The 277,661-nt window shown below is 42.7% G+C and overlaps 6 protein-coding genes, 1 long non-coding RNA gene and 1 pseudogene across 15 annotated transcripts; 2 read left to right on the top strand and 6 right to left on the bottom strand.

The window, feature by feature from the left end:
• Window positions 1-19,264: 19,264 nt before the first annotated feature.
• Window positions 19,265-35,246, bottom strand: CLDN11 (claudin 11). Its single transcript, XM_075004227.1, has 4 exons — window positions 35,181-35,246; window positions 34,276-34,522; window positions 31,136-31,300; window positions 19,265-20,753 (listed from the first exon to the last, which is right to left on the bottom strand). The coding sequence occupies exons 2-4, from the start codon at window positions 34,499-34,501 to the stop codon at window positions 20,521-20,523; spliced, it is 624 nt and encodes a 207-aa protein (XP_074860328.1). The 5' UTR covers window positions 34,502-34,522; window positions 35,181-35,246; the 3' UTR covers window positions 19,265-20,520.
• Window positions 35,247-41,305: 6,059 nt separating this feature from the next.
• On the bottom strand, window positions 41,306-76,524 carry SKIL (SKI like proto-oncogene). Of its 5 annotated transcripts, XM_075004244.1 has the most exons (9): window positions 75,575-75,689; window positions 74,407-74,490; window positions 72,174-74,128; window positions 66,159-66,256; window positions 61,360-61,598; window positions 60,900-61,141; window positions 50,975-51,199; window positions 46,558-46,743; window positions 41,306-45,798 (listed from the first exon to the last, which is right to left on the bottom strand). In XM_075004244.1, the coding sequence occupies exons 3-8, from the start codon at window positions 73,278-73,280 to the stop codon at window positions 46,582-46,584; spliced, it is 2,073 nt and encodes a 690-aa protein (XP_074860345.1). In that variant the 5' UTR covers window positions 73,281-74,128; window positions 74,407-74,490; window positions 75,575-75,689; the 3' UTR covers window positions 41,306-45,798; window positions 46,558-46,581. The 5 variants fall into 5 exon arrangements, with proteins under 5 accessions (XP_074860345.1, XP_074860346.1, XP_074860344.1 ...); XM_075004245.1 differs by lacking the exon at window positions 75,575-75,689 and adding an exon at window positions 76,309-76,524 and having other exon boundaries at window positions 41,306-46,743; XM_075004243.1 differs by having other exon boundaries at window positions 41,306-46,743.
• An 11-nt stretch (window positions 76,525-76,535) lies between these two features.
• Window positions 76,536-105,542, top strand: LOC142018435 (uncharacterized). Of its 3 annotated transcripts, none has more exons than XR_012646820.1 (8): window positions 76,536-76,781; window positions 83,466-83,520; window positions 85,432-85,583; window positions 87,598-87,702; window positions 90,554-90,773; window positions 95,223-95,302; window positions 95,622-95,720; window positions 104,610-105,542. It is a non-coding gene; the product is annotated as an uncharacterized LOC142018435 (long non-coding RNA). The 3 variants fall into 3 exon arrangements; XR_012646819.1 differs by having other exon boundaries at window positions 95,223-95,515; XR_012646821.1 differs by lacking the exon at window positions 76,536-76,781 and adding an exon at window positions 77,064-77,853 and having other exon boundaries at window positions 95,223-95,515.
• PRKCI (protein kinase C iota) lies at window positions 92,217-142,307 on the bottom strand. Its single transcript, XM_075004248.1, has 18 exons — window positions 141,930-142,307; window positions 131,614-131,735; window positions 127,860-127,949; window positions 125,224-125,274; window positions 122,015-122,100; window positions 118,939-119,079; window positions 117,493-117,547; window positions 112,482-112,540; window positions 111,492-111,668; window positions 110,301-110,398; window positions 106,992-107,078; window positions 105,587-105,722; window positions 101,087-101,174; window positions 99,924-100,049; window positions 98,539-98,618; window positions 97,353-97,442; window positions 96,865-96,980; window positions 92,217-95,497 (listed from the first exon to the last, which is right to left on the bottom strand). The coding sequence occupies exons 1-18, from the start codon at window positions 142,058-142,060 to the stop codon at window positions 95,410-95,412; spliced, it is 1,821 nt and encodes a 606-aa protein (XP_074860349.1). The 5' UTR covers window positions 142,061-142,307; the 3' UTR covers window positions 92,217-95,409.
• A 3,020-nt stretch (window positions 142,308-145,327) lies between these two features.
• PHC3 (polyhomeotic homolog 3) lies at window positions 145,328-266,199 on the top strand. Of its 3 annotated transcripts, none has more exons than XM_075003622.1 (16): window positions 145,328-145,368; window positions 148,012-148,180; window positions 149,123-149,281; window positions 153,187-153,264; window positions 156,570-156,728; window positions 167,862-167,960; window positions 209,647-209,890; window positions 211,173-212,050; window positions 216,202-216,352; window positions 222,349-222,587; window positions 223,522-223,681; window positions 227,825-227,939; window positions 241,076-241,226; window positions 241,321-241,552; window positions 246,585-246,773; window positions 266,071-266,199. In XM_075003622.1, the coding sequence occupies exons 1-15, from the start codon at window positions 145,328-145,330 to the stop codon at window positions 246,737-246,739; spliced, it is 3,030 nt and encodes a 1,009-aa protein (XP_074859723.1). In that variant the 3' UTR covers window positions 246,740-246,773; window positions 266,071-266,199. The 3 variants fall into 3 exon arrangements, with proteins under 3 accessions (XP_074859723.1, XP_074859724.1, XP_074859725.1); XM_075003623.1 differs by lacking the exon at window positions 266,071-266,199 and adding an exon at window positions 241,726-241,843 and having other exon boundaries at window positions 246,585-246,747; XM_075003624.1 differs by lacking the exon at window positions 145,328-145,368 and adding an exon at window positions 145,537-145,666.
• On the bottom strand, window positions 174,240-176,693 carry LOC142018511 (A-kinase anchor protein 4 pseudogene; annotated as a pseudogene).
• LOC142018495 (A-kinase anchor protein 4-like) lies at window positions 202,083-204,431 on the bottom strand. Its single transcript, XM_075004381.1, has one exon. It carries the CDS (start codon window positions 204,429-204,431, stop codon window positions 202,083-202,085), a length of 2,349 nt encoding a protein of 782 aa, XP_074860482.1.
• GPR160 (G protein-coupled receptor 160) lies at window positions 265,624-273,037 on the bottom strand. Its single transcript, XM_075003625.1, has 2 exons — window positions 272,954-273,037; window positions 265,624-267,055 (listed from the first exon to the last, which is right to left on the bottom strand). Exon 2 carries the CDS (start codon window positions 267,044-267,046, stop codon window positions 266,039-266,041), a length of 1,008 nt encoding a protein of 335 aa, XP_074859726.1. The 5' UTR covers window positions 267,047-267,055; window positions 272,954-273,037; the 3' UTR covers window positions 265,624-266,038.
• Window positions 273,038-277,661: the final 4,624 nt, after the last annotated feature.

The raw sequence follows: 277,661 nt of genomic DNA, 5'->3' as shown, positions 1-277,661 counted from the left end.
GCATTTTCTTAACAAGCATATTTTTTTCCTTGAACTTATAGAAAGAAAACTTTTGCAAACTAGGTGTAAGCACACTGAGGCAGTAAAGCATTTCCCAAGGGAATCTCAGGAGTAGATTAAAGGTGGATCCAGGGATCTTGATCTCATACAGCAACATTTTCATCTTCCTTTTTAGCGCCATGGCACGCACTACACACACCATACCTAGGGCTGGACCTGAACCAAATCCCCTGAATCTGAACACCCACACTTTGGAATTCAAATGCAATCTTCATAGCTTGTCCCAGCCTCTAGGATAGGCCACATCAGAACTTCAGATGCCCACACACCCAAATTTCTCAGATCTAGATCTACGTTTTGTGGTTCGTGTCCAGCCTGAATCATGATAGGGTCATTCCTCAGCGAGACTTAATTCATTCCTCTGTATAATATTCATACATTTCAGACGCCATTTCTTCTGGCCCATAGGTTCCACGGCTTGGACTCCATGTCCATCATTGTGTGTCTTCTACTGAGTCACTGATCCATATTAGTTCCCACTGGGCATGGTCCCGATTGTCATTTTTGATGACGTTTCTATTTATTACTTCATTTCACATTGGTCATTAACTTTAGCTCATAACTGGACAATGCTTGTGGCAACTGTAGATAACAGGGCCACTGGCATTTCATTCCTTGCCGTAAACTACACTTTGTATTAAGGATTCTTACCTCGTATATGTTTTAAGACATTTAACCACTGACTTTTGGGTGCTGCTGTGAAAAACACTGATGTGCAGTTTGCTGCTGTAGTTATTGAAATTCCATAGTAATGCACCTCACTTTGAAACCAAATGGACTAGGGAAAGGGAGATGAGGAATCATGTAACACAAGGCAGGGATTCTTAGGAGATGAGCGTTTACTGATGGTTAATCCGCTGGGTACTAGGAGAGAACTGTCCCAATCCTCCCATTCTCACTTGAGAAAACTCCCAGCAATGTGAATGGGAGTTTTGCTTGAGTGAGGACTGCAGACTCAGACCCAACAAGAGTAACATAGCCTCTTCATGTCTAACTACAAGTTTGCAGGGCCAAAATCACCTGTGGAGGAACTCCTCTGCAGTCAGTAGACTAACACCAGGAATTACTTTTTGGCCCTTGAGTCTTCTCCTTGCAATATATAACAAACATAGGTAACTAAACTCTGGTAAGAATTGTCCCAGTTAAAAAAATTGGACATTTCTGAGTCACTTTCTCCCATCCATGGTTTTATGTATTTAGTAATTGAATTGCAACGTGCTAAATGCACCTCTCAGCACTATTGGGCACATGTCCAGAATATACAGTCAGATTAAACCATAAAGTGATACAGAGTGGAACCTCGCCCTCCCAAACTGGGGCTCACCTCGGGAACAAAGCTGAAGACAGATTTTTCAAAGCTCCTAGGGGATTTAGATGTCTGATTCATAGTGAAATTAATGATGTGTGCCTCAGTCTCTCCGGCAGGTCTGAACCTCTCACACAGGATATATAGCAGGCCTTGCAGCCTGATCTGATCACCTGCCCAGTCAGGGTTTTACTAGACCAGCAGAGTCACATTCTAAGATTGAGGGAGTCCTTTTCCGTGAGCATTTTCCCACCAGCCCCCTGAGTTACAAATATATCAACTGCAACACCTTGGCTGATTTTGTAGCTGCACAGTCTGGATGAAAACCCAAGTCCCATTGAATTCATTAGGAGAAATACCAGTGACTTAGTGGTGCTAGGGTTTCCCCATTTGCCTCTGATGTAGCTCACACCAATATTGCCCAGGACTAATGGCCTCTTCTTAGCACATTTGGATTCTAATAACTTTCAGAGATGGGGGGAAATGATTATTGTCTCTCTCTTCCCTTTAAAAGATGTGTGTTGTGGTTCCCCTTCCACTGTGTATTTATATAAGAATGGCCATAGTGGATGAGACCAGTGGTCCATTAAGCCCAGCGTCCTGTGTTTCGACAGTGGCCAATGCCAATTACTTCAGACGGACTTAAAAGAACAAGTAATGACTAAGTGATCTATCCCGTCATCCACTCCCAGTTTCTGGCAGGCAGACTAGTCACAATCAAAGCATGGGGTTGCATTCAGTGTTCTCTGTAAGATGAGCACTTGGGCAGCCACCCAGCTGGTTAGCAGAGCGCTCACAGCAGGCAGTGTATGTTTCTACTGGTGGTGCACTTCCCTATCTGCTTTGGTGCACATAATAAAATTTATTCTGCCCATGGATGGAAAAAATTAGAGGGAACCCTCGTTGCATCTGTACGGTAAAGTATTGATCAGCAACATGCATCCAGATGATCCATTCTTAGCTCAGTGGCAGATCTGGTTTTAAAGTATTACCATACATTAAAATTATCCAACACTTATAGTTAATTAACACAGATCGTCTCCAAGACATAAGAATAACTACTTTCTTAACTGGTGAAAGCAACAGGGCTAATTTCTGACCCATAAGTTGCATCAGGATAATCCACAAACCTACACTGACCTCATTAGCATTGATCCAGATGTACACTGGTGTAATTGAGAACAGAATCAGGACCACAATTCCCCCAGCACTTTCCTCCTAATGCTTAGCAAAGTCAGACTCCATGGTGCACGTTCAGGTGAACTGTACTCATATGGCATTGCCATTTGAGTAGGAAACCATTCATTCCATGCTAGCGTGACCATAGTGCATGTCCCAAATTTGTATTCAGGGTAAATAACCTGGGGCTTTAGAGATACAGTTAAGTCAGGCAAGTAAGGGCTCAGAACTACAACATACATGTGAACAGCCTTTATATATATATGAACAGTTCCATGGAAGTCAGAGAAACTCCTAGGATGAGTTTAGGAACAGGCTGTCTAGGGCTGCATCTACACTACAGCGATCCTTCAGAAGAAGTTCTTCCAGAAGAGCTCTTCCAAAAAAACTTCTTTCAAAAGATTACATCCACACACAGAAAAAGCAGATCAAAAGATCGATCCACTCTTTTGATAGAGAGCATCCATACAGCCCCCTGTTCTTTCGAAAGAACAGGCTAGGGATTGAAAAATCTGGCACCACGAGGACTGCTCTTTTGAAAGAAGGGCCTACAGAATATCAACACGTTTTGTTTTGTTTTGTTTTGTTTTTAAAAAGGAAGCTTTGGGAAAAAGGGCCTCTCCCAGATGAGGAAGAGCAAGAGGGCCACATTCTTTTGATTTCAGATTGAAAGAGCACAGTGTGTGTGTAGACGCTCCATGGGTTTATCCAAAAAAGGCCAAACTTTTCTGAAAAAATGTTTTGGTGTAGTCGCAGCCTAGAAGAGGTGATTTTAAGCCCAGAAGATATAGTGCACCAGATCATGACTATGTAGAATATGGCCAGAGCACGTACCCAGAGCACCTGTCTTTTACCTTTGAGATGAAAGGTCATCTGGGCACAGACTATCATCTCTGTTATGACTTTCTAACATCAGTACCCGGCTATGGTGACATTTAAAGGAGACATCTTAGAATGCCACTGGCTGTCACATTTAAAAATTTAAGACCCATTGCAAGAAAGTGTGAAGAGGAATAGATCCTTTCTTGCTGGCTGCCCAAGAAATTAAACATTAAAATTCTCCATAAACAATAACACATTTATTTATAGCATTACTCCCAGCCAATGTGCTCAGAGTGCTATACAAACAGCTCCTCTACAGGAATAATAAACTCTGGCATCCTGGAACTCTGCAGAACACCTGCTGGTTTCCACAGGATCAGAGAGCAGAAAGGAGGTTGTGTCCCTTGGTTTACACACAGAAAAAACACTGATGTCAGTAGGAGTAATCTTGGCACAAAGACTTAATGGGAACTGGGAAGCTCTTAAGGGTTTGGTCCATTAGTTATAAGGGACTGAATAAACGGTAGGGAGTAGAGCTGGGTATAATTTTTCAAGCAAATAGTTTATTCATTGAAAAAGGCAGTTTCAGGTCAACCAACTTGATTTACAAACTAGGGGCTGAACTAGGTGAATACCTGAATCCCCAGAAATAGAATGTTAAAGTCAAAACATTTTGAGTCAACAATTTTCAACATGATGTTGGACTCTTCATTTCATTTCAAATATTAGGTAGCTAATTAAAGAACAAAACTGTCCCCAAAATAATTGAAAAAAACCCTGAAAATGAAGTGAGCTAAATTGGCAGTCACCCTATTCTCTTTGTTTGCTTTATAGCATTTGGCCCTGCCCCCTGTCAGACAGTATATTGGGCTGGATGAGCCATTAGTCTGACCCCATTTGACCAATGATGTTTACATTCTAGCCTTCATCTTCCTGAGACCTCACTAAAAATCCTGGGGTAGGTAACAAATGAACATGAATATTGCGGGGTCTCATCCAGGTCCCCCTTCAGCATCTGTCCACAGCTCAGCTGACAAACTGCTGAAGAGAGGAATTGCAGAGTTAGAATGGCAGGACAAGTCCTAGGCCAGGAGTGAGGTACAAAGACAGATCTGTGTGAAGACTTTCCAGCGCTTGCCCGTGCTACATCAGGCTCAGCTTGGTGCTGTATCTGGTACCAGTTCACCTCCACAATTGAAAGTGGTAGCTGTTGTATGCACAGTAAAAAATTTTCATGTAAAAACTCTGATGGATTTTGGACACACGCTCTCAAAATCCATGAGCACCAGGTTTTAATACATCCATTTGTTCACAACACCTTCCTCAACAAAACCCATGGGCCCAACCCTGCAATCCTTACTCACATGAGACGTCCATGGGAGCCAACTTCTGCTTTCAGTTGCACCAGTAAAGATCCAGAATAACTACAGTGATCTCAGAAGAGTTCCGGTCAGATGGGTCATATTCTGGTGTAGCTACAAACAGAGTCTTGCCCTTCAGTGGCAACAGGCCTGCTTATGTGAGTAAGAATTACTCGTGGGACTAAGTTTTAGTTCTAACTGATTTTACAAACTTCATAATTCACACAAAAAAATCTAAAAGAACCTTCTGTTTATGAGACATAGCTAATAAAAGCCAGAATATTAAGGGATTCATTTTTCTGTGTATAATTTCATTTGTTGAATGAAAATCAAAGTGCTCCAATTTTATCCACAGATATGCAGCTTTTAACAGGCATTACAAAGCTGTGTTGGAGAGCTGAAAGCAATGTGACCTCAATTAGACTCAAGCGCCTTTCTATTTAGATTTGGGAGGAAGCGTTGTGAGCTGTGAATCGCCTAGGTTTTTAACCATACTCAAGATTCTGTTTCAGTTACTGTGTGCAACTGTACACACATAAACCTACCATAGTCGATGAGAGAGAGAAATTACTTTTCTTAAATGATCTATAGCTGTATCTTCATCCAGAGTTTCTGATTTGAATACAAGCAAGAGCAAAGCTTACATGATTTGTACATGTCACCAGAGTCCTTTGATAAAATATGCACTGGTTGGGTGTGTTTAAAAAAATGAAGTATCAACACAATCCTATCGTTTCTATAAACTTGATTTTTATTCATCTATTTACCTCATTAACTTGATGTATTTATAGTTGTGTTTAATCTTCCACAAATATTCTCTCCCTGGACAAAAGAAAATCTGAAGACATTTCCAAAGGACCTTCATACAGAGAACCCACCAAGAGTAGCCCTTACTTAGGCAAATGGCCCAGTGGGAGTTTTGCCCTTAATCAGCATCACAGGATCTGAGACAAATATTTTTACACGCAGCTTTTTGCATACCTGCAAGCAAGATGCATGTGCCTGTGACATGAGCACCTTAATCAAGATTTGTATTGGCAGGGGTGGCTGTGGTGGATGGTGGGGTGGGTGGTACATTTTACAGCTGTAGTTTGAGGTGCCTTTGAAAATACAACCACATAAAACTACATCAGGAACCCACTACACACACATTTTACAAGACAGAATCCTGGGCTCCTACCCACTGAGAATCTGTATTTTCACTGTGTGTCCATTTTATCACCTCTGCTACCATCTCTGTGGGTCGAATCCTGAATTACGCTGAGGACTCCTGAAAAAAAATCATGTCTCACTGAAATCTGATGCTTAGATATTGTGAAGATAAATGTGCTTGAAATACCTATGACAGATAGAGGACCCCTAAACAGGTCTAGCCCAGTGTTTTCAGGGAGAAAGAATATGCCTTATTTTCCTGTGCTATAAAATAGCTCCTATGTGAGATACTATTTTAGAATAGTCATTGTAGCCCAGTTCTGAAAGGTACTTAAGCATGTGCCTAGCAATAAACACATGCCAAAGTTCTTTGATGAATCAAGGCCTATATTCCCTTGTAACTTAAATAGCTTGTACCAGTGTATTCACCAGAAACAGCACCTGTTATCACTCAATCACTAATAATACTTGTCTAACTGATACGACCCTGGCCATTAATATCCCTATGCTTCAAGCAAGCATTTCTGTATCCACTCATCCCTTCGGTTTTTTTTAGGCAGATTTGTGGATTTCAGGAAATTCTGAATATTTTATTCACCTTCACCTGTTATGTCATGGGCCATTAGAGGGTATCATCCACTCAACTCTCATGTAGAAAAGAAAAGAAAATTTATGCAGGAGGAAAACTTGAGCTCCAGTGCTAGTTTTGGTGACATTAGGGATAATGAACCAGTTATTTACAGGTATGGAAAGCATAAGACACAGATAAAAGTGGAACGAAAGAACTGGAGGAATATGTTCTATAAGATAAGGCTCTTTCTAAAGATACTGCATGAATTAATATAATTTATAATCCCCTTGATGGCTGCTAGGAGTAGACTAAGAACCAGTTAGCATAGTCCAATGTCAATCTGAATGCAGCCTAGATATTAGCCTGTAGTTTATATTTTTTCCTTATTCAAACACAATTAAAGTTATGGATGACAAGTGTGTAAGCAAGAGTGGAAATGACCAATCTGCACAGAGATGGGCCTGAATCCAAACTATATCCAACTACATGACTTTGAAAGAAGTTCAGTCAGGAGCCAGGTCCATTTGTGTGCTGCAGCTCCTCCACATTTCCCCTGGTATCAGGACCTTGGGCTGTGTGATATTCAGGGAGAAAAACAATTAAGGCCAACCTTTTCTGAAGTCCCCATTAATTCTGGGTGCCTGCCTTGGTGTGGGTGGCCAGTTTGAGGTACTTAAATGTCCTAACTTGCAGGGGTGCTGAACACACTTAACAGGTGAAGTCAATGGGACACGTGGATGTCCGGCACCTCCATAAGTCCACGTTCAGTGTCTCAGACTGTACCCTCAGAAATGGTGGCATCCACACTTGATGGACATTGTCGCAAAACATAAGCCCGATACATATCCTATAATTTCAATTTGCATTAATGGAAATCACAGACTTCGTTCCCTCTGCTGAAGGGGTGACTGCATCCTGATGATCATAAATCCCTCTCTATCAAGAGAGCCAGAATAGTATACTGATGAGGCATAAATATTTCAACTCTTTATGGCCGGCTTCGGATTAGTTCCTCTTCAACTCTTTCGCAGCACTTGGTTACAGCTATTTGATTACAGGACCAGCATTCTAGCATACTCATTGCAGAAAATAAGTGATGTCAGATGTTATAAATTCAGCTTGTAAATTATGTTTCTTTTTTTCATTTTGTTTGGTCTTTATGATGTATATCTTGCTTTTATGCAGATGGTATTTTCTGGTGTAACAATTCTCTGCAGTTCTGATATGAATTGATGTATTTGTTAACAAGTTTGTTATTTTATTTTTTTTGTGGTTACCAAAACCCCATTGGTGCACTGTACAATGGGAACTTGTGGTGTGTCATGAAGAAAGAAAAAATATGCAGATGTTTTATGGAGTGATGTTTATTTTCAAATGAGTGTTGTTGATAATAATTATATATATTGACTTATCAAGATACTAAGAAGAAATCTAAATTTACCAAAATGTGTATATTTTAATAAATGCATAAAGCTTTATTGTGTGCCTTTACATTTGAAAATGAATTTATAAAGGAAGCCAGAGAAAACTGTGTCTTGGTATAAATTTCCATTACAATGAAAAGCTTTTAAATGAAAGACTACACCAAAAAAAAAAGGGGAGCGGGTGGGGAAAAAAATCCCATATAAATTTTGTTAACCTCATCAGTATCTGGAGGTCTGATATTTTTTCAGTGCTAAATTGAAGGTCTATAGAGACAAACCTTGCCTTAAGTGCTCCAAATTTTTCTTTATAGAAGAAACATTTAAATGGGCAGATTTTTTGGTATTTACTTGCTTGTTGTGAAAAATGGTTATTAGTTTACACACTAAAAAGCTAAGCAAATGACAACAGGTTGATTATTAAAGTTTTAAGTATCAAACAGTCAGTGTCATATTCTGCCTCTTAGTCTGGTTCTTTTACCTTCCCCTCCAGCAAACCAAACCAAGTGCTCAAGCTCTGATTCAGACCAGTACTTCAAAAGAGGCCGTTGTGAATCCCATACCTTCCTCTTCAGAGCTGAGTGTGCACAGGATGAGAGAAGGTACACACATGGTCGTGCTGGGGTTCGTGTTTGCAAGAGAAACCCACCACCCTCTGAGGTTTCATTTGCCCTTTGTTCATTCAGTCTATAGCAGTGTTTCTTAAACTACGTTCCGTGGAACACTGGTGTGCTGTGAACAACTCACAGGTGTGCTGCGAGTGGTTGGAAAAATACACTGATGGTCTGTATTTTCTATTATTAAAACCAAATACAATGTTACTACTACATTGTTATGATACCTAATTAAATTACTTCAGTTTGGTTTTGCTGTACATGTTGCTGTTGGGTTGTTTTTTGTTTTATTTTGCTTTTTCTGGCAACAATTTCTTTTGGAGAGCATTTTCACAGGTGTCCCATATAAAAAAATATTATTGTTTGGTGTTCCATGGTCTCAGAAAGTTTAACAAACACTGGGCTATATAGTACCTGCCTCTTTCCATTCTGCCTCCCTTTAAAACAATATGCTAATAGCAGATTTGAAGGGCCAAGTTCAGATAAAAGCCTTGTCAAGGTATTTGGGGCCTGTGCTGTTATATTAATGGTGGGGGGGAGGTCCAAATGGCCGCTGGCTCTCAAGCTTTCCTGTTCTGTAACCCTGCATAACAAAAACTATTTCACCCTCTCCCCTAGTGGTAAGGAAAGGGTGATTGCAATTGCTGAAAATGGCTCATGAGGCCCCCTGTTGATCACAAGCCACAGATTCAGAACTTGTGGCTTAAAAAGGTACCCCTGCAACCGTGGGGACTTGCTCTATTTTTGAATTTTTCTGCCCAGGATCATTCACCAGTTTTCTCCTTTCAAAAATCAAGGCAAAACTCTGACTGTTCCTATAACCAGCCCCTTTTTGTTTGGAAGCAGCTCTAGAGCTGGCTGGAATTAAGTTGAAGAAATCAACAATATCTTACTTCTAGTTAAAAAAAATCATAAAATGTTCCTAAAACATGCAGCTGGTTGTCCAACCTGCCTGAGCTCTGCTGTATATTAATGCATTAACCTGGGCCTTCTGCTGCATTTTCATTTCATTAGTAGCCTACGCTGAGAGTTGGAGAGATTTCCCTCCACTCTTCCTTGCGTCCACTTTCTAGACTGTTACCTGGAAATTAGTTCCTTTTAGTTCATGCTCCCCGACTTGGGTTTGTTATATCTACCATTACCTATGCTGCACCACCAAGTCTGGGAGACATCCCTACTAGCTAATGGTGTGTATCCGGCACAGACTCAGAGAAACCTTGGCTTGGAGTTCTGTGCTCAGCAGAGAGAGGTTCTTAGTGTGTAGGTCATACTGCCCCTCTGACCTCTCAGCTGCATTAATTGTGTGGTTAGGACAGCCTAGGCCAAGTGAATAACATTACTGCCTAGCTCTTACAGACAACATTACACACAATATAAACCAAAGAAATAATTGGAGATACATATCTCCTAGAACTGGAAGGGACCTCAGGAGGTCATCTAGTCCAGTCTCCTGCCCTCTTGGCAGGACCAAGCACCACCCCTAACACCTATCTGCCCCCATCCCTAAATGGCCTCCTCAAGAATTGAACTCACAACCCTGGGTTTAGTAGGCCAATGCTCAAACTATTGAAATATCCCTCCTCCGATATGGAGGGCTTCCTCCACCCAGGAAAGTTATCTTAGACTCTATTTTGAAGAGGAAAGTCAGCAAATCAGGAGTCAAGAACTGAGAATGTTTCTTAAAGGTGATCTTTGGGCCAGCTCAGAGGTACATAGGAGCTAGAAATTCTGCCAGGATAGAGGGGGGCTTCGGACAGAACTAGAATGGCAGGTTCGAAAGCAACATGCTAACAGCCCAGCCAGTGGGTGGTGGAAGCTATTTTCAATTGGAGCACAGGCCCTGAAAGCATGAGGTCCAAGGCATCTGCCTTGCCCTAAGGCTGGGCATAGCTTTGGAAGGGTGGAAAATAGGTATCTAGACTCTTGATCCTTTGTAGTTCCTCCAATAATTTGTCCCTTCCCCTCAGCTAACATTAATATCCCGCCAACAAATTGGCAGGACCCAGGAATTTACAGAGATTCACATTTTGCTCCAACTATGTCTGTTTCTTATCTGTAGAAAACTTAATTGCTGCCAACAGAATTGTCTCTCTGGGGCCTTCAAGGGATTTGATCTTGGATCAAATACCATCCACCTGTAAACCAAGAAAATGCAATGACAGACCTTTGCAATCATTGGACTGTGCCTCTCAAAGAGCTGGAAAGAGGATAATTGGTCTGCTTTTTGTTATTTTCTCTTTCTACTCTGGTGCCTGTTGATTAACTAGCTAGGTATATCTACTCTGAGCCGTCACCACCACCAAAGGAACTGACTCCTACATGTACTGCAAGTTTGAGTTTGATTTAGCCCAGTTCTCAGTATCAAACTCAGATAAAGCAGCAGAGAATTCTCTGGTTCCCAGCCCAAACCTTAGGTAGGCCTTCAACACTCAAAACCTGGCACAGTTCATCTCCAAATTCCTCTCCATTCATTCTAAAACTTGAGGAGAGGTCTCTGTGAAACCCATCTAGGAAGATTTGTGTAGCTGGTGATTATGGCTTGACATTTCTGTTTATCATAAAATACAGAATCAAACCAGGTGGTCTGGGCTTCAAGTAAGAAAATTTTACACAGCCCTACTGAAAATAGCCACACACAAAAATCTGGATCCAGACAGCTCCAAATTCTGCAGGCGAGGGATTCAGAAGCCAAATCCAGAGCTAGGTTTTGCTCCAGCTCTACAATCAGTCACATGGAAAATTCTAGATTTTAAATCCAGATGTCCCAAAACAAACCTAAGCAGCCACCAACCAATAAACATCTTCTCAGTGAAATCATCCCTTTGTCAGCAATAAACTCCAATGGACGTTAAAAGCCTGAGCTGCTCTCTCATTGCAGATGATGAACACAAGAAGGTAAAAAAGAAAGAAAGGTAAGAATCTGAGAGACAAAAGCTGTGAAACTAAATATTGAACCACGTTTATGCACAATGACCAATAACATTCTTGTGCCTTACTGTCTGGGACTATTCTGGAATAGTTGCATTTGAGCTGTGCTGGCAGAGAAGAGAAAAATACAGTTCAAATGGGAGCTTAGTTAATGCTTTGGGAAACAACAGGTCTCGGTTCGTAGCTTGGTCTTGCAACAGCCTCTGCTCTGGGAATTCTCTGGCTATCTGAAGAGGGGCTATTCAGCATAAAGCGGCATGCCCTAATGCACAATCCACAATCACAGACCAGTCTTTACAATGCTGCACATCTGTGTGTTACATATTCTTTCATGGTGTCCTCATATCAAAGACAGTTCTTATTGCTCCTCTTGAGGGTATAAACAACTAACTGTACCCAGCCTGTGATGTAATGAGCACAAGTGTTCTGCCAAAGAACGGGGGACTTACAGTTCACATTGTGTACATTGTATAGAACAATACAACTCAACAAAAAGCAGGGAGAGAAACCACATTGGGATCTGCTTGGCCCCAAAGACAGCTCAGTACCAACACCATTGTGTTGAGTCAGTCCTGGAGAGGAGGCTAAAATAGAGCTCTGGATCTGATCTATGCTACCAGAGCACCGGAAGGAACTCCAGCCCAGACCTGTATGTCATGGCTTTGGCCTTGTGCACCTGCACACCTAGGTGTGGTTCACTCTCCCATGTGGTGGCACCAAGAACACTTACAGACAAAAAGAATGTGGCTCCTTTACAGCCTTAGCTGAGAGCCAGCTGGCTTTCTGCTCAAACTGGAGAGGCTCCTGCACTAAGCTCTAGAGGTCACAGATTCAAGTCCCCTGATGGGTAATTACACTTGCTCTAATTAATATATTAAAAAACATTTGAAATCCGCGCATGCTAGGAGTAGACACCTATTAATGTCACCTCCCATTTTCAATTCCTTCCAGGCTTCCTGCAGGAAAGAGGTAATGGGGGGAAAGAGGGAGAGAACTGAAGAGATCAGTGTTCCAGCTTCATGAGCCATATGCCTCTAAATGTAACCCTCCTACCAGCTGGCACCAGCAGTAGCCAGGATCAGATTCAATATCTAGGGGTTCCTCTCCATCCACCCAACACATAACAAACTGGAGGTCCCCAGCCAGTATCCTGGGAAATTTGTACACCACCCCGGACACTTCTGAGAGTCAGAGCTTCTCTGCCTGCAAACAGAGTGTGAAGGTCAAAAAGAAACATCTAGTAAAAGGGAGGGAAATGACTTAGCATTAATTTGGGAAAACACCACAAACAAGGTTCATAAATATAAGCCATGATTGAAAGTCCCACCCCAAGTAAGGGGGGCAATGTCCTTTTCCTCTCAGATTCTTAAGTCCAACAATCTGAATATCCCTTTCACATGCCCAACCCTTCTCTGCACCCCACTCACAGTTGGTGCCCTTGGTCAGTGAAGACCTGGAGTTCAGAGGTGCATCTGCAGAGTTCACCTCCCAGCTGGTGGGGTGGTGGATGGAGAGGAGGCAGTAAGAGGCATCTCATTCACTCTGCTGGTCACTCACCATCCGCCTGCTCACTGCTGCTGCCCGCTCCTTGCACCACCACCATCACCCTGCTATCTGTCAGTCACCATCCACAGCCATCCACCTCTTGACTTCCCATCAGTCTCAAGTGATTTCAGCTTCCAGTGCTCTCACGTCTGAGCAAGCACGGTAGCAGAAGCACAGCTGCAGCACAGTTAACATAAGACAGAATCTTCTAATGATGCCTGTTTAGCTGTGTTCTTTGAATAATAGCAGGAACAGGGTAAACTAATCCAGGAATGACCCTCCTGACCACAACAGCCTTTTCTCCCCTCTTCCTTGTGCTCAACAAATGTCCTGCTTAGCAAGATTCTTTCTGCTTGCTGTGAGCTCTTCCCTTTAGAACAGATTTAATACCGTCCTGCTTTACTTTATTTCCACAAAGTTAAGAACACTGGTAACCATATTTCAACTGTCCCGGCATTTAATACAAACCTAGCTGGTGTTGGGTCACAAATTAAGTTGATTAGGATAAGCAAAATACCACATCATCTGCTGAATAGTTAATAAATATAAGCAAAGCAGATGCAAACTGTATTTACATAGACACACGCAGGGTCTCTCTCCCCTCCAGTTAGCTCTGAGGGAAGCATTCCTTCAGGTCCTGCTGACACACAGGGACAACCATGAGGGGTGGAATTGGCCAGAGTCCAGCTGGCAGAGCCTGAGCCCTTGGGCATCCAGGGAGACTTGTGGGGGCCTGGCTCCTGCAGCTGGTTGCCAGCCCCCAAGCACTAACTAGCAGGAGGGTGAGTAGAGCAACATGGCCCCAGCTCGCTCTGCTCTCTTGTGCATTGCTCAGGGGAAGGGACAGTCCTGTCCCTGCACTCACCAGTGGGAAGTGGAGTGATGTGGGAAGGGAGTGGGGGAAAGAGGCAGGGAAGAGAAGAGAGGGAAGAGCAAGGGTGGGGAGATGGCAGAACAGGAATTGGGAAAGACAGGGTCTGAGGTAGAAGGAGGCTGTCCCAGATCTTTCCCAGGCTGGGTGGGACAGTCAGTGGATGGTGACCCCTGTATGGCCCCCTCACCAATTGCCCCTGCTTCATAAGTATCTTGGAAGAGGATTAAAGCACAACAAGGTCCAGATCTACAAAAACTTTAATGGCACCTGAACGACCTTTCCTGCAAAGCCTCCCCACTTTTAACCCAGCCTCCTCTGAGCATTCTTCCCCCATGCTGTCATATAATCTCCCCCCTCATGCTTGAGTTTTCAATTAAGACAAGCTCAATCCTGGTGACCCACACCTGTGCAGACAGGTGGCCAAAATTAGCCACTGCCTTCTGCTCTGCTTTCTCTGAGTGCTGGGCCTGGATCCTAAGGACTGTAGTAAGATGGAAGGCTTACACCCATAGAGCACAGCCCTGGTTTGAGGCCTGAGGCCTAGCAGCAATGGACAAAACAAGGCTCAAAGCAAAGCTAAGCTGTGAGCAAGAGGCAGGCCTCTGCTAACAGATGTTGGCACAGACAAGGCTGATCGTACAGGACACTAATTGACAATTGGCCCAGGACAGAACAATAATTGGTATAAGTTGAAATCACAAGGTCTCACCAGCCTATTGAAACAGACCTTGATGCCTGCTCCTCACAGATACAGACCCAGGTTCAGGAAAGGGTCTAAAATGACAGCATGGTGGATAGAGATGATCTAAGCAAACCACAAGGTACAGGGTGCTGGGTGGTATCTAAGTAGTATCAGAAAGTGGTAACCTGATACGTCAGCAGTGAGGTATGCTTTGTTTGTAACTGTATATAATGTGATGTCTTGGGACCATCTTTGTCTGACGTAGGGGGGCAGTGGAATGCCCACTGTGTCATGTGTACAGGGTATCAGTACAGTCCTTGCTCATAGCTTAGCTTTGTGTCATGTTTTGTCCATTGTTGCTCGGCCTCAGGCCTCAAACCAGGCCTGTGCTGTATGGGCTTAGACCTTCCATCTTACTAAAAGGATTGTGCCTTAATTCCTCCACACTCTGTCCCCCAGATCATCTGGTGTTTAGGTATCAAGAGAAGTTTAGTCCCCATTGAATGCTTCTGGCAATAGCTACCTTTTATTTTCATTGCTACATAGACCATGCATGATTTCTTTAGTACTCTTCCCTACTGACAGACAACCTGGGGAACTCTTTGCCAGAGGATGTTGGGAGGGCCAAGACTATAACAGGGATCAAAAAAGAATGAGCTCATTCCATGGAGGATAGGTCCAAAAATGGCAGCTAGCCAGGATTCTGTCCCTAGTCTCTTGTTGGTGGAAGCTGAGAAAGGGTGATAGGGAAGAATCAGTTCATGACCACCAGTTTGGTTCTTTCCCTGTGGGGCATTGGCCATGATTGGAAGACAGGATACTGAGCTAAATGGACCTGTGGGCTGATGCAGTATGTTCATTTGTATGTTCTTATGACAGATGTGTTCCTGAGGTCAGTCAGGAAGAACCATCGGACTTTCCGTCTCCACTGTCAACACTAGTGAATATGTAAATTATTGTAATAATAGTCACTTCTCCAATGCCTCATGCCAGAGTATCATAAACATGAATTAAGCCCCCCTGCAGCTCTATGAGGAAGAATTATAATTCCCATTTCAGAGACAGGGAGGCTGAGGGGCAGAATGGCTAAATGATGTGCCCAAAGCCCCATGCACAGCAAGTGCTTGAACAGGAATTGAAATTCAGGAGTTCCTAGCTCCCAGATATGTACTCAAATTAATCTGCTCCCCTCTGTCTCCCATGTCTTCATAAGCAATCCAAATGCCAGCATAGCCCAGACACTGTGTGTGTCCTTCCTTGTCATTCCACAGTGGTAAATTGCTAGCAGTGTGCATGTCACTCAACCAGTGGTCCCTCCAACTTTTTCCATCCATGTGCAGAATAAATTTTGTTATGTGCACTGAGGTAACAGGAACACATGCTGCCTGCTGTGGGGGCCATGGGCACTCTGTTAATCAGCTGGGCAGCACCCGAATCTCTGTTGGGTGACCACTCAGGTGCTCTTGTTACTGGGATCACTGCAATCAACCTAAGGTGGAATCAGGAATGCATTTTTGTAAAGATAAGTAACATAGCCTGGGATTATCCAAAGAGTATCCAATAATGATTAAAATAGAAATCCGCCCTGTGCTCGAAAAGCAAGGTACTTCCTACTGTTGACATTCCAATCGATGTCTAGTCTTATGCCATTTTTGAAATAAAAGCTTTGGCTGTTATCTTAAAATTATTGGTAAAAACATTACAGGAAATTAGTGCTCAAGAAAATTCTTCTTGTTCTCACCTATTTGCTTGAAATTGTTGGGATTCCTTTTCTCCCAGTAAAATAATTCAGTTTAATTCTCCATGCTCTGTTTAATGTATACCAGTCATAAGAGAGGGGAAAAAATAAAATGTTTGATTTAATTTCACTGAGAATTTCAGAAGGGTATTTCCTTTGTACTGAAGTCTCAAACGTGAAGAAAGGTGTTGCTGCCAATGGGTACATGAATAAAACATGAAGGGCCAACATCCTAAAATCTTCATTCAGTCAAAACTCCTATTGATTTCAATCCTGACTTTTCCTTAACACACTGAAAACTGCAGTATTAATCCTCAGGAAATTTTTAGACACACCAACAGAGGCAATGGAGGGAGAGTCTCCTTTTACTGACACAGGGATGACTGTGAATAACTTTGCTGAAATCAGAGGAGTTATTCTGGGGTGAAAGAAAACAATGCAGAACAAGGCCTTATTTACAGCCCCACTCAAAGTCATTGCTGTCAGTGGGAGCCATTAACTGAAGTTAACTTACGTGGGCTTTGGGATCAGACCCTCAGTCACGAATTAGGGTGTGTCTACACTGCAGAAAAGGCATGTTCTTAATTCTTGTTAGAACAGGAGTGAAGACACAGCAACTTGATTTTTAACTTGGGTTAAAGGTGAGGGTGGAGCTAGGACTGAACTGGAGCTGGTATTCAAATTAAAAGCAAAGTTTTCACTATCAGTTTAACTCAAGGTAGGTAATTTGAGTTGAGAGCACTCTACCATAGGCAGCAAGTTATATGGGCCATGCTCCACCAACATTCAGGAACATAGGCCATACCATCCACAGGACAGGCAGACAGATGGATTGGGGCAACCAAACCAGGCCCCATGCGTCAGGGAGATGTGTTATCCATGGTGGCCTGTGGGGTGAGGAGGTAGCATGGTGCAGGCAGCAGAAAGTGGCCCAGCCATAGCCTGTCCCACTCCTCCCTTGCCTTCAAATCCCTGGCCCCATCCCCATCTGTCCCCAGCCCAGCCCTTCCCCACAACCTCTTCCCTACCTCTTTCAAGCTTCCACCCTCTGCCCCAATTAACGCCAGCAGGATGGGGCAGGTTGTGACCTAGTCACTTGCTGCTGCCAGCAGCAGCCACATTCTAATCCACCTAGGCTGCCCTGGACCCACATCCCATGGATGGGATGGCTCTGCTCGGACCCCTTCTGGGCACCAACAAAAATTATGCAAACCTGTCACCCATGCATACGACTGCATTTGATAATATCAGAGCTATTCCCTTTCCTAGTTCCATGGTTTGGGCTACACAGTTTTTGAATTGATTCAATTACAGGTTGAACCTCTCTAAGCCAGAACACTCTCCTTCGGCAAACTTGGTAATCTGGCACAATTTCAGTTAGCCAGATAACCACTTATCATGGGAGGGACCAAGTTTCCCATGGCCCCAGAAAGTTTGTTTATAGCCACCAGTCTGGACTGCCAGTGTTCTGTACTGGTATTTAGCTGTAATTTACTCCTAAATGCCTTCTAAAAGCCCAGTAAGCAGTGGAAGTACTAGAAATGTGCTACAAAATAGTGACTTCCTGTCATCCAGCGAACACTCTTGCCTGGCACCAGTCAGGTCCTGAGAGCACCGGAAGAGAGACGTTCAGCCTGTATTTCAGGTAAGGATGTGATTTAACAATATAGTTCAATCAGTACAGCCTCCAGCGTGGATGCAATTAGGGCTTACTCCAGCACCATTTAAATCAATGACAGGGACTACATTGACTTGTATAGGTCAGAGTTCATGCCCTTACTCTGTCCAAAATGTGTGTCTTCTGGTACATCTCAAATTATTTCTGTATAGGCACTTTTATAATGGTCTGACTATATCCACACTAGTGATTGTATCGCTGTAACTATACTGATTTTTATGTCTTCCAGATACAGTAAAGAACACTGACAATTATGCTGATTCAGCATATGGAATGTTAATACAAGGAATGAACAGTGTACATAGGCCTGCATAGGAAGTATGGGACTGACTTGTGTTTTGATAATTACAACACAGGATCAGACTGATACTGAGCAGCCCAGACCTACTGCAGAGTAGAATTAGTCTCCCTGAGGCTACGTCTACACATGCACGCTACATCGAAATAGCTTATTGATGTAGCGACATAAGCTATTTCAATGAATAACGTCTACACGTCCTCCAGGGCTGGCAACGTCGACGTTCAACTACGACGTTGGGCAGCACCACATTGAAATAGGCGCTGCGAGGGAACGTCTACACGCCAAAGTAGTACACATCGAAATAAGGGTGCCAGGAACAGCTGCAGACAGGGTCACAGGGCGGACTCAACAGCAAGCTGCTCCCTTAAAGGGCCCCTCCCAGACACAGTTGCACTAAACAACACAAGATCCACAGAGCGGACAACTGGTTGCAGACCCTGTGCATGCAGCATGGATCCCCAGCTGCAGCAGCAGCAGCCAGAAGCCCTGGGCTAAGGTTCTGCTGCACACGGTGACCATAGAGCCCCGCAGGGGCTGGAGAGAGAGCGTCTCTCAACCCCTCAGCTGGTGGCTGCCATGGTGGACCCCGCTATTTCGACGTTGCGGGACGCGGATCGTCTACACGTGCCCTACTTCGACGTTCAACTTCGAAGTAGGGTGCTATTCCCATCCCCTCATGGGGTTAGCGACTTCGACGTCTCGTCGCCTAACCTCAATTTCAACTTCGAAATAGCGCCCAACACATGTAGCCGTGACGGGGGCTATTTCGAAGTTGGCGCTGCTACTTCGAAGTAGTGTGCACGTGTAGACGCGGCCTGAATCACCAAAATCCCTGATGCATCTGATGAAGTGAGTCTGTGCTCACGAAAGCTCATGCTCAAAAGTTTTCTGTTAGTCTATAAGGTGCCACAGGACCCTTCGTTGCTGTTACTAAATCCCTGGGAAACTGAACAAAAACATGAGAGGGGAATAGATATTGACAGACGCAGGAAGGAAGAAAAAAATAGTGTTTGCACACACTGTTGTTTATTATACAGGATTTCATTGAAAGTACAAAGGCATCATCAGTGTTCCTTGGAATTTACTGTTTTGTAACTGGTACATTTATACAGTGTGTTTAAAAAAACCTTTCACTTCAAGGATGCAAGCCAGACCACAAATTCATTGGAATAAAGAAAAGACGGGTTTTTAACAATGTAAAAAAGCATTTTTAGTAACAGGTCTGTACCAAAAAAAAAGAGACAGTGGGGATTAGAGCATCTCATGTCATGTAACGTTATATACAAATGCACCATTTATTTTGTAATTGGAACCTGTGGGTTTCATTTCCTTCATACTGATGAATTCAGAAAAACATTGTTACTGAAATGCTCAGATTCCAGAAGAAGTATTTACAGAGAAAGATAAACACCCTGCCCCAGGCTTACAAAAGAGAAACATTTGTGCACCTGGAATGCACAGTCTCTCCCTGCTCTTTCCACCCTCGCTTTGCCGAAGGAGTGACCTTGAGGTGGGGAGAAGCCTATGGTAACGCATTCAGAGAAGCAATCGAAGTCCCTTTAACAGCGGAAAAGTGTCTCTTTTCTTCAATACTCCCATTATCAGAAGAGCTGGAAAAAAATAACTAACCAACCACCAGCTAAGCTGCTAAGGGCAACTTTATCCAAGGGCATCATGAATACTAGAGCTTAGGGGAGGACAATCGGTGAGAACTAAATGGGAAGGCCCTGGTCTGATTTGCTAGAGCAGGGGTGAGCAAAGTGGGGGGCAGACCCTCTCAGGGGGTTGTGAAATTTCTGAAGGGTGGTGCAGCATGGTCAGCTGCTGGGCATCAGGCTCATCCATCTCCTTAAAAATGCTGACGTGTTCCTGGTTTTGTGTATTCACATTTATATACAAATTCAGAAAGTTTTTACATTCGACAGACCTATTTTTCTTGCATGCACCAAAAAGGGTTTGTGGTGGTCGTGTTTTTTTGTTTTTGTTTTTTTTTTTTATGAACTAGACTGACGTTTCTGTTGGTGTGGATTACTTTAGACAGGTTGGGAAGACCCTGCTAATTGCAGGGGTGGAAAGTGGAGCCCGATGTAAAAAGTTTGCTCACCCCTGTGACAGAGATTTCTTTTCAGGCAAAACTGAGGGTTTAATGCTTTAAAATATCAGGCAGTTGCAACGGTTTTTCTAAATCTTCCACTGTGTAACTTGGCAATGGTGTGTGATGGTACAAGCAAAGCCAAAGCACACAAGTCCACCAGCAAAAGCATGCAATGAGGGTGGCTCCAGGGAGCTTATACATGAGCACTCTTAGCATGGGTAGGAGAGCTGGATCCCGATGAGTAATAAAAACGGTTTTCACCAAAGGACTGAGCGTCACCTGAGCAACAGACGATGATGCAGCCACCAAAGAGGCAAAGGGCAGAGCCAATCCAGCCTGTGTAAAGGGAGTATCCAAAGCTCACAATTGTGGTATCCCGATGAGCACACACAGGGAACCAGATAGTCGCAACGACACCACACAGTGCTGGGGAGACATTAAAAACAATAGTAACTACAGCACATAAATCCAGTCCAGTTGCAGAGGTAGTCATGTGAATTGTGTTAACCCAACGTGAGAGACAGGCTTCTGCAGCCAGCCTGGTCACAAGACAGGCCGAGCAAGTGCAGTTCCCACCAGTCACTAAAAATGTCAAGGTACTTAGCTACTCAAGCACAGACCCTTGATCCTGCATGGTACTGCCTGGGAGACAGCAAGTGCCCTGAGCTCCCACGGATATCAGTGACCTTCCAGGAGGGCACAGAGGATTCTGTTTTCAGTCCATTAAGGACCTGGCAGATCACAATAGATATTATTGCTAGAGATTTTTATCCATTGACACATTTTTGCAGGACACTCATGAGCTCAGGTCACTCATCATTATTTAAAAACCAACATTCAGTGAATGTAAAGATGTGCAACAGATCCAAGAATAAACTACAGGTTGCAGCTCTCAAATCCAGTACTCTCTCATCCAGCAACATTGTGGTCCAAAGCTGGAGCCCCTGCCCAGTGCATGGGAGATGGGTACAGGAGCACCTTTACTGTTGCCACAGCAGCCAGGGAACAGGAGATGGAGCCCTGTGGCAGTCCCGGGGAGCCTGAGCTGGGGCCAGAGTCCTAGGGGAGGGAGGCTGCCTCAGGAGCACAGAGCTGTCTGGGGGCAGAAGCCCTGGACCTCCCTCGTCCAGCAAATTAGTCCCAACAATGCCAGACAAAGGAGGTAACAGATCACAATATCTCACACTTTTCATTTCTTAATGTTTTGTTTTCAAGCCAGATGGAAGAGCAATTTCCTTTTCAGGACATCACACACTCTGCCGATCAGTTAATCTGACTTCTTCTGTCTAGTTTGAGAGTTAACAATGAAACTCAGGTTGTGATCCAGTTGTGGGAAAGGGGGAACAGACATTGCCAATATTTATCAGTGCATATCTAGCCCTTTAAATCCTACCTGTGAACCATAAGGTGCTACCACAGATTGAACCTCTCTAGTCCAGCACTCTCCAGTCCAGCAGAACCCATGGTCCAGCATAATTTTAGTTAGCTGGATGTCCACTCGTCAAGGGTGTGGTGAAGTTTCCTACAGTGCCATGTTTGTTTATAGCCACCAGTTCTGGCTCTCAGTGTTCCGTGCTGTTATTCAGCTCTAATTTACTCCTAAATGTCTTCTAAGAGCCGAGTAAGCAGTGGAAGTGTTGGTAATTTCTACAATGTGGCTAGACAATATGGACCTCACGTGGGAACTGGGGATGCCAGAAAATAATATGTACTGGTTATTAGAACTGGGCCTGGCAGCCAGTCCCGCTCTGCTCTCACTTCCCCCCAGCCAGGCAGCACACAGCTCGTCCCACAGCACTGGGACACTGGCCCCGTGCCCCCTGGCAGCCAGCCCTGGTCAGGACTCCAGCTCCACAGCAGCTGGACCCAGCCAGGTATGATGGTTAACTAAATGTGTCAGTTATCCAAGTGCCAGATAACCTGGCGTTTACTTAACGAGTACTAGTTTGCACTTGTATAACAGATACCAGAGACTTGCAATGTCTGTGTATTAAATGTGTGTAGTTTTGATGTGCGCTGGCACAGCCCAATTTTCCTTGAGAAAAATGCCTTTCCTCCCTCATTGTCTTTCAGTTCCACTGTGAGTTCTCATGAACCTTATCTGCAACATTTTGACTAAGTAATCTGCAAAAGGGCTGGGAAACAGAAGAAGGGAGGATAAAAGCTTGTAGGGGAGATCTGAGCAGGGTAGAAGATAGAAAGTATTAATATCCTCATAGGCATTCAGAGGAGACAAAACAAAAAGTTTGCCATTTGGTGCAATCCAAAGGCAACATACAGAACTTTAGGACTGGAAGGATTAGGTATTTGTCAGTAAATCTCAGTTTCAAAACACCATACATACACAAACTGAGGAAAAGTAAGAAAAAATGCTGCTTGAGAATATATTCAAGTTTGATTTAAGGATATTTACTTTGTGTATTTTGATGTGATGCTGAAAATCCATGTTTTAACAGTTAGAAAGCTTCACTTTTGGAATCTCAATGTCTATTGATATTAAATAATTATAATCTGACCCTGCATTGTCTGAGCCTCCCATAATTTGACACAACTGTAGAAATTTAAAGAGATAAAACTGAAGGAATTGCTTAAAACCCACCATTTTGCAGGTACTCAGAAAATTTTAAGTGAAAAGAATGTTTAAAAATAAATATTGATATATACCCATCAAAATTATTAAAATATTATTATTAAATATTAAATTATGCAAAACCTAGGTATATTTATGGCCCAATAATAAAAGTCACTCCTGGAACAGATTTGAGAGTATTCAGAAATAAGGACAATGTCACAGGAGGCAGAGAAAACCCATCTCTGGTTCAAATATAAAAGTAATATCTACAGGTAGGGAAGTAAAAATGATTTGTCAAATTCTCAGCTCAAATAAATCAACATAGTTTCATTGATTTAGAAGCCAAATTTTCAGCTGGTGCAAATCTGTATAGCTTAACTAACTTCTATTCATATGACAATTATGTGCCTCTTACCCAGAAGAAAACAACCCTAACAAAGCTCTTGCCTTTTATTCTCATTCCTTTACTAAAAGCTGTCCAGGTTAGGCTTGATTCTATTCTTGTTTGTACCTGGAACTATCCCAGAAAGGTCAACAGATTCACCCCAGAGTAAGTGAGCAGAGATTTGGACCCTTTTCTCATTCTCATTATAATGTTTTCCTTGAAAGATCCCACTTGGATAACAGCATATGCAGTTAGGAAGTGCTTCACCAACCTGGCACCATGCAACGTATTTCAACATAAAACTTAATACAGACAAATTAAAAAACAAACTCAGAAAAATCAGAATCAGGAACCAGAAAGAATCAGCTGTAAGGCAGGAAATCCAAAGCAGGAATGGAAATGAGAAAGGTAAGAGGAGAAATGGACAATAATATTCACATTGAAATATAACTTGGGGGAAAGAAAAGCTTCCCGCCCCTCCCAAAAGTGGTCAGAGAAAGGTGAGACAAATTTTAACAGGGAAACAAATTCCATTCACTTGTGCAGGAAGATCTCTAGAATTTAGTGAGGACAGAATCAACAGGGGTCTACAGAAATACTCTAGCAATCTATAGATTTAAATAGAAAATTAGATTCTTTTTCTGGGCTTTTGAACCATCTTGTAGCTTTCAGTCCTTGTTATAGAATCCTGTGTAATTCTCTTGCTTGGCCACAAAAATCTACTGCCAAGTTTTTGCTTGTTTGTTTGTTTTTAAATTAAGTTCTATAGGACTTGTTCATAATGTCACAGGAATGATAGTGGTTTTCCAGGCTACAGTGTCACTGTGATGTCTACAAAGCAGGTGGTGGGTTAACACAGATATTCTCTGCAGGCAATGATGGTAAAAGAATACAGTTTGGCATAATATCATGGTCGCTGAAAGCAGTAAGAAAGCATGTCACTGCATTGAAGCATTCTCACAGCTATATGAGCTCACAAAAACCACCCTCACTAAGGTTCTATCATTGATACTGCAATCACTGAATTCTCTTAATGCACACTGAACGCACTAAGAGACGATTGCATTAGGCACTCGCAGGATTGGGTCCTAACGCTATACTTCCTTATGTCTCATACATCTGAGAAGAATCAATCTGCAAATATTTTATTTCCAGAAGGGGTTAGCTATGCTAGACTCTGTCCCTGTGGCTATCAGAGCAAAACAATAACAAAACTATGGCAGAGTGGCAGATTTCCACTAACCACGTAAAAAGATACCTTGAGGCTGTGTCAAAAATTGAAGTTTTGGGGAGGAGAGGGAGGGCACAGAAGAAAGAAAAAAGGAAAAATGTGTGGCTAAAGCAGAGAACTAATGAGAGATTCTGTCCAGGAAGGTAGAGAACACAATCATAATGGCTGCAGTTATTATTACAGAAAATATTTTTTATGGAATAGAAAGGAACATCTGAAGGATGATAATAAAGCCAATAATAATTTTGAGCTTCCCCAAAGAGAAATACCCAGTGGATTTTAAAGGACATTTTTGGAATAAAAAATTGGAATTTGTCCTGCATGTAAATTAGCTTTATCTGATCCTTACAAGCAAGAAAACCCATGAGTATCTAATGTTTTCAAACATGAATGTATCAACTGAGAATCTGCAAGGCCATCTGATAGCTCATGTAAAAAGCTTCTTTGTTGCCCACAAAGGGTACAATCATCTTTTCTTTTCTGTCGGCATTGGCTAAAAATATATATATATATTTATATCTATAGACTATAAGAGCCTTATCCTTCCAGACCTCTCCCCCGCAACCCAGGACAGAAGAAAACACTTGCTCTGATATGAGAAGAGCAGTCAGGGTCATCAAAACAATAATGTCTCTTGTATATGCGGCTAAACTCTATGCAAACCACCTTATTTTGATGTTGACAATGTTGGGAAATTCTTTGCATCACCAGCCAATTAAAGTTGCTCTATGGGTCAAGTTTCACCTCCCCACATTTAGTTGTCAACAGTTCTAAATGAGCCTGTTGATCCTGATGGGGGATATGCTTGAACTCGCCTGGAGTTTTAGTATTTTACATGGGGAATGTTTCAATTACACACACACACACACACACACACACACACACACAAAGGAAAAATACACGCCACAGTTGTGATATTTCTACAAATCAGTGGGATCTGATTTTACTCTGCAAGTGACAGCAGAAAACTTGCTCTGTATAGCACTGCAAGGAAAAAACAAGAGGTTTTTTGGTTCTTTTTCAGTCAGGATTCAGGGTTTACTAAAAAAGGTTTCCTGAATATAAACTGCCCCTACTTCTCTTCTTCTGATAATACTGCCTAGGATTTTACTAAACCAGTCTGGGCATGGACACACTATACCTTTATACTTGTTCCACTGTGCTACCATAAATTCATATTGCCAGATCCTCCATGCTTAGGCTATGTCTACACAAGCCTGGAAGATGGACCTGCTCAGGGTCGAGCTTCCAGGCTTCAATTTCACAGATCTGGTAGGGACGTTCAAAATCAAACTCTCAGTGGTTGCAGTCAACTCTTGTCTCATGAGGAGTAAGGGAGGTCGATGGGAGCAACTCTCCTGTTGACCTTCTTCAGTAGAGACGGTCAAGTAAGCCAAGCGCCAAGCCTTCTTCAGTAGAGACGGTAAAGTAAGCTATGCAATTGTCATAGCTAGAATTGCATATCTGCAGTTGACTGACTTTGCCTACTGCAAGACATAGCCTAAATCTCACCCATGCCATCAGTATGTCATCTGGCTATGCACTTGAGGGGTTTCAGACCACTGCACTGAAACCCTTAACTTTCTGCATTATAAATTTAATTTAACTGAGTGCTACAGTCACCTAAATAGAGAGCATAAAAGGGTGGCTTGGGAATGGGGTGAGGCTAGAGCAGCGTAAATCTAGTAGTAGTAGTAGTAGGCATCCTTCAGTCTGCATAGACTATGGATCGCGCCCTTTAAAGTTTCAATTGAGGACTTCATTTACAGCATCTATTGTGACTATAAAGACCCACACAAGAGTCTTGATGAATATTGTCAAGAGAGTGAGTCCCTATTACCTGTTTTACTCAAAATGCAGTGGAAAATATCCACAGAAGACAGAAGTAAACACAGTGTATATTAAGACAGTGTTGTACTCAAGGAGGCAAAGTGTCACTACATATGGAAATTTCCTTAAAATGTGCTTCCTAATACCACGTTATACAGAGTGAGTTTCCATGATCCTCATTTCTTCTCTTTCTACCCAAATGGCACCTTCCCAGTTCTTTAGTAAAATTTTTGGGTTTCTTTTTGAATTAAACACTTATTTTATAACAAAATAAAATGACTCTGTGTTCCCAAAAGGAACACAATGTGTAGGTTTCCACTAGTATGTCTAAGTGTAGGTTAGCAAAAATTTGAGATTCAAAAATAAAAGGCAATCTTTCTTTTTTGACTGTGATAATTTCAAGCATTTAAACTGAAAGAAAAGTAGATTTAGATACTGGAAGTACCTGAGTTGATGGGCTAAATCCCTAAGCGCACAATCACTTTTCACAGTGGCCAATATAGTTGTTTTTAATTGCAATATATACATACCCTTAGGCACATAAATGCCCGAGGGAATTCATAGCCCAAAGAGGTTACTATTCTGAAGCCCTACCCATGTGTTTTGAATACCTGTACTACTAACATTGCAAAATTATTTGAATCTACTTATGAGAAATAATTTTATTTTAAATATGACTTTATAACATTCCAAACTATCCATCTAAGAGATGGGGCTATTATGAGAGAACTGGCTGACCTCACATTAACATTTTACAGACTTTCCATTATTCCATGTATAATAAAAGCAGAGTGCTCTTGAATTGTCTTAATTTTCAGTATCAGAATGGTAGGTATTTTGGCTTTTCTAGCATTGTTTATTTCCTACCCTCTTCCCAATCTACACTAGGAAATTGACCTTTTAGCAGCAAGAGGTCCCTGTCCCTCTCAAAAGGAGTATCAACAATTTTACTGATAAGATGTTTTTTGTTCCATCAGCACTAGAAATTGAACTGTTGTCAGCTGGAACCATTTCTGACAGCTGCTAGCAGCAATAGTTCAATTCCCTAATACAGACAGGATTAAAGCAAACAAAAAATATACATCAACATTCAATAGAGAGAGGTGTGCATGGGTATGATTGTTCTTACTGCAGCCTGCTATTTTCTGTGCACATTAAATCAATGGACTATCTGAGCTTGCCATTTTCCTGGCCAGTTTTCAATAGTTATTTTAAACTCCACAATGTGTATCACAATCTGTTTTTTTCTTTTTAACCATTTCAATGCTAAACACATCTTTTTTTTTAAATTAATAGGAATATATACAGAGCTTATAACTCTAATGTCAGAACAAGTTTCAAAAGTGTGTATGTGGTGTTATTCCATCAGTTTGCATGGAGAAAAATCAGTGAGAGATCAGAAGTCTGTCCAATGAGTTTTAACTGTCCCTTTATGTTAACACTTTCTTTGCTCAGTGGGGTTGCTAGCTTTGAAACTTAAAGTATACATACACTGAAACTGGGAGCCTGTCTCGCAGAGATGCTAGTTCCATTCAAGTCAGCACACTTAAAAATGGCAGCATGGCCTCTGCAGCACAGATGACGTAACAGGCTAGTCACCCAACTAGAAAGCCACCCCACTCCTTGGGTCTATGTTCAGGCTGCAGCCTGTTCCAATGCCCATGCTGTAACTGGGCCTGCTGGTGGTAAGGGTAAAGGTGCAGTTGTCTGCAGGCCCAGCATTTCAAAGAGGCCCAGAGCTCCAGCTGCTGCTGACACTGCTGGCGAAGTAGCAGCAGACACAGCTCCAGGCACCTGTGAAATGGCACGGAGAGCTGGGCCGCTGCTCCATGTGCAGCTCCGAGGGAGCAAGGTGGTAGGGGTACTCAAGCCTGAATTAATCTGTTTGGCTACCCTGACTGGAAGCCACACCCCCGCTGCAGTGTAAACATACCCTTATCTACTGTGACAGAATGTGGGACAGCAGTGGGGCTTCTATGGCTACAAGGGTGCTGGAACAATTTTTATAGCAGGGTTGCTGATAGACACTGAACCAAACTGTAAACCCCATGTATAATGGAAACCAGTTCAAGTCATGGGGAGCACCTATGTGTAGCTGTGTTTTGCTTTTCTCTGGACTTAAGGAGTCAATTTGTCCTCTTACTTAAACAGCCTGAATCTCTCTTGTCTAGCACCCTCAGTGCTGAATGAGAGAATTTGCTGGACTACAGGAGGTCATTATGGTCTTGGAGCATTACCAACACTTCCACTGGTTACTGGGCTCTGAGAAGACATTTAGGGGTAAATTAGAGCTAAACAGCACAGAAAACCAAGAGCCAGGACTGGTGGCTGTAAACAAACTTTATGGGACCACAGAAAACTTAGCCACATGCATAGTGAGTAGTTGTCTGACTGACTAAAATTAGGCCAGGCAATGGATGTTGCCAGACCAGAGAGTGCCTGACGAGAGAGATTCCACCTATATTAGTATGAATCAAAGTTATAGCAGCATAAAACCAGTATGGATGAGCAGTGATTTGGGCCCAAGCAGGCAGCTTAGAAAGTACATGGCACAGCACTGTCTGAGTTCACAAGAAGAGATTTCAGTTCTTTGCATCAGAGGCTAACACAACATTATCATTGTCATTTGTTACCGTATCCTGCTCTTTGACTGAAATCCTATCACTCAGCTGCCATAAGTTACTCATCAGAAACAAGCTCCACACGAATAATGAGAAAGTAACTGAAATCTAAAGAGGAAAAGAATTATAAGACAGAAGCTTTTCATTATCTGTAGCTCAAAATGGTTCTGATGTAGTCACAGGATTTCTAGATCCAGCTCTGCTTGTATTCCTATGTTCCAATGAAAGTGACACTAAATTTCTCAATCAAAACTTTCTTTTGGTGAAAAATGCAGATTGGTAACATTGACACATTTCACAAATTTGTGTCAGCTTTTCCATTTGTTTTTGGTCCTCCCCAGAAACAAACCTAAAATCAGTCCTGAAAAAAAACTGGATTTTTTTTTGTTATTTTCAAAATGAAACATTTTGATTTTTCAATTCAAAATGACTTTGTTTTGCAATTTTCCTTTATTTTTTTCAATCTAAGAACAAAAAGTTCAGAATCTAAACAGAACATTTTTTTCTGATGCAGGAACTGGGACACGCAAGCCAGGACTATTTTCTTCCCCCTGCCACTAAGCCAGCAGGACACCCCTCTGCCAAGCTCAAGGGTCTATACATCTGATTTTAAGGAGATCAGTCATGACAATACCCTTTTAAAATCCCGATGCTCTGCACTAGGTGCTGTTAGCACTGGCGTGGAATCATTCTCACTATCTATTACATTATCATCCAGTTAAAGAAGTCTGGAGACTTAGCCCAGTTCCCACTGAACGACACAAAGGCAAACCCCACCATCATACCCTTGCTGGAAATCTCAGGAAACAGCCTAAGGGTCTGAGGACGCATGGAGACTTAGTCTAGTTATGGACGGGATCCCATCAGGTGAGGAATAAGTGGGGCTGCCCCTCTTCAAGGACTTCTTTCTCCAGCGTTCTCTTCAGAAACCATAAGTCACTGTGAGTTTTTAATAGGTGTTTGGATTTTTACTTGCTGGAACTATTTGCAGAATTAACAGCAAATGAAAGGCTAAACTCCTCAGTGAAGAGGACTGTGATTGGAGCTGTTCCACTGTGCTCACTCCACTTTAACACAAAGCCCTGCATGATGTCAGTGCTGGCTACCACGCTGAGAAAGCCAACGACAAGGCAGAGCTTGCACAAAGAGGCCACTCTCCCTTGCCCCTCCTTCTCTGCTGAACAACTGATAAAAACAAGGCACCAGAGCTGGTGTTGAGATGACGAGGCTTCAAGAATACACAGGTGTTACAGTTGGGACAATGAGCTTCACAGTCCGATAGTGGTCAAAACAATCTCCTGCTCAGTTACAGAGAGAGAGGAAAGAAATTGAGAGAGTAACTCAGAGTCCTGGGGAAAAAGGGCAAGACTAATGGAGCACAGAGGGAAGGGTTGCTGAGGGTATGTGGGCACAAGTTCTTGTCCCCAACTTTATACCCTGTTCTGTTATTGCCTTCAAGACTTGTACCTACTATCATCCTGCTTTCCTCACCCTTAATCCTCATCCTATTTTTATGTGATTGCACCTTTGAGGCTTCACAGGCACTAGAGCTAAGACAAGGAGAATTTGTGGGCAAGTCTTTTTCTCAAGGCAACTTTGGGCCAATGGGCAGGAGTGCTCGAACAATTTAATAGTGAGGTGAGTATGGTGAAAACCTTGCATCTGGTGTTTCTTATTACTACTTCAATGCCTCCAGTTCCAACACCTCTGGAACAGGAGTTTAGTTCATATCTCCTTTCTCCCCTCCCTTTTGCTGCAAATATAGTAATGCTTCTGCAAGCTAGACAGACAAATCAATCACCCGTGGGCAGCTCTGCATGTGTGTAGCAATACTGATCACCTTATTATAGATTTGTTCTGGGTGCTTTACTTGGAGCAAGATGCCAAAGGGTATCTTAAGACAATGCACAGTAGGGTTTAAAACCCTGCTCTTCTCCCTACCATTATTCTTTGTTTCTTTTATTTGTTCTCCTCCTCCTCATTATGTGTTTGTTTTCTCCAACAAACTCTATAGTTAGTCTAGTCTGTGGCTAGGCCAAGCCCAGATAGCCATGGATCACATAGTCTATTCTGGTGACTCAATCTGTACAACATGTTATCTTTAAATCAAAAGAGGGCTTTCCATTCAACCAGGAAAGGAGTCACCCAGGCATCAGATGTACACCTTACCCAAGAGGATAAGCAGGATTCCTCCTAGCTGGGAACGTCGGTACTTAGCAGCCCCAGGCTCATGGCCCATCCGAATACAAGGCAGGACAGTCAGCAACAAGAAAACAGCAGGAAGGCCCAGAACTGAGGCAGCAATCATCAGAGCTCGGCATGCCTGGACATAGCCTTTTGACAAAAAAAGTATTGATTAGTAAACAAAACAGAAGGTGACATTCAGCCAAACACTCCTATATAACTCACTATGCACCAAAAAGTCATGGAACTGGGGAGCAGACAAGTGGACAGCAAGAGAAGGACGTGGTGGTGTGTGCAGAGTTAAAGGCAGGGAGGAGGAGGAATTTTCCTAGGTTCCCAATGACTAATGGGGAAATGAAGCTGGTTAAAAGCAGAAATTGAAAATAGATGTTCTCAGACAGTGGTCCATGAATGGTCCACAATGCCCATGCTGGTGGCCTGTAGAATGAGAGCATTTTGAGACCCACCTAGGTAGGTAAGGGGATGTTGAAGAACTGGGGGTTGAGGATGCTGGTCCATAAGAGACCTTTGCCATGCTGGACTAACATAGCCTTAATAGAGCTGACCACTTTCAACGATCAATACCTATCATCAATAATCTACATGGTAGATGTTCAGCCCAGCAGCAATGTTTCAGGTGAGAAAATTCAATACATTGAATTGTCCACTGGTGCAGAGTTATGAAGAAGAAATGAATGTAACCTTCAATTAGAGATATAAAACCACTCCCGGAACAGCTAAGATATGGGACAAAGCCCCATAGATCATGAATGGAGCATAAAGTGAGGAAATGATCAACTTTGTAGCATCAAATCTCTCTCTCATAACCCTATGGTAACGTCTTCTAGAAGATACCTAAGGGCTATGGATTTCCAGCAGTGAGGATGGGCAGTACCCAGCTGACCCATGGTACTGACCCCCCGGCCTCTTGCCATCAAACAATAAAATTTTGATAGCTCCATGCTGTAGTGCACTGTACTATATTCCAGTGCTGTTAAAGCCATGACCCCCAACACTGGAGGCAAATTTCTAGAGGCCTTAACCAGCCAGGCTGGAGTGGAAGTTGTGAGATGGGCACTAATTTTAACAAATAGGAGCTCTACTGAATCCTCAAGGCCAATGTGGACACCACAGGATCCAGAGGTTTAACAGGCTGAATCCCCTGCCATTTCAGCAGGCAGGTAAACCATCTCCTCTACCAAGCTTCCTATCACCTATGCAACAACAGCCCAACACAAGACAGCAGGAGATAAAATAGAGCTCTTTTTGCCTATAAGCATCCTAGTACAAGGTGCTTGTCATTAGTATTTGCCTGTGAAGTACCATATACACCTATTAAAACTAACAGGGTAATTACATAATAATGCTACAATTGGCTTTCATTAAAAGGGTCATCTGTTTTGTTTTGGTTCCACACACACATTCTTAACAGAAGAGGGAGGTTGTAAGGGAAATGCACACATTGACAGCTCATATTTCCATTCTGTCCAACAGAAGGAAATGACAGCACTGCCACAGGAGAAAGTATTCATGAGTTCAGGAGCACTGATGATACCAGACAGTATGCCTGCCAACAGTGCCTTGAATCTAAAGTCACAAAATGAATGACTGTGCATATGAGAAACTTGGGTTCCAGCATTTCCTCTTCTTTGACATGTAGCTTCTTTGTACATTTGAATATTTGCTTGAAAACAATTTCTTTAAAAAGGGCATGGTAAATGAGGCTGAAAGGCCCTGGGTGCATCAATAGAATCCATCCCAGTAACATACAGGCACATTCACTTAAAATCCTTTCAATGCATCAAAAACTTACTGTTTATTTCTAGTGGGGATTTCTGCTACTAGATAAATTAGTCCCACGTATATATGCACTGTGTAGTAAAGTTACTGCAGTATGTATTTTGGATTGTGATTTGTTATTCTTCTTGAAGGGGGGCACTGTTTTCTACTACTAACAGATTTATTTACCTATTAATGAAAGTTTAATTATACAGCTTTTTCATCAAGGTGGAGATTTTCTTACAAGAAGAAAAAATTACTAAAATTAAGGCATAGGAAACTAAACACATTGTTAACTATAGTAGTGGACTTGACAATAAACTCTGTGACAAAAAATTGTGTGCTCTATGACATTCAGTGACTGATTATATCTGAAACAGATCCAGGGTCTTGCCACTTACATTAAAACTATTTTCAGAGCACCTTTTAAAATGTGAACAAATAAGGCAAACAATTAACTGAAAAGTGGCTGGCAAAGCTAAATTGTAAGGAAGAGGTATCTAAGAGTAACTACATGAAATACCACCAAGGACACAGAACAAAAAACTATTTACAGATGCTACGATTGTATGAAGAATCCATATGCCCAGGTCCAGAAGTTTGGTTAGTTAGCACAAAAGGACATATTCAATCTTAGTGACACATCATGTTTAACGTGAACTTTAATGTGAAACTACTTTAACAAATTACACCACTAGCAAATATCAATAGTAATTAAATGCGGCAGATTAAAAGTTCTGTATTGTATTGTCTTAATAGGAGCAGAAAGCATTTGAATATCAAGACTAAGTCTTCTAAATTAAAATAAATCTTTAATAATCTACTATTAAAATTAGTTATACTTATCAATATGTTAATATGGTAGATCCATAATCTCTGAGAGAGGAGTTTATTTAAAGAACAAGTTTATTATCTGAAGTCAAAAACTGACACTCATAGAAATAATCGTGTAATTCAGAACTCTATGTCACATCTTGTTATTGTAATGTATTGTTTGTATGGCAGGAGCCCTCAGAAGACACAGTTAGAAAGAAAGAAATTGTGTATCAAGAATTATAGCAACTAAAAATAAAATGGATCACTAACTGTGAAATAAAATATAATCATGCCTAAGACATTAAAATATTAACCAAAATCAATCTAAAATATTAGCTGTAACTATAGGATAGTATCAAACTAAATATAATACAGATAGAATTCAGAACTGGATTAGTGAGTGAGATCCTGCACTGTTGAAATCAATTGGAGTTTTGGTATGATCTCATGCTGCACAGGACTTGTTGCAAGGGGAGCAGCACTTTTCCCTTCATCTCTGTATCAAAAGAGAAACAGTGAGGAGTCCATACCTGGCAATATGAGAATATCTACTAGTGGCTTGCAGTGATAGAGTCCCGTTGCCATGACACAATCTGCCCACAGCCCTTTGGATCCCAGCTCGTCCATCTTCCTGCAAGTAGTGATGGTGTAGCCACAAGTCACGACCCAGTCATTGGTGGATGTTGCCACGATCACACCAATCCAGCCAACAAAACTAGAGACAAATCCAACTAGGTGCAAGCAGGTGGCAACCATGTCTACAGCCTGTTAAGCTAGCTGAAAGGAAAAGCACAAAAAGTAAAGATGACTGGGCTTTGTTAGCTGAAGCAGCCTTGATTGCTAAAGAAAACAAGTGCTGGGACCTGCCCTAAGCTTGGTGTATGCAGATCCTAAATGGTGGTCTAGTGGTAGAGATCCCTCTGATCAGTTCAGCCTCTGGGAGTGGTTGGAACTACTGCCAGCCCCACTGACAGAGATGGGAGGAGTAACACAGGAAGCCCTATTTCTTCCAGCTAATAAAGAAGGAACTGAAAGACAAACTAGCCAATCACAGGGCAGGAAAAGGGTGAAGAAGAAAAGAGTAGAGAAGAGTAGACTTATTCCACCCCATCACTTTGCTTGGATGTCGTAAATTAGTCAGAGACTTAAATCCATCAGACTATAAGAGTTGAGGGTGACTTTGCCTTTTTATAAATACATTCCCTTTATCTAACTAACCTGAAGTAACAAAAGGAAAGGCCAGAGCTTTAATTTAAAAAAAAAAAAATCAAATCAAATAGTAGGAAAAATGGAAATACAAAAGAAAGCAGGGATTAAGCAACATGGTGGGACTGATTACAGGTCATCATACCAACACGCTCCTGCTGAAATGGGTTTGGGAGGCAAAGAGAGCTGGTAACTAAAGTGATGGAAAAGAACAAATTGATCCGCTTACCAAAAACAGCAGCTGTCTGTAGCAAGCAGCCTAGGGAAGATCAGTCATGTTCCCTTGGGATCTTTTCTGATGCTTTCTCTGCAGATGCAAATAAATAAGTTTCTACATTAAAGCTACTGTGTCCCAGTTCTCACAGTACTTTTTAATTCAGACAAAAAAAGTCTCACTGATCTAGTTTAAAGTATCTTATTATTTCTGCTTTTGAATCATCAGATCCAGAATAACTGATTTTTCACTCAAATTACTTGTGTTTGTATATTTCAAGCTATTTATTCTGTAGAGAAAGGAGAAATATATTGTTATAGACTTCAAAGAAGAAGAAAAATCTGTTTTCCCTCTTAGTCTGAACCAGGGTAGAGAAAAGCAGATCTTCCTAATTTCCTACTTATTTGCATCAAAGAAGAAAGTATTTCCAAAGCCAGCAGATTTGTAGCAACATTGCAAAGAATCTGTCAAAGAGAAGATTTGAGTGTAATTGCAGTGCTTCGAGTCTATACAAATAAAACATGCCAGTGGAGACCACTAGTGGCATTCTTTCACCATTGCACTGTGCCAGGCGAAAATTTAATATGATGTAAGGTTACATCAGATGCTTTCTCCTCTTAATTTGCATTTAGAGCTGTTTGAGGAAAGATCATTGTAAGCTGATGCCTGCCATTAAGTTCCTGATGATAAACTGCAGCCACACGCTGTTCATCACTTTCATTCCAGTGGAGAAATCAGATTCCTCTAAGGAATTCAGATTGTTCAGAGCAGGTCTTCCTTGGCAGAGTTCGCAAAAATGTTTGAAAACTTGTAGGACTTTAAAGACTAACAAAATAATTTATTAGGTGATGAGCTTTCGTGGGACAGACCCACTTCTTCAAACAGAATACAGACTAACACGGCAATCTCTCTGTCACTGTTTGAAAGCTTATGAGAAATCATGCCCTTTTGCTTTAAGAATAAATGAATTAGTCAACTTCTACCAGTAATATCAATGCCAAAATCTTCATTTTTTCCAATGACAGAAATAGGTAGGAACAGAGAGAACACATTAATTTAATAATTTTAGACAAAATTAAAATCAGATATTTTCCCCATCAGATCTAGTTATTTTTCAGCTTTGAGAAATGTTAGACTTCAATTCTTCTTCTAAAAGTTCTTTTAACACTACACCTCAGCTAATAAACTATACAAAAGTATAAGAACTAACAAGAGATTGACTAGTGCAGCTTAGCATATCACCTTACTTTTTATTGCATCCCAGGCTCCTATTGTATATTATTTAGGGCTTACCTTCACTACACAATGGGTCAATTCTGCAATGATGGATCCAATGGCTGCTGATTTATCACATCTTAGATGCAATAAGTCAGTTTCCAAGCACTCTCTCGTCAACTTCAGTACTCCACCAGGATGAGAAGACTAGCTGGAATCAATGGGAGAGCAGCTTCCCTCCACCTGACTTTACCACATGGAAGATGGTATGCCCTATGGGTATGTATGGTATGTGTAGGGTAGATCAACCGGAGGGAGGAGGAGGAGGAGTGTTAATGTAGACAAGACCTCAAATTTAAAGCTCTTAGGGTCAGAGGTTTTGTCTGTAAAACTACTAACACACTGAGGCCATTTCTCCACTAGAGGCATCTGTTGACAGAGAAACCTCGACAGAAGCTCTGTCGACAGATAGCTGTGACACAAAACTTGCTCTGTCAACAGAGAACTGCCAGACTGCACTGCCCTCTGGTGACAAAGTGGAATGGCAGCTCTGCAAACAGGGCTGCCGGGCAACCGAAAGCCAGCTCTGTTAGCAGAAGTGTCTACACTGCACTTCTGTCGACAGAGAAGCGTTATGGGTGGACACTCCCCGAGTTCTGTCAACAGAACTCTCCAGCATAAACACAGCCAGAGTGTACTATATTAACAATACAAAGCAGCAGATATGTAGCACTTTAAAGACTAACAAAGAGATTTATTCAGTGATGAACTTTCGTGGGACAGACCCACTTATCTCATAGAACTGCAAGGAACCTTGGAATGTCATCGAGTCCAGACCCCTAAAAATTTTTTTTTGTTTTGGTCCTCTGTACTTGTATAAGTCAGTCTGTATTGGAAATGAAATTGACCTGAAGAAGTGGGTCTGTCCCATGAAAACTCATTGCTGAATAAATAATTTTGCTGAAGTGCTACATTTCTGCTGCTTTGTTTTGTTGGAGTACAGACTAACACGGCTACCTCTGTTACTACATAAACAATATAAGGTTCAGAGTGAGGGGGGTTTAGTAAGAATATTTATTTTATGTGGTGCTCATATTAACCAATCTATTGCACACAGACTTCTGTCTTGCTTGGTTTGACATGGCTAAATCTGAATTCTTGTTTGCATGCTCTCCAGAATTTGTTGTGGATTTTTTGTTGTAAAAAAATTAAGCATTTGAGAAAAAAGTAGTTACAATGGAGTCAGACCAGAGAGCTCTCACTAAAATAAATCCTTTTGAAGTGGTGGTCTTTTTACTAGCTGGGACCTATGAAATTACAGGAAAATTAGCCTGAAAACTATAGATTAACTTCAATTACAACTCCAAAAATGCCTCAAGTTTCTTTGATCTGTTATGAAAGCAAGTTAACTCTTAAAAAAAAAGTGGAAAGTCAGCTTAGGAAATAAGCACCCCAGAATTGTAGACAATAATAAAAATACAACTTTAAGCCCTGATCTTGCAAAAGCTTCTGTGACAATTCCCATGAATACTCACGGTAACAACTGCATGTTAGAAAGTATTTACAGAATAGACTGCTTCGTTTGCATATAGTCTTCTTATATATTATAGTTTCCTACTGTTGCTAGGGGTCACCTTACTGGTAATGGCTGGCAGCGTGGAAGCTTCAGGGACCAACACCAATTTCTGATTCAATATCTAGGATTTTCTCCAGATTTTTGTATAGGAATTGTCCTAGCAGTGATATCATGCACAGCATAATAGCCTGTAAGGCTGCCATCTTTTAAGGTCCAGCACTCTCAGATATATAGCTCCTTCACTGCTGTTTTTGTTTTCTTAAATATTAGTGTGTTTTCTTCTTTTGATCTGTACTTACAATTACTACTTTAGTTTGCACAATGCTTTTTGTTTCATGCACTATCCATGCTTCACATGATTGAGATTATGGGTGATCTTTTTATGGACCGGAGTAGATCTTGAGGAGAATAAATGCACAGTGGCTTCCCTTGATCATTTTTTCGAACTTTCAGTTTATTTTTAGATTATGGCAGAAGAAAAATCTCAATTCATTTTGTTAGTAGCAAACATTAAATCAGAATAAACATTTGTAAATATATATTATATATAGTACAGATATACTTTAAATTTCCCTAACAAAATTAGCCAAACATTTATTCACATGAAAAGGACTATTTTCCTTATTCAAGGCATAAAAATTATATAACCTCTCATTTTCCTATGAGAATGAAGTTTGTGTTTACATATTCAATGTCCTTCCTGTGAAAATATTAATTTTTGATGGGTACGTTTTAGGTACATCTTATATAGCTGAGGGTCTCAGAATATCAAAATAGGTGCTTGACAAAGGCTGGGAAGGAAAAAAAAGTCACAGGGAGGTGAAGTGACTTGCCCACAGTCACACATACGATCACTGGCAGACCCATGGATAGAATCCAGGTCTGATACTTATTCCAATGTCGTAACATCGTCCTTTATTGGGTGGAGCATGAATCTGCTTTCACAAGAATGTGTTACAAGTCATCTGCAGATTTCTAAAGGACAGACAATCTTTTGACAGGACAATCTTCTGAAGCTATTAATATCCTTTCATTTATTCCCATTGATGGAAAGGCATGATGCAAGACATCAGGAATCCTTCCAAATGACAGAATGATCTCTCATATAAAGAAAGACACGCAAGGGGACAGGGAAACAAGAAAATTCTATGAAATCGTGCAAATCATTCTTTCAAAGCAAGATACATTGGCTATCCAAAAGACCTAGTGGTCCAAGAAATACTGTGTCCATATTCTAACTACTTCCTGCATGGGTGTAGGAAAAACTGCCCTGAACTCCCTCCCCCACCACTCTGCAATGCTCCAGGCCAGCCACAGCATAGTAGTAAGTTGCTATTAGTAATAAAGGTGAGGAAATTCATCTGTTAAAAATGTGTTTGGAATTGGAGACCATCTATAACATCTATGTCAAGATATTATTTTGGCCACTGAAAAATTGTGTGGGTATTTTGATTTTACAACACAAAGCAAGAAGTATGTTCCTATATTTTGGCTGGGGGAAGGACTGGAATGGTGTGAGGGGGCTCTGCAGGGGTCCTGGGCCAGGCCCTGCACTGGATGGGGGAGGGGCTAGGATGGTGTGGAGGGGATTCTGTCAGTGAGCTGGGCCCCACACTGGCTGGGGGAGGAGCTGGCACAGTGTATGTGGGGGTGTCTTTTGGGGGGCTGGGCCCAGCATAGTGTGAGGTTGCAAGGGTGGAACATGGCAGAACCTTTCCTGGACAGACAGAGAGACGCAGCAAAAAATGAGAGATTAATTACTTAGGCAGCAGTAGTGTATGTTTTAGAGCTTCTAGCCTAGTGCCCTGTTATTTAAGAGTGCTCCCTGAATCATCAGTCAGTGTTTGCTCTGACAAGTGATCTCAACTGCAATTAGTTGAACAACTTTATATCAGTTTTGATGGCAGTCTGAATTTTTAAATCACTCAAGCAATTCACTCCTGGCTTGTTTCACCATGTAATGTTCCCAAAACTTCACAATTAAGACTGTTGAGTAATCTGTACGCTTAGAAAAAGCATGCCACAGATACATATGCTGCTCACAAGAGGCAAAAATAAAAAGTTGCTTGTGCCACAAGTTTACACTGTTTGTTGAATTAATCTAATTACGGCTATTTATTGATTTTTTTCTACTTTCATGTCAGAGCTCCTCACAAATATTAATTTTTACCTGTGACATAAGGAAATACTCCTGTTTTACAGACAAAGACTAAGTGACTTGCCCACAACTACACTATATTTTGTGGTAAAAAAGCAGACTCAAGATCGAATGCTGTCTCATAATCACAAAATATTTTTCCTCTTTCATAGGAACAAAATATTACATGGCATAAATATAACAACATTTCCTCGGCATGAGAGCACAATCAGATATTAACTCTCCATAGTTTGTCAACTGAAAAACCACAAATTTTATTTTAAAGAAGAAAAATTCATCTAACTGGAGTCTTTAAACTTCAGTTATGACAGCAGTATATAAAAAGGCCTCACCATGCACACATTCATCTCAACAGAAAGTGTCCTAATTTTAATAGACTGTGAATCAAACCCTAAAAGTTACAATAAGAGTATGTTCAGCTTTTACAGGACAACTGGGTATAGAGGATTTACGTGAACAGGTTGAAGCTTCCTACTGGTACCAGAAAGCTCAAATTGTTGGGGACTGAAAAATAACATTGAGGACACTGATTTATGAATGCATTAGACTATAGTCAGACATGAGCTTTAAATTATGTATGAGTTCAATAGTTAGTACTGATTTCAAAATAATAAGGGTTTACGTTTTTATTTTTAAAGTATTCTGAAAACATAATCCACAATTCCCACATTAACAGTGATACAAATAGTCTTTCATTATAATGGGTCTGCAGCATCAGAAGATTCAAAAATGCCATGTGTCATTTTTTTCCCTTTGTCACGAACATAATTACATATTTTAACATGTATTCACCTTTTGCACTTTCAGGTGGCAAAGAAAGGAGTGGACTTTTCTTTTGAAATACATTTGCTGGTGTTTTCACTTTCCCAGAAGAGCCTATATTGTATTTTATAGAACCTAGCCAGAGGAAAGGCCTGTTTGTCTGACAAAGTGCCAAGCACACAAAGGAGATTTCATTTACATAACTACAAATACCAGTATTTTCAAGTATATAGAATTATGGCTTCATAATTCCAAAATGTAATGGATCGATACTACAAGCAGTCACAGCTATAGAATAGTGGACCTACAAGTTTTAGGAATGCAAATACTGTATGAAATCCTGGTCGCACTATAGTCAACTGGTAGTTTGCTATTCATTCTAATGGAGGGCAAAGATTTCAAACCCTGGCACTCATACCCACTCCCCAACCTAAGTATTTTGTAACTGAAAGGTTAGGTTGTTTTTGAAAGCAAACCCTAAATGTTCCAATGTCTGGTGTAGAACTGTAATACTCAAAGGCCATACATAAATTCACACAGCTTTGTAAATAAATATCAAAACGTTCTGACAATACAGTTATTTATTTGTATTTGAATGCACAATCTATACAGAATATTTACAGGGCATGAAAATGGAAAACAGCACAAAATACAATTGAGGTATAAGCTAAGAGCACAGTATGTCATGTTTCAATAAATATAATTCAAAATTTGTAAACTAAGAGACCAGATAGATGCATCTTGTTTTACTAAAACCATATAAAATATTGGTAATCTCACATGAGGTAGAGGACAGCCTTGCATGTCATGTAATGCAACCACAGCAATGTTAACCATAAAACTGTACATCATTGGCAGAAAATTAAAATTTATTGAATGCACCAATCATTCTCTCTCAGGCTTTTTTACTAATTTCAGAATAGTTACTCTATTTGTTGCCTTGATTAGAGATAGATTCTACAATGTTTTATCAGTTATTCTTTGTAATTGAAAGATTAATTATACTGTTATGTCAGCATCAATAAATATTTCTAACAGTAAGCATGAGAAAATAAAAATACATGTCAATTACAGACCTTATAGACTTGGAAGGCAATACAAAACTGCAACAAAACATCATTAGACAACTGTTTATATTTCCTAGAATTACTTTAAATACAGTACTACTGTGCTTTCCTTGAATTCAAGTGAGGTATGTACATTTGAAGAAAAATATTTTAATACATTTAGCTGATTTTCAAGTGTTTTGCTTTCTTCTTAAAAACCTTTTGATTTGCTGTGCTTGATAAAGAAATCTCAATCCACCAATTTTTCAAGCATTTTCCAAACAAAACAGGAACCCAGCAGAAAACAAATTTTCTATCCTAAATAATATTGGAGACATACCATTAAAATTTACCATGCAGTTGTAAGTTAATAACCTTTACCTTCACAAAAGTAAGATTACTAGACAGAAAACTACTGTCCTGTTGAACTAGAGGAGAAATGTACCCCATCTAAAATATTAGAACCAATATTCCAGTAAGGAAAATGTGACTGCTTCTTATACTACAAATGCAATAAACAAATGTATTATTACTGAACTCTGCAACTTTTTGTACTAAGATATTTTATTTTTGACAGCTTATGTAAAATTTCTTAAACATTGCAAGCACAGAATTACAGGTAGGAGAATTAGAGTATTTTGCTCACTTTACGATATTATCAGAAGTTCTGTCATGTTGATTAATTGCATGGATTAAGTGCAGAGGAAAATATACAAAAGTATTTTACTTTTATACTACAAAAGTACAAACCAACCAATAAGAAGGGAATTTTAGGAAGCTTCATAATTAATCCCACAAAAATGTTTTTAAAATTTCATATCCCATCATTAGTTATTTGAAAAATTATTTTTAAATGTAATTTAATGCTTTTTCCCAGACTAAAACCAAGAATTTATAAAAGTTGTTCATGACTTTCTAAAGGTGGGCCTGATCCTCCCCCAACTTTACCTGCTTCAGTAATTGCATTTTACTTTTATTATACATGAATTTTACACCTAAGTCGTTAATATATTAAATATAAAATAAAATTACTTCAAGAATGTAAAATGTAAAACATAACTACTATATTTAGCCACATAAAGTTAAAGTGTAACTAAAGAATAACAAAAAAATTAAAACAAAGCCTCTTTGAACTAACTTCAAGATTTTGCTAACATCTCTTCATAACATCTCTCAGTTACTGTTTATCTAGTGTTAAATGGTTGCATTTATGAATCTGGGTGATTTTATAGCTTTCAAAACTGCAAGAGATTTACTACTCTTCTAAAGTCATAATATTTTTCTTACAGAGTTGAATGAACCTCATTTATGAAAGTTTTCTTTGAAATTAAAAAGTACATTAGTAAGCTAAGTATTTATGGTGAATACTACTTATTTTCTTCCAGAAGTGCTCTAGATGACTTTCTAGGTGTTCATTAACGCAGCTTTTGAAATTAAGACTAAAATAGTCTTTTTCTAAAAAAGTTATTAGGGGAATTGGGGAAACAAACTTCCAGTCTAAAAAACCAACACCGAAATCACTCAAAACATTCTTCACTATATTAATATATAAAGTGAGCAACAAAAGACTAAGAAACTAAGCTCATATTCAAAGATTAACTTTTGCCAGTGGTCATTCTAAATGGGCATTTCAAGTCTCTATAAATGATGTGAAATAAACAATTCATCAAAACTACTCTAATTCAGTCAAAGAGCTCAACATAAATCTATTTAGTCTAGAACTTACAGTATTTACAATTTACTAAAAAACTATCTTTTAGTGACTATGCACACAAAACCTATGGCACATCTGTATATATTATATTACTTAAAAGTTGTATATAATTAAGACTACACGTGGAAATTATGTTATGTAAGAATCTAGTAAAAGGATTACAGTAATTTAAAACTATTATAAATTTTAGAATTAAATGGTATCTTTACAAAGTTACCTTTTAAAAATTTTTAATTAATTGTAAGTGGATTGTGAGTCAATTATTTTACAATTAAGAGGCCCTGTCTGGAATGGGAATTGTTTTCCTGAAACTTACTACATTTCCACAACTAATGGCAGTAATGGGAATACTAGTACAGATTATTGCCCACTAGCATTTTAACACTGTGTCATATAGACGGCTTTTGAACTGAGTTAGATAGCATGTGATTACAATGCTGGTAGATCAATGGAGCCCTGCCTGCAATAGCACAGAATTTACATTGTTGTTACTACTGTTGAACCATGGGCAACAATAGGACATTTTGCAGAAATCACCTGGCGCAGAGCGTCTAAAAATGAACATTGAATATATTACTATTGCTGCTCCTGTAATTATCCAGTGAGGACTCTATCCATTCATTCAACCACTAATATATGCAATACTGAGGTAAATCAGATTGTTCAAGAACATTCAACAATTCCTCTAGGCCCTATCTACACTGATGATTAAAATATGTGAGTCAACATAGTTTAAAGTCTAAGGTAATCTAAAAAGTAAAGCTAAACAAGGGCATAATGGAATTTTGTCTTTACTGCTTCACTGACATTCAAATCAAACATTTTCAGTCTACCAGCAAATAGTTGTGTCGTTCCCCTCACCCAGTTGTCGTCTGTTACTCCCAGCCTGATATTTAAGAGCCATGCTGTGCTCTTTCAGGCTCCAATAATATATATTTTGTAGTTGGAATATGGTTAACAGTTTTTTAGTATGTAAACTAAAACACAGCTCATTCTGTCATAGCTGTACTGACTCTGTATACTGCAGTAAGACTTTTTTTCCTGTGTCTTTAAAAGAAATGAATATGATTTTGAATAAACAAGCATAGAAGGATCAAACAGGCACTTCTGTCCCCATTCCCCAGCCCCCTTTAAATAGTTTGGCCTGCCAGGTGTAGACAGACATATCCAATCATACCAGAGTGAAAATTTTGTGCTCTGTAATCCAGAATGGCCGGGGACACATTCCAAATTACTTCATTTAACCTACTTTAATCCTCAGTGCAGATAGGACATGAAGAATTTATAAAAATTCTAACAGACTGCCAAACACATTCTTAAATGTATCACTCCAAACCTGAAAAAGCAGTATATGGCATATATGCCAACTTAATACAACTCTGTACAATATTTTCTATTTTATTTAAATAGACTGAAAAAATTAAAATACAAGTTTTTAATTTTAGCTAATTCAGAACAAAAATTGAAGCAGACATTTTTATTCCTGGTTTACCTAAGACTAATTTAACCCTTGAGATAACAAAGACACAAACTCTACAGCAAAACAACTTCAGTTAATAGTGGACTCAGATTATATAACACAGAACATAGAACTACTAAAAGTATTTCTAATCACCAACAGATTAAGTCTGTTAGAGATCCTTCAAACTTTTTGGAAAGAAGTACAGGACTATATTTTTCACCCAATTTTGTAATAAACTATTTAATGTGTCAGGACTCTAATAATAATGCATTTAAAATCTTGACCTTTGTGATCAGGACTTTTCAATATTAATGCCAGGTACAGCAATATAGTGATTCTGTACTTCTATCCATTTTTAAATATTGTGGATTGAACAGGCAGTACTTTCGCAGGTTATGGTAATATTTGCCATGGTATTTGACCATACACAGTATTAAAATGATTTTTAAAATATCATAGCTCAAAATCTGATTAAAAAACCTTTTTGCTAATTACCTAAATGTTAATAAGGCCTATTTCTATATACAAAAAGAAATCTGTAGACTAGAGAGATTTTTGGAAATCAAACTACTACTTATGAGTGATAACTGTTTTCTAGAGCATTTTCAAAATTATGTTAATAACCCAAATGTTCAGTGTTTCCACAGTAAAGCTTCCATTTTTAAAGACTTTCTTCCATAGTTATCTGAAAAGCTTCCCACTGATGGGGAGTGAGAAAGGACGAGAGTAAAGGAAAGGTGATTTTTAAACTTTAAAATACATACGATTCCATTTCTGTTGCTCCTTTTCAAAGAAAAATGCATAATATTATCTTTTGCCAGTGTGCCAACAGAATACTACAACTCAGGTTTTGAATTTCTTTCATTTTGATGATGGACATTTAATAGCAATTATTAAAAATAACACAATTCATTCAGATGAAATTATGGAAAAAAGACACTGTCTAGTAAATTTCTGATGGCCAGTCTCCTTTTATCAGTTTGGTATCATGCAACATTAAGTTACAAATGAAAAGCTACTTATTGTCACTGAAGTCCTTTCTGTATGCTAAATTCTATTTTAGATTTTGAAAAGACCAAAATTAAACAAACCCAACGTTCTCTAGCTAGATGTAAAATTGGTAGCTAAATAAAAATGACCATGGTATATTTTCAATATATAATACTTCTTTCAAAAGGTGCACAGTCTTCAAGACTGCATTAGAAATACATGCAGAAACTGACTGTTCTAAAATAATAGGTTTCATATTGTTAATAGCTGTCTGAAATACAAACAAACAAACAAAAACTCCACCAGTACAAATAAATGCAGATTTTCATTAGTTAAGAAAATCTAAAAAAATTATATCAACATACATATTATCACTATGATTTTCTGTTTGGGAACTAGAAATACTTGGTCTTATCATACAGAAAAACTCTGCAAAGTTCAAATACAAAAAATCCGGTTTGAAGGATACAACTGAGTTCCCCTCTACTAACTTCTATTTTCCTTTTCCATTTTTGGAAGATGTCAAAATCTGAAGTTCCAATTCCTTAATCATCATCTCTAACTTTTCTCTTGCTTCTCGTTCTTGTCTGAGTTCATCTTGAAGCTCTTGTCTATCTGCTTCCGCATGATCCAGTCTCTTTCTCAGTTCCACCAACTGCACAATTAATTATAAAGAAAGCAGAGCAATTTTTCTCACTTTAACCACAATATCTTTTAAAGACCAATTATTCATTTAAGGAGAACCGTGAAATATTTTTATCTGAGACTTAGAATGTTACTGAACAATGTGTCCCAGATCACTGCACACAAACTTTTGAAAAAGATTATTTTTTAAAAAGTTGCCATGTGCTATTACACTATTTAATAGTAACAATGTTGTACCATACATGCATACACCCCTTGGTACAATACAAATAGACCCTTTCATTATGCATATTTATATATGTTTTCATATTTTAGTATCTGAACTGTCACACTACATCTTATCATTAGTACATGTAATCAGATATTAAGCCTCTGCCAGAGACCAGTACCAGATGTTTTTGATATTCCATATTGTGTTCAATTGTTTTTATTCTCTCCTTTTATTTGTCTTGCCTGACAAAACCTTACTTTATTCCCCAGGAATTAATTTTAATGTGCTTTTATAACTAAGGAGGTCACCAGAATATATTATGATATTGTCTGGTATGATTACCTTTACTTCAAGCCAAAGAGAACTGTGCAATCTAAAGAGAAGATTATTTAAATTACCTACATGTATATGTATAAGATGAAACATGATCACACAGACAGCACCAACATTTTGAATAAGACAAAAGCAATGTGCTTAGTTGACAAAGAAAGCCATGCTAAATGGAAAAATAAATGTGAAATACCTAAACCAAGAAATTTATAGTTTCCGTGGATTATGGCCCCCCATAAAACCAAATCATTCTTGCAAATTATTTAGTGTGTATATTATACTCTTAGGATTATACACTATCACATGGAAAACTCGTACTCCCGGGTAACTTGGTTGCTATGAGGATGCACAGGCTTCTCTCATTAACAGCCTGCTCAATCCATTACGTTACTTAATATTGAAGATAAAGTGAACGTGATGGCCAGTTATGCAAACGATACAATAATACCAGGCTGCTCACAGAGTTATGGCAATGCGACTGATGAAGATTTTACTGATCTTATAGACTGAGGTGGTGAGGTGTTAGAGCTGGTTGGAACATTTTGACAAAAACATGACATTTTTGCAATTTTTTTCCAGTTTTCTGACAACTAAGTAATTGTTCACCTTTGAAGGCCTTTTTTCACCCATCTGGTAAGAAAGAGTGTTCTGTGTACAATCAATGACATAAAAGATGATCAAGAAATATTGTTCTGAGAGCCTGATGATGCATGTCAATATTGACTATTTTAGGTAGGGCCCTGCATGAATCACAATTTTAGAGGACATAGAAATTGTAAAAGTTTCCCCAAGTGTGCATATTAGTCCATTTCAAGGATGAGTTTCACAGTTAAATTTAGTCAGTTTCAGAGACAAAATGAATGGATTAGTAAAATTTATTCCACCCTTGAAATTGACTAAATTTAGTTGTAAAACTCATTTAATGCAAGCTCGGGAAATTTAAATTCTTTGCCATACACAGTTGGGAATTCACTTAAAAAAATAAAGGCAGGGTGGGGGGGGGTTTAAACAGAGAGCCCTACTTTGTGGATACTCTAACATGACCTGACACACATTTAGGAGCTTGATTTTCAGAAACTGCTAGACACCCATCATCTGAAAATCAGACCCTTTAAGTTATTGCAAGTTAGGCATCCAAATACTAAAGTATCCAAAATCACCAGTCATTTCTGAAAATTCAGTTCAGTATGTATTAAAGATTTTGGATAAGAAAAGGTATATTTAAGAAAGCAACTCTCCTAATATACAAGACAAAAAAGTATAAAAGAGACAACACCACTTGAATTTCCAAGAAGTACGACTTTTTAATAGACTTTCCAAAGTATGTGTCTTAGGTGGTACCAACTGAGAGGAAGAAAAAAATATGCACAGCTTTGTCCCCATTGGTTTAAGGACCACTAAGGCTACGTCTACATTAGCCCCAAACTTCGAAATGGCCATGCAAATGGCCATTTCGAAGTTTACTAATGAAGTGTATCATATTCAGCGCTTCATTAGCATGAGGGCGGCCGCAGCACTTCGAAATTGATGCGCCTCGCCGCCGCACGGCTCGTCCTGATGGGGCTCCTTTTCGAAAGGACCCCGCCTACTTCTAAGTCCCCTTATTCCCATCTGCTCATAGGAATAAGGGGACTTGGAAGTAGGCGGGGTCCTTTCCAAAAGGAGCCCCCTCGGGACGAGCCGCGTAGCAGTGAGGCGCATCAATTTTGAAGTGCCGCGGCTGCCCGCATTCTAATGAGGCGCTGAATATGTATTTCAGCGCTTCATTAGTAAACTTCAAAATGGTCATTTCCGTGGCCATTTCGAAGTTTGGGGTTAGTGTAGACACGGCCTAAAAGGGCAAAAGTTTCATTATCCATTTCAGCCTGTGGAATGTGCCTAATTCCTATGCAAGAGCTTTACGCCCATATCAGAGCTACAGTTCAGAAGCAAACTATTTTGTTTGGATGACTTCCACAGGTTTCCAAGGTATTTTCCAGATCTTCCGATCAAAATTTTTAAGGCTTGAGAATTAAATTACCTTTATATGCAGTGGGTTTTTAAATTCCCTCTCTCTCTCAGCAGTAGAGGGAACATAGATGAACCATGTAAGACTGCTCTGCGGAATCTATGTAGAACTATAGCACTCACAGCCACAACCAAAACATTCAGAAACAGCTCTTTAATGCAGAGTATATATAAAAATTGTACCAACACATACACCATGTAATTGCACCCTAATTTTGGCCTGATGGTGGCTTTAAGAGCTCATATTTTAAGAACAAAGGAAAATGTATCCACTGTGTCCTAATAAGTCTAAACTGATTTGAGAATATCTGCCTAGTATAAACTGAACTAATTTATCCTTAAGTCTCCTCATTCTTTTTTTAAGAAAGTGGTAGGTACAGCAGATAGGGATGCATTTTTGAAAATAGATATTAAGCCAAATACAGTAAAAGTGAAGAGGAGAAATGAATAAAAAATAAATCTGACATGAAAGCCATCCACTAAAGAGCTGTAAAATAAAGTTTCTGTGTGTTTTGGTTAGAGTTTATACCTTACATTCAACCTCTTTTACGCTAGAGGAAATACCATTAAGTCAGGTCTCAATCTAGATTCTCTCCTCCCCACATCTCCACAACTCTTTTTAGAGAGAAGTGGGGACTGAAGAAGTCTGCTGATTTGTGGGGGGCATGGAGAAGTAGCTCAAGCCACCTTACTCAGAAGGGTACCTTAAGGAGACAATCATGGGATAAGAAACCCAGACTATGGCTTTTCTCTTTAATAGGACTCAGTCAAATGCTTCTATAAAAAGTGGATGTGGCCTCACTGATACTGCAATGCAGTTTCTTAAAACTTTGAGACCATGAAACACCAAACAATCAATAATATTTTTTATGTGCTGCACCTATGAAAATTCTCTTAAGAAAAAATTGTCAGACCAAAACCAAAACAAAAAAAGAACAAAACACCAAACAGCAACATGTATGGCAAAACCATAATGAACTAATTTAAATCAGTTATCATAGCAATGAAGCAGTAACAATGTATCTGATTTTAACAGAAAATATATACTTTGAATTTTTTTTGCAAATGCTTGTGGCACACCTGCAAGTTTTTCATGGAACACTAATGTTCTGTGGAACATAGTTCAAAATATGTTGCTGAAATGAACTCCAACACCAAAGGAAGCTGTCAGTCAAACTCAAGGTGTTGCTTTGAAGAAATATATGTGCTCTTTTTTTCCCTCTACAACTAAAATTAGAATATTTTATGTTGTTTAGTTTACAAGTCCAAAGCTAGATGTATTAAGTTAACCATTTTTTGTTTTAATTGCATTTTTTAAAAGTCATGTTTTTATTAAATTACTGCAAATGGGTAATTTAATACAGGCATCCCCTAGAAGAACTCTATAACCTCTAAGGAGATGTACTGAATGGTAAGGAATTTCTGCATACCACGTCCCTTTCAGTTCTGATCCACAGGCATGGACAGAGGCATCCTATTCCCATGAGTTAAGTTGTCATTAGGTGAACAAGACGGGGACAGGTCAAAGAAAGATGAAAGCTGGCAAGAGTACAGATAAAACACACTTCACAATGAAGTTTAAAACCTGAGCAGCAATAACTTCGTACAGTTATCTTTAGTTGGAAATTTCATAATTAAATAGGTGGTGATGGAAAAAACATGAGACAGATTTCAAACTACATTGTTCTCTCACCTGTGCTGCATACTCAGCTTCTTTGTCCTTTTCTAAACTGGAATCACAGGTACACTTTTGCCTCATCACCTGTTCCAATTTTTTCTCCAAGTCCCTCTGCTCAACATAAAATTCTTCCATTCTTTGAGCATGCTCAGTTTGCAAAGATTCAAGTTCTTTCTGTAAATTCTGCTGCTCCTCAGTTAGTTCCTTCATAACTTTAGAATTACTTAATATTTCCACTTCCTGTCAAGAAGCAATGAGGATTATACAGAGTGATTCTAAAATCACTACAATTAAAATAATGTCTTAATTTAAATAAGTATCTGGAAATACTGAGGAGAAAAGAAAGGTTACTCACCGTAGTAACGGTGGTTCTTCGAGATGTGTCCCCGTGGGTGCTCCACATTAGGTGTCGGGCTCGCCCGGCGCCGCAGATCGGATCTTCCAAGCAGTTTCTGCCGGACCGCGCATGCGCCGGTGCGCGCCGCTCCCCCGCGCGCTCCCGGCCATGTGCGCGATCCGGTCCCCGCCAGTTCCTTGACCAACCGCCTCGGATGCTCCTGCAAAACACTAAACAGAGATCCGGAGCGGGGAGGATGGGCGGGTAGTGGAGCACCCACGGGGACACATCTCGAAGAACCACCGTTACTACGGTGAGTAACCTTTCTTTCTTCTTCGAGTGTCCCCGTGGGTGCTCCACATTAGGTGACTACCCAGCAGTAACCCAAGATAGGAGGTGGGTAATCGGATTATGTGCAGCTTGTCCCCGAGAGGACCGCTGCCAAGAGACGGGTATCCTCTTGGAATACCCTGTGAAGGGCGTAATGTTTGGCGAAGGTGTCACAGGATGACCAGGTCGCCACTCTGCAAATGTCTTTTAGCGCAACGCCCTTGAAAAAAGGCTGTTGATGCTGCCACCGCCCTAGTGGAATGAGCCCTGGGCGTGGCCAGTAAAGGAGTCTTTTTGAGTTTGTAGCACATTTTTATGCAAGATACGATGTGCTTAGAGATTCTCTGCGAAGAGAGACATTCTCCTTTTGATTTGGGAGCGATAGAGACTAGGAGCCTATCCGTTCTCCGGAAGGACTTGGTCCTGTCCATATAGAAAGCTAGCGCCTGCTCACGTCCAGGAGGTGTAGGCGCACCTCTTTGTTAGAGTTATGAGGCTTTGGATAAACAAGGGTAAACAATAGGTTCGTTAGTATGAAACTCAGAAAGAAACTTTAGGAACAAAGGCTGGATGCAGCCGTATGGTTACCGCCTCCTTGGAAAAACAGCGCAGGGCGGCGTTGCCATAACTGCCTCAAGCTCGCTCACCCTGCGAGCCGACGTGATTGCGAGAAGAAAGGTCGTCTTCATCATAAGGAGGCGGAGGGAAACCGTGGCCAAAGGCTCAAACGGTGGTCCCCTTTTCGCATTAAGCACCAGGTCCGAGTTCCACAGAGGTGGAAGCGGTTTCTGAGGGGGGTATAGGCTTACCAGCCCTTTGAAGAACCTGGTAACCATGGGATGGGCGAACACCGTGTGCCCTTCCTCTTCGTGTCTGAACACCAAAATGGCGGCCAGGTGGACCTGAAACGAGGATAGCGAGAGTCCTCCTCTCTTGAGGTCCAGTAAATACTCTAATATCACAGCCATAGGCACCGAAAGGGGGCTAGCTGTTTGGTAGAACACCATGCCGTAAAGCGAGTCCATTTCTGCTTGAAGGTCTTCCTGGTGGAAGTCCTCCTGCTACTTTCTAGGACTTGCTGCACTTCCTCCGTACATGTGCTCTCTAGGGAGCTGAGCCATGGATTAACCACGTTTGTAGTCGCAGGCTTTGGGGGTGCGGATGCACTATGGACCCCTGGGCTTGCGTGAGCAGATCCCGCGCCACCGGAGGGGACATCGGTGGCCGGTCCGACATGCGCAGGAATAGGGGGAACCATTGCTGTCGATCCCACGTTGGGACTATCGGGATCATTCAGGTTCCTTCCCTCCTGGCTTTCTGCAACACTTTGTGGATGAGCACTGTGGGAGGGAAAGCGTAAAGCAGGGGGCCCCTCCATGAGATCGCGAAGGCATCCCTCAGGGACCCCCGTCCCAGTCCTGCCCTGGAGCAGAATCGTGGGCACTTCTCGTTGTGCTGAGTAGCAAACAGGGTCTATCTGGGGAAAAACCCCATGCGTGGAAAAATCGGTTGCAGCAGATCGGGACGGATCTGCCACTCGTGCGTGAGTGCGAAACGCCTGCTCAGCTGGTCTGCCTTCACATTGCGAGCGCCTGGTAAGTACGAGGCTTTCAAGGTTACATTGTTGGCGATGCAGCAGTTCCACAACCGGACTGCTTCTACACATAAGGCACGGGACCGAGCTCCTCCTTGCCGATTTATATAAAACATGGTGGAGGTATCGTCTGTACTGATCCCGACTACCTTGCCTTTCAGTTGGTCTCGAAAGTGTCTGCAGGCGTTGAACACTGCTTTGAGCTCCAGTATATTTGTGTGCAGTGACTGCTCCATAGAGGACCACAGCCCTTGCGTCACCTCTTCGCCCATGTGTGCTCCCCACCCTATGAGGGGGGCATCTGTAGTAAGAAAAACCAATACGTGTGGTTGGTGGAAGGGTACCCTTGTAAGCAGGTTCTCGGGGTTTACCCACCATTGCAGGGATTTGCGCACCTCCGTTGTGGGCGACGCCATCCTGTGAACAGTGTGTGCTGCCGGTTTGTATACACTCGCCAGCCAATGCTGCATGCTGCGCATGTGTAACCTGGCGTTCTGTTCTACGAAACGTTGCTGCTGCCATGTGGCCCAGCGGCTGTAAGCACGTCAGAACCGGCACCATAGGGCTGAAGGTGAAGCCTTGCGCGAGGGAGCCGATGGCCCGAAAGCGAGTCTCTGGTAGATACGCCCTCGCTGTAATAGAATTTATGCGTGCCCCTACGAACTCTATGTCCTGTGCGGGGTCTGTCTTTGATTTTGTCAGATTGATAAGCAGGCCGAGCGAAGAGAACGTGCCTGCTGTGACACATATTATGCGTAGTACCTCCTCCTTTGAGGCCCCTTTGAGTAGGCAGTCATTCAGATACTGGAATATAAATACCCCCTGTCTGTGCAGGTAGGCTGACACCACTGCCAAGGTCTTGGTGAAGACTCTGGGGGCTGAGGAGAGCCCAAACGGTAGGACCTTGTAAGTCAAGGGCTGCGAACCAATCTCCATCGTCTAGTGCCGTAAGGATGGAGGCGTTTGTGATCATCCGAAAACGTTGCTTGCGCAGGTACCGGTGAGGCCTCGAAAATCTAAGATGGACCTCCCCGTGAGGAAGTACCTCGAGTAGAACCCTCTCCCTTGCAGTTGCTCCGGCACTCTTTCCACTGCCCCTACGAGCATGAGATGGTCTACCTCCTGCTTGAGCCTCGCTACATGGGAGGTCTCCTGGAGGTGGGGCCCCGGGTGGAGGTCATGGCGGTGGGAGCAACTGGGAGGGGATGGCGTACCCCGTGGCTATGATCTCCAGCACCCATGTGTCTGTGGTGATCCTTTGCCACTGGTTATAAAATGGTCGGATGATGGCCTTGAGCACTGGTTTTGTGCCCTCTGGAAGCGAGTCCATGAGGGAGGTCAACCTAATGTGGTTGTTGAAATTATGGTTCGCTAGATGCGCTGCGTAATTTGCCATTGGCAACAGTAGCGTGGAGGAGGAGTAGACCTTTCTGCCCAACAGCTCTAGCTTTTTGGCATGTTTGTTTATTCCCCCACGTTGCGACGACTCCACCACCAAAGAATTTGGTTGTGGGTGGCTGAACAGGAACTCCATGCCCTTCGTGGGCACGAAGTATTTATTTATTTATTTATTTTCGCTCTTTTGTGGACAGGCGGAATAGTCGCAGGAGTCTGCCATATCATAGTGGCAGACTCCAAGATTGCGTCATCAGCGGTATTGCTATTTTGGAGGAGGCCGGAGGTCTCAGATTTTTGAGGAGCTTATGGTGTTGCTCTTGCACCTTTGCTGTCTGGAAGCCTTGCGTGAAGGCCACCCTCGTAAAACAGCTCTTGGAACTGTTTGAGATCGTCCGGAGGATGGACGCCCCCCGGGGCCGTAGCCTCATCCGGGGAGGAAAGCGAGGAACCGCTGGGGTACGTCTTTCTGGACCCTTCCGGTTCCTGCTGATGATGGTACACCCTCTCACTAGAGGTGTGCGAGGAAAAATCTCGGGGTTCCATAACCAGTCCCCCCTGAGATGCTTAAGTCTCTGTCCCCGGTCACAATTGCCCTCGGGGGTACGAGATCGTTCGTAGGGATCTTTCCCTAGTAGATTGCCGATGGTGTCTATGCCCTGCGTGGTAGGGGCGACCACGGCAGTATAAGCACTGGTCTTGGGAAGGTGACCTAGACCACTCCCTTGGTGCATACCCTTTGCGTCTGGGGGAGGGAGACCGTCGAGACCCTGGAGAGGTGGTCCCAGCCAGGGTGAGGCTGGTTGCAGAAATGGAGAAGGGGGCTCCGGGTAGGCCAAGGGGGGGGGGGGACCCCTGCCTTCTAGTTGGAGTCTGCAACATAGCGGAGGGCTGTGAGAAAGCAACTACACAGCCCTGTGCGGAGAGGGGCTGCAATGCCTCCTCTTGTGTGCAGTCTTCCCCCTCCCTTGAGGAGGTAACTCCGCCCCTGACATACAGGGGATCCCGGCCCCGTCCGCACCGAGTTCGGCACACTCGAAGTCGGTGCCGCATGTGCGGTGTCCTTCGGTGCCGGCAGGCTGCGTGCCTGCGCGCTCTGCACCGCCGGTTTTCCGGGGGTCGGTGGTACCGGCGCTTGTTTAGCCGCCGCCCTGCCTACGGTGCGGGGCGGCTGGCTGATTATCGAAGGGTGAGCCGCTTGCACGTGGCTCTCCGTGCCGCCGCCGATCAGCTGTTGCTGCGGCTGGGGGCTGCTCGCTCCTCCCGTCCCGCTCGTTGTTGCTGCCAGCAGGGATCGGGCTGGGGGGCATACAGGGCATTCCGGCGTCCACACCAAGCTCGGCACGCTCAAGGGCGGTGCCGCACGTGCGGTGTCCTCCAGTGCCGGCAGGCTACGTGCCTGCGCGCTCTGCACCGCCGGTTCCCCAGGGGTCGGTGCCGCTGCCCGCGGTGCCGCTGGTACCAGCGCTTGTTTAGCCGCCGCCCTGCCTGCGGTGCGGGGCGGCTGGCTGATTATCGGAGGCTGAGCTGCTTCCACGTGGCTCTCCGTGCCGCCGCCGATCAGCTGTTGCTGCGGCTGGGGGCTGCTCGCTCCTCCCGTCCCGCTCGCTGTTGCTGCCGGCAGGGATCGGGCTGGGGAGCATACAGGGGATTCCGGCCCCGTCCGCACCGAGCTCGGCACGCTCGAGGGCGATGCCGCATGTGCGGTGTCCTCCGGTGCCGGCAGGCTGCGTGCCTGCGCGCTCTGCACCGCCGGTTCCCCGGGGGTCGGTGCCGCTGCCTGCGGTGCCGCCGGTACCGGCATTTGCTTAGCCGCCGCCCTGCCTGCGGTGCTGGGCGGCTGGCTGAGTATTGGAGGCTGAGCCGTTTCCACGTGGCTCTCCGTGCCGCCGCCGATCAGCTGTTGCTGCGGCTGGGGGCTGCTTGCTCCTCCCGTCCCGCTCGCTGTTGCTGCCGGCAGGGATCGGGCTGGAGATACTTTCCTCCGTTTCTGCGCTGATGGAGTGAGGGAGGCAGCTTTCCTTTTAAGGGCCCCGGAGGGTCCCTCCTGCTGCGGCCGCTCCGGCGCTTCTGGCTGGAGGGCCTTATCAAGAAGCAGCATTTTTTTTTTTTTTTTTTTTTTTTTCTCTTGTTTTAAAGCCTGAAGAGGACATTGTTGGTGAGTCTTTGAGTTTTTAAGTGGGTACTTAGCACCTTCTTTGTGCCGTTTTCCCCGTCCGATGGCCTGCCTTAGCAGGAGGGCTGATAGCCCTAGCTCCTGGCCTCCGGCGCTTGTTACTGGGACTGGCTGAGCTGTCCCTCTCCTAGCTTGTTCGTTGTTTATTTGTTTTTTTTTTACAAAATAACAACCGGCTAGCTTATAGTAGCCTAAGTGCCTGAAAAAAACTTTAAGAAAAAACAGATAAAGTCGTTGAATACACTACTTGGCCTTAGCCTAGTTGGATTCCGTCTGCAGCCGACGGCGGTTAAGAGGAACTGGTGGGGACCGGATCGCGCACATGGCCAGGAGCGCGCGGGGGAGCGGCGCGCACCGGCGCATGCGCGGTCCGGCAGAAACTGCTTGGAAGATCCGATCTGCGGCGCCGGGCGAGCCCGACACCTAATGTGGAGCACCCACGGGGACACTCGAAGAAGAACAAACAGTGTACACTTTGCTGGTATGTAAGCAGCAGTGTTAAATTCTGTGGTAATTATGCAATATAACAAAGTGGTATTCTCAAACTACCAGAACTTGCAGAAACCAATTTATAGCTCACAAAAGTCTAAACCAATTTACAGATTATATTTGTTCTTTTATATGAAAATTCAGAGATCAAAATTGATTGGCTTTTGGCAGTTTACCAGTCAGTATTTTTTTTCTGGATATTACCATATTTTCCTCTGGAGTCTTAATATTTTTAAATGAAAGCTAAGTCTTTGAACGAGGTGTGATCAAACCACTGATTACAATACACACAGCCCAAAACAACAGCTCTGCGAAGCAAGAGCTGTCTCCTTTTACTTCAGTTGTGTGAATTCTAAAGTTAACATTAAAATAAAAATTAACTTCCTTGTCAAAGGACATATTATACTAAGACAATGAACTAACATAAACGTATGCAAAGCACACAAGAAAAAGAATCACACTATGAAAACATGAAAAATCTGATGTAAATTGCATCTAGCTTTGGAGCCTTAAGTGGGAAGAGTTTAGTTGGTGATTACAGATTACGATAATTATTACATTTAGCTTTTTCTTCCATTTAGTCCCTAGCCCAGGGGTGAGCAAACTTTTTACACTGGGACCCATTTTTCAGCCCTGCAATTAGCATTCCCCCTGTAACCTGTGGGAGGACCACAGGAAGGGATGTCGGGGGGGCACTCAGGAAGCGGGTAGGATGCTTGGGAAGGAGGTGCTGGGAGGCTCCAGGGGATGCCCTGAAGGGGGAGGGGTACTTGGGGGAGAAGGACCCTAGGAGGGTGCCAAGGAGGGATCCTAGGAGGGTACCTTCCAAGCTAGGAACTTGCTGGCTGCCCCCACCACTTGACTCACAGCCTGTGCAACTTTCTGAATGGCCCAGCAGCATGGGGGGAGGGTGGGGCTTTCCGTTGGTGACAGCAGCGGTGGAAGATGTGCAGGAGAAAGCAGAGGGCTGGTGAGGCAGCAGAAGTCGTGGGGGAGGGGGGAGAGAGAGAGCCAGTTCTACTGCACTCTCCCTTAAAATGTCATGCCCCCCACTTTGCACACCTGTCCCAAGATCAGAATTTTTGTGCAAATATCTAGGGAAGAGAGGGTTTTAAGGCTAACTCAGGAAATAGGATGGAAAGAAATCTTCTGTATTTAAATTAATTTTGTGTTGATTTGAGTTTAACAAAAAAGCAGAGCTGAACTGATGATAACGATGGACATAGATTTCACAGGAAAGACCAGTGTTTCTCAGATTCAGGGTCCTGACCCAAAAGGGGCATCACAAGGATTTTTAAGAGAACTGAGGCATAACCACCCTCACTTCTGTGATAACTTCAGAGCTGGATGTCTAGAGAATGACAACTGTTGACCAGGTGCCTACCTCCAAAGAAGGCACCTGCCAACAACATGAAGAAAAATAGCAATACCATACCATGCTGCCCTTACTTCTGCGCTCAGGACTATTGATGGAGGTAGGGAGGACAACTGTCCCGGGGTCTGGTGTTTTAAAGGCACCCAGAGCTGTGCACAGTTCTGATGGGGGATAGCAGCCAGTACCACTGTCTGCGCAGCACCACCGTCTGAGCAGCACAAGGGCTGATTTCCCTAGGCCGGCCCCTTCTGGGGGTGAAGAGCTGGGCCTCCCTTCCACCTTGCCTTGGGCCATGTGGTGGCAGCTGTCAGCCCCACTGTCTGTGCTGCTGCTTCAGGGCCTGGTGGCCAGAGAGTAGCAGGTGCAGAGACTTGAATGCCAGCTCTGCAGGCAGTGGGGGAGAAATAAAGGTGGCAATGTCATACTATGCTATCATTTATTTTGGGTTCCACAGGGGGTCAAATTTTACCCCATATTATTCCATATATATGTTAAGTAAAATCACTGCTGATAAAAGTTTGCAAACAGCACAATGATTAGTGGAGTGGAAATAATAACATCACTAAACAGATCACTCTATCACTTGGCATTCTAGGCACAGAATAGAATAGAACAACTTGAATTTTAATATAGCCTAATATAAGGTCTTATACCCAGAATAGAAGATTTACTAGGGAGAAGTATCCTGGAAAGCAGTAACTTTAAAAAAAAATTCAAGGCTACTTAATCACAGTCTGTAGGTGCCTACAAACAGGGAGAGGACTGCTATTGGTAGCAGGCTCTTGAATCTAGCAAGCAAAGGGCATAACCGAATGTATTTACCTGCTAATTGAGGTACAGAGTTAACACAGTAAAGTTACTGAAACCCTAGTCTTGGAACTTACTCTCTGTAGGAACAAGGATCTGCCCACACATAACAGCTAGCAGAGTCAGCGCTAATATTTATTCATTCAAAGTAAAGAGTACCATAGTGTCAACAGGACCTATAAACCACTGACGGTGCTAAACTTACTACAGGATTTAAGAGGAACCCAAATTGAGCGAAGGTCCTTGTGTACATGTAGATGCAAACTTCAGATATAAACAAACAAAACTATTTCATACTAAACTAAACAAGCACGAATTCATGCCACTGCAGAGAGCATACACAAAGCCTTGGGCTCTATGTAAACCCTTAACCTCTGCAACTGGTTGAATTTCAGACTCATTTACTGTAAAATTATATTTTCACATACATAACGCCAAGAGTAAATTTGGCATACGAATGTAGCGCATGTGCACAAAATTAGGTGAATTCACCTTTAGCAAGAATATTAGGTAACTATTTTTATAATGGTTGATTCTAGTTAACAAGTGAAATACCCTGTGAAGAAAGAAATTTAAGTACGGAGCCTGAACTGTGTTTAAATATTCAAATTTTTCTATTGATCAAATCTTCTTCTCAATCTTTCAACCACAGATAAACCCAAAACATAGTTTTATTCATTAGTGATTCTTCCCTTTTGTTAATTTTACTTAGTAGGTCAAAAGCCTAAAACATGATTTCACAGTATGTGAGAGGTATATTAAATTTTATTCAAAACAGAGTCAATTATTGTTCAAGTAGGCAGCTACTTTCAGCTCATTTCAAATGATTAAATATGGGATAAATTATGTGAACCTCTAGTGAAATAATATTAGAGAAAGGAAGGAAGTTTCTATTCCGGTTATGGTTTAGACTGCAGCAAGATCTTTAACTACTTGGCATCTGACAGGAAAAATGCAAGGTCTGAATACAGTCCATTATTAAGTTATACTTTAAATATTAAGGTCATTTACTGGTTAAGTTTTTAGCCCCCAAAACTACAAATTATACGCCATTTAGGACCTAAGGATAGTTTTGATTAAAAAATGGATTTTGACAAGTACGCTTTAAGAACTCTATTAAGGTATGCAATGTACATTGAAAAATGCCTCAGTACTAAAAATTCATTAGAAAATGAAGCACCTCCCCGTACCCAGTGGTGATCCTGGTAATTCTTTTGTACCAAGATCGAAAACTCAGTAAAATCCACAAAAAATGGTTTTATAGTTTATATGGGAAATATTAACATAAAGTCATTTAGAAAGACAATATAATGAATGTCAGATTCTTAATATGAACTTGCTCCCACACTATTTATAACAATAGTACTGATTCCACAACTAATGAGTTTAAAGGAACAACAATCTTTCTGGTGATAAAAACAAAGGTTGGCACCTTACCATTTGAAGCTGCTGCTTCTTTTGCAAAATACTATTTAATTTTTCTTGCTGTTTAAGATAAGTTCTCATTACTTCCTCCATGATTCTCCCCTTGTCATCCTCACAACTGACGTCCTTGATAGGAGCTGGGGATGCGGTTTGTGCACAACTGCCTATTTCAACCTGGTTAGATTCTGCAGTGGCTTTGGATGTGACATGTTCAGATTTCCCTCTTTTCGTAGAATTAGGGGACACAGGTGGATCTTTAAAAGATAAAAAGGTAGCAAAACACTTGTAGAAATCTGGTGAAATTCCAGATTGGAAAAAATACAAAGCAACCTATAATATATAATACGCATAAGAATGTAGAAAAAGAATATGTGAAAATTACAAAACTGGCATTTGATCATTACCAAAATAACTCTTACTGAGTCTGGAAAATGAAAGAATATAAAAGCAAGTTTCAAATTTGTCTACTCACCCACACTTTTATGCAGCTGTGTGCTAGTTTTTAAGTCAATTTTTTCCTGCTCTTCAAGAGAAAGCTCTGGATAGGAGGCAGCTTTCTTGTGTTTAACATTACTGAGTTGTTTCTGTGACTGTCCGGGTAAAGATTTAATTACTTCTGAAATCTTGATTGCTGTTTTTGTAGCTTCTTTATGTTGCAGTGTAAGGGATACATTTGGAGCAACCACTTTATCACACATATAAAGGTAATAGCTGAAGGAACAGAATAGCAAAATTAACAAGAAAAACTATAATTTAACAAAAATATCAAAGCAGCAGTATGTTACATTAATATGATTTCAAATATTAAACATTTCTTAAGTATAAAATGTTGCAATAATCCTGTATAATACAGTAAACTCTTTTATAACCTACAGCCCCAGGACTGGGAGGTTGCTAGATATTCAAATGTTCTGGATAACACAGAGGCATACCTAGCACTGAGTAACCTAAAGAAAAACAAGATTAGATAATTAAGAAACACACAAGAGTATGCAGAGTACTTTACTGACCAACATCAGTAGTACTATACACTATAAACTTATACTATATTTGCTATATTTCTTTGTATTTACTTTCACTATACTGTACTTATGGAAAACATAACTAAAATTTACTTCTGGTTAAAATGCTATTATTTAAGAGTTCACTGTACAAGGCATACCCATCTACTGAATGGTTATGCAGTGATTATGTAATCTAAAATCTTGAAACCCAAGTCAAGCGGAGGAATCCAATTTTCAACTGAAGGCTTTTACATGATATACAAATTCCTCATCTGGATACAAAGAACAAAATATAAAAATATAATGGCACTTACACTTACTACTTGACCATTTTAATTTATGAAGTATTAATCTGAGGATTCAAATGTTGGATAGGAACAAGTTTCTTCCTTTGAAAATTGTGTTCACAATCTCTAGATTTTTACAAGACAACTCAAAATACTTTCAACTCTTGCATTTACAGCATGACACTGCAATAAGTTTCTAGAAAAGATTATCAAGGTGAAATCACCAGCTGTGCTCTGAGATTAATCATATTCCTTCCTCAGTTAATTGAGTGGGATGTTAAAAGTGTCACTTCCTCTCTGAAAATTATTTTTCAGAGTCAGATTTATGCACATTGCACTACTGGAATCTCCCAAACTTCTTCATTCAGAAGCTAGATTTTGGAGCTGCAGTTGGCTATGACTGCAGGTTCATGGACTGAGGACTGGCCAAATGCTATATTTCTTATTTTTAAATTTGGTTTTTGTGCCTCAGACCAACCAGAGGTCAGTAAATTTGTTTACATTTAGGATTGCTGAACAGATAGGGTTCTAATAATTCTACTCTCCCCCTGGAAATTATGTTCCGACAAGTTTCTAAACAGGAGACAGAAGGAAAGCCACTGGTCTGCACTGATATTATCTGTTAAATATATGAAAATATGAATCTTCACTAAGCACTAATATATCTCCTGCTATGAAACAGAGAGGGCTTGTCTACACTTGCCCCCCAATTTTGAAAAAGGCATATCGTATCAGGGTGATGGGAAATTTCTAAAGAAGTGCTGCAATGAATATGCAGCACTTCATTAGTCTAATTCTCCCTCGCAGCAACTTCGAAGCGTCAAACTTTGAAGCACCAGCATGCATACAGCTGCGGAACCTTCAAAGTACCCACACTACTTCGAAGTGCCTTTACTCACTAATAATTTTGCTCCAAAATACATTTAGTTGCAGCACTGGTGGTAAAAGTACCAATGGATGAGTCTGAACTTGTTGGAAGTAGTCTGTCTCTTACGCTTAAAGGGCTCCCGAAACAAAATTCAAAAATGGTTTTGAATAGTTCTCACTCCATTATTCAGTTAACCATTTATGTTTTTTTCCAGCAAGAATGAAGATCCAATTCCAGATTACCAAAAAAGCTAAGTCTGCATTTGGTGTACCCTTAATTTTGGAGTAAGTCCCACTGAACTCAGACACTTCCTTTTTTTGAGAAAACAAGTATAGAAGGGAGTTTCCTTGGGAAAGCTGAGTTGTGCTGAAATAAAACAGAGGGCTTGTCTACACTTGCCCCCATCTTCGAAGGGAGCATGGTAATCAGTGTGATGGGAGATTACTAATGAAGTGCTGCAGTGAAAATGCAGCACTTCATTAGTCTAATTCTCCTACGGGGCAACTTCAAAGTGGCAAACTTTGAAGTGCCAGCATGTGTATGGCCGTGGGCACTTTGAAGTGCTGGTATGCATGTAGCTGTGGGCACGCTACTTCCAAGGGCCTTTACTCCCTAAAATTTTGGGAAGTAAAGGCACTTTGAAGTTTGACACTTTGAAGTTGCCGTGGGGGAGAATTAACCTAATGAAGTGCTACATATTCGACCCAGCACTTCATTAGCAACCTCCCATCGCCCTGATTACCATGCCCCCTTCAAAGTTGAGGGTAAGTGTAGACCCAGCCAGAATGCTGCTTTGATACTGGAGTTGTGACCATTTGAAAAGAAACAATGCCACACAATATGCTTCTGTTCCCACCCATTTTCCTTACTGTTTCACCTAGTTGCATATTTTAGGGAAAGCATGCAACATAAAAATTCCAAATCCGTCAAGCTCACCCAGAAACAAACGGCGTTTGGTGAGATGATAATGCAAGTTTACACAATAATTAAGCAGTGGTTTTGTATTCTTTTCTTAAATATATAAATGCCTCTCTAGATAAAGGTGAACAGAAGAAACACTGATTTTATTACTAGACCCCAGCAAATCCATGGATATCTGCTTTACATCCTGCATCATTTTTGAAGATCATGATTTGGATGCAGACAAATTTTGTGTCAGTCTATTGTAGAGCTCATAAAAAGCATGTGAGACACTCCTTGGATGATTGTGATTTCAGTGACCAGGATCACCATGATCTGGGACACCAGGTCCCAGAAAGCTTCAAAATTGATGGCTGGTGCTACTCCATCTAGCAACAGGAATGATTCCTTAGGTCAGGGGTGAGCAAAATTTTTACTTCAGGCCCACTTTTTGTCCTTGCAATTATGTCAGGCACCCACAACCTGTGGGACAACCACAGGAATGGATTATGAGTGGGGAGGGTGCCCCAAAAGTGGGGGGGGTTGTTGGAGGAGGACCCCAGGAGGGTATGTGGGAGACTCAAGGGGTACCTTGAAGGAGAGGGGCACTCAAGGGAATGTCTTGAAGTCCACCTTGTAGGCATTGCCCTTGCTGTGCTGTGCCATGTTGATGGGCAGCAGTGGATCCAGGCTGGCGGTGGCCCTGCATTCGCCAGGCAGCAGGCAGCATTCACTCCACACCAGCATGTGTCTCCCAGGTGCCACTGTGACACGGGCTGTGTGGACCAATGCAGCTGCTTTACTGAGCTGGGAACTTGCTGGCTGCCCCTGCTTCCTGGCTCAGGACCCTGCACATTCTGATTAGACCAATGGGTGCTACAGCACTGGGGGTGCCATTCCCATTGGGGTCACCATGCTCCTTTGGCAACAGCAGCATTGGAGGCCATGGGGAGGCAACAAAGGTATGGGGAGACAGTGGAAGCCACAGGAGTTGGGGGCTTAGGTCTAGTTGTTAGCATCTTCTCTGGGTCACAAATGCCCTGTGTGGACTGCGCTAGCAGGTGTAACCTGAACAAAGTGTCTATGGACTTGCGAATCTCTGAGGGGAAGACCAGTGCACAGAGTACCTATCTGAAATGTGGCTGGCTCTCTCACAAGTGGGAAAAGCATAGACTCTGTCCATCCATAATTGGGATAAGGTCATCAAAGGACCAGCAAGGTGTGAACTGCTCAGTCTACCATAAAAAGAGGCAACCACTGCAAAGCACCTCATCTGGTCATAACTGGCAGTGTCCGACAGAAGGGAAGAGCATTGATGTTGGAGTTCTTTTCTTTTGGAAATGTGTGACATGAAAAATTAAAGTTCTTCACCCATTTTTTTTAAGCTCCCAAGAGAGAACCAGTTTGGACACTCCTTAAAATCTGTCTGGCTTCCACAGGGGGTAAGAGGGAACTGAAGAAAGTTCATAGCCACACCATCCTTCATGCTCCTCATTCAAACACAAGGAGGCACAGGGTTCATAAGTGCTCCCCGCAGACACAGCCATTCAAAGGAATCTTATCTCATGATCAGGAGGGACACATGCACCTACAGTGAAATCCACATTGGCACATATACTTTTTCTCACTGCTAAAGGGGAGAAGTGAGTGCCATAGCGAAGAAATCCACTTGATTGGTGAAATGAGGAAACTAAACTAATCAATAGCAGTAGTCTGCATTTTACAAATGTCATTACAATGCTATGGGCTCACCCAGCTTCAGTGCAAAATACAAACTATGGAAAGAGTTGGTCCTGGCTATATGTGAGAGAAAATTATGTTTCAATTATGACATTAATGAGCTGTCTGGCTTTCTGCACACTGAGTTACACAGAGGTTAGAATTTTGCTTCCACCACAAAGCCATTTTTACTCTGAAAGAGACTCAGTATAATTGCACTTTCCAATTCAACAATGGTTAAACACCTCTATTATGCAAAACAAAGTTCCTATTAAGCTATGTATCATTGTTTAATAGCACTAAGCATAACAACATCGCCATCTTACACTAAAAATGTCCAGTAGGCTTAACTTAACCTTGTGCCACACTACAATTTTTCCATCAAATTTCAGTTAACCAGTAAACTTAATTACATTTTAAAAGCTAAAACATTTGAATAATTGAAAAACGATTAGATTAAATATACACATTTCTGGAGAAGACGTTCAGTTACCTGGGATGGACAAATGAATGTGACTCAGTAACAGAGTCTGTTTCCTGCTTTATAACTGGATACCACTGCTGCAATTCTAGACTTTGCTGAGGATCTGCCTGAAGAAAAAAATTAAATCAGTTTGGGGTCCTTTTTACTTATCTTTCAATGTCTAAGAAGTCAGTTGTGCTAAAGAGTTAGTAAAAATGTTATTCAATCATTAATGGTTTTTATACAATAATCCATTTTATATCAAGCTGGGTAGCATGAGGCAAATGGGGAGCAGAGACAGGAGAAAAGAAATATATCAATAATAATGCTAGCTTAAAATTGGCTCGGAGACAACACAAATGGATTATTTTTCAAGTCTCAGTAACTAATAAATCTTATATTGAAATATGGCATGCAAACACAGAATGGGTGTCTACACTGTGAATATATCTGTTAACTATAGAAGTATAACTTCTTGATTAAAAAAGATAGCAGCTGCCTATCTGGTTTGGCAATGCATTGTCTTAACGATATGCAGGTTGCACCTTTGATATCCAGTATTCTCTTATCCTGCAACAACCATGGTCTAGAGAGCTCAGCGGCCCCAGAGCAGCGGCTAGCTGGGAATGGCAGCCCAGCTCCAGGCAGGGAGCCACAGCTGGGGCTGGAGAGTAGCAGTTCAGCAGTCGTAGTGGGACCTGCTGGCAGGGTCAGGGACCAAAAGGGAAGCCACCGCTGCCAGCACTGGGGAGCAATGGCCCTACACCAGCCAGGGAACTGCTGCTAGGGCTGGGGAACTATGGCCCAGCAGCAGCTGGGGAGTGCATCTGGTAAGCTAGGGAGCCCTGACTGGGGAGTGACGCCCCGCTGCAGCAGTCCAGCCCTCCGGCTCAACTGAAGCTGGGCTGAGGGGCCAGTGGCAGCCCACAACAGTGTCCAGGGGCTAGAGCAGCTTGGCTGGCAGCCCAGCTCAGGCCAGCAACAGGGTGCTGGCTGGCCAGAAGTGCAATCAGGCAGTTCAAGCAGCTGACAGCAGGGGACCACCCAAGGTCTGGCAAATTCTCTCTTTCAGGACAGGTCTGGTCCTGAGGGTGCCAGATCGGGAGGGCCAACCAGTATCTTTAAAAATGTACTATATTAGCTATATCTAGAAACCAAGAGGGGAAAAGTAGTAATATAGTCTGCATCGCTGCACCAAGTCTATATACTGAACTGAACAGAACAACTTAAGAATCCATGCAAAGATTTAATTGGCTTTCCAAATTTCTATCAGAAGCATAATATATTTAGAAAATGGTAGTAGAATACAGGATGGTCAATGGCAGCAAGGACTGTGCTGCAATGACGTGTTCATCTCACTTTACACAGTTGTCACATACATTATTACAAAATGAAGTCTACAAACAAAAAAGTAGCAGCAAATTACTCCAATCATACAGAGTATCAGTATCAGAAATCAGTAATCTCAGATTTCTATTTATAGAGGCGCAGATGCAACACAATAATATGACTAAACAGCGTGATCTTGAAATACTGACACACTTTCTATTTCACTAAGGAGTGACATTAAAAGATTTCATTTCACATTTGAAAAGAAACTCATGTTCATTTTGTTTCAAGACTATGTTGCCTACCAAACATTCCTTATCAATTTCTGACAATATTCAATGTTACACTGTGCAAAAAGCAATAATATTACCATAAGAGAGTCACACACACAAGCAACACACATATTAAAGCACGGCAGTGAAATAAATTTGGTGATTCACCTTTCGAAAAATCCTTGCAAACTGGTATGACACACACTTAAGTTTCAACCCCTGAAGAAAAAAACACGCTTGGAGAAAGGGTTGTAACTTGCTGCTTCTCCTTCTCCTGATTTGTTAACTTTCCAGCCATGCTTCAAAGCCTTTTCTTCCCCTCTTTGCTAAGGCCATGGAAGAGGGAATGGGCTGAGACAGGTATATTCAGGGGGTAATAGTTTTGTTCACATTTAAATTGAAATTTTAAAAATAGTAATACCAGCAATCAAACATTCCTAAAACGTACCACTAAAATATCTAGTTATTGAAAAAAACTGAGCTGAACATTCTTTCACAGATATCACTCTTATTAAAAGTAAAGTTTTATGTGGCGCAAACTCTCTTTAAAAAGTGTGCACCCATATCATCTACCAGTATATACAGCTTTAGAGCAGGAACCCTACAAGTTCTCATAACTATGTCCTTAGCTGTTAAGAGAATACCTAAGTAGATAATCATACCTTACATTTTGTCCTATAGACTCAAACTTGAATTCTAACAAACTATGACAAAGAGCATGCTTTGTAGACAATAACCTTCCGATCAGCACCTCCAGTCTGCCAAGTTAAATCTGAGAAACCTAATCTGCATTGCCCCCTACTGATCTCAGAACAGGACACTGTAGACCCCCCAGGAACCAGGTCCCAGAAAGAAATGCTCAAAGCTGGTAAACCTAAAATATGACATTTTACTTATCTGTCTGTCTGTAAAGGCTATATAAAAATGATTTTTTTACATAAAACAAATGTGTCTAGATTATTATCTAACAAACTCAAAACAAATGATGTCATTGCCAAAAACTTGATGAAGTATGCATATAGAATGAAGAAATGTATTTTTTAACTTTTGGTATTATAGTGGAATCTAGGACCTTGGTCAGCGATCTGAAGACCACTGTGATAGGTACTATACAAATAAATTTGATCCTTTTTGTCCCCATAAAACTCACAAGATAAAACATAATATGTTAGTGAAAGACAAGGTGTTATAACTAGCAGAAGCAATAGTGGCTTCAGCTTACAACTTGTTTAGCCATTTTTAGCTGGCACATTAGCAGGGCTAATGAAGCTGATGGGATTTTTTTTTTTTTGGTTTTGTTTAAGTACTATTGCAGAGCTGGGATTCAAGTAGGGATTCAGAAGAAAAGCTGTTGACTCTGCAAATTGTGATTCGGCATTTTTCCCATACTTAATGAGCAGTGTGGAGGCACTAATGGGAAAAGCAAACCATAGGCAGGGTTGGATCCAGGGGCCACTGACCCACAGAAAAATATCAGTCGGGAGCTGCACGGAAGAGAGAAGCAAAAACAAAAAACCAGAAAGAGATAGCAACAAAAAAAAACACAACTAATGTGATTTTGTGGGGTCTCCTTAGGCTGTGGTGTGGGGCCAAAATGAGTGGTTTCGTGCATGGGAGGGGGACACCAGGGATGTGGTGTCTGGGCAGGAAGTAGGGTACAGGAGTGAGTCTGATGTGTGAGATCTGGGCAGGAGGTAGGGTGCAGGAGCGAACTGAAGGTGGAGGTTTGGAAGGGGGTACAGAAGCAGGCTGGAGTGGGGAGGTGGGGTCTAGAATAGGGGGTGGAGCAGCAGAGTGAGTGTGAGGGAGGATGTGGGAGTACACTGAGGGTTGGAATCAGGGCTCTGAAAGAGAGGAAGGATGCAAGAAGAGTTTGGGGAAGTGGTGTCTGGAATGGAAGGGGCAGGAGACAGTGGCATACGTACCTACCTGGAGCAGCTCTGGAGGATGGGGGTGGGTGGGATGCATGTTTGATGCATGTTGCTCCACAAGGCCCTGCGTGCTGCAAGGAAGGCAGCCACTGGCACCATCCCTCAACTCTCCCACTGGCTGCAATTTGGCTGATGGGGGATGATGCCTGCACAAAGCACTTCCCTGTAGCACACTGAAGCGGCAGAGCCTGTGGAGTGGATGGAGCCCCAGCTTGCCTAGATTGAGTCTATGAGGCTTGGCACTCCCCGGCAGTGGTGCAAACTGAATGGCACCCAAGCTATGGGGCCCCCTGCAAGCAACAGGTTCCCCATCCTGGCGATAAGACAATCAAATCAGGGATCATGAACAGGGCAAAGATGAAGGCAACAGCGTAACAAATCTAGTCAAGATGGGGTTAAACTGTCTTTAAATTTAAAATCTTTTATCAGAAGCATATCATAAATGGAGAGATGCAAAGGGAAAAGGGTCAGGTGGTCAGAAGAATGAAGTACTAAAACGATCTTAGCAGTATTCTGCTTGGACTAAAGGGAGACCAAAGTTGGGAGCGAGTGAGAAGTTGACTGCAACACTAAAGTCCAAAGATTAGATTACAGTGATAAGGGCAAAAGTTTAAGAAGCCTGGACAGACAAGGAAGGATGGATCAATTCAGACACTACTTATATATGCGGTCGGGAGACAGGGCTGCACTGACACAAGCTACATGAGAACTTCCTGGAAAGAAAGGAAAACAATGGCTGGAGATGTCAATTTCAGTTTTGCGAATGATGAGTTTAAGGTACATATGAACAGCTATATTGGGTCTGACTAATGGTTCATCTAGCCCAGCAGCCAGTCTCTCACAGTGGTCAGTGACAGATGATGAGCAAGTACACCACTACGGACACTACTATAGACATTGGTGCATGCTTGGTGATAACTGCATCTTTAGAAGGAGACTGTGGTATAGGATTGATAAAATGTTAAAATGACAAGAATCTCTACAGTAAGCCCTTGAGATACACAGGGGTTGTGTTCCTGCAACCCCTCGCATAACTCGAATTTTCGCGGAAGGTGGGGGAGGAAGATGGGAACCAGGCTGCCACCTGGTTACTAGTTCCCCTCCACTTGTGGACCCAGGAAATTGACCAGTCCACCAAAGCTGATCAGTTTCCTGGCTGCTTCTCACTGCCTTCCCCCAGCAGTATGATTGTCAGTCTGCGGGCAGCTAGACAAGCTAAGAGACCCTTCCCCCGCCTTCCCCCACAGGCTAGTGTTAAAGCAAGTTCTGCGCAACTTGAAGCCACGTATGTCAAGGGTTTACTGTACTGGGATGAGTAACAACTGTCACATCACTGTTGTAAAATGGGCAGCCCCTAGATCCCTGCATTGATGGTTTCCCAGGACTTGATTCAAAGGGTTGCCTACCAGCTACCTGTAATGTTCATAGCCAGCTGCTGCTCCCATTGAAATGGATAGCAAAACTGATGGATGGATCGATCAGGCCTGTTGCTTGCAAGTGGACTGGTAAATGCTGAACTGAACAGAAAAACTCCTTAAGAACACAATGTAGCCAAACTGGGAGAAGAAAGCATTCCAAAACCTCAAAGTTTAAACTCACCCAACAAAGAAACTTCTACTTTTGCACAAACATCAATGACACTAACCACCTCAACCAATCTCCTGTCTTCATCACTTGCACACACTTCTCCAAATCTCTTATCCCATTTCTTCAAGCACTAATAATACCTTCATTTGGGTTGTTTAATATTTGGCTAATATTTGTCTTATTATTCAGCTTATGAGCTCTTCATGGCATAAACTAGCATAATTTTTATAAAGCAACGTATAGACTTATAACAATAGTATTTTGTAATCAACATATGCAGTCCCTCAACAGTGTCTCAAAGTGTTCAAATAAAGAACTGCTGAACTGCTTAAATATCTGTTATGGCATATCTCTATTATATATACCCTGTGTAATGAAAAAAATAAAAACAAAAACCCCCCCACACTACCAAACTCATCTATTTTTCAATTGTATTGTATCAATGCACCATTACCTTAATTGAAAAATCATGGCATGCTACCGGGCATTTGACAATTTAACTGGCTGTACACGTGTATGGTTATGAAACTCACTGTAACTGACAATACAGCATTAAAGTGGATAGTCCACTCCTAGGCTGTCTCCTGCTTTGCTTAGCTATGGCAACACACACTACATAGACGACCACACAAAACTGGTAGATCAAATGAGAAGACAGTATTTCCATGATGGTTCTAAAGTTCCTGACTTTCGCCAGTTTAAAGAAAAAGAAACCTAGCTTTTTATTATAAAAAAATTCTAGCAAGTTTTGTACCACCATAAAAACCCCAAGAAAGGAATTTTCAATACTGCTTTGTATTATCTGTGTTGAAGATTTATACTAGACTCGGCTTTTACTTACCACCTACTCATATTGATAAAACATATTTCTAAAACTAAACATTTCATCTTTGAGACACAAGTGCTTCACGAGTAACTGAACTTACTTTAGACTGAGTTCTCTTCTGATTTTTTATGCTAAACTTCTCCTTCATTTCCTCCAAAAGATTTTTCAGTTCTCTCTCCTCCGAACTGCCTAAATATTTTTGGTTAACATGAAGATAACAATGCCATTTGGCTGATTCAAAGCCCCAGTGGCATGTCCTCTTGTCAGGAGATCTATGTGAATGCATCACAAATGTCTGGGGTGAAAACATTCCATAGCACTCCAAACACTGGATACATGGAGCATCTGGCTGAATGTAAAACTGGGGTGCAAACAAACCCTGGCACTTGCCCAAGCACTCGTGCTCTACTTCGAAGGCACTGCCAGTCTCTTTCAGTTGGACCAACGTGTTTTTTGCAGGAAGCAGAGTGCCATTTTGAGGAAAAGTGCGAGGACGTAATAAAGCATTGCATAGTCTTTGAGCATCAGTTAGTGTGATCAACCCACAAGATGGAGCATTAAATGGAAGGATTCCCAAAACCTTTAGGATATGAAGCTGGTCAGAAGTGCATCTTGAGCAATATATATACAGTTCATCACACACTGTATTAATTTGCTGTAGAGAAAAATCTCGGAGCACTGAATTTAACACTTGAGGCAGACAGAGTCTCTTTTCCCCGCCTACTTTAAAACAAGAAATAGATTCTCCTTCCAATATAGTCTGAGTGAGCTCCGTGGAACTGTCTGAAGGAATGAGCAATGGACTAGGAAGTATCTGTGGAGATGGAAGGGGCACGAAGACATTGGGTGACATGCTTTCCTGGGAATAACGAGCTGAAAAAGCTGCTGGTCCACCCAGTGAACTCTGGCTACTTAAATGGAATTGTGCCAACGTGTGTTTCAACCCAGGATTTAAATTCAGAGGCTCAGATACTGTAGTACTGTTTTGTTTTGCATTTTCTCCATCAGGCTCCATGGGTGTTTCTTCATAATCATCTACATTTTCCTGCTTTATTGTTGGCAACTTACTTACTCCAGCTTGTACTTTGCAATTTGCATGTTTTTCGGTCATCGTTTTTTTTACCGGTGGGCTGCCATCTTCTTGAACACCACTCTCTTTTTGGTCAGAACCTGGACCCGCAGGGAAATTTGTTTGTGGACTTTCCATCACTGAACTCCAGAATTTTAAATTAATGAGTTTGAAACATGCATCTTCCTAATTGTGTGTTTGTTTTGTCCTTCTTAGAGACATGCCAACTTCCAAATATTTTATCTCGTGCCAGGTAAATGATATGCCACTTTCTTAAAGTGACAATTTAATCTTCCCTCAACAGTTACAAATGTAATCTGTTCTGCATGTGGCATAAAATTCCAGGGTTAATAAGAATTTTCTTTTAGATTTAAAAATGTTTGTTCAGTTCTTTTATTAAATAGATAACACACTGTACAAAAGAGTATAATTGAATACCCTTACACCACTATTTACAGATCATTCTGATGAATTTATCAGCAGAATATTGGGGTTTTGTCAAAAAAAGTCTGGTTCTGACCAAGGTTTTCTTTTAAAAACATCCTGGCTTTTCATTTCATATATAATTGCATTTAAGTTTTAAAATACAAAAATGATCATTTGTTCTCAGACTGGGCAGCGCTGGTGTTAATGCAAATCTTCCACAAGATAATTTTAGTTGTGTATATGCTTTATGCACTTTCAATTCATAGGACTGAACACAGAGCTTAGTCACTTTATTTATTGTGCAGCCAAGTTCAAATCACACCTCCATTGGTAGAGAAATTTATCATGTTAACTCACTGATAAATCCACAAATTAAAGGCTGATAGAGTGTTGCTGGTAGAAACTAAACATCTTTATAGGATCAGCACCAGTAAAAATTTCCCTAGCATGTGTCAGTTTTCCTACTCCACCTTATTGGCAAAGAAAATAAGATCCAGGCCATCTGCAAGATTCATAGGTTGGACTAATAATACAAATCTCTGGCAATCCTTTTATATAACCTGTAAAAATAGGAAAAAATCAGTAATCATTCACACTTGAAGAGTAAATTGTTTTAGATTAAAAAAAAAACGTCTCTCAACCTTGAAATCAATTCATTATACCCATTTAGGAATATGTTCCCTAAATAACTAATTTCCAGAAAGCTTTAGTTTAAAAATCATAAACCATATTATGGGAGATGCATAAATCTAGCAACAATAAGCAGCAACGTAACTTATTCACAGCACTTCGAACATGTAGCAAAGGGGACACAGAGGGAAATCACCTATTCACTCACCCCATTCAATGCTTTGCGAACCCCAGGGACACAATCCAGGCAAAAAAAGATTATCACACGTCTGTCTTCCATGCCCTACAATCTCTGAAAGTACAAGAAGGGGAAAGGGCACAAAACTAGCCCCTCTTTCCTTGAATATCTATCTGAAACAAAAGTATTTTCCCTTAACCTTTGCCTTCACACTTTTTTACATTCAGTGCCCTCGGAACAAATAAGATTAAACTGAAACAGACTCAACCCTTTTCCCCCACACCAGACGCTATGCAGCACTCCTCACGATCGCTTCCTCTGAGCTAACCTCTGTGTGCTTCCGCAGCTTATACGTGTTATATTCTCGCTGAAACTGCCTCCCTTCCTCTCCCCTGCTTCCCTCTCACACGGTGACCCTTCCTGGAATAACCCCAACACTTACCACCATCCTGTCTCGCTCACACTCCATGCAGACGATCCTCTCCCTCCTCCCCCACCCCCCGCTCATGACTCACCTCAGTCACTCAACCATATCCCACGCTCTGCTGGGACTGGGCTTACCCTCTTTTCCCTCCAGACACCTCAAACAGTGAGGTGATCCCTCAGCCCAACCTACCACCAGCTCTCCAGTGCCGCTGCCAAGTCGCGTGCAGCCCCCTAACTCTCAATGACATCGAGCCGTCACACACAACTGCTCCCCCGACCCACTCTCCCTCCTCTCCCCCACCCCCTGCCAGACACACACAACGCCCCCACCCAACTCTTCGCACCACCCACCCCCGGGCACAACACCCGCGCCTCCCGCCCAGAGATAATTCCCCTCCTTCAGCGATTCTCCACGCTATAACCCCCCTGCCTATGGCCACCGCACCCCCACGCGCACCCCACCACGAAATAACGCCCCAACCCCCACAGACGCTCCCCCAGCTCAGGGACTCCACTCCCTCCCCCACAGACGCCTATAGGCTAACTGCCCATCCCCCACCGCAGGCATAACTAGCTCCTCCCCCACGCAGCCCCTCCCCCAATTTGCCCCCACACTAAAAAGGCTCCATCCCACCCCCCCGACGCTCCTGTCCCCTCACGTTTATACTCCCCCTCCCCCCTCCCAGCCGCGCACGCTCTCCCCACCCTCAGCGGCGCCCCCCTGCCCTCCCCGTCCGCAGCAGGTCCCCTCACCCGCCGCCCGGCTCCTCACCCTGCATGGTGGGGGCTCCGACACCCCAACAGTGGAGCAGTAGCCGCGCACGCACCGCCCACCCGTGACCTCACTGCGGAGACGGCGGCGCGCGGGCACCAACCCGGCGGGCGCGCGCCCCCGCCTCCGGCCCCGCCTACTGTCTGGGGTAGCGCCGCGGCGGCCGCGAGCGGCACCCCTCCCCCGCCCCAGCGAAAGGGGCGTGACGAAGGGAGCGGAGGCCCAGCCTCGTCGCAGCGCGACGCTCTTCCCACGGGGACTGGGCCGCGTCCCCGTCCCCTGGGTGACCTCAGCGCTCCCCAGGGGATCCCCCGCCATTCCAACGGGACGCCAGGCCCTCACAGGGCCACCTTCCCGCCGCCACAGATACCCTCCCCTCCTTCACAGAGGCCCCGCTCCCTACTGCGAGGAGCCGTAGCCGGTCTCGCCCAAGGACTCCTCCGCCCTCAGCGCTGTCACGGAGTGAACCTGCCCCCAGTGGGGCCTTCCGCAAACACCCCTTCGCCCTCCCTCTCAGCGCACCCGGGGACCCCGCCTTGGCTCGCCCTCCCCGCCAGCCCTGCCCTCGCTCAGACACCCCTGCCCCCAGGGAAGCGATCCCCTCGGAGCTAGCTCATGCCTCAACAAGAGCTGCACCCGCACCCCGCAGGGAGAGCCTTTCCCACGGCGTCACTGCCCCCAGCGCGCTGCCTCCCCCCGATCCCCATTCCTACTTAACCAGTGACTCTCCCCACCCTGCGAACTTCCTCCAACCCCTCAGGCAGGCGTGGGGAGCTCCCAGGCGCAGACCGGCTCCGGCTCTAGCTCCAGCTCCCTGGACACTTCAGTCCGGCCCACAGGGGTCACAGGCAGTTCAGCCCCGGGGGGCGGTATTGCCCCCCCCCGCCCCTGCTTTTTTTGCCAGACACTTTTGGCTCTGCGTCCTGCACGTAGGCGAGGAGCTGTGTGCAGGTGAGGCGGCTGGAGAGGGTAGCCACGTGGGGGGCCAGAGAGCAGTGCAGCAAGCACTGCAGCCACTTCTGCGCTCACTGCCAAGGAGCAACGGGGAAAGGCAGGAGCTCTTCTCCGCGTGAGCAGTCGCCACCCAGAGCTGCCCCAAGTGACGGCCAACGGGGGAAAGCAAGCAGCAGCAGGAAGCCTGGCAGTGGCTTCCACAGGATCCAGCTCCAGGTGGATGCTGCCAAGCAGCTCCTCCTCCTCAAATCTGGTAAGGCAGGCTGGGGAGTGGGATGGAAGGGGAGCCTCAGAGTCCCTTCCTAGCATAGGTGGTGGAAAAAGGAGGAGGCCACGAGTGGGCAAGCCCCAGAGCTCCTTCTCTGTGTGAGCACCGAGGAAAGTGCTCCCACAGCTAGGTAAGAACCTAAGCCTCGGTTCTGTCTGAGGCGGCTGCAACAATTTTTTTTTAACTTTTGGGAGTAGAATTTTTAGCACATGATGGCTTTCTTCATTCCAGATGGGTTGATGGTTGTGGTTGATGGCTTGAAAATAAAGATTCCAACCCCTTTCAAATTATAAATGTCATCTTCAAGCAGAAGGAGGAAAATTGATGCTGTGTGTCATTTTTAATGAAAAAATGGACAAGTGACTACTGTTTTGTGGAGGTGAAATTCAAGCCACTTTGCCTGATTTGCAAAGAAAAATTTTCAGACTTGGGGAAAAAAAGTCAAACTTAGGAAGACACTACAATCACAAAGCATATCAAATATGAAGAATGTCATGGACAGCCACATGTGGACAAAATTAAAGAACTTAAAATGAATGTTATTGCAGCAAACACTTCACAAATCCACAAAAGGAGCTTAGATGGTGTAACACAAACAAGTTGTGCTTTGAGTGAACTTACTGTAAAAATACTTTGGCCTCATTCAGGAGAAGAGTTTGTAAAGGAGAACTTTGTTACAGCTTTAGTTTTACTGGGCAGAGACTATTTGAGAGTGTGAGGTTTATCTTGCAGGATGGTATCAGACAGAATTCAGAATATGGTTCAAGATATTGAAATGTCTGTGCAAGATTCTGCAGCTCATTTTGATGAGACAACAGATATAACAAATACAAACAGTGTGGCTGTTTCCTAGGTGGAATCACACCAGATTTGAGGACTTAATTTCTTTAGTAACAGTGCATAACTGTCAGAGGTGAAGACATTTTTGAGACAGTTACACTGATAATGCACAGTCTTCAGATATTTGAAAAACTGAGCAGTCGTACTCCAGGGATGGTTGTATCTCAGAAGGGATTAGTTTCCCTTCTTACAAAAGAAATGGATTATGTTGGTTCAGGTAAGTTGATTGTGTGTCACTGCATTAGTCATCAAGAGACTGTGCATGCACAATGTACAGAAAACCCTCGAAACACGTGGCTTCAAGTTGCACGTAACTTGCTTTAAAGCTGCTGGGAGCTAGGCAGGCTAAGAGCCCCTTCTCTCTGCCTTCCCCCAGTGGCACCACTGTCATGCTGACAGCCACATGGCTGGGGGAATGCAGGGAGAAGTAGCCAGGAATCTGACCAGCTTTGGTGGGCTGTTCAGTTTCCCAGTCCTGCAAATGGCAGGGAACTGGGAACCAAGCTCTCCACTCTGCTTTGTGCAAATGTTTGAGTTACATGTGGGTTGCAGGAACACAACCCCGGTGTAACTCAAGGTTTTACTGTAATGTTGACTACACTATCAAGCATTGACTTAATCAAAAGTAAAGGATTAAACAGCCACCAGTTTAAAGAGCTATTGAAATCCCTTTAGGCAGAGTACAGTAAACCCTCTAAATACACCATTTCGAGTTGTCCTAAACTCGCATTAACACAAGTTAAGTGCAGCTCAAAATCCTGCTCCCCCACACCCGGCTCACCCCGTGTGCCCGGCTCCAGCTCACTACCCCCATGCAGGGCTCCGGTTCAAACCCCAATGGCCCAGCTCACCACTCAAGCAGGGCTCTGACTCATCTCCTGCACACATGGCACTAGCTCAACCCCCTCCCCCACCCTGGTGTACACACACACCCTGCAGCCTTATCCCACCCCAAGCTTAACCTCCCTGCCCCTCTCCCACATCCCCAATCCACCTCCTGGCTTAACCCTCCCCAGCTGCCTCCTGCAACCCAAGGACTTACCTTTCAAAAGGAGCTCCTGTTGCTCCCCAGGCCTCCAATAGGTGCAGAACATGTGTTTCACCTGGGAAGAAAGTCACCCCCCCCCCCAACTTATGCAAAATTCAAGTTATGCAAGGGTGCATGGGAATGTAATACTTGCATATTTCCAGGCACCACTGTATGTTTTAATTTTTTTATTGTGAAATGCAATAACAGCGGAGAAAGCATGCTGATGCTGTTTTATGAACTGAGGAATGACATTAAACTTTTTATGGAAATGAAGGGAAAACCTGTGGCTGAGCTGACTGACCTCAGTTGGCTGTGTGACCTTGCATTCATGGTTGAAATTACTCAACACTTGTCAGAGCTCAGTGTCAAATTGCAAGGGCCTAGCCAGCTTCTTAGTACCCTTTTTTCAAACATCAAAACATTCAAAGTTAAATTAAAGTTGTGCCAAATTAACCCAGAAAGGGGCAACCTGGTGTATTTCCCAACACTTAAGAAACAAAAACTTGCATCAAGAGAAGAATGCGCCAGGATGTGTGCAAATTTACTTCACAAACTGTCCAAACTCAAGACCCGAAATCAAAGGAACTGGAATTAAACACTTTTTTCGGGCCATTCAATGTAAAAGTAATCAATGTACCTGAACATGAACTTACTGAAATACACAGCAATGATGAACTTACAATAACCTGCTTCTTCTGGAATTCTATGGACTATGTAAGTGCTGATCAATTTTTAACATTGAGAAGCTGTGCTGAAAATTGCATCATTTGGCACTAAATACTGTAGTGAGCAGCTCTTTTCCCTTTTGAAGAACTGCCTTCAAGTCAAATTAACAGACATGAATCTGCAAAACCAATTACAAATAGCAACACCTTCAGTTCCACCAGATATACCAAAGCTCAGCAGGGACATGCAAATTTAGTCATCACACTAAAATGCTAAAAAAAAGAAAACCACCCTAAAAGAGTTTTGCATGGGGGGCTGTATTTCTCCGGATGGAGAAGCTCCTCCATTTTTTTCTCACTTGTGTGGTCCCCAACTGATTTTTCTGTAGGTCTGTGACCTCCAACCACCAAAAGGTCCCCCCTCTCCCCTGCTGCCCTAAACAAAGCCCATCTCTTTCCTCACTGCCCATGGCAACAAGCCCAGTGAAACCTTTCCAGGGTTCTCCTCACAGAGTCTTCACAACCACCACAGAGACACGCTTCCTTTCTTCCCCAAGACATCCAGGGCAGTATTTCTTAGTCTTTTTTTTTTTTTTTTTTAATAAAAAGTATCCCTTTAAAAAAAAAAAGTACTTCCAGACTTCTCATGTGTACCCCATAGGGTACACATACCACCAGTTGAGAAACATGGTCCTAAGGTAATGTGAGGTCTTGAAACAAGTGCCATTCAACCTTTCCAGATTACTGTATGCTTTTGTCAGGAGTTAGATTTGTTTTGCATACCACTAAGTTATGCTTCACTTAAAAACTACTAACAAAAGCATGCAAAAGTATCACAGACGACTACTGAAAGCTTGCTGACTTTCTACCATCTTACCAAATAAATTAATTGGAATAGAAATATTGTATTTGCATTTCAGTGTCAGGCATATGAAGGAGTAGAAACAAGTCATTGTCTGAATGAACTTTTAGATTGTACTGTCTTACAAGTGTTTGGTAGCCTGTTGTAAAACTAGGCAAATATCTAGATGAGTTGATCTACCCTGTGGAAGACCTCAGTGTGCCCCCAGTGGTAGATACCCGTGTTTGAGAAACAGGGATCTAGGAGATAAGGTGATAAGTAACAGTACAGATTTTTCAAGGACAAATTGTGCCAAACCAATCTAGTAGCTTTCTTTGACAGAGTAACAAGCCTTATGGCTGGAGAAGCAGTAGATAATGGTATATCTTGACTTTAGTTAGGCTTCTCATATTATCTTGCATGACCTTCTCTTAAACTGGAGAAATACAATGTAGGTGGAGCTACAATAAGTTTGGTGTGTAACTAGTTGTAGAACCATTCCTGAAGAGTAGCTAACAGTGGTTCACAGTCAAGCCAGAAGAACATATTGAATAGGGCACTGCCGTGATTTTTTCTGTGTCTAGTTCTGTTAAATATCTATCAGTGATTTAGATAATGGCATGGAGTATACTTGTAAAGTTGCAGACAGTAACAGATTGGGAGGGGTTGCAAGTACTTTGGAGGATAGGATTAAATTTCAAAACGTCCTGGTGAAATGTTTTAAAATAAATAGGATGAAATTCAATTAGAGCAAATGTGTAGTACTTGACTTAAGAAGGAACAGTTAGTTACATGTCCACAAAACAAAATAATTTCCTAAGCAGGAGTGCTGAAGAAAGGGATCTGCGGTTCATAGTGGAGCGTAAGCTAAATGTAAGTCAACAGTGTAACGCTGTCACAAAAAAAGCAAATGTTCTGGGATGTTTCGATTCAGTGGCATGGGTCCTGTGGCCCTCTGCCAAAGGCCTTAGAGTCCTGCCACACCTCACCGCAGAAAAGAGCAGCAGAGAGGGCCTTCGAGCTGCCTAGAATGGCCAAAGCTATCCCATCCATAGGATGGTTCAGGGCAGCTGCCCAAGGCTTTGGGAGGCAACAGCAGCCACCTCAGCTGTTCTATTGATGGGAGGGGCCTGGAGGATTGCAAGGGCCTGGTGGGCAGCAGCAGGGGGGGGTCACTCCTACCACATACTCACCACAATGGCAGCAGCCAGAGTGACCTGGCAGTCTGCTCCGCTCTGTCATGCCACCCTCACCGATTGGTTGCATGCCACTTCTCTGTGGCAGCAGGAAGCAGAGTGCCCCAGCTCCAAGGCACTCTGCTTCCTGCTGCCATGGGGAAAGCTGAGCACAGTGGGCTATGAGGGAGCGGTGGGATGGAGGGGAGCAGGCTGCTGTGGTTCCCACTGTTGCAGTGAGTGTGTAGGTTGTGGGAGGCAACCCCTGCTGCCCTCTCCCTGTGCCAGGCCTCCCTGGTAATCCCCAGCTCATATTGCCCAGGGCAGAAGGAAGGGGGCAAAGCAGGGACACAGCTTTGGGGAAAGGGTGGGGTGGAGCAGAGGTAGGGCATGGGGGGAACCTGTAGCAAGGGTATTGCCCTGGACCCCATGTCCCCCAGGGATGGCCCTGAGAGCATCTGTTTGGGAAGCAGCCAATCAGGGTTCATCAAGCTAACGTAAGGATAGATGCTGGGCCAGAGCAAGCTGAGTTCTTTGCTGGCAGAGAGCAGATGGTGCTCTGGGCTGGCTGTGGGATTCCACTGGGCCAGAGCCCTGAGGTGAGTGTGAAGATGATGCTGGGACCTTCGGGAAGTTGCTCAGGGAATTATAGCAGCAATGCAGTTATTTAAAGAGATATTACAGACAGCTGCTGTGTCTAGGGTCCCGGGGCTGGGACCTGGAGTAAGGAATAGGCCTGGGTCCCCCACCCCATCTTCCATTAGCTACTGAGGGGGTGGTGGGGAGTAGTAGTCTAGAATGTAGACAGTGAGGCATCCCAGAGTGGCAACTAAATGATAGTGACTCAGCTGAAGGGCTGGGGCAAAAATTTTGCCTCCCGGGGCACCACTCTGTTCCAGAGTGGGGAAACACAGACGTGACTTAGGGCACTAAGAGGCCCATTTTGCGTGTCTTGGCCACCACAGAGCAACAGAGTGGAGACACGCGCACACTCTTCCAAGGGGCACTCAGGAGAGGTGAGTGAACCCTATTATAGGTGTATAGTAATTGTTTTCTGCTCCATGCCAATTAAGGCTCAGCTGGAATATTGTCAGGTTCTGGATATCACATCAGGAAAGAGGTGGATAAATTCGAGAAAATCCAGAGAACCACCAAAGTGATTAAAGGTCTAAAAAACATGACTTATGAGGGAAGATTGAAAAACGTGTCTTTAGTTTGTAGAAGAGGATGTTAGAAGGAAGGAGGAAAATTGTTCTTTTTAGCCTCTAAGGATAGAAAAAGGAACAATGGAGTTAACTTGCAGCAAGGGAGATTTAGGCTGGACACGAGGAAAAACTGTCAGGATGGTTAAGACTTCTAAGAATAGGTTGGACATACCTACGTAATGACTTAAATCCTTGTACTCCAAGTGGAGCATAAGTCATCTACAAGTCTCTACTTCACTCTGTCTCTGAACAAAACTTTTAACTGACCCCAGGAGCATCCCAGCTGTTGTCCTTCAGTCTCAGTAGATCTTCTCCACATTGTCTGAGGACTTCCTCTTTTGTGTTTTACTTGTGGGTTCTGTTTGAGAGTTTGACAGACAATGCTGGATGATGTTTTTCTAAGAGTGTGGCCTAGCCATTCGCACATTTTTCTCTTCATTTGAACATGGTGGTTCTTGTCCTGCTCTGTTCCAAAGCTCCTCATTTGTGACATACCCACATAAGGGATGGTCTAAAGGAATACTTAGTCTTGCCCCTTGAGTGCAGGAGACTGGTCCAGCAGATCTCCCAAAATCCCTTCATGTCGTATCATTCTCACATCTAGCAACCCAAGCCCTCTGTCCTCCCAGAACATGTCCTTCACTGAGAAGCCTACATGCACACTCAGTCCCAAATATATAAACACCACCTTCTTTTCACTGTTGAACCTAAAGCTTTCTGCAGCAAAGAGAAACTTCCCTTTCTTCCATCAGCTTAATAACTTGTCAGCATGCAAGTTTCTGGAGAGATAGATAGAGGCTTTGGTGTCTGGCACATGACAAAGTAGTTGAGTCATTTTCTTCTTACACTGAACAAAGAACTTAATTAGAATAAGGAAAAACAGTAGTATGCCTAACTCTACTTCATTGTACAGCTTCTGCCTATCACAGCTCCCTTTTGAAGATCCAGCTGCGCAAGTACATCTGAAAGTAAGTTACTGACTTTTCCCTCACCTTCCTTCTCTGTGAAATGGGAATATTTATCACATATGTTTAATTATTTAATATTTGCTGTGCCCTGGATAGGTGATCCAGGTAATCAGAATCCACCTAAAACCCTACCAGTTGCTGGAAAACTAGTAGTCCCATTAGCTTATATGCAAACTTGTCTACTTCATGGTTTTTTTAAAACATGAGCAATTGTGCACTGACTACTCCATCAGAAGATCAGACCCATTTCTTCAACAGTAGGATGGAATGGAGAGAATCTGGACATATATTTGTTGGTAGACCATAAAGCAGTAAAATTTGAGGGTGCCTCAAAGAAGTATTTTGCTAACTTACCCAAATTTGTCACACTCTCTCTCTCTCTCTGCCCCTAACATAGTGGGGGATGCAGAGTGAACACAAATTTCTTACAATGTGGGAGAAGAGGGAAAAAATGGCACACAAAAATACTACAGTCCTGTGGGCAGGAAGTTAGTTCAGGAGTCCTCTCCCTCCCCTGTCATGTTGATGGAGTGGGGATGGGAACAGTTTCTGCTAGGGAGTAATATTCAGCTTTCCCATGAATTTCAAGTTTCCCAAGGATGAGAAGAGTTTGAAATATTGCTCAAAGTGAGGGAGCAGGAGCAGGGGAGACAAGGGGCCGGGGGCGGTGGGTGGGAATGCAGGAGAGGACAAGATTGGGGCACTTACTCAGCACAACTCCAGCCAAGAACACATTGCTCTGTACAGCTCTATACTTGTAGGCACCATCCTTTGCCACTCATTGGCTGGGAATTGTGGCCAATCAGAGCAGCAGGGGAAAAGACTGCAAGTGAGCATTAGCTTCTCTTGTGCTGCCATTCCCCCAGCAGTCAGGTGAGAGGGGTAATGGCAGCACACACAGCCCCTACCTCCTGCTTCAAGAAAGGGCCAGCCATACAGGGGGCTTTAGTGTTGATGCCACCCAAACCTGGCTTTCCTCCTGTAGTGCTGAGGGGGAGCCTGGAGCCTCACAGGCTGGATCAAGGCCAGATCCAGCCCATAGGGTAGGTTCTCTATCCCTGACTTACAGACAAAGATAATATATAGAAGAGGACAGAGGCAGCATGAAAAGGAACAGTGAAGTGGACAGGAAAGAAAAAGGGAAGACATTATCCAATACATGTTCACAGCTTCCTGTACTTCCCCACACTTCTGCCACAGAAAAGCTGTCATTGCTTTTGGGTGTAAGAGACCACCCCACACCCACCCCCTCAATCTGGGAATATTGTGTGTGAAAAGGGGAAAATGTATCAAGTGTAAACAGTGCAAGTAGTACAGGCAGGGCCTAGCTGCAAGAACGAAACATCATAAGGAAAGCTGCTTATTGGGAGAAAATGATAGCAAGCAGCAGATAGGAATAAGAAGATTTTGAGTTGGCAGGGTCCTTTCGAAAAGGACCCCCATCTGGACGAGCTGTGTAGGAGTGAAAATCAGCAGTTTCGAAGTGCCGCGGCCAGTAGCATGCTAATGAGGCACTGAATATGCCTTTCAGTGCCTCATTAGTATTCTTCAAAATGGCCCTTAGCATGGCTATTTAGAAGATTTCTCTTAATGTAGACATGGCCATAATATACGTCCCTTATTTTGGAACATTGTGTCCACAAAACATAACGGTGATGCCCGAGCTCTATTCTCTGTTTTATTTCAGCACAACTCAGCTGTCCCAAGGAAACTCCATTCTATACTTGGTTTTCTCAAAAAACAGAAGTGTCTGAGTTCAGGGGGACTTACTCCAAAATTAACTGTACACTAAGTGCAGTCTTAACTTTTTTAGTAATCTAGAATTAGATCTTTATTCTTGCTGGAAAAATGTAAATGATTAACTGAATAATGGAGTGAACTATTCAAAACCATTTTTGAATTTTGTTTCAGGAGTCCATTTAAGTGTAAGAGACAGAGTATCTCCAACAATTTTAGACTCATCTAATGGTACTTTTGTCAGCTGTGCTGCAACTAAATGTATTGCAGAGAACAAATTATTAGGAGGAAAAGATTTCTATCATCCAGTAAAACCACCATAATAGGTAGGTTTGAAGTAAGGATCAGCAAATACCAACAAGATAAAAGAACAAAACAATCTTTTTTTGTTATGTCACTAACTCTCCTTTTTGCCTTGTTCATAGTAAACACTTTCATGGACCTGGTTGAGTCCTCACAACCAGGTAGAGCAGACAGTGGTGGAAGGCTCCTACATACAGTGTATGAGAAGGAAGTTGAACAGAGTGCAGATAATACTGAGAAAATTTTTCAGTTTAAGCCTTGGGTGGACCAATGTACACAATTATCCAGTAATATGTGCTTGTGTGACAACAGAAGATGCAGTTTTATATCTTTCAGAAACAACAGATATGTTGGGAAATGCCCATACAAAACAGAATATGTAAAATAAGTGGCAGAGAAAACAGTAATAACCTGAACAAAAATTCAGCTGTCACTTGTACAGTTTTGTCATAGATAATGCTACAAACTTGAAGGTGAGAAGGTACTTAGAAGAAATGGGAGGAATAATATATGGCTGTAGTGTCCATTTAATAGACCTTTTAGCTGAAGACTTAAGTAATTCTTCTCCAGAAATAAAAGGTTGAAGTAAAAGGTACTTCCATAACAACCATTTTGCTTCACTGAAAAGAGCAGGAGAATCCAAACTTTGATGGAATTCTGTGGTTGAATGTTTTGAACCGTTTATTAAGAATTGGCCTAGTCTCATAAAACTTTGTGAAGAAAACAGAGATTAAATAGATGGAAGTATCTAACATTGGATTAAAGAGGAATGTAGAGGATATTACTGTATGAAGATGCCTATTATCTATAGCCTTAAACTTCAGAGAAATTGCTGATGCTGTCAACATTTGGAAGGCACTTCAAAAGATACTGATGAAAGAAATACCTCACCCAGAAAGTTAAACTGGGGGCAGTAAAGAAGCAAATGGATCAAGCACTAATTCCACCATGGTTTCTTGCAAACATTCTTGATTCTAGATATAGCGGTAAATACCTAACTTGGAATGCTGCTGCTGCCATGTCACGGGCATTTCAAAATCACTCCTCAGTTATGCCAGTCATAAGAAAGTTCAGGGCTGGAACAAAACCGTTTAATCAGTAGGTATTTACTGATGATGTTTTGAACAAAATCAGTCACCTGAGTTGTTGGAAATCATTAGCCAGGCACTTTGGAACAGTTCATTTGCTATGCCAACTTTTCACAGCAGTAGCTTCCTCTGCAGGCACACAGAATATTGTCATCATTTAGCATTATTCACTCAAGGCGTAGTCATCAGCTGAGAGTTGAAAAAACAGGAAAACTCATATTTCTCTATGTCTGTGAATCAAAATAACAGCAGGAGTTGGGGAGATGAGAGCTACTTGTAGAAGTTTTAAGGATACCAGACATTGAGTGTTGTGATGACTAATCTGTTAGAATTAATAGAATTTGAAAGTTAAAGTTTAAGGCCAGCTATGAGCTGGCAACTCAGGAAACTGCTGCAATTGCAAATATGAAACATTTATGTAACAAGATTTATTTTAAGAAAATAAGTGCTACTGTGTTCGTGATTTACGGCTTATTTCTAATGTACTAATGCTGCATCTGCAGCTTAACATAGGTAGAGTAGTATGTCCTGTTTCCTAAAATTAATAAATCAAGAAACAAAGTATATCCTCCTTGATGTTGTAAAACACTTTACTGAGTTATAAATTAATGTTTTGGTGATCGAGTTTGCACCATTGTTTGAGAAATGTGATGCATTATCAATGGGAAACTTGATTTTAATCAAGCTACCCTTCTTTAATTGCAATACGTAAAGGGGATTTTTTTTCTCCATGTATTTTATAATATATAAATATAGCCCAAAAGGGTGTTCATTATCCCACTTTAATTGAAAAATAGATACAGGTCTAACATATCCAACATGTCCTACAAAAGCCCTGAAGAGAGAGTTCTGTTATTTCTGAAATAGCAATAAATGGAGTGCACACACAAGATTTTAGACATTCAATATAAAAGTAAAAGGACACTTTTTTTTTTTTTTTTAAATCCAGCACAGGTCAACTTTAACATTTTTTAATGTAGTCTTGGGTGGGTGATGCCTCTGACCATGCACTAAGAAGGGGAAGAGTGAGACAACTGATCTGCATTTCTAATGTGTAAGTGAAAAGTTAAGTTCCAAATTACTGCCTGCAAAGTGAAGTGTCAACTAATGTTGTACTGAGACTTAAAATAAAAGTATCTTTCAGTTGAGCTGGTTAACACACATGCTAAAACTGTTTGTCAAAGTGCTAAATGTGTAAAAACATTTTGTCTCATTGTTTTCTAAGATACCATTCAAGTTAGATTTGTGAACAAAAGGGAGTTTTCTACAGATAAATTTAACATTTGCTAATGTTTCCTAATGCAGTCTCTGAAACAGCCAAAAAGTAAAATTTAATTGAACACAGAAGCAAAGGATAAATAAGCATTTTCTAGTCTAGCTAATATTTGTTTGCCATGTATTTTATTCTGACAAGCTAAGCTAAAACAGTTACTTTACTAGTATTTCTTAAGATACTTTAGGCCAGAGGTGGGCAAACTTTTTGGGTTGAGGGCCACATTATGGTATGGCAATTGTATGGCAGGCCATGAATGCTCACAAAAGTTGGGGCTGGGTATGGGAGAGGTGATGGCTCTGGCTGGGAATGCAGGCTCTAGGGTTGAGCCAGAGAGGAGGGGTTGGAGTACAGAATGGTGCTCTTAAATGGAGCCAAAGGGTCTAGGGGGTGGAAGAGGGAGGGGTCAAGGCTGGACAGGTGGTTGACACTGTTTGGGGGTATGAGCATGAAGATGAAGGGTTTTGGGTGCAGGAGGATTTGGGCTGTGATTGAAGGGTTTGGCGCGTGGGAGAGGGATCAGGGCTAGGGCAGGTTGGGGTGTGAGGGCGGGGTGGCTCAGGTGTGCAGGCTCCAGGCAATGCGTACCTTAAACAGCTTCTGGAAACAGTGGCACATCCCCTTGCCAGGTCCTACATGTGGCATGGCCAGGCAGCTCTGTGCACTGTCCTGTCCACAGATGTCACTTCAATTGGCCAAAGTTCCCAGCCAACATGAGTTGCAGAGTTGGGCCCAGGACAGCATGTGCAGCCCCTTGGGTGACTGTACACATAGGAACCTGAGTGGGGACTTGCTTCTGCTAGCTACGCTTAGTGAGGAAACACCCCAAACCTACTCCCTGTCCAGAGTGCTAGAGTTGGGCATTAAGGGCCCAAGTAAAAGGTCTGGCAGGCAGGACAAACTGCAGTTTGCCCACTCCTGCCTTAGGCTACATCTGTTAAAAAAAGATGTTACTGCAATATTAATTATAGAATACTCAAATTGGAAGGAACCTCAAAAGGTCAAGTCCAGTCCCCTGAGTTAATGGCAGGATGAAGTACAGGTATCTGACCTGGTCTTAAAAATCTCCCCTGGTGAGGATTCCACAGCCTCCATAGACCATTTATTCTGGGGCTCAGCCACCTGGGCAGTTCAGCAGTTTTTCTATTGTCCAACCGAGACCTTCCTTGTTGCAACATAAGTCTATTGCTTCTTGCATTATTAGAAGTTAAGGAGAAAATGTTTTCTCCTTCCTTGTAACAACCTTTTAGATACTTGAAAGCTGTTATGTCCCCTCTCCCTAAGTTTTCTCTTTTCCAGATTGAAAGAACTGGGTTTGTTTAATCTTTTATCATAGTTAATGTTTCATAAACCTTTAAATACTTCTGCTGCTCTTCTCTGGACCTTTTCCAATTTGTCCATCTCTTTCCTGAAATGTGGCACCTAAAACTGTTTAAAATTCTGCAATTAAGGTCTAATAAGTAAGGAGTAAAGCAGAAGAATTACTTCTCATATTTTGCTTATAGCACTCCTTTTAATACATCTTAGAATGATTTTCGCTTTTTTTGAACAGTGTTACATTGCTGACTCATATTTAGCTTGTGGTCTACTATGACCCAGATCCTGTCCACAGTACTCCTTCCTAGGTAGTCACTTCTCATTTTGTATGTGTAAAACTGATTATTTGTATAAATGTCTATTGTAGTATTTATAGTATTACATCTACAGAACTTGAGTTGTTAACATGCTAGCGCTGGCCTCACTAATGGCCTAATCTTATGGAGTGCTGAAAAGTTGCATCCTCAACTCCCACTAACATCAATAGCATTTAGGGCACTCAAAATGCATGCAGGATCAGATCTTTTGGGGATACCTGTATCAAGTGCTTCCTAAATAACTGCTGTTAGTGTCCCCAAAAAAGATTGTTCTGCTTGTCTGTCTTCCCCTTTTAAACCCAAGGAAGGTGAAATCTTGTCTGGCTTTCTTGGGAGTGGGATCTTGGCTATCTCAAATATGTGCAGGAACATGCCATTTAATTGCAGAATGGTTGGTGAGCCCAGAAAATTTGCATTCATTACTCCCTGTATTTTAATTAGTACTGCTAATATTTGATGTCACAATCCTACCAATCAGCCATAGAAGTATTCAAGGGTAGCCCATATGAATTTTCTTTCTACACTGCAAAAATAAGCAGAAGCCCATTTATCCTTTACAAACCATTTAGATCAATATCCTTATCTGTGGATGGCGACAGCTAATATTTCTGTGTAGAGGAGAGAATATTCTAGGCCAAATATCATACACTAGTCAACTTAGAATTGAAATCGGGAACAGTTGCATGACTTGTTTTCTTTTGAGCATTTCCAATTTGCAGCCTAATATTTTTCCTGAGTCGGCCCTCAGAAGGCAATGTAACAATCTCACACAAATTTAAATATTTGATAAATTACAGTAGCTAGAATGTCACAATGTGCATATAAAAGCATACCAGGAACCTGATAAACTAAAAAAAGAAACTGTTCAAAAAAACTTCAGAAGGAGAAAGTATCTGGTTGTATCAATGTGAATCGTAAGTTATTTTTAGCAAAATGAGTGATGCCTGAGTTTAGACACCTAAGTATATACTTTCACCTGTGTTTCTCCAACTTCATAGCACCACAACTCCCTTCTGGGCAAAAATCACTACACAATATCAGGAAGAAGAGGGAGAGTAAGCGAAGGTTGAGCCCACCTGAGCCCAGCTGTCCTGGATTGAGCGGGGAGGAGGAATCAGGGCCAAAGTTGAAGCCCAAGGGATTTGCCTCAGCCAAGGACCTTTAACCTGAGCATTGCTACCAAGTGCTGAAGACTTCAGGCTTTGGCCCTAGATTCCAGTAAGTAGCAAGTCAGCCCCAGTGAGCCCATTAAAACAGGCCCCAACCCCCAGTTTGAGAAGCCTCATTTTATCTTTATTTCATGATGAGAGACAAGGGCAGGAAAAAACCCTAATAAATATGGAGTTTTCTTTTGATACTTCTATCTATCAGTTCTCAGCACTAGTATGTGTCTTGGCAAAACATAGTTGCAAGAATTTTGCAAGAAAGTCTGTTGCTTTACCTATCCTTTTTGTTGATGTCATTCAATTCAAAATCCCACCTAGAAAGAAATTCAAGAGCAGCATGTCTCAACTTTTTCCATAGTAGGACCTTTGCCAAACCCTTCTTCCATTTAATAATACAGGAACAACCCAGTGATCAAAAGAGCCAGGTCACAAATCACATCCTAGAGAAATCACCCATAAGATCACACAAGGAGGGCAAGTGTCTTTTGAGGCTTTCGTTAGAATTCCAGAGGAATGCTCTAGCATGAATGTTCAGCTTCTAATACTAGAAAGTCACAGGATCTGCAAGCAAGAGTGACATAGACTAAGCCTATGTTTTGGCCTCACTGCTTAGGGAAAGCCAGTCAGACTTATCTTGAGAATGAGATGCTTTCCTTTTTGCTTTTAGGGCACTTAGGGGAGGCAGTTAGATGGTGTAGGAGGTGGCTGCAGCACTCACCTCAGAGGACTTTACTTCTCCCTAAGTCCTTACTGCAGTGTAGCCCACATAAGAATCAGAAAAAAAGATACTTTTCTTTTAGCAGAATGGAAATGGTTTGGTGAGGCCATCGTATGTACCCAAACACACAACCGGGATTAACTGAATATGGTCTGGTAGTCAAACCACAATATCCTTAAATACCTTTTAATATTTTTGTATACAAAATTAATCAATTTTTTGGTTACATTTGCAACATGATCTCCCTATAACAGCTACAAAATTATCCCATTCTCGCTAATATCTACAGTGCTATTTCCAACAATCAAAACTTTATTCCCAATGCTGTCATGCTCTGACTAGCAGTGCTCCTAAGCCATGCTCTTTTCTCTTTGGTACACAATTTTTTTTGTTGGCTCTCTACTTCAGGACTACCCTGTTTGAAGGCCTATAGTTAACTCTGAAATGTAAGTCATGCTGTGGGTCTACTTGCAAGAGTCTGATAAAATTGTATAATAACTGAGAGGAAGCCGTGCAAGTCTATACACTATCAAAACAAAAAGCAGTCAAGTAGCACTTTAAAGACTAGCAAAATAGTTTCTTAGGTGAGCTTTTGTGGGGCAGGCCCACTTTCTGTCCCACGAAAGCTCATCTAATAAACTATTTTGCTAGTCTTTAAAGTGCTACTTGACTGCTTTTTGTTTTGATAAAATTGTATGTACAGCATACAATCCAATTTCATGAAACCATACATCATCCCCTAAGTGTGTTATAAGCCATTAATGCAAGATTCAGAGGCCTAATATAAATGTTTTATTTAAAGACAATGTAAAAAATGTGTGCACAAATACAGGAAATGACTACACAGAATAATGTTCAAAATAGTGTTCTAGGTGAAACGGAAAAACACTAGCTACAGTATTCAACTAGAACAGCACCCAGAATCCAATTTGTATACAAAAAAGAAGTTACTCCACATCAACACATCATGATCCTGATGTAGACAGTTTCTCTCTACAAGATATAACAACTTACTATACTTGACTGTCCATGCCTGATTTCCCTGCAGAATATACTAAGACAGCCTCTACACATTTAACAACTTAAAAATTAACAGTTAACGTCATGGCACTTAGAGTTTAGAAGACAAAGTAAAAAATAGACTTGCAGTGACAATTGTTTAAAATATATATCACTTTTTTGTTAACTAGGTTGATAATAAAACAGAAGGCAGACCTTAAATTTAAGATACATAAATAAAAATGCATATATTCTGTAACATTATCTGTAAAAAATATGTTTTTGCATCAAGCACAAAAACTTCAAAGTGAGAATGCCATTCATCTTTAAGTGTATGATGAAAATCTGGAAATATACTTCCCTATGTAAAACTATTTTGCATTGAATATCCTATGAAGTTAAGCCACTGTAGAGCATCCAGTTCATTCCTCATTGACAGCAGCCTCTGATTAATACCGACAAATTCCCAACTTCTATACAGAACACAATTTTACAAGCTGGTCTGCCAACAAAGCTGAGTAAAGGGTGCAGTTGACCTGGAGCCTAATGTTTCAAAGGGGGCTGGTCCTTTGGCCACCACTGATATTACTTCAGCAGCAGTAGCAACTGCAGCTCCAGGCCCATTTGAAACACTGCAGCAGCACTGCTGCACTACTCCACGTAGCTCTGAGGAGGGAGGAAAGAGCAGCATCACAAAACAGAGCATAGCTAAGGGCAGATTGCCCTAGGCTCCATCCTTCTGCCCCACCCCACCTCTTCAGGAGCACAGAACCAGGCCCCCCTCCCACCCTGCTACAGGGCCTGCAGTGGATGTTGGTTCCACACTTTACAAATCAAAGGATATAAATACTGCAAGATTAACTCACGTAGCAATGAAACCGTAAGAGTTAAATAGATTAAGTCTGAAGAGCAGCTTGTGAATTAAGAGCCCATCTTAACACATTATACATGAGTATTATTTTCAGAGATGGGTGGGAAGGAGGAGGGGAGGACTCAGTACTTCCCAAAAATTGAGGCACATGAAACAACTTGTCAGTATTTCAAATGTAGCCAAATATAAACTAAAATGATATAGGTACTGTATTATGGGCAGGTACCAACTAGTGTCAACCTTTTATTAAAGCTACTAAGAGTACGAAACAGTTTAAGTATAGAAAGTATACCAATGAAGATAATTCACATCATCAAAACTGAAAATATAGTGTCCATACACTACAGCTTTCAGGGAAACAGAAGCAAAGGGGAAGCTGGTTATTTTAACTTTCTAAAGGCTTGTGTACACTGTGCTAGCAACTATAACAATGCAAACTAAGTACTTTTTAGAGCATGCCAGCAGAGAGCACAGGGCGGTTACAATGCAGTTTATTACTGTCACACTCCATAATATGCTTTTCCAGCACAGTGTGGACATACCTTAAGGTATATATAGTGTTTTTAGAATAGTGTTCTATTAAGTCTGCTTCTACTAGTAGTTAATAGCAGAGCTTTATCCTTTTACAGGAAAATTTGTATACATTTGACTGTCTCTAAAATCCCTTGTCCTTAAAAATATTCTAAAACCAAACATATATTTGGCATCTCTTTAGCCTGTATACTCCTCAAAAATTCAAAAAGTAGTTTGAATATTTAGCTATCTACATGGACGTTTATAAGAATCACACTTCCAATCAAGCCACTTCTTGTGTAAATTACTGTAATTTATTCCAATTCTTCTGCCAATTAGTCTGAGTCTAGTGAAGACACCTAAGAGTGGTAGAGCTTATTCATAACTCTCTCTCTCTGTCTCACTCACACTCACCGCCCCCCCCCCAAAAAAAAAAATCTGGAGTCAGTGAAGGCAGACCTTCTAGTTTTCAGATACTGGGTTACAAGGATAAACCCATGCATTCTTTTCTCCACTGTGAAAATGGTATGTTTTTCCAACACCATGGCAATAAGATTCTATAGTTTTACTGTCGTCTTCTCAGCTAGGGTGTAGCCGTAAGATAAAACATTTCAGTTTCCCAAAACAGCTACAGAACTTTAGGACTAAACAACATGAGGTTCTACATTCTTGGTTAGCTGCCCATTTCTGCTAAAAAGAATCTTCTATGAAGATTTTTGTTCCTAAAAAAAAAAGGGGGGGGGGGCAGGGAATGAAACGAGTTCCACTCATTTAAATGACACTTTACATCACTTACAGCTGTTGCTGGAAGGAACAGAGTTGGAAAGGCACTCACTTTTCAGATACCAAAGTGCGTGCGCGGATGTGCACGCTACACCCCAGTCATTACTCAGAAGTAGCTCAGGAGTGGAATCTATTCATTCAATTACATAAAAGCAGTCTTCTTTTGGAAGAGAATCAATGTTCCCTACTCCAAGAAAGTAGCCACTCTCCTTTGTGCTACCCACTTTAAAGAACTGCTGTCCTAGTGTAATTTGGTATATGGGAGCAACACTACATTTTCTACTGTAAACCTGGAATGATCAGTGTACATAACAAAGTTGAGTAAGAGAGGCTTTAGAAGTTACTAGAACTGAAGTCTTGTCAGTGTTCCTGTTAAAATGCAAGTATTAATGGCTTTCAGTGCTGTTTCATTATGTACCCTAATGCAACACATGCTCTTAAAGCAGTAAGAAGATTTTTCTCTAAGCAGACAGATACATTACTTACATACAGCAGTTTAAACAGAAAAATCCACTAGCTTGGAGTTAGGCCACCTAGAGACGAATGGCTGTTTCTATATTAAAAATTAGACTTTGGCAAGATTGCTGGAAGATTAACATTTCATTTTTTTCTTGCAGGTTAACACAAAAAGTTCAAAATGATAGCAAGATGTAAAAAACAAGATTGAAAACTGGTGACTCCATAGCTGGTGGCAAGGGTAAAGTGTTTTTCATTTGATGCAAGTGCAACCAAATAGTAACTTGTTTTGTCCGTGCAGAAAACAAGTGATAGGTGCAATATATGGCACAGCTCAGAACCAAGAGATCAGACACATTCTTCAGCTGACATCAAAAGAGGATTGATGTATTCAAAGCCTTCAAATTCAGACTGGTCAATCTTCTTTACAATATCACTGTTAAAATAAAAACTGGTTAGTTTCTTGAGTTAACACATTTGCTACTTGTAATATTACTAAACTAAGTATAAAAAATGCATAAAAAGGATGAGGAAACTAAAGAGCTGTTCTTAAACTTTAGAACCTGAAAGAGAAGATTCTTCTGCAGTCCTTGGAGGACCAGGAATCAAGAAGTTGTAGGGAAGCAAGCAAGCAAGCAGATAGGTTCATAAGAAAACAGGTAACAAATGTGTTCTGGTCTTCATCCAAGCACCAAAAAGTATGCCAAGTCATTCAAACACCCTGCAGCAAAATCCTAACACTAATGTATTGCCCTGCTAATCTCTAAAAAAAGTTACTTCTGGCTTCATAGCAATTTCTGCCCCCTCCTGCCTTTTATTATGAGGTGATGGTGTTTGAACACTGCATTCATAGGCAGTGTTTCAAATTTGAAGGAAAAAAAGATTGGAGGATGGCTCCACTTATGGGAGCTGCTTGACTTCCCTTGACCTTAGGTCCTCCTGGCACAGTGCTCACTACAGGTCTGTTATGTTAAACCTCTCTAAAATTAAGAAATTCATTGCTATACCTGTCAGGGCTTGTCTACACTTGCCCCCAAAATTTTGAGCAGTAAAGGGACTTCGAAGTAGTGTGAGCACTTTGAAGTGCCTGTGGCAACACACATGCCAACACTTTGAGGTTTGAAAGCTTTGAAATTGCCTTGGGGGAAAATTAGCCTAATGAAGTGCTGCGTATTCACTGCAGCACTTCATTAGTAATCTCCTGTCACCCTCATTAACATGCCCCCTTCAAAGTTGGGGGCAAGTGCAGACCCAGTCTCGGTGCATCTTCACTGAGGTATCTCAAGTGAGAGGGAAGAGTCAGGCAGTCAGTCCAAGACATGCAAGAGGTCCTCAATATTTGAATAAATATCATCATGGAAGATTTATCTGCTGGTCGTGCTTACAAGTTACTCATGCACAATGTTCCAAAATTATTTTATTAATATTATAGAAAGCCCACAAGCTCCTAAAATAAAATGAGTAATCTATTTTAGGCTAAATACTAAAGGAATCTGTTTGAATGTCTCTTTGGATACCCTTAAGACCACCTCCAAAGCAGCACTCATTGACTGTCTCCATAAAGGAACACTTTGAGAACATGTTTTCCACTCCCAAAATTTTTGTAATGATGTCGATGTAAAATTTAGTTCATTTTTGCAAGTCTAGAGAGAACAGACACTGAATGTAAGTTCCCACACCCCAGCAGTAGAGTGCAGTAAAAACCCCCATTGGGTACATCTTCTACGAAGCCAATCAAGTTGGCCTTGCACCTTTATAATATACTTTCACAAAAAAAGGTTTTGTTAAGTTTGAGGTACTTACTCGTCATCTGGAGTGAGCTGTACAGGTTCATTAGTGAACTGAGAATCGAAGTTATCAAGACCGAATTCACCCGATATATTTGGTTTAAATGGAGGAACTACCTGTTTTTGCTCCATCTAGAAAAAAAAATGATATTAAGTATGAGTAACAGCCTACCACAGTCTTCAAGGTGCTACAGGACTGCTTCTTTTTTGTGAAGCTACAGATTAACATGCATACTGGTTTTATCACAGAGGTTATATTAATGTTTAAAAAAAGACTGAACTCTAAAAAGGTAACTTTTAAGTTACATATTTATATAATTTAAAAATACTCCAGCAAATTAAAAAAACTCTTTGCTTATCATGTGTGAAAGGGTTAATGGAAGTTACATAATCTCTTCACGGTATAATTTGAAACAGAGTAATAAATTCTGAAATTATCAAATTTGGCATCCTGTTTAACTTTCAGGGATATGCTGCAGAAATCAATCCAACATATTTACGTACCAGATCCCAATCAACATTGCGGAAGAAGGGATGTCCCTGAATATCTGCAAATCCTGTTTGAGGATGGCAGCCTAAACGTTCCTTTGGGTCCTATGGAAGAACAGAAATGTTTTAAAGTGAAAAATCATTAGGAGAATGTGTGATCTCTAGCGCACAATGATAAAGTTGCTCATTACAGGTTTCATAATACATAGTAATGCAAGGTGTATTTGACTAACGTACTACCCAAACACAACAAGAAGTCCTGTGGCACCTTACAGACGAACAAAGTCTGTTACGTTAGTCTATAAAGGCACTACAGGACTTCTTTGTTTTTGTGGATACAGACTAACACAACTACCCCCGGATACTTGCCCAAACATCATCCATTCCACCTTCAGAAAAAGGAAGAATTGACTAATATATACTGTAGTTCAGTTACAAGCTTCTGTATTTGGTAATCACTACCACACACAAACACACCCCTCTGCGATTTTAGTTAAAATGTGCAAACATCACAATACATTGCACACTTGGGACTCATACAAACCAGGCCTTCACTAAATAACATGGGGGGGGGACAGCATTTAGTTTTAAAATAAAGTTTTAAGTGATCTTTCAGAAATTCCTTTTGAAATATTCTGACATTTCTGTTTCAATGCAGAATTCCCCATACACCAAGTATACCCACTTGCAATCATTTAGAATGATGAGAATTCAGAAACTCAAAGAAATTTCAGAAGTGGTGTTTCAACAATGATGGTAAAACTGTTTCCCTGATGCCTGGTTAACAAGGCCATTCTATGCATCTGTAGGCCTTTTGTTTTGTGGTTTAACCACTGGGTCTGGAGATCAAAGTTTCAGGTTTAAAAGAAAAAATATACATATATATTCAAAAACATTCAATATGATATATATTCAAAATTAATATATATATATATATATATATATATATATATATATATATATATATATATATATATATATATTCAAAAACAAATAATGCTGAATAGATTAAACTTTAATATAAAAATATAAAATCTATTCAGCATTATTTGTTTTTGAATAGCACGTCACAGGTTCAGATCTTGTTTGTGAAGCTTCATCTCAGGGGCAATTTTAATTTCAGTTATACCCTCCTAAGTGTAAGCTGACAATGGGAGTCTTGAAAAACTCAAGTTCAAAAATATATGGTTATAGCTCTTACCTTATTAAGAAAACTTTTTAGAACACTTGCTGCTTTAACAGAAAGGGATCGTGGAATGCGGATTTGTTTTTCCAGAATAACTAGGAGAACAGAAAACTCAAGATCAGATCTTTGCATATGGTTAAAGGTTCTTCTCTTTGTAGAGAAAACAAAAACACTAAATACACCAAATGCCACTTAATATCAACCTTAATATAAAGAACTTGCTGTTACTGCAGCATTTTGCCAGGAACCAATCCCACCTCATTAACTAATGAGAATGGGATCGGCATACTGACAATGGCATGCCATTTACTGAACTTCTGTTGTTTTTGTTGTGGAAAAATGGCCATAAGCAAAGGCAGGTTTGTAGGGCTGCAGCGGAAAAGGAAGCACAGAGAGATACCTTTCTTGGCTGCAACCCAAAAACCTAGCAGCAGCTCACATGGCCTTGTAGTAACACTTCTTTCCTGCCAGTGTCCCAGCACTGCACAAGAGGTAAAGGGCAGAGGTGTCTCCATCCACACCCAAAAGGGCAACCACCTAACAAAGGCAGACCAATGCTGTGGACAGGGAGAGGCAGCTATGGACAGGACAGCAGTGGACATAGCTACTGTGTAGTTCAGTGGCCCTCCAGCACCCCCCGCTGTTGCCCTGACCACAGCCACCCCTCACTGGCGAAAACTATGGCATCTGAGCTGAACCCATCTTCCACATACAAACAGACTTGCAAGGCTGCTGCCAGCAAAGGCACATGCCAGGGTTTCCAGTTGTAGCTCTACAAATCTATCTTCTGCTTACAGTAGATCCTTGCTTTATACAGACTCAACTTACACGTTTTTAAACTAACATGAGGGGAGCATTTGTAGTTCACTGCCTCCTGCACTTGCTAGGATCCAGTCTGTAATTTCGGGGGTTATTTTCATCAACCAGCTTTGCACAGAAGGTCTGCTTGGAAGAAGCCTCTGAAAAGCAGTTGTGAATGGGGAAGGCACCCCGAGGCTGCAGTGCTGGCATGCCACATCTGCTCTCCTTGGTATGAGGCAGGGCACAGGGCGCAGCCCAGCAGGGCTGAGCCTGCTCCCGTCTCTGTCAGGCACTGGAGAGATTGCGGGGACTGCTGCGGAGCAACACCACACTGCTTCAAACTGAGCCTCAACTTCACACAGCACGTATGGTAAAATACTGCAAGCCTAGGGGAGCTTGAAATCAGGCTGTAGTCTGGTTCCCATCTCTCCTGACTTGCATGGAAATTCACGTTATGCAGGGGTTGCAGGAACCTAACCCTGGGGAACTCGAGGATTTACTGTATTGGCAATTGCCAAATGATGGCAACTTTTTCCTCTCAGCCAAAGGATTGCTGATCAGCAGAATCTTTTGAACATTAAAATATCACCAATGCTCACCTTGAAAGAGATAATCTTCTGTGTTCTGATCAGGGTTGTCAGAGCTTCCAACAATATCAAAAGGGGATCTGCCAGCCATCATTTCAAACATAAGTACACCTAATGCCCACCAGTCTACACTGAAGCCTAGGATTTAAAAAAGAAAAGGAAGAAAATACAAGCTATTTTATCAGGGAGGACTTATTAAAATAAGTCTAAAGAACAAAGTATATTTTACAAATGAATAATCAGATAATCTTGATACTCCCAAAGGCATGCAATGGTGAAGTTATGTTCTAAAGATTATTGTACATTTAAGGTAGCGGCATCACTGGCAACAGAAATCTTCTGCTTAATTACTTAAAGGAAAAAAGGCATTTCTAGGGAAGTAGAAGGAATGGAGACTTGAAAGGTTGGTACTGGAACCCTAAAGATTAGGTTCTCAACCTTAAATAACTTTTAAGTAGTCATTTTAGTACTTAAGGGGAAAAAGACACTCAGTCCAAGCTGTGTAACAGTCTTTAGTGAGAAAAAGTGAGCAAGTGATCCAGTTCTAAGCTAACAGATGCTTTACCACAGAGATAGGAGAGGAGGCAAATTTATCTCAGACCCAGGAGAGAAGGAGATTGTTTACTTTAGAAAGGAGATGAACGATGAGACATGAAGAAAATACATAATGAATAGTATACAGTGGTAGATTTGGAGTTCCTCCTCTCTCTCACAACACAACAAAAGAAATTCTATGAAATTCAAGGGTAGCACATTCAAATCAACTCTGTCCCCTCAATCCCAGCACAAAACGCATAACTCAACTATGGAACTCTGTCACAGAATGTTCTTGAGACTAAGAGTTAAGACTGAAAAAGGGACTGACTGGGCATTTACATGGGTAACAATCCAGAGCTATAATACCTAAAGTTAAACTGTGGATGATATTAAAACCTCACACTTTAAGGGTTAGTGAGAATTATAAGGGATTATATGACTAATGGGGGAAATGAACGGTCCCACATATGCCTAATATGAGGTATCCTGCCCCTTTCTGTGAAACAGCTGCTGGCAACAGAATACTGGTCTAGCTGGACCCTGGGTCTGATTAATTATGGTGATTCTTTCTGCCACAAGTCATTTTACAAGGAAGTTAATGGAAATGCATGATGCAGAAGTAAAATAAATCAAATTACCATAATCCTCTCCTCGTAAAATCTCAGGAGCAATATAATTGGGAGTTCCGCAGAAAGTGCTGGTTGTGTCTCCAGGCCTTAAACCTTCCTGAAAAAGGAGAAAAAGAAGGGAAGAGTCTTACACTATGAGCTACAAATTCTTTATACTGCCTATCTGATTATAAAACAACTGTACTTTGTGCTTTTGTAAAGTGATTCATAACAAAATAAGTTACTAGAAGTATATTATCGTGCATGCAGATTATATGCATTTCTTTTCTAAAAATAGGTCTCTATGCTGAATGCACAGTACACTAAGAAAAGCTTTGTCTTCACTCACTGTTTTCTAATAATGGGTCAAAGAATGAAATTATATATTCCCTTTATAATACAAGAGATGTTTAAGCTATAAAAACAATACATTAAATGCATATTCATTAAACAACTAGGTCCACCCTTAATTCCCAATCAGAAATCTGTGGTTGGGGTATAATGGATTGCAGTGCTCTCCCATGACAAGCAAGGCGTAACACAAACCTAAAAAACAAAGCAATTGCAGTGGAAATCTGGCTTTATTTAACATAAAAACAAAACCAACAAATTAGCAAAATCAAAAAACTGAGTCAGACATCATTTTTCCTGTTACTAGTCAGAAAAAAAGTCACAGGTTAAGTCCAAGACAGGCAGAAAATGCTGAAGTAACACTCATGGAAATTTATGAGTTTGGGGTTTTTTCCTAGCGTTTGAAACAGATATCAGATTCCTATCCCAAACCTTTGTCTACAGAAGTGGTTTATCACAATTGGTTGCATCAAAATGCTGGAAAATTGGAGACATTCCTGAACAGACCACCACTGAATTCAGAATTTTGACTGTTCTAAAGTCTTGTGCTGTTTCTCCATCCACCTCAGCATCAGTGTGGGCTTTCAGCACATTTCAATAGGTTTACGTGAAACTAACAGCCTACTGATGGAACAAGTAATTAGCAAAATGCTGATATAAAAGTGGTAACTAACAAGTTAATAGACAGGAAACTCATTTTAGAAAGTGTATACTGTAGTGAGATGCATTACTATGCACACCTTTTTATCTTTGAGAAATAAATACGTTTCCTTTTTTTTTTTTTTTTTTTTAAAATATCCACGTGCAGAGTGAACTTTGTTATGTACACCAATATAGAGATGATGTGTGACACATCACCTCCATATTGGTGCACAAAATTTATTTTGCACATGGACCATCTGTGGTGATGGCAGAGCTGAGGGATTTGGCATTTGAGAAGGGGCTCAGGATTAGAGGTGGGGGGATGATGACTGTGGGGTAGGGCTAGGGATGAAGCAATTATTGTGTAGGATGGGGCTCCAGGCTGGGGCAAAGGGATTTGGAGTGCAGGAGCAGGCTTGGGGCAGGAGGCTGGGTTGAGAGTTAGAGTGCGGGAAGGGGCTCAGAGTAGGGGTATAGGGGCTAGGAGAGAGCTAGTGTGGTAAACCAAGCTCATGTCTGGGCTCTAAGCTGCTCCTGAGACTTCTCCCCGCCACTTCCATAGCAGTGGGAGTTGGTGCCTAGAAGCAGCAGCAGCAAGGGAGGTGGGGATGTGGCAGAGCAATGCCAGGTAAACACCCCATCCTATCCCCCCCACACTCAGACCTGAGAAATTCTTTAATCCAGAATACCCTGTTTCCGAGGGATGTCAGACTGAAGAGCTTCAAGTGTACCTAAAAACCACAAGTAAAACTTTCTGGGACGACGATCCAGTTTAGGGAATGGACCCAGAACTATTGGTGAATGACTAAATTCTAATTGTGAAGCATTTTAATTGACTGAAAAAATTCATATAAGCAGACGCCAGCTTGCTATCCTCAACCTGCCCTAAGAACACCATTTAAATCAGAATATACACACCATTTTGAAAGTTGAATTCCACACTCTGTATTAAGTTGTGATTATATTTTCCTGGCAAGCACCTGCTATACAACTTATTTTCTTTAATGTCTAACAATCAGTTTACAGTTGAGAAGTTCACAACAGCAAGAGAGACAAGGTCATATTTGCATGTTATATCCACAGCCTGAAAGCAAAACAATTCTGTTTTACAAAGGGGAAGGGAGGTGCAGTCATTAAGAAACATGCTGGCACTCCTTATGTGACCTATTTTCTGTGACTATTTTTAGGGTGAGACCTCTCTCCATATTAGTGTCTAGAAGAATTTTTATCCTCATTTTGTAGCACAAGCATTCCCATACATTTACTTTGCCTGCAAAATAGTGCCTTAATTGATCCCCTGGAATTATCTTCATGTCTGGTCTGAGTATTTAACTCCTCTGGAGGATTAGGGGAAAAACTATGCAGGACAGTTCTCTTGTGGTGCAGAAGGAACAACCAGCAGCACAGTGATGACCATTTAGAAAGGGCTTTGCTCATAACCTACCTCTGAAGACTGATATAAAAGGCTGCCACTTCTGTTTTGGCTAGGACACACTGAGGTATGGTAGGAAAGGCCAAGGTCCTTTATAGAACTGGACTAACTTCCCATTCTCAGAAGACCATGGGGTGGACTCATCTCTTGGCTAAGACACCCAGGAAGCTTTTACAGGTTGAACCTCTGTATCAAGCACCTTAGGACCTGACTGGTGCCAAACCAGAGAATTTGCTGAAACACCAGAGGCCAATATAATCTAGCAAGGGGACAGCAACCAAAATAGCAAGAAGAGCCATTTTTCTAATTCAGTAAAAAACTCAGTAATTCAAGAACCACAATGCACGTCAACAGGAGATTGTCAATAAATAACATCAACCCATACTTTTTGTAACTCCTATTTTAAGGACAGTGCACACAATTGGTAATGTGACACGTTTACTGCAGGACATTCACAAAGGCTATGTCTACACTAGCAAGTTCTTTCAAAATATTTTTCAAAAGAAGGGGCTCTTTCAAAGTTTTCAGCAGAGCATCTCCAAAATCATTCTTTCTAAATTAAACTGAAAGAACACAGCACTCCGTTTGAAGGTGCTCTTCCACTCCTGTTTCAGGAAGAGAGCCTTCTTTTGGAAGCTTCTTTAGAAAGAAAATTTGTGTAGACACTCTGCGGGCCCTTTTTTCCCCCCAAAAAAGCAGTCCTCCATGGTGCCTGATTTTTCAATCCCTGCCTCGTTCTTTTGAGAGAGTGGGGGCTGTGCGGATGCTCTCTTTCAAAAGAGCAGATTGCTCTTTTAATCCGCCTTTTTGCGTGTAGACACACACTTTCAAAAGAAGTCCTGTCGGAAGAAATCTTCCAGAAGGACTTCTTTCCAAAGATCGCTGTAGTGTAGATGTAGCCAAACCTTTTACATAGTCTTCACACTTCACATGTGTTTATACCGCTATCTTCCTCACTTTCACTCCTGAACCTTCTCTCTTTCTGGAGGATGGTAGGGGAAGTTATCAAACGTTTTGAAGTCACATACTGTGTGCAATCTAGACATGAGTTCATTTTTGGGCTTTTAGATGTTCACTGTTTATTGAAAATAATCAGAAAGGATTTTTTTCCCTCCTTTTCAATTACAGCTTTGGGAGCCACAAAGAAGTCCTTAAAGAGCTGCATGAGGATCTGGAGCCGCAGGTTGCAAACCCCTGGGTCTAACAGCATTGCCAACACTTCCACTGCTTACTGGGCTCTTTGAAGACACTAGCAAACCTGTTGCAGCTCCACTTGCAAGCAGAAGTTGGGCTGAAAGTCCAAGACAGAAATCTGTGGTAATGCACATCCAAAGTGTATGGCCTGGGCCCTGCGCTGGCCAGGGGAGGTACTGGGGGCTGGCATGGTCTGTCTCTCTCCCCCTCTCAGGGGACTGAACTTGGCACCGGCAGGAGGCTGGGCTAGGCCCTGTGCTGGCTGGAGGAGGGAATATGGTAGACACTTGCCTGGACAGACAGACAGACAAAGCAAAAATAATATATGATTTAAGGGTAAATTAGAGCTAAATAACAGCACAGAACACTCAGAGCCAGAACTGGTGACTGCAACAAAACTTTATGGGATCACAGGAAACTCAGCCACACCCATGATAAGCAGACATCAGGCTAACTAAAGTCATGCCAGACTACAGATGTTGTCAGACCACAGAGTGCCAAATTAGAGAGGTTCAACCTGTGTTCCCATCTGCCTATATACAGAATCCATGTATTAGGATTCATCTCTTTAAAATAAGAGACAGCCATAACTATACGGTTTGAGGTAATACCCTGATGTAATTTTTTTCCATTTTCAGTTTATTATTTTATCTTGCTACATTCTGCTATAAGCTTTAGATCCCAATATACAGTGGGTTGGAAAAACAGAAGGCAAGATGGTTCACATATATGAGTACAGCAGCATTTCTTGTTCTTCCCTCCTTTTAGTTGTAGACAGGAAAACAAAAAGCTTTGTTCTATTTCATATGAGGTATATACAAGTTGGTAACAGTTAATAAACTACTATAAATTACGAGGTGCCCAAGCAGGAAGTTTCACATTTTATCTGTTGGGAAATAATTCTCCCTCACCTTGCACATGCCATAGTCTGTAAGTTTAATGTGCCCTTCAGAATCCAGTAATACATTGTCCAGTTTTAAGTCTCTGTAGATTATCCCTCGTTCATGAAGATAGTTCAATGCCAGACTGATTTCTGCAGAATAAAACCTAGGAGGAAATAATATATTAAACTAGAATTACAACTACACCACAATAAATAGTACAGCAATGAAGTGTCCTTCGTGCAAGTCCACTCTGTAAACCAAGACTCTTTATTCAGTCATAGTTGTTTATAAAGTACAAAAACACACATGTATTACTCTACAGGACAAAAATCAAATTGGATTCTATTTCTTTTTGCATATCAGAATTATGGACTAAATTCAAGCTGCAATAATAAAGTCTGACCTCAGTTACACCTATGACCCCACTGAAGCTTCACAGATATAAATTGAGGCTAAAGGATTTTATTAGTAGTGATGATGCATCAGTAAAAAGAACTCAGCTGAACCCGCCTATCCCAGAAGTAGTCTGCAGAGATAAAAGTCAGGAAGATTTATACACACACATCTGATTGTAAAGAGAACAAAATTTATCTGATATCAATATACGGTCTACAGAGTACATTGTTAAAATGTGCAGGTGTATCTAGTGGGATCTCACTAGGGTTAATTCTAGGTGTGGTACTATTCAATATTTGCAGCAGTGACTAACAGGGTGAGGAGAACATATATAAAATCATTCTGCCAATGACATGAAGTTGGGAGCAACTGCTAGCACTATGGAGGACAGGATGGGAACTCAAAATGACCTTAGCATATCAGATATTTGATTTGAAATCAGTGAGATGAAATTCAACAAAGACAAATACAAAAGTACATCATATAGGAAGGGAAAAAGCAAAATGCACAACGACACAATAGGAAATAACTGGATAGCTGATTGTACACAAAAAGGTTTGGAGACTGAAGGTTCTGAAATCCCCATCTTTGGAGGTTTTCAAGAATAGGTTAGACAAACAGATGTGGTTTCGGTTTACTAGGTCTTGCTTCAGCACAAGGGACTAGCCTTTTTGCCTTTTCATGGTCCCTTTCCAGCACTGTATTTTGCCAATTCTATTCTATGAACAAATTTTAAATTATAGTCATGCTTTAGACTTTAGAGTCATTCTAGTGGAACTAGACCAAGTACTTCTGGTTAATATTATAGATTATACCTTTTTAATTCAGAAAAAAAGTATCTGTACCCTGCAGCACTAAAAATTAACGTTATAGGAACTCAGCGGAAAAAAAACTTTTAAACACAAACATCTCTGTCTCTTAACTCTGTTACCTAAGAGATTCGAGAGTTGGGAGCTGTCAGCATAAACTACACACAGCTGAATCATGTCAAAAATGTAGATTTCATAAGAAAAATGTTCTCTTAAATAAAACCTACCTGGCATGCTCTTCAGGTAGTTTCCTCTGCCGCTGCATATGAAACATTAAATCTCCTCCATTTACGTATTCTATCACAAAAAATAATCTGAAACATACAAAGATATATTATGCAAAAAGTGATCGTCTCAGCTTTGCATTTGATCTTTTTCATCCTCAAGAGTTCTCAGAGCTTTATAACTTCTGGACAGTAGAACTGACAGGGTCTAGCAAGAATTCTTCTATCACACATAATATGGATTATAATGGGTCACTTTCATTCCAACATCTTGGCTGTGTCTACACTAGCCAAAAACTTCGAAATGGCCATGCAAATGGCCATTTCAAAGTTTACTAATGAAGCACTGAAATACATACGCAGCGCCTCATTAGCATGCGGGCGGCCGCAGCACTTCGAAATTGACGTGGCTCGCTGCCGCATGGCTCATCCAGACGGGGCTCCTTTTCAAAAGGACCCCAGCTACTTCGAAGTCCCCTTATTCCCATCTGTTCAATTTCGAAGTGCTGCAGCTACCTGCATGCTAATGAGGCGCTGAATATGTACTTCAGCGCTTCATTAGTAAACTTCAAAATGGCCATTTGCATTGCCATTTCGAAGTTTTTGGCTAGTGTAGATGTAGCCCTTATGCTCATGTCTCCATATTTCAAGGCCTTTCTCAATACCTAATTAATATTCCAATAAAATTTGTCCCAGTGGTTTCCTTTATTGCTAAAGGAAGGTAATTCACCTTCCTATGTTCCCAAACCACCAGGGCTTCTAAGTTTCTTTAACACTGTAAGGGTGTGTCTACACTAAGAACTAACTTCGAAGTCAAGCACTACTTCTAAGTAGCCAGCAGAGAGTCTACACACATTTTCCCTTACTTCTAAGTTAACTTCAGAGTAGGAAGCCCAACTTCAAAGTCCTTACTCCATTTACGGGAATGGAGTAGTGCCCTACTTCAAAGTGTAACTTCAGAGTAGGGTGTGTGTAGATGCTCAGCTTCAAAGTTTCAGAGAGGTAGTCGTGTTAGTTGAGGTTGATGGTGGGGTGATTCTTCACTCTCACAGACCTTGGGAGGCAGGCCCGTTCTTGCCTACAGACAGCCTGCCAACCTTAAACAAATCCTCACCAGGCATGACCGTTCCTGATGTCTGATTTGTGTCCATCTCCCTGGACACTCAGTGGCAGATTTAAGGGTGACAGTTCTGAAAACAAAAAAATTTCAGAAATCAAATGCAGAGAGAAATCTCTGAGCTGCAATTTATTTGCAAATTTGACTCCATTAACCATGGATTAAACAGAGACTGGGAGTGGCTCACAGCTTACAAAAACAGTTTCTCTGCTTTGGGTGTTGATAGCTCCTCATTAGATGCTGACAGTGGCTCACATCCCCCTGTCTGATCTGACTTGTTTTTTCCTCTTTTGATAAGTACTGTTGATACTGGGCCATTTCCACCTTGCTGAATAGACCTTGTCAGCTCTGGCCCTCCCCCTTTACTGGGACCCCACTCTTTAAATACCCCCTGAAACCACGCTCCCTACTCATGCCTCTGATGAAGCAGGTCTTTGCCCACGAAAGCTTATGCTCCAAAATATCTGTTAGTCTATATGGTGCCACAAGACTTTTTGTTGTTAACTTCAAAGTTGCTTATTTCAAAGGTGCACCTGGAAGTAAGCAACTTCAAAGTTATTTTGGTAGTATAGCCACAGCCTAAGTGTTCTATATAATTATTCAGATTCCAAGGCCAGAAGGAACTGCTGTGAGCATTGAGCCTGATCTTCTGTAGAACTTTCCCAAAATAATTCCTTTTGGGCTAAGAATTCTGCCACTGAATAATGAATGCTACGCCTGAATCACCTACCCACCCCCACTATGTAAATGGCTCCCAAATCTACCTCTCTGTACCCAATCCCACCACTTAGTCCAAAAGCGCCTTTCATTGCCTTAGACATTTCAAAGCTTATCTGAAACTTCAAAGCTAAAGTTACATTTCCTCATGATTCCCCATAACTAAACTCAATTCTTCATTTACCCATTGTTGTGTATGTCTTCCCACTCATATCCAGTCTTCCACAAGGTCACACTTATACAAAATAAACAAAATGCAGTTTCCTTACTAAGGCTACGTCTACACGTGAAGCCTACATCGAAATAGCTTATTTTGATGAGTAACGTCTACACGTCCTCCAGGGCTGGCAATGTCGATGTTCAACTTTGACGTTGTGCGGCACCACATCGAAATAGGCGCTGCGAGGGAACGTCTACACGCCAAAGTAGCACACATCGAAATAAGGGTGCCAGGCACAGCTGCAGACAAGGTCACAGGGCGGACTCAACAGCAAGCCACTCCCTTAAAGGGCCCCTCCCAGACACAGTTGCACTAAACAACACAAGATACACAGAGCCGACAACTGGTTGCAGACCCTGTGCCTGCAGCATGGATCCCCAGCTGCCGCAGCAGCAGCCAGAAGCCCTGGGCTAAGGGCTGCTGCACACGGTGACCATAGAGCCCCGCAGGGGCTCGAGAGAGAGCGTCTCTCAACCCCTCAGCTGATGGCCGCCATGGCGGACCCCGCTATTTCGAAGTTGCGGGACGCGCAACGACTACACGGTCCCTACTTCGACGTTGAACGTCGAAGTAGGGCGCTATTCCTATCCCCTCATGGGGTTAGCGACTTCGACGTCTCGCCGCCTAACGTCAAAGTTAACTTCGAAATAGCGCCCGGCGCGTGTAGCCGTGACGGGCGCTATTTCGAAGTTAGTGCCGCTACTTCGAAGTAGCGTGCATGTGTAGACACGGCTTATCGTTGCTGCTTAGGCCATTGACTGTACCTTGGTCATCTTTTTCCTTATTATTTTAACCTTCTCTCTCACTGCCAAGCTATCAAATACCACTACTAACATCTTTCCTGCCACCTCACAACTCCTTTTTGAATTCCTTCATTTATTTCCTATTTAACATCATATTCAAGTGCCTTTCCCTCCCTGAGGCCCTTTATAACCTCAGCCCGTTACATCTAATCCTATTTCTTCATATGCCATTCTCTATGCTCCTACTACTTTTCTCCCATACTGGGCTTTTTCCTCTATAAACCCACATCCTATGCTCAGGACAGGATCTTTCTTTACCAAGCATTCACTCCTTCACACTCCCTTATTCTCAGAATTCTTTTGTTTACATATCACCACAGTTTACAGTGCCACAGATTTTAAATATTATTCTGCATTCAATATTTGGATAGCTCCCTGGAATACTTGCCAATATTAAAAATGTCAGGAATAGTTTCACAAAAAAGACTTCTGTTCTGTTAGCTTCTGACCTTTACCTGCTTTCTGTCTGGAAGCAAGAGTGTAGTCCAACAAGGAAAGGATGATTTGAAGCCTGTTCAAAGACGTGTTTCTCTGTCTGTACCCAGTCAATATCCTATTTATAAAAACATTTCCAAGCTTAGAAAACCAAAATGTTGTTCTTTGCACTTCCTAAGTCAGATACTATTTAAACTATCATTCAGACACAAACATGTGTGTCTTGTATCTAGTTTTAGGGTAAATTGTTAAGATAGACCTGTATCAATTTACTTCCTTTTGCAAATATAGTTCATTATTAAATGGACGATCATCCTCATCTGTAAAATGGAGAAATGGGGGCAAAGAAAGATGAAGTAGATAGGAACAGATCCAAGAGTTCACAGTCTGCAGACCCTCGCTCATATTTCTTTTACAGTGCATCACATGTAACACCTTCAGTTGCAATGGACATTTCTCCATGCCTACTGTCTAGTGCCTTGTTTACACAACCCCCTTTACTATGTAACTAAATGCCTTATGTTAAAGCAGATGCTCAAGCCATAATCAAAGTTTTCACAAAAGCTTATACAAATTGAAAGTTTTGTTTAAGTGTGACTGACACTAGCATTGTGATGTTCCATGTTAATCTCTCAATGACTTTAGAGCATGTAAAAGCCTCATGAAAACTAGCACGTACTGCAAATTCAGCAGAGGGAAATAAAAAAAAATCAGACAGAATTAACTTTTTGTATCTCATAGCCAGCAATAAGGCATTCTGTTAGTAAAAGTCAGACAGGACACCTGCACTGATGTAACTTGATAGGTCCTCCTACTTCAACTTAGTAAGAAATACAGTTGCCTGAGAGCCCAGATTAGTGGATGTCTCCAGAGAGTGTTGGCCCGTGTGCACTAAAGAAAGAAACTTATCAAAATTTACAGAAGGGGGATTATCTGGCACAGAATATGGCTACTCAGATTTTCTGAGGGGATACAAATAAAGCGTATTACAGAAATTAAACTTGAAGATAAAGAAAGGAAGGTAGAGCTACGGTCAGACACCAACTTACCAAGAAAAACTATCAAATTTGAGAGCCTGCTCTATAAGCTCTCAATAGCATAATGCATATGGAGTGAAATTACAGTAAGGATGCAAATTTAGCTCCTATGAGTATTATGGGCAAATTCTTTCTAAAGAAAGAATTTAGTACAGCGATAGAAACATTGCTTACCTCATCATCATTGACGAGCTCTTTTTTCACAACCTTCATTGCATAAATGCGTTCAGTTTTCTTTAATCGAACCAGTAGTACTTTAGCATAGCTACCTCTTCCTATAACTCGGAGTAGATCAAAATCCTGAAGGCCCAGACTGGAGGAAGGTTTGCCACTTTCTCTAATACTCATTGCCTATAAATAAAGATTTTAAAACACATCAGACCAAACTTGTTAATATTATATTGGTAACTGCAGATTTTTTTAGGGTATTATGGGTTCAAATAGCTCATTTACTGTGCTGCAGCAATTACTAATTATTCTCCCATATTTTAAGAACAGCTTTGTACTTGAAAATGCTTACTCACTCATCTCTCAGTTTCATATTAAAGTTTATCCCACATATTAGATTGTGTCTGAACACAAACTGTTTCACAAATGGACTAATTAGAGTTTGTACACAAGTTACATCAGGCTACAGAAGAGTGTTATTTCAAAATAACCCATTCTGGAATAGCTGTTCCAAAATAGCTCATTTCAAAACACAGCTACACACAAGAATGCATTTCAAAATAGCACCCAGCTATTTCAAAATAGCATGTCCGGACACACAGTGCTTATTTCAAAATAGTGCCATTGGGCGCCATTATGGCTTTTTCAGAAATAGCACTACTCCATGTCTTAACAGTGCTTATTTCAAACTAGCTATTTCGAAATAGATGTTATTCTTCCTGCAATGAGGCTTACAAAATTCAAAATACTATGCCTGCTATTTCGAATGTATTTCCAAATAGCATGTGTTGGGTGTAGAGGCTAATAAAGTTATTTCAAAATAGTTCTTGAAATAACTTTGCTATGGGGCCATAGTCTCAGTGACTTATGCGCTAATTACCTACGCGCGAAGTTTCAGTTCAATATCATTTAAAGCTGCTAAGATTTTAAAGAGAGACCCGACATACACTTCAAGACCTTTGAATAGTTAGGTTGCAATGCTCTATAACACATTACCTCTTTTTCTTCACCAACATGGTCCAAGCTCTCGTGACTAGAAGGATTATATGGAATCACTAAAAAAACAAGCAAAAGAAAAATGAAGGCATTCACTATATCAAATGAAGGGTAGACCAATTAAAATAGAGGATTAGAGTGTAGCAGAAAAGTCTTCAGTAAATAGTCTACAAAAAACAATTAATTTAAGAGTAGGTTTATTGCCTAAAAGCTTTGGACACCAGTTCACCCCATGTTAAGACTCATTCATAATACAATACTGCAAGTTCAGATTTTAACATCTAAAATCTGTGAAGTCATCTAGGCTGATCTCATGCAATATCTGCAGACTTAAATAATGGTAAAGACAAGAAACAAGACTGAGTGTCTGATAAATTTTGGTTTTACTGGTAAGAAGTTGACTAGATACAAGTTTGAAAGAAGAGTGGTTTGAGCATTGGCCTGCTAAACCCAGGGTTGAGAGTTCAATCCTTGAGGAGGTCACTGAGGGATTGGGGCAAATAGATGTCATGGATGGTGCTTGGTCCTGCCAAGAGGGCAGGGGACTGAACTAGATGACCTCCTGAGGTCCCTTCCAGGTCTAGGAGATGTGTATCTCCAATTATTTATATTATTATTTCTACTTAGATACCACTCTAAGACTGTGTCTATACTACAAGATAGAAATTGAATTTGATGGAGCCAGCTCGATAATAAAACATCACTGTCTTCTTAGTTAATACTAACAGCTGTATTTATTGAGCCATAATACTGATAACAAAATATCAATATTACGGGATGGGTACAGAGTCAATTTTGAATTTAAAAACTTGAATAAAGGCTCATGTGGAAGCACCATGTCCTTAATTTGAATTTATTAGCCTCCAGAACAGTCTGTCCTGTAGGTATCCCTAAAAGCTACGCAATGACCTTCCATGTATGGCCACTTCCTTGTAAGCTGCTCTCCATCCAGGTGTGCAGGAAGGTCACAGGAAGCCCATGAATTTTTGATTGACTTTGAATTAGAATTTGAATTGGAATTCGGCAGCACCCAGCGCTCTGCAAATATAAAGGGTGCCCATTAAGAAAAAAGGTCTCTGCCCATCGCACCTCACTGCATCAGTAGCAATTGCATCGTTAGCCATCTACTGCAACCATGAGCGCACACGGTAGTGGATCTGTCTAGTACTTCTCAGGGTCACAAGAGAGCCCCAGTGTGGATCCACCAGAAGATTCTGTATCTTCTTGCGATTTAGGGAGACCAATCAGTGGCAAAGAGACTTTGGGTGGCCAAGATAAACACGGCAATCTATGATCAGATGTCACACACGATGACTGCTGAGGTTACTCCCGGACTCAATGCAATGCTGGGTGAAGGTGAAAGAACCCCAGCAGGCCTATCAAAAAGTATGGGAAGCCAACCGGTGGTCAGGGGCAGCTCCACATACATGCCACTATTATGAACAGCTGCACATGTGACCCCACCACAGCACCCGGTCTGAATTATGATAGTTCTGGAGGCCCTGGTGTGGCGTTCGGGGTGAGCCCAGAGGACCTGGGTGCCCCAGAGGAAGAGGGCAACAGAAAAGAGTAAGGGGGCAATGAGCAGGGGACCAAGAAAGTTCTTCTAGACAACCCAGAGCTCTTCACCATAGACCTGGAATTGGTCCTCTCCATGGCAGTCCCCTCACTCCATGGACCAAACCGTTTGGGTGAGTATTCGGCATGCTAGAAGTGGGTGGGGAGGTCCAAATGGGTCAATATGCATCTGAACCTCACTTTTATATGGCCAAAGGCACATTCCACCACCATTCTGCATCTGCCGAGTTTGTGAGTGAAGTTTTTCTTGCTGAGGTCCAGGACTCCTGGGTAGGGCTTCACAAGGCAAGAGAGCAGAGGGTAAGCAGGGTCCCCCAATGTAACAATAGGCATCTCCATGCTGCCCATCACGATTTTCTGATCGGAGAAAAAAGTCCCATCCAGGAGCTTTCTGTACAGTCCAAAATTTCAGAATATGAGTGCATTGTGAACCCTCCCTGACCATCCCAAATTGATGGTGGTGAAACGACCTTTGTGATCTACCAAGCCCTGCAACACCATTGAAAAGTAGCTCTTTCTGTTTCTATACTCAGAGGCCAGGTGGTCCAGGGCCTGATGGGGATGTGCATGCCATCTATTGCCCCACCACAGTTAGGAAATCCCTGGGCAGCAAAGCCATCCACTATGGCCCATGCATCTTCCAGTGTCACAGTCTTCCTGAGAGAAGGGGGATAGATTGCATGGGCCACCTGCGTCACCACAGACTCCACTGTTGATCTGCCCACCCCAAACTGATTTGCCACTGATCGCTAACTGTCAAGTGTTGCAAACTTCCACTGTGTGATTGCCACTTGCTTCTGCATGGTTAAAGCTGGCCTCATTGTGTTGCTGCACTTCAGGGCAGGGCCAGAACATCACAAAGTTCCATAAAAGTGGACTTGAGCATGTCAAAGTTCTGCACCCAATGCTTATCATCCCAGAAGTCCAAAATGATGTGTTCCCACCAGTGTGTGCTGGTCTCACGAGTCCAAAACCACTGCTCCAGTGCATCCAGGGCAGCCAACACCTCCGAGTTCTTGGACCACAGTTGGGAGATTTGCTCTTCCACACCGTTGCTGTCATTGTCATGATCACCACAACACTGAACCATAACTGAGCTTTGTAATTAAAGGCAAAATTGTGTGACAGCCAGTGGGGGTTGTAAGTTGAAAGATTTGGAGATCCATGCTTGCACTGGCATGCTGCAGCAGGAAATGATGCAATCTCCAGTTTGTTTCCACATGGTTACTGGTGCTCTGAATTCTGGGATTCAAACATAAAATGTGCACAACCAACTGGGGTTAAGGCTCTGTGGGATAGGTACCCACAATACAATGTTCACACTGTAAAACCTGCACAGAGCAATGGGGATGCAGAAACTGAAAATGGAAAAAGGTGGGTCAAATTTCAAGAAATTTTGTGGACGCTCAATTCAAATTCATAATATCAAGGTTAAATTATCAAATTTATTAAAAACCAAATTTCTCATAGTGTAGACGCAGCCTAAGTTGATTTCAGCATAAAAGATATCACTCCAATGTTATTAGTTACTTTTATTCTATATTTGTACATACAGGACCACAACCTTCCCACTGTTTTGAAGATACTCTAGGGGAATGTCAGTCTGTAGCTTCACAAACAAGCAACCCTCCAGCACCTAATAAATGTGTTAGTCTACAAGACTACAAGACTTGTGGTCAACTGTTTTGAAGAGAGTTACCTTATTTACAGAGAGGTGCATATCTAAAACATCGGTAAATAGTTGTTCTGAGCACATGCATGTAAATAAAACTGGCTTAAAATAGGTATCTTTCCCTGACCAGAACAGAATAAGTTACGGTCTCCTCATAGCTGTTCAAAATGGGTTCCCCATAAAGTATCAAAACTAATACAAACCATGATACCCTACATAAACATTCCATGAAAACGATACACCTGAGATATAGGGATGTTATTTTTGTGCTCAACCACCACTGCCCCTCCTTTAAACTCTCTGAAACACTCCCATGCTAGCATCAAGTTTCTTGGACACCACAGTCATCATTAACAATGGAACCACAGACACCTTTACACAAGAAACCATCAGATCAGAGATATCTTTGTAGATCGAGTGACCAACACAAACATACCAAGAAATCTCTTATCTACATCCAGGCACTCATATCACAGAATATGTTCTGAGGAGAAAGTCTAGGAAAAAACCCTTTACCAAACAAGGACACCCCACCCATATACCCCAAGGAAACCTACTTCAATTCACAAACTGAAACCCTTCCTGACTTTCCATCCTTACTTATCACCTTTCATCTCACAATGGAGCCCATATGGGGAAATCAAACAGCTACAACCTGTACATGATTTTCAGGATGGAATTCCCATCTTTCTTCAACCCCGTCTTCCAGACTTGAAAAAATGCTCCAACCTCACCAGAAGCAAGTTCCTCCCAATAAACCAGGATACACCAACTCAAACTGCACCAGGCCCTGCTAGAACAAGAGATGCAAAACCCAAAGACATCTCCACTGCTACAATGATCAACAACACCCCAACACACTTTTCAAAATACATGGTTCCAACATATGTCTATCACAACATAGTATACTTCATCCAGTACACCCTATCATCTGTGGGTGAACAATTCACAAATTAAACACTCTGACCTATCAGTGCTCATCAAGAAAGAAAGAAAGCCTGTAAAACACTTTCAAGTCTGAGGGATTTAAAATTCACATCTATGGTAGATGTTACAAAAATCCATGATCTTAATACTGACAGCAGACTTATGATTTATTCCTTTTTGTCCTATAACTACAGGATTGTTAATGAGTCAGCTCATTTCAAATGGTCCCTTAAAATATGTTCTAACTACTTATACTATGTTATCTGTTTAATCTTGTATTGAGCTGTAACCATCTAAGGCAAGGTCTACACGACAGCTCTGTACCAGTATATCATCATCATCCTTGGGGATGTGAAAAAAATCAACACCCCTATGCAACACAGTTATACGACCATACTACCTGTGCAGACAGTGCTATGCTGATGGGAGAGCCTCTCAGGGAGATTAAGTAACTACACTGATGGGAAGTGTCCTCCTGAAGGTATAATACCTTCTTCAATGAAGCACTATAGTGGCAACACAGCTGCACTGGGATAGCTGTGCTGCTGCACATGAAGACAAACCCCCCAAGAACCTCTCCCATACCTGAAGAACTCTGTGTAGCTCAAAAGCTTGTCTCTCAACAAAAGAAGCTGGCCCAGTAAAAGGTATTACCTCACCCGCCTTGTGCCTCTAAAATTCAGGGAACAGCATGGCTACCACACTAAAGTTATTCTGTATGTTCACTTGGCATGCTTTTAATTATTAACAAATAATTAATTCTGAAATACAGAATTTCAGTTTAAACTTCTTGAAATTTCAAAAACTTTATATAAACACATTTATTCATCTTACCTGGTTCTATGTTATCTGGGTGCATTGATGACTGATCCATAGGAATTACAGGCTCCTACAAACATTCACAGTAAAGATTTGTTACTTGCCTATTACAGTTTGCAACAATTGTATGTTTAGGACTGAACATGGAAGAGCACAGGCATTTGTCCCTTGAAGTCTGAAACTCATGCTCCTTGTCAGACAAAGCCACGTTTAATCAAAGGACTCCAGTTCCTATTCCTTTCACTTTTTATACCACTGTGTATGATTTTTTGCTGATTAACATAATTTAAATTTTAGAAGTTAAACTAAACAGTATGCATACTGGTATAATTCAAATAGTTATCACAGATTGATAGATTCCATAGCTAGTCTGATGTATTGTATACACAGGCAACAGAACACCCTCAAAATAATTCCAAGACCTCGTCTTTTAGAAAAATATCCAATCTTGATTTTAAAAATTTTCAGTGTTGAAAAATCTACAGTGAATCTTCATAAGTTGTTTGAATAGTGACTTACCCTCATTAGAAAAAAATTACACCAGAAATGGAAGAAGGTGGTAATTACTTGGGATCTAGCCTACTAATTCTCTAAAGATCTAGATAATTTCATAATTCAAATAGATATTGAAATTGCATGCCACTTCTGTACAGAAAAATATAGCAGTAGGAATGGAAAAAAAACAAAGAAAAGTTCACATGGCCTTACTAGTCATTTGACTAGTTCAGGGATGTCCAAATAACAGCTTATTGGATTCCTAAGATGGCACTGTAGTTGTCTCCTTAATTGCAGGGTGAAGTCAAACTGATCTGCAACATTTTGAGGATGTCTAAGAGGCAATTCTTAGTCATAAGCATCAACTCTGTGGGTGCTCCAGGGCTGAAGCATCCACAGAGAAAAATGAGTGGGCACACACCAGTAGCCAAGCCACCACCACACCTCTCCCCTGCGGGTAGCCCTGCTGACCAATTCTGTCCTCGCCCTCCCAGCACTTCTGGAGCACTGTGAACAGGAAGCTCCAGAAGGGCAGGAGCTTGGGGGAAAGGGGTGGAATGGGAATGGGGAAGTTAGCAATGTGTTCTTAGTTAACACAATGGACTAAATATAGCTGACTCACTGCGTGGCCTTGGCCACACAAACTTCTGTGCCTCAGATTTTCCCATCTGCAAAGTGGAGAGATACCTACTCAATAGCAGTATGTAAGGAATTTTTCAGTCCTGTGGCATTTGGAATATGTAAAGCATTATGCAAGTGGTAAGTAACATTAATGTACAGACACAATCAACAGACAAGGGTGTATGCTTATTTTGCATAAATATGCATATTGGGTGCAGCTATGTGGCTGCTGTCTGATTGTCACAGAGATCCTCAGGATTGCAGAGTTTAGGGACCAACCATAGTTAGCATTACACTATTCTATAAAGTTTTGTTTCAGCATAGTTACTAGACAATTTCACTTACTGTTTGCAGTGTGTGGCGACCACACTCAATGTTGACAAGTTTGTGGCACTTCTTGTGAACCAGGAGCTTACAGTTGATACATTTATATCCCTGACGCCCGAGGCCCCAAATTCGATCAGTGCAGATGGCACAATGAGCTCGCTAAGACAACAAAACCAAAATTCAGATTAAAAATCAACACAATAAAAAACCAGCAGAATTTTTACTGTTTCTATTTCATTAGAACAATAGTCCTCCAGTGAGGTTCCAAGGCCACCAGGTGGTTTGAGCATTGGCCTGCTAAACCCAGGGTTGAGGGTTCAATCTTTGAGGGAGTCACTTAGGGATCTGGGGCAAACAGATTTCGGGGAAAAAAAAAAAAAAAAAAATCTTTCAGTGATGGTGATAGGTCCTACTGAGAGTGCAGAGGACTGGACTTGATGACCTCTCAAGGTCCCTTCCAGTTCTATGAGATATGTAGGGGTATTCTCCATGTATCATTTCAGAGGGTGCACTAAGCACAGTCAGCATTAGATTTGCTGAGGCCCAGGACAGAAAGCTGAAACCCTACTGCATGAGGCTGAAGCTCAAACCTCACCAATGTAGCTTTCTGAGGCGCCCTCTGGGACGGGTCTCCGGGAAATTGCTATGCTTGCTACTCCCTATCACCAGCCCTAGCTTTTGTAGGCAGAAAAGTAATTGCTGTGACAAGTGAACAGGAGAATTTTTAATAGTAGATTGGGTGGGGCTTCAAGAAGAACAGGATTAAGACCCTCTATTGTAGAATAAAACCCTAAATCAGGGCCGCATCAGGTTTGCTACTATACCCTTAAAGAAGTCTCACAGCAAATAGCTTTCAACATACATATTGCAGAAAAGAAAGCAAGTGGCACTCCTGGGGCAGTCCTGCACCACTACACGTGCACTGAATTCATGTCCCCTGAAGATTTTTCTTTTCTCAGCAGAAAATATTTTCTGCTGCAAGGAGTGGTTATGTATTTAGTCCAACCAGGGTTGCTGTGGCACCAGAACAAGGGAAACTGGTTAAGCCATCAGTAGCAGTCAACAACCAATCGGGAGCAGAGGGTGCATTCCTCACCATACTCTGCTTGCAGGGCCAGATGAAAAGATATGGGGGATAGGACAGAGTGGGTCACAAGGGGCTGCTGGGTGGGCACACAGGAAGGACTGGTGTATTGGGGACAGGTAGGGAAGGTACGCAGGAGCACATGGGGACAAGAGTTGATGTGCTTGACTGAATAGGAGATGCTAGAAGTCAGCCAAAGTCTGGATTGGAGGAGGGGGTGTGGGCTCCCCAACTTCCCAACAACCCCTCTAACCTCACCGCCCTAGTCTAGTGAAAACAAGCAAAAGAAAAGTAGGGCAGAGTGACCGACAGAGGGAAGGGGGTAAAGCGAGCAGTGTGTGGGGCCTCCGAAAAGGGAAGCAACAGAATGTTTGGTTTTCCACAAATAGACACAGACAGCCCTATTTACTTGTTTCCTCCATTACCCTTGACTCCCTCAAGCCTTTCCATTGCTTCTGAGGGGTGTGGGAAATACATTTGTGTATCTGAGGAATAATTCAGTTGAACTACAAGTTCTGCATTAATATGTCTAGGAAGGAATCTCTGTCAAAATACATTTCTGGAATTTTTGTTGTTTAAATTTTTAGATATACTTTTTGACAAGTACTTTGAAATAAATTACCAAAATAATTGAAATTGGCATGATTATATTGTGTTCTTTTGACAAACATGGAATTTTAAAATATTGTGCATAGAATTTACATTTTTGGTGGAGTGTTCTCCTACTAGTAAAAAGGGATAAAAGAAATGAGGAACACAAGCTAATAATAAAGCTATTAATATAAGCAACACACTCAGTATACCCAGAGGTGTGTGCTGAAAGGAGGGCCTCAAAGACTGGTCTTTGAGCAATACCCACACTCAGAGAAATAGGAAGAGGTCAATCCATAAAATGGACACTAACAAAGTAATTGGGAGACAAACAGAGCCATAGAAGAGGGTGCCTAGAAGAGCCAATGAAGGACAGCACTTCAAGAAATGGGTAACGTTGACCTTTCTGCATGTTGATTAGGAAGATTAGGATCAGTCAGGGGCCCTGAAATGAGGCTACCTAGAGCTCAGTGAAGACTGTTGCTTCAGTGGAAGAAAGAGCAGAAATCAGATATGGAGAGAAACAAGGAAGGAGTTGGAGAAAAAAATCCATGTGTTTAATAAGAAGATACACAGTTATTCAAATTGTCTTCGGACCTGTATTATACACATATTACTTGTTACATATTGAGATTTCCTTGCACCATGATAAATGTTTTAAACCTGTTCGAAAATAGCACTTAAAAACATAGCTAATTTCTTACAGTTAACGAGGACCAATATGTGCTTGTTACTTTTGACTGCGCCTACTCCAGTATATGGAGGCTGGTTGCAGAACACCTCATTTCTTACTGGCAAACTATAAAGAGAACCGCCTGTAACACAAGTTGCAAACTTGTTTCTTTCTAGAGCTCAAAATGCTGACAATGCCTATTGGTAGCTCAGTACCCAGAGTGCTCTGCCAGCTCTCAGCAATTTAAAATGAAAAACACAGTGTTGGCACTCAGCCACTGCAAACAAATACTAAAGAATATCAATGTTATGTACTGTTGATATAATAAGTTCTTCTGGTATGCTTTGGATTAAAAACAAATTAATGAATTTGGGTTTAATCTACCTATTTAAATGCGTGACATTTAAATTGCCTAAGTGGCAAATTTTACTGAAAGCATGTAGTTATCAAAAACCCAAATGCTAGAGAGAAAGCAAAAAACACTCTACCCCCAAGCTGCTTGTACTAAACACAAATAAGAAATGTTGAAGTCAGAAGTATAAGTTTGCTTTACTTTGGTATACTTTCTGATTACCACAACTTTCATAAAAGGAATCGCCTTATTTGATTTACAGAGGGCAAAGTCCACTTTCTTTAGACTAAATCTACGTTTTAATCTTTTGTAGTTGCAGTATTACTGCCTCCAAAGAGAAGGACAGTGCATCAAGATTTTAATGTTCCATTCAACTACACAAGGAAAGTCTTACCCTGTTAAATCGCTTTGCTTGGAAAGTATGACCATTTGCAAAATAGAGCTTCCGCCACCGCCGGGCACCACGACGATAAATGGATTCTAAGGCAAGTAAAATACAATTATATCCATGTAAGTATGAACATTACACCATACAACATACTCCTGGACACATCATACACTCTAAGGGTATGTCTAAACTACTGGCCAGATGAATAGGCAGCGATCAATTCAGTGGGAGTTAACTGATCATTCTTGCATCAACTCTCATGTACTATCAGCATGAGACACGCAAGGGGAGTTGTCTGGAAAGCATCTCCCACTGGCACACTGCAGTGAAAACACCACAGTAAATAGATCCAAGCATGTGGATGTTAGCTATGTAATTCATGTAACTGAAGTTGCGTAACTTAGACTGATCTTCCATAGTGTAGACCAGCCTTGATTTATAAATAAAGGGCTCAACCCTGTAAGCCTCTACTCCAGCAAAATTTGATGTCAATGGGAACGTCCTGTGATGAACAGGAAACTTCAGTTTAGAACTCTAAAATCTAATCTCTGGGGTGAGTGCTTCCCCCACCCAAGAAGAATTCCAAACACTGATGATTAAAAATAATTGCTATTGCCCAAAAACATTCGACACTGAGCCAAGAGAAGGGTATTATAAATATTTGAATAAAAATGCAACTATTTTATTTCAATTGAAAACAAAGAGGTGCTCCATGATTTACACTTGCTTTGCTGTGCTATAATACCCTGATATTTTGGATTCATAGCTGCCATCACATAACACATTTCATGTTCACTGCACCACACTACCAACTGAGAGTTAAGACTGAACCACACAGAACTGTATCTAAGTTGTTTTTCAGATCCACTTGGGTTGGTAATGCCAGTTTGTAAAAATCTGACTGGTTTCACACTTACCATGCGTATGATCAAGAAAATAAAATAATTTTAAATGTGTTTCAATTCATCAAGGACTCATACCATATTGAAAAATACTTGATAGCTTAAAATAGCTACTTATATATATTATATAAATAAAAGTTAAAGCTGTGGCTTTTCTTAAGGGCTAGCAGTGAACTGAATTAACAATTAATAACAGTTGGATAACACCCTAAAATTTCAAGAGCTGGCATTGAATGGAGTCTAAGAGTTGGATAACTACCGTTTTATCCAGGAAGACAAAAACTTGACACTTCATTACTGCTGAGGATGACTACAAAGATCAAGATATTGAGCCAGCAAACTGGTAACTTTGTCCATACTACCAGGTTTTGGTGACAAAACATTGATGGTGCACACATGGCAGTGTGACTTTTGCTGGAAAAAATGCTCAGTTTCAGCCACAAAAAACTTGCAAACCCTGTGAGACTTTCCCCCCTCCCTTTGTCAACAAAAAGCCAGTGTAAACACTGCTGGTTGTTTTTTGTTTTTTTTGGGCCAGAACTAGCTTCACAATGTCTCATGTCTCCGCTGAGTGTTTTGATCTTTGCTATCTTGCAGACATGCACCTCTCCCTCTTTCAAAGCTCAGGGAAATATCTGACTGCTGAGTGTGCTGCTTGGTTTGTAGAACAAACAGCAAACCATTGGACTGCTCCCATTCTGTTCACTAGGAACATAACAGCAACCAGGCTGTTGCTGCAGGGAGAGGGGGGACAGACTGCTGCACTGCTTTGACATTCCACAGCACAGAGACCTCACTGAGCTACTCATGATGCCACTCCCAGGATCTGAGGAGGTTGTTGGGAGAATTCAGAGGGAATCCCAAGATGCCATCAACTCTCTGCCTTCCCACAACACTACACTGTGGGATACCTACATGCACACATTGCACTGCTCACATTGCCAATTATAGCAACGAAGGGTCCTGTGGCACCTTATGGACTAACAGAAAAGTTTTGAGCATGAGCTTTCGTTAGCACAGACTCACTTCATCTGTGCTCACAAAAGCTCATGCTCAAAACTTTTCTGTTAGTCTATAAGGTGCCACAGGACCCTTCGTTGCTGTTACAGATCCAGACTAACACGGCTACCCCTCCGATAATTGCCAATTATGGTGCTTCCAGTGTGGACATGACTGTTGACAGAAGGACCAAGTTCAAAGATCCTCTGGCAATTTTTGTTTTACTGACTTTTGGGTGTTGATATAAGTTTTGTCAACAAAACTTGGTAGTGTAGGCTAAGCACAAGAGACGCAGACACATAAAAGAAAACTGTCAAGAGGCATGAGCGGTACAAATGAGATAAATGGTTATCCAGGCCTGACCAAAACACAGCAAACTCTGAGTGCAGCAAGACTTAAAATATTAAATCTGCGTGCCTTCCAGCACATAAATTTTAACAATTTCATGATGGAGGAAAACATGCAACTTGCATCAAGTGGGTTTACTTCTACTGTGAAGGTCTGAATCGGTTGTTATGAGATTTGCCAAGTACAGAAGGCTAACTGCAAAATACCACAATCTCCTAGTTTTCTGTAAAGGAACAGGAACATATGTGAAAGTCCCAGTCTCTGTAGACTTATCTTTTGTGGTTTCAGAGAAAAGGTATGTCACATAGCAACATTTCAAGATACCCCATGCTTCCTCGTGAACATGATCAGCCCGATGTAGAGAGACAACATCCAAGGACGAATGGGCAGGTCTGAAACCTTAATTTAAGAGCAGCAGTAGATTGAAATTATTGTTAAAATTGGTTTTGCCCCGATGAGCTTTGATGGACTTTGCAGCTGGTGGTATCTGGGGCTTTCCTTCCCTGAATTATCATTGATTTTATAGCAGTTTTCAATTGGTATAACAAGGCAATCCCAAGTGTCTGTAATTTAAGAGGTAACAGAAGTTCTCCACTACCATTTCATTGAATTGTAAGGCATTTTCAGCACCCTACACAATTTTCAGAGTCCATGGAAAGACAGCAATGGGAGAGGGCCTGAAAGGTGTCTAAAATGCAGTTTGATTTTTGACCATTTCAGATAGGACAGCTAAGACTGGCCAGCAGTGTCAGTTCTGATAGCTATCCACCCTTGTGAAAACCAGACAGCCCGTTGAGAAGAGTAATAACCACACTTCAGTTTCAATTTCTTAGATAAGCTTTGATATCGAACCTATCAAAGAGGAAAAACAAAAAACTAGTATTTTAATAATTCAGCTTGTGTTAAGGGATAACTGTGCAAAAACCATTTAGAGAAAGTATTTCCTTTACAAAAATGTCTACTTACTGTCTTCTCCTGGGCAAGGCATGCCAGGCCTTTCTGGTACACAAGGGAACACTGCAAGGTAAATAATCAAGTTCCAGACTAATCTTTTACTTCAGATATAAAAAAACATTTTCAAGTTATACAACATCAATTGCAAAAAGCACTTGTATCACCTGGGAAGAAAGCAATATCAAGTTAAGGAAAGATCTATGGTGCACAGCCAGCTAAGGTCCTTGAAAATGGTGCTTTTAAACAGGTGCTAGAGAGGTCTTCTGCATTCCCTAGCCAATCTTGTTCTGAAGTATTCCACTGTAGACACATTGCTATGCTTCGTTTGGTGAAGACTTAAGCAATGAATTAAGACTATCTGGACTTCTGTGACCTTTGACAATTAATAACCATTTGGGCTTCATGTACTCATTTAAATAGGAATTACAATACCTCCCTCACAAGGATATGAATTATTAATTTAAGTTTGTTCACCTGACACAATCACTGACATAAAAACTAACTTCAAGTACTCCTCAGAAAAACTGTTACTGTAACACTCTGGCCACGTCTACACGTGCACGCTACTTTGAAGTAGCGGCGCCAACTTCGAAATAGCGCCCGTCACGGCTACATGTGTTGGGCGCTATTTCGAAGTTGAAATCGACGTTAGGCGGCGAGACGTCGAAGTCGCTAACCCCATGAGGGGATGGGAATAGCGCCCTACTTTGAAGTTGAACGTCGAAGTAGGGCACGTGTAGACGATCCGTGTCCCGCAATATCAAAATAGTGGGGTCCGCCATGGCGGCCATCAGCTGAGGGGTTGAGAGATGCGCTCTCTCCAGCCCCTGCGGGGCTCTGTGGTCACCGTGTGCAGCAGCCCTTAGCCTAGGGCTTCTGGCTGCTGCTGCGGCAGCTGGGGATCCATGCTGCATGCACAGGGTCTGCAACCAGTTGTCGCTCTGTGGATCTTGTGTTGTTTAGTGCAAGAGTGTCTGGGAGGGGCCCTTTAAGGGAGCGGCTTGCTGTTGAGTCCGCCCCGTGACCCTGTCTGCAGCTGTTCCTGGCACCCTTATTTCGATGCATGCTACTTTGGTGTGTTGACGTTCCCTTGCAGCGCCTATTTCGATGTGGTGCTGCCCATCGTCGAAGTTGAACAATGACGTTGCCAGCCCTGGAGGACGTGTAGGCGTTATTCATCGAAATAGCTTATTTTGATGTCGCTACATTGAAATAAGCTATTTCGATGTAGCGTGCACATGTAGACATAGCCTCTATGGCACATATTAATATCACTTCTCTGAAGAATTTAAAATTTAACAATAACAATTTGGCATTGTGACTGGAGCTAAATACAATTTGTTTTTTGTGATAATCCAACCCCTTTGGTAAAGTACTGAACATACATTAGGACATTGCATGATATGCATCTCACAGTAAGTCTCCTGTGACTCCAGACAGGCAAGCAGTAGTCATGGTCAGACCCTTCCATTCTTGTGTATTTAATTTAATATAATGAGAAGTATGGATTCCCCAGTTAAGGAAGTGCCACCATACTGCAATGAAACTTTAGGGCAGTTTTTCTACCATGAGGACACTGAATGGCATATGGATTTTGATGTCTGGGTTGGAGAGATGGAGTAAAATACACAGTAGAGAGGAATTCTCAGTATTCAGATATTATAAAACAATTTCCTTTTAAGCTATGCAGCCATATTGCAAAGGTGGGAGAGAGGCACCCCTCCCTCAGCCGCTCAGCCCCACTGGAACAGTCATGACAGTGAAGAGGCACTTCTTCCATGGCCCAGGTCAGCCCAGCGGCAGCCACCAAACCTTTCATCCTCATCGCCACTTCAACCCCACAACCCCAGCTGCTAGTGAGTTTGGAAACACAGGGGACCATTTGTTTCACTGCCACCAACTTCTCCCTATTTCTGTTTATTTCCCTGGCTTATGCAAAAGTTTCTCAATGTTTCTCTGACTCTCCCTTTCCCCAACCCCTCAATGGTAGGTCTATCTCAACAACTGTTTTGCCTTTTTCTTTGCTTCTTTCCTCCCTTCCCACCAAAGCCATGCTTAAATGCCAAATTGGATGCTGCTTGTGGGTCATCCACATGCTGCAGGAGTGGCTGCACAGTGTAAAATTGAGTAGATCAAACCTCTGCTGTACATTCAAGTTCTCAAAGCTCAAGAGAAGACTACTATCACGGTTTTGAAGGAGACGACTGATGAATCTGAAGGAGAACAACTTATTGCTCGAATAATGGAAAATGTAGTACAGTCACCCACCCACACTCAACCCTCTGCCTCAAACCTCCTCCCATACCCTGAAGCCCTCATCCCTTGCCACACCTCATAACCTTCACCCCAAGCTGTAATTCTCATTCCCCAAACCTCTGCCCCAGCCCACACCCTGAACTCCCCATCCCAGAGCCAGCGCCCTTGAGACCTCAACTCTGTCCCAGCCCTGAGCTCTTCTCTCACACTGCAAACTCCTTGGCTATACCGCCACCACACATCACCTTCACATTGGTGCACATAAAATTCATTTTGCACATGGACATAAATCATTAGATGGATCGCTGACAGAGACCATAAAATACCACCACATAAGAGAAAAATATGTACTGGTTCACATGTGTAAGACGACAAACAAAGTTCTCTCCTACCATGAATTAGAAGCTCTGAATCCTTGTTTAGTTCATACAACCGAAAGGCTTCCTCTAACTCCAGCTGAGAAGAAACTGTACATGGGTCTCCTAAAAAAGATTCAATCCATTAGAAGAATACAGCATTGTGAAAGTATCTTCCTAAAACTGACAATTTTATATCACAGTAACACTATGAATATTTAAAGGCCTAATACTACAAAGGAAATCTAGATAGGCTAACTACAGGACTGGGAGCCAGGAGCACTTGGGTTCTGGCAGATTTCTTTTTAGGCTATAAGCAAGTTGCAAGCTCTGTCTCCAATTCCATATTGGAGGTATTTGGATAATCTTAAACTATCTTCCAAGGAGGTTGTGAAGATCAGTAAACACCTGCAAAATGCTCTGAAAATTAGAAAGGTCATGTAAACTTTACATTGCCAATGTGACTAGTAGCTTCAAATGTGTGAGATTGCAATGTCATTGGCAAGTCAGAAACATGAATGTTAACATAACTGTATTGGGACTAAATAGCTACTGTAAGAAAACAGAAAGGGCATAAATCATTCACTTGACCTGACTGTTTTGTGCCTTACACCAACTCTGGAAAATACAGATTTGATATTCTCATTTTAGTTCTCATGATCACGACTTTTAACTAATGCTGATATGGCATTTAGTGTGATTTGCTATTTTCGTTGCTTGTGATTACCTAAAATGTTTTGGCAGCAAGTGTTAAAGCAGACAGCTTAAACTTCTTCTTTCACACAAACTGTGATTTGTCGAGACTAAAATAAGATTAAATGCTCTTTAAAGCCAGAGGTCACTACTCTTCCAGAATCCCACGTGAGAAATTAGTTCACCTCTGTGGGACATGGAACTGCCTGCTCTCTGCATAAATGCACAAGCTCCAGAGGCTTTAAAAACAAAAAAAACACAAACAAAAACAAAAAAAACCTCCTATGTTTATTTTTATTCAATAGTGTTGTAACATCAAATCCCTTTATCTACTGTGAAAGAGGAACAGAGAACTGTGGCACAGTTTTCAAAAATACAAAGCGTATGAGCACATGCTATGAAATACCTCTAAGGAAACATAATGCCTTTAATGCTTCCAATAGTAGAGGTTCCTAGAATGAAGCATTTACCTTCTAATTGGCTTTTTCTAGATATGCCAGGGAAACACTGTGTTGCCCTCCCTGCTGCTTTCACACACGATCTTCCTTTTAAGCCAACAATAAAAAAAATGTTCATTCACAAAATGGCAGTGTGACTTATTGCACCACAACATATATACGTCACCAATCTGCTTGTACATAGCCAAGGCGTAGAGTGAAAGACTAACAGAAATGTAACAGTGAATAGTTATTTCTGAAAAAGTTACGCTACCTCTAACATGACCTATGGATTTCCGCAGTGTGTTCCCAACATGCAGAATCGTAACAGGCTATTCAATTAGGTGCTACTATTTACATGGAGGAAACCTCATAAGAGCACCTGTGAACAAAGCCATAACAGGAAGAAAAAGGAGCAGATGGATTTCACAGGGAACATGCAGCAAGTATCCTTTCAGGAGTAACATCAACATTTGCTGTTTTGTATTCAGTCAAAGAATGATGCAAATAATTAATCGTATAACAGAATGCATTCATAAATCCTATAGAAATATTCATTTCTGAATCCCCCATTTAGCAACTAAGGTATGTCTAACTTCCTGTGTGGAAAAAACAGAAGATACAATGCATCATCCTCTTCCTTTTATAAGGGCTAAAAACATTAGAATTAGTAACAAACAAGGAAAATCCCATAAATACGTGATTCCAGTGAAACTCTTTACTCAACAGGTAGTCTTAAACCATAGTTTCATTACCTACTTTTTAAATGTCTTATTTCCTGTATTATATTCTCAACATGCATGCATAATTTTTATCTAAAGGAATTAAAAGTGAAGGTGTCCGTTTACATACTAATAGAAAAACTGTATTGAGGGTTTTTTAAAGTAGGAATTTTTTGTGTAATATATTAAATTACACAATTCTAGAAAAACTAACATGACTATGCATTTTCTTTGGCAAGCAGAAAAATAATGTATACTGAAGAATTATACTTTGCATATATGGGTGATATTTCCAAAAGCACACAGCATTGGATGAACTTTGCTCCCAGTGAAGTCAGTGGTCAGACCAATTCTGAATGCAGTTGAAAAAAATCCCACTCTATATATATTAGTGTACATAATAAATGCTACACTTATGTTGAAATCTTTTAGTTGCATTATTAATAAGCTCGATTTTTCACCCTTCTCTATCTTAGGTTATAGACTGTTGGCAGAAAATACAGATATTGCCATTCATATTGAGTATCAAAATTTAGTTCCAAGTACATTCCTCATATGCAGAAGTTAAACTTTTCTCTTTGCACATTTGCTAATAAGAAATTATGTTTTTTCAGGCCCTCTTGTCAAAACGGAAACATGATCTATTAAGTTGGTATATACAGATGTGGACATGTGCTTAGAGTATATTTCTTTAAAAAGAAAATAAAATTATATGTAGTCAGTCACTAGTGTCCATCCCCAACACTGAAGTAGCACTCATAATAAACTTTCCACATCAGTACAATAGTAGAAGTACACCACTCAAGTCTGCTCCTCAGAAAGATGTGCTAAACTATTAGAGGTTGAACCTCTCTAATCAGGAATTCTCTAGCCATCTGGCATGATTTTAGTTAACTGCATAACCACTTGTCATGGGTGTGGCCAAGTTTTGCATGGTCCCATAATTTGTTTCCAGCCACCAGTCCCAACTCACAGTGTTCTGTACTGTTATTTAGCTGTAATTTACCTCTAAATATCTTCCAAGAGCCCAATAAACAGTGCAAGTGTTGGTAATACTGCTAGACAACATTGACCTCCCAGGTCTGACAAACTGTCTCATTCAGCATCATTCAGGTCCTGAGGGTGCTGGATTAGAGAGAGGTTCAACCTGTCCTACTGTTCCCATAGGTGACCACACTGTGGGTGCACCAGGGCTGGAGCACCTATGAGAAAAATTATTCAGCACTCATCGGCAGCCACTCTCCATACACTTTCCCCAGTGCCCCCTACCACTGGTGGCTCACTGATGAACTCTTCACTCTCCCTCCCAGTGCCCCCCATCCACAGTGAAGAGCTGATTTCAGTGTTTAGTAGGCTCTGGGAGGGATGGAGAGGAGCAGGGATGGGGTGCAGAAAGAGGTGGCGAGTATGCAGAATGCGGGGGGTGTTGAGCACCCCCTGGCTAAAGGGGAAGTTGGCACCTCTGAACATTCCTTTCTTTTACAACACCATTCTTTTCCCTGAAGAACCAGCTCTGGAGTCAAAGGATGTGATTGACAGCTCATAGAAAAAAATGGGAGGTCTCCTCTTTGAGCTAAAAAGATCTGATAAGATGCATTAAGATATTGTGGATAAGTCCCTTACCGTAGTTCAAGATTAAGCTTGGGAGAAAGGAGATCTGGTGTTCAGGTCTGTTGTAGGTTCTTCAAAATTTGAGCATAGCAGCAACTATGGACTTTAAGGTTACTTATGTTTATTGTTTGGGACTATTTATTTAGTACAGAATCCAGATATGCATTATGATGACTTTTTTAAATAAAATATTTTCCATTAAGAAAATATGCTTACAGAACAGGATAGCTAATTGTCTTAAGAACTCATTTACACCTTCTGAACTTATATAGGTGAAAAAGGATAGAGATATAACTCTCCACAAGATAAAATTACTTGTCACTTTACCTTCTTCATCAATCCATTTCATAGTGAAGAGTTGTTCATTGTCAAAGGAACACATGTCTCGAACCTCATTACACAGTCCTTCAAATGAGATGGAGGGTTCAAAATAGGTTATCATGATGTCCCTGAATGAGAAATAAATGTAACAAAGTTATTCAAATTCAACTTACAATGTTGGGTGCAGAATTACAGATTTGTTCATTTCTTGAAACTAACAAACAAAACTTGACTTTTGTTTCCCAATGCTTGCCCAAAAGCGCCTCCCAAAACAGTTCACCATACTGAAATGCTTCCTTAGTGCTCTTATGTGTTTTAATTCCTGTATACATGTGTAACATATTATAGCACCAGCAAAAGCTAGATGGAGAAGAGGGAAACACTGCAATTTATAGTTAAAGAAAATATTTTTGAGGTTAGTTGAGCAATAATCTAAGAAGCTTGTTTGTTTTATGAATGTCTATTACAGTAAAATAAAAACTATGAATATTTTCTGCAACAAATTTGTGACAGAAGTTATGAAATGGTCATATAGTGCTGCAGAAGTACATGGCAAGTGACAATGGAAGAAACTGTGGTCCTGACTATTTGAGCCAACACTGAGCAGGAGACCAGGAAAGGAAGAATTCACGAAGAAAGTGGATTCTAAGAATCTATCAGATAAGTGAGAAAGCAGCTCAAACTAATGAAATCAGCTTGGGAGATAAAAAGCATAAGCAGTGAAGCAAAGAACAAGAAAACAGATCGGGGGCATTTCAGGTAAAAGGGAAGTGTCAGGAAAAAGGTAAAAAAAGCAACAACAAAAAAAAAAAAAAAACCAACCATGAGCTACTGATGATGAGGAACTGGACAGGAAATGGTGGTACAGTAACAAAGCTCTACCTTCAATCCCAGAGAAGTCAAGCATTGAGATTTTGCACTTACAAGTTTTTCTTCATTATCTCCATACTGTGATGCTGTATGTTAGTGCAGGTGACATTTGAGTGCAGAATTTACCCACATATTCAGTCTATTTGATTTCTGCAAACAGACTTCTTTCAGAACTACAGGAGGGACGATTTTGCTTCACCTGTTTGTACGCAGTACACTAAATCTGTGAAATACGTGCAACTGGAAGCTGTGTAAGTCACTTTAACATGAGTGAAGCACAACTTGAAGGTGCTCTGTGGCCCCTTCCCCCTGCCTTCCCCCAGCAGCACGGCTATCAGGTTGACAGCTGCACCACTAGCAAAAGGCAGAGAAAAGCAGCCAGGAAACTGACCAGCCCTGATGGGCTGGTCAGTTTCCTGGTCCCAAGCAGAGGGGAGCTGGGAAGCAAGCAGCAGCCTAGTTTGTAGCTGCCCTCCACTGGTAGAGCCAAGAAACTGGCCAGCCATGAGCTGGTTCAGTTTCTTGAGTCCTGCAAGCAGGGAGAGGGGAACCAGGCTACCCCCTGGTTCCTGGCTCCTTGCCACTCTGGGAGTTAGGAACCTGACCAGCCCAGGCGGGCTGGTCTGTTTCCCAGCTCTTGCAATAATGCAACCCCCGCATAATTCAAAGGTTTACTGTACAGAATATTTTACATGTTGGTTCACTGTTACTCCTCTTCTTGCACCTGGCATGCTATCAATTTATCTTTCTCTGCCTGACAGTGAATACCGTCTGTGGCTTTGTGACTGAGACTTTGTCCTCAAATATCTTTTTCCTCAGTGGCCTCATTTGTTTTAATTTGCTGTCCTCATAGTGTAAAATCTCAGAATTAGTCCCAGTTTTAACAGTCTTCAAACCATGATCTCTCCACATAGTTCCAAGAAATTGTACTTTTGTGCAGATTGTGCAAGTCAGTTTACTTCCCCCTCCCAACACTGAGTCGTGGGTCTACCACCCCAGTCTAAAAAAAAAAAATACTACTTGGCTGTCTCTCCAGGCTTTCACTCTAAGGCTGTGGCCACACCTGGTCAAACCTTTGAAATGGCCATGCAAATAGCCGAATTGAATATTAATGAGGCACTAAATTGAATATTCAGTTCCTCATTAGCATTTGCACACTTCCAGCCATAGCGCTTCAAAAGCGCCACTTTTGAACATGTGCAGCTCGGCACGGCTACATGGGGGGTCCTTTTCGAAAGGACCCCGCACATTTCAAAATCCCCTTATTCACCTCAGCTGAATAAGGGGATTTCGAAATGTGCAGGGTCCTCTCGAAAAGGACCCCCTGTAGCCAAGCCGCGTGCATTCAAAAGCGGCACTTTCAAAGCGCAGCGACCAGAAGTGTGCAAATGCTAATGAGGCACTGAATATTCAATTCAGTGCCTCATTAGTATTTTTCAATTTGGCCATTTGCATGGCCATTTTGAAGGTTTGGCCAAGTGTGGCCACAGCCTTAGTGTCTACATATGATTTGCAACACAGAAAATGAAGTAACCTACAAACATGTTTTGTTGACCTAACTGAATTCCCAACCACTGATGCCTCAACTATTGCCAGAATCTTGCTACAAAAACTGGAAACAGTGGGACTCAGGGGCTTACTTAACAGAACACTTAGTGCCTCTTGCTTGTGATGGCACTATAGTCATGCTAGGTCAAAAGAGATGAGTGGCTAACTCTGATATGGCTATTTTTTCCAAAGGTAACTGTCTTGCACTGCTCTGCCCACCAACTGGAACTCTGTTCATATTGCCATGCAGCAGATTCATGGAGTCAAGCACTTTAAAATGTTTCTGGACAAACTGTACTATGTAAAAGTGCAAAGGGAGTTCAAGAAAGTGTAGCAACTTTGCATATCAAATCTTGAAAACAGAGCACATTTTGGGAGCTTCATGGGTCGCATCAAGTAGCCACTCTGTGAAAGCAATTTAGAAGAACTACTAAGTCTCTTTCTTTAATTCCAGCAGTCTGCAGAAACTCATGTTCAGAAGACTCTGGAGACACCTTACGTCCACAGTGACTTGTGCTCAACCTGGGAATATTTTCTGACACTCTGCAATAGTTAGTGGACCGTCACCGCTATAGTCCACAGAAATCAACGTTCAAATCACACAAGATAAAATTCTGAGGCAGATTTGTGTTTTTGAGCAGAGTGCAAGCACCAGGGAACTAAAGAAGCTTTTGCAAAAAAGGCTGAAGCAGTGATGATGTTTCAGAGCATCTAATTAATCAGCCAATCTCAATCCTACAGAATTTTGCGGCATAGACTCAAAACGGATGAGCAAATTGCTGGTAATCTCAAATATCATTTGATTCTTGCAGCTAGATGCTTTGGGGAAAAAAAATAACTCTGCCACACATTTATAATACTCCCAAGTCAAACATTCATGTTTTTGAGGAGGTTTAATTACATTATTCAAAGTCACACAATTTAAGCCTCCTTGAATGACTGCTATTTCAGTAATTCTTATTCAGTATTAAAATCAGAATTCTTCAAAGCATGGTTTAAAGTGAGTCTTCCCAGAATGTATGCTTCATGATCTGGAAACCACCCACCCTGGATAGTGAGATTTATTTGCTAACGATGCCTGAAGACCCAAACGTCTTCGTGCCTAGAATGATATTTGCAGAAAAGTAATGTACAGCATGGATAAATATTTATGAAAAGACACAGTAAAAAGTTTACTTGTCTTAATATGTACCTCAACAAAGGAGCATAACTGACTGCTCCAACTGAAGTTTGGTCAAGGCAGCAGAGAGAGACTTATCACTCTATTAACTTCATATTAACTCATGTTATAATCTGCCCAATATTACTAAAATATAGATGAGAGTTCTAAAATGAAGAAACAATAAAACAAATTGTCTGCTGAGTTATGTTTTGGCTCATCAGTTGTATATTAAACGGTTATCTTCCTTTCCTACTTAATGCTTCAATATTGATGTAAACAAGAACAGGTTACCACAAACCACTAAGTTCATGATACAAATATGGACTTTGCTGCTGCTGCTTCTTCTTCTTCTGGTCCCCTATATATTTAATGATAAATCAGTCTTGATATTAGACAATAGTTCTGTTTATTTTACCGTGCATTCACTTAAGACAGCTTCACGATCTACCAGTTTTCCTGGGACTACAGCTTTTCTTTAACAGTATAAATTCTGCAGCTGAGGTGGCCCAGGCATCTTTACCCTCTTATCTAATTGTGCTCTAAGCCCGGACTAAATTAGAGCCTGCATTGTTGAAAGACATAAAAAATAATTGATTTTTATCCACCCTGTCATAGACATATTCCACTTTATTTACTACATGTTGAACCTCTCTAGTCCGACACTCTCGGGACTGACTAGTGCAGAATGAGAAAATTTACCAGACAATGGGAGGCTAATATTATCTAGCAGCATTACCAATACTTCCACTGCTTGCTGGGCTCTTAGAAGACATTTAGGACTAAATTACAGCTAAAGAACAGCACTGAACACTGTGAGCCAGGACTGGTGGCTGGAAACAAACTTTATGCGACAAAGGGAAACTTGGCCACACCCATAAGTGATCCTCTGGCAAACTGAAACCATGCCAGATTACAGATGCTTCCAAATAAGAGTGCTGGACTAGAAGGTTTCAACCTATACTAACCATTCTTATATGGTACTTGCATAGTGACATTCATAAGGAATTCAGCAACAACAAATCAGAAGCGGATATCAAATGGCTGTTTGACAGCTGAAGCAGTATGTACATTATAACCACTTTGTGTTTTGAAGTTTCTTGTGACAGTACTAGCTTCATACTTCAGTACTTCACCTATTTATGATGCTGGTTATCAGTGCTGTACAAGAATAAGACAGTATGATCCCAATACCATAGAAGTAGAGAAAAATCATTAGTGGCATGATTTAGAATAGCTAGGAATAGGCTATTCAGAAGTTCTGCTACTGTATCCAATAATGCATCCTGTAGATCTACCATTATTAAAAGAAAGTCCTGAGGAGGAATCATTAATAGGGCCCCACAAAATTCATGGCTATGAAAATGTTTCACAAACTGTGAAACCTGGTCTTTATGTGCTTTTACTCTATACCAGAGATGCTCAGAATTGTGTGACTCAAGCAGCTCCCACTTGCTGGAGCAGTAGGGCTCAGGTAGGTTCCCTTGTCTGTCGTTGCCCCCAATTGCTCCTGGAAGCAGCCAGCAGCACATGGAGGGAGAAGCAGGTTCCCCTTGCCTGCAGGTACTGCATCCACAACTCTCACTGTCATGACTTCTAGGCAATGGAGCTGCAGGAGCAGTGTCTGCAGGTAGGAACAATATGTGGCTAGAATATCAGAACTTTCCTTGATCACTGGGCAGCTCCAGCCCAGTGGTGGGGAACAGTGCCATGCAGAGTCACCTTCCCTACCCTCCCCTCATCAGCCAAATCAACATAGAGGCTTTATGGGCTGAAGCTCAGTCTCCTGCAAAGAAATATGTGGATTTCTGGAGATTCAGAGATATTTTTGCAGAGTTGCCCTCAGATGTTCAGCTGTCTGCAGTGCTCTTGAAGGAAGCCTCAAAGAGCCACATGTGGCTTGCAAGCCATCGATGAGTATTTCAGGAGGGAGACCGAAGGGTGAGTTGCAAAAGACAAAAAGGTTATTTTAGGGTGTTTCAATATTGGCAACCTTACTTTGTGCTTCCTTCAGAGTTGAGGGGCTGGAGATCAACAGCTGTTGGCCAGGTGCCCCGCTGTGAAGGCAGCACCACAGTAGAATCAGTAAAGATAACAATACCATACCATGTCACCCTCACTTTAGCATGGCGCAGTTAGAGCTGGGTGGCTGCTGACTCAGGACCTAACTGTTGAGGCCGCAGCACAGAAGAAAGATTAGAATACCACACCATGCCATCTTCCCTTCTTTGGTTCTGTTAGAGTTTGGCTTCACTCAGCAGAGCCACCATCAGCTGCCGCACAGAAGAGGAGATGAACCACCGCTCTGCTCTGCAATGATCTGGAGCCCACCACCATGCTCACAAAACCTTTTCTGGAGTCAGAATTCCTACAATTTTTTTTAAATTAAAATAATATTTAATTTAAATCAGCTTTTTTTAAACAAATCATCAATACTAACTTTCTCATTTAAAATATCAGTTACAATTAAATCTCATCACAAAGTTGCTACATCTACAATTAACAATCTCATAAAAATGAATTACTGTTCTAGTCCGAGGTGAGTGAAGTGGGGAGCAGGTCCCCTTAGTGGTGTGAGGAATTTCTTAAGGTGGGGGAGGCGCAGCAAAATTGGCTGCTTGGTCTCAGGCTCATCTATCTCAAAGATATTGAAATATATTACTGTTTTTATGTATGCGCATTCACAGTTATATACCAATTAATAAAGTTTTTACTTTCTACATACTTATTCCCTTACACATTCTGGAAAGAATTTTTTCATATTAACATAAGCAAAATTTCAGTTGTTTTGGATTACATTAGACAGCTTGTGGGGGGCCAGGCTAAATGCAGGGACGAAAACTGAGGCCCAATGTAAAAAGTTTGCTCGCCTCTGTTCCAGTCTGTCCAGCCTAAGGGCCAGCCCTTGTTTGCTGAAAGTCCTGGACTTTCAGTTTCTATTTCTCAGAAGACTAACAAGTGCAAAGACAGAAGAAAGGTGGATAGGATTGTTTTTGTCATGTGCTTACATGGTGTTGGACCGGGGCCAAGCATGGAATAGTCAGTTAAGGTATTGTCTAAACACAGGAGACAATACATAGGAAAGATGGAGGCAGCATAGAAAGGAATAGTGGAGTGGACTGGAAAGAAAAAGGGAAGACGTTATTCAGCATACAGACAGCTTCCTATATTCCCCTGCACTTTTGCCAAGAAAAACTGTCTTGGATTCTGAGTGTAAGAGAGACCCAATCTGGGAATATTTTGAAGAAATTAGTTTCCTGAATTAAAAAAGGCAAATGCGTCAAGTGCAAGCTGTGCAAGATGATGACACAGGGCCGAGCTTTAAGAATGAAACATTGTAAGGAAAACTGCTTATTGGGAGAAAAAGATGTGGATGTGTCTGAAGAACAATGTGGATCAACTTCACAATCTATCATTTTTCAGGACTCTTTCTGCCTTTTAGTACATGTGATTTAACAAGAAAATTCCCAAGTTGTTTGCTATGTTGGACGATGATGGAAAAAATAAACATAATTTAGCTTATCCTTCTAACTAGGTTTAGAATCTTCTACGGTACAGAAAGCTGCACTAAGAGAAATCTAGAGTTTCCAGTAGCCACCAAGTGTCATTTTCTTATCCTATACCATATTGCTTAATACATGCCTCTGTTGGGGAACATCATGGTCACAGACCATAATCAAAACAAAAAGGAGTCAAGTAGCACTTTAAAGACTAGCAAAATAGTTTATTAGGTGAGCTTTCGTGGGACAGACCCACTTCTTCAGACTATAATAATTTTGCCATAGTTTATTCCCTATTTTACTTCAGCATAACTCAGCTTTCCCAAAGGAACACCATCCTATACTTGTTTAAATGAGGCTTACTTCAAAATTAAGTGCACTCTAACCCCAGTCAGCCCTAGCTTTTTTGGTAATTTGGAATCAAACCTGCATCAAAATGTCAGTGGGAGTGGGGAAGATGAGAACTAGTTGTGTAAGTTTCAAAGACACCATACTTTACAGTTCTGAAGACTTGTCTGTTCGAATTAACAAAATTTAAAAACAAAAAAGTATAAGGACAGCTATCAGCCAGCAACTCAAGAGACTGCTGCAATTGCAAACGTTAAACTTCTATCATGAAAATCACAGTACTGGACCTGGAAGGGATCTGAAGAGGTCATGAAGTCCAGTCCCCTGCCATCATGACAGGACCAATCATCATCAGTATCACTCAACCTGTTCTTCCATATCTCCAATGCTAGAGATTCTACAACCACCCTATGGAATTTATTCCAGTACTTAACCACCCTGACAATTAGCAATTTTTTCCTAATGTCCAACCTAAACCCTCTTACTTCAATTTAAGATTTCATTTAATAAAATATAAGTGCTATTGGGCTTGTCTACACTACCACCTTCCCTCGAAGGAAGGATGGTAATTAGGGTGCTGGGAGTTTACTAATGAAGTGCTGCCATGCATAGGCAGCACTTCATTAAGCAAATTCCCCCCCAGGGCAACTTCGAAGTAGCAGCACTCATCTAGCTATGGCTCACCCACTGGTACTTCAAAGTGCTGGGGCAACTTTCAAGTCCCCTTACTCTTCAAAATTCCAAGGAAGAAGGGGACTTCGAAGTAGTGGCAGGTGAGCCGCGACTAGACATGTGCAGGTACTTCAAAAAGTTTAAAACTTCCAAGTTGCCAAGGGGGAGGAATTTGCTTAATGAAGTGCTACCTATGCACAGCAGCACTTCATTAATAAACTCCCAATATCCTAATTACCATCCTTCCTTCGAAGGAAGGTGGTAGTGTAGACAAGTCCATTGTGTTTGTGCATTAGTTCTTGTCATTCCAAACGTATTGCTACTGCATCTGCATCTTAACAGAGCTAATTAGTACACTTGTTTAAATTAATAGAAGTTATCTTAAAAAAATTACACAAAGTATACCCTCTTAGATATTGCAAAGTGCTGTACAGAGCTTTAAATTAACATGTTTTAGTGATCAGATTTGCATCATTATTTAAAGAAATATGTGAAGTATCACTGGGAAACAATTTAAATCAATTATTTTTGGGGATTTAATCATCATTTAAATCAACCCAATGTAACATAGCCATGCAGTTCTATTAGTAATTGTTGTATCTCATGCCACCACCTACCAAGGAATTTATTTTATGCTCTAACTGTAATGACCACTCTGGTGAATAAGATCCGATTTATCTTGAGTTAGCTTTCTTCAGCAGTGACAGTATGCTGCTGCATAGGGGATCAAATATTTGGGTCTTTTAGCCAAAAATATACTGGTTGTGGAGTAAGAGAAAGCAAAATAGGGGATACCATAATGGAAAAAAGAAACCTGTCAGACTATAAGATATAAATTCCAACATGAGTAAGGCATACAAGTCAGAGAACATGTTTATGGCAGGATTAACCAATTCCCTGTGTGAGTCATTTTAGTGCCAGGGTTAGTAACGAGCTAGTGACTGCATTAACAAAACTCAGTTTAAGAGTCAATGAATGAGGCATTCCAAAAAAGAGAGAATGTCATTGTTAGTAATGCCAATTCAAATAATCACACCATTTGGCATAATTCATAGAGGCCTTGATCAAAAGAAGCCCAGAAACAGACTCTGACATATTATAGGTCAGGAATGAAACTGAGTGACAACAGCAAATGCAAAAAATGTTTGTGGTGCGCAGTCCATAAATGGCTTTTGAAACTGTTGTATGAAAAATATAGAACTACAGACACCTTAAAGATACACTACAATTGAATGGAAAGTACTACAGACAATAAAATTGCTGCTATACCTTCCTTCATCCTTCTGCCAAGTCTAACTCTATTGGCAATGAATAGTAGAGAGGGAGCCGTGCTAGTCTATACACTATCAAAACGAAAAGCAGTCAAGTAGCACTTTCAAGACTAGCAAAATAATTTATTACGTGAGCTTTCCTGGGACAGACCCACTTCTTCAGACCATAGCCAGACCAGAACAGACTCAATATTTAAGGCACAGAGAACCAAAAACAGTAAGCAAGGAGGACAAATCAGAAAAAGATAATCAAGGTGAGCAAATCAGAGAGTGGAGGGGTGGGGGGGGGGGAAGGTCAAGAATTAGATTGCTCACCTTGATTATCTTTTTCTGATTTGTCCTCCTTGCTTACTGTTTTTGGTTCTCTGTGCCTTAAATATTGAGTCTGTTCTGGTCTGGCTATGGTCTGAAGAAGTGGGTCTGTCCCACGAAAGCTCACCTAATAAATTATTTTGCTAGTCTTGAAAGTGCTACTTGACTGCTTTTTGTTTTGATAGTGTATAGACCAGCACGGCTCCCTCTTCGTTACTAACCTATATAAAGGTGCCTCCCCACAAAGCCCCACTCCCTTAGACCCCATTTCCCTCCCACAGAAACCCCTTCTTCTGGGTTTCCCCCGCTACTGCAACTCTGGAATCCCATCACGATCACTGCAGCGCCTGCAACTGTTAAAACCCCAGAGTCCCCTCACTCCCAACCCCTTCAGAGACTGCCAGGACCCCTGTTACACTCGCCCCTCCACAGCCCTCTCCCGAGGCCTGGCTTCATTAACTGCTCCTTCGCGGCCGGCAGCCGCCACCCGAGGGCTACTGCCGTCCGCTCCCCGCCTCGCCTTCACTCCAGTACGCTTCCCGGCACCACCTCTTACAATCACCCCCGGCCTCCAACCTCCACTCCCGCACCCGCGCCCACCGAGCCCCTCCGCCCGCACCCCGCCCAGGCCGCCACACTCACCCTTTGTAGTAGGCTTTCACCCGGACCTGGTGGGCGCTATCTCCGCCAAGGACACCACCGGCCAGCATCGGGTGGGACATGGTGGTGGTGGTGCTGCCGCCGCCACCGCTACTATCCCGCTGCGTCGGCATCTCCCCCAGACCCCGGGGCGTCCAGAGGAGCAGCCCGGGAGAAAACGAGCGGCCTCACAACCACCGCACTGGCTCCAGGAAGCTCTTCCGCCCCGCCCCTCCTACAGCCGCCTCAAAGCCAGCCCAGCCCGCGATGGGCCGTACCAAGGCCCCATTCTGACGGGGGTAAGGATGGAGAAACCACTTCTTGGAGCGAAAGGTAGAGAAGCAGGGCGAGGACAAACCAGTTCAGCGAGAAGGGGCAGGGTCAGCCCACGCTCCAGAGCAATGGGGAGGTTGAAAATACTCCTTCCGGTGAGAGCAGGAAGGGACCCCCTCATCCCAGCCATTGCTTCCTTAGTTTCCTCCAGGGCGCACCTGTTGAGGGGACTATTCTCCACTCTTGGGTGAGGGATGGCAGCGGGCAACAAAGCCGACACATCTTAGGCACCAGAGTGATATATCTGAGAACAAACTGTGCACAAAAAGATAGAAACGGACGCTACTTTTTCTCGCATCCTGTACTAAATTGAAGGTGTGCGACAGTAGCGATGCCTCTGTTGTCTGCAGTTGGTACAGTCCACAGGTTTCTGACGGAGAGTAGGCAAAAGTCCTAGGGAATTCTGGGACTTGTAGTCACGATGTTTCTGGGGCGGGGCATATGCTCTTGTTGCTCCCTTGCCATAGCTGAGCATTGGATGGGTGGGTGAAGTGTGTGAAAGGTTTTGCGATTTTAGAGGGAAGAAGGGTGGTGTAGCAGCGTCTCATCCTCTGCAAGAAGTTTCTTAAGGCTGTGCTCTTCACTTGGAGGACTCAAGGATAGGCAGCTTGCTACCAGTGGTAGGATATACCAGAAGAACAACCACGTACTGTACTTCCTGCGTACTCGTGGTGCGTTAAGGAGAGACACTGATGTTGAATGGTTGGCTGCATTTCAGCCCTCCCCAATACCAGTTTTGACTCAGTATCATTACAACCTTGTTGGTCCTAGGATATTACAGAGAGGAGGTGAGCGACCTAACATCTTTTATTGAACCAGCTTCTGTTGGGGAGAGAGACAAGTGCTGTTTAAGTTTGCACATTCAGTCTTTCTTGCCAAGGGAAATTGGCCCAATAAAAGATGTTATCTCACCCATCCCTTATTCCTCTAGGTATTTTATGAAAATTACATTAGGTGCTTTGGCAGCACAAGTAACATCTTGAACAGCACTTTCTGAAACTCACTGCAAAGATCCTTTTTGAACTGGTTGATATGATTAATCGTTGTATGTTAGGACTAATTAACAGTTAGGTTATTAACTAAATAACTAAATTGAATTCAACAAATGATTGAAACCCGCATGTACTACAGTGTTCACTATACCATTTGGGTACAACCAGATGGAGAGGCAGCAATCATTTGCTAGCATGATCTACTCAAGTTTTCAAGAGAGACAAATAATTTGGAGAGGAGTATTCTGCAGTGAAAGCCTGAGTGATCTTGTGTCATTTTTCACCTGTATTCCCTAATATGGGTGTCATTGTAAACCTTTGTTTCTGTAGGCAGCAAAACATATCATCAATAATTCACAAGAAGGAAACAGACCTATGGTAGCTCTTTGTCTGTTTTGAAGAAAGAATTTAAGCATACAGTTAAAGGTTTCAAGATGTTCTTCTTTTCTGACAAATTACAGACCTTGTTTCTACAGCCACTCCTTTTACATAGGTGGAGTAAGTAGGATAATTTAACAGCTTATGACAAATCAGTCAGTGCAAATACTAATCACCTCCAGGAAAAAAAGGGAATCTACACATTCAGATATGGACCTAACCTAATGTTAGAACTTGCATTCAACAAACAAATAAGGCATAGTCCATACTTTAAAATTAGGTCAACATAACGAAATGGGTCAATAGTGTGAAAAATCTGCACTGGAACCAATGTACTTATGCTGACCTAACTGCCAGTGTAGACACAGCTGTGTCTTCTTATGTCGATATATTTACTGTTCACAGAAGTGTTCCAACACCAATGGAAAAAATTCTATTCCCTCAGAAGCTGCAGATAACTGTGGTAATGGCAGCATACCTGCAGCAACATAGCTATGATGGTATAGTCTGTAGGGCTGACATATCCTAAGACTTGAATTTAGTAGAGCTCAAATAACATAGTATAACAATACATGTAATTTAGTGAAGCATGTGCTTCATCTTTTTCTTCAAACTCCTAATACGTTATTTTCTAGTTAATTTTCTATTGTTAGCTTACCATCATATCTTCTAGGGGAATCAAGTGATTGCAGCCAATTAGCTTTGATAAGAAAATAGTTGTTTCTTGGGGAATAATTACAAATCTAGTTGCTAATTACCTGGAAAAAGATTTTTGCCCCTGATTTGCCAGGAATAAAAATTTATCAGCCTGCAACACACCTGTAATGTAAAAATTTTAAAATGATCCATCCCACTGTTATTGTGACACCGAAACACCAACGAACCTCATGACCCATGTTATATGACACACAACAATTTAACAGGAAGCATTATAACTGTAATCAAGTCTATCTACCTGCATGTACTTGCAATCATCAGCTCATTCATTTATAGTAAAAAATGAAGGGTAGATGCTAAAGGTATTTATCTGTGTTTACCGATATCTTGTTAGAAATATAACAATGTAGCCGGATTAGATGCTAATTCTTTTTCATTGTTTAATTGCCTTATGTATCTGACTGAGACCACCAGTATAGGATACCACAGGGAACTAATAATATATATGTTGTCCTCAGTTTAAGTTTGTTAAAATGAAGGGCTAGTTAATTGCTTTATGTGCAAGTGTAACCCACTTCATCGGATCAATCTCATTTCCAATGCAAATAACCTGTACCGTGTGAGCCAAGTACAGGGAAGAGAACAGAACCCAAGTTTTCCTTTCGTGCTACCCTCTCACTCCGACCAGCCCGTTTTCCCGGGCCTGCCCGACATGTTTCCAGCAGCAAGCCCTGCAGGGGGATGAAAGGCTGGAGGGAGTACCACAGCCTTGGGCTACAGCGACTGCTGCGGCGGCGTTTCCTGGTCCCGGGCTGGAGGCGACTTGGGCACGCAGGACTCGATGGAAATGGGAACAGTTCCCTAGCATCGCCCATGACCCAGGGCCGCGGCTATAGCCACCTCTCCCCCACAAAGACCCACGGAGATAGCGGGGCTGGGTGAGCTAGTGGGGACGGCATAGATCACGTGACGATGGGCACGGAGTGCCCACAACACCCCTCTCCCTCGACTCCGACGGCCCAGTGGCGGGGCGCATGCGCAATGTCTCCCCGTGAGGGAGGAGAGAAGATGGCGGAAGCCGAGTGAGTAATTCGTTTTGGGGCGAGTCCGCTCCCGCTGGAGTGGTTGAGGGAGGGGGAAGCGCGCGGGCGGGGCTGGGAACTAGGACCTGATAACGCTGCGACCTTGGGTCAGCCTTATCTAGAGAGCCGTGGCCCTGTCCTGTCGGACAGGGGGCGTCAGGCAAGGCAGCGCTGGGCCAAGGGGTTCCTCGTGGATCTCGGGATCCTGCCTGCCGCGCTGCCCCCGACAGGGGCCCCAGCTTGGCCGTCCTGCCGTGCTGAGGGGATGGTGGCTTGGCCCAGAGGTGGCAGCATCGTGGTGGGAGGCTGTGTAGGGCTGGGATTGTGGGGTGGATGACGGGGCGGCTGCGGTCGAGGTGTTTTAAGGTGGATGGGGGAATGCGCGGTGTGTACTTGTGGCCGCGCTACACACACAAGGGGCTGGGGGTGACTGCTGGGGAGGCTGTACGGTGACCAGATATCCCATTTTTATGGGGATGGACGTGCTTTATATGAGTGCCTCTTTACTCCCAACCCTTTGTGCCCATTTTTCACATTTGTTGTCTGGTCACCTTGGGTAGCTAGGCCTACAGTCATTAGTTTCAGGGCATCTGTTAAGAGTACCTGGTTTGGAAACAACCAACAACAACGATCTTCTTTGCAGAACAGAGATACCACTGAACCTAGCAAAACAGGCTTCACTGAGTCACCTTAACACTGTGGTTCTGGTGATTCCTGGTGCTTGATATTTTGGTGGTTTGGTAATGTTATAGGTTTGCTTAGTTGTTGCCTGAGTTGTTCCAAATTGTAGCATAAGGCTGTGTTTACACTAGAGAGCTTATGGTAGTGGACCAGTGCCACTGTAACATCTCTCCCGTAGCCACTCTACTCCAATGGATCAAGTCAGGCCTACAAAGGCACTTTGGTTTCAGCCTTAAATACGGACAAATAGTTCTCTGTTATAAATTTTTGCCTACCTGCTGAACTGGTTCTGGATTCCAGGATTTTCAGCTCCAAACATGCACATTTCTCAAAAATTATTTGTCTGTGTCATTTGAGCTAATGCAAGATGTTAGCTGGTGCTTAATGAAATATTTATTTTTATGCTGCAACCCATTGATAGAGGTCATACTGTTTTGTTTGTCATACACCCACAAAACATCCAAATGTTCCTTCCATTATTTTTGTACTGTGGTAGCGCTTATGAACCACCTATCAGGTTTCAGGACCCCATATAGTCAATGGCAAAAACATGGGTTCAGGGATGATTTGAGTGAGTTATGTGCCCAATTTGTTCAAGACTGAATCTCAAACTGAACAAGATAAAAATTGTGCATAATTATAGTATATTTTCTTCATATAGTTATTGCATTAGTTTTCAACAGGTTAATGCTAGGGCAAGTTGAGAGAGTAATAAAGCTTGTTTTGAGCAAGTAGGACCACTTAAGGTAAAGGAGTAACTGTTACCTTGCAGAAATAATAGGCTGCTGTCCTTTTGTGGCCTGTCCACTAGAGGTGGAGACATCATGAACATAGCCAGTGTTGTACCTCAAAAATATTAATTAGTTATGAAAATTTAACATCCGGAGTGATTATCTGTATTCATGATAACGTGGTTGAATTACACAAGTAGTAGATCACACGCTTTGCAACAAGTATCATTAGTCCCTTTTTACAGATGAAGATTCTTTTTCTGCTCAAGCGGCAAGAGCCCTATGTTTTTGGAGCAAGAATTCTGAATTACTTTCCTACTGCTATGAGGTTTCCAATAGCCATGGCAAGCAACATAGTGACCAATGTGAAGCAGATATCACGTTTGTTAAAATTTATGTATGATGTTGTAAGAGCATAACAAAACTTTGTAGAGTGCTGAGCAATGCTATTTGCAGTTTACTGCAACTTTCTAAAATATTGCGTTCCGTGGTTTACCACTGTCTCTTAAAAACATAAAGTAAAAGCAGGTTCTCCTCATCTTTCCCCCACCCCAGGTAGTCATCCTGCTTTTTATTGGTGCTATGACTGTACTGAAACAGAAAATGGAGCAAAATGCTAACCTACCAGAAACTCATAGCACATTTACTTAAATTTTAAAGAAGGTTTCTAGGAAGAAAAGTCACCTTATGCACAAGAGAAAGAAGGCTGGCTAGGAAAGCTGAGGCGATCTGCATTAAGTAATTGGAATCTGCTTTTTTAGTTGATAGAAAACGAGAAGACAGAATAGGTAAAAATACTGCTTTCATACAATGCGTCTCTTCTTCATAAGGCAGCAGAGAAATAAAAGCAATTCCCTCCCTTGTGATTTTTTTTTTCCAAGAAACTTTATCTTGGTGCAGATGCGTGATCTGAGTAGCCATGGGCTTTCCCACTGTGCTGCTTTGCAGGATGTTGATATAATGGCCCTTCTGTGTAGCTTGGTGGTATTTAGTTTTGCCTGTAGTTCCTAACATAGTAATTTATTGACACAGTTCTGCTGTTGCCTAAATGTATTTTACTAAATAATTTGACATAGGATACCTTCACAAGTTTAAAACTATGCCTGCTTTTCCAAAATTGATATACATTTTTCTTAGAAATGAACATAAATGGTCCTTAAAAATTTTAGATATCTCTAAATTCAGCAACTTGTGTACTACTGTAAGTTTAACTGCTTGAATTTCCGACCAGAATGAAAGAAAATTGCACTGCTATGGAGAATGAAACAAATGCAACAACATGTTCCTCATGTACAACTAGCACTACCACCATCACCACCTCTTCCTCCTCCTCTTCCTCTTCCCGGACACAACCACCGCACATATCTGTCTACAGTGGCTCTGACAGACATGCTGTACAGGTACTAAGCCCTGATGTAGTGTACAGAGAAATGAGAGGAAAAATCATAAACAATGGTACTATTTAAAAACTCAAACATGGGCAACACTACTGGTTTATAGAAGCAAATTGGGCAGTGCTGCACATTTGTAAGTTGAAAATTTCATTCTTGATTTTCCTACTGGCCCTCACTATGAAGCTTGATCAAGTATTTCCATGAAATAATGATTGTGAGAACTTTCACTGCTAGATACTGCAGACAACTTGAATCTTCCACTGTGGAGACTAGAGTTGTTATCATGATCATAAATAAGGGGTGGAGTGGATGAAATATGTAATTTACCTGGAACCACAGCCATGTCCACGCAGAATCAGCTCAGATCTCCAGGCTTTTACATAGATAATATGTGTTCTTTGTATTTTACCTGGTGTTGCTTCGATCCTTAACTCAGTTAATTTTTGGTTTTCATTTAAATCATTGCTCTGGGGTGGGGATGGGGATGGAGGCATTCAGTAGCTGGCTGCCCCAGGGAGAGAGGACTACCACAGCTTACACTCTCTGCATCAGTTTGGGGCCAGGTGAGAAACATTATCCATGGCTGCTGCAGCATGTGCAGCTGAAAGAAGGATTCATGTCCCCTTGCTGGGGCAGGTCCAGGTTTGTCTGCTCCCTGCACTTCCAAGCTAGAGAGAGAAATGCAGCAAACTGTGCACTTTCCCCAGGCTCCCTGAGAAAGGGGAACAGCCAGCAATGTTCCTGTACAAATGAGGGGACAGTCCTGCATGGAGCATGCCCCTTCCCTCCCTAAAGGGCACCTTGGCGGTCAGAGTCTCCAGGGGGGGCAGTCCTGGATGGGTGGGGAGGCATGGTGTGTCCCCAGCCAACCCTTTTCACCTACCCCTCTAAGAGTAAAATAGTTTAACTTTTTACAGTTGTGATTTGTTATTTAATGGTATATTGCAGGTTATTCAACAGGCTTTGCATCGTCCCCCTAGCTCTGCTGCTCAGTATCTTCAGCAGATGTATGCAGCCCAACAGCAGCATCTAATGCTGCAGACTGCCGCTCTACAACAGCAGCACTTAAGTAGCACCCAATTTCAGAGTCTGGCAGCTGTTCCACAGGTGAGACTTAACCTTGTAGTGATGTTTCACTTAGGGCTCTTGGAGCATTGAACCACTGTGATGCCCCTTTGCCTCAGCAAGAGTGAATTTTGCTGGAGATCAGACTCTGTGTCTGCTCCTTACCAAAGCAACTTGTCTTCTTCACCAGCAAACTCCTCAAGAGTTCGCCAGTTAATTTTGCTTTGCAGGTATCAGTCAGTGAACTCCAGTTCCCAAGTTCCTCTCTGCAGCGTGAGGCCTCTCTGACTGGACACTCTCAGTAATTATTGTGTTTGCCTCCAAAGAGACAATGTACATGTTAATCTGTTAACATAGCATAAGACTTGCATTTATTTCTGTATTAAAACACTGATACAGTTCATTGTAAAACATAGGAAAAGTTTATTAATAAAGAGCTTGTAGCGATACTAAGCAAGAGAAGGAGATGGGTATGGTTGTATACTAAACAAAGCACACTGTCTATTGACTAAATATTAATTTTAGCAAGATGCAACCTTTCCTAAGCAGTTTTCTCTCTTTCATCAGGTTACCAATACCTGCAACCTTTCAGTTTGTGGGATCCAACATTTACAGGTTGAAAGAGTGCTTTACGCTATGTCGCCTAAGCGATGGATAGCAAAAGGGTCTTTATTCTCTCCTTATGTTATCCGAAGCCTATTATCTGCACCCTATGAGCCAGGAAGGCATCCTGGGGTACAGAACCTGTCTTCTGGCAAACTCACAAACTTTCTTCTTCCATTTGTTTAGCTTCCATGTAAACTTACTTCAGTTGTCCTACGCTTGCAGTCAAGAAGGTTAGACAGGCAAATTCACATTCGTTTAGGCTGTCAGCTTACGGTTTGCATCGCCTTCCAAGTGTATCATAAAAGCATATTTCCAGCAGATGCACAGCCCTTTATACATAAACTCTACATATGTCAACACAACGATTTTTGAGACCACTGTCATTGGTTTACATATAGTACTTACATAATACCGTTCAGATACATATTACAGCATACAGCCTGTCTCAGTTTGCGTTGAGGGCTCCCAAGGTCACACATCTAAAACTAATGATCTAGGAAGGGGAAAATGTAAAACATTTTCAAAACTAATAACAGCTTTACTGTGTATGTCTAAATATGTCACAATAATTCATTGTAGTATTTTAACTATTTTATTATTTTAATTGTGTCAGTGTGGACTGTAAATCCACTTGAGTATCTTATTTAGTTTTGTAACAATCTCAGTATGAGTCCCTTTATGTATGTTAAAATACAATGTGCATATAATTAGGTGTTGCAATAAAGGATTTAATGTTAACAGGAAAGATGCAAACCTGTCCAATCCTCAGTCCCCCTTACCGAAATCTGGATGAAGGGAAGGAGCACAACACTACCCAAAATAGATAAAATAAAAATAATTAGTGTTGTATATCTTATTTTGGTACTTAATTTTAGTGAGTCTTGCTGGGGATCTAGGCACATAATAAATTACAACAAACTCTAACTGTAATTCTGAAATTGAAAAGTGAAGTACAAAACAATGTCATGTTCTGTTCCCGTTTGCAAAGGCTTTAGCATTAAGACTTATCCAGTACTCACTGAAATCAGTGCAGAGACTCTCATTGATCTCAGTTATTGAAAGGGAACAGTACAGTGATGAGAGAGGCAATTATTTTACACATGGAGAGGTTCAGACATGAAGAGTAAAGACCTGAAGGCTATACAGCATTAGTCAGATCTAGGTTTAGGGCTCAGGTGTTGCTGGATCACAGGTATGTACCTCCTCCACTGGGTCATTCTGATTGCCTGCTATAATCACAGCATCTGAACCTAAAATTTGGATGACTCAGAAGAAGGTAACTGATGTTGCATCCATGTTCAGTGAATGACCTTGAGTTTAAAACAATTAAATATAATCCACACAGGATGACCTCATAATCCTTAGTCATGAAAGCATATTAAAATTTATGGGGGAAGTCTCATGCAAGTAAACATAACGGTATTGCATTCTTAACTAAAAAGTGAATTATGTTTCCTTGCTATTCATCTGTGTTTTAGGCTGTTAAAGTAAACCTTCGAAATGCACAGTTTGGAGTTTTGCTTAACTTGTATTAACATGAGTTAAGTGCTACTCAAAATCTTGCTCCCCCAGCCCTGCTTCGACACCCCCACCCCAGCCTCATGTGGCTGCAGTTCAACCCTGCTCACCATCCACGAATGGATCTTGCTCAAGCTCCCCTCCTCACACGGCTGTGGCTTAACCCTTCTGCCCTGGTTCCACACCCCTGCGCGTGGCTCTGGCTCACCACCCCTCATGCGTGGCTCTGGCTCAACTTAACCCCTCACTATCCCCCCCAGCTGGGTTCAAACCCTGCTCCAGCTCAACCCCCATGTGGCCCAGTTCATCTCCCAAGCAGGACTCTAGCTCAACTCCTCCCCGGCCCTGGCTTAAACCCCCCTCAGCAGCCCGGCTCATCTCCCAAGCACAGGTCCAGTTCACCACCCCTGTGTGTGGCTCTAGCTCAGCCCCCCAGCCTCAATTCAGTTGCGTCCATGCCCATGCATGCCTCTGGCTTAACTCCACCCCCTAACCCACCCCAGGCTTAGCCATCCCTGCCCCATGCCCCAGCCCCAACCCACCACCTGGCTTAATCCTCCCCAAGTGCCCCCCCCAACTGCGCAACTTACCTGTCAACAGGAGCTCCAGGTGCTCCTAAGCCCCCCCCCCCCCCGCCCCTTATGTGAAATTCTAGTTATGCGAGGGTGTGTGGGAACACAACCATTCGGTAAATTGAGGTACTACTGTATTCCTCTTGCAGGTAACCCTCTCTCTTCTCTCACCCCAAAAGTAAATCAAGATTTATTGTACAAATTAAGTGAGTAGTTGTAAACAAATTCAGAGGTAGCCAACAGTAGAAAGATGAATGAAATTGTTAATCAGTTGTGACAGGAAGACTGTGAAAAAATGGGGAAAACTTTATTTACATGATCTACTACTGAAACAAATTTAATTTTGATTTTTGTCCATTAAATGGGTCTTCGCAGGACTTAGTTTTAATATTCAGAATAGTACGGTAGTTAAAATCTTCCAGAACACAACTGCAGAAATACTTGTGGACTTATAATTTAGAATGAAAAGGCTTATGTTCTCTGCCCCATATTGTGAGAAATTCTGCTCTTAGCATAAAAATTTGGTTCCTGCTTTAACCAGGAATGCAAAGCCTTGTTGGAAATAGACATTTTTCTTTCAAATTTCAAAATATTTTGACTCTTACATTTCAAAACACTATAATATAAAAAGTCAGTTATTTTTGAGTGCTAAACAAAAATGGAAGGTGAAACTTGTTTCAAAGTTTATGCCATTCTATCATTGTATTGCTGTTTCTTTTGAAAAAAATAATTGAAAAATAACCAAACATTTAAATTCTGAAATGTGTCTTTAAAGCATGTGAAATTGTCTTCTGAAGGTATTTGAAATGGATTTTAAATCACAGCGCAAAAATATTTGATAAAGATTTTAGTGAGGACTGATTTTTACACTTTACTAATAGTTGGTTGTCATGTAAATTTCAATGCTGTATGTGGTGGACTAAACACTTGCCTCCATCATTAACGGTTTCTGTTCGTTTGTTTTCCTCTCCTGGTTATAACCTTGGAGGGTTATGAGTGCCTTCATGTAAGTGTGAATTCAAGACTTTGGGCACCATGCAGTCTAGAGGCTGTAGTTTGGAATGCACTGTACTGTAAACATATCCCTCACTCAACTGGTTAAAGTTGTTTTTTTTTTAAACTGATAATTAAGAAGAAGGGTAAAACTAGAGGTGAATGTCTCCTGGTTTAGGTAATAATATCAGTGTTATTTAAACTTTTTTTTAATTTTTGTTTCCATTTATGTATTTAACAAACGTTCTTGCTACTTAGGCAAGCCTGTCTGGTGGGAGGCAGTGTGCATCCCCTACTGGGAGCGTCACTCAGCAATCAAGCATGTCACAGACCTCGGTATGTAATTGAAGTTGTATATCCCACTCTGGTTTCAATGTCTACTATACAACTTTTTGTAAAGAAAAAACATTTTTCATGTTTTAAAATAAATCTGATTAAAATTATTGCAAGATATAGAGAAGCAAGTGCATAATGAGACAGTCATAGTTAGAAGTAAAAGGACCTGTTAGATCATGGAATCCATTCATTAATGTAAGATTCAGTCCTCTAAAAGGACATCATGTCCCTGGTTGACTACCCTCCTTTTCAGAAGGGGCATGTAAATTCAGTCATTCGAAAATGCAAATGAGGCACTGATATGAATATCCAGCACCTAATTTGCATAATGGCAGCCACCCAGCCCATCAAAAGTCCTGAATTCAAAATAAAAATAGACGTGTAGCCAGGCTTCATTCGAAATGCTGCCCCGATTTTGAAAGCACGCTTGGGAAGAAGGGTGCTTTCAATGCTGAGGCACCCTTTCGAAGGAACCCTGGCCACATGGATATTTTTATTTAGAAATCAGCACTTTCAACGGGCCAATCAGCTGCCATTATGCAAATGAGGCACTGAATATTTATATCAGCACCTCATTTGCATTTTCAGATGGCTGCATTTACATATCCCTTCTGAAAGGGCGGGTAGTGTAGCCACAGCCCATGCATTCAACTATGTTGCCAATTAGTCTGGGATTTTCGAAGGAACCAAAGATATATAGTTGTCCAATTCCCCTTTGAAAATCTCAACCTTTATTCTATGAAAATGTTAAGTACAATTTCTAAGAAGCACTCTGTGACATTCGGCTGCAGAATATAGCAATTGGCCAAATTTTTTGAACTTGAATGTCTAAAATTAGTCACCTAAACCTATAAGGTGTTGATAAAATAAAAGCAGCTTGATCTTCAGAACTGCTGAGCAAGCTGGGGTAGTTAGAACCAATGCTCCCTCTAACTTCTTCCATCAATGAGCAGATTGAATTTGGCATGTGCACCACTGTTGAGATAATGGACAGATATTTGCCACCAGTACAAACAAAAAAAGCCCAAAACAGATATTTTTAAAAGTTTATAGATATGAAAGAATATTAAAATGAACCACAATTAACAAGGTGTGCCTGCTTAAGATATTGAATATGAACTCAAATAAAAATAAAATTCACTCTGCCCTTGAAATACATGTATTTTGTCATTCTTTCTAACAACTCAAGCTAGTAAACACACCAAAATGAGGTATACTCAAAATAACTATATTTAAAAAAAGCTCCTATCATGCACAGACTGCTAAATCTTCAGGGAAAGCATCTCTCAAAAAATGAAATATTTGTCAAAACACAACTTTGATATGTACTTTTGCAGTTGACAAAACTATCCATTTTCTATGCATATCATCTACACATGTAGGTCAGCTTCAACATCCTGAGAAAATCTGAGTCAACTAGAAATAGTCGTGCTCTCATCTCAAATATTAATACAAATATTTTCTTATACTGGAAGGGGAGTAAAAGGCGCTACTAGGTTTATACAGTTTCTAAGGGATATCAGCTAAATATGTCACACAGAAACAGTAAAATAAAGCAACACAGAGAGCTAACAAAACTGGAGACAACGGACAGCACTGGATACAAAGGAAAGTAAAACAAGTGGTTGGTTATGTGTATTTTAAATGAGTGTTTGTGACCCACAGACTGTGGAAATCTAGCAGAGCTCTGTAGAAAAGTCATTTTCCCTAGTTTCATTCTGTGTTTCACCAACTTAAAAAATCGGAGTAGGTTCATAAAGTTTTTACACAGCTCTGAAGGATGACGAACACATTAACACGTGGCTTTGGAGTTTGCATCTGTGCTTCAAAGAGCTTGTAATTGAGGTCTTCATCCTACAAAGCTTATTACCAAACATAGTGCTTACTACTTATGAGTCACTGAAGTACTCTGAAGAACCAGAACTACACTAGATAAGAAAGATCTGGCATTAATGATTTTCAATACCTGTCCCCAAACAATTCTAAAACCTAATGGAAATCACTTGTTTGGCATCCAAGTGATTTCCATTAAGCTTAAGAAATTATTTGGGAAGAGGCATCTCCCCTGGACAGCACCACTGCCACCCCTGAGCTGTGACTCAGATATTACAGTTTAAAAACAAGTGTTTTGTCTTTTTAAAAATAAACTACAATTACTAGAGTTATTCTCCAGCTAGAATTTGTCGCTCTCCTCCCAGCCCTGACAATCCAACTGGGGCTAAAAGGGAATCGGACTCCCTTTAGCCTGCTGCACCAGCACAGACGGAGCTCAGACTTTCAGCATCTTCCAGAGCCTACTGACCAACTGAGGCTGCAACAGAGGTGGAGTCTCCTCTGCCTACTTCCTAAGCCCAGCTGGAGGAGCTGGGAACGCAATGTCTCCTAGCCCACAGGCAGCCCAGCTGGGTCTGCAGGGGAAGTCAGGCTCTCTTCTGCCTGTTGCTCTCAGTGCAGGCAGAGCTGTGACTTCAAGTATTTCCCTGCCCCTCTGCAGCTTGGTTGGGGTTGAAATGGAGTTGGAAACTCCTCTGCCTGCTGGCTCCTGCTGCAGTAGGGACTTTCTATGGCTGTTGTAGGCCGCCCAGTTGGGAGTGGGATGCCCCAAATGTAAGACTCCAATGCTACCTTACCCACTGATCCTCACCCACCTCCGTATTCCGCCGCCTCCTCTGCAGCACCTAATTCATGGAATCATGGCCATGCTTGCATGGTTCCGCAAATTAGATGCACAGTCCTTCCTTTCCTCTTGTGCAGGCATGCATCCTGCAGGAAACTATGGCAAGCACCCTTGAAGATCAGGCCACTTTTGTGCATGTACCTAAATATAGATTTAGACACCCAAATGCTCGCTTGTACCACCTTTAATAAACATCTGTTCATGGTAGCTGTTTGAATTCATTAGTTTCCACATCATTACCTTTTGTGTTATTCGTACTATTTATTCTTTGAGAAGCAGAATTGAAGTATACAAATATCCAATTACTATTTACTAAGTGCAGTGGTTGTCAATCTTTTTTCTATTTCCGGACCCCTAAAATTTTCAAATGGTATTGTGGACCCATTTGGAAGACTTAGATCTACTCTGCAGAGCATATTGCATTGCTGCTTATAGAAATACTATCTGACTGTACACACAGTAGCTGCTTTATTTTGATAAGAAACTGTAGTTGTGATACACTTCAGATCAAAATATTGTTGAAATCTTTACAATGTGGATGCTACACTTGCTTTGAAGTATTTAAGATTGATTGACTTTAAAACTAGGATGAAGGGCCATGACCAAAGTAACATTTTTACTTCCTTAGATTAACCTTTCCACCTCTCCTACACCTGCACAATTAATAAGTCATTCACAGACCTCCAATACGACTAGCAGCAGTATAACCCAACAGACTATGTTGCTGGGGAGCACTTCTCCTACCCTGAGTGCAAGCCAGGCTCAAATGTACCTCCGAGCACAAATGGTAAGTTTCACGAGTTGTTCTGTGTACAGTTAAGTATTGAAAGGTTTACTGTTTTGTTTTTGTAAATAGTTCAGGTATCTTCAGTTTCAATCAGTGTTTGGAATTTGATACTTATTTTTGCACACAGAATAGTTCATAGAGCAGTTTGAGACAAAGGGCCCACTTAGTTCTTCGAGAGCAGCAAAGAACAATTCTGCCTAAGAAACAGCTCAGTGTTTTTAGTTTGGTTCTTATATGATTAATTAGATGATTGAACATTCATGAGATAGGAAGAGAACACCTGTCCTTGCTTAGTGAGTATGTGACAAAACATACTATAGCTGTCTGTATTCCCAGCAGATTGTTTTAATGCATTTCCAACATCAGAATTCACCAGTTCTTGATTGAGGATTTCTCACATTTAACTAAGAATATGCTTTGGAATATTGCCTCATGAGACTGTATTGGGTCTGTAGATTCTGTTCTGGTAAGATTCAGATAACTCATTTGATTTTTGCAATTTTGCTGTTAGTCTTATATTTTAATGATCTAAAACAAATTGTTATTTTCAAAGTTTGAATAGTTCTACAGTAAAAGAAAATTATTTTGAAAATTATGGAGATTTAAATAATTTTAATGCTGGTCATAGTGTACTCACAGGTTCCTGAGCTGAGCTTTGCATGGATAGACCTCTGCCCTTTTATGGAGCCTCACCGAAGGCATTGGAGGTCTGCAGAAATGCACAGATCCATTCAGATGGTATTCAGTTCTGGACAGGCTTATAGATATTTCTGTTATTTTGCACATATGCTAAGACCCAGGTCCTGCAATGACTTCTGCACATGCTTTGTGCACTGAGAGCTCCTCACTGGCTTCAGATCTCATTGCATAATAGGAACTCTTGACATCAGTGGTATTACTCATAGTGCATGAAGTAAAGTACATGAATTAGAGTTGCATGATTGGGACCCATAATGATATTTAGGGAAAAAATCCCCTTCCCCCCAAGATTTTGAAAGGAATATAAGTATGTTTTCTTTAGCCTATTAAGTTTCCTACATAATTACTGAGAAAGTGGTTGAATCTGTAAATGCAGCTATCTATTATATGCTACCAGTGTATGGTGAACACCTGAAAGGAACGGTATCCAATTTGCAAAAAATAAGGGGAGTTTCAAAGAGACTTTGACAGCTAATGGTGGATACAGGAAGGATACTTCTACAGTAGCCCAGATCTTCGAAATGGCCATGCAAATGACCATTTTGAAGATTACTAATGAGGTGCTGAAATACATGTTCAGCGCCTCATTAGCATGCCAGTGGCTGCGGTGCTTCGAAATTGCTGCAGCTCATTGCCGTGTGGCTCGTCCAGACAGGGCTCCTTTTCAAAAGGACCCCACCAACTGCGAAATCCCCTTGTTCCTATCAGCAGCAATTTGTATGGCCATTTCAAAGATTTGGGCTAGTGTAGACGCAGCCGATGCATTGAATAGAATGGAAGAACACTCTCTATTTCAGTATGGCTACGTCTACACTAGCACACTACGTCGAAGTAGCCTATTTCGAAGTAAGAACACCGAAATAGGCTACTTCAACACGTATCGTCTACACGTCCTTCAGGGCTGGTGCCGTCGACGTTCAACGTCGAAGTGGTGATGACGGGGAACGTTGAAAGGAGCCGCCCCAGAAGGAAATGTGGAGCATCCACACACACAAGAGCCCTCTTTCGAAATAAGGGGCCAGGAAAGCCCGCGGACTGGGTCACAGGCTGGACTAGCCCTTCCGGGGCAACAGCAAGTCGCTCCTTTAAAGGGCCCTCCCAGACACACCCGGTCTGCACAGCACAAGGTCTGCAGAGCAGTAGCCACTGTCTCACAGACCAAGTCACAGCAGGTATGGACACCCAGCAGCAGCAGGAAGAGGAGGCCCTCCAGGTAGTCATTCAGGGGGCAAGCGCCCTGCTAGGTGCTGCCGGGGAGGCTGCCCAGTGGCTCCTGCCAGAGGAGCCCTCCCTGGAGGCAGACGGGGACGCCTCGACCACCGGGCTCCACTCTTCCTCCCTCATGGGCTGCTCCCCTGTTTGTGGAGCTACCCCACCAGCTCCGAGTGGTGGGAGCAGCTTGTCATGCGGGAGTGGGATGACGATATGTGGCTCTGGAACTTCCGCATGCTCTGGCAGACTTCTCTCGAGCTTTGCCAGTGGCTGACCCCAGCACTGAGGCACCACAACACCCGGATGCGGCGCGCCCTCCCCGTCGAGAGGAGGGTCGCAATAGCCGTCTGGAAGCTAGCCACTCCAGACAGCTATCGCTCCGTGGGACACCAGTTTGGAGTGGGAAAGGCCACGTTCGGGGCCGTCATCGTGGAGGTAAGGAGGCCCGGGCACACACCCACTGGGGGCCGGGGGGGGCTGTGTGTGGGGTTGGGGGGGGAGGGAGGGAGGGGCCGGGGAGGGAGGGGCTGGGTGGGTGGGGTACCCGGGGAGGTGCCCGGTAGGGGGACCTGGGGGAAGGGCCCTGGGGCACCCTGCACAGCCTCATGGGCACCTGTGTTCCCTCCCCACAGGTGGTCTGTGCGCTTAACGCCATGTTGCTCCAGAGGGTCATCCGACTCGGGGACCTGGACACAGCTGTTGCCGGATTCGCCTCCATGGAGTTCCAGAACTGCTTTGGGGCCCTGGATGGGACCCATATCCCCATCCATGCCCCAGACCACAGTGGAGGAAGATACATAAACTGTAGGGGCTACCACTCCATGGTCCTGCAGGCCATGGTGGACAGTTGGGGCCACTTCCAGGGCGTGTACGTGTGCTGGCCCGGCTGCACACACGATGCCCATGATTTTAGGAACTCGGGCCTGTGCCACTGGCTGGAGGTGGGGACCTACATCCCCCAGAGGGGGATCCTTCTGGGGGACACCACCGTGCCCCTCTGCCTCGTGGTGGACGCAGCCTACCCCCTCCAGCCCTGGCTCATGCGCCTGTACACTGGCCACCTCAACGCCAGCCAGGAGCGGTTCAACGCCTGCCTGAACCATTCCCGCCAGGTGGTGGAGAGGACATTCAGCCATCTGAAGGGCCGCTGGCAGTGCCTCCTTGCCCAACTGGACGTCAGCCTCCAAAACATCCCCCAGGTTGTGGGCGCGTGCTGCACGCTCCACAACATCATTGAGAGCAAGGGGGAGGCTTTCGTCCAGGGGTGAGCAGTCGACACTGGCACGGGCTTCCCCCAGCCGGCCGCTGCACCCAGCCGCCAGGCCCACCATGAGGGGGTACGGGTCTGTGAGGCCCTGTGGGCCCACTTCAATCAGGGAGACCCCTGAGCACCTCCCTGGCCTTCCCCAGAAGACCCCCCCCACACACAGCCCGCACACCGCCCCCAACACCCGCATGCCACCCCCCCAACAAGCACACGCCTCCAGCTTTTTGGAAAATAAAACCTTTTTTTTTTTTTCTGAAACCTCAAAACTTGTTTTGTTCAAAACAGAAACTTCAACAAATATACAAGAAGGGGGACAACTGTATACATGGGGGCCCGGCGGATGGCTTGGCTGTTGGCCCATCAGTCCGGGTTGGGGGTAGAGGGGTGCAACCCCCCCCGGGTACGGCTTGCAACCCCCCCACGTCCGCAGTCCCCGGTGTGGCTGGCTGGGGGCCGGGAGGACCGGCAAGTATGGCCGGGATACCTCCACTGGCCAATCTTCAGCCCCAGTGGTCTCTGTGGAGCTTGCAGGTGGCGAGGTGGGTGAGGTGGTAGGCAGGGCAGCAGGCAGCGAGGCGGGTGGGGCGGCAGGTGGTGTGGTGGGGGGGCCTCGGGTGGAGCAGTGGGGAGGGTGGCCCGGGGGGCAGCGGGGGCCAGGAGCCAGGTGATGGCCTCCTGGATCGACCCAGCTATGTCCCAAAAGACCCCCATAAAGTCTTCCCATGCCGCCCACAGCTGGAGAGCTTCCAGGAGCTGTGGGTCCACAGGGGCCATCCCCAGAGTCCGGCAGTGGCGGGACTGTCCCGCTGCCTTTGGGGGGTGTCTCCGGCCGCTGGCGGTGGTTGACCTCCGGCGGGCTGTTGGGGATGACAGACAGTGCCTGGCTGTCTGGGGCATTGGATGCTGCAGCTGGAGAGAGGGAGGGAAAGGCTGTTAGTACAGTGCTCTGGCCCATGGCCCATTCCCCCCCGCCCTCTCTTGGGTGCTGGGTCTCCGTCCCTGTCGGTGGGTTTGATGTCCCTGTTGGCTGTCGCCATGGCATTGTCCCCCTGCCCCTGGGGTTAAGGCTGAGTGCTGTCCATGAGTGTGGGTGCTGATGGCCGTGCCGCCGCCCTGGGACCATACTGTGGCTGGGCGTTTTAGGGCTGGGGTCCGCTGGAGGTGTGTGAGGCTCCCTGTCGTGTCTGGTGCCCCTGCCCTGTGGCCCATGGGTGTGTGCTCCATGGGGTACATACCTGACCGTCCATTGCCACGGTCAGGGGAAGCCCGGTGGGCGGACATCCGGCTGGTGCTCCGGGAGGGGAGGTCAATGAGGAGCCCCCCCCTCGCTGCTGGACCTCTACTTCACTGTCCCAAGGGGGGGCTCCTTGGGCGGGCGCCAGGTTGCGGGACTGGTCTCCGGGCCAGACTCCAGCTCTGAGGCCTGCTGGGGTTCGTCGGCCATGGTGTCAAGGGTGGCCGGGGGGTGGGGAGGAGGTGTCCCGGGGGACCAGGTTGGCCCTGAGCTCCCTGTAATAGGGGCAAGCAACGGGGGCAGCCCCAGACCGGCTGGCCGAGTCCCGGGCCTGGGCATACCTCTGCCGCAACTCCTTCACCTTACTCCGGACGTGATCCGGAGTGCGGGCAGGGTGACCCTGGCCAGCCAGGCCCTCGGCCAGTCGGGCGAATGCTTCTGCATTCTGCCGCTTGCTCCCCATCACGTGGAGCACCTCCTCTTCTTCCCAGAGCCCCAGCAGGTCTTGGAGCTCGGCCTCCAACCAGGAGGGGCCCCGCCTCTTTTTGGCCCCCCGCTTAGCTGCTGGGGGTGCCTTGGTCCCCTCAGGTGGGGAACCCTGGGGGCGCTCTGGGGGCTGGCTGGATGCCATGGCGCTGGATGCTCGGATCGGGGTCTGGAGAGGGCGTGCAGGGCTAGCATGTGCGTGTGCTGCTGCCTGCATGCTGTCAGCTTCCTGTCACAGGAAATCCGGGTCCGTGGTGCTTTAAAGGCTGCTTTGCGCGGAGACCATAGAGCCCCGCAGGGGCTGGACAGAGCGTCTCAACCCCTCAGCTGATGGCCACCATGGAGGACCCCACTATTTCGCAGTAGCGGGACGCAGATCGTCTACATACACCCTACTTGGATGTTCAGTGTCGAAGTAGGGCGCTATTCCCATCTTCAGATGGGAATAGTGACTTTGATGTCTCGCCGCCTAACATCCATTTCAACGTCGAAATAGCACATGGTGCGTGTAGACGCGACAGGTGCAATTTTGACGTTGTGCTGGCTACTTCGAAGTAGCTGGCTAATGTAGATGCACCCTATGTGTTGATTAGCTATTCTGCATAGCTAATTTATTCAGGGTTTTTTCTTTCAATGCCAGTGATATTGATTGGAATTTGACCATTTGACACTCAATTCAAGTAAATTGCAATGTGTTCTGTCATGTTCAGCAATAATACAGTATAAGCAGTTTTTCATTTCAATTCCCTTTTATATATATGGAATTAGCTATTTATTGAGTCTTGAGAGATTTAGATGTGATGTGGAAAGTGCAGAAGATACTCTCTGATGTTATGTGACTTTCACATCTCTTTAATTATGGTACCCTTCTCTGGACAACGTAAAATAGTATTCGTTCATTTAAGACCTGTTGAAGGGGTAGAATTCCCGGTCACACACCCATGCAGCCTGGCACACCGTGCCACTGCCTCAGTTTCCTTTCATTCCCTGGAAATTATCCATTTACGTGCCGAAGTATTTGAGAAATATAGTCTCACTCTTCTGGATTCTGATTTATTAAACGCTCTAAAGGATATGCCTGTTCATCCATCCCTAGGTTCAGGTCCTGCAATTCTCCTTTCTGGGACCTTGTGGTTTGAGTCCTGGCGCTCCCCATTCTAGAAACTGAACTGTTTAGTTCAGGGCTTTTCTCAGCCTTTCTTCTGAGACTGTATCCTTGAAACCCTCAGGTTAGCAAGTTGTCCCTGACTGCACTTGGTGGCTTGTTTTTGAGTCACTCATCCCCATCATTTGACCACTGCCTTGATCTTTCCAGGTTATGCTAAACACCTTAGCTCTCCCACCTGACAAGGCTCCTGGTCCTGGGCCCTAAAATGAACAATGGCCTGGGTTTTTCTATCCCTGCCAGACACTAATTATTCTTTGGGGCTGTCTTCCTCTGATCCAGTGTCTGTTTTGGTTTTCCTTTGACCTTCCTCTGCCGTCCTCAGACACCTGGAATAGGGTAACTGGTCCTTCTGATTAGCGCCCTTGGCCTTCAAGAGCCAGGTTTCTCTTATAGGGCTCAGTCTTGAAGACTGTTTCCTGAATCATAACTTAAGGTTCGGGTCCTTATGTTTATGAAACCTTGTTTGTTAAATTAACTGTTCCATAATGTCATTTAAACACTCACATAGCCTAATCGTTCAGACTGGGTGAACTCTTCAGCTTCTTCGGCTAGCTTTTTAAAGCATTCTTTCCTGCCATTTTGTAAAAGTAGTTCTTTTGAGGAATACGTGTGTCAAATCTAGTCTGACATGTTGACAATATATAACACCAAAACCCCACCATCGTTGGAACTAATTTGTGATCTTGTCAGCAGTCTCAACATATGGAAGTAGAGAGGCCTGAATGGACGGTGTCTGAACTGTCCCTAGAAGAAGTCCTCGCAGGTCATGACTGAGACACATTGGTGGAACTGTAAGGGGAATGTTGCTTGTACAGTGTATGCTCTCTTGGGCTACGTCTAGACTAGAGCGATCTGTAGACAAAAGTTGCTCTTGGAAGGTATCTTCCAGCAAAACATCTGTCAACAGATTGTGGCCAGACTGAACAGCGGATTGAAAAAACGATCCACTCTGACAGAGAGTGGTCAGGCTGCCTCTCTGTTCTCTTGACAGAACAGCCCCCTGAACCTCAACAGACAGTTGGATGGGTAGCAGTTCCTTCTTGAAGCCCTGGCAAAACGCCCTTAAAGGATCCTCCTCCCCCTCCATGCCCATGCCCATTCCCTGCCCATGCTGAGGCTTGCCTACTTCCACGAGGGACACCACAGCTGCTACAGCAGGACTTCAACCCTTACTGAGAGGTACAGAGCACTTTCCAGCTAGCCGTGGTGCCAGAGCAGCCCCCGGGCTTGCAATGGCCCCAAGCAGAGATGCTTCCGTATCCCCTGAACCTCATCACAGCCCATCCTCCTCTTCCTCTGCGAGTGTGAGCCTGTCACTACCTTTGAGGAGCGTGCCATTGCTGCCACATGGGCCCACTTACATCAACCCCCCCCGGGTGCACAGGCGGATCTGGAGGCACAGCATCAGTTCCAACTGGTGGGACTGGCTGGCCATGGGGCAGAGAGACGACCAGCAGTGGTTCCAGAACTTTTGTGCATGGAAGGACACCTTTCTGGAGCTCTGCACCTGGTTTGCCCCATTCCTCCAGAGACCGGACACGTGGCTGTGGGTCGCCATCGCCTTGTGGAAGCTCGCCACCCCCGACAGTTACTGTTCCATGGGGAACCAGTTTGGTTTTGGGAAGTCCACCTTCAGGGCCCACTTCATGGAGGTAAGGCACCCTCGGGCAGCAGGCCCTGCATGGGCAATGGGGGGAATGTCCCACCCAAGGGGAACCCTCGGGGTACATGGTTGAGGGTGCAAAGGGGGAAGCCTCATCTCCTGTGGACCATGCCATCCCACCCTCACACAGCCCTGCTGCCATCAGGAGGGGACCGGGGACTCCCTCCCTCAGTCCCTGATGTGTATTCAGTCCTCTCCCTCTGCAGGTTGTGACGGCCATCAGCATGCTTCTGCTGGAGAGGGTCATCTATCGGGTAGGTGAGGATGTGGTGATAGCTGGATTTGCCGCCCTGGGGTTTCCCAGCTGCTTTGGGGTGATCAGCGGTGCCTGCTCACACACCTGAAAATTAGGGAGTGCTGTGGCTGCGTGCTGTGCCTTCCCCAAGATTGTGGGGGGAAGCCGGATGCCTTCCTCACAGTGTTGCAGGAGGACGGTCGCCACTGCTATGAGCAGCAGGGCCCAGTTCCGAACTGCCAAGCCCATAGGGACGGACTGCAGATCTGTGAGGCCCTATGGGAGCACTTCTGCTGTGGCCCCCAGTGACCCTCCCCAGGGCACACAACCCTACCCTGTCCCCATCATGACCCTTTCCCATAAAGAGGGACATGGGGATGGTGTTCAAACAGCTTCTTTACTTAAACAAAGATAAACATGTTGCAAATAACCATTGTAGTAAAAAACTATTTGCAAATCATAAAGCCAGTGAACTATGTACAGTAGGGGGAGGGGAGTCTTGGGGCAGCTGGTGGTGGGCATCAGAACTTGGAAGGGGGGGCATTAGGTTGGGGGCGGGGCTCAGTCCATGGAGGGGATATGGGCCTGTGACCCCATGCAGGTCTGGGACCTTGAGCAGAGTTGGCCTTGGGATCCTTTTCAACTGCAGGTTCTGTGGCCCTTTCAGGGCTGGATTGAGGCCAGGACCATGAGGAGGTACAAAGGAGATGGTGCTGTGGCAGGGTTGGGTTCAGCAGGGGCAGCAATGGGAGTCTGGGGATTGGTAGGAAGCGGGTGGGCTTGACCCTCCACCACTGCCAAAACTCTGGGAAGCCTTGGGGGATGGCCAACACAGGCAGGCGTGGGGATAAGTGGTGGTGATGGGGGTGGCAGCTGCAGGGTGCTGAGCCAACAGGTCCCACCAGATGCCAGTTGGTCCCAGGACTGTGACTGTTACTTCTGGTTGTCCTGCAGCCACTGCTCCAGGCGGTCAGTTAGCCTCCAGAGGACAGCATTGTGGGTGAGTCCAGCTGTAAGGAGGACAGATGGTGAATCATTGACTCAGCACAGCCCCTAAGACCCTGCCCTCCACTGTGGGCAGCAACCAACACTTCCCAGGCCATGGGACTAGGATGTCCAGGAAGCACTGGCATGTGTGGCCCTGCTGCATAGGGTCTATGTGGTGCATCGGGGACTGGGCTGACCACTGTGAGCCTTTTTACTGGCTCCCACTCAGTGAGCTAGCGGCCAAGGTGGGGTGTCTGGCCACAGAGGGGTCCTCACAGCCTGGCCCTCTCCAGGGCCCCCTCACATACATGCAGCTCACAGTGCTGTCCACAGGGGCAGGTGCTGACTCTCACTTGTGGTCATGCCTGGGTGATGGGAGCTGCTCACCTCGGTGTGTCTGGCCTGCTTGCAGCTGTGGCAGAGGCTGATAGGCCTCGCCCCTCCCACGCACACCCTGGGGCCCAGTGTTCATCTGGCCTCCCATGAGGCTGGCAGCAAGCTGGCACCCATGCCCAGTAGCTGCCTGGTGATCCGGGAGGGACACATTACTTGCATGTGGTTCCACATGCCTTGACTGCAGCATGAGGTCCCAGCTGAGTCAGCTTGGCGATGTTTGCAGCATGCCCCATCTGCGCCCTCCTCCCCCACCCTGGAGTGTGTGACATGCAGGGTTCTTAGCGGAGGGACACTTGTGCAGCTCTGGGGATGCCCTGGTGATGGCCTGGATGGAAGGGCTTGACTCCAGGGCAATGACAAGGGCGCACCCACTCACTCCAGAACCTCTGCCCGCCTCCTTGGGCTCCGGCTGTTGAGGGTGGGGTGGGGGATCTCCTCCGCGGTGTCAGTGGGGGTAGACAAAGGGGACATGTCGTCCACCCCCAGGATGTGGTGCAGCTCCCTGTAGTAGGTCCAGCCCCAGGTGTAGCTCTGGCAGAATTCCTTTGGCTGCACCTGCTCCATGGTGCGGGTGGGGTGGCATGTGCCACCAGAATGGTGGCCAGTCAGGCATATGTGGTGGGCATTCCTCCACTTGGCTTTGGGGTCGAGGAACAGACCCTCCTCACGCCACATGTCCAGCAAGTCCTTGGCTCTGGTCCAGGAGGGGGCCTGCCTTTTAGACCCCTGGGATGGGTCCTGTGTCCTCTCAGACTGCTCCCTAGAAGGGCCGGGGAGTTACCAGGATCGTGGCTGTCTGCCACATCTGGCAAATGGTAGTTGCTCTGAGGGCGTAAGGACAAGCAGCATGCTGCTGGGCTGCTTCCACACTCTCAGCTTCCTGCCACAAGTTTTCCAGGGCTCCCTGCAGCTTTTTAAGAATAGCTGGAGGCAGGGGCCATAGAGCACTGCTTGCTGTGGACAGGGTGTTCCCTGGGGCACCTGCATGGTGCCCTGGAAGTCTTTTCTGTCAACAGATGGCTGCCTGGAACGTCCAGACAGGCTTTCTGTTGAGAGGGACCTTCTGCCTCGTGAGGAATGGCAGAATTCTGTTGACAAAACTGCTGAGTTCTCTCAGTTTACAGTTGACAGAACACCTTGGTAATGTGGACGCTTCGTGGATTTTGTACACAAAACCCTCTAGTGTAGACGTAGCCTTAATGAGCAGAGGGTTTCAGTCTCTATGTCTGACAGTTCTTCACATTTTGCAAACACTGAATTTGCATACTGGAAAAAATAATATGCCACTTATTTGTGCTACTAACTATAGTATTCTCTAATCTGAAGATTATTTTTCAGTTGTCTGAGCAGACTGTTAGCTTGTCTTGCTATTTCATTCCATTTAGTTATCTGACTCTGGTTGCTTGACTTGTTTATCTGCCCTCCCTGGTTCTGTAAAATGGGAGTAAGATTAATTAAGTCTCTTTTGAAACATGTAGAAGGTAACGTATAAGTGAAAATGTATTATCCTTAAATTGCAGAACACTTTTTAAATTATATAAACGTAAACATTTAATCTATATTGTTTATTTGACATCCCATGTTAATCATTTGTTTAAAGTATATAAAATTGAGTTGAAGGCAACAAAAGTGTAAATTAGATTTATGCATCTCAGAGTAACACATTTAACTCTTTATCTATAAAGGATTTCTTTCTTTCATAACTTTCACAGTTTTACTATTATCTGACTCTGCTTTCTTTTTTCTATAAATTGTTTCCTTCAGTTTCCTCTTTCTGTTTTCACAGCTGATTTTTACTCCGGCTACCACTGTGGCTGCTGTTCAGTCTGACATTCCTGTTGTTTCATCATCTTCCTCTTCTTCCTGTCAGTCTGCAGCTACTCAGGTGAGCTTCTATGGAGTTGTCATAGATCCATTTCACTGGACTAGAGCTCTAAGTGAAGTATCAATATGCACGTGTTTCCCATGTTTTTATGATATCTGTACATCTTTAATGGGCTCTTTTTAGTGTCATACATAAGACACTAAATATTTGGCTTTCTAAAATTTGCAAACAGTACCTTATTACTGTAATAATTAGTTAACTGCAGTCTTCACAAATTCACTTAGTAATAGTTACAGTAAACTCTTTAACTGGCATTCTGTCATCCTGAACTGTCAGATAACCAGCATTTTAACCGCAAGTAAATTTTAGTTATGTTTTCTGTATGTACAGTATAGTGGTGAAAGTAAATTCAAATAAAAACAGCAAATACAGCTTAAGTTTACAGTGTACAATACTAATGTTGATAAAGTACTCTGCATATGTTTTTGTTTGATTCTTAATATCTGTTCTTTTTATACCTCTCTGTTATCCAGAATATTTGAATATCTGACAACCTTCTGGTCCCAGGGTGCCAGATATGAAAGTTTAACTCTATTTCTAGATTACACTGTATATCTTGTTTTGCTGTGCAGCAGATGCATTCTTTTAAAGAGCAAGACCTTATGGTTTGGTTCTCATGTAGTTTACATTTCGCAGTTCCTCACATAGCTGTCTTGTATCATTCAGTAACTTCTGACTTTGTTTTCAGAATGTAATTTCATTGAAAGCACCATTATATCTTGCAAATATTGATTTACATACTGGCAAGTTCTACTTTTGTTCAATGTGTATGAAAACACACAGAAATTGAGCAGTGGTAGGTTTTTCAATAAAGTCAGTGTTAATGGAACATGCATTTATTCGGACCTTTCTGATCCCAGAATTCAGCTTCAGTGTCATGCCCCATCTGATCAAGGTTGATGAGTTCGTGGGAGATTGAAAATGGTCTTGGATAAGATGGAGGTGTTAGTAAACAGGTTGGAGAAAATGTCCAGAAGATCTTGCTTGCATGGTGGCAGATTTATTATTTAACTGGGCTGTGTTGTTGAGGGGTGGTTAGATATAATATTTTACTAAACAATGAATAGAAATTCAAGTTTAACTCTAGTCAAGAACGGATTTTTTTTCATTTACAGAATGTTCTGGTGTTGCATTGGACTTGCCGCAATTACATTTTTCAGACTTCCTCAAAAACACACTTACCATCCACACTCAGAAGACAGTGATAAAGAAACACAACTACTCAAAGCCTTTGGCCTTGAGGATATGACACTCTAATTCTTCTGCCTGTTAATGCATTTTGTGTAATTTGAGATCCTCAAAAGCTAAAACAAGTGCACATATATTGCACAAAAATTATGTGAAAACAGTATTAAGGTTGCAGAATCAAACACTCACAAGGTCATCAAGTGCCACAATTTAAGGTTACTTGTTGCCTGTGTAACTTTAATTTAGCCTTCTGGATGTATATCCGTCAGAGTGTAGTCCTTAGTCACAGGATCACATTCTATTTTTCCATAGAATCTCTATCTTATTCAATCCACAGAGTGGATAGTAGTCACTTAATGAGCAGCTATTCAATATTTTGCTTTCTCCTCCTTGCTCAGCGTGTGGCCTGAAAGTGATAGATTTACTGTAGTGGGGTCAGCAGTCATCTCAAGAGAGCATCCCCCTAGTCAAGTGTGTGCCCCTGCAATTTGTTTATGGAAAGGGCACCCAGTTCTCATGAATGCCCCCGTCCTTGGTAGATCGTTTATGCAGAGGGTCTTCAGCGACTGACAAACACATTGTAGGCAGAACATAACAAATCCCTTCCAGGGTATAAAGTCTTTACCTTCTCTCAGCCCTGGTATGGGACTGCACACCCAGAGCTTCCTTCTGGAAAACTGCCTTACTTCAGCCGTTGCTGGACTCAGCCCCTTCCTAGTTCTCCAGGTACTTAGTGCACAGCGCTGTCCATGGTGCTGCTTCTCTTTGAGTCAGCCTGAAACTTGGTTCTCCTTTTTTTAGGCTCCTGTAGCAACTCAACGGAGACTGCTTCTACGCGCTCACTCTCCCATCTGAAGCGGCATGGTAATGAGGCAATTAGAAGCAGGCTAATGAGGCACTAATATGCATATTCAGTACCTCATTAGCATAATACTGGCCATGCAAATTTCAAAGTCCAGATTTTGAAGTGCAGATTGACAGTGTAGATGCGGGCAGCTTCGAAATAAGTACCCCACTTCGATATTCCCTTACTCCCATAAAACTAGATCGAAGTAAGGGAATGTTGAAGTGGGGTACTTATTTTGAAGCTGCCCCCATCTATACTGCTCACATCTGTCAATATGCAATTGGAAGTCTGCACTTTGAAATTTGCCCAGCTACTATTATGCTAATGAGGCACTGAATATGCACATTAGCACATCATTACCCTGCTTCGAATCACCTCATTACCATGCCACCTCCGTCGGGAGAGTGAGAGCGTAGAAGCAGCTCCTTGTTTTAAATATGGCCCTCTTGATCCCTGATTGTAGGCACTCCAAGCCAATTGGAGGATTTCTCTTTTGCTCCTCTCTGGGATGAGGTGTGGCAAAACCCTGAGATTGCCAACAGGTGAGCCTCTGGCCTACACCATACTATCACATTTACTCATGAGATTTTTTTTCTATGGCACTCCTTACTATAGTATCCAGGTACTTCACAAACATTATTAAAGTAGTTTTCACAATACTGCTTTGATGGAAGAGGGTTGTGATATTCCCATTTTACAGTTAGGGAATGAAACACAGAAAGAGGAATGTAAAAATACGGATGGATGGAAGCAGTAGATAACTTGATTTATATTGATGGTTTTGATATAGTCATACATGACATTCTCAAAGTAAACTAAATAAATGTGGTGTAGATTAAGCTGTAATAAGGGGGATGCAAAACTGGTTCAAAGACCATGTTCAAAGTTATCAGTGGTTTGCTGTCAAACTGTAGGAAGATAGCTAATGGTGTTTTATTGTGGTCAGTCCTCAGTGTTGTAATGTTCAATATTTTTGTCATTGACTTGGACAGTGGAATGGAGATAAAATTTTCAGATATGAAGCAGTGAGTGGTTGACATCACCTTCAAGGACAGGAATACAATTCAAAATTACCTTGAAAATTTAGAGAGTGGATTTAAAATCAACAAAATGAAATTCAGTAGATAAGCACCAAGTGCTACACTTTAGAAAAAAAGGTCAAATGTACAATTATAAATGAGAAATAACTAGCTGTGCAGTAACACTGCTGAAATGTGTCTGGTATTATAGTGGATCATAAATTGACTATGATTCAATTATGTGAGGCACTTGTGAAAAAGGCTGTCATTCTGGGATTTATTAACAAAATTGTTGTATGTAAGACATGGGAGGTATTTGTCCCAATGTGTTCAACACTGGTGAGGCCTTAATTGGAGTATTGTGCCCATTTTGGGTGCTACACTTCAAGAAAGATATGGACAAAGAGAGTCCAGTAGAGAACCACAGAAATGGTATAAAGCTTAGAAACATGACCTCAGAAGACTTTTTAAAAAATCTTGGCATGTTTAGTCTTTAGAAAGAAGATAGGGAAGGTATGATAAGTCTTCAAATATGCTAACGGTTGGACAAGAGGTAATTTGGCTTAATCTCCAGCAATGCAGATTTAGGTTACATATTAGGAAAAGCTTAGTTATTAGGGCAGTTAAGCACTGGAATAGATTTCCAAAAGGGGTTGTGGTGTCTCTTATCATTAGAGGGTTTTAAAGAACAGAGTAGTTAAATACCTGTCAGGAATTCGTCCTTCTTCAGCATAGGGGACTGGACTAGGTGACCTCCCAAGGTCCCTTCCACTGCTTCCCCATTTGATGAAAAGTATCCACTTCTTTTGGGTTCCCATTGGTGGTTTTTCAGAATGCTTTGCATTGTATTGAGGCTTGGAAAGATTCTAATTTTATTGGTAAAAGTCAATTTCACTGTAAACTGAAACCAACAAAAATACTTATATTGGTAATTGGAATTCACAGGTAACCAAAATGACATTGAGAGCACATTAGAGTGTGATTTCAGGGTATTTACATTGTACATCTTGACAAGTAATGCTTCATGCTTATCTTTTAATGATTATATGTATTTAACATTTTTATTTCTATGTCCACTGACATTAAATAATTATCTGATCTACCCATAATTTCAACTATGAAAATATAAATAGATAACAGTTAAAAAGTTGCTTAAAATAAACATTGATAAATCCATTACAATAATTTTTTTAAAAAATTCTGCCAACCATATAGCACTTCATAAATTCAAAGCAGAGCTCCGTTAATTTCAGTTGCAGCTTTGAGTGCTCAGCATGTCTGCAGATCAGACTGCAGGGTCTTAAACCCACACCCAAAAATGAAGAACACACAACTTGTGATTTATCTGTGAAAAGTACAATTTAAGTGATTTGATCGGCACCACATAGGGTTGAGGCAGAGGCATGGATAGATTCAGTTTTGCTAGCGCAGCATTCAACTGTCTTAATCATAAGACCATCCTTTCTCTTCCTGGACTTCCCTGTCTCATTCACTACACACTTTCCTACCTTCGCAGTGCATGTCTGTAGGATGCCTGCCTTAGCTGTCTCTCTCATTTCACAACTCAGCTTCATCCCACTTTTTTTAAAGGATACTAAGTTTATGTTAATATTTTTGTCATAAGAAACAAAATTGGAGTAATTTGTAAAACCCCACAAAAAACATGTGAAAAGTTGTTTTCTGTCCAAAAGATTTTGAAGAAGGGAGGCTGTTGTAATAAATGCTTGAAAAAATGTTTATAAAGAGAACTTTTCAGAGACGTATTTTCTTTATGATCAGTTTTCAGATATCTGATGGCTATTTATCTCTCCTTATTTTTCCTGAAATCCTGGAAATATAGGAATGAAAAATACCTGATGATCCTAAATTTCAGGATTATACTTCCCAATATCTCCTGTTTTTTCTGGCATGGAGAATGTTTCCTTTGATGGTCGTGTGTGGTATGTAGTATCATGACAAAACAGTGAGACTAGGGTTAATGGTCCCTGTCTCTCCAGTTTGGTGTCTGTCTCTGGGCAAATAGCTGTATTTATTCCTTTAAAGGGACACAATTAACTTGAAATCAGTTCATTGTTTAGCAGGAAAGAAAGTTGACGGTGATCTAGGGGATTACATGTGTGTTTGAGATTTTACCATTAAACAAATGGGGGAATTGGCTATATTTGCCATTTTTGTATGGTTCAAATAAATTGGGGAAGAACCCTCTAAACTCTTTGAGTGATTGTGATGTTACATATGTATTTACAGATATATGTATGCTTTTTATCTCTAAGTGGACTCTGTCCCTTGAAATGCAGCCCTGGGCAGGAAGGATCCAGCAACCTATGCAGAATCTAATTTTTTATTTAAAATTTCCCAACTTCATAGCCTTTCTGATTGGGGGAGGAGGGGAAACCTTCCAAATGTAAAAAGAGAATAAACTCATGTTGCTTCATCTTCTTGCAAAGAGATGGCCTCCAATGCCTCTGCTGCTGTTGGTAACTTTGCCATACAGCAGCAGTGCGATGTTAACAGGACTGCTCATTTTTACTGCTACTGTTCAGAATCCTGTGAATAGAAGGAGAACTGGCAAAAATTGTGTTAATTCCCTGCTACAGCTGTTTTGGAAGGCTCTAAGCAGGAGCAGAGGTATACTCACTGGGGAAAAAACAGAACTGTGACTGGGAAGTAGCTACCAGAACACAAATCTCTTCAATCTCAACCTCCACTCCCTGCAGCATCCCTCAGGCTCTTATGAGGGAGAAGACCAGAAAACTCTGTCCAGCAACTAATGGATTAGACACCTGGTCATCAGCTGATGATATGAAAGACAAAAATGTAAGCAGCGCCCATGATCAACACACCAGTTGAAACTCCAACACCCTTCCACTTCCCAGTAGCCTATGGCAGCAGGGTTAGGTTTCTCATTAGAGCATTGCCCCTGAACCTTGCTGGCAGATACCTTTCTCACCTTTTCTATCATACCTGTCTTCATTCCAGTACTGTCCTCAGGCTAGTAGGTGGGTGGCAATTTTTAAATCTCTGAAGTGCTTAATAAAAGAATTAATGGCAATAGGGGTGGTAATTTTTATTGATGATATTGCCCAGCCAGTGTGTAACAACCTGAGGAATTCAGTGCAGTGTTCTCAGGAAAATCAGTTGTAGTGTTCTTGTTGTTCCAGCAGGTAGTTAAGATGGGCATTTAGCTGGGTTGAAGTAACATGAGAGGGAGGAGTTGGCACTTGTTCACAAGTTAGCAAGAAGCCAGTCCATCAATCCACAGTGAGACATGTTTCCCACAGCAGCATCAATCTGTTGTTTCTCAAAGTATCTCATTACCTCCTGAAGAATATCCCCCACACTGCAGCCTTTCTTTGCTGCTTTTTCAGCCAACAGAGGAAGCTTTTTCAAATTTCCTTCATCTTCATTCATGAATGACAGATTAGGTACATTGAAGTGGGAAGCAGCCATCCACTGGAGGATAGCCTGAAGCTCCCTGTTCTGTGTGCTGCTGTTGGCATGTTGGTTGTTCACTATCACTTCAGAACCAGGTGACAAATCTGATAGTTTTCCACTCAACTTCACTTGTGAAGTTTCCCTTGACCTTTCCTTATCAAAAGTTGTGGATTTGTTTCTTGAGGATGAGGCACTCATTGCATTTGGCTCATCTGATAGGTCACCTATTGGTAAATCAGCATTGTTGCATTTAGTTATGAATAAACATAAGTTCATCACAGATTCTGTCAGTTGCTCAATAAATGTCTTGTTGACCCGATCCAGGTTGTCAAATTGATCCACGACTGAATTGGACTGCATAGATAAGCCCTTTTTGCTGAACTCACTGTTGGTAGTGCCATCCTGTTTAATACTCTTATTTGTCTCATTTGAATGATCATCTATATTGAAACCAGCCTCACATAAGACCTTCTGGATGATCGATAAGAGGATGTTTGATATATCTCCCTTTTGGGAATTGAGCTCTTGGGGACTATTCCGTGACCCAGCAGCCATTTTAAGAGACTTAGAACTTTGACTTTTCCCAGCCTTTTCAAAATGAGATTCACGAGAAACAAACCCAAGTGAAGAACTGTCAGAATCATGCATGGTTGAATCTTTGCTACTGTTTGTCTGTTGGAGTAAGTACTGTTGTATCAACATTAATGCTGTCAAAGTGACGTCTTTTGCTAGTGACTCTGTTGCAGTGCTGACCTTTTCTGGCTTTTTTGCTTGACTCCCTTTTACCTTTTCTGGCACTTTACTTGCTGTTTGTTTGGAATGCAACATGGTAAGTCCCTCTTTAATTATTTGGTCACTTACTTTTTCAGCACAGGTCAACATCTTTGGCTTCGGTTCTTCCTTCTCCTTTTGGGTTTTCAGTGTAGCGAACTGCATGCTTTGAGATTTTGAGTCTGATGGGAATGCTGTTTTCAGTAGGGTGTATGCTAGGCTGTGAGACTTGGACTGTCCTTTATCATTTTGCTCTGCTACGAGGACCTTATACAGCCGTCTTACCATTATTTCCAAAATTTCAGTAGATTTCTGGCTTCCCATATTATATAGATTTTTCTTCACAGTGGAAACGAAATCAGAATCTGTCATGAGCACCCCTGTGACATTATGCATATTTTTCATGGTTGAGTCTATCAAGTCTGATATGACATCTTTGGTGTGTTTGAGAATTACTCTCTTCAAAACTACACAAGCTGGGGTTGTCTTTCCATCCTTCCTTTGGACTTTCATGGTCTTCATGAATGAGAACATCATGTCTGAAGCAACCTGATTGGCATAAACCATTAACCCCTTGCTTACAGAAGTACCAGAATCATCCTGCCCAGACTGTTTTGCTTGCTGACACATTTGTTTATCTCCAGCTTTTCCTCCCTGTTTACCACCATTTTGATTAGATATTTCACCATAGAAGAGTGATGTTTTCTTGGAACCAGGAGTGTCTCCTTTCTTGATAGTCTTTTCTTGATGTGGCATGGTGGATGGACTTGCTCCAGTGGATTCATTCACTGTTTGTGATGGAGTTTTGCTGAGAGAACCACGGACGTTATCGTCTTTCCCTTCAGCAGCTGAGGCATGAATTGCCTGGTGTATACACTTACTGGCAGCACCTTCCAATTTATCTGTGATCTCTTTACGTGCCATTTGAAGAACCAAAGAACAGAGCTTATTTATGTAGCTTGAAACGTCATCAGGATCTCTTTTTCCCTTTTGGGCACCAGCAGACTTTAAAGATGTGTCGCTGTTTTGGGACAATGATGAAGCAATGAAATTTTTGCTACCTTTTTGTTTCGGAGGGGTATCTGAAGGGGTCAGTGCATACTGGAATCCAGTTGCGTATTTCTGAAGGTCATCGTTGAGCCAGCTCACAGCACTGAGTTCATTAGATGAACCTTGTTTAAAAAGACATACTGTACCTTCAGTCTTAGAATGAGCATGCTTCTCATTGTCCTTAACTATAATAACTTCTTTTTCCTCCAGATTTCCCAGATCGGGTTCATTTGAAGGTTCAGAGATGCTACTGTATTGGCTAGCAGCTTTCTTTGCTTTTGACTCTTTGTCCTTTATGTTCAGGCTGGATACATCGACAAAACAGATCACTTTCCGGTCCTGGTTCTTTTGCTCATCAGGGTTGTAGAGGTCTACTTTACACACACCAGCTTGGCTGTGTAACCAGTCAACTTCCTGAGACATTGTTACAGATTCAAAATAGAACTGTAACTAGTATTCTTGTGGTGGATGAGCAGCTATGGTGACTTTGCCAGACTCAGATGTTGCCTCCTCTCTCAACTTTCCATGGTCTTCTACTGTCAGATGGTATCTTCATCTTTGTGAACACATCGTTTCTATAGTAGTGGTGACATCATAAAGAACAGATTTTTACCAACAACTGCTGGTGTGTTTCCAACTATTTAACAATGGGCTAGTACTTTTTTTTTTTCTCCATTTTTTTATCTTGTGAGAAATCTGTTCTCTGTTACGGAGAAGTTGGGTTGAGATACATGAGGAGTAAGAGTAGGGGTGGTCTACTTTGTCCGTTTTTCAGTATAAACAGAAACATTTCTCATAAGCAAGGAAGAAGGAAATTTGACTTGAGATATAAAAGCATTTTGCTGCCTTTTTGCTGGAAATATTTATAGTTTCAACTGAGAGATATCTATATATTGATAGTATAACACAGAGGTCCTCTTTAAAAGAGAGAAGACTTTTAGAGAAAGAAGGTCTCAGGATGTTCTACAGAAAAACACATTTCTAAAATATGTGACACATGGACTACATCTACACTAGCCATCTCCTTTCAGAAGGGGTATGGTAATGAGAGAGTTCAGAAGATGCTAGTGAGGTTCTGGCATAAATATGCAGTGCCTCATTAGCATAATGGCAGCTGTGCATGGTTCAAAAGTGACACTTCCGGAATGCACGCCGCCCATGTAGACAGGGGCCTTTCAAAAGGACCCCCAGACGTCAAAAGCCCCTTCCTCCTAAAACCAAATAGGAAGAAGGGGCTTTCGAAGTCTGGGGTGTCCTTTCAAAGGGCCTCCCCATCTACATGGATGGTGTGTATTCCAAAAGTGGCATTTTCAAATCATGCACAGTTGCCATTGTGCTAATGAGGCATTGCAAATTTGTCACTGCCACATTAGCATCTTCCGAACTCCCTCATTATCATGCCCCTTCCGAAAGGAGGGGGCTAATGTAGACGTAGCTCTGGTGATATCCTCTACAAACCTGAAAAAAAGTTTAGTCCCAAAAATGCAACATTAACTTTTCTCTTTATTTCCTCAGTGAGTAGGGAGACCATATCTCCCTGTCCCAAAATATGGGGGGATGGGTGATTCTCCTGCCTCCATTGATTCCCAGGGAGATGGGAAGGTGACGGCAGGCGCCAGCGTGTTCTGGGAGCCCTGGGGAAGTGGCAGCCGCTGGCCCTCCCCCAGAGCCCAGGGAAAGCGGCAGCAGCTGGCCCTCCTCTGGAGCCCAGGGAAAGTGGTAGCCCAGAGTGCTTCTGGGGAAGTGGCAGCCACTGGCCCTCCTGCAGGAGCCCTGGGGAGTGGTAGGGATGCTGCAGCTGCCCATGCTTCCCTGAGGGTTGGGGAAGTGACTCCTGCCAGGAGTGGAAAAAGTCAATGGGGTGGGGAGGGGCCAAATATGGGACAGTTGGTTCCTTTTTAAAAATTAGTCAGGACTCCTTTTTGGTCTCCCTAATATGGGATGGATGGTCACCCTGTCAATGAGGACTAGGGGCTAAGGTGTTAACAGGGAGGCAGGAATGACTAATAATACTTAGGGATTTTCCAGTATGTATGGAAAAGTTAGATATTCATGAGACGTGCTAGCACTTTTGTCATGTTCAAACACAAGCATTAATTTCATCTATCTGAACATACACAGTGAACAACCATGCATTATTAATATCTTGTTCAACTCTGAAAACTTAGTTTGTAAGACTGGGATTATGGGACTCTGTATTTCTTGTTTTATATTCATCTTAAAGTGTGCTCAGTTTCTGAGTAGAAAGCTTTTTCTAACTTCTAGGTCTGGCAACAAGTGTAGACTCTGATAGTCAAGCTGATTCCTTTCCTTCCTGATCACCATAACTAGCAGTAAAGGTCAATTGTGTTGTTTTTTACTTGTGCAACCCCATACTCTTCATATTATGCCTTCTGTAGCCTCTCTGCCATTCATATTTGCAAAGGTGTAGGTTTTTAAATTTAGTAAACAGTTACAATGATGAGCAAGATGGGCTGAGGTCTGAGTCAAATCTCATTAACACCAGTTGGGATCTTAATTAAGAACAAAGATTTTAAATGTAATGTTGCCTTTGCAAGGCTATGGAGTGTGTGTAAAAAGACCATGGAAAAAACACAAAAAAGCCCCAACTTTTCAAGCCTTCACTTTTTTCCCACTGCAGTCAGCTACTGTGAGTGAGTAGACACCCAGACTTATTTGTTAACAATCAAAGTTCCCTGGTGTTACCTTAAGTCAGAAATGATGGGCAAGGGAGGGGTGGAAAATAAAAGGATAATGTACATACTTTATTTAAATGATTGTATTTTTCAAAATCTGTACCTGCCTCCATCCCCAGCCCCCTGCCCTGAGCCTCTCTTCCCCTCTTGCTGTGAGCTCCTCTTTAGTTGTCATGAGTATTTAAAATTCTGCAGGGGAATACAGTAGTGTTATAGTAGATGTATATAAGTGTTATATATAGTGTTATAGTAGATGTATATAAGTGTGCATGAGTAGATTCAGTATGACTGCAAGGGTATGGTCTTTGTCTAGCAATGGTATGGGAATAGGAAGATTATTTAGCTATGATATTATTAAGGATACTGGAAGAAATTCTTTCTGTGACTAATTTACTTCCTCAGTTTCATACAGCAAACATATACTGATAAGCAGTCAAAAGGAAGATTGAGGCTAACTGTTACCTAGGTGATGACATTTCTGTTAACTTCTGGGATCATAATTTGCTGTGTGTGATCACATTACAGGTGTCTCAAAATAGCTACTCTGCAAGGTAGCAGCACAGCTTGAAATGCAGCCTTTGGGTGGTTTCTAAGGCTCATCAACAGAGCAAAAACAGAAATTGCTGGCAGAATTTCTCGTGCAGTGGGCCACTGCAGACTGAGAACACCAGTCAGAGGCATTTATGCATTATCTGAATGTTCCTGTCAATGATCTGCCATTGGTCCTTGAGCATGTGCTGACTGTGCTTATAAATTCCCTTCTTTTGTTTTTCTTTTTATGAAGAATAGCTTGCTTCTGATTTTGAGTGAGAATCTCCCTGTTCATCATGTCAAGTATCGGAGGGGTAGCCGTGTTAGTCTGGATCTGTAACAGCAACAAAGGGTCCTGTGGCACCTTATAGACTAACAGAAAAGTTTTGAGCATGAGCTTTCGTGAGCACAGACTGACTTCATCAGATGCTGGTCTTGGAAATCTGCTGGTCCAGGTATAAATAAGCCAGAGTTTATAAGCGTCAATCTCCCGGGTCACACAGTAGCAGACTTAAAAGTAGCTATCCTACAGCAAAGAAATTTCAGGACCAGACTCCAAAGAGAAATTTCTGAGTTACAATTCATCTGCAAATTCAATGCCCTCAGCTCAGGCTTAAACAAAGACTGTGAATGGCTGGCTAAATACAAAAGCAGCTTCCCCTCCCTTGGCGTTCACACCTCCAGATCAACTGCTGGTAGTAAGCCTCACCCTTGCTGACTGAGCTAGCCTTGTTATCCCCACCCTTGCTCTGGCTTATTTATACCTGGCCCTGCAGATTTCCAAGACCAGCATCTGATGAAGTGAGTCTGTGCTCACGAAAGCTCATGCTCAGAACTTTTCTGTTAGTCTATAAGGTGCCACAGGACCCTTCGTTCCTGTTCATCATGTGGCTGAGCAGGTAGACCATATCATAGATACACCTGCTGCCACTGAGATGGAGTTGGCTAAGACTGGTGCTGCAACTGCTAGTGGAGACTCTGACAATAGTCTTCTTAGTGAAACGTCGGGTGCCCCATCGCAATACTGATCGGTTGACTGGTCTGGTTTTTCATGTGTTACATAGGTATTGAGGGAAGGTAACCTCTCCAGAGTAAATAAAATAAAAATACTGATTAAATTCTAATATATAAAATATGCCATTGACAATAGTTACGCAGTGTCGTCTTAGTACAGTGTGTTGCTAAACTAAATGATTAGAAAGAGTTAAGCTTTTGGTAGGTGAAAGGCTGTAGCACACCCAGAATATAATTATATTCACTTTTGTGCAGTACACACCCATAACATGATTATCACCTGGATATTCTGTCCAAAAATACATCAGTTTACTGTTTACTGGGTTTATATGGAGTGTGCAGTTTTTAAACATTCATTCACATTTATACACACTTCATTTATAGGTGAGGATGATGAAATGATAGAATTTTTTCTGACATGTCTGTTTCTCCTATTCTGAAAGAGCCAGCTTTTTTTATTATACAAGTCTGAAGGCAGTAGCATCACACAGTGTTGTAATTTGTATTGCCTGGCACAGTGCTACAGGAAGTGACCACAACTCCCACATATATAGTGATATGTTTACTGAATACAGTCATACCCCAAGATACACCCATTCGGGTTTACGAGAATTTGACTTTACAACGAGTTTCATGTAATACCCCTACTTTGGCTTATGAGGCATTTCTTCTCATTTACAAGGACTGATTTGGATTTTGCACATCTCAGCGGGACGCGGCCGCCCTGCAGCAAGAGAGAGGCCGCGGCTCCAGGCAACCGTTGCCCACCTGGCACATCTCTCCGCAGTGCCCGGCGGCAGTTTTCTGGAGCCCCTGGCCAGCCACAGCAGGTGCCCACCTCCGGAGCTGGGAGAGGAGGGGACAGTACCCATCCACGGAGCCACCACCCCAGGCATCTTGGCCCACCCCCACCTTTACCTTGACACTGCTGTGGCTGGTCTGGGTCTCCACCTCGGTGCTGCAGCAGCGGCACACCCCGGCCCGCCTGGTGGACGCAGGTTTCCTGCATTCCTGGCGGCACGGGCCAGGGCTGGTCGGAGGCTGGCGGCTCTGGTAGGCGAGCACCAAGGGGATGGAGTTGGCCGCATCTGTCTTGACGAAGAGGCCGTGCAGGGCAGCGGCACCGTGCCAGGGAGGTAGACTCATCCGAGTCCTGGCAGTAGATCACGCCACTCTGCAAGACGTGGATGCTGGGCGCACAGCCCATCCCGGCCCCGCTGCTGCTGCTTACCCCCCCAGGCAGCTAGGGGGCCGCCACCGCCCTCCCTGCACAGCTGTGCCTTGGGGGCCATTCGCCCCCGGGGCGTTCTGTCCCATTTAGCGCTTGGTTTGCCTACCGCTGCCGCCTCAGCCGGCGGCGGCGGGGCCTGTCCGCTGCAGAGCCCCGTACGAGTGAGGCATCGCCCCTCACCAGCCAGGGGCCCCCTATGCCTGCCTAGCTCCCTGCACAGCCAGCCCCTGGCACTGCCCCCCGCCCCCGCTTAACCTAAGCTGCACTCAGGCCGGGCTGCCTTCCCGTGCCCTGCCCTGCCCTGCCCACCCACTTGCACTGGCCTCTCTTCTGAGGCTGTGGGCAGCTACTCGGCTTTGTGCCCCCCTCCCAGGCACTCTTTTATTTCCATTCCCCTTGCAGCCCTGTCTCTGCACCTGGGACAGCCCCCTGAAAGCAGGTAAACAGCCATATTGTAGAGTAATTAATAAAGGGAAAATGCCTTGTTTGGTTGTTATGATAACTGATGTTAACTATTGAAGTAATTGTGTTCATTTTAATGGGATTTGGTGTTTTAGCATAAATGGGTGTAAATTTTGGGGCTCAGGAATGCATAAAATTTTTTCATGTTGAAATTAATGGTCATTACGTTTTCGACTTAGGAGAATTAGTCCTAAGAGGGGTTTTTCATGAACGAATTACCCTCATAAGGTGGGGGAAGACTGTAATTGGATATATTGTGTGATAACTGCACAGTCCATGGAGAATCTGTCTTACCCTATGTGGAATAGCTTGAGTGCTACAGTTAAACGCACTGGTAACACAAAATGAGCAACCTCCTTTCATCTTATTATAGTGTGCATATCTCTGCTGCCAGCAGCAGCAACATATATACGGACAACATCTGTTTGCTGAACAACAGTGAATTACATTATGTGGGATTTATAATAAAATCATAAGGGATAATGCAAGTCACGTATATGCCTTTTCTCGTGCTGGCCACATTTGCAGAAGCCATAACAATCAAAACATGTGTAAGGTGTGCTAGTACTCAGATTTCTCACTGCATTTCACATATGCTGTCAGAATGTAAAAAATGTGCATTTGCGGATACAGCCTGAATCACAAAGCATATTTGTGTGTGATGGAAAAACCAATGTCATAACACAATAGTGATGTTATAAATTATTTCTCTCAAAAAGTGAGATTTACCTTCATTCAGCAAATGTACTTGTTTGCCTAATGCCATGACAGCCTCATAGTTGATGAGTCTAAAGCCTCATGGGTGGTGGAAAGGTATGCACAGCAGTAGGTGATATTTGCCAATACAAACCATTCCTGTGCTGGCATTTGAGAATATGTAAGTTGCTAGCCTTTCTCATTACAGTTTTCCAGATCTGAGAAGATTGATGGTCTAGAATAGATCCTAGTTAGGCAAGAGCTTAATTTGAAACACATGAGCAGTCCCACTTAATTCAATGGGTTGATTAATGTGTGAAGTTACCCATGTGCTTAATTTGCTGATTTGGGCCCCAATGTGTATATTGAGTGATTTTGCAGAGCTGTACATTCTGTTTTTTTGCTGATAAGTATACTTGCTTCTTCATAGGCCTTGTGGCAAGACACCATCAGTTTCATAAAATAAAGTATGACAGATACAAAAAATCTAAATACAAAACATTGATTATATGGTCTTCAGTAGCAGGCCCTGGTGTGTATTTATCTGAAGTTGTTCAGATAAAAGCCAAACACATCTGAATCCTTCTTGTGCATCTTGTGTGAAGATTGGTTTTGAAAGTTCACCATACTCTGCTGGTGGTCAGAAAATACTGTGGAATTGAAAACTTTTAACTAAATCAATGATACTCAGTAGTTCAGAAGCCAAATTAGTGACCAGTGATACCTGAAAAAGCCACAGTAATGTGAATGCATTGTTTCATTTCCTGTACGTTCGGAATAAAATGACTAAGTGTTCTACAGATGGTTAATAACCTGGTAACACTATCCTGATTCCTTAACTTAGATTAGTTAATTAAATCACACAGTGTTTAATATTGGCAGCAACGAGTTTCAGGAGATGCTTTAAAGAGCCCTTTGTAGCTACTGAGCCTGTTTGAATATCACTGAACTAAATAATTTACAAAGGTGAGTTTAAAGCAGAAAAAGGAAGGCGAGACACCCTTTCTAATAGTAGCAACAGTTGGATTTATACAGTTGAGCATGTGCAAGCCACAGTCCCCAGTACAATACGGCTGGAAAACATTATCCTTGCCTAAATGCCAGTAGACTATTGGTGGGCATCCAATTTAATGACATTTAATATAGTTATGGGGGTCAGAAGATAGAATGTTGTTAACCATTAGCAACAGCAAGAGAAGTCCTCCTCCCCAGAGTCCCTCCTCTTCACTAGAAAATCAAAGTTTTGGGGGCAGAGATCCAATTGGTAAAACATAGGTCATTCAGTTATGGATGGCCCCAAATTCTGGTAAAATGTTGCTTGGTTTGTGAATGGTTAGTGAACCAAGAACCAAAGAAGAGCTAATATTTGATGGATTGGAGTACTCTGAATGCTGTTTAACAAGCAGTATCATGTACCTGGCACATTTTCAATCAAATTTATTTTTAAGACAGTAATGTTTATAAATTCAACAGGTAGTGCAATTATGAAATGTGAGCTGGTTGTCTAAGTAGTACCATGTTCTTCTTCGAGTGTCCCCGTGGGTGCTCCACGTTAGGTGTCGGGCTCGCCCCGGCGCCGCAGGTCGGATCTTCCAAGCAGTTTCTGCCAGACCACGCATGCGCCGGTGCACGCCGTTCCCTTGCGCGCTCCTGGCCACGTGTGCGATCCGGTCCCCGCCAGTTCCTCTTTAACCGCCATCGGCTGCAGACGGAATCCGCTCAGGCTATGGCCAGAGTTAGCATATTTAACATTTTAATTGTTTTAAAGTTTCTTCAGTCTTAGATTAAGTTAGTCGGTGGTTGTTTTCAAAAAAAAAAAAAAAAAAAACAAAGAAAGAGAAGGAATTCAAAGCTTCCAATCCTAGTAATAAGTGGAGCACTGGAGGCCAGGAGCCTAGGGCCATTAGCCCTCCTGCCGCGGCAGGCTTTATCCGAGAGGGGAACAAGCACAGAGAAGGTGCTAAGTACCCTATTAACAACTCAAAGACTCACCACAATGTCCTCTTCAGGATTCAAGAAGTGTGAGTTGTGCCGCGAGGCGATGCCAGCGTCTGATGGGCACAGTCAGTGTATAAGGTGCTTGGGGGAATCCCATGTCACTCAGAAATGTTCCTTCTGCGCCAAGTTAACAGCCAGAGCAAGGAAGGACAGGGAAATGCGGCTGAAAATGCTGCTGTTCGACCAGGCCCTCCAGCCAGACGTCCCGGAGTGGCCGCAGCAGGAGGGACCCTCCAGGGCCCATAAAAGGAAAGCCGCGTCCCTAACCCCATCAGAGCAAAAACGGAGGAAAATCTCCCCAACCCGATCCCTGCCGGCAGCAACAGCGAACGGGACGGGTGGAGCGCACAGCCCCCAGCCGCAGCTACAGCTGATCGGCGGCGGCGCGGAGACGCACGTGGCGGAGGTTCAGCCTCCAATGATCAAACAGCCGCCCCGCACCGCGGGCAGGGCAGCGGCTAAGCAAGCGCCGGAACCGGTGGCTCCGCAAACAGCGGCACCGACCCCCGGGGAACCAGCGGCGCAGAGCGCGCAGGCACGCAGCCTGCAGGCACCAGGGGAGACCGCCCGCACGGCACTGCTGAGGAGCGTGCCGAGCGCAGTGCAGACTACGGGGCCGAGATCCCCGACGCGTCAGGGGGCGGAGCCACCCCCACAGGGGAGGGGAAAGGCAGCACAGAAAACACGGCACCGCAGTCCCTCTCCAGACAGGGCTGCAGAGCTGCTTTCTCTGAGCCCTCTGCTCGTGCTGCGGACTCCAACGGGAAGGCAGGGGTCACCCCTAGCCTATCCGGAGCCCCCATCTCCATTTCTACAGCCAGCCTCCCCATGGCTTGGACCACCTTCACCCTTCTTGGGCTTCGAGCCACTTGAGTACTATCACAAATCGGCCTCTCCAGCGTCCCATGTCTCCAGAAGATCGCGCTCCCCCAGACGTAGGGGGTATGCACCAAGGGAGTGGTCCAGGTCACCATCCCAGGAGCAGTGCCCGTGTTGCCATGGTCGCCCCTATCATGCGGGGCATAGACACCATAGGCATACTACCAGGGACAGATCCCCACAGACGGTTCCGTATCCCCGAGGGCAATCGCGAATGGGGACAGAGACTCAGATATCTCAGGGGGAGTTGGTTCTGGAACCCCGGGATTTTCCCTCGCAAGCTTCTAGCGAGTGGATATACCACCGTCAACAGGACCCGGAGGGTTCCAGAGAGGTGTACCCTAGCGGTTCCTTGCTGTCCTCCCCGGATGAGGCTACGGCCCCGGGGGACACCCATCCTCCGGACGATCTCAAACAGTTCCAAGAGCTGTTTAAAAGGGTGACCTTCACGCAAGGCATCCAAACAGCAGAGGTGCAAGAGAAGCACCATAAACTCCTTAAAAAGATGAGACCTCCAGCCTCCTCTAAAATAGCCATACCGCTTGACGAAGCAATCTTGGAGTTTGCCACCACGATATGGCAGACCCCTGCGACTATTCCGCCTGTCCACAAGAGAACGGACAAGAAATACTTCGTGCCGGTGAAGGGCATGGAGTTCCTATTCAGCCACCCTCAACCGAATTCTCTGGTGGTAGAATCGTCTCAACAGAGATCAAAAACGTCTCAGTTCAAAACAGGGGCAACGGACAAAGATGCCAAGAAACTAGAGCTGTTTGGCAGAAAGGTCTACTCCTCCTCCACCCTACTGTTGAGAATGGCGAATTACGCAGCGCATCTAGCAAACCACGATTTCGACAACTACTCTAAGTTTACCTCCCTCATGGACTCGCTTCCAGAGGACAAGAAGCCAGTGCTCAAGGCTATCGTGCAAGAAGGCTATGCGGCCTCGAGGACGGGAGTTCAGATTGCCCTGGATGTTGCGGACACAGCAGCATGCTCAACAGCTACGGCAGTGGTAATGCGAAGGGAGTCCTGGCTCCAAACATCGGGTATACCGAGGGATCTGCAGGCGAAGATCGTCGATCTCCCCTTCGACACGCAGAAGCTGTTTGCTGAATCAACTGACTCGGTCCTTCATTCCAGTAAAGACTCAAGAGCCACTCTTAGGACCTTAGGGATCTACACCCCTCCATACAGAAAGAAAAAGTACTACCCTCAGCAAAGACGGTACCAGTATCAGCCACAGTGTCCCCAGTACACAGGGGTTACGAGCAAGGGCGACATCAACAGCATCAGCAATATAGAACTCCCAGGCGACGTTCCTAACAGAGCTGTGCATCCTCGGGACAGGGCCAAAGGCCACAAGTTTGACACGCAGATCCAGGGCTGCGCCATCACTACCATCGCACAATGTCATCCGAAGCTGTTATTCCACCATCGCCTCCGACCATTCTACGACCAGTGGCAAAGGATCACCACAGACAAATGGGTGCTGGAGATCATAGCCATGGGGTACGCGATCCCCTTCCAGTCGCTCCCACCGCCACGACCTCCACCCAGGCCCCACCTGCAGGATGCCTCCCACGAAGCGAGACTCAAGCAGGAGGTAGACCATCTTATGCTCATGGGGCAGTGGAAAGAGTGCCGGAGCAACTGCAAAGGAAAGGGTTTTACTCCAGATACTTCCTCACGGAGAAAAAGACAGGAGGCTGGAGGCCCATCTTAGATCTTCGAGGCCCCAACCGGTACCTGTGCAAGCAACGCTTTCGGATGATCACAATCGCCTCCATCCTTATGGCACTGGACGATGGAGATTGGTTCGCAGCCCTCGACTTACAAGACGCGTATTGTCACATAACTATCCATCCGGCTCACCGACGATTCCTCCGGTTCAAGGTAGGCAAAGAACATTTTCAATACAAGGTCCTACCGTTTGGCCTCTCCTCGGCCCCCAGAGTCTTCACCAAGACCTTGGCAGTGGTGTCAGCCTACCTGCACAGACAGGAGGTATTTATATTCCCGTATCTGGACGACTGCCTTCTCAAAGGGGCCTCGAAGGAGGAGGTACTACGCATGATACGCGTCACAGCAGGCACGTTCTCTTCGCTCAGCCTGGTTATCAATCTGGCAAAATCAAAGATAGACCCCACACAAGACATAGAGTTCATAGGGGCACGCATAAATTCTGTTACAGCGAGAGTGTATCTACCAGAGACACGCTTTCGGGCCATCGGCTCCCTCGTGCAAGTCATCACCTTCAGCCCTATGGTGCCGGTTCTGACGTGCTTACAGCTGCTGGGCCACATGGCAGCAGCGATGTTCGTAGTACAGAACGCCAGGTTACACATGCGCAGCATGCAGCATTGTCTGGCGAGCGTATACAAACCGGCAGCACACACCGTTCACAGGGTGGTGTCGCCCACGACAGAGGTGCTCAAATCCCTGCAATGGTGGGTAAACCCCAAGAACATGCTAACAGGGGTACCCTTCCACCAACCACAAGTATCGGTTTTTCTTACTACAGATGCCTCCCACATAGGGTGGGGAGCACACATGGGCGAAGAGGTGACGCAAGGACTGTGGTCCTCCACGGAACAGTAACTGCACATAAATATACTGGAGCTCAGAGCGGTGTTCAATGCCTGCAGACACTTTCGAGACCATATACAAGGCAAGGTAGTCAGGATCAGTACAGACAATACCTCCACCATGTTCTATATAAATCAGCAAGGAGGAGCTCGGTCCCGTGCCTTATGTGCGGAAGCAGTCCGGTTGTGGAACTCGTGCATCGCCAACAATATAACCTTGAAAGCCTCGTACTTACCAGGCGCTCACAATGTGAAGGCAGACCAGCTGAGCAGGCGGTTCGCACTCACGCACGAGTGGCAGATCCGTCCAGATCTGCTATGACCGATTTTTCACGCATGGGGCTTTCCCCAGATAGACCTGTTTGCCACTCAACACAACAAGAAGTGCCCATGATACTGCTCCAGGGCAGGACTGGGACGGGGGTCCCTGGGAGACGCATTTGCGATCTCCTGGAGGCGCCCCCTGCTTTACGCTTTTCCTCCCACAGTGCTGATCCACAAAGTCTTGTAGAAAGCCAGGAGAGAAGGAGCCCGAATGATCCTGATAGTCCCAACGTGGGATCTACAGCAATGGTTCCCCCTACTCCTGCGCATGTCGGACCGTCCACCGATGCCCCTCCCGGTGGCGCTGGATCTGCTCACGCAAGCCCAGGGGTCTATAGTGCATCCGCACCCTCAAGGCCTGCGACTACAAGCGTGGTTAATCCATGCCTCAGCTCCCTAGAGAGCACATGTACGGAGGAAGTGCAACAAGTCCTAGAAAGTAGCAGGAGGGCTTCCACCAGGAAGACCTACAAGCAGAAGTGGACTCGCTTCACGGCATGGTGTTCTGCCAAACAGCTAGCCCCCCTTTCAGTGCCTATACCTGTAACATTAGAGTATTTACTGGACCTCAAGAGAGGAGGACTCTCACTATCCTCGTTAAAGGTCCACCTTGCTGCCATTTCGGCGTTCAGGCACGAAGAGGAAGGGCACATGGTGTTCGCCCATCCCATGGTTACCAGGTTCCTCAAAGGGTTGGTAAACCTATACCCCCCTCGGAAACCGCTTCCACCTTCGTGGACCTTGGACCTGGTGCTTAGTGCACTAACGGGACCACCGTTCGAGCCTTTAGCCACGGTTTCCCTGCGCCTCCTTACGATAAAGACAACCTTCCTTCTCGCAATCACGTCAGCTCGCAGGGTGAGCGAGCTTGCGGCAGTTATGGCAACGCCACCCTGCACAGTATTTTCCAAGGAGGCGGTAACCATACGGCTGCATCCAGCCTTTGTTCCTAAAGTTTCTTCTGAGTTTCATATTAACGAACCTATTGTTTTACCCTCGTTTTATCCAAAGCCTCATAACTCTAACAAAGAGGCGCGCCTACACCTCCTGGATGTGAGGAGGGCGCCAGCCTTCTATATAGACAGGACCAAGTCCTTCCGGAAAACGGATAGACTCCTAGTCTCTCTCGCTCCCAAATTGAAAGGAGGAGGTCTCTCTTCGCAGAGAGTCTCGAAGCACATCGTATCCTGCATAAAAATGTGCTACGAACTCAAAAAGACTCCTTTACTGGCCACACCCAGGGCTCACTCCACTAGGGCGGTGGCGGCATCAACAACCGTTTTCAAGGGCGTTGCACTAAAAGACATTTGCAGAGCGGCGACCTGGTCATCCTGTGACACCTTCGCCAAGCACTACGCCCTTCACAGGGTATTCCAAGAGGATACCCAGCTCTCGACAGTGGTCCTCTTGGGGACAAGCTGCACATGATCCGATTACCCACGTCCTATTTTGGGTTACTGCTGGGTAGTCACCTAACGTGGAGCACCCATGGGGACACTCGAAGAAGAAAGAGAAGTTACTCACCGTAGTAACGGTGGTTCTTCGAGATGTGTCCCTGTGGGTGCTCCACCACCCACCCATCCTCCCCGCTTCGGATCTCTGTTTATTGTTTTGCAGGAGCATCTGAGGCGGTTGGTCAAGGAACTGGCGGGGACTGGATCGCGCATGTGGCCAGGAGCACGCAAGGGAGCAGCGCGCACCGGCGCACACGCGGTCCGGCAGAAACTGCTTGGAAGATCCGACCTGCGGCGCCGGGGCGAGCCCGACACCTAACGTGGAGCACCCACGGGGACACATCTCGAAGAACCACCGTTACTACGGTGAGTAACTTCTCTTTCTTGCAGTTGGTTTGAGGCAGATTTGAGAACAGCAAGTTCCCATTTGAATAGTATTGCACCTTGCCATAAAAGTAAAGGAAATGCCCGTGAGTATTGAAACTGCTAGAGCTAAGTTTTGAGGGCTGTGTTTTAGTGAGGTGAGTGGTTGTATTTGCCACAGGGCATCATTAGGTTGCTTTGACATACTAGAAAAGAGATGTTAGGCAAGAGAAACAAGCTTCCTCTGTTGGCTTCATTTATGAAGTTGGAGAGCATGCATGATTTTTTTTCAGTTCCTTAAAAGGAATGTGCCCCTCACCTATATCAAAGCATCCTTCCTTTTAAGGATGAAGGGGTAGTCCCTGTATGACTTGGACTGACCTCTTTTTGCTCGTGTTGTGAGTGGCTAGGAGCCTCTCAACTTGAACAATTTGATCCCCCATTTCCTTGATTATTCAGTGTGTCAGTGCTCTGTCCACAGACCTGATAACATCCAGGCTTGGACAGCTTTCTTGATCGAATTCTTTATCCCCCTCTTCCTAATTTATGACTGTTGAAATGCAAACACTAATAGGTAATGATACACAGAACAAGACATCCTAGAAAAAAACTGATTAAACCTGATTCTTAAGGTATGTCTTCACTTTGTAGGTGCAAATTTGTTCTTAGCTAACCCAAGTTAGTATAACTTAGGGTGATTCTGCTTTTAACTGAAGCTAGCTGCTTCAGTTAATACATAGATGGGTGCTTGTGGTGGAAGTTTATCTGATAACTCAAATTAACATTGTTGCTATATGCTCACTGCTATTTGAAACCTGATCAGCTAACTCCTGCTAGGTATATACTTCTGTTCTTCCTTCAGTGAAGGTGTACTTCTCGGTGGACAAAATGCATTATCCAACTATTCAGATGTAACATCTCAGAGAGATGTCCTTGGTCAAACAATTCAGTTCCATTGTCTGCTCTCCAACTTTTAATCTGGCAATAGAAACATAAAACATGTTAAATGGGAAGGAGGAAAACTGACTGGGATATTTTACTAAATTATCTTATCTGATTATCTGAGGTGGAGGTGAAATCATTTTGTCCAATTTTCTGTCAAAGTAGGACTGATCCCTCGGAATATTTTTCAGGGCTTTGTCCAAGATAATTCTCTCTCAGGCCTGGTCTACACTTGAGGGCAATGTTGAGTTAAGGTACACAACTATAGCTTGAGTTAAAGTATTAGAGGTCAAGTTGATGCAGCATCCCCATTGTTCTGTGGACTCCCCTAATTCTTCTTGCTCTGGTGGAGTACTGCTGTTGACAGTGGTCGATTTAGCAGGTCTGTATTAGACCTACTAAATTGACACCAAGAAGGTGGATCTCCACAATGCTGATTTCCCGGTATAGACAAGGCCTCAGATTATGTGCCTTCCCCCATTTCCCTTGTAAGATCATTTAACTAGCAGGAAGTGTTTGAATACTCATTTTCTCTTTTAAATTATCTAATTTATTTTAGTTATCTTTGTACAAGAAAATCTGTATTCCTTATTATTTACTGTTTTAATAATTGTTTAACCAAATTATGTGCATTTATTTTTTTTAAATCTTTCTTCATGAACCTCTCCTTTCAATTTTCTATTCATTGCTCTTCCTCTTGTCTGAAATCCTTCCACTTTGTGGATATTTTTGTAATGCTTAGCAACAAACTTAGCTGTCTCTCCCGAGCCACATAACTATTTATATCTGTGTAGGGTGATAGTTTTGAATGTACAGTATCAAATTCCATTGATTATTTCTACTGTGTGTTGCAAACTCAAGTTCTTAATTTTGAGTAAGAATTCGAGAGAATAAATACATGATTTTTTCACTATACAAAATCCAAATAGATCTACTTAATTAATTTCACCTACTAAACCTATTATTTTATATTGAATATGTAATAAATAAACTATCTCTGAGAGATGTCATCCACTAACTGCTGTGTTCCATAGTAGCAAAAATATCTCAGGATCTATTACCTCACTTCTGTAGGGTGTGATGGTAGCTAGAGTTTGGCTCCAGGTTGTTGTCTTCCTGTTAGTACACATTTAAAGACCAGTACAAGCCTGTCACTCTTGTTTTCTGCTTCTCTTTGAGCACTGTCTAAATTGTGGAGAAAAGGGGCAGAGTTACTGTTATTGACTCTCCTTGAAGGCCATAGGCCATGATACATCACTCAGGCGGTTCTGTCCCTCCTGCAGCTGCCCATTGCAAGACTCTCCAGTTGGCACAGTGGTTACTTGGTCTTTTTTCTCGTTTCTGTTCTTTTCTTTCTCTAGCTTCCTCCATTGTACTCCACTGTACCTTTTTCTGTGGAAAAATAGCACATAGTTTATTAGTTGCTCCTGTGCCTACATTAAAATCATGTAGAAAGAGAACTCTGGGTCTTTTCTGTTGGAAAGCTATAACTCAGTACTGTTTTCCCCCCATACAGGACACAGCCTGTTGTTGTAATCTGTCAGCGTTCTATTTTGTTTTTACAAATAGAACGTCCTCATAATTTTTGAAATTATGTTAAGATGCCCAAAGGTGTATGGCTATTTCAACCCATGTATTAGCTATAGTGCAACTGTAAATACCCTTTTCACATCCTTAGACCTCAGTTCTTAAGTCCAAACAACTTTTCAGTGGCATGATAAATACTGTTGTGTTTTGAATGATATCAGAATGAGCAATGTGAATAATGTAAGAAAGTATCCAAAATCCCATTACCATTGCAGTACTGCAGCTGAGAAAATAGTGCATGATGCTGGCTGTGACATGGCGGCCATGTCTACACTAGCCAAAAACTTCAAAATGGCCATGCAAATGGCCATTTCGAAGTTTACTAATGAAGCACTGAAATACATATTCAGCGCCTCATTAGCATGAGTGCAGCCACGGCACTTCGAAATTGATGCAGCTCACCGCTGCGTGGCTCGTCCAGAAGGGGCTCCTTTTCGGAAGGACCTTAGCTACTTCGAAGTCCCCTTATTCCTATGAGCAGATAGGAATAAGGGGACTTCGAAGTTGCCAGGATCCTTTCAAAAAGCCATTTGCATGGCCATTTTGCAGTTTTTGGCTAGTGTAGATGTAGCCAGCAACTTGCACTTACCTTCTTTTGAATTGACATATCCATCATGAAGCTGAATTTGTTGTGGAATTACTGAAGCTGTTGCAGCTCTTCCTCTTCACCATATTAGAGAATTTTTCTATTAGATCTTCACACACGCCACGCTACAATAGAGTAGAAACTAACCGTCTTAGGGAAGAAAATAACTTGCTCCCTCCATCATTGATAAGGTGATGCTTTTAATTGCTCAGTTCTTTAGACTACCAGCGGGGAGCCCAGTTCCTGTTATCTTTGGCTTGATGACATAAGAACATTGGGAGTTAAATGTTTGGTTTCTTAGTGACTGTGTGACTCCAGTTCCAATGAATTGCTGTATCTTCCCTGGTTTTTTCCCCCAGAAATGTCTTGTTTGTCAAGTTCTGTTGGCTTAAAAATCCTGAGTATGTCTATATGGCTGCTGGAAAGTGTGAGTCCCAGATCAGGGAGACATATGTTCTAACTCTGCTCAGACTGGTATGCTAAAATAGGAGCATGGTCATGAAGCACAGGGGACGGCCTGGGGTAGCCTTTCAAGTAAGTATGTAGAACATCAGTGACTAGTTGGAGCCACTCCCATGTTGTCATTGTCACACTGCTATTTTTAGCATACTAGTTTAAGAAGAGTTATTACATGTGTGTTAACCTAAGCTGAGAATCGCACCTCCCAGCTGCTATCTAGAAATAGACTAAGGAAAATTGTGACTTTTGATGAAGTTATATTTTTGGTGCAATAAATCACAGCATTCTCAGATATTCAAGACCTATTGGGTCATCTAGTTCTTTCCTTTGTCAATGCCAGATGGTTCGTTGTTGAATACAGTGATAGTTTTAAATGTCTCAAGTGCTGTGGCTTACTTCATGTTCTAATACCTGCTACTGTTGGGGAGTTATGTGACTGTTTGCCTATATTAATTTTATCCAGTTATTTCTAGGGTTTGTTTAGACTGCAGTTTTGCTTGTGATGTAATTCAGATGAACCAAAAGCAAATATTTGTGAGTGTTGAGCTAAACATTTACAGTGCTACTTTGACTTAACTAGAACCAATTAATTTGAGATGCAGCACAACCAGAAACAGTAGTCTAGGGCAATTGTTAAAATATATCTTTTCCGACCTGCATTGTATCACACTAAATAATTCTTTTCCATTTGTTGCTATCAACACTTAAGCTATTATGTTCCTCTGATTACGGAGGCAAGGTGGGTGAGTTAAGTGCAACTCAAAATCCCACTCCCCCGGCTCTGGCTCAACCCCCTTGGCCCCCTGCGGCCCTGGTTCACTCCCACCCTGTGCCCGGCCCTGGCTCAACTCCACCCTCCGCCCTCTCCTGCAGCCCTAACCCACCCTAGGCTTACCCCCCCACCCATGTCCCCAACTGACTGCCAAGTTTAACCCTCCCCAACTGCCCCACCCATCCCACCCCACCCCTGGATTTACCTTTCAAAAGGAGCTCCAGATGCTCCTGCTGCTTCCCTGGCTGCAGGGCATGTGTTCTGCTGGGGGAAAAAAAGCCACACACACCCCTGACTTAAGCAAAATTTGAGTTGTATGAGAGTGCGTGGGAATGCAACCCTTACCTAAATCGAGGATCTACTGTAATCTACTTTCTGACATAGAAGATTAGGGTTGGAAAAGACCTTGGGAGGTCATCTAGTTCAACGTTCTGCTCAAAGCAAGACCAACACTAACTAAATCATCTCAGCCAGGGCTTTGTCAGCCTGGCGTTGAAAACCTCTAAGGATGGGAATTCCACCATTTCCCAAGAAAACTAATTTTAGTGTTTCACTGTCTTCCCAGTGAACTAGCTTTTTCCTAATAGCAAACCTAACCCTTCTGCACTGCAGCTTGGGACCCTTGACCCTTGTTCTGTCTTCTGCCACCAAGAACAGCCTAACACCATCCTATGTGAAATCCCCTTCACATAGTTGAAGGCTGCTATAAATCTACTCTCACTCTTCTCTTCTGAAGATTTAAGCCCAGTTCCCTCAGCATCAAATCAGTTATGTGCCCCAGCCCCCTAGTAATTTTTGCCGCCTCCATGGGACACTCCAATTTTTCTAGGCAATAATTTGGTGGGTACAGGAGCAGATTGGAGGTGTGGGGTCTGGCCAGGAGGTTGGGTGCAGGAGCAAGCTAAGGGTGAGGAGTCTGGGCAAGAGGGGAATGCAGGAGTGAGCTGAGGGTGGGGGATCTTGGTGCAAGGGAGATGCAAGAGAGGTCTAGAAGTGTGAGATTGGGGCTTTGGGGGGCACTTACCTGGTGCAGCTCCCTTGATGGTCCTAGGCACAATCCCCTGTTCCTCTAATTGGTTGTGATTCTGGTTAATCTGGGCAATGGAGTGAAAAGTCTCCAGGCAGCTCTGCAGTGCTGTTCCTCCAGCTGGAGGAAGGGAAGTGGCCATGGTGCATGACACCTGAAACCACTTCCTGCCCTTGCCAAGCAGAGCCCATAGGCCAGATCCAGCCCTAGCTTACCACGAGGTATTGGTGAGGCCACATCTGAAGTATTGTGTCCAGTTTTGGATCTTTCATTACAGATAGGATATGGATATTTGCTGTGTTTTCAAATGGCAGTGTATCTGTAACAGAGAGAAAGCCGTGCTAATCTATATGCTATCAAAACAAAAAAGCAGTAAAGTAGCACTTTAAAGACTAACAAAATAATTTATTAGGTGAGCTTTCGTGGGACAGACCCACTTCTTCAGACCATAGCCATACCAGAACAGACTCAATATTTAAGGAACAGAGAACCAAAAATAGTAATAAAGCTTGACAAATCAGAAACAATAAAATCAAGGTGAGCAAATCAGGAAGTAGAGGGGTTGGGTGGGGTGTCAAGAATTAGATGAAGCCAAATATGCAAAAGAGCCCCTATAATGACCCAGAAAATTCACATCCTGGTTCACACTGTATGTTAGTGTGTCAAATTTGAATATAAAAGAGAGTTCAGCAGCCTCTCTTTCCAAAGTAGTGTGAAAATTCCTCTTTGGTAAGACGCAAACTCTTAAGTAATTAACAGAATGGCCCACTACATTAAAATGTCGGCTGACCGGTTTGTGGATCAGGAGTGTTTTGATGTCTGTTTTGTGCCCATTAACTCTTTGTCTAAGAGAGTTTGAAGTCTGTCCAATATACAAAGCATCTGGGCATTGTTGGCACATGATGGCATATATGATGTTAGTTGAGGAACACAAGAATGTGCCCGTGATTCTATAAGTAACCTGGTTAGGTCCAGTGATGGTATCCCCAGAATAGATATTTGGACAAAGCTGGCAGCGGGCTTTGTTGCAAGGAAAAGTTCCAGGACTGGTGTTCCTGTGGTATAGACTGTGGCTGTTGCAGGCCTGTCACCTAGGGCCTTCTGGAGTGTGGCATCCTGATTAAGGATAGGTTGTAGGTCTTTAATAATGTGTTGCAGTGGTTTGAGTTGGGAGCTGTAGGTAATGACCAGTGATGTTCTGTTCTTGGCTTTTTGGGGCGTATCTTGGAGTAGCTGGTCTCTGGGTATTCGTCTGGCCCTGTCGATTGTTATTTATTTTTCCTGGTGGGTAATTCATGTTTATGAATATTTGGTAAAGATCCTGTAATTTTTGGGTCTCTGTCAGTAGGATCAGAGCAAATGCGATTGTACCTAAGGGCGTGACTGTAAACAATGGATCTAGTTATGTGTGCAGGATGGAAGCTAGAAGGGTGTAGGTAAGTATAGCGATCTAGAGTGTGGTACCAATCTGGCCATCCTTGATTTGTACTGCAGTGTCTAGGAAATGTATTTCTCACGTGGAGTAATCGAGACATAAGTTGATGGTGGGGTGCAGATTGTTAAAGTCTCTGTGGAATTCTTCTAGAGTCTCTGTACCATGGGTCCAAATCATAAAGATGTCATCAGTGTATCTTAAATAGAGATGGGGTAATGGGGATGAGAGCTGAGGAATTGTTGTTCCAGGTCAGCCATAAATATATTGTGGGGCCATGTGGGTGCCCATAGCAGTTCCACAAATTTGGAGGTATAAATTGTCCCCAAATCGGAAATAATTGTGGTGAGAACAAAGTTAGAGGTCAGACACCAGACTGGCTTTGGTGACATCAGGGATGGTATTCCTGATCGCTTGTAATCTGTCTTCATGCGGAATATTAGTGTACAGAACCTCTGCTTCCATGGTGGCAAGGATGGTGGTGTCAGGAGCTTTTCCAATGTTTTGTAATTTCACCAGGAAGTCAGTGGTATCTTGGAGATAGCTGGGAGTGTTGGTGGCATAGGGTTTGAGGAGAGAGTCCACATAACTGGATAGTCCGGTGGTAAGGATAATACCTGAAATGATAGGGGCGTCCAGGGTTCCCAGGTTTGTGGATTTGGGGAAGTAAATAGAATAATCCAGGCTGGGGCTCAGATGGTGTGTCTGAGTGAATAAAGTCCTGAGTAGCAGCAGGGGAGTTCTTTAAGTAGTAGTTGTAATTTCTTTTGGATTTCCGAAGTGGGATCAGAGGAGAGAGGTCTGTAAAATATGGTGTTGGAGAGTTGTCTGGCTGCCTCCTGTTCAAAGTCTGACTTATTCATGATGACAACAGCGCCTCCTTTGTCAGCTGGTTTGATTATAATGTCTGGGTTATTTTTGAGACTCTGAACAACATAGCGTTCAGCATAGTTGAGATTGTCTCTCATTTGGAATTGTTTGCATATAATGGCAGTGTGAGCACAGTTGCGGAAGCATTGTACATATGAATTAAGTGTACTCTCTGCTCAGTCACTTAGTTTTTTGGTAACTTGATATCAATCAATTTTTTCTGTGATTTTCAGTTATTTAAATTACCTTGATTTAAATCAGTCCATCCTGCTAATTAGGGAGCTCATGACCATTGCATTGTTTTTACGTATGTTTTCCTTACTACTGAGCACATATATGATCAGAGGGTGCTGAATGGTGCTCTAGTTGATACTTTTAAAAATGTTCAGTGGCTATACTTCCCACTTGTGTTTTATATTTAAATATGCAGATGTTTTGAAAATTCAGCTTAATGTGTAACTAAGAGCTTTTGCGGTAGTAAATGTTACTATTGCTCTTCCTCTTTCCCTGCAACTCATACTGCAAGGTAGAGACGAAAATAAAGGGAGTTAATAAAATGGAATTATTTTCTATTTTAAAATAAGATTAAAAGCCTTGAACAAAATGTATTACATATTTAACAACCTTTATTAGTGTGTTCCTCGTACGTAGCATCTCTAAACAAAGCTAATCTGGATTTCTTTCCAAATGACAAATAGTAGATAAGTACAGTCTGAAATTAATGTAGACAATAGTGTAACTTGTCAGGACCAAAGCAAATTTGTGTAATTTACTTGAATTTATTATGGGGCAGAGAGAGGGCAGTTCTGAAAGTTTGAGAATAAAATATACCTTTGGCATAATGATTCCTAAAACTATTTCATTTTACATTAGTTTTCACGTGACTCTTTTAAATGTATCGTTTACTTTAGGAAAGGTCCTGGCTTATGGGATTGAAAAATATCTTAAATTCTAGGACAACTTTCCTGTAGCATCTCTGCTTTGAATCTCTGTTAAGAGTTTCAGTGTTATAAGAAACATATTTATAGAGAGAATGTTTTCCTTGGTTCTTTTGTGATAAGCTTCATGTTTTTCACATTTTACAGTTTAATATCTCTCAGACAGAAGAGAACATTATCAGTATGGGTTGAACCTTTCTAGTTCAGCACCTTTGGGACCTGACCCACTGCTGAATATGAGAATTTGACAGACCACAGGTTGATATTTTCTAAGAGCATTACCAATGCTTCCACTGCTTACTGGGCTCTTAGAAGATATTTAGGGATAAATTCCAGCTAAATAACAGCTCAGAACACTGAATGCCAGGACTGGTGGCTGTAAACAAACTTTATGGAACCACAGGAAACTTGATCACATCCATGAGAAGTGGTTGCCTGATTAGCTAAAATTATTCCAGATTAAGCATGTTGCTGGATGAGAGAGTGACGGACTAGAGCGGTTCAACCTTTATTCTACTGTTCTAATTTTAAAAAAATGTTATAAAACCAGGGCCCAGTAGGCAGTTAACCTGTCATTTTCCTAAAACATTTGTATGATTCTTGCAGTTCCATCTGATTTCTATAATTTTAAAAGGTGCCTATTGGAGAAAGAATTTTAAACTTTCATGTCTGCTGCTATGTACGGAATATCTTTCCTGAGTGCTATCACATTCCTCATTTAATTCTTTCCAGGAGTCTAATTTTTTTTGCACAGTATCTGAGATATTACATATTTTCAACTGTTGTTTTTTCATCTATTGTCTTTGTAGTGAGTTGCTCATTTGTGTGGGAAGAGCTAAAGGTACTGAATCTGTTGCTGGAACTTGTATGAGGGAATGAGCGATGTGGAAGTTGAGCAATGTGGAAGTGTGGAATTAACTGCTGGTGCACCATCTTGTGGCTGGGAGTAGCATTGTAGGCTTCCCCACCCCCACCCCCTTCCCAAGCCAACAGTTGTTTTGGCCCTACAGTGGTCTGTCTGTTCTCATGACTTAGCCCTATATCCATATTATATTTAGTCTGACCAGTTAGAGGGTAAACAGAATTCAATAAACTCAAAGAAATGCAGCTCCAGACTCAGTAGTCCTCTTCTACCTTGCACCACAGTGTTTCTGTACCATGTTTTCCAGTAAACTTGTAGGGAAACTCAGACTCTCGCCTTTCTTCCAGGTCCCAGTCCAGACATTTCTAACTCAGACTGCTCTCTGTCTCCATGGGCTTCCTGCCACCTTAGCCCAACCCTGATAATACTGGAATCTGCCTCTCCTTACACATTTCTTTTACTCTCTAGCAACCAAAGAAGGACTGCAAAGTTCTTCTGCTATCACCCTGCAACCCGCCTTCTCATCTTTCTCCCTTTATGCTCACTACCCAATTTCTTCCCCTGCTGGACTTCATCTTCAGTTTGGCCTGGCCCAGTCTTCAGGTACTTTAATTGAATTTTACAGCTCCAGTTTAACTTTCTAGTGCAAGAGTGAGGCATTATATTCCATTAGAAGGAGGTTGAATGGTAGAGGAAGGATGAGAAATAAGTGTGTTTAGTATTCAGAAAACAACACGTTTAACCAATTTGTTACGTACATTGATAGTTTTGCTTGCATTATACATCCTGTGCCCCCACATTTTGCCTTTATCTTTCAAGGGTAGGGACTCTTTGTGGGTAAGGACTGTCTCTTCCTCTGTATTTGGAAATTGGCCAGCATTTTTTTTTTGTATTGTCACAATATAAATAATAGATGTAAATTGTAAAGGCTAACTTCATTCCTAAATGTCAACTGTACAGTGTTCAAAAAGATGGTAGCAAAACAGGTATTCCAGGTTAATTCCAATTGGATACCTTTTATGTGATATCTGTTGTGTAATTAATGAATTAAAAAGAAATTCTGGTGCTAAGACATTAAAATTAAACACACAATGTTTAACACAGTAGAAGGGATTTTTGAAGATGGTAGTCAGGGCAGGGAACAGTATTTAGAAAATATCTTATGAGCTAGTTTTGTCCTGTGAGTTATAAAGGTCAAGAACTAATCCTTAGCTTGTATTATTTCCTACTTGGGAATTCTTCAGAGATTTATAATAATGTTTCCTGCATTCTCTCATCCCCTCTCCCCCACTCACTTCCCCAATTTCAGATGTTTCCAAACTCAATTTTTTCAGCATTTTCCAGTATGTGCTGTTTACAGAAGTATATAGATTCACCAGGGCAACTGAGAAGCTTGCGGAGAAGGGATCTATATCACCTTCCACAGAATCTAACCTTTCATTTTTTTTCAAATAATGAAATTTCTAGCCCTATAAAGTTTTGCAGACATGTTACTAAACAGTGCCACAGTGAAATTACGTGTAAATTTCACTACTAATATTTAGAAGACAGTGGACAGCAGTAGTATTGGCAAAAATGATGTTAATTTAATGCTGCTAATGCTTGAGGCAGCTCTGAGTAACATCATCTGTCAGACACCTACTAATCAAAGGCTGAGATGAAAAGGAAGATGTTTAAGCGGTTACCAGAGACAAAACCCTGGTAGAAATCATAAAAGTTATCCTTTCCAAGCTACTCTAGAAAGGCTTCTAACAAAGCACCTCCCTGATGGACTTTACTTCTCCTTTCCTCCCATCATTTCCTTTCCTCCTCACCCCCTCTAGATTTCATATCTACCTGTAGGGTATCAGGTTTATTGATCTGACCTAGTGCCATGTATTTTTCACACTCTGCTGAAGTGCTTAATAAAATAGTCTTCCTTTTTTAAATTTTTTTATTGATGATCTTGCCCAGCTAGCGTATGACAGCTTGGTGGATTCAATGCAGTGCTGTCTCTTGCAAATGAGTTGTGATGTTCTTATTTGTTGCGCCAGCAAAGAATTGATTTGGGCGCTTGGGCTGGGTCAAAGTACCATGAGAGGGAGGAAGAGTTGGCATTTGCTTACAGGTTAGCAAGCAACCAGTCCATCAGCCCACAACGAGGCATGTTTCCCACAGCAGCATCAATCTGTTGTTTTTCAAAGTACCTCATTACCTCTTGGAGAATGTCACCAACACTGTAGCTCTTCTTGGCTGCTTTTTCAGCCAACAAGGGAAGCTTCTTTAACTCCCCTTCATTTTCATTCATGAATGACAGGTTGGGCACATTGAAGTGTGAAGCAGCCATCCATTGAAGGATAGCCTGGAGTTCTTTGTTCAATGAGCTGCTGTTGGTATTCTGGTTGTTCACTATCACTTCAGAACCGGATGATGAACTTACTAGCTGTTTTCCATTACCCTTGCATTGTGAACTTTTCCCGGGTGTTTTTGAGGACGAAGTACCAAATCCATTTTGTTCATCCAGCAGGTCACCTATTGATAAATCTGGGCTGTTGTTTTTGACCATGAATAGACACAATTTCATCACAGATTCCACCAGTTGATCAATAAATTGCTTGTTCACCTGATCCATATTGTCAAACTGATCCATGGCCGAATGGGGCTGTTTAGATAAGGCCTTTTTGCTGGACTTGCTATCAGTGCTGGCAGCATCTTTATAAGTGTTGTTTGTTTCAGTGGAGTTGTCATCTATGTTGAAACCAGCCTCATGTAAGACCTTCTGGATGATTGATAAGAGGATACTTGATATGTCCCCCTTTTGGGAGTCAAGCTGTTGGTCATTCTTTGCCCCTGAATGCCTTGATCCAGCAGCCATTGAAAGGGACTTGGAACTATGGCTGCTCCCTGCCTTTGCAAAATGAGAATCACGAGAAACGTATCCAAATGAAGTGGCACCTGACTCACGTGTTGAGTCTTTCCCATTTGTCTGTTGTAACAGATGTTGTTGTATCAACATTAGTGCAGTCACAATGAGATCTTTTGCATACTTATCCATTGAGCAATACTTTTCTGGAGCTTTGCTTGATGATGATTGACACTTGTTGGACCCTCGGTCTTTGTCCTTCCCTTGACTATGAAGTTCACTTTTCATTGCTGTGAATTGCATGCCTTGAGATTTGCTGTCTTGGGAGCCTGTTTTAAGTGATGTGTATGCTAGGCTTTGAGACCTGGACTGCTTATCATCTGCTAAGGCTTTAAACAGGCGCTTCACCATTGCTTCCAAAATTTCAGTAGATTTTTGGCTTCCTAGGTTGAACAGATTCTTCTTCACTGTGGAAACGAAATCGGAATCTGTCATGAGCACCCCTGTGACATTATGCATATTTTTCATGGTTGAGTCTATCAAGTCTGATATGACATCTTTGGTGTGTTTGAGAATTACTCTCTTCAAAACTACACAAGCTGGGGTTGTCTTTCCATCCTTCCTTTGGACTTTCATGGTCTTCATGAATGAGAACATCATGTCTGAAGCAACCTGATTGGCATAAACCATTAACCCCTTGCTTACAGAAGTACCAGAATCATCCTGTCCAGACTGTCTTGTTTGCTGACACATTTGTTTATCTCCAGCCTTTCCTCCCTGTTTACCACCAGTTTGATTAGACATTTCACCATAGAAGAGTGATGTTTTCTTGGAACCTGGTGTGTCTTCTTTCTTGGTAGTCTTCTCTTGAGATGACCTGGGAGATGGTAGTTTACCCTGAGGGTCCTGTGTGCTTGCTTCAACAGCTTCATTCACCATTTGTGATGCAATTTTGCTCACTGAGCCACGGGTTTTGTTATTTTTCCCTTCACCAGCTGAACCATGAATCCCCTGACGTATAAACTTGTTTGCAGTGCCTTCCAGTTTATCTGTGATCTCTTTACGTGCCATTTGAACAACCAAAGAACAGAGTTTATTTACGTAGTATGAAACATCATCTGAATCTCTCTTTCCCTTTTGGGCACCAGAAGACTTTAAAGATGTATCACTGTTCTGGCACAGTGATGGATCACTGCCTTTCTGCTTCTGAGGGGCATCTGATGGGGTCAGTGCATGCTGGAATCCAACTGCATATTTTTGAAGGTCATTGCTGAGCCAGCTCACAATGCTGAGTTCATCAGATGAACCTTGTTTAAAAAGACAAACTGCTCCTTCAGTCTTAGACTGATCATGCTTCTCATTGTCTTTTATTACAATGACTTCTTTTTCCTCCATATTTCCTATATCAAGTTCATTTGAGGGTTCAGACATGCTGCTGGACTGGCTAGCAGCTTTCTTTGCTTTTGACTCTTTGTCCTTTACGTTTAGGCTGGAGACATCAACAAAGCAGATCACTTTCCGGTCCTGGTCCTTCTGTTCATCAGGGTTATAGAGGTCTACTTTACACACACCTGCCTGGCTGTGTAACCAGTCAACTTCCTGAGACATTTTTTGCAGGTTGATAATAGAACCGTACCCAGGACCGTCGAGTGTTCTTTTGTCAGTTGAGCTGCTGTGATGACCTTGCCAGACTCGAGATGTTGCCTCCTCTCTCAACTTTCCATGCTCTTCTACTGCCAGATAGGATCTTCACTTGTGTTGACTCATGGTTTCTATAGCAGCAGTGATATCACAAAGAACCAGTTTCACCAACAGCCAATGGTATGTTGGCAATGTTTTAACAGTGGGCTGCTATACATTTTTTCTTTAGCCTGTGTCCTTTGGGTTTGGAGGGTGTTTTCCAATAATTCAGCAGATGGAATGTAGAATCTATTTTATTTTACATATAAACAAAAACACTTTTTGTAAACATAATTAAGAAGTGAGCACCTCTTAGCAAAGAAACTTGCATTAAACTGCATTTTCTGCATATACACTGAATATATTGGTAATATAGGGCAGAGGTCACCTTTTGAGTAGAAGAGGGAATTTGGAATGAAGGTGGTGGTTGTATCGTGGTGTTCTTCCTGGGGTGGTGACATCACAAATATGAGAGCTCACCAACAATGGCAGAACAGAAAAACCTGTTGCCTTGAAAAGGTTTATTTCTCTTTCCATTCCTTGCTTTTTTCTCTCATTCTCCTTTTGTTTTTCTCACTTCTCCTTTTGTCATCATCCTTTTTTCTCTTTATGTCTAGCCTGTGTATCTTTCGCTTTCCCTCTCCTCTTTGAAATAAAACCTGCAAATCTAAACACAGGCAATGTAACAAAGATTATAAAGCCAAACTATCTCCTCATCCCCTCCTATTATCAGATGGTTGATAAATTATAAAGTTGTTGAAAATATACATAGAAAAGATACTTTGTCATTTGCTCCATCTCTCTGCCAGTGCAGGATTATTCCTTATAAAATACATACCATAGTTTTGTAAGATTAACACTAAATCTCTCAGATGGCATTTCTGTTTGTAGATAACTTTATAACTTGTAGCTCTGAAGAGGATGGGTGGCCTTGTGACCAAATCGCTGCACTGGTACTTAGGAGACCTAGGTTCATTTCCCAGCTTTAACACATCTTGTTTGTTTGTTTGAGCAAGTCACTGTCTGTAAACTGATGATAGCACTTCCTTTCTTTCAGTTTTGTCTCTGTTGTCTAAGTTCTTTGGGTCTGTGTCTTACTGTGTGTATGGACTGTGCTTTTCACAGTGGGTTTTCAGTCTAGTGTGGGTACGCTAAGTATGAATATACTACAAACAATAATTACATACGTGTGTATCTGTGATTATTAGCAGTTGAACGTATTGGATAGTATTCATATCAGCAGCAATTTTCCTTCTGTTATGTGACTTTTTCAGCTCAGTTTGCCTTTGCTGTTGACTACATCATGCACTACAAAATATTGTATAAAACATGAGTGCAGAATACGGCTCAGTATTTCCTAACTACTTATAGAATGCAGTACCAGACACCAGATAAACGTAACTTACATTTCATTTCACAGATAAAAGATGTAGCCGATGCAGACAAAGGTTGCACAGTGAGGTCACGAGAAGTAACAGCTGATAAAATTCTGGAACCACTAACATAGCTTATATACTCTCTGAAATGAAATGATTTAAAGTATCAGTTATATTTTTAGAATTAGTGTTTTTCCCTTTTCTGTGATACCTTAGCTCTCTGAATATGAGGAAAATGTCTGTTGTTACCTGGTAACCTTGCATATATCCATTCTAGCTTGTTGTCAAACTGATAAAATTGCTGCCTGAAGCAAGATATCATTGAGACTAATGTCTTTATAGGATTCACAAAAGGATTGGCTATTACAAGTGGAGATGTAGGGTGTGGCCACACTTGGCCAAAACTTCGAAAAATGGTCATGCAAATGACCATTTCGAAGATTACTAATGAGGCACTGAAATGAATATTCAGCGCCTCATTAGCAGTAGGACGCTTCCAGACGCGGTGCTCGGCGCAGTTACACGGGGGTCCTTTTTGAAAGGACCCCGCACACTTCAAAATCCCCTTATTCCTCTCTGTGGAGAGGAATAAGAGGATTTCGAAATGTGCAGGGTCCTTTTGAAAAGGACCTCCGTGTAGCCATGCCGAGCTGCGCACATTCGAAATCAACGCTTTCGAAGCGCTGTGACCGGAAGTGTCCTAATGCTAATGAGATGCCAAATATTCAATTCAGTGCCTTATTAGTAATCTTCAAAATGACCATTTCGAAGTTTTGGCCAAGTGTGGCCACAGCCTTAGTGTTGCCTTTGCTTAAGGTGGCATGATGCCTGTTTTCAGTTGATGACATTGCTAAATTTTAACCATTTGAGCTGCAGTTTTCCATACAGGAGTTGGGGTGTTCACAAGTCTGTCTGTGTCTGCTTAAATTTCATCCCAACAGTTCAGCCATTTCCAAATATGTTTGCTTGTCCTGATCCACATGCTTTGGAGCATGGACTTACAAGTGGGCAAGCTTTATATCATAGATATGCCTTTTGCTGTCTCTATGAAAATCCAAATTTGTCCAAGGTATAAGGTCTTTAGAAGAATAAGCAGTTTTCACATTTTCACTAGAGACCAACTAGAGCTTCTTAGCTAAAGTTTCCAAAGAGTCTCTTAGCTCCAGGCAAAGTTGAAAGGGGAAATCTGGACTGTGGTGTTGACACCACAACTTCTAAGTGTCTCAAATTGGGCATCCAAAATTAGTGGAGACTTTCAACTTAATCTCTCTGTGCCTCAGTTCCTGTAAAATGAGGATAATATCACCTCTTCACCTGACAGAGGTGTTGAAAAGATTAATTGTTTGCAAAACTCACAGATGATATAGTGATGAAAAGCCCAGGAGAATATTAATATTTCTGTCTTCGGAACAGAGTTTAAATAATGTTCATAAATATTGTTACTACACAGTGAATAATGAGAAGAAAAAATGTTGAAAGGCTTCTCATTGAAGTGAATACCATCTATCCTGTGCACTGAAGGAAGCAGGCTTCTGTAGGAAAACAGTATGTGATTACATAATTAAAGAGTGTATTGTAATACATATGCACAAGAAGGCTGAACTAAAGTTACAGTTCCGCAAATGTCATTAGCAGCATTGAGCTCTAGGATCTGTCTTTGTTTTTTAAAAATGGTTTCTGTCCCTCCTGGTTACAAAAGTAGTGAACAGTTAAAGTTGGGGCTTGTGAGTCTATAGTGAGGCTGAAAAAAATAGCTCTGAGAAATGTGAGCTGCCCCATTAATCTAAGGCTCCATCTAGACTACAAGATAAATTCTGTTTTTAATTCAGTTTTTTTAACCTTGTTCTTATGAATTCAAATTTGTGTCCAAAACCTTCTTCAATTCAAGCCACCATTTTTCCATGTCAAGTTTCCAGGTCCCCATTGCCCTGTGCAAGTTCGACAGCATGAGGAGTGTATTGTGGGTACCTATCCCACTGTGCCTTAGCCCTGGTTGCTTGTGAGTGTTTTATGTTAGAATCCCAGAATTGAGAGCCCCCAGCAACAGAACTCAGCCTTCTCTCAAACCCGCCTGGATTCCCTTTGCTGCGTGTCCTCTGTGGACATTAGCATAGCTGCCCTCTGCTATGCCATCAGCTATGCCCGCCTTAGCCTGGTTCCGTGAGTCACGCATCCACTGCAGACATTGGCATAGCAGTGGTCAGCTGTGCCTTCAGCCCTCCCCCAAACCCGCGTGGGTTCCCTGCGCCATGCATCCTCTGGGGACATTGACATGGTGGTGGGCAGCTGTGCGATCAGCCCTGTCCACCCCCGCCTGGTTCTGTCAGCTGCACATCTGGACCTTTATATTTACAGGCCTGAGAGCTGTAGAATTCACAGGCTTCCTGTCACCTTCTTCCTTCACACCTGGATGGAGAGTACCAGAGAAGGAAGCAGCCATACACATAGGGTCACTGCGTAGCTTTGTGGGATACATACTGTGTAGGATACACACTTCTGGAGGCTAAAAAATTCAAATTAAAGACATGGTGCTTCCATGCCTGCCTTTATTTGAAATTTTAAATTCAAAATTGATGCTATACCCATCCGATAATATCAATTTTTGTTATTGGTATTGGGGCCCACTAATTCGAGCTAATGATATTTTACAGTGAAGACAGTGAAACTTTAATACCGAGTTAACTCGTTAAAGCTTGATTTTATCTCGTAGTATAGATGCAACCTTAGTGAGGATGCTAAGCCTCCACAATTCCATAGCCGTAGAGTTGGATGTTCTAAGATGCCACAAAATTTGGCATTTTTGTAATGGAATTGACCATTTTTCTGCAGCCATGTGCCTGATGTGGTGTTCTGCCTTGGATCTTCCTGTAGTTTCCTCTTGATTTCCTGCTTTCCCTCTGAATTACAGAATACACACCCTTCATTGTTGCATGTATCCCAGACAACCTGGGATAGAGGAGGTGGATTAGCCCAGTTCACAGTCAGAGAGCATTAAAACAGGATGCACTGTAGAACTGTATAAACTGTGGAATTGGGCTACCACTCTCCTTTCTTCACCATGTACTGGATAACAATGGGGAGTTGAGATCTGTGCAGAGACAGGGAGGATAACAGAAAAATCCATTGTCAAAAATAATCATTGACCAATTTTATGTTCCATGAAAACTAGTTGTGTATATTATGGACCAGGGTAGGAATAAAGGGTATTTCATTATGACAGAATAAATCAATGTTGCACTGTTAGAGGGCTCTTCACTGAATTTAAGGGTGCTTTCAGAAAAATATGTTCCTGTTGTGTGGCATAGACTATAGGTCCCCAGCTAAAGTTAAACAGTCTCTCTTATTATACACAAGTTAGTGATTGCATTTTTACAGTATCTCAAGAAATTGCAATAATGTATCTCTTTAAACTGTAAAGAAATGGCAATACGTGAGCAGTATGTCAGACTACAAATCAAATTAGAATAAAGTTGTTTTCCAGCAATTACACTTTCTTTTCAAAAGTCTGGAACAAGTGGAGGCCTTTTCCATAAAGCAATTAAAATATTTCCTTTGTCACCAGTTTAAAACTGAATTTAATAGTTTTCTTCCTTACCTGAATTATGTGATTTGTAAAATACATTGATACTAACTTGCGTAGTTTATATATGTATAGATACCTTGGTATAATTTGAAGAAATGCATCATATAGAGTCAATAATTATTGACTTTGCCTTTAATGGATTAGATTCCTATATATACATTTTCATATTTGGTTCTTTTCTCAGGTTCAGAACTTAACATTACGCAGTCAGAAGTTGGGTGTAGTGTGTAGTTCACAGAATGGCCCACCAAAGAGCAGTAGTCAGGCTCAGTCATTGGCTCTATGTACTAATAAAACTGTGACCAGTACCACCAAGGCTACCCAACCAGATTCTCCAGACAGCAACAGAAAAGGAGCGAGCCCAACTTCTGAGTGTCGAAGTACATCTGTCACACGTACATCAAGTATACATCAGTTAATAGCACCAGGTACGATAAAGCATTGCTTTAAAAAGCTTGTTGACGTTCACCCTGTTAATTGTAACCCACAAACAAGTATCTGTTGCCTCAAATGTTCATTGAGTGTTTGAGGTTTTAAGTCATTTGAAGAAAATTACTTCCAGAGGAGCTTAAAATATTTGTATCTTATAATTCTCTCTGCCTTCATGGACAAGGGCAGGAGAGAGAAAAAAGAATGCAAAAATGTATTTTATATGTTGTCCAGTTATTAGTATGATATTTCTATTGCATTAGCATCCAAAGATCCAGTCATGATCAAAACAGCATTTGGCTAACCTGTCTATAAACTAATAGGTAGACCACAGAGAGCCTATAATGTAGTTTAAAAGGAGTCAAGAAATTGGTGCGACAAAGTGGAAGGGAGAGTGAGGAGGGAGAGAATGAAGTTAACCAAGCGAAGACTATACACTTGGATTGGATTTTGCAAAATTTAATAGTTCCTGCTGGTTGAAAGAGTAGAAATTTTGTCATGGTAAGAGGGCTGAGTGGGGCTAGAGTGAGAGGTTGCAAGGTAGACATCATTTGAATTTTTGATCCCCATTGTTGTGAAGAAATTAGTTCATCCACTACTTAAAAATAATTAGATGTCAAATGAAGATTATTTTTCAAATGAAAGAGAATATGGGTAGTGATGAAGAAAAAGAAGGGTATGCCCCACGTGTCATTTCCGAGGAAAATCTGGTCCATTTCAATTTCCTAGCATAGTTCGTTAGGACAAGGAATAACTGGCTCCTTTTGGAGAAAAGGGAGTACTTCTCCGAAAAAGCGGCCACTTTTAGGTGCCTAATTATTAACTAGTTGCATTACTTCAGGAACTCAAGTTTTCACAAGTTCACTCTAAATGTTGTAAATTAATATTTTTTGAGCCCCCTATTTTTAAAATGTATTTTTAAATAGCATTGATAAACCGTAAATTAGAAATTTAAATGAAAAGTTATTGACCAATTTTATATTGTACCTATTTCAAAGCAGGTAAATGCTGTTCTTTTCAAAATTCGCTGTAGTGGTTTTTGGTGGTGGTTTCAGTATGCATGGTGGTTTTTTTTTTTTCTTTAAATTCTTATTTGAGATGTCATAAGTTTGAAGAGGTTTTTTTCTAATGTATTCTAAGTTGTGCTCATTTGAAAGTTTTGGTCAAACTCTATGCTGACTTTAGTCATCTGATGTGAAAATTTTCCTAATTGAAACATTGATTGTAATGTTCTTTGAATGTAAGTAAACAAATACTAATTGTCATTTTTCCCCCTCGCAGCTTCATATTCTGCAATTCAACCTCATTCTCTAATAAAACATCAGCAAATGCCTCTTCATTCACCACCTCCAAAGATTTCCCATCATCAGCTGATATTACAACAGCAGCAGCAAGTTCAGCCAATCACACTTCAGACTCCTCCCAGTCAGGAACCACCTCCATCACAACACTATGTTCCACTTCATAGCCAGGGTCTTCCTCCAGTTCCCAATAGTGTCCAATCACAACGTTGCTCCCCAGTTCACATCCATCCTCCTCCTCTAACAGTATCTCCTACTCCATCCCAATCAGCTCAGCAGTCAGTAGTGGTGTCTCCTACACCTGCACACTCACCTAGTCAGTCACCAACCATAATTATTCATCCACAAGCACTTGTTCAGTCACAACCACATCCTCTTATGCCACCAGCTCTTCAGTCAGAGCAGAACCCACAGCAGCCCACTAGTAGCCCAGTACGATCAGCAGCACAACAGCTTAATCTTCCATCCCATCTTACAGTACCATCTTCCTCAGTAGTACACATTGGGCCAGTAGATCAACCGAACTTGATGTCCCCAGGCCAACAGATAGTGTCTCCAACACCACACCAGCAATATCCAACCTTACAGTCTGTGCCAATCCCAGTTGCAACCCCTCCACAACTGTCAACATCTCCAACCCAGATTCAGCAGCTGCCCTTGCAGTCTGTGCAGTCTTTACAAATGCAGCCTGAAATTCTATCCCAGGGCCAGGTTTTGGTGCAAAATACTTTGGTTTCTGAGGAGGAGCTTCCTGCTGCAGAAGCTTTGGTCCAGCTGCCATTTCAGACTCTTCCACCACCACAGACTGTTGCAGTAAACCTTCAAGTACAGCCGTCGGTACCTGTTGAAACTCCTGTGGTAAGCTCTTAGAACCTTTTTGTTTTTGATGTTTAACTGAAAGTTGAAAATCCTTTTTTCAACAATAATCTCATAATATAATAAGAAAAAAGGCATAGAATATGAAGTGCATGTAAAGAAAGATGCATCTGTTCTCAAAATTATGTACAGAGGTGGTAAAACTGGCATTGCTGCATGTCATATGAAGAAAGTAATGTGTTGAAAAAGCTGGCTCCCTGTCTGCTCATTTTACTGCTATATAAACAAGGAATGCTACTGTTTTTGAAGAACTGACTTTTCTATTATGAAATAGTGTCCCTCTGAAGGCATTGTTCTTCAAAACCAAGTGAAAATTGAGCGAAGCTCAGGATACAAACCAAATGCCAGCCAGACTTTTGGGGCATATTTTCCATTGTACCCCAAGTTTCACTTGAATGCATTTGAAAGAGGTAAAGGGACACGGAGAACTGCACAGGAACAGCTGTAACCGACAAAACTGAAAACCCTGAAGTTATGTGGCAGTTGTGTTCCTGCAACCCCTGCATAACTCAAATTTTCATGCAAGTTGCAGGGGAGATGGAAACCAGGCTGCAGCCTGGTTCCCTGTTCCCGCCAGTGCAGGGCAGCCAGGAACTAGGCTGCCGCTTGGTTCCCAGTTCCCCATTACTTGCAGGATCTGGGAAACTGAGCAGCCAGTTTCCTGGGTTCCCCCCAAGTGGGGGTGGCTGGGAACCAGGGAGCAGTCTGGCTTCCAGCTGCCCTCTCCTTGTAGAGCTGGGAAACTGACCAGAGCAGCTGCCTTGGTCAGTTTCTTGGCTCCCGCCAGTGGAGGAGAGCCAGGAATCAGGGGCAACCTGGCTCCCAGCTCCCCTCCACTCCTTGGAGCCAGGAAACTGACTAGGGCAGCCCTGGTCAGTTTCCCAGCTCTGCAGGGGGAGGGGAGCTGGGAGCCTGGCTGTCACCTGGTTTCCTACTCCCTGCCACTCCTGGGACTGGTTAACCACTCCAGTCAGGGGTGGCAGCTAACAGTCAGGCTGCCGCCCCGCACGAGCAGTTTCCCCACTCCTCTCAAGGACAGCAGCCTGACTCTCACTGCTCCCACTGACAGAAGCAGCTGCCACCCGGACAAGAGCAGAGGTGACAGTCAACATTAACCTGAGACACATACAACTTGGTTTCGCATATCTTGAGAGTTTACTGTATTAGGACCCTCAGGAAATCAGTAGTTCCTTTGGAATGTCATTAACATGATCCATTCTCACCATTTTGCTGGAGTGGGTAGCAAATGGTGCAAAAGCTGCTTCTACTCGCTTTATTCTAATGGAAAGTTCCCCTCTGAACTATTATGTTTTAGTCCTCTATATTAAATACAGTGCAACCGTAAATATTCAAATATGTTTGTCCAAGGCTTTGGGAATTTTCAATATAAGCAGCACCAGGGAACATAAATGGAGGTTTTGAGTAACTGAATTTTGGATAATTGAATTGGTACTGTAATTGAAAAGCCTCTCCACCAAGAGAGATTTTTGTGAATGTTTATGCCCACATTGTCTTCACCACCACTGCCATAACTGTGTAGTTCTTTGCTAGTTTTAGCTGTTATTATTTTTAATTGTAGGCGTTAGTTGTGGCTCGCTCATTTGGACTCTGATTCAGTAAAGCACTTAACAATGTGTATAAAAGTAAGCATGAGTAGTCCCATTGGAGACAGTGGAATTACTCACATGTTTAAAGACTAGCCCACGCTCAAATATGTTGCTGAATTTGAGCTTCTATCATGTGATTTCCTGATGTGTTGCTACTTTGACAGCTCATATTGCTATCGTAGGCCTTGTTTACACTACTGGAGTAAGTTGTACATGGAGAGCATAGCTGGAGTCAGTGTAGTTTAGCTCACCTTACTGAGGTATCTACATCATGCTGTATTGATAAGAGATGTTCTCTTGTTGACTTACATAACTTCTCTCATTCCGGTGAAGTACTAGAATTAATCAGAAAGTGCACTGCGGTCAATTTGTGGAAACAGCGAATTCTGGCTACTGGGTGCTGCAGAAAGCTATGCCTGGAGATGGTCAACATAAACAAAATGTTCTGCAGCCCACTAGTAGAGTACCCTGATTAGCTACGTCCCAAATTTGCCACCCTTTAGCTGTGCTTACTAGAATAAACACATGAGGAAATTGAATAAGTTCTTATAATGGTGTAGGAGGAAGGGTAATGTAGAGAAAGTATATTAAATAAATAATGTCCCTAAACATATGTAGACTTAAAGAAAACAGTGAAATTTCACAAGCAAAACAGGGGTATCAAATTCCTTCTGTGGGAAGGGCTGAATTCCATTTTTAATTATGGTCTGTGAGCTAGAGTATACGTTTAGGACTATATGCTACCTTCATTGGAGCTCCCTAATGTGAATTGGAGATTTACACAAAGATCAAGTGGAGAATATAACCTTTATGTAGTACTAGTACTTAGGCCTGGATTTTGATGCCCTTTCTCATGATGAGTAGTCCCACTGATTTTAATGGGATTACTTGTAGATTAAGGATTTATTCCAGTGATGTTATCATATTATAGCCACCAGTTATTGTTATTTATTATGCATTTGGAATTGTAAATTCAGGACCACCAGGGTTCCTCTTTTTTGTTTTTCTGTCTTCTCTACCATCTATATTATTTTATTTTGTTTTATCTTTTCTCTGCTCTCCTTCACCACTCTCCCTGTTTCTTCCTTCTGCATTTTCATCTCTGCAGCAACTCTGAATTCTGCCCTCATGATCTGCACTCTCACCAGATCTACTAAAATGATCATTTGTAAAATAGCTAATGCTTACATTTATAACATCGTTACTAGGCTTCACACATAACACTCCTGTGAAATTAATGGTTCAGGGGAATTCATACTTCCTAGAGGATTTCTTTCAGGCTATCACCCAACTGAAAAATACACTAATGTAATTATAGTTCGTGCATTTGAAGGTAATGCTAATCCCAGCCCCTGTTAGTTTAGGCAGGGGCAAAGCCCAAGGATGGAAGCTGGAGTTGAGCTCCCTAATCTGCTGAGTTGGTTGTCAGTAAATCACTTCAATTTACATTGTAGTTTTAGAGAAAATAATGTCAAGAACTTTAACTGATAAACTTGGCATATTTTCTTGAAATCTTGGTTTGCCTGCTGTCATGATGCTATAAGAGAAGGAAAGCACTCTGGTATTTGCATGTAATCTTGCAGGTCTTGTACATTAGAGACTCCAAACTGAACTGATTATTGTTCTCTGTTCAGAAATACCCTGTATTGACACAAAGACTTTTTAATGAGATACTGTGAATCTATTGGAAGAGGGAAGGGGCTATTGAAAGATATAATTTGTAAACACTTTACCTAAACTCGTATCCAAAAAGACATTAAAAGATTAAGTTTTCCAAGTCAAACACTCAAAAGTTAGGGAATAGCATAATTAAAAGTTAAGAAAAATGTTAACAAAAATCAGGCAATAGCAGCTGTCCGTGGCTGTCCTGCATGCCAGATAACAGAATGATGGACACATAGGCTTTTACTATATATAATAAAACATGGAAAACTAGAGCAGTGTTTCTTAAGCTATGTTCCACGGAACACTGGTGTTCTGTGAACAGCTCACAGGTGTGCTGAGAGTTCTGACACTTTTTTGATATCATACACTGATATTTTCTGTTATTAAAACCAGGCACCATGTTATTACTTCATTGCTATGATACCTGAGTAAATGAGTTAATTTTGTTTTTCTGTATGTGTTGCTCTTGCTTTTAGCTTCTTTTCCAATCAGACAACAGTTTTTCTTGAAGAAAATTTTCATTGGTGTTCTGTGGTCTCAAAATGTTTAAGAAACACTGGACTAGAGAAATTAGAGATGGCAAGGGCCAGTTATGTTCTCAGGACCACCTGTCTGTGAAGAAAGTGGTACACGTTAAGATTTTGCTGATATTACAAATCCTGTAGTTTTGCTCTCATTATTACATCATGAATATATGGGAGTGTGAAAATGTGTCTATAGTGTGGAAAAACTGAAGTGTAATTTTAAACAGGTGATAATACCTGATCAATTGGTAATTTGTGAAGATCACATTTATGTATCTGCTTTGCAGTGCTGTGGTAGAATGGAAATCCTTCTAAAGCAATGATTTATTCAATACAGATTTATCAAATGGAGCATGTGTGTGAAGAAGAGATGCCAGAGGAGTCCGACTGTGTCCGTATGGTTAGAACCCCTACCCCACCAACCTTGTCTCCACCAGTCATGCCCTTAGGGAATGGTGAGGAACTTGCTTCAGAGGAGCCTTTATCAGGTGAGCACAGGTCCAGAAACTGGTAGGAAAAAAGTCAGCTTTTCTACCTGAATCTTTATGATCAGGTACTTTTGTTTGTAATGTTTAAAGCAAAAGCTTGTGAGTTTCACCTGTTCTTGTGGTTTATTGAGAAGATTCTCCAAGTTAATTAAGATTCATGAAATACACTAGGAAGGAGGATAGTAGAAAGATATATTCCTCTATAAAGAATTACAGGATGAAATTATTCAATTTTAAGAAAGCTGTTTGCATAGAGAAAGTATGCTTAAAATTTTAACGGGTTTTATTAGGGCTGTTGATTGATCTCCATCAACTCAATCAATAAACTCAAAAAATTAATCAATATTAAAATCACATTGTTAAACAATAGAAAACCAATTGAAAGATGTTAAATATTTTGATGTTTTTCTACATTTTGCATACAGTAAGGTCTCGGAGTACGCAAACTCAGAGTACGCGACCCTGCTCTTACGCATCCAAGCCTGATTCCTATTGTAAGCTGTGTACTGTACCGTGATTTCCAGTTTTGCTTAAGTCACTCTCCCACCCTGGCTCAACTTCCCTCAGCTCCACATGGCCCCAGAGCAGCTCCCCCCACCAGCTCCACTCACCACCCACACACAGCTCTGGCTTACCCCACATGCCCTTGCCTGGCTCTGGCTTACCACCATTCTCACATGGCTCCAGCTGACCCCTCAGCCCCCAGCCTGGTTTAAACTGCCTGCAAGTGGCTCTGTTTCAAGCCACCGCCCTGCGCGGCTCCGGTTCAACCCCCTGCTGGCTCACAAGCCGCCTGCCTCCCTCCCCGTGGCTGTGGTGCAACCCCCCCGGCTCACAAGCCGTCTGCTCGCCTTGCCTCACCTCATCCCACCTGGCCCCACCCCGCGTGGCTCCTCTGCAAGTCCCCCTGGCTCACAAGCTGCCTGCCTCCCTCCCCACCCCCACGGCTCCAGAGCAACCCCTCGGCTCACAAGCCGCCCACCTCCCCTCCCTACCCCACCCCGGCTCCAGTGCAACCCCTCGGCTCACAAGCTGCCCAGCCAGCCACCCCCACCCCGCGTGGCTCCAGTGCAACCCCCCTGCCAGCTCACCACCCACGCACGGCTCTGGTTTCGGCTCAACTTCCCACCCCGCTGCAGCCCAGCTCACTGCCCGCGCTCAACTCCACCCCTAATCCCCCTGCAGCCCTAACCCACCCCAGGCTTAACCCTCCCCAACTGCCACCCCCAGCCCAGGACTTACCTTTCTGCTGCTTCCCTGGCTGCAGAACATGTGTTCTGCCTGGGAAAAAGCTGGACCCCCACTTACACTAAATCCAGGTATACGTGAGGGTGCGTGGAACGGAACCCTCACATACTCTGAGACCTTACTGTGTATTAAATTCAATTAAAACACTGAATACAAAGTACAGTGCTCACTTGATTTTTATTACAAGTATTGCACTGTTAAAAGTGATAAATGAAGTAGCATTTCTCACTTCTTACAAGTACAGTAGTGCAATCTCTTTATCTTAAAAGTGCCATGTTGTACATTTTAAACTTTTTGTTACATAACTGCACTCAAAAACAAAATAATATAAAACTCTAGCGCTTACAGGTCTAGTCGGTCCTACTTCTTGTTCAACCAGTTGCTGAGAAGAACAAATTTGTTTGCATTTATAGGCGATAATACCTCCCACCCTCTTAATTACCTGAAAATGACATGTTTGCATGGCAATCTTGTAGCCAGCATGGCAAGGTCCTCACATGCCAAATATTTCAAATGTCCTTTGGTCACCATTCCAAAGGACATGTTCCATGCTGATGACAGTTGTTAACCAGGGGGCGGGGGTAGTATCAATTACATTTGCAACTGAACTCATGGGTAGAGAGGGAGGATTGTATGTCTCCTGCTGTCTTTTTACCTGAATTCTGCAATATATTTCATATTACAACAGGCTAAGGTGGTGACCTCGCACATGTTGTTTTAAGAACACTTTCAGTGCAGATTTGACAAAATGCGAAGAGGGTACCAAGGTGATACTTCTAAAGAGATTTACAGCACTCAAATCAAGGGTTAAAAATTAGCAGAACTGCCTATCTTGATTGGGTCCTAGATGTACTATTGCAATAAATTAATAACTGTAGCCATCTTCATTGGTTTATGAATTACCCCCAACACACAGGGGCCAGCCCTGATTATACAAGCTGATTTGCTTACAGGATTAAGGTGTCTAGTTGGGCAATGCTGTAAGGATATGTGTGGCATTGTGCTTATTCCAATTGACTGAGAGGAGCAAAATTCCAAAATCTGAGAGGAGCAAGGTGTCTAGTATGCTTTCAGAACTCATTCCGTAGGGGTTTTTAAGTCCTGGCTTGACAAGGTCCTTGCTGGGATGACTTAGTTGGGGTTGATCCTGCTTGAAGGAGGGGGCTGGCCTAGATGACCCCCTGAGGTCCCTTCCAGCCCTATGATTCTATGAACTCTTAAAAGAGCAACCTTTCAATACCAAAACTACAAAACCCAAGCACACAAAAAGAAAGCCAAACTGCTGCTGGTGCCATCTGGCTCAGATGATGAAAATGGTCATTCATCAGTCCACTCTGCTTTGGATCATTATCGAGCAGAACCTGTCATCAGTATGGACATATGTCCTCTGGAATTATGATTGAAGCATGGGGGAATATTTGAATCTTGGGAGCATCTGGCATGTAAATATCTTGCAGTGCTGTCTACAACAATGCCATGTGAATGCACTTCTCACTTTCAGGTGCTATTGTAAACAAAAAGCAGGTAGCATTATTTCCTGCAAATGTAAACAGATTTGTTTGTGTGAGCAATGGGCTGAACAAGAATTAGGGCCAAGTGGAATTGTGGGCTCTAAGTTTTACATTGTTTTATTTTTTAATGTAGTTTTGTTTGTATTTAGTTCTGCATTTGTAAGTTCAATTTTAATAAGGAGATTGTGCTGCATGTACTTGTAATGGGGAAATGAAAACTATTATTCCTTTTGTTTTTTACACTGCGAACATTTGCAATCAAAAATAAAGGGAGTACTGCACACTTTGTGTTCTGTGTTTAGTTAACATCACTATATTTGAAAATCTAGAAAACACCCAAAATATTTACATAAATACTATTCTATTGTTACTTAGTGGTGCAATTAATCACACAATCAGGATTAATTTATAATTGCTTGAGGGCCTAATTTTTATATTAAAAACAAACAAAAAAGGTAAATGACTTGAAGTTCTTTTATCATTTGGTCTTTTAGATACAAGGGCTTTGTGGCGGTCACTATGCTTCCTTGTGTGCTTGTATAACACCTGCAAATGGACTGCCTATCTTGACTGGGTCCTAGATGTACTATTGCAATTAATGAATAACTGTAGCCATCTTCATTGGTTTATGAATTACCCCCAACACACAGGGGCCAGCCCTGATTATACAAGCTGATTTGCTTACAGGATTAAGGTGTCTAGTTGGGCTATGCTATAAGGATATGTGCGGCAATGTGCTTATTCCAACTAACTTCGTTTTTGGTAGGTCATGCAAAAACATTTGTTTATCAAAATTAAATATTGTCAAATGAAAGCTACCAGTAAATGATTTCTTTAGTTTATTTATAGAGAGTGTATTTTGTCTTTGTCTTCTGTTGTGTTTGTGGTAGGGCCTGATCTTGCAGATAGATGAGTACTCCTGTGAGGGACTAAGTAACTACTTTTTAAATCAGAGAGTTGAGAACAATTTGCATGTCACAGGGTGGTACTCAGCACATAATAGGATCTAATCCTGGAATAGAACAGGGAGATGATGATGTAAGTCAGTCTCTTTCCTCAGACAGCCAGCAGGACAGGATTTCTTAATTGCATTCATATTCCAGGAAAGAAGGCCAACTGGTATCAGGATCAGTTATTGTACAGTATATACTCAGTCGAAAGCAAGTACTAGCCAACATCAGACACAAGCATACTTTAGTCCTGCCTAAAGGCTATGAGGGATTCTGCGTGGACTGCAGAAGTCATTTTGTACAGGCTGCACTACTGTTTTTCTCCCACTTCAACCAGAGCACCTTTCATGTGTTCTGCGGAAATTTTATCAATAGTCATCATGATATAATTCAGACATACCTAAGTCTGTTGGGGGTGTCCAAAAGAAATTATCTTAGGTATGTGTTTTTCTTCAAGTTTCATCAAACATAAGAGTTCATAATTACCTATGCAAACCTGCATGCCACTCATTCAGAAGGCTTCAACCATCAGCGTTCTTTCTCAGAGCCATAGGTCTGTTTCTTTCATTGAGCCACTGTGTAGTCTCCAGAACTATCAGGCCAGGTGTCAGTGTTCTACAGTACAATATGCCTAAATTAATTCTGTTACTTTCAATGTCTGGCTTAGCCCAGGCTTTTATTTGTTTTGAGAAACTGTAGAATGAGCATTTTTATTCTAAACACAGAGTAAATTGAAAATCCAAATTTATATCATACATTCACAAATCTCTTAACAGCAAGTTATTCTACTATTTTAATAAAGTCCTCTTAAGAGATTTATATTAGCCTATCAGAAGGATGAGAGAAAGTATCTGGCAGGAGGACCATTACATCTCTGAATTTGAGGGAGTTATTGAGTGAGGGTGACAAAAAAGTAAAGTGGGATTAGGGCAGGGGTGGCTAACCTGTGGGTCTTCAGCCGCATGTGGCTTTTTGAGCCATTAAATGTCGCTCCTCCTGAGGAGGAGCCATGCACCGTCAGTGCCATCCACTGCTCTGTGCACGTGCCCCAGCACTTGGTGGAAGAAGCGCATGGTGGTGGCGGCAGTGGCATTGGAGTGGTGGTGGGGCTGGCAACTGTGGTGAGTCGCTGGCATTGAGTTAGAGTGGGGGTGGTCTGGGGGTTCCTGGCTCGGCGGGGAAGGTGTGGAGGATTGGATTCTAGTGAGGTGCTGTGGGTGTCTGGTTCTAGAGGAGGGGAGAACGATTGCGTTAGAGCTGGGGTCAGGAGTGCCTGGCTGTGGAGGATGGGGACGGCATTAAGCCACGTATTATATATTTGTGTTTACCTATCTGTATATAGATAACTATAAATAGATGATAAAGATAATTATATATGTGGCTCTTTGCACTCCATCTGTGGCTCTTCGTACCTCACTGGTTGGACACCCCTGGATTAGGGCATGGAAGAACAAAGGAAACAACAATACACTTGTGGTTTTTCAGTTTTAAGATATGTCCCCACCTTCTTCGTTTTATGTTAGTTTAAGGGGTTTTTTGCTATAAAGTAAGAGACAAATAACAAATAGTGACTATTATTGCTAGAATGTAACAAATAACCAGTGGAGATAAAAGAGTAAAATAATGGACTTATGTATAGACAGTACTATAAGCATGCATGACAGCTCACATGGCCACTGGGAGAGAGAAGCCAAAATTTTCAAATCTAAGTGATACAGTTGGGCTCCTGTAGCCATATTTAGGCATCTAAGCAAAAGTGGCTTGCCTTTTTAATGTGTTTATGAATTTGCCACTCAGTGGGCACAGGGTTTTCTAACCACCACTGGAAATCAAGACATTTCTACTGAAGTGCTTAAGTATAGCTTTAGGAGCCCATGTTTAGATTCCCAAATTTTAAATATTGGTCTCTGTTCCTGCCTTGTGAATTTACAGTTTGTCTGGATGGCTAAAGGCTATGTGACACAAATGTATGAAAAATGTTTGTTGTCAGCAAAGGTAGGTATAGCTAGGAGATAGTGAACAAAGGCAAATTTAGATTGAATGTCAGGAAAACATCCTAATGATGCAGACTCTTAGTTTGTAGAACGGTTTTCCTAGGAAAGTGAAGTTGTCTATCATTGGTCTAATTTAAAGTAAATAATATAAACCAAAGGGGGAAAAATCTGCAATTGGGAAGGCATGAATGCAGCAGTGTAGATGTTTTCCACCTGCTTTTTATTACTCCTGTGAAAATAACTGGACACACTGAATAAAGTATAATATGTTATTTTACATTACTTTTTTCCAGAACAAGTGGCGTCATCAGTCAGTGCCTCAGTAATTAAATCTCCATCAGATCCTTCACATGCCTCTATTCCAGCACCTCCTCTTTTGCTGCCAATAGCTGCCACAAGAAGTAACATCACGTCGATGTCTAATAGCATTCCTAGCCTAGAAAACAAACCTCCACAGGCTATTGTTAAACCACAGATCCTGACCCATGTGATTGAGGGCTTTGTGATTCAGGAAGGTTTAGAGCCATTTCCTGTAAGTGTAAATGTTAAATTATTGACATATATTTTAAAAGCCAAACAAATCTGCTTCAGTTTTCGTGCCTACTACTTGGTTAAGTCTTTTATATTCAGACTAACTTTTCAGAATTTTGGGACTGACCTTCTTTTCCTTATGTTTTAAAGCCCATTTCTTACAGCACTTTTACAGGATATTTTATAGATGCATATGTTATATGGGTATTTTATGTGAATCAGGTTTACCCAAAGTGTGTAGTTACAATTCATGCTCTTTTGTTGTTCAGCTGTATAATTAAATGACAGGTTACTAGCTTTTAATAGAACCATAGCAGAGATTTTTTTAAGGAAAAAGGGGCTATTAAAAATATGAGGAGATGTATATAGTGAGATTAGACAGGTTTAGTATTATTTATAATATTTGATTATTTTTTCTACAAGACAGATAAAAGTAATGTAGATACCTGATCTGATGCTCTGCATATGCTATTACTACAGTGTTAAAATATTCTGGACTTTGATCCCATTTTTGTGTTTGACAAAACGCTGATAGGAGTTGGCCTTGTAAAAGCAGATTGTTGCTAACCACTGGAAATGTTTAAAACCAGCAACAGTCAGTTCCAGGCTACTGGGTCTGTAGTTTTGGAAAGTGGGATGCTTTCTGCATTGCTAATCACTTTGCTATATTACTCTCATTCACCTTCCTCATCTCCGTTTGCTTACTACTGTGTTATGGTGTATTAAGTCTAGTTTTGATAGTAAGATCCTGAGGGCAGGAGCCTATCCTTTTTATTTTGTCTGAAAAATTATGTGTTTATACGTGGTATTATATACCCTAATGATAACCAGGATAAAGAATGCAAACACTGGTGTAATGGCACAGCTACAAGTGCTAAGTACCAAGTGCCATTTTCTTCTAATTGTTTCATGCTGCTCTGCTTTCATTATAACAGGTAAGCCGTTCATCTCTGCTGGTTGAGCAACCTGCGAAAAAAAGGCTCCTAATGGAGAGTCAGGTCATGAGTGTTGTATGTGTTGAGTCAGAGCTGCAGAACAGTACAAAACATGCAGAGAACTCTTCAGACACAGAAATAGAGGACATGATTACAGAAGGTTTGTAGATTTAATTTAATACACATTATTCCAGTCAATGCTATGGCATGGTCTGTGCAGTTGACACATCTGGACTGTGTCTATCTTTGATCCATTAGCACTATAGCTAGTGATGGTGTTCAAAACTATTTTCAAACAGTTATAGCCAAACACAGATTGAAACCATGTTCAATGTGGATGCACATTGATTTAAGAAACTAGGCAGTTGATTTAGCTGCAGTAATGTAGCCTGGCTTGGGCAAGCACAGTTCTCAAAAAAGAAAACATACTCACAATAGCTCTGTTGCAGAACAGTTATAAGCAGTTTTGTTAGAACTCTGACTGGATTATTTTACTACCATGGTTCATAGATTCAAAGGCCAGACAGGACCAGTGTGATTATGCAGTCTGATCTTCATAATGCAAGCCACAGAACTTGCACAAAATAACCCCTATTTCAATTAGAGTATATCTCTTAGAAGAACAATCTCCATTGGTGGCACATTTTAAATCAAGACTGAATCTGTTACAACCCTGGCTAAATTATTTCAATGATTAATAATCCTCATGGTTTAAAAATAGATGCCTTATTTTTGTCAGAATTTTTATAGCTTCAACTTCTCCCCATTAGTTGATGTTTTACGCCTTTGTCTGCTATGCTGAGGATCCCTTTATCAAATATTTGTTGCCCATATAAGTATGTGTATCCAGTGATTTAAGTCAGACTTGACCCTTCTCTTTGTTGGACTCCAACTGTTTAGCTTGTCACTAAGAGATGTGTTTCCAATCTTTTAACCTTTCTTGTAGCTCTTCGCTGAACCTTCTCCAGTTTATCAACATCCTGTATTCAAGTCCTTGAATAGATAGGATTATTGATAACAGAAAGAGAAGAGATCTAGATCTCCTAGTCAATGCCACAGCCTATGGTAAATTGGTCTCTGCCCTGCATTTTCTAGGATATTTTCAGTCCAATTTTACCATCTGCTCTGAGAGTCTCTTATTGTCAGGAAGTTGTTTTTGGCACTCAGTTTGTGATTTTCTTAATTTCACGCCATAGCTTCTAATTCCTACATCCTCGTACGAGAATTCCTTTGTGTCCTATAAATATCTGTAGATTATTAGCTTTGTCCTCTTCCCTACCCCAAATGACTTGTTAGCCAGCCTGTACCTTATGTACATCTTTTGCTAATCTTTCTTCATGTTTCTCCCACTAGCGAAATTGATGTGAAAGTGATGGGGAAACATACTGTATTTATAGTATAACTCAATGTCAAACAAGCTCAAAATTCAGTCTATTTAATTATTAACTTCTGGCACATTTTTTTTAATGTCATGATTTACCACTATTTAAGAGAGACTAGTTCCAGATGTTTGGGAAGGGGAAGAACTCAGTGTTTTTAACAGTTCTGAAGCAAAGAGGAATCTTTGGTGCTATTGATATAACAGCCATTTTAATCACTATTTGATTTCTATTTAAAGCTGGGATTCAGGTCACAACTTGAATGTGGTTTTGAGCTTCAACGTACATGGCCCCAATAGGATGTATAGTCTCATTTTAGTAGTTCCTTTCAGTAACACATTGGAAAAGACATTGATAAATTAAGTTATTTTGGAAACACTTGATTGAAATGGGACACAGTAGTTTGCGGTAGGCATGTAAAATCCTATTTAATTAGTTAACCAGTTAAAGTCTAAAGTTAACCAATTAAAAAGGTGGGTGGAGGGCTGCTGGGAAGGTTCCTCCCTCCCCTTACCATAGACAGGGGCTGCTTTGGCTGGGCCGGAGTGTCCCCCGCTTACGATGCACCAGAGGCTGAAGCTGCTCTGGCCCAGCTGCAGTGTGCCTGCCCTATCTACAGCAACTCAGCTCAGGAGTGCTGCCAGCAGTGGCATTCTGGCCTGGCCCAGAACAGTCCCCAGCCACAAGCTCTCCAGTTGATCTTACCCTCTTCTGGGGCTGCTGCAGATAGGGCTACTCCAGCCTAGCTAGGGCTGCTTCAGCACCTACCAGTTAACCTAAACTGATGGTAAACCTCATCAGTTTAGGATCAGTTTAACATCCCTAGTTTGTAGTCCTACTGGATGGTAACAGAGATTCTTTGCAGAGTCCAAAACAAGTGAGATGGTAGTTAAAAATTAAATAAAGAAGTGATAGCACATTCAGTTCAGGATTTTCTGTCTTGTTTTAGTCAAGAGTTCACAATTGCTGATATGGCTCATAAAAGTCCCCTCAAACCTTTGTTGTATTTTGCAAGAACAGCTTTAAGTTAGTCATTTCCTGATGTTTGAAGACTTCATTTTGCAACTTTAACATTCTTTTTAATGCAGTTTATAAAATTACATTGCCTCCACATTTTAAAAGAAAAATGAAAAAACAGAAATTTCACTATATTCAGCAATTTAGTGGTCATCAGTGGAACATTCTGTACTCCATAATGTGTAGAGCTGATGAATTTGAGCCTGAGCCTTTTCTGTATCATAAGTAGGCAAGATTTTTCAAGACCCCTGTTGTTTCTCTGAGCAAGTGACACGTTTTGAAGATATGGTAAAGGAAAAGATAAGAGACAGATTATTTTACAAAAGCTTTAGAAATATCTGTCATTGGTTCATAGTCTTCATAATTATGAATGGTGCCAATATCTCTCAGTGAGAGCTGCCATTTTACTGATTCTTCTAGCAGGAAGTACAATCTGATAACATGGACTTCATAAGAGAGGCAGGAGGGTTTCAAAGTTGTTATATACATGGTAAGTTCTGTTACTTGTATGCCTTTTTTGTTTATTTAACAATATTGTCTGCAATATCTTTCCAGACAAATAAATGACAAAACTTACCTTACAATAGCTTTGTAAATCTCCTACCTCATGTTTGTGTGCCAAGAGCTCTACTTCTTGGTTCAGACGATCAAGATGGATATTACCTGACTCATTGGTAATTACTAATTTTTTTTTACCTCATACAAGGTATTTTAAACAATATTAAGGACTTTTACTTTCTTTCAATTTATCTTTGGAATTTGCTTCCCTCCTGGTTCCAGTAGATACTGGATTTGTTCATTTTCCAGGTGCAGTTTAAAGGCTGATTTCTCTTACAGTATTTTGGGGGAGTTAAACTACGTAGGTCAGAAGGCTGGAGGCTGAAGGATCATTCACATGGATTATAAGATATGGTTGGGTTCAGTGCCTAAAGTTTTCTTGTGCATCTGTAAATTGGAAAATTTGCCTGTGAAACTAAAGAAACGTACTAAAAATATTTTAAAAATATTTAAAATATTAGCAGCTCTGACCACTTTGTTTGTGACTAGGACCATGTATTCACATTATATCGCTTATTGAAGTGATCAATGTGCATTGATGACCATGGTGATAAAATATGTGAGGTAATATTATTAAATCAGTACAGTAAATCTATTTTATTTTAAAAAGGGAACACTGCTTTGTACAGGAGAAAACAGGATTCCCCAAACCATTTGGCCAGAACACAAAGGTTTGATCACGTTTTACTACATTATGCAATCTGAAAAGGGGGGAAAAAAACCCAAAAAAACTAAACATAGACAATATGACTTACAGTATGCTAATATTTCTAGGAATTCTGGCCTGGGTATGGCCTGTGTAGCTTAGAAAGGAAAAGATCTTCAAAAATTGGAATTCCTTCCCAGTAGGCTCTCTCTTATTAAACTACTATGTGTTCCACATATTACATTCAGTCACTTCCTCAACCCTCCTTCTAAGAGTTCATCTTGTCCATTCAGTGAAAAGAAACGGCACTATGTAATGGTGTGACATACTACAACTAGGCGACAGAGCTTGAATTTTAGATATGAATTGTCAGGTGTTTGCTGTGAACTACTTATGATCTGTGCAGATGGACAAAACCAGGTTGATTCAATTTGGGGATGTTATCTGCTCAAGGACAGTCTGTAATTGAAACAAAACAAGAGTCTAAGTTCATTAGTTAAATTAATACTTTACTCCGCTCAAAAAATGATTCATATAATTTACTGATTTGGCCTCAGTTGTCTGTTTACCTTCTTAAAGGCATTCAGTTAAATGCATATTTACCTTTTACTTTGAATGTCTCCTTAAGAGATGAGAAATTAAATGGCATGGAATGTTTAAATCATTCAAAATGACTTCTTTTGTGTGTCCCTCCTTTCTTTAGAGGGACTAGATGAAATGGAACGTGATCTCCTGAAGTGTGAGTTTTGTGGAAAAATGGGATATCCTAATAAGTTCCTACGGTCTAAGCGATTTTGCTCTACTTCCTGTGCCAAAAGGTATACTGCATTATTATGATTACTATTATTACTACTACTGAGATTATTAATAAGGGTATAACATCAACATTGTATCTGGCCCTGAAAATAGGTAAACCATCAGTGCTAAATAACAAACAGGATCTTTTCCCCAAAGATTTTACAGTCCATAGCGAAGAGGAGATACAGTAGACCCTCAGCTTATGCAGAGGTTGCATTTTTGCGCAACCCCATTTAAGTCAAATTTTGCATAACTCAGGGGAGCCAGGAAATTGACCGGCGCTGCTGGTCAGTTTCTGGTTTCCTGTGATTGGAGGGCAGCTGAGAGCCTGGCTCTGGATTGCCCACAGGAGAGGGAAAGCTGACCAGCACTACTGTGCTGGTCAGTTTCCCAGCTCCTATGAGTGGCAGCAGCCAACAGTCAGGCTGCCACCCCAACAGGAGCTGTGAAACTGCTCCTGTCAGGAACTGCATCCTGATTCTTGCCGTCCCTGACCGGGACGGAGAAACTGCTCCTGTCAGGGGCAGCAGCCTGACTCTCACCCTGCCTGACAGGAGCAGGGAAACCACTCCTGTCAAGGACAGCAATAGCCAGGCTGCCACTCCTGACAGGAGCAGTTTCTCCACTCAGCTGCCGCCACTGATAGGAGCAGGGAAATTGACCAGTGCAACAGCGCTGGACAGTTTCTCCATTCCTGTGAGTGGTGAGGAGCTCTGCATTGGTCAGTTTCCCGGCTTCCCTGAGTGGCAGGCAGCAGCTCCCTGCCACTCAGTCATGCTAACCCAAGATACGCACAACTTGTGTTCACGTATCTCAGGGTTCTACTGTACAATGTAACACTAAAAAGCAATTCACAGAACAGAGTGATGTGCTTTGGCATAGCAGAAATTCTGCAAAGAATAGGCAGGGCTTTAGATTGTCAGTAGACTGAATGGGAACAACCTTTGTTTACATATGTAAAAGAGAAATCTAATGAGCAGGTGTGGTTGGTGTTTTCAAAGCTGCTCTGGCATTCCAACCAAACCAGGCTGAACAGCAGTGACCTGTTTACTTAATTGACAAGGTAAAACATGTGGTTTCAGTTCCTTCTCTTGCCTGACTATATTTGATATTCGAGAACAACAAGAAGTCCTGTGGCATGCTATAGACTAACAGATATTTTGGAGCTTAAGCTTTTGTGGGCAAAGACCCGCTTCATCAGATGCAGATGTTGCATCTGATGAAGCAGGTCTTTGCCCACAAAAGCTTAAGCTCCAAAATATCTGTTAGTCTATAGCATGCCACAGGACTTCTTGTTGTTCTCGAAGATGCAGACTAACACTCCTACCTCTCTTATATTTGATTTTGTTTTTTGTTTTTAAATCAAACTTTTATTTGTGAGCTCTTCAGTAAGTACTGATTGGGTAGAAATGTAATATTTACGTCTACAGATATACTGGTACACTTAATTAACTAAAGATATTAACATTCTAATGGTCTTGCTGTAGAAGTTTTATCTTGTATTTTTTGTTGGTTTGTATCTTTTCAGACCAGTTTTACTTTAAGCTACATTCATTTTACCATAAGTTTTCACAGAACTGCTTTCACTAATTCCAGAGCATAGAGAAGAAACCATAGTTTATCCACTGCCCATTCTAAAAAGAAAAGCGTGTATGATTTTTCTCTAATTTGATCTTTAAAAATAGTAGAAGACTGAGCTCATCATCTTGAGTAAAAAAGTTACAGTCCTGTCACAAGTTATTTGAGTAACTAGGTAGAATCTATCAAACTCAAGGGCTGTGTCTACACAGGCACAAATCTTCGAAATAGCCATGCTAATGGCCATTTCGAAGATTAGTAACAAGGCACTGAATTGAATATTCAGCTCCTCATTAGCATTAGGATGCTTCCGGCCACGGCGCTTCGAAAGTGCCGCTTTCGAAAGCGCGTGGCTACACAGGGCTCCTTTTCAAAAGGACCCTGCACCTTTCAAAATCCCCTTATCCCGATCACTGATCGGAATAAGGGGATTTCGAAAGGTGAGGGTCCTTTTGAAAAGGAGCCCTGTGTAGCCACGCTGAGCCGCGCACTTTTGAAAGTGGCGCTTTCGAAGCGCCGTGGCCGGAAGCATCCTAATGCTAATGAAGCGCTGAATATTCAATTCAGCGCCTTGTTAATAATCTTCGAAATATGGCTATTTCGAAGATTTGTGCCCGTGTAGACACAGCGAAGGTTACAGGGAGGTATTATACTTCCAAAGAGAGATGAGATTAAGTGACCCTGCTTCCCTAAATGCATCTGAGCTAGTGTGGCGATCACACAAAGACTTAAACTCTTTTTGTTGTCTGGTGGATTCAGGATTCCAGGCACTGTGGCATATAAAGAATGTGTGTGTTAAGTTAGGATATATAGGACCGAATTCTCAATTGACGTATATTGTCACAGCTCAGTTAACATCAATGAAGCTACACTGATTTAAGAATCTGGCCTGTAATGTAAGGAACAATTCTTCACTGGTAAGGGAAACATCAGATGAGCTTAAAATCTCCTCCATTTCTAATCACAGATATTAAAATACTGGAGGTTTTTTGACCTGATACTAAGAAGTTAAACTCCTTTTTGTGTAAAGAGAATTAAGAATTTAATGAAATTACTCAGAATTAATTTTTCCCATTAGTGATTCTTTTTTATAGTTGAGTTAGAAGTAGAAAAGTCAGTCCACAGTAAAACTGAGAATGTGCTTTAGTGCTCACAGATTAAATGAGTTCACAAATGCGATGAGGCAGGAAAAATTTCCCATGCACTTTCTGAACTACATCCACAGAGGAATAAGCTAATAATGGGCACACTGAGCATCACATGTCCAAAAATGACATATATTGATAAATTTGAGAGAAATGAGAGATCAACAAAAATTATTAGAGGTGGACCAGAGTGATAAATGCTGAAATATTAAAAGGGCTATACGTGTGTAGTTTGGCTAATTAACTCTTGATTATGAAGAGAACATAACTGTTAAAGGTATTTGAAGGCCGAAGAGAGGGAAATATTTGATACGCTCCAACAGTGTACAGTTAAAGACCATGAGATTAAAGTAAAAAAGAAAATGTGAATGTCAAGGAAAATAGCCTGATAGTGTGGTAGATTGATTTGTTTGTAGAAGTGTCTCCCAGGGTAGTCTGAATGAAACTCCAGTACTTGAGCTATTTAAAAGTAGTTAGTACATATTTCAGAGTATTATTCTATGGGGAATAGTCCTATGCTGGGTGGGGAGATAGATTTTTCCCTTGTCTAATTTCAATGCTTCTGTTTAGTTTCTTATAAAAGATTCATATGAACATGCACAAAAAGCTTCTGAGTCCCTACTAAGCTTTTGCCAGTGAGGGGGAACACAATTTCATAGCAGAAAGGTCTCCTTTTGAAATTACATGCGCAGGTGCCCTTTGTTAGGAGGATCTTGCATTGTCTTACAAGCCATGGAATCATTTCAGTATAAACAAAACTAAAGGGCACAAGTACCAGAAATTATGAAAATATAGCTGTATCGGTAGAAACCATTCTCCCTAATCTGTTCCCTTTTTTGCCATTGGGGATACCATATGACCTCCTGTTCTCTCTGGTGTCAGTTTAGGTCCTACTACTACCTTTGGTGTCTGGAAAACAAAGCGTATGCTCTCTAATTCTGCATTCTGTTCAGACTTTTACATCCTAAACCAGAGTCAACAGAACTTGTAGGCTTGAAGTCCAATTAGTGGAGGAATATTTTGTCAATCTCTTGATTCCTCTGACCTCAGATGATGCCTTGCAATGAAGAGGTTCTAAAGCTTTTGCTTCTTACCCTAGTGATTTGAGCAGTTGTACCTGTCTGCCTTTCTTGGTAAGGATCACAAGTATATTCTTATCTGGACAACTGGGTCATAAGACTTCTGTCAGATCAAGTGTGAGTCATGTCAACAAGGTAATACGGTGCTTCAGTCCTGTTGAGCTGAAAAGTCCTGCTTTAAGTCCAGCTCAGATGGTAAAATTTATAGGAACGTCTTTGGATTACAGAAGGATCCCCGCTTATTTGGTTCAAAGCTGATTCTAAATAAGGCAGTTGTATCACAGCTTCCCAAGAAAAGTCTGTTTAGAGAGGTAGGACTGATGGCTTCGTGCACTATCACAGTGCCATTTGTGAGACTACTTATGTATTTGCTTTAGAGGTTTGGCTAAATTTTCTTTACAATCCAGACATTTGTAGTCTGGATAGAATTCCGTGACTGGTCTCAGCACAGGTTGGAAAGTTTATTTTGACATCCAGAAAGCATTTCCCTAGGCACTGTCACACTCTGAAGGAGAAATGTTTAAAGGAGTAGTCAAGTCCTAAAAATGTTGATCCTGCTACTTGTCCAATCATAGCTACTTTTAGTTACTCTTTCTTTATTAAGAAGATTATATGATTTTTTGGTTAACACTAGAGTGCATCTAGCAGCCATTTAAGTTTATCGTACACCTGGTAGTTAGCATATAAGGGATGAGAAGAGACTGAAAAATTGTTCCTTAACAGACTTTCGTGCTTCTATTTACTAAATTTAAACTGTAGAAGTCTTCAGGATTTCTGTTTGATCAAACCAGCTCCTTTGTGTACTGATAAATTGAGCTACCTTTAAAAAGAGCAGGGGGAAAACATAAAATATTTGTTAATTTATTTTCCATTTTTTTCACCAGAATTTGAAATTTTTGATCAGCTCTGGTGATAAGAGGCTGCTTTCTCCATTAGCCTTCGATGCTTGCATTTTCATGGTCATTAATTCATCTAGAAGGATCAGTAAATCCATGTCCTTGTGGCTGATCCTTGTTTATCCTACCTTACAGAAATGTTATCCCAACCCATTTATTTTGTTTTTAGACTTTAATTTCCTAGACCTTCTGGTTTATGATGAGAGGCTGGATTCAGTATCCATTGGTTAGATGTTACAAGAATGCTTTGCCTCTGTGTTCAAATTTAAATACAAGTATAAACCTTTCTATAAGTCATAGAATCATAGAATTCTAGGGCTGGAAGGGACCTGATTTGTTTGTCACATGGGGAGAAAAACTAAATTCTCTGAACATTCGAAATCATCAAAATGGATCAAGTTATAAGTTCAGGTTTGTTGTGGTCCAGTGCCAGAATGACTATAGGCTCATCTCCACTGCAGTTAATTTGAGTTATAACTCAAGTGTTTCCCATCCATATGCAACAAACACAAAACCCCTTCACTAAAGTGTGGAGGTGCTTTTTGCTTGACTTGGCTGGCTCATGAAAAAGAAAACAGCTGCTAACATGACCTGATCTGGAGCCAGTGCTTCTAATCCTCAGTGATCTCCAGTGCCCAGAAGGCATATAGACGTATTCTTCCACAATTCTTTGGCAAAGAAGTCACAGAGCAGCTTAGCTTTTTGCAGCACTAAGAACCATAGGATATTTCTCTGCAAATCTTAGTGCAACATTTGAACAATTGCATTGCTAAAATGGACAAGCAACTTAAGAGAAATTTTGCAGTATGGCTACTCTCACTCAAACTAAACTAATTCAGCAGAAGAAGCTTGCGTGTTGATATCTCAGGCTGATTCTACACTCTCCCATTGGAGGTGGCATGGTAATGAGGTTCTAATGTGCATATTTAGCACCTCATTAGAATAATGGCAGCCATGCGAATTTCAGAGTGCAGACTTACAATTGCAGATTGACAGTGTAGATGGGGGCAGCTTCAAAATAAGCACCCCACTTCAACATTCCCTTACTCCCATAAAACTAGCCAACAGTGATAACAATTTTTCTGATATGTCAACCTTGATAACGGTTTTTGGACCTGTATAAGAGAGGTGGCCATGTTAGTCTGTATCTTCGAGAACAGCAAGAAGTCCTGTGGCACCTTATAGACTAACAGATATTTTGGAGCATAAGCTTTCATGGGCAAAGACCTGCTTCATCAGATGCATGAATGGGAGGTGGGAGGTTCAGAGAGGTATTTAAAAAGTGGGGTCCCAGTAAAAGGGAGGGCCAGAACTAACAAGGTCTACTCAATCAAGGTGGAAGTGGCCCATTATCAGTAGTATGTATCAAAGGAGGGAAAAAAACAAGTCAGATCAGACAGGGTGATGTGGCCTATTGTTAGAGTCTAATGTGGAGATGTTAACACGCAGGGCAGAGAAGCTGCTTTTATAAGGGGCCAGCCACTCCCAGTCTCTGTTTAAGCCTTGGTTGATGGAGTCAAATTTGCAAAGTTTTTTGGACCTCTGTATGTTGAGTCTGTTCTGCCAGGGCTGTAGATCTGAAGAAGTGGGTCTGTCCCACGAAAGCTCATCACCTAAGAAGTTCTCCAATTATATTACCTCTGCAGTGCTGTACTGGCCCATACTTTTTCTCCTCCACCTCAGGAATTTGTGTTAGGCTCTTCTGAAATTGAAAACAAAGCACAGTTAGGGGGCAAGAATTTCCATACCGAAAGGCAATTGTCTCTACTGGGGCTTCTGCCACTTGTATTAATCTTAAAAATTTCCTAATGTAGACCAGATTTACCTGCCAAAACATCTTTGGGTAGAAAATACAGTGATAACTTTTGCCACTGCTGGCAATGGTGATTTGTAAAGTAAGTTCTTCTTCGAGTGTCCCCGTGGGTGCTCCACAATAGGTGTCGGGCTTGCCCGGCGCCGCAGATCGGATCTTCCAAGCGCCGCTCCCTTGCGCACTCCTGGCCATGTGCGCGATCCGGTCCCCGCCAGTTCCTCTTAACCGCCGTCGGCTGCAGACGGAATCCGAACTAGGCTAAGGCCAAGTAGCGTATTCAATGACTGTAACTGTTTTTGTTTAAAGTTTTTCAAGTACTTAGGCTACTGCAAGTTAGCCGGTTGTTATTTTTGCAAAAAAAAAAAAACAAAAAACCAAAAGCAACAAACAAACTACAAGCGGGACAGCTTCAATCCAGTCCCAGTAACAAGCGCCGGAGGCCAGGAGCATAGGGCCATCAGCCCTCCTGCTGCGGCAGGCCATCGGAAGGGGAAAACAGCACAGAGAAGGTGCTAAGTACCCGTTTAACAACTGAAAGACTCACCAACAATGTCCTCTTCAGGATTTAAAAAATGTGAGTCCTGCCGAGAGGCGATGCCAGCGTCCGATGGGCACGGTCTATGCATAAGGTGCCTTGGGGAGTCCCATGTTGCACAGAAATGCTCCTTCTGTGCTAAATTAACAGCCAGAGCAAGGAGAGACAGGGAGATGCGGCTTAAAATGCTGCTCTTCGACAAGGCCCTCCAGCCAGACGTGCCGGAGCGGCCGCAGCAGGAGGGACCCTCCGGGGCCCATAAAAGGAAAGCTGCCTCCCTCACCCCATCAGCGCAAAAACAGAGGAAAGCCTCCCCAGCCCGATCCCTGCCGGCAGCAACAGCGAGCGGGACGGGAGGAGCGAGCAGCCCCCAGCCGCAGCAACAGCTGATCGGCGGCGGCACGGAGAGCCACGTGGAAGCGGCTCAGCCTCCGATAATCAGCCAGCCTCCCCGCACCGCAGGCAGGGCGGCGGCTAAACAAGCGCCGGTACCGGCAGCACCGCAGGCGGCGGCACCGACCCCCAGGGAACCAGCGGTGCAAAGCGCGCAGGCACGCAGCCTGCAGGCACCGAAGGACACCGCACGTGCGGCACCGCCTTCGAGCGTGCCTAGCACGGTGCGGACGGGGCCGGGATCCCCTGTGCGTCAGGGGGCGGAGTTACCTCCTCCAGGGAGGGGGAAGGCTGCACACAAGAGGAGGCATTGCAGCCCCTCTCCGGACAGGGCTGTGGAGTTGCTTTCTCACAGCCCTCCGCTTATGTTGCAGACTCCAACCAGAAGGCAGGGGTCCCCCCTAGCCTACCCGGAGCCCCCTTCTCCATTTTTGCAACCAGCCTCACCCTGGCTGGGACCACCTTCACCCTTCCTGGGGTTTGAACCGCTGGACTATTATGCAAAATCGCTCTCTCCAGTGTCTCGACGATCTCCCTGCCCCAGATGCAGAGGGTATGCACCAAGGGAGTGGTCTAGGTCACCTTCCCAAGAACAGTGCCTATACTGCCATGGTCGCCCCTACCACGCGGGGCATAGACACCATCGGCAATCTACTAGGGAAAGATCCCCACAGACGATCTCGTACCCCCGAGGGCAGTTGCGACCGGGGACAGAGACTCAAGCATCTCAGGGGGGACTGGTTATGGAACCCCGAGATTTTCCCTCGCAAACCTCTAGTGAGAGGGTGTACCATCACCAGCAGGAACTGGAAGGGTCCAGAGAGACGTACCCCAGTGGTTCCTCGCTCTCCTCCCCGGACGAGGCTACGGCCCCGGGGGACGTCCATCCTCCGGACGATCTCAAACAGTTTCAAGAGCTGTTTAAGAGGGTGGCCTTCACGCAAGGCATCCAGACAGCAGAGGTGCAAGAGAAACACCATAAGCTCCTCAAAAATTTGAGACCTCCGACCTCCTCCAGAGTAGCAATACCACTTGATGAAGCGATCTTAGAGTCCGCCACTATGATATGGCAGACCCCTGCGACTATTCCGCCTGTCCAAAAGAGAGCGGATAAGAAATACTTCGTGCCGGCGAAGGGCATGGAGTTCCTGTTCAGCCACCCACAGCCAAATTCCTTGGTGGTGGAGTCGTCGCAACAAAGATCAAAGACATATCAATTCAGGACAGGGGGAACAGACAAAGATGCCAAGAAGCTAGAGCTGTTCGGCAGAAAGGTCTACTCCTCCTCCACTTTAACGTTGCGAATGGCAAATTACGCAGCGCACTTAGCGAACCATAATTTTGACAACTATTCCAGGTTAACCTCCCTCATGGACTCGCTTCCAGAGGACAAAAAGCCGGTGCTCAAGGCCATAGTGCAAGAAGGCTACGCGGCCTCGAGGACGGGAGTTCAGATCGCCCTGGACGTTGCGGACACAGCAGCACGTTCCACAGCAACGGCAGTGGTGATGCGAAGGGAGTCCTGGCTCCAGACTTCGGGTATACCGAGGGATCTGCAGGCGAAGATAGTTGACCTTCCCTTCGACTCGCAGAAGCTGTTTGCTGAATCAACTGACTCGGTCCTTCATTCCAGTAAAGATTCAAGAGCCACACTCAGGACCCTGGGGATTTACACCCCTCCATACACAAAGAAAAGGTACTACCCTCAACAAAGACGGTACCAGTACCAGCAACAGCGCCCCCAGTACCACAGGGGTTACGAGCAAGGGCGACATCAACAGCACCAGCAGTACAGAACTCCCAGGCGACGTTCACAACAGAGCTGTGCGTCCTCGGGGCGGGGCCAAAGGCCACAAGTTTGACATACAGATCCAGGGCTGCGCCATCACTACCATCGCACAAGGTCATCCGAAGCGACTATTCCACCATTGCCTCCAACCATTCTACGACCAGTGGCAAAGGATCACCACAGACAAATGGGTGCTGGAGATCATAGCCACGGGGTACGCCATCCCCTTCCAGTCGCTCCCACCGTCACGACCTCCACCCAAGCCCCACCTCCAGGAGGCCTCCCATGTAGCGAGGCTCAGGCAGGAGGTGGACCATCTCATGCTCATAGGGGCAGTGGAAAGAGTGCCGGAGCAACTGCAAGGGAAAGGGTTCTACTCCAGGTACTTCCTCACGGAGAAAAAGACAGGAGGCTGGAGGCCCATCTTAGACCTTCGCGGCCTCAACAGGTACCTGCTCAAGCAACGTTTTCGGATGACCACAATCGCCTCCATCCTTACAGCATTGGACGATGGAGACTGGTTCGCAGCCCTCGATTTACAAGACGCGTACTTCCACATAACTATCCATCCAGCTCACCGGCGATTCCTCCGGTTCATGGTAGGCAACGAACACTTCCAATACAAGGTCCTACCGTTTGGCCTCTCCTCGGCCCCCAGAGTCTTCACCAAGACCTTGGCAGTGGTGTCAGCCTACCTGCACAGACGGGGGTATTTATTTTCCCGTATCTGGACGACTGCCTGCTCAAAGGGGCCTCGAAGGGGGAGGTTCTGCGCGTGATACACGTCACAGCAAACATGTTCTCTTCACTCGGCCTGGTTATCAATCTGGCAAAATCAAAAATAGACCCCACACAGGACATAGAGTTCATAGGGGCTCGCATAAACTCGGTTACAGCGAGAGTATATCTACCAGAGGCTCGCTTTTGGGCCATCGGTTCCCTCGTGCAGGTCATCACCTTCAGCCCTACGGTGCCGGTCTTGACGTGCTTGCAGCTGCTGGGCCACATGGCAGCGGCGACGTTCGTAGTACATAATGCCAGGTTACACATGCGCAGCATGCAGCACTGGCTGGCGAGTGTATACAAACCGGCAGTACACACCGTTCACAGGGTGGTGTCGCCCACAGCCGGGGTGCGCAAATCCCTACAATGGTGGGTAAACCCCAGGAACCTGCTAACAGGGGTACCCTTCCACCAGCCGCAAATATCGGTTTTTCTCACTACAGATGCCTCCCTCATAGGGTGGGGAGCGCACATGGGCGAAGAGGTGACTCAAGGACTGTGGTCACCCACGGAACAGTCACTACACATAAATATACTGGAGCTCAGAGCAGTGTTCAACGCCTGCAGACACTTTCGAGACCACATACAAGGCAAAGTCGTCGGGATCAGTACAGACAATACCTCCACCATGTTTTATATAAACAGGCAAGGAGGAGCTCGATCCCGTGCCTTATGCGCGGAAGCAATCCGCTTATGGAACTGGTGCATCGCCAACAATATAATCTTGAAAGCCTCATACTTGCCGGGTGCGCACAATGTGAAGGCAGACCAGCTGAGCAGGCGTTTTGCACTCACACACGAGTGGCAGATCCGTCCCGATCTGCTACGGCCGATTTTCCACGCATGGGGTTTTCCCCAAATAGACCTGTTTGCCACTCAGCACAACAAGAAGTGCCCACGATTCTGCTCCAGGGCAGGACTGGGATGGGGGTCCCTGGGGGACGTGTTCGTGATCCCGTGGAGGGGCCCCCTGCTTTATGCGTTTCCTCCCACAGTGCTGATCCACAAAGTCTTGCAGAAAGCCAGGAGGGAAAGGGCCCGGATGATCCTGATAGTCCCAACGTGGGATCAACAACAATGGTTCCCCCTACTCCTGCGCATGTCGGACCGTCCACCGATGCCTCTTCCGGTGGCGCCGGATCTGCTCACGCAAGCCCAGGGGTCCATAGTGCACCCGCACCCCCAAAGCCTGCGACTGCAAGCGTGGTTAATCCATGGCTCAGCTCCCTAGAGAGCACATGCACAGTGGAAGTACAGTAAGTCCTAGAAAGTAGCAGGAGGACTTCCACCAGGAAGACCTACAAGCAAAAATGGACTCGCTTCACGGCTTGGTGTTCTACCAAACAGCTGGCCCCCCTTTTGGTGCCTATACCTACAATACTAGAGTATTTACTGGACCTCAAGAGAGGAGGACTCTCGCTGTCCTTGTTGAAGGTCCACCTTGCCGCCATCTCGGCGTTCAGACATGAGGAGGAAGGGCACACGGTGTTCGCCCACCCTGTGGTTACCAGGTTCCTCAAAGGGTTGGTAAACCTATACCCCCCTCGGAAACCGATTCCACCTTCGTGGAACTTGGACCTGGTGCTTACCACGCTAATGGGACCACCGTTCAAGCCCTTGGCCACGGTTCCCCTCCTCCTCCTTACAATAAAGACGACCTTTCTTCTTGCAATTACGTCAGCTCGTAGGGTGAGCGAGCTCGCGGCAGTCATGGCAACGCCACCCTGCACTGTTTTTTCCAAGGAGGCGGTAACCATATGGCTGCATCCAGCCTTTGTTCCCAAAGTTTCTTCTGAGTTTCACATTAACGAACCTATTGTTTTACCCTCGTTTTATCCAAAGCCTCATAACTCCAACGAAGAGGCGCGCCTACACCTCCTGGACGTGAGGAGGGCGCTAGCCTTCTACGTAGACAGGACCAAGTCCTTCCGGAAAACGGATAGACTCCTAGTCTCCCTCGCTCCCAAATCAAAAGGAGAAGGTCTCTCCTCGCAGAGAATCTCAAAGCACATTGTATCCTGCATAAAAATGTGCTACGAGCTCAAAAAGACTCCTTTATCGGCCACTCCCAGGGCTCATTCCACTAGGGCGGTGGCGGCATCAACAGCCTTTTTCAAGGGCGTTGCGTTAAAAGACATTTGCAGAGCGGCGACCTGGTCATCCTACGACACCTTCGCCAAACATTACGCCCTTCACAGGGTATTCCAAGAGGATACCCGTCTCTCTGCAGCGGTCCTCTCGGGGACAAGCTGCACATAATCCGATTACCCACCTCCTATCTTGGGTTACTGCTGGGTAGTCACCTATTGTGGAGCACCCACGGGGACACTCGAAGAAGAAAGAAAAGTTACTCACCGTAGTAACGGTGGTTCTTCGAGATGTGTCCCCGTGGGTGCTCCACTACCCGCCCATCCTCCCCGCTTCGGATCTCTGTTAGTGTTTTGCAGGGGCACCCGAGGCGGTTGGTCAAGGAACTGGCGGGGACCGGATCGCGCACATGGCCAGGAGCGCGCAAGGGAGCGGCGCGCGCCGGCGCATGCGCGGTCCGGCAGAAACTGCTTGGAAGATCTGATCTGCAGCGCCGGGCAAGCCCGACACCTATTGTGGAGCACCCACGGGGACACATCTCGAAGAACCACCGTTACTACGGTGAGTAACTTTTCTTTTGTGGCTCTGCAGAGAAAATATATCAGATACCCTCTGTTACTGGTAAGTAACTTTGTCCTATCATGTTTGGTCATAAGTTGTCAAGGCATGATATTTTTTGTGCTATCTGTTCAAAATACTATTTCTGTTTTTTAATATGGCCAAATTCTGGTAAAGGAGGGAAAAAGTGATGTGGTTGTCCTCAAAATGTACATACTGCAAAATTGATACTAATGTGCGCCTAAAAAACTGAATAATAGCAATTATATGGACAGCCACAATAGGCATTCTGCCCCTGCTAATGATCTGAATAATGGGTATTGCTGCACAACAAGTCCTAATGCATCTCTCCAACTTTTTTAGAGAAATAGGATTGTAACAAACATGTTCCACCACACAGACTGCATTTCTGTAGGAAGTATAAAATGTTCCTTATATTGATTTTTTAACTTAGTTGTACAATTAATAGTACACAGTTGAATATATTTTGTTCCCTTAGGCACAGTAGTAGTTGCAATAAAAAATATGGGCTGTTTGCATCAGACAAGAACAGCCGTTGGAGTCGCAAGTCCGATAGCCAAAATCTTGGACGACATGGGCGTCAACCTAGTGGCCCTGATGGACCATCACGAGAACACTTCCTCAGACAGGTCTGTGGAATATTTTCTTAAAACCATAGAGCACCATTATAACAATTGCAACAGAAATGTAATACTACAGTTTTATTTGTACTACATTTTCCAGCGTCCAATTAATTATCCATCTGCAGAAGTAGATCTGACTTCTCATGAAGATGCTGTACCACCTGCCATGACCACTCGTCTGCGAAGACAAAGTGAGAGGGAAAGAGAGCGTGAACTTAGAGAACTAAAAATTAGGAAAATTCCAGAGAATGTTGACTTGCTGCCATCTATGCAAGCCGATCCGTCAACATGGACAGTTGATGAAGTTTGGGCTTTCATACGTTCTTTGCCTGGTATGTAACAGCGTACTTTTTTTTTTTTTTTTAAATTGCAGTTTTGCAGTAATACAAGTTCTTTACTTTTTTAGCATGGTTATGATGGAGAGATAGTGTAACAGCACTCGGATATTAGTTTACTGGTAGCAGAGGCTGGAGAGTGATTTGTTTCCTCTTGCTTGTTCCCTCAGCACAACTGGGTTTCCCCTCCAAGCCCCATGTCGATAGAACTAGTCTCACCTCTGCTGTGGCATCCCAGCTGATGGAGAGTAAAGGTGTTCCTTCCTTCAGTCTGATTTCTCTCAAGAGGTCAGTAGAGAGATTGAATCAGACACAATTCCTCCCTTTTATGCGTCTCTCTTTCTATTCTTTTCCCTCTTTACTTGTTCTTCATTTTAAAGAGAAAGCAAGAAAGGGGCTCTTCTTTCCTTATATATGACTGAAAAATTAACATTAAAGATCTTTTATAACATAAAAGACTGTTTTAAAAAAAAACTATATAAAACTAAATCCACAGTTTGTATAGCTTTTCAGAATACTTGAAATACAGAGCCTTTTCTGCATAGCCTTCAAGTATGCATGTATTAGAAATCATAGAGACAATTGTAATATTCCATTCTATTATCTAGAATGAATCTCCTGTCTCATTATTTACATATTTTCTCTCTTAGCTTAGTGTTCATAGTAGTGATTTTACATTTGTTTGGCATTTTCTTCCTGTGACTAGCTCCCATATATGCTTTCCCCTTGAGGAATATAGTTTTGTCCAACCATACTTTACCATTGGTGTGGTGGTGATGAGGCCTACCTCACAACTTGAAGCAGTCTAAGATTCTTCTTTCACCAAAATATGCCATTTACATCTCTGCACATTGAAACTCAAGTTGACTTTGTTCTTACTGGCTTACTCAATTCTGGGATTTACAGTAAAATCAAACAATTTCTCTTGAAACACAAGCATTTTAGTAGGATGGTTTTCTGAGGGAAAGTATCTTCATCCCTGGGAAATAAAATTTGCCGTTTTGCCACTAGTCTTTTGTAAAGTAAATCAAATTTAGTAGAAGAATTTAATCTCCGACAGTGAAGCATCTATAAAGAGGTAGATGTACATTTCTTCTGGTGACTATAACGTGGATGACTAGTAAACTGCATTATCTTCCTTGGATCACTCTACAGTATATTTTTAAAGTATGCAGAGCTGCTGGGGCATGAGAAATTCCTGTGCAACTGCTAAACAAATATATTTGTAATGTGCAGTTCCTCTACTTCGAAACAATTACCTGAAGAAGTTTCTACCGGACACTGAATCCATTCCTCATTGATGTTTGATCAATATGTCAATTTCTGAATCTAAGTCAGACTTGGTCAGAACGTTTTTCTAGCATTAACATTAGGTTTCATTTGAATCGAAGGTCATCTTTTCTGCCCTTTTTGATATCTTTCTTCTCAATATCCAAATGATGGACCCAGCATACCAAAAATCTTCGTTACTAAGATATGCCTACAGTTCTTATCTTTTGGGCACTTGTAGGTTCTCATCACACCTTTAATATATTTTCAAGCACGATTCTAGACGATGTTCTTCTAGACTGCTAACACAATCAGCAGAGGTGATTGACTTTGTACAGGAAATATCAGGATAACAATTGGACGGCATGTGTTATTTTGGATTATTAATCTAATTCACTCCATTCAGGCCATCAGTCGTCTTACATAACGTTAATTTGTAAATTTCTGTCTTTGGTAATCTGTTAGAGATACCTGTGGTTTACAGCCTTCTAAATGGAATTCAGGAATTGAAATCCAGGCACAGAATAGGGTTTCCTCATCTAGCCTCTATATATAGCCTTTCCTGAATTCCCTTAGAGCCTCTTTAGAGACTGTTGGGTTTATGTGACATTTTTACTGCCACAAATATCTCCTGCAGACGAGGAAGAACTGTTGGATCTGCTGTGGCATATGCTCCTCTAGCAATGTTCCACTTTCACATATATTGTTTCAAGGTTAATAGTTTTTCTATAACCCCAAATGCTTATTACCAGCTGGGTACAACACAAAGTATATACAGTATACTAACTCTTCTGGCAGCTGTGAATGCATGTATGTATTTTGGTAAAGAAATTGAAATAATCCAAACCTCAATCCCTCAATTTTCCAAAACTGACTTTAAAACAGGTTTCTTAATAAAGCTTTTATCTAAGTGCCTGATAAAGCTGGCCTATTAAAACAGGTAATCTCTTCTAAAAGGATTAATTAAGTTTGGGATTTTTTGAATAATCATTTGCTCTATCCATCTCTGCAAATGCCTATCAACTGCCATGTTCAGATCCCATGCCAGCCATAGGGTAATATTCTTTCACAGAAGTATTTACTTTTCAGTGTTCTTGTGACAGTTTTAGCTACATTCATTCAATAAATAAGAACCTGTATAGCAGGGTTGAGCAATAAGCAGCCCATGGGCCGGATGCGGTTCACCAGAATAGGTCCTGGTGGGTTGTCAGGTGCTTTATTTACCTAAGTGCAGGTGCAGCCATTCAAAGCTCTTGTTGACTGGGAACTGTGAGCAGCCATATGTGCAGATGCTTGTGTAACTGTAGTGTCTGGTAGCCTTCAAGTGCTAAACCTGGCAAACTGTATCCAGCCTGCAGGCCGCTTATTGCCCATCCTTGCTATATAGTGTTGTCTAAGACATCACATCGGTCTGTAATAGCTGTAGCATCTAGCGTGTGAATTTGGCAATCATTTGTATGAGAAGAAGTAGCGAGTTGTTTTAATTTAGTTTCTGCTTATTGAAGCCATTGTCTTCTATTTATAGCTGAAAAGTTGCTATCTGATGCTTTTTAAAAGTTGTTTTTCTCTGTGTATGTCTGTGCCATCAAGAATCCATGGCTAAAATTTGCTACTACACAAGTGATTCTGACCATGCAGGTAATGATCTAGTTGTTACTCAGATAGGGCCCACTAAAGCATCAGTGTGTTATAGCTGAAATGCTTAGTGGTATAATAGAAATTATGTAATACATTTTTGAGGTAAGCTTGAAAAAAAATCTTGTTCAGTCATGTGATACACATAATGGACTATGCAATCCTTTCTCTGATGTGTTATCAGGGTGTGCAAATCCTGATTATGAGATGCTTTTTTTTCCTTAATTTTTTTTATTGCCACTCAGTATTTGTTAGTGTCCACAAACTCCAATCAGGTATCCAGTCCCCCTTGTGGTAGGTGACATGCAGACAGCACAGTAGGCAATCTGTAGCTTTACAGAAGTTATTTTAGTTAGTGTGATACTGAGTTGTAGCTTGAAGTTCCTGAAGACATAGTTCATGTTACAGAATTCCCCATCAAAACATTCCTGTTTCCTAACCATTTAGCTCAAGTGCCCTTTAATCTGCATCACTCTGGATTATAACTTTCTCATCTCTTTAACAAAGTGTCAGTTGATTTGGTACATAGCCAAAGCTGTGTATAGAGTACAAAAAAGGAAGGACAAACTGGGATTACTCTTTATGGAGGGTTTCCTGTTTCAGGTCATGAATTTTATTGTTTTAATACACAGTAACACTCACTTTAAGCTTAACCAACAACTCTTCACCACCTTCTTTGCTCATTTGTAAATCAGACTGAAAAGAGGACAATGTTTTTTATCAAATTTAAAAATTATGTTACAACTAGATCCAGAATTAGTCAGTTGTTCTCATCCTAGACACTCTGTTGGGAATGCAGATAGAGACTTCTTCATGTTGAAGAATTCCCCATTAACTGTACAGATACTTTATACAGGGGACAGGCCAAAAACGGAATGGTTTTCAAGAAAGCAAAATGTATTCAGTAATAATTAAAATGGAGTAGGGAGTGGAGGATTAAGGGAGAATTCACCTTAAAGACTGTAGGATGAAACATGTCAGAGAGTGGGCTAAGAAAATAAGTAACTAATTTAAAAAAAATAAAATATGAATCATGGGGAAAGGAGAATCTTCAAGTAACAACTGAAAATGAGTGGTCATCTAGTTGCTAGAGGACGTATACATTCTCCATAGGGCCATGGCTACAATGCATATTTGATATATGGTTTCTGCTTAACAAATGATGAGCTGGAATAGAAATCACAAGGATGCTGCCAGTCAGATTACCATATAACTGAATTCCACGCTCAATTGGATTAGGAAAACTATTCATCAGAACATCTCTGAGGATCACTTTCTTTCCCCCAGAGTTACTCTGTGGGAGAGTGTTAATTGTTTGAAACATCACAGTTTTCTGTGCAAAGGTTACAGCCATGTATCAGTGAGCTAACTGCTTGTTACCTTTCAAATATGTTAGGTACAGAAAGAGAGAAAACAGAAAACAGCAGAAATGCAATATTATGCCACTCCTTAAACAAGGCACCCTACTACCTTAACTCAGCTCCATTGAGATGCCAATCTACTATCTTTCTTTCTTTGGACATAGAGTATATGCTTCAATAAATGCCTGTAATAATAATGTTTTTTGTTGAGAAGTTCTAAAAATATATCATAGCTAAAAATTCTGAAAATTTAAGTCCACGGAATTGCACACATGAACCCAGAAAGTGGGGATATTTCAGAAATTACAGGTAAGTTTTTTCTTTTCCTGGGCCTCTAAGATTTGAGCTGTTCACACCTGCAGAATATTATTGTGTTTTGTTCGCTTGCCAAAGAGAACCTATATGGATTGTGTTTGTTTAATTGGTGTACCTCTAAGTCTGCATCAGATCCTTTCAAAGGATTCTGAAATCATGGCAATCATTCTTGTAAACAAAATAGGGAAAAATGCCTTGTCTCACACTAGGATTTTTAATGTCTAATGGACACAGCTGCACCAACGGTAGCACCAGTCAGTGCTGTAATGTGATAAGATTCAGCTGAACTCAGGAGCTTTTGCAGTCATTCTCTCTCATTTACACTACAACTTCCACCAGTGAAAAATGCAGCCATTTGGAGTTATGAATCAGAGAGACTCCAGTGAGTACAAGACTATTGTTATCTTTCAGCATTTATTTCTAACCAACTATTTCTTATTCCACTGCAGGTTGTCAGGATATTGCAGATGAATTTAGAGCACAAGAGATTGATGGACAGGCCCTTCTCTTGTTGAAAGAGGATCACCTTATGAGTGCAATGAACATTAAGCTGGGCCCTGCACTGAAAATTTGTGCACGCATCAATTCATTGAAGGAATCCTAGTGGGAAGCATCTTAAGAGACTGATACACACTATGGTATACCTGTTACTGTGATGTTTTGCTAAATATCTTTTTTTTCTACATAAAAACTTTAAAATTTTCTCCTCCCAGCTGTATCATATAATCCTCTAAAACTTCCAGTAATTATCAGATTTATAGACATTGCTGGGGAATAGTTAGCAGAGGGTGAGGCAGGATGAATGGCACACACAAAATGTAATACGTTGTGGAAGATGACGCTATTCTTTTCCCATTCACCCCGCCCAAGAAAAAAATTAAAAAATCCAGGATCCATATCATACAAGATTAAGTGTGTTTAGCACAATCTGATCATCATTTCAATTATGTTCATTTCAGAAAAACAAATTTTCCCACAAGCATTTTTTTAGACTACGGAATAGAGTCCACAAAGTCTGTGGAAGCACTGATTATGGTAAAATGCTATGCATTTAGACACGCTCTCTGAGTTTCATTTAGTCTTGAGCATATCATTTGAAGAGATTTTGTAACAAACCTCTTCTTATATCCTGATGCTCATCTGTTTGCCATTGTAATATTTTCTTTGGAAGCATTCTGTAAATATAGGATGTTCATCATAATCCTGATGTTTGCAATGATAGAGCTACTGACATACCAATGGCATTATACTCTTTCCAGAGAGTACTGAAGCACATACCTTACATTTGTTGTTTGTATGCTGCTATGCACTAAGAGGGCATTATATTGTTGTACTTCTAGTTTGCTTTGCTGCTAGTTAACCTAGACCAATGCACACTTGCTGGTGAAAGGAAAGAATTAGTCAAAGGTGTGCTGATGTTTGGTGCGTGTTTCAGAGAGGACCTTGAAGACCAAGTTGAACCTGAAGGAAAATGTGTACTTCCTTTTACTTCAGTAGACATAACACTTTGTTTCTGTCGGCAGCCTTTCTGTAAATATGTACCAGAGGTCAGCATTAGAACCACTGCATTTAATTATAACTTTTTGAACTATGTCGCAGGATTCTGTTCTGATATTGTCTGTTAACCTCTGCAGATGGGTGTTAGGATTATCCAAAGTTACCTACTAATGCAAAATGTATGATGATAGCTCAACGCCCAATGGGACACCAGAAAATGCAAAAAGTGCAAAGCGAAAGCTGGGGATTTTTGCTAAGACTTTCAATTTAGGATTTTGTTTTTTGTTTATTTCTGTACCCCTGATGGCATGGGGAAGACAGTCTAATCTGGCTAGTCCCAGTTAGAGTGAGTAAATCAAACTTTTTAACTTTAGGTGCACTGTATAGATATTTGGCAGTGTTCATTTCAGTGGTAACATAATGGCTACTTTGGGTTCTGCTTAGTATTTTTTTTTAAGATCTGTGTTGGTTTAATAAGCTAGTAGAAAACAAAGTATATATTCATATTTATCTCTTGGATTTATCAGTGCTAGAGGGAATTGATTATTTGTATACAGAAATGCTATTGGCTAATTTTTAAACTGATTGTGTTGTTTGGCAATGTAGAAAGTACACGTTATACACAAATTAATAATGACTTATGGTATGTTATAAAGAGGGATCTGATATCTGTGAGGCTTATATCTTAGATCTACAGTTTGTAGTTGTTACATATATGTTAGTTTGGTTATTGTTTAAATCTTGAATTGTTGGTCAGTTTTCAGAAAAAACACTTCTACAGTTATTACGGTAAACCCTTGATTTAACGGACCCTGATGTAACAGACTTCGTAAATAACAGATGCTGTCTGCCAGCCTCCCCACCCCCCAATAAACACCGGAGACTCACCAGAGCTGCTGGAGGGGCTACCACAGCAGCTGGGGCCACCAGGGAGAGGAGCTGGCAGGGGTGCTGTGGCAGGCTGCAGGAACTCTCCTTCCCCAGCTCTGTGTGTGTGAAGCTTGTTGCCACCTGGCCGCTGCTGTCTTCAGTGGCACTGAGCAGCAGCCATGGTGACAGGGGCTGCTGCCCACTCGCAGGCTGGGGACGGCCATGCTGTGCCTTTGCATGGACGATGAGAGCCAGGGGCTGGAGGAGCTGCAATGTTGAGAGCTGCAGGAGGTGGAATGATCCACACCAGGATTCAGCTGCTCTCCTGGTTATTGGGAGAGGGAGATAGATGTGTAAGGAGAAGGATGGGGCAGGAGAGAGGAAGGGAAGTGGTGGGGGTAGAGGACAGGAGCAAGTGATGGGCTGGAAAGATTAGTGTATCATCATACAATATAACTATTCAAATATAACGGACTTTTGGCATTAATGGACACCCCTTCCCCCCATTAGTCCACTAAATCGAGGGTTTACTCTGTGTGCGCGTGTGCGTGTAAAAACACACACATATCTCATATGTGTGTATAAATCTTTTTTGACTAACTGTTGACAGACTGCCAGGAACTGAAAGTAACCCAGATCACTGTGTGACCCATACACGTGCCAGGTGTATGCTGTTCCATGGAGTGGCACTCAGATCACTTACAAAGAGAAGGAATAAGTCTCCACTACAGCCTTAGCTGGGGGCCAGTTGATTTTTAGCTTGAACTATAGAGGCTCATGCACTAAGCTCCAGTGATCCCAGGTTCAATTCCACCTGTTACAAGTGGGGGCTTATCCTGGATTTCAGCTGGGTTTCTGAAGCTGGGATGTGCTTCCTCAGCTAGGGGAAGTATGTGACCCATACACCTACCAGGTGTGGTTCCCTCTCCCATGTATGGCACTTAGACCACGTACAAAGAGAGACTGTCTCCTCTGTAGTCTTAGCTGAGAGCCAGCTGGCTTTTATTTTAGCTGGCACTGTGGAAGCTTGTGCACAAAGCTCCAGAGGTCCCAGGGACCGGTCCACCTGTTGGCAGTTATAGCTGCACACGTTCATTCTGCCTGTTTTGCTGAGCTATACTTTTATACATAATCCTTTACACAGCTGGGAGAGCCACAAAACACTGTACATGAAAAATACCATGGAGAACAGGGGACTGTACGCATGGGCCACACTAAAACTTTTGCTACTTTAACTATGTTAACATAATTAAAGCAGTGCAAACAAAAAACTAGTGTAGCTACAGTTGTATTAGTATAAAAATATAGTTTATTCTGGTTTGGCAAAGTGAAATAAATTATCCTGGAATACAGTAATTTATATTAGTTTAACTGCATCCAATTACTTTCCTGGCATAATTTATTCAGTGAAACTATTTTTTTTTAATTCATGCTGCTTTAAAATTAGTTGATCAGAAGGGAAGAGAGGCTTGTGTTTTTCTCTAACATGTATGGTTTGGGAGGATTTTTTGATCATTACTATTGAATGTTGGTTGGGATAGGGGCTGAACAGTGCTCATATTTTTCAATCATGGATGTTATTTATTGTTCCTCTAGAAGTAATTGTAAAATATATCACTTTTGCACAATGAGCTATAATTTCAGTTAATACATACTTTAAAGAGATTTAAAGTATAATAAAACTTTTCTTTATTCAGAGGAATTAATATGGATATAATTCTTGGAACTTCCATTAGAGGTAGCAGATTGTATGTGTCTTAAATCCTGCAGATTGCTTTGAATATGTGGGTGCATTGTGAACACTTTGTTCTTCTTCAAGTGGTCCCCGTGGGTGCTCCGCAGTAGGTGTCGGGCTCGCCCGGTGCCGCAGATCGAAATTCTTCTAGCAGTTTCCACTGGATCGCGCATGTGCCAATGCGCACCGCTCCCTTGCGCGTCCTCAGTCATGTGCGCGATCCGGTCCCCGCCAGTTCCTTCTCAACCGCCAACGGCTACAGACGGAATCCGCTCCGGCTCTAAAGCCTGAGACAGATAAGATAGTTGTTTTACTTGTTAGCTCGTTGTTTTTACTATTACACAAAAAAAAAAAAGAAAAGAAGCAACAAAAAAAAAGTGGAAAAAGAAAAGCATACAAAATAGTAGAGAGAAGAGGAACGGAGGGGAGAGGAGCGGAGCAGACAAAGAAGGCTGTTTAAGCTGTCCGCTACCCTGAAGACCATGAATGTTATTTGGGTTGTAGAATGCACTGATTAGCGTCTAAGTACCCTATTAACAGTAAAGACTCACCGCGATGGCTTCCTCGGGGTTTAAGAAGTGTGAGTCATGCCGCGAGGCTGTGCCGGCCTCTGATGGGCATAGTGAGTGCATTCGTTGCCTAGGGGAGTCCCATGTTACCCAGAAGTGTTCACACTGCGCTAAGCTTACAGCCAGGGCCAGGAAGGACAGAGAGATGAGGCTCAAAATGATCTTGTTTGATAAGGCCCTCCAGCCTGAGCCGCCGGAGAAGCCTCACACAGAAGGGCCCTCTGGGTCACATAAAAGGAAGGCGGCATTTTTGACCCCCTCTGTGCAAAAGAAGAAGAAACTCTCCCCAGCTCGATCCTTGCCGGTGGTTTCAGTGAGCAGGACGAGCGGAAGACAGAGCCTTCAGCCACGGGCTGATGAAAGCGGCAGCACGGTTGCGCACGTGGCCAGGGCCAGGCCTCCGACTATGCAGCAGCCGGCACGGAGGGCGCCAGCGCGGCAAGCGCCGGAGTCAGCGGTGCCGCCTCACGCAGCACCGGCTATCACGGCACCGATGGCGCAGGGGCACCCAGCACGGGGTCCAGTGGCGCCACTTAGGACAGTACCAAGCGCGGCGCCGACAGCGGGGCCGAGATCCCCAGCATGGGAGGGGGCGGCGCCCACCCTGCAGGGGCGGGGGAAAGCTAGAGCCAAAACCCGGCACCTCAGTCCATCTCCAGACAGGGCTGCGATGCCCTTATCACCCAGCCCCCCCCACCCCCCCCGAGATACACACGCCGCGTCGCTGGGCGGCAACTCCACCAGCTTATTTCAGACCTCCCTCTCCGTTCCTCCAACCACCTTTGCCTTGGCTCAGGCCACCTTCACCATTTTTGGGCATGGATCCCTATGAGTACTATCACAAACCAGCTTCACCATTATCAATGTCGTCACGGAGATCCCGCTGTCCCAGACATCATGGGTACACTCTCCGATCATGGTCCAGGTCTCCATCACCCAGCCCTTGTCCATGTTGTTATGGCCGTCCTCATCATACTGAACACCGACATCGGAGGTCTAGATCCAGGGGCAGATCCCCTCCCACTCCTTGCCAATACTCCCATGTACACTCTCGCTCTGGGAGAGGAACGCAGCTGTCCCAGGGAGAATTAGGTCCAGAGTCCCGAGACTTTCCTTCACAGCCCACAGAGGAGCAAGCATACCAGCGAACTTGGGAGCCAGAGGACTTGGGGGAGGTTTATCCCAGCGGTTCCTCCTCATCCTCCCCAGATGAGGCAATTGTCCCCGGGGATGTCTCCCCTCCGGATGACCTTAAACAATTCCAAGAGCTGTTCAAAAGAGTAGCATATGCGCAGGACATTCAAATAGCAGAGGTACAGGAGAAGCATCATAAACTCCTGAAAAATTTGAGACCCCTGGCTTCATCTAAAATCGCTATCCCACTGGACGAAGCCATTATGGAGTCAGCCACTAACATATGGCAGACTCTGGCCTCTATTCCGCCTACTAATAAAAAGGCAGATAAGAAATACTTTGTCCCAGCCAAGGGCATGGAATTCCTGTTTAGCCACCCACAGCCCAATTCTTTGGTGGTCGAATCGTCCCAGCAGAGGTCAAAGACACCTCAGTACAAATCAGGGCGGTCAGATAAAGATGTTAAGAAATTAGAGCTGTTCGGCAGGAAGGTCTACTCCTCCTCTACCTTATTATTGAGAGTGGCAAACTACGCAGCACATTTATCAAACCATAACTTTGACAATTACTCTAGACTCACCTCTCTCATGGATTCCCTCCCGGAGGACAAGAGGCCAGTGTTAAAGGCGATCGTCCAGGAGGGCTACGTGGCCTCGCGAATGGGAATTCAGATTGCCCTGGATGTGGCGGACACAGCGGCACGCTCAACAGCCACAGCAGAGGTAATGCGTAGGGAATCCTGGCTACAGACATCTGGTATCCCCAGAGATCTACAGGCGAAGATCGTGGATCTTCCCTTCGACAAGCAAAAGCTGTTTGCAGAATCAACCGACTTCGTCCTCCACTCTAGCAAAGATTCAAGGGCCACACTTAAGACCTTGGGTATCTACACTCCTCCATACAAGAAAAAGAAATTCTATCCTCAGCAAAGGCGCTACACTTACCAACCACAACACACACAACATCAGTGAGGCTATGACCAAGGGCGCCATCAACAGCAGCAACAGTACAGGGCCTCCATGCAACGTTCTCAACAAAGTTGCACAACCTCGGAGCAAGCCGAGAGGCAGCAAGTTTGATGGGTATGTCGAGGACTGCACTATCAACACCATCGCTCAATGCCACTCTCACCTCATGTTCCATCATCGCCTCAAACCGTTCCACTCCCAATGGCAAAAGATCATAACAGACAAATGGGTGCTGGAAATTATAGCCACGGGTTACACGATCGCCTTCCAGTCACTACCACTGACGAAACCTCCCACCCGGCCTCTTCTCAGGGACCCTTCTCACGAGGCGAGGCTGAAGCAGGAGGTAGATCACCTCATGTTCATGGGGGCAGTGGAAAGAATGCCGGAACAATTCCAAGGGAAAGGTTTTTACTCACGCTGCTTCCTAACAGAGAAGAAAACAGGAGGCTGGAGGCTGATTTTGGACCTACGGGGCCTCAACCGATACTTGCGCAAGCAACACTTCCGGATGATTACAGTTGCCTCCATACTTACGGCACTGGACGATGGAGACTGGTTTGCAGCCCTCAACTTACAAGACGCTTACTTTCATATAACAATCCACCCGGCACACAGACGCTTCCTCCGCTTCATGGTCAGCGGGGAACATTTCCAATACAGGGTTCTTCTGTTCGGCCTATCTTCAGCACCCAGAGTCTTTACCAAAACCCTGGCAGTGGTATCAGCTTACCTGCACAGGCAGGGCATGTTTATTTTTCCATATCTGGACGACTGCCTACTGAAAGGGGCCTCAAAGGCAGAGGTCCTACGCATGATATGCGTCACCGTGAACACGTTTACTTCGCTGGGCCTAGTTATCAACCTTGCAAAGTCAAAGACTGAACCCACGCAAGATATAGAGTTCATAGGGGTGCGCATAAATTCTATCACATCAAGAGTATACCTGCCCGATGCCTGCTTCCACACCATCAACTCCTTGGTGCAAGTCATGATGTCCAGCCCCGCGGTGCCGATCCTAACATGCCTGCAACTGTTGGGGCACATGGCGGCCGCCACGTTTGTGGTACAGAATGCCAGGTTACACATGCGAAGCCTGCAGTATTGACTGGCGAGTGTTTACAGACCGGCAGCCCATACCGTCCACAGGGTAGTATCGCCCACGATGGAGGTACGGAAGTTGCTAGCGTGGTGGGCAGATCCCAAGAACCTGCTAGTGGGAGTGCCCTTCCACCAACCACAAATTTCCATTTTTCTTACAACCGACGCCTCCCACATAGGATGGGGAGCGCACATTGGCAGCAAGGTGACACAAGGGCTATGGTCCCCCGTGGAACAGACACTGCACATAAACATACTGGAGCTCAGAGCAGTGTTCAATGCGTGCAGACATTTTCGGAAATACCTGCATGGCAAAGTAGTCGGGATCAATGCCGACAATACCTCCACCATGTTCTACATCAATCGACAAGGAGGGACATGGTCCCGTGCGCTATGCGCAGAAGCAGTCCGATTGTGGAATTGGTGCATTGCCAACAACATAACGTTGAAAGCCTCGTACTTGCCGGGTGCCCACAATGTGAAGGCAGATCAACTGAGCAGGCGCTTTGCACTCATGCACGAATGGCAGATCCGCTCCAATCCGCTACGATACATATTTCGCACCTGGGGGTTTCCCCAAGTCAATTTGTTTGCCACCCAGTGCAACAAGAAGTGCCCTCAGTACTGCTCCAGAGCAGGAATAGGGCGGGGGTCCCTGGGGGACGCTTTCATGATCTCATGGAAGGGCCCTCTACTCTACGCGTTTCCGCCCACAACACTTATCCACAAGGTTCTGCAGAAAGCCAGAAGGGAGAGAGCTCGCATGATACTCATAGTTCCAACTTGGGACCGACAACAATGGTTTCCCTTGCTTCTGCGCATATCGGATCATCCACCACTCGCCCTACCGGTAGCGCCAGACTTACTCACGCAGGCTCAGGGGTCCATAGTGCACCCGCACCCTCAGGGACTCTGCCTACAAGCATGGTTAATCCATGGCTCAGCGCCTTAGAGAGCACGTGTACGGAGGGAGTAAGACAAGTCTTAGAGTGTAGCCAAAGGACCTCCACCAGGAGGACTTTCGAACAGAAATGGAAACGCTTTACCGCCTGGTGCTCTGCCAAAGAGTTAGCTCCTCTTGACATTCCTATAACTGTAATTCTAGAATACCTGCTGGACCTCAAACGAGACGGGCTCTCTCTAACCTCGCTAAAGGTCCACCTCGCAGCTATATCAGCTTTTCAGCACAAAGAGGAAGGGCCCACTGTATTCGCCCATCCTATCGTCACAAGGTTCTTGAAGAGGCTGGTAAACCTGTACCCTCCTCGAAAACCGCTACCACCGTCGTGGAGTTTGGACTTGCTACTCCACACGTTATCGGGACCACCCTTCGAACCATTAGCCATGGTACCCCTCCGACTACTTACCATGAAAACGACCTTCCTTCTTGCGATTACGTTAGCCCGCAGGGTGAGCGAGCTTGCAGCAGTGATGGCAACGCCGCCCTGCACAGTATTCTCAAAGGAGGCGGTGATCTTATGGTTATACCCTGCCTTCGTTCCGAAAGTTTCCTCGGAGTTCCACATTAACGAACCAATAGTATTACCCTCGTTTTACCCGAAGCCTCACAGCTCCAGCAAGGAGGCGTGCCTGCATCTCCTAGATGTGAGGAGGGCGTTGGCCTTTTACATAGACAGAACTAAGCCCTTCCGGAAAACAGACAGGCTTCTGGTGTCTCTCGCTCCCAGGTCGAAAGGGGAAGGCCTCTCTTCCCAGAGAATTTCAGAGCACATTGTGTCCTGTATAAAACTGTGCTACGAGCTTCAAAAGACCCCTTTGCTAACCCCACCCAGGGCTCACTCCACCAGAGCGGTGGCGGCATCAACGGCCTTCTTCAAGGGAATCGTGTTGAAAGACATTTGCAGAGCGGCGACTTGGTCATCCTATGACACCTTCGCCAAGCATTATGCCCTGCATCGGGTGTTCGATGAGGATACCCGTCTGTCGACAGCAGTCCTGTCGGGGGGCAAGCTGCACATGAATCGAGTACCCACCTCCTTACTTGGGGTTACTGCTGGGTAGTCACCTACTGTGGAGCACCCACGGGGACCACTCGAAGAACAAAGAGAAGTTACTCACTTGTAGTAACAATGGTTCTTCAAGATGTGTCCCCGTGGGTGCTCCACTACCCGCCCATCCTCCCCGCTTTGGATCTCTGTCCGGTGTTTTTCAGGAGCATCTGGGGCGGTTGGTCAAGGAACTGGCGGGGACCGGATCGCGCACATGGATTGGTGGGGTTGTTGGAGAGGGTTATAGGCTGGGGCAGTTTGGTGCCATGAGCAGGTGGGAGGGTTAAAACCTGGTGGCAGGTTGGGTCCATGGGGCAGATGGGGGGTGTTAAGGCTGCGGTGGATTGGGTCTGTGGGGGGAATGGGGGGGTTCAGGCTGCTTCAGGTTGGGTCTGTGAGGCGGGTGGGAGGGTTAAAATTGCAGCAGGTTGGGTTTGTGGGCTGGTGGGGCAGGGGGTCAGGCTGCAGTGGGTTGGGTGCGCAGGGTTGGTGGTAGGGCATCAACCTGCAGTAGGTTGGGGCCGTGGAGCCAGTGGGGCGGGGGGGTCAGGCTGCAGCAGGTTTGGTGTGCAGGGCCAGCAGGGGGTTCAAACTGGCAGGTTGGGTATGTGCGGCTGGGGCGGGGGCATGAGGCTGCAGCGGGTTGGGTCCCCGGAGCTGGTGGGTGGTCAGGCTGCAGCTGGTTGGGGCCATGGAGCCGTTGGGGGTGGTCTGTGGGGCCTGGCGGTGGGGGCAGGCTGGAGCCACGGGGAAGGGGGTGAGTCTCGTATTAGCAGGGGGAGTTCACTTGTCTAGAGAACAAAGGTAAGTATGTGTGTCCCTTGTTTTAGCAAGTACTTGTAAGTAAAGTACTTGTTTAACGAGGGATGAGTGTATTAATTTTAAGTATACGTTACACACGGGGGCTTGTCAACACCTACATTCAAGTTGTGAGTACACTGTACAGTTGTTAGAGTAAGATTTTTGCAAGCAATGTTTATTTTAAGTTTTGTGGTTCATGTTTATTTTGTGGTTCATTTTGCTAAAAGAATATACCTTTTGGCATTTAGGAGTTGGTCTAATACTCTTTGAAGATAAATTTCCTTAACTTCAGTGGGTGCAGGAACAGGTCTTCAGTGAAGCTAATCAGAGAAGGATTTGAAGGGCTATTGAACTGTGCAGTATCAAATAACTTTAATTTAGTAAGTCAAGACATCTCACTGGTAGTATTTGCACATCTTTTATTTGTGGAGGATTTGTGTGTAGCTATACAGAAGTAAGTTGTAGATTGAGCTGCGTTTTGCAGTATGCTTATCAGGTGAGTTGAAGCCACAAGGCAAGAATGTTTTGCCAAAAATTTATTGGAAACATGACTAAAAGGTCACTTTCCCCTGTTTTGTTTCAAGTTTATTTTTACAGGAAGAGGAGAATTTCACTATTTTAATGGGGAAAATGACTAAAATAAGACCTGTTAATATTTGTCTTGAAAGATTAAAGGACATTAGTTAATGCTAACGTAAGAAAATTCATACCTATAGAGTTGCACCTATTTATGGAAGAGGAGAATTTGACTCTATTGAATCTGCATTCTCACTGCTTTGCAAATACTAAAATATTCTTTACAATTTTAAGATATAATTATGTCTGAGTGAAATACACAGTGCTTTTGTCTCCTACCAAAAACCTTAAGGAGAAGTTTTAAGCTATGCCACATTTCCTCCTCAAACTTCACCATAGAATTTAAAAAATAGGATTTTTAGCATCACAAGTGTAGGCTGTGTGCACCAGTGCCTCTTTTGTAGTGGTTAGAACAGGTACTGTTAATCAGAAACTTTGGATTCAATTCAAGTTTCTTAAATTAAAATTGTAGTGTAATTTTGGTTAACTTCTCTACACTTCAGTGTTTGACCATTTATAAATTGAGTGTAATATTTATACATCTTATATGCTATTACAATGCAAATTTGTTAGAAGTGGTGAAATTCTGAGAAGAAAGGTAATACATTTAAACTATTATACAGTATATTATCTAATTTTTTCAATAGCCTTGTTCTTTACTTCAAGTTGATATTGATGTGGATTCAGCTTCTCCTAAAACACATGCATGAGAACCACTGATCTGAATGTATTTCAACAGAAATTGAGAGGTGTGAAAATTTCAGAACAACTTTTGATGCAAATTACTTGGTACTAAATTATTCAAAATGGCATCCAGATATTGAAATAGAAATCTAGAAATAGAGCCTTTTGGAGAGATTTTTATAGTAAAGAATTATAATTTGAGCATAAATACCTTAGTATTAAAATAATAATAATAATAAATAATTACAGTGTTTAATTTATACTTAATGAGCATTTTTAAAAAGTACTATATTCTTATATGAAGTGTACTTAGAAAGGATTACAGCATTGTTCACATATAATCAGTATATTTCACTCTCCTGATGAATGAAGTAGGAATAGAAGCACAACAGTAACTGCCACAAGTGTAGATTGCTCTATTATGTACAACTGCTCTGCAGGTGAAACCTGTTTGATTCAGGAGAGATATGGGTTAGTGTTAGTAAGAAAAAAGTACCTAATACTTCCATTTGGAAATGAAAAGCAAATAGAATATGTAATTAAATATCTGAGTTACATGTCTATCTTATCGGATTTTAATGAAATCTAAGACATAGTGAGTACAAAAGGTTCTTAATAAGGATAGCACTTTCATCATTAATTTATTGGGTATTAGAATAATGATAGCTATAGGACTATACAGCTTTTGATTGGTATGTGGCCTCTTAAAGGAGGACTTTAGTACAGGCCCAAGCACACGCATAAAGTAAAGCACAAAGCAGATTGTTTGGCAGTGATTTTTCTATAGTTATTTTGCCACTATTTGAAATATTTGCAGTTATCTTCTCAACCTATTTTTAGTTCCTCTTGTATTGTGTAGTGAATCTGTGGTCCTGTAAATTGTCATGGTGGATGGTTGCATTGTAATATCAGAGATCCAGCACTATTGTTGCACAGTATTATCAACTAAGAGACGAAGATGGGCTATTGAGAGTAGATCTTTTGTTTGAGCACAGATATCTTATGGAAGGATAATGGGATACAGATAGTCTTACCCTAAATCACTGGGTTTCAAGTATGATTTTAAAAAAATCACTATTCTACATTACATGAGTCTGTGATCTCAGTTGTGGGTTTAGTGAACAGCTTTTCCACATTTTAACTGATTTATTTAAATAAGACGACAAGAACTAAATGGGAATAAAGAGAACTACCATTTCATAGTTAAAGATGATTGCTCGAACACTGGGTTAAAACTCAGTGGAAGGGTGGTATGTGGAAGCTTGTCATGCTGTTCAGTGGATACACTGGCATCCTGAAGGTTGAAATCCTATTTGATACTTTTTCCCAATGTAAATGGGTAAAATAAAAAGAAGGTAATCTAAAGTTTTCGAAATCTTGCTTTAAAAGTGTCCTTTGTAATATAACATTTGCGCGTTGTAATTTATTTGCTTTGTTTCATTTCCCTGTAAAAACTGCCCTTAGCTTTAAAATGATTGCAGCAAAGATAACAATGTAATTATTAGATCTAGATTTTAAAATCCAAATCTGAGTTGTCAATAGGTTAGCAACCTTATCTACATTTTTACAATTTCATCTTTAATTTCAGTTCCATTTGAGAAGTTGATGTATCAGAATTTTGATTAGGTTAGAGATTAGATTTAACCTCATTAAACAGGAGCTCCTGAAGTGGACGCAGCAGGACATAATCTTATAATCATCATCTATTCACTACAGTGGTAGAACTCTGGCGTACCACATGGGAGGCTGGGGTTCGATTCCTGGCTAATGCAGCTCATATTATTGGGGCAAGCATTAGAGCATTGGACTTGGAAACCCAGGGTTGTGAGTTCAATCTTTGAGGGGGCCTATCAAGGTTCTGGGGCAGGCTAGATTTAAAAAAAAAAAAAAAAAAAATCTGTGTAGGTCCTGTGGTGAGTGCAGGGGACTGGACTCCTTGACCTCGTAAGGTCCCTTCCTGTTCTAAAAGATACATATGTATGTATATTATTATATAAAGTTCAAATGAAGCTTTTTCATACATATACCTGTGTATTCATAAAGTTTTACTTGTTTCTTTAGCATTTTTACATGCCCAGTGCATGACTGCTTTTGAGATACATGCTGATTTTTAAATTCCATTGGGTTATTTTAAGTATTGTATCACCCCTTTTAGATCTTTATCCAGTTTTTATAGACAGAAGAAACATAGTGTTCAGAAATGTGGTACAGCAGGGTTTGTTCTGTATCTTTTCAAATAGTAACTCAAGTGTATGGATTGGTGTTTTTCAGGGTTGTTCTTGAAAGTGTTTTAATAGTTTCCTGGTGTTTTTAAACCTAAAGTACAAGGAAGTTTTCATGCTGTGTGAGGCAGCAGAAGGGATGAAGCTGTGATTGTGGTACCAAACATTTCAAACTACATGTTGTTAAATATTGCCTTTTCCTATTTGCACTAGTTCTAAAAATTCATCTGTTTATTGGTAATTTAGTAAATGACATGATAGTCATTTAACTTGCTTTTTAACCACATTTCTTTGTTTCTCCTTGTGGTTACATCTTAAAAAACGATACTTTTGATTATTGAAACCTCAGAAAGATGTGCCATGCAATGGATGAGAGAAGCTTTATACTAAGTGAAGTCATGTATTAAAACTAAGAATTGGTCTTTGTTTGCAGCAACAAATTTTAGATCAATATATAGAGAGAGACAATAAGAGTTTGTCTATTCTTATCCTGGAGTAGTGATATACTGGATTCTTCTTTACCAAGAAGTTTTAGCATACATAGTTACATGAATTTCAGCACTTAGATCAATGTCTATAATTAAAGTGTAATAATGTAAATGTTAATCCAAAAATTAAGTTAAAGAAATTTTAAAGTTGAAGAGCACACAGTGGTTTATGTAAAATATTGTCTTCACTTCGTGTATCGTTTTTAAAGAAAAAGCACTTGCCCATTAACTAGCATGTGAATGAATTATAGATTTTCTTATTTGTTAGTCTGTAACAGAGTGAAGTGAAATTAAATTTTAACCTGCCTGTGGATGGTAATCTGATTATACAAATGTTGAATCAAAGCACCTTATACTATGCTGCTTAAATTTGCTTGTAATTGCACCATTTGTTATCTGCACATTTTTTTTCTTATTGACTATTTCTGCATGATAACATTGCTCCCTGTGGGTCTGAGTGGATAATTAGCCAACCTACAGTACCATTTACTTATAGTGTCACTGTATTGTGAGCGCATTGCTTCAAAAATAAAATATACTTCCATTTGTTTATATAATCTGTTTTAATTTTTCACTTTAAAATTAAAAATCAAATGCTATATAAAGCTTTAAGGACAGAAGAACAAACAACATCTATTCACTTGAGTTGGTTTAGCAGTTACAAGATATTTTTCCTGCTAATATTTCTCCTTTTTAAAATATAATTTTTAGTTAAAACATTTTGCTTTTGTATTCCGACTATAAAACACACTTTCTAGATTTAACCAGGAAGTAATTATCCTTTCTGACTGCTCTCAGATTTCTATTTATTTTTTTTAAATGTATGCACATATCTATTTGGTTTTGGTGCACATAAAGTAGACCTATTTACAAACCTTGGCAAATAAATCATGAAGCATTTAAAAATGTCACTGAAAAGCCTCTTTTAAAAAATGCATAAATAACAAAATACAGATCTCATTTCTTTACTCATTCGGTACAACCAAGAAACTAAAATCCGTCTCCCTGCCTTTCCCATATCTGTAAAATCAAGATCATCTAAAGATACATACAGCATTCCAGCTGTGGCATAATTTTCTATTCTATTTTTTAATCAGAACATTTTAATTTGTGTTAAATTCATTTATGCATCCTATTCTGTTTTGTATTAATAAATATTTTATAGATTTATTTCATGTAAAAACTGCCCAAATTTTTTAAAAATACAGCTATAAAATCATAGATAAAATTGTGCTGAAAGGGACCTTGAGAGGACATTGGGTCCAGCCCTCAAGGCAGAATTAAGTAAATTCCACCCATCCCTGGCAGGTGTTAGTCCTTCCTGTTTTTAAAAACCTGCAGTGATGGAGGTGCCAGAACCTTATTATAAACCTATTCCTGAATTTAACCGTCCTTCTAATTAAAAATCTTTTCCTAATATCAAACCTAAATGTTACTTCCACAGATTAAACCAAATTACTACTTGTCCTGTGTTCAGTGGACAAAGAGACTAATTGATCACTTACCTGTTTTTAACAGCCCTTAACATAAGACTGTGTGGGGAGTATAAAAACAGTCTTTTTTTCTCAAGACAACCTGCCCCTCCCCCTCTTTTTTTTTTAAAACTTTTCTTCATAGGACAGGTTTTCCACACCTTTCATAATTTTAGTATCTTCTCTGGAAACCCTCCTGTTTATTCACCTTTCCTAAAATGCAGCAGTCTCCAGGAAAGGCTCCGCTGCTGCCGGGTAGAGCAATACAATTACCTCCTGTATCTTACCTACAGTACTACTGTTAACACATTCCAGTATACTAGCCATTTTCACAACGGTTGACTCATTGAATTTGTTGATCCACTGTACCTCCCCAGATCCTGCTTAGCAGCACTTTTGCCTTACCAGTTATTCGCTATTTTGTAGTTGCGTGTTTGGTTTTTAGCTTCTTAAGTGAAGCGCTTTGCACTTGTCTATATTAAATTTTATTTGAGATTTCAAACAAATTCTCTGATTTTTGTCAAGGTCATTTTAAATTCTAATTTTGTCCTCCAAAGTGCTTGCAATCCCTCCCCATTTGTGCCATCTGCAAAAGTTATGTCTTCCATACCATTATGCAAGTCTTCAATGAAAATATTGAATATAGAGGGAACATGAAGACATGACGTATGGGGAGAGAATCTGCTGGATACTGTGCTCCCACAGATTTGCTGCTTGTCTCATACTGAATGTCCTTTAACACTGCTGAAACCAGCCACTCTCACTCTGTCTTCCCCTTCACTCTTTCCCTCCTCACAGCCCCAATCAGCAGGTGTGGATTTTGTCTCTTGATTGAATAGTACTGGGCCTATGTTTGATTCCTGTGGTCCTCTGTTCCAATTTGGCAATGAATCATTGGTAACCATAATTCGAGTATGGTCTTTTAACTCCCCTTATAACAGTGTCATGCAGACCACGTTTCCCTAACTTACATCGTGTGGGACTGTCTCAACACACTTACTAACAGATGCCACATCTCTTGCTCCCTGCCTCCACTAGCCCAATAACCCTGTCAAAAAAGATATTAGGTTGCTTTGCCGTGGTTTATTCAGCATGATTTATGTTTGACCAATCCATTTTGGCTATTCCTCATAACCCTCTTATCCTCTGGGTACTTACAAACTGATTATTTAAAATGTTGTCCTTGTATCTTTCCAGACACTAGAATCAGGTTAGCTGATCTATAATTTCCTTTGTCCTCTTTGTTCACCATTTTAAATATAAGTATAATGTTGTCCCAGGACACTGAAGAAGGGCACTACTCTATTGTCTATACATTTTCAAGGATAATTCCTCAGTTTCAAGATGGCTTCAATTGTTAAGTACCACAGGATGAATTTCTTCAGGCACTGCCAACTTGTATACATCTTTCTTACCAAATATTCTTAATCTGTTCTCTTCTTATTTTGGCTAGCATTCCTTCCCCTTTGCTGTTAACTGTGTTGACTATCTCGTCACCGTTAACCTTTTCAGTAAAAACTGAAACAAAATGGGCATTAAACATCTCATCCTTCATGTGTGAAATTATTAGCTCTCCTCACCACTAAAGGTTGACCCCAATTATTTAAAGAGCTGCCTCTTATTGCTTTTTGTATCCCTTGCTAGTAATAACGCATTCTGACTGTGTCTACACTACCACCTTTGTTTGAAGGAAAGATGGTAATTAGGGTGTTGGCAGTTTACTTATGAAGTGCTGCCGTGCATAGGCAGCACTTCATTAAGCAAATTACCCCCATGTCAACTTCGAATTTTAAACAACTCAAATTGATTTACAACTCAAAATTTTGAGGAGTAAGGGGACTTCGAAGTTGCCCCAGCACTTTGAAGTACCAGCGGGTGCGCAGCGGCTAGACGTGTGCCAGTACTTCGAAGTTGCCGGAGGGGGGAATTTGCTTAATGAAGTGCTGCGTATGCACGGCAGCACTGCATTACTAAACTCCCAACACCGTAATTACCATCCTTCCTTCGAATGAAGGTGGTAGTATAGACAAGCCCTTTGAACCTTAGCCTTTCCAATTTTGTTCTTTTTTCTGTTTGTCATCTTATACACCCCCTTAATAAATTTGTCAGTTTCCACATTTTGTAGGATCCTTTTTTTTTTTTTCATGTCATTAAGAGCTCCTGATGGAGTAATACTAGCCTTTGTTATCCCCGTTTTTCTTTCACATCGTTTGCAGTCATGTCTGGTACTGTCTCCTTCAGAAACCGCCAGCTTTCTTGAATTCCTTTACCCCTTTGATTTTTTTTTTCCCCCTCACATGGACTATGTTCCAGTTTCTGAGTTTTACAGTCAAAATTCCTTATTCTGCTACTATTACTTCCTCCTTGCCTTAGAATTATTATATCTATCAGTTTATGAACACTTTCTCCCAAATTGTCTTCCCCTGCAGATTTACAACTACCGTAGAAACCTGAGATATATGCACTCAACTTGCACATAACTTGGGTTAACATGACTTTGAGTGGCAGGGAGCTGGCTTCTGGTTCTGGGCTGTCAGGTGCCAGGTCCCTGTCACTCAAGAATGGGGAAACTGACCAGCACAAGTACTGTGCTGGTCAGTTTCCCCTCTCCTGTGCCTGGTGGGCAGCCCAGAGCCAGGCTCTCTGACCAGTGCTGGTCAGTTTCCCAGTTCCTGGGAGTGGCGGGGAGCCGGGAACCAGGCCACAGCGCTGGTTAGTTTCCTGTCTCCGACAAGCACAGGAGAGCTGAGAAACAGGCTGCGTATAGTTCCTGGCTCCTCTTGACTTGCACAAAATTTGAGTTACGCGAGGTTGCCCAAGAACGCAACCTTCATGTAACTCGGGGGTCTACTATGCCTCTTCCATGTTGGTAAGAATCAAGCCAAAAATGGCCATCCCCGTAGTTACTTCCTCCAGTTTCTGAAACAAAACATTGTTCCTAATACATTTCAACAATTTGTTGGGAATTCTGTGTTTTCCAGTATCACTTTTCCAACATGTGACTGGGGAAGAGTTCCTCCTTATTACCAGGGCTTGTGTTCTGAATATTTGTTTATTCTAGAAATGCCTGACCCACCTCTTCTTCCAGATTTGGACAATTATCATGGTGTCACTTCTATTTTCTCCCGCCAGAAATGTTCAGGTGGTCTGCCCTCCTCCTCCTGGATCTCAGAATAAGTGTAACAAAATTTAAATTCATTCTGTTTGGACAGCTTCTCCATTAAACAAAGAGAAGAAACTTTAATTTTAAATAGGAAATAGTTAAAATTTTTAGAACCAATAAACTACGAAGGATGTGTTTAAAGCTAAAACTTTTGATAATAAATAGTACTGGACCATATCTGTAGCAGTCTCAGGCTAAGCTAAAGATTGTATTTTTCTCTTTTCTTTGTATGGAAGTTCTTGCATCAGAGCTGCTTTATTATAAAGAATTGCACCTCTGTTTATCAACATTTTAAACCAGTTAGTTTTTGCGTAAGTATTGGACATTTTTAATTTAACCAGAGTTTAAGTATATTTTCAAAATATATTTTATTAAAGTATTTTGTGTGTTGAGCACCCATTTTTGTTTGAAATCTATCTTGAAAACAGTGTAGTATTCTATATTGTAGTGCAATATTCCATTATATATTTTATTATTTTTCCTTTGGATTGTAGTTTTGAGGAAATTCCCTGTATAATCCATTTGCATGTCTTCACAGAGGACACCAAAATAGCATAGTCAGACACCTCTATGTACAACAGCACTTACTTGCATTCTTTTTGTGCAGCAGTTCATTAACAGATGATTACTGTGCTTGGCTTTTCAGCTTGCTCTGTATTTTGATTGTTAAATGGGATGAAGCAGAATTTCCAGCTGACAAATGGATCTGCAGACCATGTCCACTCTGTCAACTGAATGTCACGACACCTAAACCAGTACGCTGTGGCGATAAGAAAGCTGTTTATGAAGTATAGCCAGGGGACATTCATCTCCACGTAGGCTGGAATCTGAGCACCAAGAAGTAAGATGATCATATGAAGGAAAACAAAAGGTGCCCACGTGCCAAGAAAGCAGATGAGGAGTCTTGTCAAAAGCTGCTTTCTCCAAACAGTGCAATCGCAGTCAACAGCGTATGAAAAGATTAAAACAGTCTCACGTGTAAAGGAAATTATCCGGACAGTCCGCACCATAGTTACAATTTCTGACCAACAAATCATAAGAGCCATGCATATGACAAACAGGATGACTAATGATAGCCAATAGCTCTGAACACTAATATAGAAAGGGCATGTAAAAAAGTGGTTCTGTATTTCTAATTCTACAGCAAGAGCTGGAACTTTCAGAACATAATAAAGGGCTGAAATCCATAATGAAACTACAGCAAGTATATAAAAAAGTCTTTGACCTATGCTAGCATGCTTAGGGGTTGGAGCTATAGTGATGTAATAATCCAGGACAGACATAAGACAAACTGGGTAATACAAGATGCCATACGCAAAGGAAATTATCTGAGTGAACAGACAAATGTGGTACTTGGTAAATCTCACACCCCAAAGTGCGAAGTCCTCAAAATAGGAGATGAAAGCTATATTCACCAGATGTGTGAAGTCCAGGAGTGCCAGTGAAATACAGAAATATCCCATAAAACACTGTTTTACATTCCGTCTTCTAACTCCCAAGGTGAAGAGATTGAGGGACACTTTTCCAAGCATAATGAGGAGCAGCATACAGCTAGCTTCAAGAGGTCGATTGAGTTGGTTGTAGCATCGAATGGAACAATTTTCACAAGACTTGGCAGCCATTCTTCAAGGCTATGAGACAGTAAATAAATCTTACAGGCCACAGTGGTTCAATCTGAAGTTAATGACAGTCTTTAAGTAATTAGCCAATTACTGTTGTAAAATTCCCCTGCAAATCATCTTCCACCCTATGACTTGGAGGGGTGTTACAAGCCACTGCACACTCAATGGTCTCTTGGAATCAGAGGTGACCGGTAAGGGGAGGCCAAGGAGACCACCAGCCATGGAACAATCCCCCTCCATCCCAGGCCCTGCTTTTACCTCCACTTTCTTTCCAGCTGCTGTAGACCATTTTTTGACTCCAACATTCTGATTCTAACAAGTTAAAAAATTTATTGTCCAAATTTTTTTTCCAGGGGAGCCGACAAGCTTATTACCTGTCAAGGTTTTCTGTTAGTCTTGCAACACTCATATGTCTGTCATTACTTTCATCTGCTTCAGGTTTAAAAGAGCTACAAGCATTCTCCCTGTTTTAGGGGTGGTCTGATCGACTGTTCCAGGGAAAACTGCATAACTGAGGTTATGGCCATAAAGGTCAGAAAAAAAATCTTACTTTCTCTTTCATGCCTAGTTTGTTAGTATGTATATCTCCATTCACACATGTTGTCATTTTGCATAAATAGAGAACATCTATGAGGAAGGCATATTTTAATACTAAACTCAAGGGGATGAGAAGACAAGAGATCAGTAAACTCTCTTTTGTCCAGTATTTGAGCAACCAGAACGTTCAAATAACTGGCATAACAGTACATGAGCAATGCCCCACTCCTCAAGACCGGCCCGCTCAGCGCTTGCCTGCATCTCTCCATACTGCATGTGTGCAGCTGCTCTATGTTAACCAGAATATTTGAATATTCACAACCTTCCGATCCTGGGGCTTCATACAATCTCAGGTTAGAAGGTGATCCTAAATCTTCCTACATACTATATGCATTCTACTAGACTTTTAAAATAACTGTATCTGAAAACATACTGTCCAATTCAGGACACATTTCACTTGGTTACAGTTGGACAGATCTTTCCACATTTAATGAAAAAGCAATGAAAATATTTTCAGGGTGGACTGAAAAGCTGCTAAATAATGAGTTAAATAAAGGTCCAATTTAACAAATGACCCCTGATTTTGTGTGTACAATCCCCTATTTCTCTAAATGTTTGCATCTGTAAATTTAGCCATTGGTGCAGACAAGTGATAGTGTTTTCAGAACAGCACACACACAATTAGGAGGAGGGCTGGTTGCTTTGAAAAATTAAGTCTTCAAATCAAAATTTTCAGTGATGAGTGCTTGAAGTTGTGCTCTAAAGCAGTGCTGGGCAACCTGCAGGCTGTATGCAGCCATCAAGGTTCTACATGTGGCCCGTGAGACCTTTTGTTTACCATTTCCCACTCACAGGATTAACAGATCCTGCTGATTTCTGACTGCATAGTTTTTTACCTACTGATATTACTGAAGTGACACATGCAAAACAAAGGCACACAAGTGAGGTACATACTGATTGCACACAATGTTGACTATGAGAGCCATGTGCTCCATCTGCATCCAATCAAAGCACTGCTATGATTTAATTGGCACATCCTGCAAGTTTTCAGTACACAAGCCTGTAATGCTGACAGACCTGGGTCGTCTGCAAGAGTAACCAGCGCTGGGACCAACTGGTTATTAGCTGAGATTCTAGAGGAGACTCATTGTTTTCTCTGTAAGTGGTCTCAGTGCCACTAGATGGGATAGTACAGTGTACAATGTCCAGGAGGGCATGTGGATTACAAGTGCAGTTAGCAACATTACCCTATACCAGAAGACTGTTTTGATTATGACAATCTTTCGGCCCATTGAGGTGATGCGTCCCACTCATTAGCCTAAGTTGCCCCTTGCTACTCTAAAGCCATGTTTAGGCAACTAAGATATAGCTATCGCATTTTATCATTTTTTATTATTAGGGCTGTCTCATGATTTAAGAAGTCTCAAGCATGAGTTTTTAAAAAGTTGCAATTAATCAGTTTTAATTGCACAGTAAAACAATACCAATTTAAATGTATTACTTTTCTATATTGTCAAATACATTGATTTTAATTAGAACTGTATCCCTGGTTGGTTTTTGGGTTCTTTTTTTTCCTTCAGCATTTGAGGAAGTGAGTTGTAGCTCACAAGGTCTTTGCCTTAACATGCTAATAAATTTACTAATCTTTAAAGTACAACCAGACATGTTGCTGTAATTACAACACAGAATACAAAGTGTACAATGATCACTTCACATTGTTTCTATACAAATATTTGCACTCTAAAAAATGTAATGTACATGTGAAAACATGCAGGGGCATTAAATGCCTTCCAACGCCAGCTATAACAGTGCCATACGAACATCTATTCTCAATTTCAATTGATGTTGTAAATAAGAAACAGGCAGCATTTTCTCACATAAATATAATAAATGTGTTTGTCTTAGTTCTTGTTTAGTCAATTGCTAAGTGTTCTTATAGGCTCTGAAGTTCTACACTGTTTTGGAGTGCAGTTATGAGAACAAATAATTTTACATTTATAACTTGTATCTTCTTGGTAAAGAGACTGCACTTGTATGAGGTGAATTAAATGCTAGTTTGTTTTTTAAAGTGAAAGGGTTTGTGATAAAAATAACACTATAAAGTCAGCACAGTACTGTTTGTATTTTGTGTTGTAATTAAAATCAATACATTGGAAATGCAGAAAAACATCCAAAAGTGTATCATAAATTTAAAGTGGTATTCTAATACTGTTTAACAGTGGAATTAAAACTTTCATTAGCCATGATTATTTTTAATTTGTTTTGCATTAATCAGTTGAGTTAACAGCAATGAACTGACAACCCTATTTTTTAACCCATAAATTTTACTCTAGTCACTGAAACTTCAGGTGCTCAGCAGCTTGAACTATAACTTCAGATGCAGCAGCTTGAACATATTGCTATTGATTCTAGAATTATGGTTCCACCCCAGTCTGCCTTTTGAACTCCCCTCCCTGCTTCCTCTGTTCTTAGCGTGCAGGTTGGACCTCTATATCCTAGACTTTCATCATCTGGCAACATCTGTGGTCCAGCATCCCTGTGAGTGTTTGTAGGTTGGTGTACTAATGGGGAAAAGCCAGACCCCACACCCTGCAGCAAATATCTCATCTGTAGAACTCAAGATCAGGGAGGGAGGGCGAAACGAGGGGGTGGAAGGGATGCTCAGGAGCATAGGGGAAGTGGCTCTGGAGCTCCCCGGTCAGTAGCAGGTACCAGGAGTGCAGTCCACAGCCCTGGGGCTCTGTGTGCTTCAGCTGGACTGCACTCCTGGCCCCCAGCTGCAGTGCTCTGCAGCCACCCTGCCTTTCCCCGAGTGACTCTTCTTCCCCGGCATTGACTTACCCTAGTCCAGCAACTTCCCTGATTCAAGACTGGTATGGTTTTGAGAGTGCCAGATCAGAGAGCTACACCCTGTACTAGCTTATTCTGGTTTGGCTGGTGTTGCAAGTTTTTTTTTTCTGCTGCAGCTTACTTTATCTGAAATTATCTATAAGTCCACCTCATGAACTTTTTCACCTCTTATCTTATCTTACCTAACAACATCTTTAACTGCCATTGACTGTACAGCTACTTTTGGTTTTGGCTTTAATTCAAATTACTGTGTTGGGCTATGTTTCAAAAGTGCACAAGATGCAAGGGTCACTCTATATTTGTATACAGGCTGTTGCATGTGCTCAAGTCAGGCAAGAGCATTTTTGTGTTTTGTAGGCAGACAGCAGAAAACATACAATATAAAGAATTTAAAGTACTTTTGAGTGGACTAAAAAGAATTTGTACTATTCTGCCTACATAGATTCTCCTACCTGCTGAACATGTGAGGTCGATGAGCGTGAAAGGGGTTAGTAGTCCTCAGCATTATTATGAGAAGGAACTTTGTTGCATACCCCAGTCCCAAGCATTGCTGTCCTTTTCAAATATCCAGCTAATAGTTGTCAGCACTTCTATTATAAACCACTATTTTCAAAAGGTTTACTGTGGGGTAAAACAATTCCTGTAGTCAAAACGTTTTGTTTTTCAAACAGTTTAAAACAAATGTTACTGTGTCATAACTGCCACCAAAACAAAGTTGGATTTTAAACTATATTAGGCAAAAGGAATTACTTCCTCTTGTGTTGAGGGCAACAACAGCTCAGACAGAAGTGTTTAGGGAAGAAAAAATGGATGAATTAACCAATGCACAGGTAAGTAATTGGTCACAAAAAATCAACATTAGACTGGCAGTAAAACCCAGGAATACCATTGTATGCTTTGTTCTTACTTATATATGCATTGATTCTCTTAGGAATCACCCGTGATGGAATTACACTTTACCAATAAAGCATGGTGAAGCACAGATGCATAAATGCAGAACAGTGCTTCTACTACATCTAGAAGAAGTGTGAGGTTTCAGGGCTGCAGCTACACAAGCAAGATTTGTAGCTGTAATACTGCAAAAGCAGAAACTAGTCAACACAACTGAGGTATTCTTACACACGACTAAACCTTCCACTAATGCTACCATTGATAGAGTCATAGTGGTGGTGAATTAGATCTGAGTTTCCTGGAAAAGATGCAGATGCATTTGGAGTGAGGGTAAAAAACAGTATCAAAAATATTAGAGGAGAAAAAAACAGTAAGCTGCCTTGTCCATCTGCCTCTCTCAAATTCAACCCATAGATGAAGAGCTTGACTTGGTATTTTACCTGAAGGCTCTGAAACCCCACCTATACTACATATATAACTGTCAGGACAGGTTATATCACTGTTCTAATTCATACTATGACTCAAACCTGCCTACCAGACATGACTGAGCAAGGTTTTAGTCTCATCAGGGGAAACAATTCCTTTTTTACAGTACATAAATCAGAGATGGGCAATAATTTTCACAAAGGGGCCACCCCATGCATTTTGGTACTGGTCACAGGCCAGCTCTGAGCCCCTGGCAGGGGAAAGACCTGGGTTAGAAGAGATGGGGCTGGGGACTACAGAGAGTGAGTGAGAGAGAGAGAGAGAGAGTGTGTGTGTAAAAGAGAAGCACTGTGGGAAACAGACATTTATGACACAGTGTGTACTGTGGTGTATATGTGACAGTGACTGTGTGTAGAGCACAGACTGTGACGGGGGAGGGGTAGGTGGAGAACCTGTGGCCTGCGGTTTGAATCCAGTGACCCACTTTAGGATCCTCACCCACACTCTGTAAACTGCTGCTGTGGGGGTGTCTCAGCCCCAGCTAGTGAGATGGGGTCAAAAGCAGGGAGGAGGGTTGAGGGTGGAAAGTTGGGGGCCCCGTTCTCCTGGCGGCTGAGGTGGGGCGCTGGAGCAGGGAGGGGGTCCTGGGTCCCTCCCTCAGCAGAGAGCTGAGGTGCGCGGTGGGGAAGGGGCGCTCGGAGCAGCAGTCTCTCTCCCCCAGCTGGTGAGGTGTGGTGCCAGAGTGGGGCTGGGGCCTCTCTTCCGGCCACTGAGGTGAGGACAGGGGGAGGGGGACTCGGAGCCGAGGTGGTGTCTCACCCACGACGGTGAGATCAGCTACTGGGGCGAGGAGTGGCGGACCTGGGGGTGGGCGGAGTCAGTGACAGGAGCGGGGGAGCGCCCCCTGCTTAATGAGGTGGGGTCCCTGGGCCGGGAAGGGGGCTCGCAGGAGCAGTTTCTCTGCCCGGCCGGTGAGGGGACGGGGGTCCCGCGGAGGGGGAAAGAGGGGCTCGCAGCGGGGAGGGTCTCTCCCAAGCTGGCCACGTGGAGTCGCGGGGCGGGGCCCCGTGGCCGGAGAAGGGGGCGCGCGGTCGCGGGGGGTTCTCTCCTGCCCTCGGCAGGGCTGCCCCAGTCTGGGGCGTGGAGGAGGCGGCGGCGGGAGGCGGTGCCGCTGCTCGCTGAGCTTGGAGGAGCCAAACCCACCTGCAGACGCTGCCTCCTCGCCCAGCTGCCCGGGGCCAGTGGTTTGCTGCGCCCCAGCCTGCCCCGGGGATACGCTGGGGCTCCTTGCTGCCTCCCTGGGACTACTGCGGCTGGCGGGGTCCCCAGGCTCCGCCCCGGCCAGCGACACGGCTACTAGACGAGCAGCCGCCCATGGGGCGGGGCCGCTGGTGCCCTGGCTGCTGGGCGGGACGGCAGAACGTGAGTGTCTGAGGGGAGCAGGGTGTAGCCGCAGGGCGGGGCCCTCGGCCTCTCTCCCGGGCGTGGCTGGCGCCGTACGGCTTTTTGCAGCCGGGGTCGGCGACTAGGCCTATAGCCGTCGGTCCCCCTGAGGCAGAGTCCAGCGGGGGGACGGGACGGGACGGGACGGGCGGGGCCTGACTGGAACGAAGAGCTGCTCCCCCCGGGGTGGGGGCTGTTTCCAGCCGGGGCGGTCTGGAGGGGTCGGGCTCAGGGCCCCTTTGTGTTTTTCCATCCTAGGGCAGGACAAATATTCTGCGCACGCAGGCGTGTGCGGATGAGCACCACCAACAGAAACACCCCGGGGGCCCTGGGCGCTTTGCTAGTCAGCCCTGGGGCACCTGGCTCGAGCCCGAGCAGCTCAGCTTGTCAGGAGCACTGGCAGGGCTGTCCCGGACCTGTACCAGGCATCAGTCTCCACCAGTGGAGCACCAGGTGTTTGTCCAGCTGCCTCTTAGAAACGCCGGTGATGGTAGTTGCGCAGCCACCTGTGGAGGTGTGTGCTGGAGTTTGGCCGCCTTGCAGGGGAGACCACTCTACCCTAGGGTCAGCCAGGGCCCTTGGAAGCAGGGGCCTGGGAAGGTGGAACAATGACCCTGCCAGTGAACACAGGCAGGGGGCGGGGGAGTTCACTGAAGGTGCAGTCTTCAGGGGGAAGACCCTAAGCCATTGTTGCGGTTACATGGAAGCAGAGAAAGGTTATGAGAGGAACCTGATGACAGAAGTATTGTGTGGTTGAAGTTAGTGGCTAGGGACTGTGGTTGTGCAGCCTGAGTGGGAGATGGGAGCCAAGCCCTCTTACCTGTGGCCCAGGGCAGTGGTTTTCAAACTGTGGGTGAGGACCCCAATGAGAGTCACAACTCCATTTTATTGGAGTCAGCATGGCAGATGTCAAACTTGCTGAAGCCAAGGTGGCCAAAACTGAATACCAAGCTCCACCATCCTGAGCCAAAGCCCAAGTCCTTTTGCCCAAGGCCAGTGCTGAAGCTGGAGTTCCCTACTGTCTGGGGCCAAAGCTCAAGGACTCTATCCCTTAAGGGCAGGGATCAGGTCACAGGCTCACCCAGGGTTGAAGCCTTTGGTCTTTGATTTCGACTCTTCTATCACAGGGATCCCAACATGCTTTATGAAAATTTGCTTATAAATTTGAATATTCATAACTTGAAGGCACTTTAGATAAAATACCTCATGTAAGATCAGTTTTAATATTAGTCTACTGCATGTGTATATCTTATTTTTGTGCATGTATCACTCTTGTTTATGAAGTGAGAAATATGAAGTGGGGGAAACCAAACGAGGCAGAAGCCAGGAGACCCCCAAGTTACCACCTAAGTTGCCTGCTGGATACATCCAAGATTAAACAGGGGGAAGGACTGGGCCTAAGCTAGGAGGCTGCTTAGCTTGTGAAAGAGATGTTCAGATGAACTGTTTAGGGGAAGAACTTGCATGTAACAAGTTTCTTAGTGTGTTAAAATGAGCAGGCTTAGTAACTTACTTTAATTGGACTTTTCACTTGCAACCATTTAAATCCTACTTTTTAAACTTTAATTACTCTTCTATTATCAAACCCATTGTAAATAATTGTTACCTGGGGGGCAGGGGAGGGAAAACAACCACTGTGCATATCTCTCTTTCTTCGATAAATAAGGCAGAATTTTGGATCTTTCTCTGTGTTAACCTTTTACACAGGATATGATGGATTGTTTGAGGTTTGGTCCTCTTTGGGATCTCTGTTCCTGGGTGCTGAAGCCTTATAGCTGAGCCCTCCTGGAGCTGAACAGGTTCGGTGGCCGTATTGCTCTACGAGGAGGTGGTAAGCTCAACTTCATGCTTCTGGCCCAGCAGAAGATGGTGGGGAGCCCAGAGGGCAGGAAGTCAGCTGTCAGTGACTTGATTAGTACACCAGGGGACAATGCCTGGGGATTTCTGTGATCTAACCTGTCACATCCTCCACCTGCTGGGAACAGTGGAGCTCAGGCTTTGCCCTCCCTCCCCCCACACCTCCACCCCTCGCAGTTGGGCTTAGGCAGGCTCAGGTTTTGGATTTCCCTTTTTGAATCATGGAGTAATTTTTGTTGTCAGAAGGGAGTCATAGTGGAATGCAGTTTGTAAGCAGCTAGCCTAGGGCAGTGTTTCCCAAATGCTTGGTTTTCACGGACCAGTGGGTTGCAGAAGGGTTTGGGCAGCAGATCCAGAGAGCAGGAGGGAGCCTGCCCTGCATTCATTCCAAAGCAGTGGCTCCAGCCCAGAAGGATGGGCTCTCCTCCCCACTCCAGGTACTGTGACCTGGAGCATAAGGTTACACTGCTGTCCCTCTGATGACAAATGGGCAGAGGGACCCCACTGTGTGAGTGCTTCTGTGGAATGACCTCACTCTCCCAGAACCCCAGGGGCCTCCCCTCTATGCTGGGCTGGGATTAGGCTTGCACTGGTGGAGCACAAGGTGCTGGATGTTCCTCATCAGGGTGAGGAGTAAGAGGAAACAAAGGATGCTGACCTATGATTTTGGGCCACCATCATGAATTTGGACCCTGGATGGGTTACAGTAAGAGACAAAATGCAGTTGGAGGATTGTCTTAGTAAAAAGTTTGAAAACCAGTGGGATAAGAGACAATCTTGGGTCTGAACCATCAACTTTAAGTGAAATCAGCAACTTAGAGGATCAGGTTCTGGGGATTTTGTTTGGAATATGGAGTATATATGTTTTGTTTTGAAATGATTTTGTTGGAGGTTTACCTGTTCAGTGTGCTATTGTATTCGTTTTTCAGGCACTCAGTTGATGGAGAAGATTAATTGCAGATAAATGTAAATATTAGTTCCTACTGTGTTACAGTGATCCTTAGACTGCAAACTGCAGCAACTTGCCAGCAGCTGAGAGTGGAACACTGAGACCCAAATAGTGAGGGATGCGGGTGTTGGTTCAGGAGAATATTTATTACGTAAATTGATCTATATAATGAAAATATTAAGCTAAAAATACTGGATCAGTGCCAGACTCTTCCTCATTAGAGCAAGCAAAAAGCTGATGTAAGTAGTGTAAGGGTAAATCACCGGGTGACATAAGGCCAGTATATCAACTCCGATCCCATTGCTTCTTTCCTGGCTCCCAACATAAGGTGTAGAGTCAGAAAGCCAAGAGGTCTGGCCAATCCCTGACAGCCACAACAACCCCTTGGTAGTTCTTCATAGCGTCTCAGAACCAGACCAGTAGAGCTCCCTTTCATGAAGCAATACAATCCTGTAATTGCTCAATTTAGACATCTGTACATCTTGAATTTATTATCAAAAACATATATGAAGAACACGTGCAGTCTGCTCTAGGTCAACTGTGTCCATCTGCTCTCTTTGTCAACACTTTAGGATGCGTTTCGTAAATCCAGATGCTAGAATTACATGATTTTCAGATGGTTGAGCATTTCCCTAGAAACAAAAATATTCTCGTGTGAAATGGGAAATAAATAGCAAAACCAGATGAATGTGCAAGAAACAATACATGCAAATGCACTGAATATACCCTAAATCATATATCCCCAATGTCGTCGGGCTGTGGAAAGGAGGTAGCCCCTCTTCTCAGGGAGAGGGGAAGTGAGTTGGAGGGGAACGGGGACAGCTGTGGGATAGGAACAAGCATGGGAGAGCCTGAGATACAGAGAGAAACCGTGTGGAAGAAAAAGAGAAAGGGGAGAGTAAGAGAACAGATGGAGGGAAAGTGGGACTGAGAGAAACCAAGAGTGGATGGAGGGTTGAAACTGGGCAGGACAGACAGACATGCAGGAGAGAAGCCCTTGAGTTTTAGAGCTGATTGATCAAGACAGTCTGTTTCATAGCATGGTTCTTCAGCATTGTGGTTCCTAGACATCAAATCCAGTGATCTCCTGCCACTAGTTCATGTTGTCCCAGAGATCCAGAACAGGAGAACCAAAGTTTCTTCAAATCCCATGGTCTTGTCTAATATGTATCCCCAAAAATATCACTGGAGTCAAATCCATCACTACGGGGTCTGAGAGACAGCTGAAACTCAAAGATTCATTTTGGCATTAGATAGCTCAGTGAAAGATTGGGAAAAGAGAAACTTTGAATAATAATAACCTATGCCTGTGCAATTAGGGATATACATTTTTCACTGAAGATTTTACACACGCGCGCGCACACACGCACACACACACACAGAGTTAATTACACTTAGAAGTAAGTTATAATGTGTGTGTTCAAATCATTTTTATTAATGTATTTGTAGGTAGATGGAATCAAGCTCTGTTGGTTCTGGTTTACATAAAATCTTCAACATCATTTTTTGAAAACCAGTTGTATTGTCTGATCTGTGATTAAATAACCTTCTTTTTTTTTTTTTTGTGTTATTCAATACCCATCCAGTTCCCACCTGCTGAGCAAATTATTCCACCACTGTGACAGACCATTATTAAATCTTGATAAGTGGTTTTGGGACAGG

This window comes from Carettochelys insculpta, chromosome 10, assembly GCF_033958435.1.
Source record: "Carettochelys insculpta isolate YL-2023 chromosome 10, ASM3395843v1, whole genome shotgun sequence".
Taxonomy (NCBI): Eukaryota; Metazoa; Chordata; order Testudines; family Carettochelyidae; genus Carettochelys; species Carettochelys insculpta.
Note: the sequence above shows the minus strand (reverse complement) of the source record. Positions and strands in the feature narration are given on the sequence as shown.

Bases quoted from the DNA above. Each gene is read 5' to 3' on its own strand.
- SKIL (XM_075004245.1), bottom strand. From the start codon at position 73,280: ATGGAAAGTCCACAAACAAATTTCCCTGCGGGTCCAGGTTCTGACCAA. The intron at 66,257-72,173 runs GTAAGTTCAGTT...TTTTTTCTTCAG, and splicing joins AGAAGAGAACTCAGTCTAAA to GCAGATCCTCAGCAAAGTCT. The intron at 61,142-61,359 runs GTGAGTAGACAA...TATCTTTTAAAG, and splicing joins ACAGCTGCATAAAAGTGTGG to ATCCACCTGTGTCCCCTAAT.
- PHC3 (XM_075003622.1), top strand. From the start codon at position 145,328: ATGTCTCCCCGTGAGGGAGGAGAGAAGATGGCGGAAGCCGA. The intron at 149,282-153,186 runs GTGAGACTTAAC...CTTGCTACTTAG, and splicing joins GTCTGGCAGCTGTTCCACAG to GCAAGCCTGTCTGGTGGGAG. The intron at 241,227-241,320 runs GTCTGTGGAATA...TACATTTTCCAG, and splicing joins GAGAACACTTCCTCAGACAG to CGTCCAATTAATTATCCATC.
- PRKCI (XM_075004248.1), bottom strand. From the start codon at position 142,060: ATGCCGACGCAGCGGGATAGTAGCGGTGGCGGCGGCAGCACCACCACC. The intron at 105,723-106,991 runs GTAGGTTTTATT...ATTTCCTCCTAG, and splicing joins CTACCTGAAGAGCATGCCAG to GTTTTATTCTGCAGAAATCA. The intron at 100,050-101,086 runs GTAATTTGATTT...TTTAAATCCTAG, and splicing joins TTTACGAGGAGAGGATTATG to GCTTCAGTGTAGACTGGTGG.
- LOC142018495 (XM_075004381.1), bottom strand. From the start codon at position 204,431: ATGTCTCAGGAAGTTGACTGGTTACACAGCCAGGCAGGTGTGTGTAAA.
- GPR160 (XM_075003625.1), bottom strand. From the start codon at position 267,046: ATGGCTGCCAAGTCTTGTGAAAATTGTTCCATTCGATGCTACAACCAA.
- CLDN11 (XM_075004227.1), bottom strand. From the start codon at position 34,501: ATGGTTGCCACCTGCTTGCACCTAGTTGGATTTGTCTCTAGTTTTGTT. The intron at 31,301-34,275 runs GTATGGACTCCT...TTTTGTCAAAAG, and splicing joins AGATATTCTCATATTGCCAG to GCTATGTCCAGGCATGCCGA. The intron at 20,754-31,135 runs GTAAGGTGTACA...ATGTCTCCCCAG, and splicing joins AATCCTGCTTATCCTCTTGG to CACTGTGTGGTGTCGTTGCG.